General features: G+C 41.3%; 1 protein-coding gene across 4 annotated transcripts; it reads right to left on the reverse strand.

Moving 5' to 3' along the window:
* Nucleotides 1-4465: 4465 nt before the first annotated feature.
* Nucleotides 4466-131060, reverse strand: fut8b (fucosyltransferase 8b (alpha (1,6) fucosyltransferase)). Of its 4 annotated transcripts, none has more exons than XM_054761968.1 (11): nucleotides 130894-131050; nucleotides 127574-127656; nucleotides 66841-67408; nucleotides 48890-49008; nucleotides 47300-47462; nucleotides 38396-38510; nucleotides 28778-29015; nucleotides 18740-18986; nucleotides 9493-9669; nucleotides 9256-9406; nucleotides 4466-7608 (listed from the first exon to the last, which is right to left on the reverse strand). In XM_054761968.1, the coding sequence occupies exons 3-11, from the start codon at nucleotides 67041-67043 to the stop codon at nucleotides 7270-7272; spliced, it is 1752 nt and encodes a 583-aa protein (XP_054617943.1). In that variant the 5' UTR covers nucleotides 67044-67408; nucleotides 127574-127656; nucleotides 130894-131050; the 3' UTR covers nucleotides 4466-7269. The 4 variants fall into 4 exon arrangements, with proteins under 4 accessions (XP_054617943.1, XP_054617941.1, XP_054617942.1 ...); XM_054761966.1 differs by lacking the exon at nucleotides 127574-127656 and adding an exon at nucleotides 98613-98685 and having other exon boundaries at nucleotides 130894-131047; XM_054761967.1 differs by lacking the exon at nucleotides 127574-127656 and adding an exon at nucleotides 98605-98685 and having other exon boundaries at nucleotides 130894-131047.
* Nucleotides 131061-250973: the final 119913 nt, after the last annotated feature.

Raw genomic sequence — 250973 nt, forward strand, 5'->3', positions numbered from 1 at the left:
GACATCAACAAACAAACCCTTATTTCCTGCACATGCACACGCGGGGCTGCCAAGCTGGATCCGTTGCATAAAACACATACGACTGACAAAGTGACTGAATGTTTGCCAGCGGTTCTTCTTTTGTGGTGCTTGCGGTGCAGTCGCTGCCAAATGAACATTCGACTATGACGGTCTTGGTACAATACCCTAGAAAAAGGGATAAAAACATGCATATGTTCATGGTTCTCTACAATTTGTGATCGCATGCGACCATGTTGCAGGAACATTGCATCTTTGGTCGGCGGCATGTAATCCCGCTGACCTACAACGTGTCATCAACTATCTGATCAGTCAGAGTAATCCCAGACAAAAAACTACAAAAATATTTTTGGTATACTCACACAAATATTGTACAATGTTATATAGAAGAAGTAACAATTTTTGTAATTGTATATTTTTCTAATAAAATGACATTATTGACCCGAATAAAAGACCATCCTGATTATACGACTCATTCAAAATGAATCCTCTTTAAATATCAGTGAAACCATATTTTATTAACCGTGTTTCTTCAATGCTACCCTGCTTCATTGGTCACCATTATGTTATCTGCTGTGACTGTTCACGCTTGTGGGACATTTACTGTAGCCTTCCCGGTACATTGCGCTATCATGCTAGGTGTTTGCATGCTAACTTTAGCATGTTAGCATTGCTAGCATTAGCATACTGGCATTGTTTTGCTATTTTCATGGGTCGACACTTCTACGGCCACTTAGCAATATCATGCTAGGTGTTAACATGCTAACATTAGCATAGTAGCATTTTTAGCCATTTCATAGGTAGACACTATTATGCTAGGTGTTAGCATGCCAACATGAGCATACCAGCATTTTTTGCGATTTTCATGAATATGAACTTAAGCAGACACCGAGCGCCACCATGCTAGGTGTTATCACGGTAACGTTAGCATGTTAGCATGCTAACATAATTATACTAACATTTTTAACCTTTTCAGAGGTAGGCACATACAAAAACTTACTGCTATTATGCTGGGTGTTAGCGGGTTAGCATTGTTAGCATTCTTTAAGTCATTCAAACCCTTCTGTGGTATGTTTTCATAGTCAAGGAATCTAAATATGTAGATAAGAAAAATGTAGGACTAATATTTCTGGTGTAAATCACAATATGGGGGAACTGTGGTGCTTGGCGGAGGTCTGTGCTCTGAGTGCTGTTCTAATTCACTATGTGGCCCTCGATGGAAAAAGTTTGGACACTCCTGCTCTAGATGATGACACAATAAGCTGTCACACACAACTAGAAAACAAGTCATTTTAGTGTACAGTGTCAATAAAGCCGGCATCGACCTCGAACAGAAAACAGCAGTGTAATCACGCCAAGATTACGGGTGACATTTGAAAATCCAGGTGAGAAGATTAGAGCAGGTGCATTGTGGGAAGAAGCTGAGCGAGGACATCATCATCATCCGTGCTTTTGTGCCACATTGTGGTCACGCAGCTCACGCAACACAAACACACCTGGGTGTTATTTCCGTAAAGCACACAGGTGAAGCCATTGGTAGGCAAACTGTTTTTTTAACGGACTTCACCGAATGTCAACTCAAGTCCTTGCGCGACTCACTGCCGTCCTTTAGCCGAGTCCTCTACATGTTGGCTCCATGTGCCAAACTTTTTTTTTTTAGTTTTTTTCCCTCCTAGGCTGCCAAGAACCACGTTTACAGACTGGAGTTTAGAATCAGAATCGTCTCGAGATGAAATGCAGAGCGGGGCCAAATGCTGAGTTGACTTAAGACGGACGGCAGAATGATGAAGTCTTTACAATCTTACCTTTACACAAAGGTGACACTTGATGGTACCACAGCGCCGTGTTGGGAGTCAATCATGCCTTCTGGAGCACTTTTCATTTCCTCCTCATTTTGCATGAGTCAGTCCAAATTAAATCAGCTGCCTTCCACATGATTGATTGCCTGCAATGTGACGGCGTAGCCACTCATCACCGCACGCGGTATTCCTTCGCTCTGCACTGGTTACCTTGCAGGGTAAATGGCCATGCATGTGTTGATAGTTTTAGTACACCTTTGTTATTTTTTGACATGAAATGGAAGTTTTTCCCACAGGGGGTGAACGTTCCACAGGCCTAAGATTCGAAGTAAGAAGAAGCTTCCTGTTGAAAAGGTGAAGGCTCTATCAGGAGCAGCAGCCAATTAAGAGAATAATTAAGTAAGCTAACGTGTCTCTTAAACGACTGTGTGACAGCGATGAGCACATTTTAATTAAAGTAGCCTCCGGTTAGCATGTGCGTTTGTAAAGCCCAGGAGGGGGGCTGCTTGCCTTTCAAAGGGGCTGTTTGATGCAGCGTTACCACGTCTTGGTCAACGCAGATGAAATAATAACAACGCCGTTGTCAAGCAGGGGAACAAAAACAACACAATTATTGCTCGCCCGTGCAGAAAACATTGTGTGGCTTTCTTTTATGAGTATTCAATGAAGCGCGCGGATAGACAAAATTAAAGAGCGTTCTGCGGCTAAACTCCCAGACCCCCCTGAGTGAGAAGAAGACATCACATAAATACACAAAGAGATTAGAGCGGGAAGATAATAGCAGGACTCATGACTGTCTGGTGTCCTCACATGTTTGCCGTTTGGGGCGGACAGGTCATGAACCATTTCAACATACCGTCACGGCTTTCACTTTGTTAATTATTCACAAGACGCCCTTCTATACGCCAAAGGATGTACAGTTTGAGAGCTGGCAGATGGATTTTAGATTTTAGATTCCTTCATGTCGTCACGGTCCTGTGAAAAGCATTTATCTCCCAGTGTTAGTCTTTCATCCGATTCAGGACAGCAACTAACATACATGCAGATACACTATTACATCCATCCATGCATCTTCTATGCCGCTTCTCCTCATTAGGGTCACGGGGGTATGCTGGAGCCTATCCCAGCTGACTTCGGGCGACAGGCAGGGTACACCCTGGACTGGTCGCCAGCCAATGGCAGGGCACATACAGACAAACAACCATTCACACTCACATTCATACCTATGGACAATTTAGAGTCACCAATTAACCTAACATGCATGTTTTTGGAATGTGGGAGGAAACCGGAGAAAACATGCAAACTCCACACAGAAAATGCCCAACGGAGCTTCCAACCCAGGTCTTCCCGATCGCCAGACTGTGACTGAGCGGCCAACATGCTAACCACTAGACCACTACACTATTACATCCATCATAGAAATGTCTAAAACGTCAAACAATATTTTATTATTCGTATAGAAAGAAAACAGCAACAATATATTCCGTTTCGTAGAAAAGACAAATCTGATGTTTTTTTTATATATAATTTTGTTTTAATTTGATCAAAAAAAAAGTTTAATTTTGTATAACAATTGAAACGCTTAGCAGTATTTTATTTTTGAATTTTTTTGTGCATTTTTAACGGAATTGTTTTAATTGGAGCAAAGGAAAAAAACAGAGAAGCTGAATTTTGAATAACAAATGAAAAGTGCTGTACTATTTATTGTTTTGTGGGGGGAAAAAAAAGAAAATAAACGAGGCATTTTTGGAGAAGAGTCATTTCAAAAAACTAAGAAAAAAACAACATGAAATAAAAGTCATAAAAGTCATAACAAAACAACAACATAAAATTTCGCAAAACTTAAAGGGATAGTTCAGATTTTTGGACATGAACTTGTGCGACATCCCCATCAGCAGTGGACTACATCAACAGGGACTTACCCCCCCATTTGGTCCCGCTAGTCCAGTCCTGGTCGGATTTCCGTGACGAGGAACATAGTTCCGCTTACTTGCTGGGTCATTAAAGTAAAGGGTTCGGCTTCTCAAAACAATATGCGTTCAAAGGAGTAACACATTTGCATCATAAAAACGCCTCCTCATAAAAATCAGACCTCACAAATCGCTCGGCGTTATGTTGTTGCCTCTCTATTTGTGTAGAAAAATAGCAGTGGTGACACGTGTGGTGATATTGCGTTGTAAACCCAAATACAAGAAAAAGAAACAAACTGCAAGGACTATAAAACCGCATCGCAGCATATCATAGCAACCCCCTATTTACCAAATATACAATATATGGCTCCACCCGGCTGTGACACCGAGCTGGATGCTTTAGGACCAAACAGTTTGTAATTCAAATGCACCAAAAGTCAAAATTTCAGCAAAAAAACCCCCAAAACAACAAGCATCTCTGTCCTGGCTGCTCAGTACAATATGGTCACAATGACAGTACGAAGACATGTGTCATAAAAACAGAACAAGCGTTCAGTGTTAATGTGAGAACTTATTGACTTATGAACTTATTTTTCCACTTGTATGCCAGTTCGTAATGATTTTTGGATTTTTATGAGGAGGTTCACTGGATTTCAAAACAAATTTCGAGAGCTGAACGCCTGAATGTGCAAAAGAGACAGACTTTTAACGTTAAAAGAGCAAAAAGAAAACAAAAAATGCTGGTTTGTCAAATTTATTTGATCTGTCGTCATCAAAGACAATGCCCAGGAACATAAGTTATGAAATTATGCGTTTTGAGAAGACAGAGCATAATCATTTGTCACACATTTGTCCTCCTTTAGTTTAAAAGAGCAAAGTACAAAAAAAAAAAAAAAAAAGAAGAAAATGGACGTTTGAAGAGAGGACATCAGTGGAGTGCTTCGTTTGGCGAGGCAGGCGATGGCTCCTGTGTAGGGATGCTCCCATCGATCGGGCCGCCGAGCAGTATCGGCCGATTTCCGTGAAAAATCACGTGATCTCCATATGCCGACGAATGCCTTTCGACGCCGATCACAAAAGCCGATCCCCCGTGGCGAGTACAAGTGCAGTCCGCGGCGATCCCTGCGTGCTGTGTAGCGTCTTACCCTAACTAACGTCTTGGCCGCAGGCGTGCCAGAACAAAAACATCACGTCTGCCGTGTGAAACGTAACTGCCATCACATGCCACGAAAACGTAGCACGCTAAAAGTGTTAAAAAGCGACATGGACCAAAACGCTCAAGTTTAAAATAAAAAAAATCCAAAAAATTGCCGCTAAAATAAAATAGTCCATTCTCATTTTGAAATAAATATAGAAAAACTAAAATAGAAACATCAATCTCCTTTATAGCAAACTGCTCAAATCCTCAGCTAATACCAAAAGCATATGAAATAAAGTCCCCCGTTTTTAAATGTCAGCAATGAATGTCAAAAATACTTCACTTTGAACAGTATTCCTTTTTTCTAGAAAGCAGAACCTCGCAAGAGAGACAAAACAGTGAATAAAAACACCTGATTTACTTTTAGAACTGCAAATTAGCTTGATTCGTAGTTTGCTCATTTAAAATTGTCCATCCCTTCATCAAAATAACACAATTTTAGTATTTTATCTTGCCTAGCGCCTCTCAAAGTCTAGACGTAGCGTAATAATTACACCCAGATTGGCCCCCATCTCTTATCTTGTAGCTCGGACTACTTGTTTATTTATCCATCACACCTTCTGACACACTGCCAGGTAAGTGACCAAGTCCGAGTAGTCTACTGAAGATTAAATATTTACGTTTTGAGATCCACCCCGGTGGCATCGCGCCTCGAGGATGCGTGGATCTCCACTTCAGTGTGCAGCGAGGGCTTTACTTTCACTTTTATGTTCCCAAATACCAGAAACTCTCCAACGACATCAGAAAAAGTCGCAAGATGTGTCGCGAGTCTCTTTTGAGAAAATGTGTCGCCGAGACGGTTTGGAATGTCGGCAGAGCTAGCACGGCGCACGGAGGTGGGCGGGCCTGACACACACAGCAGTGATGAGTGAGACACACCTCTGGGACGGCATGTTTGTTTTTGATATCGTGCTTAAAAGAACGTATCGATATATCGCCCAGCCCTGCATTTGAAGAACAAACACGTGAGTGTGGTGATCACGATGAGATCGTCAGTCAAACGGCAGCTCGCCCGGGCAATATACCAGCGACAACACTCGTATGTGCTTGACAGTCAGCAGGCTACGCAAAAAATTTGAAAAAATATTAAATTCATCGAACGAGATAACCGGCCTTTCTCAGCGGTGGAAGACACCAGGTTTCCCCAAGTGCCAGGGTCCCCTGGCAGTCAAGGGACCTTGAAATTGTCCTGAATTTCCGCCATTATACGCCACCCACGGCCGACAGCACCCATTATACGTAAATTTAAAAATGTATAATGAATCCATGTGATCGGTATCGGCTGATTTCAGTCCTGGATGATCGTTATCGGAATTGGCAGCATAAAACCCTGATGGGAGCATCCCTACTCCTGTGTATGTGCATCATCAGCGCTGTCACTCCTCCCTAATAATACGACCATTGTTCACTAGGGAGGGACTGCTGCACTCCTCCATTGTACATAGTACACACACACACACACACACACACACACACACACACACACACACACACACACACACACACAAAACCCTTCTCTGTCGCCTCCAGGCACACAAACAACCGAGTCCGGAGGCGGGAAAAAAGAAGCAGGCACCAGGCAGGTCGCTAACATGGCCCCTTGAAAGCAACACACGCATACACGTCCTCACACTCGCAGTACAATACACACACACACACACACACGCACGCACAGAAGATACGAGCAGCACGCAAATTAAGACCATTTGAAAAGAAAAAGTGATAAAAGCACAAGGTGGTATTAAAATGAATTGCACGTGGGGTAAAAAGGAGGGCGAATAGCGAGTGGAGTGTGGCAAGAAGAGGATACAGTACATTCAGTCAAACAAACGCAACGTAAAAGGCAAGTTCAGAATCCGAAACCACTTAAATGAATTAAATAAAACACTTTTTTTTCCAGTTTTCAAAGCTGGGGTGCTTCAGTCTTTACAGTAAAGATCCGCTCTGTGCTGAGACAGTTTTTGTTTTGTTTTTTTTTTTACTTTAAAATGTTTTGTTTAAAATCTACAGACTCTACAGACCCCACCTGAACGCATCAGCCAGGGGAGTAGTGGTGCAAGTCTTCCGTGACCTCACATCGCCATTCACACACACACACCCACACACACACACACACACACACACACTCACACACACACACACACACACACACACACACACACTCACACACACACACACACACACACACACACTGAGTGCAGTCCTGTCACCCGTGGGTGCAGGTCTTTTCTTCTCATCTTAGCGTGCTATGTAGGCCTCCTTCTTTTGGACAAAAGCAGCCTCCTTCCCAGGAGCCGGAGTCTCTCTCCTATTTATCCTCTTAGATGTTCATCGTATTCCTTTCTCATTTCTTGTGGGACTCCAGCAGCTTGTCGGCCTCGGGGTACGTCGGGTACTTCACCGTCTCGATCTTCTCTTTGACCTTGTAGGAGGGGTAGAGGCCCGTGCGGCCCAGTTTGCGGTTGATGCCCTTGGAGTACCCGTCCCAGTGGTTGCCGGCCACGCCGATCACGTCGCCGGGCTCCAGAGGGATGTCCTCGCTGTTGCGCGGCTGGTGAGGGTACACGGCGATCTGATTGTGGGCGTTTTGGCCTCCGAAGTAGTAGATGTCGTCCAGGGAGTAGAAAAAGGAGGAGGCGTCCGGATGAAGGGTCTGCATGATCTCATAGGCGACGCGGCACACCTGAGATGGAAAGATCCACATTAGACACGCCTCCCTTTTTGGAATCTGCGTCCATTCCGCCAGGGTTTCGCTCCGTCTCCTGGCAGCTTACAAAACAAATGCTGTAATACCGCCGCCCACCATAGGGGGCAGTGTGCTGGGCATTTACAGTACATTTTACTGCGTCTCAATTTGCGCGCTTCCATACTTACTTTTTTGAATGCCTAAGTGTGTTCACACTCGTGGTGCACAGACGCAAAAAGGTCAAAAAGGTGCAAATGCAAATAAAAATGATGTGTTTTTTAATGATTGTAAAATTGAGAAGTGGGTCGGAAAAAAGATGGCGGATATTCTATGGATGGGGGCGTTCCAAATGTTGGCGATAATGCTCCATTAAGTGGTTGCAATTCACAATTAAAAATGAGGAGTAGGAGACGAAGAAGGGGATAGAAAAGTAGGAGGAGAAAAAGAAGAGAGCAAAGGAGGAGAAGAAAGAAGAAGGAGAAAAAGACTGAAAGAAGAAGGAAAGGGAGAAGGATAAGAGAAGAAAAAGGTGAAGAATGAGAAAAGGAAGGAAACAAAGAAGAAGAAAGAAAAGGAAAGGAGAGGGGGAAGGAGGAGAAGAAAGAAAAGACAAAAGAGAAGAATAAGGAGGCGACGAACAAGAATAAGAAACACGCAGGTGAAGGACAAGAAAGAAAGGAGAGAAAATGGAGGATAAGAAAGAAAAAGGACGAGAAGAAAAGAAGGATAGGAAAGAGAAGGTGAAGAAAAAGGGTGAGAAAGAGAAGAATGTGAAGGAGGAGAAGAATAAGAAAGACAAGAAGTCAAAAGGAGAGGAAGGAAAAAAGGAGAGAAGATGAAGGAAAAGAGAAAAAGGATGAATAGAATAGGGATAAAGACAAGGTGAAGAAGGAGAAGGAGCAGAAGAGGGAGGAGGAGGAGAAGGCAAAGAAAGAAGAAAAAAGATAAGGAGGGATGAAGGAAAGGAGAGAGGAAGATAAGGCGAAGAGGAAGAGGAGAGGCGTGCTTGCTCTGGTGCGCATGCGTTAATTCCACTAAAATATTTGATGTAATGAATTCAATAAATTAGCTACCGTTGTGAACTCGTTATTTTTGACAGCCCTAAACAGAACTTTTTTATTTGTATTGTTATATTTTTCATAAATTGTTATACAATTTACATACACAGCACATATATACAATATAACACTAATAGCTACTCAAATGTGAGGAATAGCACGAAAAAACAAAATCCGACAACAGAACAAGAAAATGCGACTTGCTGAACCACTTGCTGCTTATCTGAAACATTTTTACTCTTTAAAACGGTGGTCTGGGAAAGTTAACACTTCCTTTCGGTCACAAGAAAGTACACACGTCACGGCGTACAAAATGTGCTAATTGCCTTAAAGCATTGAAGCATGTGAGCCATGAAAGTGGTTCTGCTTTGTCTTGTGACAAACGTCGACCATCTTTTCATGAAGCATTTCAGGTTGGAAAACTGCTGTGTGGCCCAGTTTCCCAAAGGCGGGAGAACCGCAGCTCCCCAGCGCCGGCAGCACTAATGCTTGACTATCGCAAGACATTTAGGGAATACGGTGATGCTCGTTCTAAAAGTACAGTACGTCTCGATACGGTCTTTATAAACCCAGCAACTGCACACACCTGTGAGGAGAAGGTGCAGACCAGGAAGTCGGTCTGGGACAGGAAGTGGATGTCCAGGATGACTCCTCTCAGTGAGTTCTCAGTGTAGCGATTATGAAGGCCCGCGGACCACGAGATGGAGTTGTCGCTGATGAACTCGTAGTCAGGATACCTGGGAGGAGACGGGAAGTATGAAAAATACATCTAAATACAAATAAAAGATGACAAACTACAGTATATACAATGTTAGAGACTGACTTGGACTTGGCCTCCAGCAGCAAGGAGGGGTCGTCTGTGGCGAGGTACACCCGCTTCTTGTCCACGTGGACACGTCTGGCCAGATGTTGGAACTGCTCCTCCACGTGCAGCATGTACTCCTCGATGGGGTGGAAGGCTGCCTCCGTCCCCACTTTATCCGTCCTCCTCACATGGACACTGCACACAAAGACAGTACTCATTAGCTGTGTTGTTGGACACTGCACACAAAGACACAGTACTCATTAGCTGTGTTGATGGACACTGCACACAAAGACACAGTATTCATGAGCTGCGTTGCTGTCTTTCCATCTTATATAGTGACGTGTTTACCCTCTGGCACAGACGGCACAGTGGGACCTATGGTAAGAATATCTGCCTGGCAGCCAGGAGGTTCTAGGTTTGAATCCTTCCTGGATCTCTCTGCGAGCATTTTGCATGTTGAAGACGACCACAATGTACAGTTTCCCACTGGGGTACTTAGTATCATTTACTAAAATAATAACCTGCAAGTTTTGAGGCTATTCTTCTAACATAGTAGATCTCCGCTACTCACAGGGGTTATAATTCCGGACCACCTGCAATGGCGAAAAACCGCAAATAATTGACATGCCCATAAAAAGGTCTATTTTTGACACATGACTCGCTCCTCCCTACCCCCCCAAACCCTCCTGCTAACTTGACGTTGACGTTCTCGTCCTACATTTGTAATAAAATTGACTGTTGTGATTATTAGAATAGATTCAGCTCCAGAACCTTCCCCTTCTCTCGTCAATTGCCATTGTTCACTTGCGACACAATCCAGTTTTAAGCCCTAAATATGCCTCACACACTTATTAAAGACATTTAAAGTATAAAATGTAGAAGTACTCACCACTAATGCATGGTCACGTAAGAGTCACAGTGTTGCAAGTCACAGCACACAACTACGGTGCGTTCAAAGAAGTGCGAAATCTCAATGCATGACGGGAAAAACAAGATCAGTGAAGCATAACGACGCAAACATGTCAAAACTGTGGTCTGTCGAATGCATACTGCACATTTTACTTGGATTATCACGCATTTTTTATTAATTATTGCCAACTTATAGGGATATATACGTGTTTTCTGTAGAAAAATACTGCCTATTTTCTGAGAAAAGAATAATAAATTGCTTTTTTGGACCAAAAATCCACAAATGTACAGGGTCTTGAACGCTGAATCGCGAATGAGCAGGGATCCACTGTATAATATTTTGTTATTATGGGTGTATATTGAGTTGGGACAACTGAAGGAGACCTGACCTCAACCCCATCAAACACCTTTGAGATGACTTAGAACAGAGATGTCACAGGTGAACGGGCACGGACAAACAGAAGAATAGAAGCTGTTAGAGCTGCAAAAGGAGGGCTAACACCACATTTTCTTCCATTTTCACTTCCTGTAGGACTCCCAATACCTTTCTATAATCCCCAATTGCTTAAATCTGACAAACAGCATTGAAATCCTTCTATACAACATCCGCACTATACACCAGCAAATGAATAGCAGTGTTGAGATATATTCAGACACAAGCTGTTTGCAGACACACAGGCTTAGCCCATGGTTGAACTGGTGTATGTAGGACGCCCAGGAGGAGAAATAACCAGCATGATGTGATATTTGTGTGCCATTCCTTACACACACACACATATATATATATATATATATATATATATATATATATATATATATATATATATATATATATATATATATATGTATATGAGGGAGAAAAGGGAGGGATGGGTGAGAACACACATACTTCCTCTCCCGACACAGTTGCATGCCTCAAATTGATGGATGCTGAAACCCATTTGTTATTCCATGCACAACTATTACATTATGAAACCAGCCAGACACATCTGTATTGTGACATGTGGCCCCCAGGAAGAAACAAAAATTGCTAAATCTATACAGAATGTCATTGCTGTCCAACAAAAAGCATGCATCTCCATTGTTGTGTTTTTGTCCTGAAACACAAAGAAAACTTATTTTTGATGTTTCTCCGGACATAAAAAAAAAAAACCCTAAAAAAAAAAAAAAACTGCTTTTTGTCGGACAAAAAAATAGCTGAAATTACTGTATCGACCCGTGTATACAACTGCTCGTTTGCAAGCCGTGTTTTGGGGAAAAATATCTTGTAAGACAAACTCAAAACACTAAATGGATCTTTTGAAATCGTGTTTTGGTAAGCGCTGGCAGACTGCAACAAAAAAGATCATATTTCCTAGCATTTTGTTTGATGCCTGCCTCATTGATCACCGTAAATGATCATAATTATCAGATAATTAGCATCGCAACTGTTGTTTGACAACTTGCTCAGCCTCTGAGACACCATTTTCAAAGACAATGATATAGCTACAGCCCCAGATGAAGGAAATCACTGGGCTGCACGTGACGTAACGTTTGACTGCAGTCGGCACGGGCTCAAGCATATGGGTATCAAACGAGCGTAGTCGTGGCGAGACGTCAAGTGAAACCTGAGCAAAAACGCCACATACATTCAGATAGGGGAAAAAAAAGTAAAAAAAAAAAGTTATTTCAGAGTTTCGACGATAGTCCATCATGGGCGGGGGAGTTCACCACCACTTTCCGTCTTAGGCGTTCAACTGTGACGTCTATCATTTAGGATAAAGATCGTATGGAAAAGGAGCTGCTCCTGTGAAAGTGACCGCGATAACTAAGCAACGTAGCAGTGTTATTATTGAGATGGAAAGGTTGCTTGTTCTCTGGCTGGAAGACAGAATCAACAGTATCGCAGTGAGCCTTATGGTGATTCAGGAAGTGATCAAGTGCCTTCTACCTCAGTACCTTCTGCAGATGCTTCCTCCTCCCAATAAACCACAGGGATAAAAGTAGGTTCTCTTTTTGTTACCGTTTCATTTAATTCTTGTATACTGTAGTAAGTACTGTTTTATTACTGTAATTTATGTCCTTCATATGTTCTATGTAAAGTGTGAGTGAAAGAGCCTTGGTTTTATTTTGAAGGCCTGACTTTATCGGCTACAGGACGTGTTACTTAGATATTGCCAGAGTGTTGCCAAGCGGACCGGAAGGGTGGGGTTGCGTTGTACTGCTCCGACTGTATGGCTGACTTTGGGCGAGAGGCGGTTTTCTGACATAGACAAACAACCATTCACACTCACATTCATACCTATCGACAATTTAGAGTCGCCAATTAACCTAACAACTCCACACAGGTATGCCCAAACGGAAATTCAAACCCAGATATTCCAGATCCCCTAACTGTGTGGGCAACATGCTCACCACTAGGCCACCGTGCGGCCCGGAAACGTAACATCTGAACGTCAAATTATGAATGTCGAAAGCATAATGTGTTACTGACCCTACGGGTGTCACAAGATCTTGGGTCTGAGGTCAAATGCTACATGCTACATTAAACAGGCACCCCCACACAATCCGCGTTAATAATTCAACCTGTATTTCATTTTGATAGTGTAATACATGTTTACACCAGCAGAGGGTGCGTGATGGTGCTGAGTGATTCGGTAGGTAGACTGGTTAGCTCTAGCTAAGCACCGCTGATCAATAAATCAATCTGCTCAATCACGAGCAGACGCTAACTTTGGGTCTCTTTCTATTGTTTCACAGTCACTTTCATTGGCTACTCAGTGAGCCCTAGCCTGTGTAACCTTTGCTACTGGTCCAGATCCCCCTGGGTCCGGTGTCGGTAACACGTGTGTCTGCTTTCCTTGTTTTTTGTCTCCAAACAGGCAGGGAAAGGGTTCATTCTGTGCATTGGTTTCACCATTGGTTTCTGAGCACCTCAGCACTTCAGAGTGAAAGATGACATATTAAAGGAAATACTGCATTATTATGATATATTCTCATTATTATATATACAGTATATTACTATATATTTGGGTTAAAAATGCTGACAATAATATCCCTTTTGTAACTCAGTTAAATAAAAAAGATTGTTTGTCCAGTCAGATTTTTCCATTGTACTTTTCTAAAAATGAATGTTAAAATTATGTCCTGACACCCCATACTGACCACATAGCTCAAACCTTTTTTTTTTTTTTTAATTGTCACGCAAGTGTAAAAAGAAAGCATAAAAACAACAACAACACACTGTATGTACCTTCACTTTGATAGAAACTGACAATGCGTATAGTTAAAGTACGTGCTGGAGTCTGACTGCTCCCATTCGTCATCTCTTACTAGGTTTTTTCACTTCTGGTTAAAGGAGTTTGGAATAGAAAAATAGTCAGGGAGTTGTGTGAGAGAAGCTAAACAAGCGAGGCCAGAGATCTGTCAGGATTTATGGGAGAAATGGCCATTTATTTAGATGACAAACACACATGGAGGCTGGCGGATGAGAGCAAATTTTTCCACTTTTTTTTATCCTGTGAGGATCTCTTTCACTAGCCCCCTCTCTGTTTTCCTCATGTTTATGCCGTCCTTTGTCTTTTTTTCTGTCAAAAACAGTGAGATGGGACATTGGGGTATTGCGTACCAGAGCTCTCCCACAATCACGCCACACAATATTTCAATTCATGCGTCTCTATTCATACGACGCTGGCAAGGACGGGCAATCCTCGCGGTGGGTGTACAAGCGTATACGTCACACGCACCCACGCTTGTGTTTGTGACATAAAAAGCTATACACCTAATAAATCATTCATTTGCTTCCTGGCAGTCTATCAGAGGGATTTAAACATCACTGCTCTACTTGTCCTTGCAGCAGTTGGGAGTCTTTAGACACGTACGGTATTGTCTGACTCAACAGTTGAATGCTGAACAATCACTGACTGTGCTGTGCAGATTAGGGAAGAAGTAAAAAAACAACAACAACAAAAAAAAACAACCAAAAAAGCACTCTGTGTCAGATCAGTTTCAAATGAATATTCGTCTGATTCATGCACATCCTCATGTATCCCAATGATTATTCTTGATGGATAACATCTTGCAACAAGTATTACTCATACAGCCGGAGTAATACGGTATTCTTTTCTAAAGACCATCCAGAGTGGAGATTTTCAAAATACAGCGTTTGTGCATGGACGGGTAAAACAGAGCTTTTTGGTTTATACCATAAGAAATGTGTGACATTATCTTATGTTTTTAAACCTTATTTAAGAACAGAACATAAAGTTATTGACTTATGGGTGTTGGATTCATTAAAACAAAACATTCATGTCAGTCATGCGACGTTTCCTGGGCTTCATGTAAGTTTGCATGGATTTTAAAGGTAATGTGCATGTTATTATACATCTAGCATCGCACCACAGTAAGCCCTCATTTATCACAGTTAATTGGTTCCAGACCAGAAAGTGAATTTCCACGCAGTAGAATTCCTGGAATATTTTCGTACTTAGCATAGAAAACATGTTTACGATCTTCTACATACGATTTTTAATATTATTAGAGCCCTCTAGGCATGAAATAACACTCCTATAGTCACCTTTACACTCGTATTACCCAGTGTAGTCGACATAATAACAGGAAGTAAGACATATTAGACATAACATAAACAAACATGTTAGCATTGAGAGAATTCCTTGGTTTATTTTGGACAGCATACTCCCTGTGGTGGCTATTGTCATTACTGACACCTAGAGACCAGTGTAGAATACTACATAGCACCTCTTTGAATGAGTCTTCTGAATGCCTTGTCTTTGTATTTTAGCCATTTTTCTGCTTGAAAACGCTTAATTTAGGCCAGGAAATTGTAACATTTGTTTAAATATGCATTTGTTTTTACTAGTAATAGGCTGTAGTCAACCCCAAAACAGTGTGAACCCGCAAAATTCCAACCACAATGTGGCGAGGGCCGACTGTATAGTGATGGACAGCTGCTGTGTAACCCAGTCAGCTGTGGTATGTGCGTATGAGGTGTAGAGAAGAAGCTAGAGTTACGATGCCGTATACTGTACGAAGTTGTAACAATAAGCTACACAGATCTAAACCCCCTATTTAGTTTCAATTTCAAAAGGACGTTTGGTAGATTTGAATACAAATATTAATGAGTATGTTCTTAGAGGAAATTTTGCACAATTTTGCCGAAAATGTAATGAAATCCCGATTTGTTCACACATTCCCATTTGTGGGAAAAGCCACCCATCCTCGCAGTTTGTCTCCAAAAAAAGTCAGTAATACTTTCTAAATATGTGATAATAAAGCATAATAATATAGCATATAGCATACTGTAGATAGTGAGGGGTCTGGGAACAAAACATAACAATAACATAAATACGATACAAACTTAATTTTCTCATTAACCCATTTATGAAAAAACTATTCTGTAATTGCCAATCCTGCGCTCTACGAGAAGAAACAAACTCAATTTTTATTATTTTATGTCAATAGATGACTGTAATTTCCGGTGTATAAGCCGCTACTTTTTTCTTAAACTTTACACCAAGCAGCTTATACAGCGGTGCGGCTAATTTATGGCTAATTCTAACCTCTTGATGTCTCCTTTACTTCAGAACTACTACTGTTTAAAATACTGTGCCACTCAATATAAAAGTCTGACTCATGGTGTCATCTTACGAAGAACACTAAACTCATCACACAGCAACTAAACACTCAAAAGGTGTACCTTAGAAATATAAATACAAGTTTTCCCATAATGCATTACAGCTCAGCAAAGCACTCATGCCTGCCGGGCCTCTGCAATTATGTCAGCCTTTCTCTGGGCTTCTCTGGCAGAATTGCAGCGCCATCAATCCATCCATCCATCCATCCATTTTCTATGCTGCTTGTCCTCCAATGAAATGCTTATGCTCAGATGAAATACATCATGGGAAAACTTTAAAATAGTTTTTTTCCCCCCATTTAAACTCGTATTGCTACTTGTTTGTATATTTCTTAGGTATACCTTTTAAATGTTAAGTTGCTGCATGATGAGTTTAGTGTTCTTTATAAGATAACACCGTGAGTCAGACTGTCATATTGAGTAATGAACTCCTGCGATTTCCAATGGGTTGACAAGCTCGTCGTTAGTTTTTATATAACTCATGATTGACTCTTGTCAAATAAAGAGCTGCCTGGTCCTCACATACTTATGACATGTGCGGCTTATAGTCCGGTGCGGCTTATATACAGTATGTATAAATCTGTTTTTTCCTCTAAATTGAATGGGTGCGGCTTAAACACCAGCACGTCTTATACACTGGTACACACAATTTGGTTGATCAAACTCAAAAAAATGAAGGGAATGTTCTATCAGCCAAATTTTTTTGAGTTTCTTTAACAAAAACTTGTGTGCAACCTGAAGCTCATATTGCTGGAATATATTTACGTCGGATCGACTGGCAAATCATCACAGGAAATGAAGATTGTGTAAAACACAAATTTTAAAGCATTGGGTCTGGCGGCGTCTCAACTTGCACTTCAACACACAGGTGTTATCCACACTTCACACACCTACCTGCTGCCCCCCAACCCTTACTTCCTTCCACACACAATTATTATCCACCTGGAATGCTGACAGAAGCTTACAGACACTTTACTGCAACATTAGTTCATTGAGTGGATGTGGGAGAGCGTGAAGGGGAATAAGTGATCAAACCTTTTCTCACTGATTGAGAGCGAGAACATGCAGTTTGTATGTGTGTGTGTGGGTGCACACAGGAGGGGCGTGGGAGACACAAAGAACAGTCGGAGCGAGAGGATGGTGAATACAGATGTGTGCCGGGGGAACGCAAGGGAGAGGTGAGAGCGCAGTATGAAAATCTGAGACGAGTTGGCGGGAAGAACAATTGAAATCTGAGCAGTGATCAGAAATGAGTCAGAAAGTAAAAAAAAGAAAGAGGAGTTAAAGGGGGAGGAGAGTCAAGGGGCGCTCAAAGAGACGGCGGCTGTTGTAGTTATGAAAGGCAGAAAAGACGGCAGACACAAAGGGAGTGGGAACGTAACAAGAGCGAGAGCGAAAGCGAGTCGAGCAGGACGGCAGAAGTGATGACGACGAGGAAGGATGGCTTGCAGCAAAACACAAAGAGTTGCGAGGGACCGGGATAGCTCGCTAGGAATCTATGAACGTGAGTTTTCGAGGACATAACTAAAGTGGGCTGGCTTTACAAAGTCTTTGTGTTTTCTTTGAACTTCTTCCTTCTCCAGCAGTTGGAGACTAGTGGAGGCTCATGGGACAATGTGGAAACTTAGGGCCATCTCAGCAAGTAGCTGAAAGTCACATCACATATGCTACTCTCCCATGACTGCCTGAACATCATCATCATCATCATTATGCACATCACTTAGCTGGGAACAATCTGCAGCAAAAGTGCAGCATATAGCGAATGCGCCTGCAGGCAATATGCAAATGTTGTCTTGTCTCGTCATAAATATACCATCAATTTCTTAAAATAAATACAATATGAGCATCAAGTGAGGCACGTATTAGTGATGGCTTAATGCATTAAGAGTGCATTAAGAAGAAGGTGGTTTAGGAGATGAACTTGAAACAGTCCATGCAGATCAATTAAGTACTTTATAGTGAAGGACAATGAGGCACAGTGGTGTTTTCTACAAAAACAATTATATGGTGGATAATTCCATTGTCGGTGTGGGTCTTTCTAGCAGGGGGTATTGGCAATAATCAAACAAATAAATAGGCTTATCCTCTATTTAACTGGTGAAGACGCACTTATAAGCTTTGCATGTGCCATTTCTTTCTACGGATTCAAAATGCAATGCCGGCGTAATGTAATTAACATCCTGCAAAGTATGAGGTTTTATGGTAAATAGTGAAAATTGCAGTGGAAATGGATGGAAATGAACAACATTAATCAACAACATTATCATAAACCAAACAAAATGTCTTAGTGTTTTGCCTTATCCTTTAACGCTTATTTCAACGTATCTATTTTTTCTCACGCTGCACAACCTGCGCCTTCCTCCTTTTCACACATGACGTGAACAAAATTTAAATGACAAAATATAAGCAAACTAAATATTGTGAGTGCCAACACACGATACACAATATGATGTGAATGAAATGATCAGTAAAAGACACGGAGAAGGGGTGGAATTCAATTAGCTCCGCTTCTTCCTACTTCTTTTCAGACATGTTGAATTGTGCAAATGCTCCTTAACAAATAACGCATACCATACTGTAATAATACTGAATTAACCAAATATTAACCAAAAACAAAGCTCCACCATGACCACCCCCCCAGCTATGTCCGTATTTGCTAATAAAGACGCCTCCTGTTTGCTTTCATCATGAAACACTTTGAGAATGTCAGACGAGTGGTCTTACCCGATGATGGGGTGCTTAAAGCCCAGCTTGGCGGTGGCCTGCTGGATCTCTTTCTCCAGCCAAGCCTGGGGCCGCACCAGATACTTGACAAACTGGGACACCCACCACACGGACGGGTCACCGTGAAGGCGGTGCAGACGCGGGGCTAGGTCCTCGGGGATGGCCAAAGGCAGGTAAGGGGGGCGAGGGTGAAGGCTGTCCACTATAGGCAACTCAACAACCTGGACATCCTTATCATGGGCTTCCCCTGGAAAGATGAGGACGACAAGACGCTCAACATTCAAGCATTTTTGATTCTTAAATAATTGTGCATGTTGGTAATGATAACATTACTGACTGGCAGGAGGAGAGATTGCATGAATTATATGACATGCATGATGGAGCCTAACTGTGGGCTTTGACTTTGTGAATTCTTTCTGTTAATTTCTATTATGCAAGATGGCGGTTATCATTAACTCTTCACCCATTTTTCAAAAGACAACTCCTTCAGTGCCGGCCTTTTTAGACGATTTTGACAGATTTTTGAAGGCACACAGAATATTGTGTTTCATGGTTATATAAACATAGAACCTACCAAAAGAAAGATTAGATTCTCGTCTTTCATCAGGAAAAAAAAAACTTGTTTCTATCTTTTTCCGTTCGTTAGTAAGCAGCAACAGAACATAGGTAAGTTTCAGGGAAAAGAAAAGGGAGAAAAGTTTTGTGAAGATACATTTCAAGCACAATTTTCACTTTGACACAATTTTTTTTTGTTTTTTTGACAGCTCAAAAATCTAAACAACTATGCCACAGCATAAACAACACAAAAATAGGTTGTTTTACATCAAAATAACAATTTATTTACCAATATAACACCATGAACTATTTACAATTTTCGCATTTGGAACTTCACCGTGTGTGTGTGCGTGTGTGTGCACACGTGCGCATGCATGTGCATGTGTTAAAATTTCCCTACAATGTGTAACCTTCTACACTACACTACACGCTACACTCCTCCATGCTCTTCCACTTCCTCCTTGCTGTCAAGTGTGTTTTTACATGCAAATTATCCATGCTGAGCTCTTATCAAATGCACTTCTGCACCTTGTGGCCATTTGTATGCTTAAAATTGCTTAAAATGAAAAGTGACATCTATTAGTGTGCAGTTGTGTCATCACCTCTTTTTTGCCTCTCGTGCAAAAAAACGTAAACGATGTATAAATACATCTTTGGGATCGAGCGTTCGAGTTTATAAAAATGTATAAATACATCTTTGGTCTTGAATGAGTTAATAACTGGTGGAAGGAGCCGGTTGCATTAATTATATGACATGCTTGAGCGAGCGGAATCATGAGGTTTGACTTTTTCAGTTATTTCTATCCATCCATCCATCCATCCATCTGCTATCGTCTTTCTATTGATTTCTATTGCAAGACATTAATGGAAGGTGATCGTTGTCGCTTATAACTGGGGGAAGCTATTGCATGAATCATATGACACGTCTCAGTTTCAACCAGCAAAGCAAACTAGACTTGTGGTGTCAAGTGTGCCCATAGGTGGATAGGTACTGTATATTCTCTTCCAAAAACTGAGTAGGATTTTGGAAACAAAGCAAAGCAACGCAAGTGAAAAACAACTGAAGAGAAGTCAAGTAAAATGGAATAATGACATAATTGCACAAATTTCCTTCACATTCCCAAAACTACTAATCATGACATAGCACACACTGAGGTCCCTTTTTTACTTCGATGTACGAAAATACCCGTAAGAATCAATAAACAAGTCAGATGGACATGGGGGTAGTGGCTGTTGCAGGTATTTGGGGTCTGGAAGTGGTGCCTCCAGGCTGAGTCTAGCTTGGCAGAAGCCCGGGGCAAAAGTCTTGAGAAGGGCTGATTAAAAAAGGTCAACTCTCTGGACAGCAGGAAACCTCGGCGCACTGCCAGAACTACTACCCTTACTTCATACACCTCAAGGCTGACTGTCAGTGTGCACAAGGAAAAGCAAATGGAGGAGTAACATCTACCTGGGATGCAATGAACACCAAGGCCCTGACACATGTGCATAAAACTTCTATAAACACTGCGGGAGACAAACACTGAGCAAAAAACACAAGCAGCAAAACACACGTTTAGTAATCCAAATGAATGTTGCTTTCATGTTAGAGTATCGAAAAATGCCCTATAAGACCAGAAAAAGTCGTGAGTCCGTGTTTTGAACAACAGAATCTCGAGGTGTCTGAACACTACCTACATATCACTAAGTTGACAACACTGATCCCTTCTGCCATGTCTTATTTTCTTGCAGACACGGCACATATGAGGCATAGTTCCGATATTAGTACGATGCCATCCGCTGTGCAAAGCTGGAACGACGAGCTACATTCACACAGTCCCATTACGATGCGTTTATGAGCCAGGGCGAACAGGTAGCATGCGGCCACACATAAATGAATGCATGGGAAACACTGCACATTCTGTAAACACACAGCTAAAATAATCTCATTTTACCAGATGGGATATGCCGACCTTCACTTTCTTTCTGTTCTAAAACCTTTAGAGTGTGAATGTGTGTCTCCCAGCTTGACATATAACCACATATAACCAGGTTTGAGGCTGCTGAAGTGCCCAAGACGAGCCCTAATACAGCTATAAACAACATCTGCACAATTCCAAATAAATGGCACAATGAGTCAATAAAAAAAAACTGCCTTTAACAGGATGGGTTCATAAAAGTATGTTAGGGACAAGGACGGGAATAAATGGAAGGCTCAATTTGTGTGCCGGTATGGTGATTCATGCTGTGGCTACAAATTGGAGGAAGAATTAATACAAATATTTGAAAAAAAAAAAAGGCCAGACCTGACTACTCTAACAAGCGTGATGTAGATATGGACGAATGAACACAGCTTCAAGAGCTGGAACAAATATGCTGTGCAGCGCTAACGCTTTCACCTAGAAGGCTTCATACATATTTGAGGAGACGAATCCAAAGAGACGTCATCGAGCGACAAATACGATGTTTCTGCAGTCATTTTGCAAATGAACTGAGTCGCCGCCTCTTAAGAGAGCCTCACAAAGTCTCATTTTTGGCTTTGTCCTTTTTGAAAAAAGGTAGTTCTCCAAAATAGAAATGTCCCAAATAGATCCCCCCCAAAAATACCTCATGCATTAACACATCGGTGGTCCGCAGACTTTTCACCCTCGCTGACTATCTAGCAGGTGAGCACTTCCATAATACGGCATAATAGCGAACATCAATGCATCTAAAGATCAAGCGTCACAGATAGTCAACATGACAGTGGCGTAGTGTGGGTTGCACCCATGGGGGTGAAGTATATGGAAATCTGTGGACCAGCAGCGCCTTTATACACATTCATAAAACTAGCTCTAAGAAATGGTACCCAGAAAAAACAAAAAAATCTGTCGCTCAACATTGAAATGTACCAGCGTAGTTGTCAGTCACGGGGTGCTAGATCATGAGCTAATAAACGTGAATGAGCATGCCGATGATCAGGATTAGGCATGGCATACTAATGGAATAATTGAATTTCGTCAATGGTGTGGAATTGATTGTCAATGACAAAGGAGAAGCAAAGGAGGTAAAACAAGTGTACTGCTTTGCTGCTACCAGCAGAGGCGCCACTCATTCATTCTCAAATAGCGTGCGACATGACATCAGCTATGGGGGGGGTTGAGCTATAATATCCACGCGGAGCTCGACTATGGCATAATTCTGCTAGCCCCATACGGACCAAATCAATACAAACCAAACACAGTTAGCTCGCTTTCGTAATTCACCCCTTCCAAGTAACCTTTGTGGTATTTTTTAAGTAATTACAGTGTCTTACGTTTTGTAAGTTTTCTCGAGGACGTGCGCCTCACAATAAACATGATTTCCACCCTCCAGGCAGGAGAATTGTGTGTTGCTCCTTTAATCTTTCCTTCTTATGCTTTGTTTTGATAGATTTCCCACGTGTATGACGAAACAAGCAGGTCGCATAATGACTTTTTTCCACTATCTTTGATTCCAAACCCTCCCCCCCAAAGCTATATGTTTTCCTGACAAAAATACCCAGTCACGGATACGTACACAATTCCCTCTGCCGATAAATGTCTCGCATCCTAAGGGAAACTCTTAACAGGAAGTGGGCTAACAATATAAAGCTATTTAAGGAAGGTGGGGCGCCAATAAATCTAAAAGGGTTTTTTCCCCCCTATAAAATACCGACCCAATCGGTTTCCGACAGTGACAATACAATTGCTCATACAAGACATGAATAGGAATACGCATGTGCAACATACTCACTGTGAATTCTGCATATTTCACGCCTTAAGCATCATTGTGTGGCTTTGTGCTATAAAGATCACACTTCCATAATGAAAGAGACATGACTACAGGGAACACTCAGCGACCAACAGGCTTCCATTAAGCAAGGCCGAATGTAGCTGGATCCCGGTGGCGGCCAACACAACCTGCTTTGAAAAACCGCAAGAAGGCGGACAGCACTGAATGGGCCGCTGGCCTGGAGCAGCCAGATGGCATAGTATATGGATCTATAGGAGGCGGTAAAGGCAGATACCACAGAATGAGAGAGTAGATAGTGGGAAAGGACATATGAAAGGCAGGAGAATAAGAGCGGCAAGGCACCGCCAAAGCACGAGATAAGAAGGAAGAGCCCAGGAGAGCACGAGTCAAATGAGGCGGTGGGAGAAAAATGAAGAGCTGAAAGGATGTGGCCACGAGAACAAGAAAGCAACGAGAGAGAAAGTGATAGCGAGCGAGACAGAGAGGCAGCCACAGTCTGATAGTAAAGCCTCCAATTCACTTATCGTCTTTCACAAACGCTTCAAATTTGTCAGCTTAGCGGAGGCTTTTTTCTTTTACTGTAAGACTATCTATTAATCATAGCATCTTTGATGCACGACTCAGTACGCATAAATGATTCTGCTGCATTTGCAATGGTAACCTATTATATCAAAATATTGATCTTTTGTCTGAGGTATTTCATTTGGGCGTACAAACGACCTAGCGTGAACTGCGTTAACAGAAGATTTATTGATGAAAAAAATAACTGTCACTCAAATGAGGAAAGCTATTCTTCTAGATCTAGGCGTCAACACCCATTTAAGAGGGCGGGATACTCCTAAGTGACTCGGCCTGTAGGCAGACAGCTCTGTTGACCTATCGTTTTTCGGGGTAAACACAAGCTGGTGTATAGACAGCAGCACGGTGTCAATCCTCCCACAGATATGCAGCTGCTCGCACTTTTTTTTTTTTTTTAACCAGCGCTGCCTTTTTTTTGTGTGTTTTTTGTTCTGTATACCCACAGGGGGTCTCAAAAAAGAAGCGCTCACGAGAATCTCAACATTTGCCTGTTATTCCCCATTCAGGTCAACTCTGAAAACAGACATGTTATGCAGTGGATATAGAAAGTGAACACACCTTTTTTCGGTGGACAGCGGTTCTGAATTTTTTTCTGCCATGCCCCCCCCAGGGAACGGAATTCATTTCAGGCACCAACCCCCTGATTTGAAATACTACTGAGAGGCTGATATTTATTTATCTGTACAAACCACTGTATGAGTAGCTGACACCTGCAACATTTAAGCAGAATTAAAGATACTTTCAGACCAACTAACCTTGAAGAAATTGAATTAGTATAGTTCCCCCCCTTCTCACGCCCAGCCCACTATTTGATAATACACAGCACATTCTATAAGGATATGATTAACAATCTCTGAATGATTAATTGCTCTTTAAAAAGGCTACGGTGCAGTGCATTAGTAAAAATTGACAAAAGTTTTGTGGAGAATATACAGCTAGAGTCGCACTTAAATTTACACTAGTTTACACTCCAACTGGACAGACTGTGGTTATGCAAACACTTGCATTGGCACACATAAAAATGTGCATTTTGCAAAGAAATACAGCAAAATAATACTAAAATGAACGGGGAAATAAGAATGGAAAGAATAGAAAACATGCCTGCAAAGTTGCACAACATTTTAGAGCAGGGATGTCCAAAGCATGGCCCGGGGGCCATTTGTGGCCCTCGGCTGTTTTTTTATTGGCACATTTTAAAAATATAAAAGAAACCCAGCAAAAATTACAAATACAGCCTGTAATTTTACAAGAATAAACTCAAAATATTAAGAGAAAATAGTTGTAATCTCACAAGAAAAGGTCGCAATTTTATGAGAATAACGTAATATTGTGAGGAAAAATAACACAATTTTACTATCATGAAGTTGAAATGTGCGGAACAAACAAGACAACGAGTAAAGTTGTCATTTTTTAGGTTGTGGAAAAAGTTACAATGTCATGGAAATAAAGCCAAAATATTACGGGAATAAAATAATTACGAGAAGAAAGTTGAAATAGCAGAAATGGTGAAAACAGCTGCAATTTTACGAGAATAAAGTGAAAATATTAAGAATAAAATGTCGTATTCTAATGAGAAAAAATGTCACCATTTTATGATTTTACAATTATGAGGAAAAAATGTCATTTTAGTAGCATAGAGTTGAAATATTAAAGAAAAAATACAGTTTTTTATAAAGAAATGATCAGAAACCAACTAAACATAATAAAGATGTCATTTTTGGAAAATTAGGCTGGGGGAAAGATCCTTTCATCCTTTCATTTGTTTTAGTTTTGGCCCTCACTGGAAAAAGTTTGGACACCCCTGCTTTAGAGTCAAACTGGACTGCGGTTGTGCAAAAACTTGAACGCACACATGTAAAAAACATAATAATGACAACCTAAAAAAATATACACACAGGATCCCCACACATTCGCAATTCAGCATTCACACACTGCAGATTTTTGTATTTTTACAAAATTATTATTTTTTCCCCTGCAAACAGGCTGTTGTTTTCCACTAAAATCATTCACCATATAAAATACGGTAAAAATACGTGATAAGGCAGGCAAAGTGTACAGCACGCATGTATCGCTGGTAAAAAAGCCCACAGTTTTGACATGTCGTTATGCTTCACTGATAATGTTTTCTTGTCAAGTGCTGAAATTTCACACTTTGTTCGGCAGTCCTTGAATGCACCATAATGTGTGCTGTGAGAGAGATCTCGGGAAGCAGTCGCTTCAACAGTCAATCAAAACTTTCAGAGAAGATTTTGTAGACACGGCTTGGAGAAACGCCTTTTCGCCAACCTACACCAGCCACCACCAAATGGTGGCCCTCGGTCCGGATTCTGACCCATTGATGGCCCTCTATGGACCCGGGATCAATTAAAGTGAACATATAACCATGCTCGCGGACCAATCGTAACGGGCATAATTACTTCAGTTTTTACGGTGACAGCAAATGCAGTGACGTCACTCAAAATGAGCCAAAGAAATCATCTAACTTGCCGAGCGAATGGGAACCATCCATCCCTATATTTTCTATGCCGCTTAATCTTCGAATGAGAAGCATGGCTTGCTCAAAAGTAACAGTTGATCGCCAAAACCGAACATTTAAAAGTGAAAGGACGACCATTATGTGTTCATTCTCCCAGAATCCAGAGCCAAGCCGCTGTGTCTCATGTGCTCTGGAACTGGCGAACCCAGCATGAAAAACCTATGAGAGTCACAGCACATTCATTTAGAGCACAGCAACGTGCAAACGAGTAGTTCACGAAGGATTGTATGGATATTGGAGCAAAACAAAGCTTCTTTCACTGACAGGAGAGTTGTGGAGAGCTTCAGCTGCAGAGATGTTACTCAAAGGTAAACAATGTCCTGTTGCAGCTTTTCTGTTAAAGAGACACTAAGTAAATTGTTTGTTTGTTTTTTTTTTCCCAGAGAAACCGGTGCAGTTTTATTTAACCCAAAAATAAGCCTCTTGTGTTCATTCATTCTTTGTACAGTCCAACGTTTTATTGTTTATGTGAAACTTGGTCCCGTTTTCTTTAAAACGCAAAGTGTTGTGGGGCAGTGGTTCTCAATTATTTTCTGTCATGCCCCCCCGATTTCACATACAATTGAGAAAGTGATAATATCTATTCATTTATCTGCACTTGTACAGACTGAACTCGAAACGGAAACCAGCGAAATGCAACAAAATGGAGAGCAGTCAAGCATACAAGCATATTCAAATTGCATGCTGAGTACGACAAATTCATACATGTCGGCGGGTCTGCACGGATATTGAAGGTCCTCCCTGCCTCTCACTCCCCCCTGACAGTTCACCATTGGAGAAGCACTGGTTGTAAGGTGATGTGCGGTGTATGAGCTAGTCTGCTTGACGCAATTTAAGCATCAACGACGAGTCACTAGTGGCGAGTACCTAGACATTGTAAGCTTTAAATGTGTTCAACAAGGGTGTCGGGCATATTTAGGGCTTAAACCTGGATTGTGTTGTGAGTGAACAATGGCAAATGAAGCGAGAAGTGGAGGGTCACCTTTATTGCAAATGTTGATGTGAAATCAGAGGACAGCGTCACCGTCGAGCTGGGTTCGAACATTTTTATGGGCATATCTATTCCTCGCAGTTTTTCGCCATTCGCTGGTGGTCCTGGAATGTGATCTCTAAAAAAAGCAGGGATCGACTGTAGTGTATGTGCATTTTCTAAAGTACTATAGTGTATTGCCTTTCAGACAAAATCCTACCTAATGCTTGTAAGAGACCGGCCTTAATCTCCTGCCATCCAAACTCACCTTACTACTGGTGGACTTTAAACAGGTTCGAGTTTTAACAGGCCAAGAGAACCACCAGGCCTAGCTTTGGGGAGGTTAAGCCCCCTTTCAAGGCACCTGATAACAAGTTCTATTGACCGCAAGAACCCTAAGACGAATGTCATAAGGCTGCATCTGGGCAGTGCGGTTGGCTGTAAATGCATTTCTGAAAAAGTATAATAAGTTGAAGACTCGTTCATTGTTAAGGCTGCATTTGTACATGCTCCGAGTTTGACCTTTGCTTTTAACCCACCACGGTGGAGACCACAGCGAGCATTAGTGATACACTGGAACCGTGGGCAGCTTTGCAGTACAGATGGAGGGCCTAAAGGGCACTTTAACCATGAATGCTGAGGGGATGTAGAGTAAGGGAAACCCTTTCAACTGATCCATTTGCTTTACATGTCAACTTTTACCATCAAATGTTGAAGAAACAAAGGATAAACCTTCAATCTAGCCAGAAAAGCCAGGTTGAATAACTTTGCTGAATCTGACGAAGTCCATCATCCTTGATGAGAAGTGACTCACATGATGATGGACAAACTTTTTTTTTCCTGTGGGTGGAAGAAAGGTTCTTTTACTGGACACAAAAGAGGCAGGATTTCTTGGCAATGAAGGCTTTCAACAGCAACCTGCTGCTATTACATTAGCTGCCAAAGTGCTTTTACGGGAATTGCATCGTCCTGCTTCGCCAGAGACTTCGCATGCAGTTTTTTTTAGCTGTACGCAGCACAAAAATTAGACTTAATTTAAGTACAGGGGAAGTTCTAAAGTTGTCAGCCCTTAAAGTAGGATTTTTCTGAATTTGAAAAAAAATGTGCCTCACACAAGGTCAGTCGTACCGTGCTTGGGCCCACTTCACACAAACCGTTCTCCAGTTCAGAACACTTCTCCTCCTTCGGCATGAACAGCCGAGTCAAAAAATGACTGTAATGCCGTGAAAGATGAGTCAAAATTGTCAAAAGTGGCCGGTACTTGAGGGGGTTGTCTTTTGAAAAATGGCTGGGATTGAATGAGTTAATACATTTTCTGAAAAACACATGATGGAGCGAAGCCTCAAAATTCCAAGCACGAAGTGGTGAGGGATTACTGTAATCACGATGACTCAAAATAAATTGGGAAATAATCCACAAAGTCAGTGAAATTGCAGTAACATAGCGGTGCAGAAGTGATGACAGGAGTGAACAATGCACAAATGTTCAGTGTGTGCGCAGGCCAGCGGGGGCCGGGAGACGGAGGGGGTAATCGCGCTCAAGTCCAGCACTGTGAGTTTGAACCGCTACCATGCATGAGGTCACGTGAGACCTCAGTTCAGTGAGCAGGTTGTCTTTTTTTGCAACACTTATTCCACTTTTTTTGTGTCGCCGTCGCTGTACTTACCTGACCAGTGTCCAGTGGTGGCACCAGAGCGGTCAGTGCAGCTGTTACTGACAGGAAGGAAGACGCTCTCCCAGCCGCTAGGGGCGTAGCGCCAGTTATGGGACTCCAGAATGAGCGTACGTTGGGTGCCGTACGCAATCATGAAGCAGTAGACGACGTGATGGAGCTGGCAGCCGTACCCACAGCCCTTATTGATGTTGCACACCAGCTTCCTCGCCTTACTGCAGTCCGGGGGGTTCTAGAAGGAGAAACAGAATGTTTTCAATACATTTTATTGCTTGACCTTCATCTTGTATCTCCAAAACTCCCTGTTCCCTGTCTTGTAATAACACATTATGACTGCTATTGTTTGCTCTCTTCGCTCTGTACCCCTTACTTCATATTACACAACCCTCCTCTGGTCCTAGTTCTATGCAATAATCTTCTGGTATTTATTGCCTGAGGAGTAAATCAAATTACTTTGATTTATTATTTTGACTGGGCAGCAAAAGACAATTATATTTTCCCTCCATGCCATTGATCTCTGTTGCTGTTGAAACATCATTAGCAGCACCAATGAGCAGCACTGTTCCACTCTGTCATTACAATGGACAAGAGTGCAGGGTTTTTTTTTGTCTCGGCCAATTAACACACACAGGTCTGCTTCCATAAATACTCATAAGTATGTATTAATTGGTGGCTGAAAGGAAAACAGTGTGATGCATTCCAAGTCATGTTGCTGTAACTATGGATATTTTTCTCTTCAACTGATTTTGGCATCTCACATGCCTCTGGCCTAGGTGGTAGCGAGGTTGTGCCCAACCCGGAGCGTGTGGGTTTTATCTCCTGTGTAAAAGTGCCCTTGAAGAAGATACGGAACCCCGGTGCTGCATCATCAGTGTGTGAATGAGGAGATGGTGCAAAAGAGATGTAAGTGCCTTGAAGGTAGAAAAGTGCTTTACAAGTGCAAGGCCATTTAGCCCTCTAAAGTCGCAGACCTCACAAGAGGTACATCTTTTTCCGCCTTTTTCATTGTCTCGTTGTGGCTTTTTTGTGCAGCCGCAACCAAGAAAAAGAATGTGACAAAAGAAGATGATATGTATACTGTAGCAGTGGGCTACTACCCACCATGAACAGAAGCTAAGTAAAAGAGTTGTTTATTACGATGCAGTTTTGCTATTAATAGTGCTTTGCTTATTTTTTCACATACAAAATCATTTGTAATGTAAAAAAATGATGTTATAATTGAGGTATGATTATTACTCTGGTTAAGCGTGGATGCAATTGACCCGAGCTATGTACGTTAAAGAGGGGCTGGTACATTCTTGTGCACAAATGTTAATTGGCTGTTGCGCCACCGCTGAGGGGTTGAAATGTTGTCTATTGATTTGAGTGAGGCGGGGTGATCATGAGGCAACGTTAAGTGTGTAATGCGTCCATACTAATCAAAGTTATGATCAGTTACGGAATGATAAAGGCTGCAGCCTGCCTGTGAGGCCGTCGGTTGTGGTTAAAAATGTTAAAATGTTCCTTAAAGGAGTCCTGCTCATTTTAGGGGCTTTTAAAATGATCTGATCCCAGTGGGGCTGTATTGTATGTTTCTTTTAAAATACATCATCTCATGCTTATCCCAATTAATTGGTTCCACACCTGACTTGGCGGAAGCAAATTTCTGCAAAGTCGGATTCCTTATTTGTAAATCAAGTGTGTTTGTAGTTGGAGTGTAGAAAATCTGTTTACGATTTTCTACATATGGCTTTAAACATTATTAAAGCCCTCTAGACATGACATAACACCCCTATAGTCACCTGTACAATTGTTTTACCCAAAATAGTAGACATAAGAGAAAAAACGACATGTAAGACATAAATATCACATAATATAGACTCACTCACACATGCATCAGTGTTGCCAGGTCTGGTTATTACAAGTATAAGTGACTTTGGGCTTGTAAAGCTTACTACACGCTTACATAGCGATGATATTTATGTACTTGTACATTATACTGTAATTACACACACACACTTCTTACAAACAACCAATGCACTGTGAAAATACTGCAACTTGTTTGATGAAGATGATGCTTCGTTAGATACGCGTACCCAGGCTTTTGTCATTGAATGCATGTTTACAGTTGGTCTTCTGAATGCCTTGTACAGCAGGGGTCACCAACGTGGTTCCCGCGGGCACCAGGTAGCCCCCCACGCCCACATGAGGTGCCCCCGCAAGCCTGCTTTTCATTCAGGTTTTCAGTTAAGAATGAAAGAACAGTAGAAAGAAATGCATTCTGAAATACAAAATGTGAGTTGTGGACACCAGCATTCTGTTCATGTTCTGGTAAAACAAGCATATTCGCTTTGTTTGGGTTTAAAATAAGCTCTGAGAGTAAATGTTACAAAAATGAGTAGCTCTTGGCCATTTTCATTTTGTAAAAGTAGCTCTCACGAGGAAAAACGTTGGTGACCCCTGTTGTACAGTGATCCCTTGTTTATTGCGATTAATCGGTTCCAGACTCGACCGTGATAAGTGAATTTCCTCGATCAACCACCTGTTTACAACCTTCTAAATGCGGTTTTTAACAAGAATAAAACCGCGTATAACTTAAATACACACTAACCCCATGATATGACACTTCCACATCATAAGAACAGGGGTGGGCAAACTACAGGTCCGGGGGCCACATCCGGCCCGCCAAGTGTTCGAATCCGGCCCGCCAGTTGTATTTAATTTAAACTTTTAACATACAAGCTGGCAACATGACTTGCAAGTAGTCAGAGGCAGTCAATCAGAGACAACCTTTCGATGATTTAAGTAGCATTTCTCACGGAGTCATCCATACAACTACCTCACCCAAACAAACACAAGTCAACAATTATGTGACACACAACTTGAACCTACCCACCGCACCGTCTGGGAAGAAAAAAAAAAAAAAAAGAGGGAGGTTCACTTACTCTTTAACAGTCAATGTTTTATTGTTCATAGTGCATAGTATATCACACATCCTTCCAGGTGTCTTATTCAGTAAAAAAAAATAAAAATAAATAAAATTAAAATAATAAATAAAATTGAAAATTCAATTTCATTATTTGATGTGATCTGATTTGTAAAGTGCTCCTGAAAAAAGGGACACAAGCGCATATAATTGTATGATTCTACGACACTTTTACAGATAAAATAAGACAAATAAGTGTTGGTCTGTAAGAATTATAAGCTGAAACTAGTGTGCGTCTACCAAATATGTACTCTGGCCCCCTGGCCAACTTTGTGAACCCACTGCGGCCCGCCAGTCAAAAAGTTTGCCCACCCCTGACGTAGAACAAGAGTACAACATTTTAAACATACAGTATCCAAAAGTCTGAACAGTTGGAAGCCCCTTTAAGATGAAGTGCCTGTACAGTTAATAAAGGTTTTACAATAGCAACAGTTCTACCCTCAGATTCTATTTTCATTATTTTCTTTGGGAAAAGTGGCTTCAAAATCCACACTAATTGGAGGGGGACCAGCATCCTGGAACGGCTAGTGTTAGACATAAGGGGTTCTACTGTATTTTTCTCTTCAACTGTATGTTTTTCTTCTTCCATCACCGCATTTCCTCATACCACTTCCTCCCTTCCCTCACTCAAAATTCCCCATCTCAGGAAAAAAAAACTTTCTTTCCCCGTGTCATGAATTTGGGTCTTTATGATAAAAAGGCCTGACACAGCGAGTCTCTTTTTGTATTTATGAAAATGCAACAGGGAAAAAAGTGACCCAGCAGTATGGCGAGGTTGTGCATCAATTCAGCAGCCGGTCCCTGCGACTCGACAATCCTCGTGCCAACCAGCTTGCTAAAGAGCAATTACTGGCTGATGGGAGTGTTTTCCCCATAAGGATTGCTGCAGCTGTGGATGCTTCATAGTATTGCGCTGGCATTTACTAACGGTGAAGAAAGGGGGGTGAGTGAGGAGGTTGAAAGTGTGAGGGGGACTATGACGAAAGGAGAGGAAAAATGGGACAGGAGAAGTAAAACTCCCTTCAATATAGTTGAAGAGCTGAACTCCAGAAGAGTTACAGCTGCCTGCCCACACGTTGGTGTGAGCTGCGCGATGACTTTTAATCATGTGGCAGATGCATTAATGCAAAGTGGGAGGACGTAGGGGACTTGCATACTAATAATCTACAGTAGCACACACACAAAGGGGCTTTTACCAAGCCTTTTAGCTCTCCGATACTCTACCGACCTTGGAGTATGAGCAACAATGTGTGCATGAGATCAATGTGCATAGCATTGATGCCACCAGCCTACCCTTGGTGAAGCCTACCTTGACAGAATAGTGCAGAAGCTCGCGGTTCAAGAACAACAGCTGCCGCATTTACAAAAGCATCCTTCGCGTACCGCGGTGCACGCTCGGGTAAAAAGCTTGTTTAAATGCTGTGGTGAAACATGGAGGCAGCTGCGGGGTGATCCACTTAATGTAAACCACTTTGTAGCAGGAGATGGTTGAACTGCAAATGAGAGACAAAGACGATGTAGTGGGCGCGTAGCAGGCAGGGGAGTTTGTTTCTGTCTTAAAAAGAGGACGCCTGACTTCTACATCATGGGTTTTCCGAATAAAGCGTGAAGCTTAAGAACAGCCTTGAGTATGAAATTGTCGGTTATACTAGCTAGTTAACTAAGTTACTATCACAACTTGTTCTGTATGGAAATTGGTGAGAAGATACAGTACTGTGCAAAATTTGTTGGCGAGGAGTCGCATATGGGCTGAAGATGAATACGTGTAACTTTAGTGACAATCTGGATGAAGCAGTGTTTCCCATACATTCATTTACTTGTGGCAGTCCGCCACTAATTAATGACCGCCACAGCTCGATTTGGTGCTACCTACTGTATTAAGAATTCTCCATGTTCATGCATGTTGATGCGGAGACCCTTCTTTTTAAACCTTTTAGTTCGAAAGTGTCTCTTCCACTTCCAGTTTGTATGTGTGTGTGTGAGAGTGTGTGTGTGTGTGTGTGTTGTAGTCGGTATTGCTTCTCTCTCAGCCGCTTTCTATGATCTATCGGTGCAGAAATCATTGCCGATGTGAGTTTTCTAACGCTTTAAGAGATATATTTGTAGCATTAATGGCTTCTTCTAAGTGTGTTTGGTGTTTTATTGATGTTCTGATATCGTTCTAGCTGGAAGAGCAGCTGTGTAAATAGCATCTGACTGCTAAACAAATGAGCCATTATGGCTAACCTGCACATGCTGATTTAAGACTACGGTTTAATTGACACTTAATATACGCAAGTATATTTGCTGTCATGATTTATATTCATATTGAATTTATATGCATGACAGATGGCAACATTGAATGTATGTACAGTCGCTAAAGTAACGCACCTTTGTGTTCTCCAACCAGAACCCCGGAGTGGTCAATGATTTCATACACCAGTTTCGAAGTTTGATACTGAACACTGCCTGGTAACCCGCCACATTGTGATGGGTTTCATCCCCGAGGAAAGGAGGAGGAATCCACGCAAAGCTACATACACGTTGATGATGATGTCCAATTATGCAAATTAGGTGATGGCGTCACCAGTTTGAGTCACCGCGGCGTCAAAGGAACAGTCTATCCCCCCTGTATCACAATCCATCCCCTAGCCTATCACCCTCCATGAACCGCAAAGTAGCTACAGTGTACTAGTTAACAAAACACAATTCTTCAATTTTAACAGTTAAGCCTTGGTGGAGGTCTTTGGCGTGACAATCTACTTATATGTGATCATTTCCTAATGCCTGGCGGCCAGCAGTTATTTTGCAAGAAAATTTCAGAAAAACTCAGGAGGCATTAAGTGTTTAAACATTAAAACTAAGAAAAACTGCAAAAGGCTGTCTAAAAGCAAGCAGTCCTGCACATCATTTAAGCCAAAATGCAAAACACTATCGAACAGTGATTGTTGTTCAATTTGTCAAATCTGACAAGGTTGTAGCGCTCCAATAAATGAGATTATATCAATTATCGATGTACAATACATTCTGGACGGACTACACTGCACTGATCAGCAGCAGGCTTTATTGTGATGCCCACAGAGTTTATTTGTTGTGGTGGTCTATTAAAAATGTGCTCAGTGAAATGAACTTGCTCGTTGTGACACCTAAGCATATACTTAAAATGTGTTTAACCTTCACTTGACACACTTTCTTAAACCGGGCACTTCTAGGATGGACTTACTGTGCCTTGTTTGAGCGACCAAGGTGACGGATGTTACGTTTTAGGCTTTTTTAAACAAAGTGTTGCAAAAAAGTGTTGCATAGTGGTTACTGTATATGTGGGGGAAGAAGAGTGTTTTATTTTGCTCTGCAAAATAAAACAGTAGATATATATAGCAATATATACAGTAGATCCCTGCTTTGTGTGGGGGATACAACCCACAACAATCTCTATTTTTGACACATGGCTCGCTCCCCTCTTCCAAACCCTCCTAATAGCTTGATGTCGACATTATCCTTGGATTCCGGATGAACATTTGCAATAAAAGTAACTGGTGTAATTATTAGATTGATGCAACTCCAGAACCCTGTCCGTCTCTCTTCAATTGCCATTGTTCGCTCACTTATTAAACACATTTAAAGTATAAAATGTATAGGTACGAATGGATGATAATGCGAGATGACTGACGACTGTTGAAGCTGGTGCTTCCGTAGCCAAATTCTACGTCTTAGCACACATCTATGGTGAATTCATGGACCGCCAAAAGTGCAAAATCTCATTGCTTGATGGGAAAAAAAAACCTGACTTTTTTTTTTTTAATTTCAACAAAAAACAGAAAATTTGCGGGACCATGAATGCTTCATCCCATTCCAATGCGTTTCCATTTCTTCATAATATGCTAAATACATTTCACCCAGCATTAGTTTAAGTCTTCAGCACTTATCCGTTTGTAAAGTTACCAACGAGCCAAAGCAAAGGTGTTCTTTTTAAGAAGAAGCTGTGATCTCTGAATGAGAGTATTAGCTTGGCGCTTACACTTAAAGCTTTAACGCCGGAGTGAAGTAAAACTGTCCTTTCACCCAGCTGCACATCAAAATGCAAAACTGGCAGAAAAGCTTGTCTGACGGAAGACTCTCTAAAGGAGTTGCCGTGTTCACTGTACGGGTGGACAGATGAAGCAGACAGACATGGAATTAGTTAAATCAGGAATTAATGGGAACGAACACTGTGGGTGGCAGTGTGTGTGTGTGTGTGTGTGTGTGCGCTTGTGTGTGTACGTATGGATGCGTGTAGGTTAGCATGTGTGTCAGTTTAAACCAGAGACACACATGTGGCATGTTTTTGTGCACATGTGCACAAAAAGGCCTGCACAGGTGTGTGTGAATCTATCTTTGCGTGACCGTGTGTGTATGTGTGTGTGTGTGTGTGTGTGTGTGTGTGTGATGAATTAGTGACGGCAGCTGGTGGAGCGGTGTGATCCCTCAGCAGTGGTGACAGCAGCTGTTAGTGGGGCTGTCTCCGCCCAGCCAGACTGACTAGGTCCTCTTCATCAAACACGGCGGCTCATTAATGCTGCAGGGCTCAGTGTGACACCCCAAACACAGCGGCGCCACAGCAGAGGATTGGGAGTCAAGACGACTGGGGGTGAGCGTCCTTGTGTACGTCATTATCTCTCACGGTGAAATATCAATAGGACAACTTAATATTGATGACTTGGACGTTTAATGTGATCTCTTCTACCTACAGTTTACACTCCATACAATATATCTAAATAACCAATGAAAACATGTTTTATTATGTCGTACTTTTAACATTTGGCTGCCATGACACTTGCAACTCCTTTTTTATGCATGACAAGCAAAAAGTCACTCACTTTGTTTCAATATAGCAAGTATCAGCAACTTCAGAAAATGAACATTAATGTCAGATTAATGCATGGAAATTGATTGATGCAAGGAGGTCAAAATCAGGTGAGTAAATCTTCTGAATGTTGTGAATGTGAAAAGACGCTGCTATCTTTTGTGTTGTATATTTCTACACTATTTTTTTTCTCTCATTTGGACACATCACAGTTGTGGAACTGTTATTACAGATAAGTGTATATTAAAGTTTTCATGTGAATGTTTTTCCTTATTCCCATAAACAGATATTGTTATGTATGATTTTAGCACATTTGTGGATTTATGATCAAAACATTTTTTCCTCTCTAAAAATAGGCCGTTTTTTCCACAGGAAACACGTCTCATTCACCATAGGTCTGTAATAATTGATAAATAAAGATGAAGGTAAAATGCACAGCATACATGGACCACTGTTACAGTAGAAAGCCCATCATTTATATGTTTTATGTTCAACAAGCGTTGAGATTTCGCACTTTATTCATTTGACTTACTTTTTCAAACAAACATACATCGCCCGTGAAATTGACAAGAGTACTGGCGACGTAAACCTCTTCGTGATAGACGCTTCAAAAACGCTACATTTTCAAAACATAACGATTCAATACAATTCGATGCAGAGTACAAACGATTCGATTCGATTCCATTCTACAGTTAAAGGAGCACATCATATGCCCCAGAATGCTGCAAGGCAATGGCAAAAACAAAGTGAACAGAATAACATGTCAAATGTATGTATTGTTTAGTCACAGACCAAAAAAAAGACTTGCTGAATGAACATGTTTTTGTTTGATGGATCAATATTTTACATTCTATATTTAATATCTATATTATTACAGGCTGCATGCTGCAATAGTACGAGCCACAGGTGATGGGCATTGAAAGGCATTTATCGGCATATGCCGATCATATGCTTTTCCACGGAAATACTGATGAGTTGCCAATTGATCGGAGCATCCCTAGTGAGTACCTGTACATTTTGTACTTTAAATGCATTTAATACGTGTGTGAAACATATTTAGGGCTATTTGAGCAATTTTTAGGTGAGATTAAAAAAAAAAGATTAATTTAGTCAATTACACAGATCATAAGCAGACAGCACTAGTTCTTTATATATCATGTTTGTGATTGAATAAGTAGTGTGTATTAAATATAAAATAAGTAGCAGAAAGAACAGGACAATCTAAAGATTCTGGTGGGCCACCTCCGCCTAATGCACAGCCTATGTAGAGCCACATAACTGGGTCCATATGCATAATCTAATATTAGAGATCTAACAAAAGGTCTGTAGCATTTTTTAAATTATTTTGAACAGTACGTTTTGATTGCGTAACTTTATTATTTTGCCTCATGAAGCTAAATAAGTCAACCAAATACTGTGTCATGCAGTACTCCACTCCCAGAATACACACATTGCAAAATAATCATACTGTATATTTTTGTGCATATTTCCGTGTGCTTAGCTGTCATTTAATGCTTCTTTTGTGTACATCTATTTTTACCACATGTTTTGATAACGTGCTGACAAGCAACAACATCCCCACTTGTGAGAGTGCAGGCTGTTATCGCACCTCTCACATGCTCCTTGTAGGAAAGCGATGCAAACAATTATCGATAGTGCAAATGAGACAAGCGGGCAAGCGTATGAAAGATGGTGACAAAAGGATATAAGGGCTGAGGCAAGTGTATGCAAACGTGAAACACTCACATGGGCGTCCCTGAATATAAGCGAGATAGAGAGATGGATAGACAGAGAGGTGGCAGGAAAGAGCACTGTCTCTAAGTACCTGTAGGTAGGTGATTCTGTTCTGGACCAGATCCGACAGGTCTTTGGCCTCCTTCACTCGCCACTCGCCCACTCCATCCGCCTGGCTGAGGTAGTACAAGTCCGTCATGATGGATCTGCAAACACAAAGAGTTGTTAATCTTTGCAAGAAACCTGTTTTATTATGTGGTTGTTGACATACAGGTAACTTAAATAGGCTGTACTATACCGTGTAAATATTTATTTTAGGGATGGGCATAATCCATCATCCACATGTTAAGCATTCGGTCAACCGGAGAATTTGATTTATCTAATGTTTTTATGAGCAAGGTTATGTGGGAACTGTAAAGTAGGTCTTGGGTTGGGCATCAACTGAGTTGAATATGGCCACATACAAACTCAGTATCCTTGTATGTTGGACAACCTAATGCAAATGATGGTGCATGCTGTTGAACTTATTTGCTCCAAATGTGTGAGTATGGATGGTGTGTTGTATAAAGACATGAAGACATAATGATGAATTTAACAGGTGTAAATAGTGCTTTTTTGGTTATTTGTTTCCCTTTATGATGGAATATTGCAGAAGTATTTTTGTTCTAAAATCCCTATTTGAATGATTTCCACGTGACAACAGCGCATGTATGCGACATTTTCACCCTTACCTCACTTGACGTCTAGCTACGAATACACTCGTACGACTCGCATCTGCTTGCGCCTGTGACAACTGCACCCGGATGTGACGTAGTGTGCGAACCAGCAATGATTTCACAAACTGCCGGCAGATGTGGCAATTCATTCCCATGCGTTGAAAATAACAAAAAGGGTGCGTTCTCTCTGTATTTGTGTGCCCTTTCACAGTGCATTGTTGCTTTCTTTTTCTTTTGTGACAATTTTGAATGCGTACCAAAAGTTGCATACGACACCTTCCCCAAGCCCGCTGACTAAAAACCTGACAAGCAAGTGAACATTTAGAGTTATGGTCAGTGATAAGTTAGTGATAACATTTGTGATGGTTGGACACCACAAGAATTTTTCGTTTTCCATAACTACAGCCTTGCTGATTTGCAAGTTCCTCGAAGCGGTCAAGATTATTATTATTATATTATTATATTGTTATTATTTGTTTTGCAGAAATTGTGTGCGTATTTTGCAAACAGCAAATCAATAACTTCGATTGAGGGTGTATCTGTATCGAACCGTTCAATACACATGCGTACCGAACTGTGACCCCTGTATCGAACAATACGCAGTTTTAGATTTATTTCATCAACTTCTGACGGCGCTCTATGCTGAATGCTCAGTGTATCTGCAATCGACTGCTCTGGCTTAGGTTGCATTGTCAAGCACAGAGCCACTGAGCTCCGCCTCCCACATTCATACCATGCTGAAAATGTTAAATGCTGAAAAATTAGAAAATGTTGGCAATTTTAATAAAATTTCAATATAAAAAGACAAGGTAATTTATTTTTTGTATCGAAAGAGTAGCGAACCGTAACACGAACATATCGAACCGAACCGTGAATGTTGTGTATCGTTGCACCCCTAATAACTTCCACTGCAAGTATTTGTACAGGATGCATTTACACTACACTGTACCTCAATAATGTAATAATTACCACCATGGAATTTCCATTTCACCGCCAACTAACAATTTGAAATTATAGATAGAATAGAAGATCCTTATAAAGAGCTCTGCAGTTTCCGAGAACGTGTCGTGTGCGTACACCTAAAAATGGAACGGAGTTCATCCACATTGCCAGGCCCTGTGTGCACATGTGGCCAAGTTATCACCTTGTGATCTTGGCAATGTGAATATTTGCACAAGATGCGACTGGGAGTGTCTTTGATCTTATTCCGGGCCCTTTTTCATCTTTCCTGATTTCAAATCAGAGCAGACATGCAGAAGTTGCCAAACAGCACACAGATTAAAGCAACATGAAATAAGCCCCTGAATGTGTTATTCCCGTCTTTGAACCCCGGCAGGTAGACGTTGGAACAAGGGTTTATTGCAGTCCTCTGGAGGGCTATGGACATAACTACACGTGTATTGTGAAGATGGGTAAGATTGCAAAGGCTTGACATGTTTTATCTCGATCTTGCAAGAATGACAAAATATCTTTGTGGTTGTTCAGCTCTTTCTGGGATACATCCTATCTACAAGGCCCTGACAGAAAATGTGTGTAGATGTCACGTGCTGCCAAATATCCTGGCCATCCTCTTACGAACTTGCCCGAGAGCAAGAGCTCTGATGTATTCCGCTAAGGGCAAATGCAAACACATCACACACACTTTCTCTCAAACACACAGTTATGCAAGCTTAATTTATTACTCACTTCTTTGACCCAAATCAGTCAAATCCTGTGTGTCTGAGAGCTCTTATTCAGATATTTGGTAGCTCATCCGAAGACGTGCACACACACAAAGCAGTACCATGTCCTATTTTAACACTGTAGCACTCTGGATATTGCATTTTTCTGCAACCAAGACTTTGTCCCAATTACAATTTGGAACCATGGACCGTGAATGGATGTCAAATTCCTTCCAGGAGTGTGCACAAGGGAGCCATCAGCAATCCTCGGCGGAAAGGCAAAGCAAACCTTACTGGCTACAAAAGGTGACAATCATCAATCAACAAAATGGTTTTGACGCCGGCATAGGGCCAATGCATATGCGCACATGAGAACCTGAGTATGAAATGAGGCTGTACCACTACTGCATGCTTCATGCATATGCACCTGAGCGAGGCTGTGTAAATGTCTGAAGCTTTGGGGGATTTGCTGGTGCTTCTGATGTAGCTGTTGAGTTGAAAGGCAAAGCACTGACCCATTATTTGAAGAATAACTACAAGGTTTCAGGTTTATTTTGACGACAACCCTGCCAGATGGGGTTGGGCAGTTGGTAGGTAAGAAAGACAAAACTCAAAGTGTGCATCTCAAGGACACAGTGACGGTGAATACAAAAAAATATACTTGCCTTGCTTCGCATGCAACATTAAAGCAGATTTCTACCAGTAAATACAGTTCAGTTTAAACTGCCACCATACAGTTTGAAAGAGTAAACCCTAGTCTGGCTAGCTAGCTATGTAAATACAGTCAAACGGCGTTTTTTTATGCATCCGTTTTCATATGACGACATTTTCGTCAAAAATGTTTGCCAAAATTTTGCACACTCGCTTGACACTCGTACAACGCAGTAACAAACTGCTCTGATTGACCTGTCACGTATCATTCTGTGAAATCGAGCTAAACAACCAGGCATGGGTCCAAAGAAAGTTCCAGCAATTCGATAAACAAGGTGAGAACCACTATTGAATTTGACCTCTCCAGTAGTATTGGAAGGCCGCATCAAGAGTAACTTCCATCCATCCGTTATTTATAATCATTTCACATTGTTTTCTGCTTGTAAACTTATAATTATAATCTATAAAACATTATATATATATATATATTTTTTAATTTTTTTTATTTTTGGGTTTGTGGAACCGAATAATTGAATAATCGGAAAAATTGTCTTGAAAAATGTTAACCTTGACGGTCCTGATGGCTGCCAACATTACTTGCATGACAAGGAGATCCCACTTGAGATGTTTTCCACATGGCACAGTGGAGGGGGCGCCATCATGATCAGGGTGTTTTTTTCCCCTTCAATGGAACAATGAAGCTTCGGGTTGTGCAGGGGCGTCAAACGGCAATTGGCTATGTGGAGATGTTGCAGGGGGCATCCCTCATGACTGAAAGCCCTCGTCTGTGTGGTAATCACTGCGTTTTTCTACAACGCTGCAGTTCACAATGCCTGCCTGACCGAGGACTTGAAGAATAAGCTCACTCTTTTGGGAGCATCCAGCTTGTGATCTAAATCCAACTGAGAACATTTAGGGATGGATGGCAAGGGAAGTTTACAAAAATAGACATCAGTTCCAGGCAGTGGATGCCCTCCGTGAAGTCATCTTCGCCACCTGGATCAACATTCCCACTAGCCTCTGACAATGGCATTAGAATTATTTAAGTGATTAACAACATTTTTTTGTTAATCACAGTTTTCTGGGGGTTTTTTTTAGCTATGGTTCTTAAACATTTGATCAGCTGATGACCAGTAGATGTAAATTCTTGCAATTTTTCAACTGGTCTTAACATTTTGATTGGGAGTGTATCATAGACACTGTTATGTAGATGTGGATTTTTAACCAGACATTTAAAACAGGAGTGTTTATTTCTGTAGCTGCCTTAGCCTTTGCCTGGAGCACTCGCACAGAATAAGCTCAGGAAGCGAGTGTATGCGGGTGTATCCTTCATTTGTGTGCGTACATGCGAGTCTGTGTGTTGGGGTGAGGAATCAGTCTTTGAAAAGCTGCTTAGGCTATGATGACTAAGACAATTGTCTCTATAAGCCACTTCAGCAGGATTACAATGAATCACTTGGCTCGGTTACACCGAGCTGAGTGGAAAGCTGCCGTCCAGACAGGGTGAGTCTGTGACCTTTGACTTTAGTTTCTTAGCAACCACTCAAAGTCCACTTTCATTTGTCCGGGTTCCAGCCTCTTTGTGGAGGAGGATGCCAATCGAATGCATACTCGGCCTAGATTCATTAAAATGTGCATATACATTCACGGTGTGGTGAATATGAACAGAACTCTTACAGATCAATTTGCAATTTGCCACCCGCAGAGTGCAAGACGGCAAATTGCACTTCTCCAGTTCATTAATTTGCGCGAGGGAAAAGTGTGACTTTCAAGCAAACGCATGAAGCATCTATAAAAAGAAAGATGGATTATGCACATCCTTGCGTGGACTAGTTTTGGTCATGAACGCATATTATATTAAAAGCAAACGTCATGTTACAGCATTCCATATCATTACATCTTATTTCTCCTGCCGTGTTTTGAATGTTGGTTATTGACGGGTTAGATCTGGATAAAAGGTACACGAGAGAAATGAATGTACGTGTTTCGCCACGATCATCCGCTTGAACTGTCAACAAGAGGGGCAGTGGCGGGAGAAGCTTGCTGTGTCATGACGTTTCCACTGAAGATGATTTAGAAACACAAACACTTGACTGCATCTTATCTGCATCAAACAGACCAGTGTGTGGGCGCAAAACAACTTTCTCCAACTAAACTCAGACAAAACTGAAATCATTGTCTTTGGCCCACAGAAACAAAGTGTTCTCAGTCACCTTGACAGTCTTTCTCTAAAACGGAATCAAGTTAGAAATCTAGGGGTAATAATGGACACAGATCTCAACTTTAACAGCCACATTAAATCAATAACATCATCAGCTATTTACCACCTAAAAACATGACCAAAATCAAGGGAATATGTCTTGGCCAGATTTACAGAGACTAAGCCATGCCTTTGTCTCGAGCAGGCTAGACGACTGTAACGTCCTTCGCACCGGCCTCACTAAACAAGCAGTAAAACAGCTGCAGTACATCCACAATGCTGCTGCTCGAGTCCTGACTAGAACCAGGAAATATGACTATATTAGTCTAGTACTCAGGTCTCTGCACTGGCTTCCTGTTGCTCAGAGAATAGACTTTAAAACAGATCTGAGTCTAAACTAGTCAGGACTAAACACGGTGAGGCTGCATTTCAGTTTTAGGCTGCCAAAAACTGGAACAGTCTTCCAGAAGATGTGTGACAATTCTGAATTCATTTTCACTTTTTTTGTTTTATGGAATGATTTTAGAGTGTTTTTATGTTTTATGGAATGATTTTATGAAGCGATTTTACCTTTCTTTTCTGTAAAGCACTTTCAATTACCTTGTGTGTGTGAAGTGTGCTCTGGAAATAAACTTGCCTTGCTTTGTGCTATTTAAATGTCAGCCATAGGTTATGGATTCTGTTCAATTGGTGCTGTGAAAAAAGGATTGTGTTTATTTTGAGGGCGTAGTGCATTACATTAAGAGGACATTGATGTCTTATCAGCACTGAATGCATGAATGTAAAATGAGGAAAGATTAAATATACGTGTACTGACGTGTAACATCACAAACACCACACAAACACCAAACATATCCCCTGCCAACAGGATTCCTTACACCAGGGGTAGGGAACCTATGGCTCGGGAGCCAGATGTGGCTCTTTTGATGCCTGCATCTGGCTCTCAAACATGTCTTAACACGATAAAAATGTATTTTTGTTTTTTTGTTCACTGACCTTTTAATGTACATTACAGAAATCACAGTGTTAAAAATAACACTCAAAATATAAAACTTTGTTATGCATTTTAGTCCATCCATCCATTTTCTACCACAATGCGGGTGGCCAGAGCCAGTGCCAGCTGTCCTTCCAATATTTTCTGGGTCAAACACCAAAATTCGATTATCACTGGATAATGCGGTAGCCTATTCGCGGTAGCCTATTCGCATGAACTTCCCTTCCTTAAATCAAATAGTCAGATTGCTAATTCTGGAAAAAGAAAAAGATACGGAGTACGGTGCAAAAGCACGCAGCACCAGAAGTCGCATTAATGGTAAGAAGTAATTTATTTATTATTGGATAGCTTCAGTGTAACAATGTTAATAAAAAGAATAACTTTAGAGGTCCTCCTTAAAAATGCCCACATTTACTTGTATTCAATGTTAAAAAATATTATATGGCTCTCAAAGAAATCCATTTTAAAATATGTGGCTTTTATGGCTCTCTTAGCCAAAAAGGTTCCCGACCCCTGCCTTACACTAATCATATTCAATAATATACCCTCATATTCTATGTTTATTAAAAGAGCTGTATTATTCTGGGTAATACGGTAAAACATATTTAACAACTGACCGACATTTTAAAATGTTCATTAATGCTATAAAGTGTAACTGAGTCATAACGTAATTGCCTAAATGGAAACAATTAGCAGAAGGTGCAATTAATTCAGGCCAAATTAGTTTCCTGCCTAAAAAGGATGCGTTAAAAGTCAAACCTTTGGGACCAAAGAAGGTTTTGAAAAGGGATGCACAACATATATTTTATTCAAGCCGATACCGAGAACTTCCTGCTTCTCAAGACCAATACCAATAACTTATTTATATCTATTATTTTTTAATAAGAACGATTCAGACAAAGTGGATTTGACGAACTGTAGCTGTTGATTTGTCCTAACCAAGTATCATCCCTAACTCCCATCATCCCTAGGACCAAGCGCCGAACCTAGGGGGGCAGAGCCTTCTCTGTTGCCGCCCGCTACCTTCGGAAGTCACTTCTACCACCGTGACACTTCTGACTTTACCAACTTCAAAACTAGCTTAAAAATACCGCACTGCTTTTAACACTTACATATTTAGTATTACATTACATTACAATCTTTTAATCTTGCATTTTGTATGCACTTTTTAACTGCCTTTGTTCTGAATTCTATGATTTATGGTTAACTTTTAAAATGTTATTTTGCTATTTTTGTACACACGTACTAGGTAGTTTTTACCTTGTAAAGTGTCTTGTGTTCTGGAAAAGCGCTTGATAAATAAATTGTAATATTACTATTATTGACATCACTACTATTAACAAAACATTAAAAAAACAGTTCAGAAGGCTCCAGGAGGTTGACTAGGGTCATCCCTGGCACTTTTCAAACGCCGCGGCGACAGAAACAAGCCTCGGGCCCGGGCGTGGTAGCAATGCTGGCGCTTCAGGTAGCTAATAAGGTTTGATATGCTGAAGCTCGACGTTTTTTCCCCTCATCGACTAATGACTGCATTTGGCGAAATGTCTTCCTCTGAAACAGTGACAAGTCCCAAATGATCGATGCCATGTTTGTTTACAAGTGAGCTCAGGGGAAGTTATGACAGTTTGCAGCACGTCACAGAAAAGGAGCGCTTGATTTGCTCAGCCCATTCCACCAACAGCACAGGATGGATAATCTCTCCTCATTCGAGGTTTTTTTTTTTGGTTATTTGAGCTATTTTATCAGTGTGTAATTCTCATATTCATTCATTTTCTATGCCGTTTGTCCTTACTAGGGTCGCAGATCTTCCAGATCTCCTGACTATGTGGCCCACAAACTAACCACTAGGCGACCGTGCTCCCGTAATTGATCACATCGGCTCGATAATTATCGTGCAAAAAAAAAAATGCAGTTTGTTGTAAATATCAATACTTTCTGTTGTTTAAATTATTATTGAAGCCCGAGGCTTTATAATTACAACACAGATTTATGAAAAGTGAATGGAGTGAGGTTCCACGAGATGGTGAGGTTAGCGTGTCAATTTGCACATAATTTGTTACATACTGTCACTTCATTTGCCAGCAAAATTAGCAGACTGCAGTTTTTTTAAATTTGCTACAGTTAGCTTGTGTATTTGAATGTAAACATGTTACCTTTGTTTCTGTCAGTTCAGTAATAGCTGAGAGAACAACTGGAATAAAATAAAATATAAAATAAAATATTTGATTTTAAATTAAACATTTTCATGTTGCTAATTTGAAACAAATACAAAACAGAAATAAATATAAAAATAAGAATTAAAAAAACAAGGCTAAATATCCATCCATTTTCTATCCTGCTTCTCCTCATTAGGGTCGCAGGGGTATGATCCCAGCTGACTTCGGGCGACAGGCGGGGTACACCCTGGACTGGTCGCCAGCCAACCGTAGGGCACATATAGACAAACAACCATTCACACTCACATTCATACCTATGGACAATTTAGAGTCTCCAATGCATGCATGTTTTTGGAATGTGGGAGGAAACCGGAGTACCTGGAGAAAACCCACGCACGCACGGGGAGAACATGCAAACTCCACACAGAGATGCCCAAGGGAGAATCGAACCCAGGTCTTCCCGATCTCCAGACTGTGACTGTGTGGCCAACATGCTAACCATGTTGGCTAACCACATGCTAACCAGCAGACCACCGTGCGGCCCAAGGCTAAATATATTAAATGAAATGAACAAATTTAACACTACCAAAAATGTACCCAACAAACGGCATGCTCACCTTTCCTGGTTTCCCAAATCCGTCAGGAGTGTGTCAGCATATTTCTGTCGCTCGTTGACGTCAACGTTGGCCAGTTTCTTCACCTCGCTGCGAACAAAGTACCAAAACTCCTTGACACCATTATCCACCCTCCTCCGCAGCTCCTCCTGCGTGGGTCCGGGGCCTGCATGGGGGGGAGGCAAAACAAGCTGAAAACAAAAAACATAACAAGATGACCCCCTGGTGGAACATTTGAAGCACAGGTTTGAAAAAAAATACAAATGGAAAAAATGACTTCAAAGTACTTACAACAGGAACTGAGTTGAAATAAATTGGAAAATAATGCCACAGGGTTTCCACAATACATTATGTGAGCCTTAACAGGCTAATGGCGCAAAGTAGGTTTCAGCGAAGAACTATTAAAGTTTTCCACTTGCATTCAGTGTCCCTGGGTTCTGCTTTGACCTCATTAAGAAGCCCTTGATCACTGTTTTTGTGCCTGATAGCGCTCACTCGCGCTCGTGTTTTTGTCACACAGTCTACCAACAGGAAGGAACATTATACCTCACCTCGGCCAAACAATGTGGAATAACCCACATGGACAACGTAGCTGCCTGCTCTGGTTTCTGCATAGTGAAAAACAAAACGTGAGAAAAAGGAAGGACAGCCTAGAAGAAGGCTGCGGAGAGAGAAAACCTGTCTTTTTTTTTTTTTTTTTATACATTGCTATCTGGCATTCTCTTTTCTCTCATTCCCTCCCTCGGTGGAAAAAAGCTAGAGGGTATTTTTAGCGTCATCTCCCCCTGCGGCAAGATGGAAAGGCTGACCCTGTGTTGCCCTTCACGCTCACATGTCCCTCTTTATTTTCTCTCTGTCTGTCTCCATTCTTGTATTTCACTCGTATTCTGCCATTGGGGCGATCACACTGCTTCCACTTTATTCACACCTTCCCACACTCACCTGACAGCTTTCTTTGCACTTCCTGACCACTGCTTAGAGAGGTAAATACACACATAACCTGGCCCATTCTGTGCTGGCTAAATGGTTAGCTTCACTCAAGATTCTGACAGCTCCTGACTGCTTTAGCATCATACGCAGCTTGTCCACAGGAGAACCTCCAAAGCTGATCACTCCAAAATGAGTCAAGTCAAGTCAAGCAAATGCATGCGAGAGTTGTTTCGCTTTTTAATGTTTTTTATTTGCCATCAAGAATCATAATTTGATTTGTTGTTTTTTTTGTTTTTCATAATATTACAACTTACTTAAGAAAAAAACTGTCTTTCTTAAATATTTCAACTACTAATCCTACTTAAGTTACATTTTTATTTACATAAAAAAAATAGATTTCTCATTAGATTACAACTTCTTTCTCTTAATATTTTGACATTATACTTGCAAAAATTACTGCAGATTTTTCAGGTTTTGCTGTTTTTTTTCCCCCTTTAGTTTTCTTGCTTATTATATTATATTATAATTATATTTTTTAGAATGTGGCCCCCGAGCTGCACTTTGGATAGCCCCGCGTTAAAATATTATTAAAAACATTACCTTTACATTATACAGTTAATAACTTATTAATATATCACTCAGAGGAAGGTCCTAGCTGCTTACCATCTCCTGTCAGTTTCTGGAAGGTGTGGATCTTCTGTTTGGCCCGGGTCAGCTGGTCCTCTAGAGAGCGCAGTCTCCCTGCCGCCAGGGAGCCAGCCTCTGCCTGACCCTCTGGTATCCTGGCAGAGAACAAAGGACGGGGACATGAGCAAGTGTACCAGGAATGATGTCAGCAGCATACAGTATTTCTTCTGCAGCAACAATGAAACAGTAGATCTTCTTCAGCCAGAATGACAAATAAAGATAAAGACACACAAGGTATAATAAGAATTAACACTAAAGGCACTGATTACTTTCACTGTAACTGAAACTGTCGGTTCTTTAGCTTGTCCAATTAGTGCTGCTTTCATCAGAGGCTCAAATGTAAAGGTTAATGGGTTGCACAGCTTTATTTTTATTTCCCACCATTCTACCAAACCATAATCCACTAATTACCTCATTTCCTCGCCATTTGTTTGTCAGTGAGCAAGATTATGCAATAAATACTGGAAAGCAAACGGACTACAAGAATGTGGAAGCCATGGAAGAAGAACACATGCGGTGGCGTTCCAGATAAGAGAGGATTTATCTTGATTAATTTTCAAGCCTGTCACACAGCTTCACACTGCAAAACATTTACTTGGACATTCCCCGTAAGTACAAGTGCCCAATCTGGCAGGAAACCATTGATCTTACATAATAACCTGGCAGCTGCTGAACACTAACGGTACAGGTTTCACACAGCATAAATAGATCACACTAAGGAATACAAAAACAAGCCCACAGGCCCCTTCTGGCAATGACATCACTGCTTTCATGGGATGGAACCAGAACCCGGTCAAGGGATTTGGTTGTTTGATGGCTCATCAGATAACGGGTTGGTTACTCGATGCAGCATATCAAAGGATGAAACAACAGCGCCACAGAAGCCAGACAACTTTATTTAACTTTGCAGGTAGCTTATGCAAAAGATAACAAAAAATGACCAGAACATTAAATCAACAACATTCAATATTCAAGAAAAGCTCGTGTAATTTTGCCATTTTATGGTTATGTACAAAAATAAAAACAATTAGCTAACTGCGCGGGGCGGAGTAATACATCGGCGGATTAGCGGAGTAACATGTAGTCCCATCGCTACACTGAGAGCAAGGACAATGTCACTTTTGTTCTTTCTAGTTAACCGTCCAAGTTTAACCTCCATTATGTCTTTCACAGCAGTGAGGCAGACTCGTCTGGTGGCAGCGTGTAAAAGTGAAAGTGGAATTGATTAGACATCAGTGGAGAAATCAACAGTTCTACATGTCCAATCCAAGCTGCTGAAACGCGGTATTCATCGTGAAGGGTAAAGATGGTCCTCTGAAGGGATCGGCTCCTATAAAATGGACAGTGATAACAGCATAAGCAGTGCAGTGCCCTCATTATTGAGACTTCCTCCTCCCAATAAGCCTGTCTGTCACACCTTTTACATAACAAGATCATTTAGGTGTAAGATCAGACTTGCACCAAACCTCCACTTGCATCACAGTCTCGGAACAAAACTCGTACGTAAACCGAGGACCCCCTGTATAGGTTTTACTTTATCGTCCGATAGCACATGACTGTGGTGCGTTCAAGGACTGTGGAACAAGTGCAAAATCTTAATGTCTGATAAACATTATCAATGAAAACGGAGACATAAACATACATAAAACAGTGGGCTTTCTAACAGAGAGGGCATCATGAAATCACCTATCGGCTCTTCTCAACGAGCAGTGGGTGCTGCTGTGGGCCTCTCCCCCATCTCAAAGCGGCTTCTTGTTTGTGGCATAAAAAAAAAGACAAAAAGAAGTGACAGAAGAAAGTTCATTTGTAGTTCTAAACATGTCTCCCACAACGTTATTTGTCTCGCTTACAGCGTCCATTACGCTGCACTGCCAAGCCTTTTGGGGATTTTAGAATCAAAGCAGTCAATGGCAGTTTACTGTTAAAAGGTAAAATGAGAAGGGGAAGTGGCGGACTGGTGAGCTAACTGCCTTAGCCACAAATTGTCCTTCATCACGGTATGTCAAAAATGCTCCGGTTCTGCGTATTGCATTTGAAACGTGTTATCCTCAATCTTGCTCAGAAGAGTGCAAACGCAAAACCCGCAGGGGACTGACGCAAGAGCCCAAATATGAAACCCCCACTGACTTCTATTCAGTGCTCGGATGGGAATAATGACGACAATGAAATGGTTATCAAGTTCAATGTAACATCGTGAAAGGGGAGCTCCCATTTACAGAGTTAAAATGCCTGGGAAAACAGGTGTAACAAACTGGAGGAGGTTAGACGTGGCAGTGATTGGGCAGCCTTGGTAGTACAATGGGTGACTGAGAATTTCTAAAGACAGACTGAGATAAGATGGGTCATTATTTTTAATGTGGAGAGGGGTTACTAGTCTGGAAATGTCAAATTCCTTTAACACTGACCATGCAATTATGTCCCTAAAAAAAGTTACTACTCGTCCTTGACTCTCCCGGGCTCTAAAATACTTTAGTGGCGACGAGGGATAGGCTAAGAATCAATGATCAATTCATACATTTTTTAATGGAATGGGACACTCGCCCTCTGATTGTTCTGAACACCTGTTTCGATGCCCTTGTTGTGCTGAGCACAATAATGCTGCTTGGGGGAGTTGCCATAGCTGACAACATGGTTGTCTTTCGACAGCAATGGTATCAGCAATCAGCAATGATACAGTATATGATTTGAAATGAGCCTATCATATATTATACAGTCATCCCTCATTTATCGCCGGGGATAGGCTCCCAAAATAACCCGCAATAAGTGAAATCGGCAAAGTAGCCAACTTCATTTTTTTACAATTATTAAATATGTTTTAAGGCTGTAAAACCCCTCACCATACACTTTATACACTTTTCTCAGACAGGCAAGAACATTTTCTCACATTTCTCTCTTGTTTAAACACTCTCAGAAAGGTTCAAACCTTCGTTCGAATTTTAATGATCAACACAAAAAACTATTAAGTCACTCACGCATAATTCACTCATGTGACCGTGCCTTTTCGCCCTGGCGCCGATCCGCGGTACTGAAGCGTTTTTGTGTCCTTGTTAAAACATATTGCTGCAGACGAACAGAAGATTCATTTACAAGCTAGCAAGCAAGGTAGCGATGACACAGGAGACATGGCAGGACGGCACTAAAGAGGTTGATTGACAATGGTCTACAGCCAATCAGGACGCAGAAAACAATGGGCGGTGCAGACAGACGAGAGAGGGAAGATATAGACAACTTCCCACAATGCGATTCTTCTTAAAGGGCCATGATTGGCCTGTAACAGGGTTCATACGCTGTAATAAAAAAAAAAAGCACTAAACAAATCTGCGAAACAGCGAATCCACAAAAGACAAACCGTGATAGAGTGAGTGAACACTGTAATAATAAATGTTGTTTTTTTCTTCTTCTTCTTCTTTCTGTATTAATAAATGTAAAATTAAGTTGACATGATGAGATGCATGTTTTGGTCTTTTTCACAGTAGTTCCGTTTTTTTTTTTTGTGCTGGATTTGTTTTCTGGAATTGTGTGCTGATCACCACTGACAGTGTTTCCCATTCATTCATTGATTTATTTGTGGCGGCACTACTTTTGTCATTACTTTAAGACTTGGCGCTCCCTCACTCATGAGCACATTATAAGAGGACTCTTTTCGTTCCAACTCTGTACAGCAGTGGAGCTTTAAGAAATCCCTGTCCACATAAAAACACATTCAGCGTCTGTCAACCTGGCTGTTGAGTCTGAGCATGTGAAGGACTTGTTCTGGAGACAAGAGGCTTCTGGCTTCGAGCATTTAATCATAGCAAGTCTGTGTATTATAGCAGAAATACATATCTATGTTAGTGCCTAATTATAACTCATATTAGTAAAACCAAATGTAATAATGGACACAAAACGTTTACTGTAATTTCCCTCCGAGCAGAGGGAGCTCATGACCTCCCAGAGGTGGCCCACGGGCATGGCAGCCATTGGCCAATGAACTGGTCTGCTGGGACTAATGCATTATGGGTAGAAGTTGAAATAGCTGTTGTTTGCTACTTTAAACACGTATTGGTACTTGTCTTGTATATTTCCTAGCTATCTCTTGTGTGTTAAGTTGATGTGTGATGATTTTAGCGTTCTGTAAGTTGACACCGTGAGTCACACTGTTATATTGAGGTTCCTGCGATTTCCGATGGGCTGACAAGCTCGTCGTCAGTTCCCTTATAGCTCATGATCGGCTCCTGCCACAGAAGGAGCTATTGACTCGCAAGCGGCACATCGCTGTATAAGCCGCAGGTTTCAAAGTTAAAAAAAAAAATAAAGTAGCGGCTTACACACTGGAAAGTATAGTAAATGCAATATTTTCCCCGGCAGCTATAAAAGCAGAGGTGTCCAAAGAAAGGAAACGTAATTGACAACCACTGCATATTTTTAACATTTGGACAAATTTTCAACCCTAATCAAAATGTATGGAGTCCTGCTCACATTGATACATGTCTGCAGACCACAGAGCTTACGATACATTCATTTATTTCTGGCGGCCCGCCACAAAAAAATATTTTTTAAAGGATTTTATTTATTTATTTGTCCCTACCTGTTCACCCTTGCTCACAAACTCGTAATGGGACCGCCTGTGTCTTGTCATTACATCTCTGGACAGAAAATGGCACCTCATATGCAAATACCACAGCCGGCGTGATCGCACTTCATAACACATATGTTCACCAATACAGTGATACTGTATATTAGGTGTACAATGATGTGTACTTCATCTTTAAAATCAGCACACACTTACAGTACATGGAGCACATGGCAGATCATGAATGTTTTGGGTTTTTTTTTTAATCACTAGTGGCTGTTATAAGGCACATACACACACATCCACTGCTGCACAAAACAAAAGCAACACACACACGTCATTAACTTCATGTTCTGTTGTTAAATAAGGTCAAACATGAGCTAATGTTGTCATGACAAATTATGCAAATTAGACAATGACTGACTCTTCATTGTTTCTGATGGTAAGCTGCCCTGAACCTTGAACTATGGCACAATGTGGCAAACAAGATATTAACATTTTAATGCAGAGACAATGTAAAAAACAATGTGTCTGTAGCTTTGCAGCGCTGTGTGAAAAGGGATGTTATTTTTTTAAAACACAATGCTGTCAAAAATGCAAAAAACACATTTTAAGAGTTTGTTATTGTATAACTGTACCATCGGTGTACAGTGACCATTTGTTAGCAGCCTCCGTGGAAATACCACCATTTATTTTCCACACTATGCCTTATTAGTGCTGTCCAGGAAGACACTTTTTGCTGATTTGTGAAGCACCGAAAAGGTCAATTGTCATTAAGCAACAAATGATTAAGCATTTGGGCCTCATCCTTTTAAGAACAAATCATTCCGTTCAATTGTACAACTAAATTACGACAAACATACAATTGAAGGACAAATGAATGCTTTAACAACCCCAGACCCCAGACCTAAAAAAAAAACAAAACCGCCCGGCATCCCTTTACATGAACCTATTAAAAAATGGAATGTGTAGAAATACACTGGGGCATTAGTAAAGTGCTGCAAGGGCCATGTTAATAACTCATCAAGGCATGCAAACTCAATTTGCTCCCTGAGTGACGAACATCAGTCGCTGGCAGGCATTAGGATGAGATTTTAAAGTTGCAACAGTGCTTCTTGCGGCACAAGCACCCTCCGAACCCTCACACGCCACAGCACTCCTCCTTTTAGTCCCCCCCCCCACTACCTCGAGGAGCTGGAGCCTCCCACCTCACTGAGCACTAAGTGAGCATTGTGCTTCCGAGCTGTGACAATAAAAGGAGGACATGTAACTCCTACATTATGCAACAACATCATAGACAAGGGTAAAAAAAAAAAAGATGTATGGATATTATTCCCCACCCTTGTGTGCACTTGAGTGGTAAAATCCTTTGAAATACGAGCAAGGTGTATTTTATCTGCTCAAACAAGGACCACACCCTAACTATAACTACGTTACGTTCCACTACATAAGCAGGACTCCAGCCATTGTGACATCATTTCCCAGAGTGTTAAATATTGCAAAATCTGCAACAAAGCAACCCGATAGGCTCTTGACCAAGGCTGAATAAATAGGACACAGGAATGCACGGCACACTCAAAACAGACTTAAACTGTTGCGACACAATGCCGTTTCAAGCACTCCATGAAATATATCCAAGCACACAGCTGTAGCTTAACCCACAAATAGATACAGGAAGGAGAAACACCCTACCCAAATGATCCCAGATGGCATCTCTAGAGGACCTGAAACATCTGCTATGGCACACAGGAACCAGTTTGCAGGGGCCTCAGAGGGAGGCAGAGGAGTCTGAAAGATGGGGTTGATGACTGTATGTAGTTTAAATCTATCCATCCATATTCTGTACTGCTTGTTCTGTTCAGGGGTACGACAGGGGCTGGAGCCTATCCCAGTTCATTTAGGATTAAAACCTGGACTGGTTGCCAAAAAAATGGCATACGGTGTCTTACAATAAACATAACATCAAATATTTGTTTATTAAGATTAATCAATAAATTAATTGTTCTCGGATTAACATATACAATATCACAATAGCTTTTGAAACCAAAACATCTAAGAACAACATCGCCGGCTACCACATGTTACCAATAACAGTTTAAAACAACAGATTGTGCAAAAAAAAGGGCAACATTTTTCACAATTGCAAATTAAACTGCATGAGAATGGTCGGAAATTTCCGTTTCAGCCCGAATAAAAATAACAATTCACGGTTGTCGGCACTTACATACATGTAGTCCTGTCACGACAATCAATAAATCAATTAACAAAGTTTATTATTTTGCCAGCTTTGATAAATTGACATGTGCATGCATGTTTTTTTTCCTCCTCTCTCTCTACCAAACAGGCTGGATGACGAGAGGTTTCACTCTGTGCATCTGTAACAATACCTGAGTGCATCGGTTCTATAGCGGAATGAACAGAGTGAGTGAACCCTCCTGTCAGTCACTGTTGAGAGGCGGGCCCGCAAGTGAGCTCACACACGCAGCAGCACTCTTAGGGCTCTATGATTTCCGCGTTAACAGAATTGTGGACGGCATCACGGAACTGGCCAATAAAAACGGAATTTACTGAATCTAACGAAAAGTGACATAATGTGAATGAAATGATGTCACAGTGAGGAGAAGGAACGCTCATGTGAGGAAGTATTCTAATGAAATAAATAGCACAAAACTGTGGAACTTACATTTCAGCTCATTGCCTCATTGTGTACCGAACACATTTCGCTGCATCCAAAACATGTACTGTTACCAAACTCTGATAAAATGTTACACCCCAATAAACGTAAATTGCACTTTCCACACACAATGGTACTACAAGTGAATCAAGTAAGTGTATTTACAAATGAGCTGACGTCTGCATTGACATAGAATTTCAACTTCAGAGTACTTCTGGGTTATTTGTCCGTTTTTTGTCAATATCCAGACAACAAAATTAAAATTAAATGCAAAACTAAATGCAATTTTTGTAAAAAGAGATTAAGTCAATTTTATGTTCATTGGGTTTTTTCCCTGTCTTTTTTTTATTTATTATTTTGTTTGTCTATTTATTTTATTTGATTAAAAACCTCTTGACGTTCCAATTACAATATTAAAACCTCTTGAGAAATGAAAAGTTGATTGCTTTTGATACGATGCACTCGCATTATTATGCCATATCTTATCGTTACATTAATGAAAAAATGGTCTCAAAATAATGTTGACAATAATATCGTTTATCGGCAATAATTTGTGCGACAATTATTGTCCAGCAAAATTTGTTATCGTGACGGGCCTACGTACATGTCAGTGGTGCGTGCACACACACGAAGGCTGTCTGAATGGCGAACAATTTGCAGTCATTCTGTTATTACAATAGCTTTGCTATATATTCACAGAAAGCTAACGCTAGTAGCTAGACTTTGCTATCACCAAATTGCTATCATTACCTGACAACTGCGTGTGTTATACATCGGTGTAATCAAAACAGGATGAGACGGGATATAAAGTAATGTCTCCAGTATGTTTGTATCAACTAAAACATGACATGTTTGTGAGATATGTGTTGTACATACTTAACAAATATAGCTTTAAATTCCAGCAGCAGCCCAAGCACATGTGCATTTGCTTTTATTTTAATTAAAAAAAAAGCAGTCTGATAAGATGTGGTTTGAGTATTACGTTTATTGGGCTTTGACAGCCTAATTTAATTACAACTTGTTTTATTGTCTGTTATTTTCTGTCTGAATGAAGCCTTTTTCAATGCCAAATTAGCATTCTACAGGGGTGTAAATAGGGTTCTGACAACGGATACGGAAGCAACACACAGGAAATTCATATTTACATTAAGTGGGAACTTGCGTGTCACACCAAACCACTTGACTCCAATAAGTCATGCTAACAAACCACAGGAATGCGCAAAGGGTGAGGCAAGTAAACACCATAAATAGGCGGAAATGTCTGCCTTTCCCACTGAAACCAGCAAAGACGATCAAATTCCTTGAATGTGCATGGAGAGTAAAGCATAGTTTAAGTCCATGCTTCTTAGACATACTGGTTGAAGGTTGATGCAGTATGAAGGGTGCGTTTGTTGACTGTCTTCATTGTGTCAAATCAGTTTATCTTGGCGTGACACGTCTTCTTCCATTGCTGTATCTAAGATGTGACCACTGACTCAACCGCGATAATCCCATGTAAACTGATTATGAACGGGGCTTTCTTCATTTGCATGCAGCCACAGTGAGACAGTTGTGATCCGAGTCGTTCGAGACACACAGCTCCCACAATGGACCTAGTGTGTGTTGACCTTTGTTCAACGCGCCTGAGCAAGAGTTGGGCTGATGCAAGTTCACGTTTGGATGCAGCAGCATTTTCTGCGGTGTGGGCAGAGGTTATGCTCGGCTTGATGAACGGATGTCAAACCACGCTAATAAAGGTCAAGGTCAAATGTATTTATATAGCACGTTTCCAACAGTTCAACTGCCCAAAGTGCTGTACGGCAGCCAATAAAACACAAAAACGACACAAAAACACCAATGATGAAAACAGTACAATTAAAAGTCACAGTATAACAATGTACAAAAATAATAACACAAATAAAACTGTATAGACAGTGCCCAGGTTAACCTGTGTTCTCCAGTGCAGATCTAATGTTTAGGGGCAGGATATTCCAAAGTCTAGGACCTGCAACAGCAAAAACCCTATCGTCCCGAGATTTAAATTTAGATCTTGGAGTGGTTAAAAACAACTGTGAACTGGACCTCATTGTTCTAGCAAGAACAAAAGAAGAATTTTAAACTGGATTCTGTAATTAACAGGTAGTGTAAGGAGTCCAGGGCTGGGGTTATATGTTCCCGTCTCTTGGTGCCAGTTAACAGGCGGGCAGCTGCGTTTGAAAGAGCTACAGTAGTCCCAGCGGCAAGTAATGGACAAGTGAATAACTAGCTCAAAGACATCAGTGGGAAGATAAGGTTTCACCTTAGCTAACTGTCTCAAATGGAAAAAGCTGGATTGGTCCATAGCACTCACCTGTTTACAAAGTTTAAACGGATCATCAAAAAACACACCAAGTTTGTTTTTTTACATTTGTTTGGCAGTATGATAGTGATGGACGCAATACACTGTCAACACCATCTAAAAGAGTGGATTACCAAATGTCGTTCAGCTTAAGAAAGTTAAGACCTCCACTGCTTAATATCATTGAGTCAGTTCAATCAAGCAGAATAAGAGTCTGTACCTGATTTCAAAGGCAGTTAAATTTTCATATCATCTGCAAAACAATGGAAAGTAACATATTTGGAAAAAAAATAGACCCCAAAGGCAACATATAGAGTGCAAACAAGGCTGGACCCAAAACGGAGCCTTGAGGCACACCACAATCTGAGACGAACCACTTTTGAATGATAGTGGCACATAGTAACAAAAAATAACCTTCCAGATAAATAAAAAACACTGGAGAACAGTGCCTTTAAGACCTACATATAGGTCCAAATGTGACAGGAGGATATCATGGTCCACTGTATAGAAGGCTGCCGTTAAGTCTGACAGTAAAAGGGCAACAGAACTGCCAGAATCTGCAGTTAAAAGAAGATCAATAAAAACCCTTAAAAGTGAAGTCTCAGCGCTGTCGTACGATTTCAAACCAGATAGACATTTTTCAGAAATGTCATGAGTGAGCCTGGAACAGAGTGGACAAATTTCACCTTGGAAAGAAAGGGGAGCTCAGAGATCGGCCTACAATTGGACAGAACATTGGGGTCCAATTGTGTCTTTTAATAAGTGGCTGCACTGTAGACTGTTTAAAATATGGAAGAACAAAATCTGTAGCAAGAGAGGCATTGATTAGCCTCTGAATATAGGGCCCAACGGTAAAAACATTTTAACAGAATAGGTGGAAGACAATCCAATGGGTAGTCTGACGGTTTCAGATCATGGACCACCTGTGATAATTCCCGCAGGGAAACAGGCTCAAACTGATCCAAGACAGCTGAACACACAGGATGAACACAGGGGTCGACAGCGGAAGATGATAACACAGAGGATCTAATTGCCGAAACCTTGTCTGTGAAAACCACACAGAACCGATCACAAATACTTAATGAAGGCACCATGCCAACATTGTCACACCGTTTCACAATGCGATTCAGTCCATCAAAAAGAACGGACACAAAGTTTGACAAGAACTGAGTCTCTGCAGTTAAAGTGAACATTGTTTGTTTTAATATCTCATCCACCGATCTCTTCCCAACACAGTAACATTTGAAGTAGCCATAAAACCTGCTTATAGTCAACCAAACTGACCAAGGGAAGTCGGATGACTTATATAGACACACGATAACACAGTGTCTCACAAAGGTGAGGACATGAATAGTAAACATAGCGATGGTAAACATTTACTGTCCACTGAAAATGACTCGACACGCCACCATAAATTCTAAATAGCTGGCAACGCAAGTGAGTAGCAAGAAAATTAACTCGCTAACAGTCAAGCTTCATGGCTTGGGGCTGCATGAGTGCTGCTCTGCCTGGAAGGAACACATGAACTCCAACACGCACAGTGACATTCTGCAGCCAAACATGATCCCCTCCCTTCAAATACTGGGCTGCATGGCAGATTTACAACATGATAATGAGCCTAAAGACATAAGAAAACACATAAGATGACGCATGCCTTGCTGAGGAGGCTGAAGGTGATGGAGTGGCCAAATATGCCTTGAGCATCCTCCAGTGGAAGTTGGAAGAGCACCGCGTGTCTAACATCCACCAGCTATGCATCACAAAGTAATGGAAGAGGATTCGAGTAGCAACCTGTGCGGCTCTCGTAAATTCAATATCTTGTCCAAGAATAACTCGACATGGTCACGGGAGGACAGAGAATTGAACAAGCAACCTTTAGTTAGGGAGACAACCACTCTACCACATGAGCCATACCACCTCCTGTCTTCAGCTGTTTCTCATAGGACTGTAAATCCATACTGCTTTAAAGGCTGGACACCCGGTAAGTAGTATCCAAGTTTATTCTCTGTAGTATTGTCTGTCCCTTAAGAATACTTGCTGAAATATGAAGGGTGAATTTACTTTAAAGCACATTTCGCTTATTTCCATCATGGGAACCAGGGGTCTAAATATAGTTGAGGTCATTAATCGAAATCTGCCTGCAGTGCTGAACACATCTAATTGGATGACTGCCCGGCCCATTTTATTTCATCAACCATGTCCACAGCTGTTCAGACACTACTATTTTGATTTAAGAAGTTTTCATCCTGCTGCGAGATGGACGACTCCTAGAAGAAAGCCTAATGCAGATCGATGAACACAGGGGATGCAGGCTCTTTTTAGCATTTTTTTCCCCTAAAGATGAAATTAAGAGTCAACTTGAAACAGCAAATACAACAAAAAAAAAAAGATATCCATAAGCTTGGGCTAAATCACATGAGTGACAAGTTCTGGGAGAAACTACAAAGCAAAAGCAGGACGACAAAAGAAACAAGGACCACAACAACCAGTGAATTCTGAGCGCAGAACCAGAAAATGGTTTGCAATGTGTCCTGATTTGCATGTTATCGGGGCCTCACGCCACGGTGGACAAAAACAGACCACAGGCCATTTTGTTCCTCAAAAAGAAACACCAATGACTTTTGGCTCTAGGATCACAGAAAGCGTCCCAAAATATCCTGACAGGAACTAATCTCACCACACTTTTTAGTACGCCTTTGTTGCTTCTATTAAGAACAGATGCTTTCTCCAAGTAAAGCCTCACCAGACATTTGGGAAGCAAATGTCTCTCGAAAGCAAACTGACAAAACCACAAGGACACATTGACAGACAGAGTAATTGACGGGTCAACAATTTGCACCATTAAAAGACAATTCCACTGAAGCGCGGAAAAACAATTTTCTCGACCTACATGGGGGACGCTGGATGACGGCCAAGCCATTGTTAACATTAGGAAGCTTTTTATCACCAGGGTGGCAAACCCATTGAAACCCAGAGGGCAAGTGCACAGCATGCTACCCAACACATACAGACCACAATTGACAGGATGACTGAGAAGCAGTGGAACGGTTTCTCTACAGCAGTAGTAAAATAATTCCTTACTTTATTCATGATTAAGGTTTATGGTAAGTTGCATAGATTTACACAGACGTGTACTGTTTCAGGGCATACTCGCACTAGGCTGACAAGTGATGGGAATGTGGTCTCTTAAAAAGTCGGCTTTTTCACCTCCCAAATGGCTCCTCGGTACCCTCCCTCCCACTTCAGCCTCTGTCTTGACAACACATTTTGGCCGATGTTGCGCATCTTTGACAGAAAAAAAAAAAAAAAAGACGACTTGTTCACTTCAAAGAGCCGGCTCCATCGTTCATTTCAAAAAGGTAACGCTATCGCATTACAGTCATTCTCTGAAACGCGCACATGTGCATGGAACCTTGTCGCGCCCTGGCCCGCCTCTTCCAATCGTGCCAAAGGAGGGGAAGTGTGTGGCGCGTGGTACAATTAGCCTAGTGAGCATGCTCTTGCAATGGCAAGATAACAGCTCTGAAAAACAAGAGTTCAGCACGGTGCTATACATTCACTGACTTGGTTTGTTTAGCTTGTAATAATAGTCTTACTACTGTTGATCCACAATTACCACATTGTCTTCTAACAAGCCAGCAGGGGGGCACCCAGGATCTCAATTGTACCTTATGACGACTTTAAAAGAGCAGAGAACAACATGGAACGTGATATGATCTTTTTGTCAGATCGCACTTGTGCTTACAAAATCCCTCTGTTGGCCCTCTCAGCATCACTTATGTCCCCCTCCATCTCTCCTCACATGTCTGGGGATCAATCAGGTGGTCATCACTCCACCCAGCCGTCACTGTCACTCTCACCACCGGGCCAGCAAGTGTCACTGCATCCACATGAGCCGTGGCTCCTAGTCTGAGGTGAGTGACAGCTGCACAGAGGGGGCGGAGCCAGACAGATTGAGAAGCTCGACCTGCTCCTCACCTCTCATTAATGCTACTGGCTCATTGGGAGGTTGGCACTGTGCCTCACGCTCCCTAATGGCTTGAATAACCAAAGGCCAGCCAGGTGATACAAATTTGAAGCATTGACTGGTTAATTCAAATTTTCCTTTGCGTTTTTTTTTTTTTTTTTTTTTTTTTTTTTAATGTTGGAGAGTTATGTAAAATTGATACATCATAACCACAAGTGGAAGAATTAATTGACGAGTGTGAATAAGTAAGAATCTTCAGCCTTTTTGTGTGACGGAGAAAATCAATAATCCACACAAGCTAATGAGATCAAGTAAACACGACCCCTTTGAGTACCTTGCATAATAGCCGGGCACCTTACCGCTCTATTATGCATAACATGAAATAAGTCAAAACCTAAGATGAACTACAACTCATTCTCTGGGTTACTCGTCTCAATAACTCCACACAAATGTGTGAGGCCACTCAATTAATGTAAGTTTTATGGCTTTGAATCTCAATGAGAAAATTGAGCACCACTGCTTTGTACGAAGAGGTTTTTAATATCTAAAGTCAACGAAAAGCTTTCACAACCGTGTCTCAGTTTCTTGACACTGAAACATTCATGTTACCAGTCCAAACCTGCAGGACATTGCAGGCAGTGAATTGGGTCAGGCGTGGGTTGAGCTAGTCAATCAGCAAGCTAGCGAGTTGCTACCAAGTCAGTGGGTCCGTGACAAAGGTCCGCAGGCGGGAGCCTGGCCGGGCGCCATGCCTCTGTCAGCAGTTTGTTGGTGAAAGGATGCAGACGAGGAGGAAGGGAAAGTGGTGAGAGGCAGTTAACGAAGGAGGGTAGTGCTATGGTGGGCAGCATCTTCTCTGCATCTATTAGGGTGGTAATTTAGGGATAAGAGGCGCACCAGGAGGAGTTTTCTGCAGGGAGTCGAATGCAGATCTACTCAGTTCAACTGAGCTCTAGTCTCTGTTGGCAAAACCAGGTACTAACAGGTTCAATATGCCGACTTGAGGATATATGGGTATAAATCCATTCATCAATTTCTATACCATTTGTTCTCATTTGGGTCACGGCTGAGCCCATTGGGCGAGAGGCGGGGTACACCCTGGACTGGTTGCCAGTCAACCACAGATCACATGTACAGTATTAGAATGGTAATGTAAGGATAAGAGATGCACCAGGATGAGGTGCTGGTGGAGCTTTCATCTACTCACTTCAACTGGGCTCTAGTCTTTTTTGGCAAAGCCCAGTTAAAAGTTGCAGACCAACACCCAAATGGGAATAATAAGCAGCAACCGAACATTACGTCAAAGAGACCCATCTGGACACTGGTCAGCCTCAAAGCAGCTTTTTTTTTGTTGTTTTCTAATGCCATCAATCCAACCTTTGTTGCGAGGCCAATTTTGAATAGTTACAAAAAGCAATAGATTCAATCAGGGACCAGCTGTCTGAGGCAATGCATGTGTGTGTATTTTGGTGTTTGGGAACACTGATGAAGGCCCAACATCAAAGTGAATCAGAATATCACAGAGAAGCAGCAATGGCAACATCTGAAGCTCAAGCTCCCTGTGAACGTGGCACATATCAGGATCAACCGCTGTGCTTGCTTCTCATGCATGCACATTCATAGATGCAGCACCCCCCCTTCACCCCCAGCCCGGACCTATTGTTAATGTGTTAAAGAGAAACACTGTCAGCATGTAGGGGTAGGAGGAGAACCATCTGTCTCTTCATTACGCGGATCTCAAATGTGAGAAAGATGCTGTGTGGTTAATGGTCTTAAACAACAACGCTGTTGTCTGCCAAATATAATAAAGCCACAATAAAATATGCTGAGGGTGACTGTCCATCTATCCGTCTGTCACAAAGTGTACGCGCCAGTGCTGATTGGCTTTTGATGAAACTTCGCTGCAACATTTGCTTGCTACTCTGCTTGCCTCGCAAAATATACTGATGCAATCAGAGGTTGATCAAATTCAGGAAAAGAAAGAAAAATCATCATCACATCGCTGCACATGGGCATTTGCAAAATGACTGATTAGGCTACCAAGGGGCTCGAGCTTCTTTTTAATTGAAATGCTGGATGTAAGAATATGATGCAATGCGCCAAAATGTTTTCAGAAACAAAAAATTAGACAAGCAAGGGAACGCATTTTAGAGTCCACTGTGTTTTGTGCAAAGCCGGCTCATTAGCTTCACTAAAAATGATGGACAAGATGAGCTTCACAATCAATATAATGACTGACTATTTCCACATTCCGCTATTATTTTTCCACACTTAATTCACTCAGTCTATATAATAATGCCATTTTTGTCAAATGGCAGCAACACACAAAATGATGCAAAACTGTTATTTCTTGTTCATTTAAAACTTGCATCCATCCATCATTCCGTTTCCGTTATTGCTCATCCTGTTCAGTCGCAGGGATTGTAACCCATCCATTTCACAAGTTCAAGTAGTAGAATTTTTCAACTAGAAATGCATGGTCATAGAGAGCCACACCGGGCATCTTCCTTTATGATACTATATATTGGGGTGGGGGGTGCCACAAGATCTTGTGTCACGACATCTCGCAAGATGAAAACATGGCAAAATTGCTCGTTCAGAAAAAAACACGGTGCTCCCTAGCCTGTGTAACCTTTGCTGCTGTTCCAGATTCCCTTTGGTCTGGTGTCAGCAACGCATGCGTGTCTGTTTTCCTTGTCTTTCGCCTCCTAATTTTTCATTGTTTTCATTCTTAACATTGTTTTTCGTATCGTTCTCGTGGACGCAATCTTGTGCATCGCCTCGTCTCATGAGTTGGATGTCTCGTGACACCCCTACTGTATATGCAGACCTGCCAAAATTGAAGAAATTGTATGCGTCGCCACCCTTTTGCTGTATTTTTCCCCATTTATGCTGTTTTTTTTGGGACCCTCCTGCTCTTATAGTTACACAGCTTTTTGGTTTGCGTCATCAGAAATGTGCAGCATTATCGCATGTTTGAACATGAAGATACTGACTCACAGGTGTGCGCGGCTTATCTTATTTAGCTTGCCGGCGATTAAAAAACATTGGTTCCTGGCCTGCATACAAGATAATGTACATCTAATATATCACAATATTGATGAACAAAGGTGTTATAACGCACCTAATTAAAGCGAGAAGGGGAGTGTTTTTGCAACTGGAACTAATCGATGCGTGACACCTGTCAGGAGATCTGAAATCGGTGGAGAAGGCGTTTGCGCAAGTGAGCTGTCCGTCCTCTGAAGAAGTCGCTTACAGAGAGGTAATAATGTATACAAGTCGACCAATCACAGCCTAAATAGTCAGCGTCGCCGCAGCTCGAGGATTTTTTTTGGAAGTGCGCGTCACGCTCAGAGACTGAACTCAAAACTGAAACTGGCAGCAAAATGCAACAAAATGTGTACCTGAGACCAGCGAAGCGTACAAGCATATTTAAGGGTCAAAACGTGTCCCGCCAAAATGCGTACATGCTGGCAGGTGTGTAAATGTGCCATACAAGTTCAAGTGTGTTTGCCGAAATTAAGCATTTTCAAGCATAAAAATAGCTAAATGAACTAAAATACAAACATAAAGGCATTCAGAAGACTCATTCAAAGACGCTGGGATGATAAGTACTCTTCTACGCTGGTCACTGGGTGTCAGTAATTTTAGTGCAATGTTCCGTGAGACACACAAGCACCAGACATGATTGCGGGAATAACGGGCTTTTATTGCAGGTGTGAATTATCTCACAACAGGCACAATAACTCCTAACACGGGCTACTGTTGCGGCTGTAATCCACGGCAAGCTAAAACCCAACTCTGAGCCCCTGACGTCACTTCCTCTCCTCCCGATCACTTGGCTCCTCAAGCACTGGAACACATTTACAGCAACACACACACGCACGAGTCTCATTTGTCTTAAATGGCTTATTTTCTGCTATTTGGTTTACTATATAAGGTAATACAAGACTATAAGGTTGTTATTTCATGTCTAGAGGGCTCTAATAATGTTAAAACCAGTATTAATGAAGTAGTAACACGTTTTCTATACTCTAACTGCTAAAATATTCTATTTACATGTAAGGAATCCTACTTCGCGTTCACGTATCGCAGTCAGATATGGAACCAATTAACTGCAACACGATTAAAAGTGATTAGTGTAGTTGAGAAGCACTGCTCGAAAAGAAAATATGCAATAATCTCATCAAAAGCAAATAAAGACCCTCAAGTAAAGTTACAAATGTGATCCAAAAAGTGTGGACACCGGATGGATGACTGTGAAGCCAATGTATCCCCTACGATGTGATACAATTAACCTAAACATCATGTTTTTGGACAGAACACTGTGCCACCTTACCTGCATACCTGTACAGTGAACCTGATTCACTATCAGTGTACCTGTCAGTACTCAACTTTCACATTCACCTCGTCTTACCTGAGCGACTCAGCCATGCGCCTCAGGTCTTCATTCTGCTGCTTGAGCCGCTCCAGCTTGGCCAGGATCTTCGACAGCTCCCGGCTGGAGCGCTCCGGGTGCTCGCTGTCCCTCACCAAATGGCCACCGATGTAAAAGAGGAGCGTGCCCCAGGCTAATAGCACCAGGGTGATCCAACGCCATGAACCCGCCCAGGGCCGCATGGTGTCACCACGCCTACCTGAAATTTCCTCCTGATGTGCTTGTACACCCAATGACCCACTGGGCTGCCGCGTGATGGTCCGCTAGTGCCCTGTCACCACGAGTGATGCAGTGCCCACATTAGCAATGGCATCTTTATGGGGATGGGAGATGAGACCAAGTATTTCGGGATCACGAGTATTTATTATAAGGTCCGGGGTGTGCTCCAGCAATCAGCCAGCTTATCCTCAACGTGTTACAACATGGCTAACATGCTAAAATGTCTGACCGGTGTGCTCTCCACCCAGCTCAGTGTTGGCCAGCCTTTCCTCAGAGTGCCTCACCGACTTCTTGAGGTCCCTCTGGAATGTTTTACTGAAGTTGTTCCCTGCAGAAACACACAAGAGACAAGAGTTCAGATGTCAGTTCAGCTTTTCCAAATATTTCATGAGCCTTTTGACCCAGAAAGAAACAAAACACAAGACAATTGCAGCTAAGTTGCCACCGACTGGTCACGACGTGGCCCTTTCTCAGCAAACAAAACCAGAAGACGCCCGCAACCCACTTCCGGTATTCACTCACAGATCGTTGAAGCTTGATCCGTTCTGGAACCAGCTAAATTTTGTCGTGACAGAATGTAACTGTGTCAAGGTGATACGGGGAGCTCAATGAAACACAGGGAATGAAAAAAAAAATCCCTGATCATCACTTTCCTTCATCCCCGAGCAGCAGGAGGGAGACGGCAATGGACGCCTGCCGGGTTTATGAAGCAACCTCCCCTGTCATCTCCCGTGACAAAGCCTTGCCAGGCAACCGGGTCCTGTCGTGAGACGAGATAAAGACTGGCAGATATGTGTGCGCACGGTGCTCCAGTGTGCATACTATCATCCCGCAGCGTGTACCGCAGCAATCCGGAATAATACCGAGCATCTTTTGACTTTAAGCATGAGGCGGCGCCTGGGTGGCGTTGATTGACAACGTCGCATAGTCTCTTGTGCGTCTGTCTGTGAGAGTTCAACATGGAGGGAAGTGTTCCAGCGGGGAAGTAGGTTGACAGTAGCTCATCTTGTTTGCCATAGCAACACAGTTGGCATGTCAAACATCAACGGTGAGTCAGAACGGTATTTTTGCACCTATTCCCATCTCGTCTAAACCGTATGTACCTCTTAGTGGCTAAAATGAGGTTTCTCAGCTATGTAGGTCAAGGAAGACTTGAACTTATCCAAGAGATATCTTGAGTTTTGACAAATGTTTGGGTATTTATGCTCAGTGGGACTGCCAGGTCATGATGTCTGTGGGTTATATGGAGTCTGCAATTGTCCTGCCACCACATTCACTATTTTCTTTCATTTCTCAACCGATGATGGAGGTCCACATACATCACTGCAGTTGCTCACCCTGCCGCTTCTGTTGTGCGCGTGACCTCAGCTGACACAAGTAGAGCTGCTCTTATAGCATGCGGTACTTGGATGTGCTGAGCTGTGTTTTATTATGGAAAATAAGAGCTGTGAATGGGTCGCACTCCAGAAGCTAATACACAACTGGGGCTTTACAAAAGGCAGGCTTTTCACTGTGTTTGAAAGCCATAATGAGGTTTACGTTGAGAACACTAAGACCGCTAAATACAAAACCGCTGGATGAGGCAGGCCACCGCTGCCAAGTGGGGTAGGAGGAAATATTAAGATAACACTTCTCGCTAGAGCTGTTCTACTTATACTTGGAAGTTAACTTAGTGTGATGCATTTCTCTTCAAAGTAATGTGCACTTCAATCGACACTGACTATCCATAGCCATCAGCAAAAATTAGAAATAGAAAATATAATTCCCTTTAAAAAGCCTTCCAGGACGAGGCAAGCAGGTATAATTTATTTTAAGAGGACATGTTATTGTTTTGATGATGGCAGGACTGCCAGTGTTGATCTCTAAATGTGTGTAAACATTGCAGTACATCAGCTCCGCCAATGCTTCAGTTCTGTGTTATCATCACTTTATTATGACTCGAGAATAACATACATCTCATTTTTAAAGGTTGCTTCAAAATTTACGAGCCAATCTGGCCTTGCACTTCAAACACCAACAACCTAAACGTCCTTCACCCTGCTGTGTGGACGGTGACGGCCGTCGTGGTCTATGGACTGTGCCACAACTCCCCTGCTCTACTGCAACATGCAGAGGCCTTGGGGGGGGTAGGGGGTCAGCAGAGATGACCTGTATTCAGTTCCCGCTTGTGAATCTTCGATGTGAGTCAGCCTGCAACAGAGGTCATCTATCACCCTAGCGTGGGTCTGCAGGCAATAAGTGGCGAGATGAGGTCCACCACTGAATTATGCATAGAGCTCAGCTGAGGACGGCTCCTATTACACTAACATGACTGCTCCAGCTCAGCCACGGGAGCTCTATCTCTTGCATGAATATATGTTTCGCTTCTCATGTATGTCAATGTGATGGAATGTATTCACGTGTGTTGCTTGGGGCAACCCTCTTGGGGTGTATAGGGAAATCAAGGTAATATACAGTGAAACCACTGAAGTTGCCAGGTCAAGTTTGAAGCTCTAAGGGTTTTAAGGTTATAATGAATACAATTTAAGACCCATTTCACTTCCATGTTGGCAAAAAAGTTCGAAAGACAAAAAAATCGGAGGCCAGCGGTGTGCACACAACACACTAGCTCTTTGTGCTTGATAAGTTGTGACCGGGCTGCACAGGTACTTTAGTTCCGTTTTATAAGTTATGTTACATTTCAAAGCAAGACTGATGTTGGCGCAGTTGTTTTAAATTAAAGTAACGTTGATACATGATTGAGACCTTTCAAAATCGTATTTAAGACATTTCAAGAGAGACTTTAAAATCAAATTATTGGATTCGAGACTGTTTAAGACCCTGTGGGTTCCCTGCAAGCGTTTCAGTGTTCCACTTTAGAGGTTCCACTCCAGGGTTTCCACTACATGTAATTGATCGTGGCGCAACACTACGCCAAAATAAGAGCCGCCAGACCTTAAAAATTTGGGATTTTTAAGGTGTGGCGGCTCTGGAATATGGAATGGAATATATATATATATATATATATATATATATATATATATATATATATATATATATATATATATATATATATATATATATACACACACACACACACACACACACACACACACACACAGTATATAGATACATAGTTTATTTTTTTAAACACATATTGACAACAATTTGTTTGAAAACTCCAGCACAGAAGAATTGGATTTACATATTACTTACGGGGAAAACTTGATTTGGTCAAAGTATGTTTCGTCTTGGAGACCGACCTTGTGGAAAGGTTTCATGATGCTAACCGAGGTTCCACTGTACTTTGCTGAGCAGCGTGGTCTTGAGAAGCATCCCAATTCAGCAGCAGCTGTTACAGCCACAGTCTGCCCACAAATGAACCCTAAGCAGCTTTACTGGCTATTTTCTTGGCCAGACTAGTAGTTCAAGGCAACACATTTTCAGCCTCCCCCTCAGGGATGAATGGGAGTGACAGATTAACACATAATAACAGATCAGCTGGAAAAATAAACTAACTGTTGGATGCAAAAAACTGCAAGTTGGTGTCTGGCAGTGAAATATAATCAAAACATGACTGAAATATGACATAGTGCCAACAGCCAAATCGCTGGATCTTGTGATGAAGGTCAAATTTGTCAGAAGAAACTATTAGAAATAAAAGTCTACAGGGGCACTACAGAGTTGTCACTACTGCCTGCAAATCACCGTCACAGTAAGTGCGCTTGGCACAGACGTCAGCAAAAGTGACCTTTGTTTTTCAGCTAACTTTGAATGTACTATTCCCTGACTTGTAAAAAACAAGACTTTCATCGTTAGTCACCTACACAATTGTTATGAGTGAACAGCTACCATCTATAGGAGTGTTATAAGTGTGGCCCAGGGGCTGTTTGCAACCCGCGGGACATTCTAAAAATATAATTTAAAGAAGAAAAGAGTAAAAATGAAAAAATCGGCACTAATATTACAGGAATAAAGTAAAAAAAAATTGAGAGAAAAAAAAATTGTAATCAAAAAGTTGTACTTTTACGAGAATAAAGTAATATTATACGGGAAATAATGTCATTTTAGTAGGATACATTTTTTTCTAAGTTGTAACGTGTAATTTTTGGAAAATTAGGTTGCAGAAAAAGTTATGTCATGAGAATAAAGTCAAAATATTATGGGAATAACGTCATATTTACAAAAAAGAAATTTAGAAGTTGGAATAAAAGAAATTTACAAGAAAGTTGGAATAGCAGCTGTAATTAACAGCTGTAATTTTACAAGAATAAATACAAAATATTAAGAGAAAAAGTTGGATTATTACCAGAAAATAAAGTTCACTTTTATGACGATAAACATATTATATTGTATACTTGTAATATTACAGGAAAAATGATATTTTAGTAGCACAGAGTTGAAATATCAAAGGAAAAACAATGTTTAAAGTCAGAATATTATGAGAAACAAACACAACAAAATAAAGCTGTAATTATTGGAAAATTAGGTTGGGGAAAAAAGTAATATTATGGGAATAAAGTCAAAATATTATGACAATAAAGTCATAACACGAGAAGAAAATGTACAAAGATTATTGAAGAAGAAAGTAGGAAATATTTGGGGTTTTTGGGCAAAGACCAAAGTTCGTAATAATACGCCTTTCCACCTATATCACTAAGATGAGATGTGTTGTTTTTTCCCTTGAAATCTATAAAAATTCTACATGCACTGATTTGATCCTTTCATTTTTTCAGTATGTGGCCCTCGCTGGAAAAAGTGTGGACACCCCTGACCTAGGACGTAAGGAGCTAAGATTTGTAAGACCTTTCTGGATGCAACCAGAGAAAATGTTACAAAATGAAAATGCAATGGTAACATCCTTGGCAGACTTGCCTGTAAATACAAATCCAGAATGATAACAAACAAAAATACAAAAGCCTGTATCAACGACAATCAGCCAAATTTGACCGAACAGTGTGTGTGGGGGAGTCCCCGGCATTGACAAACACGCATGCATGAGTGCGGTGACAGGCTGAAAAGTTTTTCAAGCTGAATTTTCAAAGGTGCATCAATTTGGGTTTAAGGAGTATTACGATTCCACGGTACGTCTCCTATCAAAACATGCCATACTTAATGCAATTGTGCTCAATTCATCTAAATGCAGAGGGTTCATATTTCACATGAAGCTGGATTTCAAAAAGAAGGGACATGAGTTACTAGAAGTTGAATTTGAATTGCTAAAATCCTGGATACAAAGAGAATGCATGCAACTCTAACTATAAGCCACACCTGATGACTTGAGAATAATGCAATAGAATTATGAAAGGCAACCAACCAGGTGCCTTGGGATGGGATAAAATATACATGAATGAAGTTCCTCACTCTCTGCCGAGTATAAACACTCAGGGTGTAACGGATACACGGATACCGAATGGGCGACACATTTGGTGCGGGATTGGTGTGCAGGGCGCCTCCAAAAGTGTGCAACTAGTGGGAGTCATGGTGAGTAGTGATGGGAATTTCAGCTCTTTTAAACAAACCAGTTCTTTTGACGGGGCTCCCAAATGGCTCCTTAGATTTTTTTTGTTGCTTTCATGACCAAAATACGTGTAAAAATAATGTTAAGAGTGTGAAAATACAGTTACATCAAATGTTTATTATTTGCATGCTGAACGAAGAACCGAGCAAACACCCTATTTGACAAAAACGTCCAATCTGACTGCGTATTATTGCTAAATTTCGAACTACACTCCTGATTCAAATTTTAAAACCAGTTGAAAACTTGCAAGAATTTACATTTAGCACTGTTGGATCTTAAGGAGGTTCTAATCTAAACAGAGTTTCAGAATGCAAAAAGAAGAAATGAGAGTGAGACTGAAAACATTTTGAGTAAGCAATTTATTGCAAATAAGCATTAAAGTGAAATATCTGTTCATCAGCAGATCAAACCATTGCTCAAAAACGGTCTCAGGATGGTCAAAAAGAGTGAGGCTATTCCTCTGGAAGAAGTCCTTTGTCAGGCAGGCACTGTGGATCGTTTGACGCCCCTGCACAATCTGAAGATCCATTGTTCCATTGAAGAAAAACGTTTCAAATGACTGTATTACTGCGTCCAACCTCAGCAGCAATGGCGTGCTGCGAGAGCCCGTGCTTTTGCAGCTCAAGAATCCGACCGCGTTCAAAGACAGAAATCTTTTTTGCCTTTGCCTTGAAGAGATCATGACAGTGTGAATACCTGACAGAAAATGACACTGAATCCACATTTGTGCAGAGAATTTGCCTTTTAAAGGCTGTGGTCTTAAATTTTTGATCAGCTGATGAACACTTTAATGCTTGTTTGCAATAAATTGTTTACCCAAAATGCTTATTGTCTCACTCCCATTTCTTTTTGAAGCTTTACTTAAGATTTTGATCCAGAGTGTATTTCCAGTGAACATCAAGAAAACATCACACAACCAAATATGTAAAACTAAAAGACAGAACAGCACGTAGGTAACAGTTTCTGCTAGTGTTTAGCCAAGATTGGCATTCAGAAACACAAAAGAGCCTCAGCTTTTGTTTCCCGCTGTTCATATTCTTCACCTTCCCAGCGTGTCGTCTCAAATGATGTAGCACTTCACTCGCTATCGTTTCCCTCCTGTTTGTGCGCCCACCGCTGTGATGTGCGTATAAACCCCTCCTGCCGCTTTTGCTCAGCGTCGATACATACAGCACTACACATTTTGACCAATCACAGTGAAACAGACCACAAACAAAAGCCGGTTCGGTCACTTCAAAGAGCCGGCTTATCTTATATATTATTTTTAAAAATCCCTAAAGCTGTTTACTCAGAAGCGAAGCAGCTTTTTGTTTTGAATTTTGTTCTTTTGCTGTAACATACTTAAAACACACTGAAACATATTTAAAATATTAAAAAAATGAATTTTATGGAGTGAATGGACGACCTTGTATCTCGGTCATGCTTTTTTGCTGTCTGACTCAAGGTGGAAAAAGGTCCAATAAAAGTTCTAGTTCACCAAACACTGACGCAGCTGAGTTTGGCATTGAGTACAGGAGTAAAGCACTCAGCCTTCAAGGTTATCACTGTGGAGAATATGCTGACACACACACACACGCACACTGACCCATAAAAGTTAACACACATAAAATTGGTAGTGGGGGGCAAGCTTGTGGTAATGGTTTATGCAAACAAGTTTCTAATTAGAACCGGGAGACATATGATTAGCAGTAAAAAAAAAAAAAAAAAAAGGGAGAAAATACACCAATCATTCTTGTCTTTTATGACTTTTTATGTCCAAATAAAAAATGGGGGCCTGATCAGTGGCCTCACCTGCCAGCCAAAGCTGCCTCTTGATGAGTGAATGTGGATCTGGGCGCTCAGACATGTCAAGGTCGGCATTTTAAATTTGCTGTGTCAGTGAGGGTGATGAACTGGCTCTGCAATGCTGTGAGTGTATGTGTGGCACAAGGAGGAGAAAGGAGTCTATTGCTTTGAGGCAGCTGCCTGAGAGAATTTATAGAGCGGGGGACATCATTTAAAAAAAGATCATTTATTTTACACGCGGCAGTGTTGAGAAACACCATTTTTGAGGAAAGCCAATATCACAAAGAACCTTGGCCGTCATTATCTGCGTGAAAAGGTCTGGGTTATCCATCTACCTTTGGGTATATCGCGAGCACACGCGCGCACACACACACACACACACACACACACACACACACACACACACACACACACACACACACACACGGACACACAAACAAACACACTCCCTGCCAGTTCTGTTCCCTGCCCCTTGGAATGAATCCCAATGACAGCTGACCTTTCCGGGCCTGGGGTGCAAGGGATGAGCTGGTGAGGTGGGGGCTCGTCAAAAGGGGCCTGTCATGACCTCACAGAGCGAGCGCCAACCTTCTCTGAGTAGCTTGGACATGCTTAATGAGTGATGCAACACACAAGAGAGAAAAAAGAAAGCAAGATGACAGATGAATAAATGAAAATGCGTAGCGAGTGAGGAAGGAAGGAAAGAAAGGCAGTGATACCGGAGATGTTAAATGACGAACTGACCACTGTCTGTAGAGAGGTGGCGCATCAGATTAAGTTGCTGTGAAAACAGCCATCCGCCATATATAACGTGCATTACCGCCACCTATGGGAATGGAGCTGAAAAGACACCAGACATACAGTATCATTACTTCAAATGAGTTGGGCGGATGTGCAGGACTGTTCGGCTTTGGCAGAAGTCTGAGCTCCACTGACTGCCTAGCCAGTTTTTTTACGAACTGAACAAAAGTTCTTCTCGCCTTCCGAAAAGTATTTTTAAAATCTGTCAGCGAGGCGCTCCACTTCAACGTCCCAGCACTCCAGCCTTCGACATCCACCCACACACTCCTCGGAACAGATGTCGCAGCAAGTTCCCCCCACGAACCGCCATAGCCCAAACTCTTGCTATCTTCTTTCTTAATCTCCCTCGCAACATAATTTGGCTAAGCAAATGTTGACTCCAGTTGCACAAAATCCTCGAAATTTGCCACAAATGCACAAATCCAGGCAAACTGACTTCCATAAACACACGCCAACATGTGTGGCTTGTTTTGTGCACATGTGCATCATTTATCTCCCCTGCAGTAGTTGTTGCTGTTAGGGATGCGCCGATCAGGGTTTTATGCTGCCGATTCCGATACTGATCATCCAGGACTGAAATCGGCCGATACCAACACCTATCACATGGATCAATTAAATAAAAAATATGATCCATACCGTATCCGTATATAACTTTTTTCTGTTTGTTTTTTTTACAACACCATTTGGTCCTCACACTGTCTGCCGAGAAAAATTCTGTCCCTTGGACAAATGTTACCGAGGACCCCTGTTATACAATATATTTTATCCAATTACTCAGTGAACCGAACATAATGATTACTGGATGACTAAAATAATCAATAGCTGCAGCACTAATACACAACACATGGCTCACAATCACGATAATACAATTATTAGGGATGGACAATATTTTTTAAGCGACTACCAATAACTGATAACTTTTTATCTATTATTTTTTAAATTCAGATGAATTTGTGCACACCTGGAGGTAAGAACGACTCAAACAAATTTGGATTGGACAAACTGTACCTATAGAATTGTTCTAACCAAGTATCATGGCATTAGCTGACATTTAAAAAATAGTGGCACCTCAGAAGTACAAACCACGGTTCCAAAGGGTTGAGTAGTCGACAAAAGCCAGTATCTTCAATGGCGAAGGGATGGTCGTCCAGCGCGTTCATTTCCATGATGAAATCACAGATTGCTTTAGCCTTCGGGTTGTCTCTGGCAAACGTATTGCACGGCGGCAATAGAAACAAGCCAAGACCCCCGGTCGTCGTAGCGACGCTGCCGTTTCAGGTGGCGATGCCGAGTGTTTGCGCAGTTTTGTTTTTTTCGGTTAATGGAGATATTTTCTTCAATCTTATCGGATTTATTGGTATGATGGCATAATTATTCATATCGGCCAGATAATTATCAGCCCAGACATGGCATGTGTTATTGTCGTTGCCCTGGGTGAAGTGACACTTGGCTATGCTGACCAGATAGTAGGCATAGTTTTCTCTGCAAGATTACATTACATACTACAAAATCCTTATCCTTTATAACGGCTATATTTGAATAATATATATATTTTTTATACTATACGAGGCGAGAGTGCATGGATAATCCATGGTAAGGTTAAACATCACAGTCGTTCACCATTGCAATATTTTGTCACACTCCTGGTGTGGATGTACTATAGCTTGACTTGCTAAAGCTGACATGTTGTTCTTTAGACCACAAACTAGTAAAACTGTACAGGTTAGGGTTAGGGGTTAAGGGTTGGGGTTAGGTACTCTGCAGGTTCCGTCAAGACCTGATTAAAAATAAGTCTGTGCTTGTCTATAATTTCAAATCCCAAAAGCTAAGAGTGACAAAAACTGGGCTCTGCAGCTTCCTGGGCAATAAGCTTGCAATAAAACACGCAGCTCAGCCCGGCACTTTTCCCCACCTCACTCATCTTGTATCTCAGAATTTACGATCCGCGGTTGACTCCCATTATACCTCGGCTGAGGGAAAAACCATCCTTTCCAAACACGAGCCAAACGTGGAAGGTAGGAGGTGGGAGACAAAATATAGAGGGAGCAAAACAGGGTAAGAAAAAAATAGGGTGGAAAATAAAGGGCGTGTTGTAGGTAACGTGGAAGCCAGGGAGGCAGTAATTGGAAGAAAGATGTAGAAAGCCAAGCATGGGGGGGGGGTTAAAAGTGTTCCCTGAGGAATCTGAGTCCTGACTAATACAGAGAAACAGTTTTATAAAGAGCAGTAACACACAGCTCCCACCGATTCATCACTTTCTGCTACATTACCTCAACTCTGTGTCTTCGACCTTTAGCGCCTTTGCTCTGTGACCTCAGAAATCCCCGCAGCGCAAAGTGACATATCCATTTATTTTACGGTCACTCTTAAAATCTTGCTTTCAGGAGAAAACTTGGATCAAAACAAACTTGACCCGTCCATCCATCTTTTGAATTAAAATGAACGCATGATATTCTTTTAAAGAAATCCTTACGTAAGAGCCCCCACTCCCCAAGGCTGTTTAAATAACTGACATTTCCAAGCAAGAAGCCCCCCGACTGTGTCCTTTTAAATTTCTTCCACACGCTCCAGTTTCTTCACACATGTGCATGAGAGATGAAAATGAAGGCTCGAAAATGCCCAAAGATGCATCATCTGTATTCATCTTCTGCAGAACTGGCGACTGCTATGAATAAATATAAATGAAGACTATGAAATAAATAATTGACAACCTGAGATGGGTGCCTTTGTACCCGTGCACCTGCCTGACAGCACCTTTGCAGGTATGCTGCTGTCGTTCCTGCCTTTTGCTTTATTCTGCTCTCTGACTTTCTCTCATCTCCATTTCCTTGCTCATCTTTACAGACTTTTGTGAGAGCTTCATTTTCAAACCCAAAGCCACTGGGACATGCTTACAAAAGACTTTGGTAAGCTTGCACCACTTAATTGCTTCACTTTCAGTCAGGGTGGTTTGGAAGTGTTTAAATAGTTCCCTTTAATGATACGATACTACTTAACATTGTTGGGATTTAGTGCAGGTGTGATTTAAAAAACAAACAAACATTTTCTTTTGTTTCTACCAAGCTGTCCAGTCCTGTTTGCTGCCCTATGGTTTGGATCAGTAAACCCCGATAAGGCTTGTGTTTCTGAGGCAGGCAGGATGGCGACAGCTCTGTCAGCGACATAAATAGCCTGACATCAAAGCAGCATTACAATTCCTAAACAAGCAAAACATCAATTCATTCATTTTCTATCGCTTATCTTGTTCAGGGTCACGGGGGAGAAGGAGTCATGCACTGGTCGCCAGACAGTCACAGGGCACGCAGAGACAATCACTCACACCTTTGGACCTAACATGCATGTTTTTTGTACTTTGGCAGGCAATCCGAGTACCCGGACTACATCTAGGAATCAAAGAGTAACTCATAGTATGACATCACCAAAAATATCACGGTACAGTGAGAGTCTACTAGAACAAAACCATCTTTGATATCAGTGCTTCTCAAATAATGGGGCATAAGAGGCATAGGGACTTTGGTAAATGGTCTTTCACTTGTGTAGAGCTTTTCCACCGCCGAGGCACTCACAGCGCTTTGACACTGCTAGCACATTTTACCTACTGATGACGCAGCATCAGTAAGGGGTTTCAGCATCTTGCCTCGGTATCTTCTCGACACAATCACGTGAGGACGGAGGATCAAACCCGCAACCTTCACCACTCTACCACCTGAGCCATGCCGCCCCAGCTTTCAGTATCAGTGTCATCATGCTCTACCTGCATGCATGGTATTCGTGCGCTCAAGCCTCCAGCTAGGTGGCAGCAGTGTTCAAACTAATCAACAGGCTGCCTGTTCAACCCAGTAGAAAACACAAGTACGTTTCTGACACACATGAATAAAAAACAAAACAAAACAAAAAAAACAACAAGGACATCAGAGGCAAGAAAAACAAGTAAATAACAAGACCAGGAAATACGATGAAGCATACATAGCCCGTGGGTTGACCGTGACTACAGTAGGAAATGAGGAAAGTCTGGTGTGTGTGATTCACTGAATCACTCACTTTTTTCTCTGTTTTGGGAATCACACACAATGACCATCCATCCATCCATCTCCTATGCCGCTTATCCTCACAAGGGTCGCAGGTACTGTATGCTGGAGCCTATCCCAGTTGGCTTCGGGCGAGAGGCGGGGTACACCCTGGACTGGTCGCCAGCCAATCTCAGGGCACATATAGGCAAACAACTATTCACACTCACATTCATATATTGTATATTGTGTGTGTTTTCCCTAAGAAAACAATTCGATATATCATAACATATATTGCCCAATGCCAAGTAAACCCCCTTTCTTTGGTAACCATTGTTAATTATAATACTTTTTACTTCTATTGCATAACACAGAAGTACCAATTTTCCATTGACCAATCAATTTACATATCCAAACCACACGTGAAACATACGGTAGTACTAGCCCTGGTACCCCCAGCAGAGCTGTGCAATGAGAGATTGGATATTGCGAAACCTGTTACAGTGGAAACACCAACTGCACTGTTTGTAGGCTCTAGACAAAAATTCAGTGCAGAGACCTACCAGCTTCTTATTTTTCCTTTCCTTTGCCTCCTTGTCTCCTGTGTGCACCTCCACCACAACCACTGTAACCTGCATGCCTCATAACACACGCCATATTGACAGAAGTCCTTGTCCCCATCATGATGTGTTTTGTGCTTCTGGTCTGCTTGTTTGTTCGCTTGACTTCTCCCTTTTTCACTCGGCACCATACAGCCCATCAACTTCCACTTGGATGCTCCCTCCATTGGACTGTGACCTCTCTATATGTTTTTTTTTCCAGTTATTGTATAGATTGTGTAATGGTTGATGTATAGACCCTGGTGCAGTGGCAGCTGCCATAATCTCTTTTGACCGCTTCAATGAAAGTTTAATCTGTTGTAGCAAAAGAGTGCCGTCAGCAGACCAAAGGCTTTCACTACTACTCAGACTTAGCCTCAAGTGGACATACTATTGTATGTTGTTAGAGCAAGTCAGGGAACTGACACAAGTTTCAATGAAGACATTCTCTCTCATTGTGTTTCATTAAAATAAAAAAGCCAATGCTAAAAACCAGAAAGTGGTTTCCTAAATCTTATCAAGGAGGGATTCTTGCACACGTCTTCCCTGACCCTTAAAAACAGCCTGAGGGAACAAGCATCACAGTTCTTTTCAACACAGGACCTGCTCTTCAAATCACATCAACTAACTGCACATGAAAAACTCAAAACAGCTTGCCAGGCAGTGTTATGGCCGAGCTGATGCAATCACACCTACAAACACAATTCCCCTATTTACTACGCCAACTCCAGATAGGAAAAACAGACACTGAATCCTTCACTCTACTACACAAACAGGAAAGAGACTCCATATTCAATTCAGGCACAGTAAAGGCCTTATGAGTCCAGAGGTTTGTATAAGATGAAAGTCACATGAGAGAAACACCCCATTGAACATTCAGATCCAAGTTAATCCAGAGCCATACATCATTGGCACACAGGGTGAAGCTATTAGGACAGAGAATCAATCACCGTGTCACATGACAGCCATGATGCAAGGAGTATTCGCAAAGAACTAATTGCTGATTCAGTGTAAAGAATAACACCATGATGTCCCTTTTGGGAAATTGATCCATCAAGGCGTTGGTCCAATTCCTTCTGCAGTATTAATATAGTCAATAGGACCCTGACATTGAAACAGAACATACTGTAGATATCCCCCAGCTTTCCCATTAAAAATACTACTTAAAAAATACAATAAAGTGCTTCATTAATTATTAATGCTTCCCGCAGGCGATTCAAGAAATGTAGTCAAATGTCCATTCATGGGGGGGATAATAAATAAGGGCATAAGCTTCCCGACAAAATTTAAACGCACTGTCCAAAATGTCTGGGTAAAAATAATTAGTAGGTATGTCCCAACCCCAGCTTGATTAATCAATGAAGTATATTGCAGGATTGTGGTCCATATATTGAGTGTGAGTGAGCGTCCGGTTGGTTGTCCTTAGCAGCAGATGCTGACAGTAGTCTAGACAGCATAGTCCATCAATCTTTCCGTGGGCTACTGCATAGTCAGCAGCTGCTCTGCACTGACTGAGCTTTCCTTCTCTCGCTGGCTAGCATCTCCCACTTCCTAAGTGTGTAACCAGGTGACATGAATAGTTGTCATGTGTTTGGTTGAGGCAAAGTGATTGACATCTGTCATTTAAGACAACATTGTAGCAACAAGACTGCATTGACAGGCGTGCAACTAGTACCCAACAGTGGGAAAGCAGAGGGAGATGAACTTGTCAAGCAACCACAACAGGAACATGTTGCATTAGGGAAGTGCTTTTCAAAATACAGTAGACGGCCCTACAATGTAAATAATCCGTTCCAAGAACCTTTATGTTATAGGGATTTTATGTTATACGAAGCGTAAAATACATGTAAATAGCCTAATCCGTTCCAACATCTTCCCAAACTCACACCTTTGGCCCTTCAAAATATTCAAAGTCCACCAAATATGGTGGGAAAATATGACAAAACAGCATAAACATAGTAGAGTAACATTCCAATATAAAATAAGGTAAATAGGGTATAATGGTCGATGGGGAACGGCCATATAGTCTAGCAACATCACTTAATTTCATACCACCGTCACGCTTCTGGATCATTTCCTGCTTTGTTTCGAACGACAACTTTTCCCTTTTTTTCTTCTCACTCACACTTGGTTTAGGGCCCATGACTCGGGTAATTTTAACACAAAGAAAAGTAAACAAATTAAAAAGAGATTTCAATGCGTGCGAACTAGTTTAATAAAGGCGACTACGATGAGGAACAGAGCAGCATGTCTCTCAAACACACCGACGCACTGGATTAGTCAGCCAATGAGATGAGCGCGTAGGCGGTGCTCCGATAATCAGCCAATGAGAGCACGAAGCGTCAGAATTTCTGCATAACTTCCTGTTTCGTTTCGATCGACAACTTTTCCCTTTTTTCTTACCACTTATACTTGGTTTAGGGCCCATGACTACGATAATTTTAACACAAAGAAGAGTCATGAAATTAGGAAGAGATTTCAATGCGTGCAAACTAGTTTAAGGGCGACTACGATGAGGGGAGCTCACATACAAACATGGACACGCTGGATAAGTCAGCCAATGAGAGAAGAGCGTAGGCGGTTCCCCGATCATCAGCAAATGAGATGAGAGCGTAGGCGGTGCGCCGATAATCAGCTAAAGAGAGCGTGAAGCCAGAAGGCGTCACCAATTGTACTCTGTTAGTCTCTCTGTCGCTTGCACGGACTTGACGCTTTACGTTATATGGAATTCCTTACGTAATACGATGCGAAAAATGTACATCAATTCTTTACGTCCAGTGGAATTTAAGTAAAAGGGGGTTTACGTTATGCGAGGTACTACTGTAGTTTGAATTCCTAGCTTTATGCTCTCATTTGACTCAATAACATTAAGATTAAAAATAACATTATTCGGATCACCACTATAGAGTAGTATTTACATAATCCTGCTAACAAAGACATCTTTCGTTGCTGCTGTTTTAGGAGATAATAGATGTAAAAAAAAAAAAAACCTGATGGTATATTTTCTTGTCAGGATTGCATTGAGTCAATACATTTTATTTCCCATTCCGTTTTTATGTACCCCTGTGTTAAATGTTTCCCAAATGGGCCATATTTATTTACAGTATGATTGGTGATCCATCCACAGACTCACATCGTGTGTTCAGTGACAGAGCGTTATTGTCGTGTTTGTTTATTGTGTTTGTGTTACATGAGCAGATCGATAATTCAGCGCAAGACACACCAGCCATTTGGATTACAAGCCAATATAACAGCAATAACATGGAATGGCCTGTTACTCACCCTTGTCTTTGCACTAAGAATGTGTATGTCTTGTCATAATAGTTGTCGCCTGGGTAATAATATGTATTTGAATGCATTCCAAGGGCACATAACCAATAATCTGTATAGGGGAAAGAATCTAGAGCACTCAAAAGCAGTTGACGGTTTTTTGTTTTGTTTGTGTTTTTGTTTTTTTTGTTTTTTTTACCCGCCAACGCTTCAGTTTGCTGAGTTGAAACCATTAATGCTGCCTAAGGGATGGATTTGCTTTTGAGGAAGCTTTTCATTCCTCTGCTCGGCTAGTACCGATGTGTTGCATTTATGGATTATATTTAACAGTGAGGGTTCTACTCATTTTAGTACTTACCATCAGAATGCATCAGTGTCAAGAGCACTATGATTATTTCACTAACTCCTCCCTCATTCTAGGATGCGTGTGTAATGTTGTGTGAAGGCTCACAAACAACATCTGCAGCAGTGGCAAACGTGTACTCCCTCAGCGGCCTCGGTTGCCTGCCAAGTCCGCCTCTTACTTCTCGTCGGCACAACCACCCCCACCTTTTTGTGCTGTTTATAAGATCCATCTTTCATTCAAACTGTTGACATAGACCCGGCTGATCCAGCACTACTGGACTGGAACAAGGCAGCCTGCAGTGCTGGTGCACAGCAGTACAGAAAGTTTTATTACCATTGTATGTACCCAGATAGAGTGCAGTCCCTCCACTTGCCATGGTTGCCATTGGATTCTGGGTTTGGTACAACCATGTCATAATTAGTGCACTTTCAGAACATTTGTTCTCTACTTGCATCTTTTTCCCAGAAGGCTACAAGAGCTGCTTGTTGTTTATGCAGCTAGCCTACAAAGCATCTGCAAATGAAGATAAACCACAGCTTGAAGATCCTGAAGTATGATAAAATTCCGGTGTTCAGGAGCATTCTTCTCTTCATTATCTCCAGTGGCCAAATACAAATGCAAGTTAACTAAAGCAATACTTGATGCTGGTGTTTGGCATCAGCTGCGATTGGTCATGTTGGGCTTTGTCATTTGTAATGGTCTGAGCAAGCCAAGGTAGTAACAACGGTAGATAATTCACTTTTTACCGGCAAAATACAGTGGCACCTTGGTTTTTGTCATTAATTCATTACAAAACGCCTGGGACACCGCTGCCGAGCCTGCTGCTGGCCAGCGTCCGCTCTCTCAAAGACAGGATGGACGAGCTGAGAGCAAGGATCGCACCTGCGTGAGATCGGAGAGTGCTGTGTGTTCACGGAGGCCTGGCTGGACGGAGGATTTACCGGACTCGGCGGTCTAGTTGGGGACATTTGCCGCTTGCCGGGGAGATCGGACTTTGGCGTCTTGTGGACACAAAGCCTCGGGACTGTTCTCCCCGAATGTTACCAGCATGTAGGCTTTCCCACGAGGGCAAATAGCATCGTATACCAAGTCTACAGCAAGATGAAAGGTGCTTTGAAGGCTCCTCCAAGTCCCCATTTTGGAAAAGCTAATGTCTCTTCTGTTGTTGTTGCTTAATTTATTGTTATTAATATTTCTTCTGTTCTTATTCATTTTCTTGTGTTTTTCTTTCTTTTTTTCTGCTGGGAGAATGAACAGAACAAGAATTTCATTGCATAGCAGAACTACCTGTTTTACTGTGCATATGACAATAAAACTCTTGAATCTCAAAAGGTTGGCAAAAAACGAAATGTACGAGAGGCAGGATGATTTTTCCGTTAGGGAATAATTTAAATCAAATGAATCAGTTCCACACACTCTAAAAGATGAACAATGGGGAATGGATAGAAGTTATTGTTGATGCAACTTCATTGCGCATTCTGGCGAGATCAAATTCAATAGTTTCCCACATTCTTTCTCCAGTAGATTTTCTTGAGTTTATTTTACACCTCAACTATTTACAGGAGCACGGGTTAGGTTGATAACCTTAGGATCAGAGCACAATGACACTTTAGGAGTCTTTGTTCTTCTTTCCCATTTGTTTACTTTGTACAACCCCCAAGTATTAATGATGTGTGTCATAGGTCTGTCACATAAGTATTGAAATTCATCACAATTGCCACATCAGTTCTATCAAAGGTTTAAACGACCAGCATCATAGTTGTCATAAGAATTGTCATGTTCTTTGATAAATACACGTACAGTCATGTGACACTTTGTATTTGTATTTGTACTTTATTTATCCCACAGCGGGGAAATTCACTTGTTACAGCAGCAAGCAAGATACGCAAGTAAAGAATACAGTGTAAAGAATGCATAGTGACTACAACATGGTTCAGGTGGTGCAGGTGTTATAGAGCCTGACAGCGGTCGGTATGAAGGACCTGCGGAACCTCTCCTTACACCGTGGGTGTAACAGTCTGCTGCTGAAGGAGCTGCCCAGGGAAACAACAGTGTCATGTAGCGGGTGAGAGGTGTTGTCCATGATGGATGTCAGCTTAGCCAACATCCTTCTCTCCCCCACTTCCTCCACGGAGTCCAGAGGACCGTCCAGGACAGAGCTCGCTCTCCTGATCAGCCTATTGATCCTGCTCCTGTCCCTGTCCGTGCTGCCCCCTCTCCAGCAGCCCACAGCATAGAAGATGGCTGAGGCCACCACAGAGTCATAGAAGGTCCGTAAAAGAGTCCTGCACACACCAAAGGACCTCAGTCTCCTCAGCAGGTGGAGGCGACTCTGGCCCTTCTCGTAGAGGGCGTGGGTGTTGACGGATCAGTCCAGTTTGTTGTTAAGGTGAACACCCAGAAATTTGTAGCTATCTACCAACTCTATGTCCGCTCCCTGGATGTTCGCCGGTGTGAAGTGAGATGTTTTTATTTACACTTATTTTTAACAATATTCTCAAATAAGCCGAATTTGACAGAACAGTAACTTTAGCTGCGATCTACATTGTTGCCGGGTCGCTCATGAATGTGGAGAAACATGGAAAACTCTGTCTATTGTTAGTGGCTGTTAAAGACAAAGTACAGTACACATCAAGGAAGGAAGCTGAACGGTTGTACTTTGTGATGTAAAAAAGTAGCATCACACGACGGTGACCTGCATTGTGTCTGTGCAAATTGCTAGACATCCAGGTCAAGATGCTCGTCATAAATTAATAAAGGGCAACAGTTGTGTCTGGCAGATAACTGTTTTGCATAATCACTCGAACAGAGATAAAATTGATAGCACAGCACAATGTAGCTTGTAGAATTACTTCTCATGCACATTTGCACCGAGACACGGGGACACTGTTGACAGGTCTTGTGAGACAAACAAGCGACTAGCTCTCTGAAAACAAGCCTAAAACAGGCAACTTGGGAATTTGCAAGCGACTTTACGGACACAAGCCCAAAACAAAAAGGAACTCGGTAATTTGCAAGCATTTTTACGAAAAACAAGTTTTCAGTCAAAATTTGGCATATTTGCGAATATTGTTTGAATAAGCGTCACATGACTGTACGTGTAGTCATCAAAGAATGCAACAATTCTCATGACAATTATGATGCTAAAAGCACGTGTCTTTTAAACCCCTGATACAAGTTATGTGGCGGTTGTGATGAATTGTAATACCTTTTGTATCAGAACCGTGACACATTGTTACACATTAATACCAACTGGTTGTACAAAGTAGACAAATAGATGAATGGACGGAAAAAACAAAGACTCAAGTATCATTCAAGTATCTTTGTCACGACCACTCAAATGATTGCAACATGATAAGACCGGAGAGACCAGTGTGACAGCTATTGTTGTTCATAAGTTACAAACTGTATAGTAAGTAATCATTTGTTGAGTTGATAAAGCGTTCTCTACGATCTCTCGGCCCTTTCAAGTTCAGGCTGGTGTAAAGTCCTAAACAACTTGACAACAAGCCCAAGTAATAGGTGAATCTGGCAACGTTGGCCGAGATGCTTTGTTTTATATGAGATGTAACAGGTCAACCGGAAACTGATACCCATGCGGAAAGGAGCATAAGCGCCATCTAGGGTTTTGGGAGGCACTCAGCGCAGGGCCAGTCCAGATATATGTCACACTGAGGTGTGAAAAAAAACAGAGAAACCCAATTATTTCATTAATCTAACTAATTTAGTGCATGGAATCGTACTGAGTCAGCAAAGTGTAAGGTGCTTTATTTGGGCACTCGATGTCACGGAACAATAAAGGTACAGGGCAAACTGACGAGTTTGTTAGATGCAACAGTGTACAAAAAACAAGGCCAAACCAAAATGTTGGCATATTTTTGACACACACTTAAATATCTGTACAAACAACTGGATATGATCATTTATATTCCAAATACCGTAAAGCACCGTGTATAAACCGAACCCGTGTATTAACCACACCCCCATCTCAGGCTCACGGCGGGGGGGTAAAAAATGTTTTAGTTCATAAATGCTTGCCAACTTTTTCATCTCAAATCAACATGCGTAAAGGTACTAAGCAATTTCGAAAAGAAGAATTAAGAAATCTGAACTTCGGCATCTAGATCTTTAATATTATGGCTAAGCACAGATTAATAATAATAATATTAATAATAATAATAAAAAATCAAAATAGAGAAATTTGGAAATTTGAAATAACACTCACGAAGACACTGACACTGACACCCCACCCCCCACTTCCTGCCGCTTCGGTCGAACCCCACTACAGTAGCACCTCGCATAACATAAACCTCCTTTTACATAAATTCCACTGGACATAAAGTTTTTGCTTCGTATTACAGAAGAAATATAACATATAACATAAAGCGTCAAGTCAGTGCAAGTCTTTTTTTTTTTTCAATCAACTTTATTAATGCCTCAAGTTCAGACTAACACTTGTTGACGCCTTCTGACGCGTCACGCTCTCATTGGTTGATTTTCGGGGCACCACCTCCGCTCTCATCTCACTGGCTGAGTTATACAGCACGTACGTGAGTTTGTGTGAGAGACAGGCTTGCCCCTTCAAACTCCTTCCTCTTCGTAGTCCCCCTGAAACTAACTTAAACAATTAAGTTAAGTTACAAATTAAAATGTTGCACACAGCATTATCGTGTCGTGCGTGTGCGTTTGTTTGTGAGACCAGCTGACTCTGAGACTCGTTGAGTCGCGTTTCGACTCAGGCTAGTCCTCCTCCTCCTTCCTGCCTCCACTTTCGCTCTTGATCGAGACATCTCGTGAACGGTAGGATTGTTTTTGTTTTTCAGTTTTATTCATTTACAGTAATGTTATTTATTACCTTATTTGATATTGGAATGTTACTGTACTATGTTTATGCTAATGTTTTCTTATATTTTCCCACCATATTTGGTGAACTTTGAACATTTTGAAGTGCCAAAGGGGTGAGTTTGGGAATATCTTGGAACGGATTAGGCTATTTACATGTATTTTACGCTTCATATAACATAAAAACCCTATAACAGAAAGGTTCTCGGAACGGATTATTTACGTTGTAGGGCTGTCTACCGTACGCATATATTTCAATATTTAAAAGAATTTTATTTTTTAACTTTAAAAAAAAAAATCATAAATCTGCAAATTTGCTGGGTTGTGAATGCTAAATCGCAAATGCATGGATCTTCAATCTTGGATCCAAATCCACTGTATCACACAAGACCTCAGTTCATGGAGCATCGCGTATTTTTCATACTTCTGCAGACATTTAAAAGACAGTTTTTTTTATTTAGTCCGATGTAGGAGGCGACTATAAGGGTGTCTTTACCAAATGTCATACTACTTAAGACAAATATGACCAAAATTATTGCATCACTAAAAACATCCAGCCTCAAAACTCACACAAAAAAAGAGGGATATCTTTTTGAAAGTTAACACCAATCTTAACAATTCTCACCTAACTCAATCAATCACATGATGAAATGCCAGCTCAATGAAGGTGCAAGGTACTCAGCTAGAGCCTGACACTGTGCAAGTAGATAATGGTCTAGTTTGGTCTTGGCCTGTCTGCAGCTATAAATCTCCACCTCCCAAATCTGCCTGTCTTCTAGCCTCCTCAGACTTTCAGATCGTATCATACCAAGAGTGCAGTCTGCAGTGTCTGGTTCTGTTCCCTTCCTGTTGGTGAGTGGAGGGCTGGCATAGAGGACCAGCCTGCCACGGGCTTGGCCTGACTCCACATTACATGGTCATTACTGCTGGCTAACAAGCAGAGAGCAAGGATGTCAGCGGTTGCTCTACCCCTTAACTAACAAAGAGAAAGACCTCACGGGGAACAGTGGCAGCAGTAGCGGCATCCGTTTGGTGGCGCAGACTCCTGCTGTAGCCATAATGCTGCTCTCTCATTATAAGATATCTCCTGGGGGTGAAAAAACGGTGTACGTGCTGGGCTGCAGGTCCTTTCAACTAAGCATTGTGGGATGACGGGGGGGACACAGAAAATGCTTTGAATTAGCCTCCCATGGTGATGGTTGTGACTTGCATGTACTTATTGCCATGTGATATTTTTGTTGGTGCAAAAGATGTCAGAACAAATGTTGACAGGGGAGGGGGGGGGGGGGGCGCATGAAAGAAGTCTGACCTGATTTGTCACCATTCTTACGGCTCCTTCCAAGCTGGAGGCAACATGTGTAGGGAAGGCAAAACTCTGGGAGTATTCAAGTATACACTCTTCCATACCTCCGTGCTCTATGCATGTTATCCTGTCCTATTCCTGCTACTTCTGCCTGGAAGTCAATCACAGGGCTGACAAAAGGGGTAATACTGTCCTCTGGATTTGTTTTATAGCTGTTCATTGCTCTTACAAGACTCTAATATGAACAGTTCGTGGCAGCGTGTAAAAGAATGACAGCAATGGCAGTACACGTAGAAAAATCAATACGAAAGTGAAAACAATAATGGTTGGCCGACTTTCATTTATAGCTTTTGATGCAACAGAGGTTGTGAAATGTAATTTGGTGCAAGGCGAGGTAGTATGAAAAGGTCTGGGTGGGTGCTTCTCAAAAATGACCATTACTCTTGCTTGTGCAAAGCAGTACTGTTTTGAATGGCAACAAACAACCACGTGAATTCTGCATCGGATTAAGGACCACAGGTTGGAGTGGACCTAATCTGATAAGGAAAAGCTAATATTCCATGCGGTTTGGAATTTTCAAAACAAGTGAACAATTTAGGGGGCGTCTCGATCCAATATTGCTGTTGGATGTCGGTCCAATATCAGCAAAAAAAGCGAGTACAAGATTACATCGGCCTACATCTAAAATCTCCGATGCATGCAGTCCGTTTCCGACTCCGACTGCAAGCACTTCTATCCGGCACCACCTTGGAGAGCGCCTACGTGATCACAACAACAGCGTGCTAACTTGCTAACACAGGAGCAAGAAGTAGGCGCGACGTCAAAGTCCCAAAAAGACGCAGCAGTCGGGTGCAAAACCCGTCATGCACAGGTACCCCACAGTGGCAGAACCGTGGAAGTTCAGCAAAACCAACCCCATCGTGCATCTGAAGCAGCACCACAAAAATACAGTATGAGAATCCTCCCAAGACCATTGAGGAAAAAAGTAAACCTCCGCCCCCCAAACAACCAATGGCATTCAAAACATTAGCAAAGAGTGAGAAAGCAAGTTTTTGTCATACCTGCTGTTGCTGACTCGTGTTATCTGAGTAATATCACTTCATCAAGGCTTTTTTAACATGTGCTCCACAAGAGAGGACTTTAAGTTTTTTCGCCACCGTTTTGACATGTTTAGTTCGGCAGGGAGCGAGTTAGTGATTGCGATGAGATCCTGCCACGATTGAGCGGTATGCCGAGAAAATACTTCCCCACACGAACGTTCCTTCTCGTCACGATGACATCATTTCACTTCATGCGAGATTCCGCGTTTAACAGTAAATTCCGTTTTTATTGGCCAATTCTGCGATTGATTTCAGTCAATCAATCAAAAAACTAAATAGGACTGTACGTCTAACACAATAACCCATAGACACAAGAGAGAAATTCCAAGGACCACAGTCATAGAGTCAACGGTGTGTTGCAGGCAGTCAATTTTGGCTGCAAAGAACAGCGGTAATACGCTGCTCCTCTCTGCCTGCTGTTTGAGCCCTGTATTCATCGATTTTCTGTTGTTTGTCTAAATTGCAGGGATTGCATTTTGGCAAGATTTTTGTTGACACTGTTTTTAGTCAGCCATTATCGCCTCTTCCTTCAGGTCAACCGTCTCTGGACTGAGTATCCGATGAGGCTTTCAGGGGTGTCCCGATACAACTTTTTCAATCCCGATTCGATTCCGATATTGAAGCCGTGAATATCCACCGATACCGATCACAGATCAGCACACATCATACATACGTGTTGCTTGTTCAGCAGCGTGGAATGTTAGAAAAGGCTTGATAAAGTGATATTACTCAAACAGAGATTAACAGCCAGTTACATTAGGTATGAGAAAAACATACCTACACATGACACATACAGCCAATGACTTTTTGCCGTCCCATGGGGGTTTCTCACGCTTTGCAAATGCGGGTGTTTCAGGAAGCCGTGTGGTTGCGAAAATCCTTCTACAAATGCACAGTGAGGTTGGTCGTATTAAACTTCCCCAGTTCTGTGATCAGCTGTGGTTCTGCATGCTGGATAGAAATGCTGCTGCGGAGTCTGGAAAGCACTGCTTCAATCCAATATCGGAGATTTTAGATGAAGGCAGATATAATTTTATTCAGTTTTTTTGGCTGATATCAGTTCACGACACCCCTAGAAGCTTTTAGTGACGTTTATTTGGGACACTATCAGTGACAATATGGCAATTAAGCCCTTTTTATTGATTATGTTCAAGAGAGTTGGGCATTGTGTGGGATGTAACGGATGATAACTGTACTGAGCTTAAACTGACAGCTGTTTTCAAGAAAGTATTTTTTTAATTTATTTAAATGGGATGGATTTACAAGCAAAATGCCGATCTACCTCGGAACACTGTGTGATGATGCACAGAAGAAATTAGTTACCACCTTACCACCCAGCAACACCACCCTCCTTCAAGTAGTCAGTTCACGTAACTAATCTTTTGTAGGTTGCACACAGAGCAGTCAAGCCACCTCGAGACCAAATCTCAGACCCCTGATAATAGGTCTCTTGGGGGGTCGGAGGTGATAAGTCTACACCGCTCTGTACAGTTGTAAATGCCTTGGCTCCTCCCCTGGGACAGATTCACCATTCCACCATTGCAAGAAGCACAGTGGTGCTGTTGAGATGACTCGGGGAAGGCAGAGGATGTGTGGTTTACGTGGGGTGATTGGTTCAGGTGTTATAGCTGATCAAATCTGTTACATTTGGGAAAATATCATGTTTTGGTCTTGTGATGTTGGGTTTGAAAGACATTTGTTGCTGCATGATTACATGATTACATCACACACAAGCTTTTTATGAGGTAAACAAAAAGCACCAATCAGGTATGTCCTTATGATCAAACTAGTGCTTTCAGGGTGGGATGCATTTAATGCATTTAAATGAGCCAATTGCGGTAGCATTTTTACAGTAAGTGTGTGTGCTTAAAAGTTACAAATTAAAAACAAAAGTCATTCAAGTTTCAGTCTTTCCAATATAGAAGCTTCTGTGGACCTGCATATGAAATACCAAGTTTGTCAATTAATGGATCATTAAAAGTGATGTCCATTGTGTGGCGATAATTGCTGATTAAGGGTGTGTAGCAGTTGAACCAAAAAATAAATAAAAAAAAAATCCTTACATTTATTGATACAATACATCATTGGCCAATTGTGCCCAGTATTTCAGAAACTGATAGCTTGGCTAAATTTTCTAATGAGCAAGGAGCGGGCTGACCATTAGGCAAACACAGGCAATTTCTTCGGGCCCCGAAGTTTCCAGGGGCCCCCAAACACGTGATACATCCTAAAAACCGATTATTGGATTTAAAGTACATATAACTGTTTTAGTCTTAAATCACGTGCTTAAAACGACATCAAAATCCACTCCCACCTCCCTTCTCATGCAATTCCATGTTACTGCACATGTGCACATCGATTCCGGAAGAGGGTAGTGAAGAGAAGAGAAGAGGAGAAGGTGAGAGGAAAACAGTTTTTTATCAAAACTAGCGAATGTGTCAACCTTTTTCACTTTCACAACAAACGTAGAGCACAGCAAGTGTCGGTGCCACAGAGAATGCAGTACAGTCGTGCCTCATTTATCGCGGTGAACTGGTTCCCAGACTGGACTGCGGCATAGAAAACCTGTTTGTGATCTTCTAAATACAGTTTTGAAGATGATTAGAGCCCTGAAGACATGAAATAACACCCATAGTCACCTTTACATTTGCATTACCCAAGATATAAGCAGAGAAAATAAGCCATATTAAACATAAGATAACAAAAAACTCTTTTTCTGGACAGCGTACTTCTGCCTGGTGGCGGCTTCAAATAGTTTCGCACTGCTATTACGCAATATAGCAGAAAAAATAAGAGTAAATATGCCATTTAAGACGTAAATAAAACTCCTGGTTGAGCAGTGTCACAGTAAGTGTGTTCCCCGGGAAACCCCGTGACGTGTGTAGTGCGTGTCTCACCCAACAATTACCGACACCTCGTGTCCAATGTAGAAAACAGTAATACACACAATTTGAATGCTTCTTCTGCCTTGTATTTGTCTTTTAGTAGATTTAGTTTGTTCATTTAGCCATTTTTTATGCTTGAAAATGCTTAATTTAGGCCAAGAATAAGTACAAAAGTACAATTTGCTTAAATATGCATTTTTTTTAATTGAAATCATTAATTAATATTTGGGAGCGGTATTCGAACCGCGCTGCAGCGAGGGATGACTTGTACTGCGCTTTTAGAAATGAAGCTGTGAGTGACGCTTTTCATCACAAAGATGTGAGTATTAAAGCCGTAAACTATATTAAATGTTGCTTAATGTTCTTCTCAATGACAGTTAAAGCGTTGAGATGATTCACTTGTCAAGTCATAATAATCCCCCAGGAGGATTTGAAGGACCTTATTTAGCTCAGGAAATAGGAGAATTTTCTCCTATTAACGCTTGTTAGTAGATGATCAACATCAATGTTTAAAATCATTGTTTTTTAGAGGGGGTGGGGATTTAAACTATGTAACGAGCAACTTCATCTTACAGGTAATTGGAACAAATTTCAAAAGCAGGAAAAAAGGTTCTGAGAATGAGGAAGTGTCATTAGCAGGATGAAAGGACTGGAGACGTGTGCGAGGTGGAGATGCATGCAGTATACGGTGTTGTGTTCAGGCCAGAATAAAGTTACAAAAGAGCGTCAGACTCTGTGTGACTGGGGGGGGACGCTCCACTGTGCTTCAGTCTGCTGCCATAACATAGAGGCGTGCTTGCTCTGGTGTGCATGTGTTAATTACACAAAAAAATGTAAACGCAATTAATGAAATAAATTAGTTCGCGCGGTTGATGCTTTATTTTTGACAGCCCTGGTTATTAATGCAATATATTTTTTCGGATGCCTTTATTTAATTTGCACAATTAGACAGTATGTGGCAAAGATGTCTGTTGACAAGCTGGGAGCAAGAATAAACAAGCCCCTCGTCCTTATTTCACTCAGAAATAGCATGATGTCAGCGGGCATCGTAATAACACTCAATTGCCTAAACAAGCAGTGAAGCAGCGTAAACGCTGTCATAGTGCCGTTAAAAACAAACAAAACTTGCACAACAGGTTACGCCGCAGTCCTGCTTTGAGCCTCTTGCCAAAAATAAACTGCGTAGCGACCGAAAATGGCTGGTCGTCCAATGCCATGAACTCCATAACTTTAGCTTTGCCCTTTTCACTGCTCATAAGCGTCAACAGCGGGCCGCTGCCTGGCTCTGTGTTGGGTCTAGCTTCAGCTTTAGCCTTAGCTCGATTGCTAGCTGTCAGCCTGGCAGAGCAAAAGGCCACAGTGGCTGACTTTCAGACCTTGGCTGAGGTAGATAAGATCGGTGGATAAGATCGGTTTCATCCGTAATTATTGGCCAATCGCCCATCACACAAAATTAAGGAAATCGCCGTCCATCAATGTTCTGATAGGCTACACAGTCAATAGATATTAATGTTGTCTCATTGATTTAAAAAATAAAAAAGTCATGCATTCAGTATGTATGACCAATCATCCTGTTTTCTGAAAAGTACTCAACATTTGTCACATTGTAAGAAAACAAAAACAAAAAACAATTTATATATACCAATGATTAACTGCAGTGTTACAGAACATAGCATATACTGCATCCAGGCGTGAGTGGGTGTATTAATGTGTGCATGTCTAAGCAGAGCAGAGGTTGGTGAAGCTTAGCCGACTGTGGAATGTAAACTAGCCACTGCAGCACTCCTGCCTGGCCTCAGTAAGACGCCACGCCGCCGGGGATCGGACATGTTGCTTAATCCACATAACAACCACCCCCGGCACACTCATCTTAATAACCAACCCCCCCCCCACTCTGCCCGCCCCAGTTAAATGTCCTACTATGCACCCACCTCACATTGTGAATCATGTGTTCACCTTTTATTTTCAAGCAGATGAGTCGATCGGAACATAAAGCAGCAGTCATTTATCGTGCATAATCACTTCGCAGCAATTTGACAGCCGTGCGCCTCACACTTCCGCGGCTATCTGGACCAGACAGTTGCCCAAAGGAAGGTTAAACACTTTCATCCGATGACAAATGATTTGATTAGGTTAGCCAGCGATTAACCTCTTTGTCTATGTTTCGTGTACCTGTAACTGAGAAGGCCCCCTTCCCCCTTACAAATGTCACCATGGACTTGATCCATTGTGTGTGTGTGTGTGTGTGTGTGTGTGTGTGTGTGTGTGTGTGTGTGTGTGTGTGTGTGTGTGTGTGTGACATGCCGCAGTCCATCGAGGGACACATGATGATGACGGCTGACTCACCCATTAGCCCAAATTAGAGCCATCCTTCCACCATTCAAGACGGAGCCGCTGGCAGTGCTACGCAGTCAAAGCCATTATGGAAAACATGCACTAAACTGATTTAACTTTGCAAATACCATTAACTGGTGCCCCAAGATTATAAATATCCCAACTCCCAGTCGGAGGAGGCAAATGGGGAACCGTGTTAAGACTATCCTGCATCAATGTCATAGACTTGACTGGCTGCCAGAAGGCACAAAAGGGCGGGTTATGTGACGACGGAAAGAATAACGAACATCAACGGTGGTGACAAACAAAATGATGGGATAAAGAACATCAGCGGTTTTCATCAATTTACAAAGTCATTGTCGTCCTTGTTAATATTTCCTTGAAATAAAGTGTTCTGATAGCAATAATGCGTGGTTACGTGACTAAAAAAAAAGCTTTCCTTCTGTGAATATTTGTCCTGCATGTGGGCCAATCTGTCATCTTGCCTTTTTTGTCCGCTCATTTGTCTGTTTTGCCACAAAGCACCTCTTTTGCCATCTCTTTACCTTGAGGGCTCCTGATGAACGGCAACCACAGTTACCTAGAAACTAAATTCTAACCCTGTAGAAATTTGTTTCTTTATTTTTTTTTTTATATTCCTGTGAGAAAAGAGATTTTGAGTTTAGAAATCCCAGTGAGATATGCTAGGCCCATCTGTCAGAGGTATGAACTCAAGCCATGCAACGCAACTTGGAGTCGACTTCGAGAATATCATCAAAGACTCGCTTTGGACTTTGACGTCAATGACTCGGGACTTGACTCAGACTTCAGTCTGATGACTTGAAAATACTGAATGTGTTGAGTAAAATCACGGCCGAAGTCAGCTAAGAAAGCTCCAGCGTACCCCCGCGACACTAATGAGGGTGAGCGGCATGGAAATGGATGGTTGGGTGTTGAGTCAAGTATGTCCCCATTCAAAGTATTTGATGAATGTGACCGTTATCATGTAATTGACAGCAAGACAACAGATTTTCGAATCTGATGTCCAATCAGGTTTAAGATCAAACAACGAATGTGTGGATTGCATTTCATGAGGTGAACACTCAAAATACGCAGACAAAACTGTGGTAATGTTTCATTCTCAGTACAAATTAATCTGGGGGCTGCAGAATGCACATTCATAGCACATTTGGAAATACTGCTCATTTAAATCAAAAAACGATTAATAGATTGCCAGAAGAGTTGTTGATTACCCAATTAATTGATTAACCATCGATGAATCGTTGCAGCCCTAAATGGAACCGCACATTAAGTGGTTTGCGGACACTATAAACCTTGCAATCCAAACCACCTCAGTGTTCCTAGCGTAACTCGTATGCTCGTGATGTGTGTCTGCAGACGCTGTTAAGGTCCGAGCAGAAGTTGTAGTAATATATGTAGTAGCATAAGTCTATATTTGGTCAAAGTTGGTTAAGATTTGTCAGATTAAAACATGATCGCTGAATATGACCTCTATCAAACAGTGTAATACTGTCTATTTCGGAAATTCGTTACTTCCTGGTTCCACACTCTAAGCATCACAGGAACTGGAGTTGTTCGCATAAACAATAAACAAACAATATATCCTTGTAAAATAAATAAATAAAAACAGCAATCTATTTTACGTGTCTTTACATAACTACACAAGAACATAAATGATTATTCGTGGCAAATACAACTGCCGTCATCATTTTAACTTTTAGCATTTGTAGTTTTTATTTCAATTTGTGGAAAGAAGTGCAACCGTTAAAAGCACCATGCTTAGGTCATGCATGCTTAGGTCATGTATGCTTAGGTCATGCATGCTTAGGTCATGCATGCTTAGGTCATGCATGCTTAGGTCATGCATGCTTAGGTCATGTATGCTTAGGTCATGTATGCTTAGGTCATGCATGCTTAGGTCATGCATGCTTAGGTCATGTATGCTTAGGTCATGCATGCTTAGGTCATGCATGCTTAGGTCATGCATGCCAAATTATAAAACATTCCAAGATGTACCTGCATTGTTTTGTGACTCAGTTAAATAAAAAGTAGGTTTGTCCAGCTCTATATTTTGCCGTTGAAGTTTTCTGAAAAGTAGTGTTAAAAAAAACCTTGCGTTCACATGAACCCAATATCGTGTATCCTCTCGTCTGTTTGGACTTGTTTTTTTGAGCTAGTCACTTGTGTCTCTCGCCAAACCTGGCGACACTGACACACATACATCCATTTTGCTGCATTAGATACATGTGGATGTGTCTTCTGAATGCCTTAGATGTGCATTTTAGTTCATTTAGCAATTCCTATGTGTGGGAAAGCTTGATTTAGGCGAGAAATGTGTCTAATTTGCTTAAATATGCATATGTCTGGACTAGTATAGGTTGCATTCAACCACAAAACAGCGATGCTTTTTTTTAAATAAATATATTTTGAAAAAACGTAATAGAGTGAAGCCGCGAAAGTCGAAGCACAAAACAATTTTCTTACTTTGACAGTTGTATGACTGTTAAGAATGTGAAATTGTTACTTTTTAAAGACTTTTTTTTTTTTTTTACAAACCTACAGGTAAAATCATTTGGAAGTTGGCCAACGTCCTGGAATGGAGAGTGTTCCATTTTAGTGGCTGCCCTGTGTCTTGAAACTATACCCACTTGGGAAAAAAAAAAGCAATTGCTGTAAAATTAATGTGTTGAAAATCCCGTCTACAGGTTTTGTACTTAACTCGTCTTATTTTCTGCATATTTTTTCCAATTACCTTCCTACCTATGTAGCCAGCCCGTACTCCCTCTCAAAGGATGACCGGCAGTCCGTGCACAACCGCAGACTTCCAGAACGTCTGTTTGGAAGACAACAAAGGCCCACCGTGATAAATACCATGAGGTGAACACTCACAATACACAGACAATATTGTGGTAATGTTTCATTCCCAGTACAAATTAATCTGGGGGCTGCAGAATGTGTCTCATAGCACATTTGGCAATACTGCTCATTTATTTGAAAATCCATTTTCACGCTGATTAGAAACTGAAAGCTTTGAAGAAAAGCAGTAAGCTTTGATGGATTTTTTTTTAACTTGTCTTCACAGCATGTGTCTTCTCTGCTATATATTGGCTGTGTGTTAAAGGCTGCAGGGGTCTTATTTATCATGGTTATAACACTAATGTGCCTTCATGCACTGCAGAAGCAAAACTATAGCACGCATGCATAATTTCTGACGATTAGGAACAATATGTGTATTTCGACTTAATGCGGTCGAAGGTTTTTTTTTTTGTGCATTAATAATCCATAACGGTAGGTGTGCTCTAGGAATTATGACTAAATGCTATATTGCGAGGGTAAATGACTTGATGTGACGTCAGATATTTTAGCATTTAACTTGCTGTCAAAGATATAAATTGGGACAGAAAAAGGAGTCAAATCGCTGACATTTTCAAGGAATCAATCTGAATTTCTAAATGCCAGTTCGCACATCAATGAACTGACTGGACTGTCGAAAAATGCGCATGTGAGAATTTGCTTTTTGTGGAAATTACACGACTACAGGCGAACAGGGGGGCTTTTTCTCCCCCTTAATTATTGATGCTTTTTTTGCTCACTTTTATCTGAAATGACCCCCATGATATGAAATATTGCTGCCTAATGAGCTGATGAAATTTTATGCAGTCGCTCTTTGATCACTGAGCACCAAAAAAAAACATGGCCGCACCAATATCTGTCACCAAGGCCCACCTTGCGCATGCACGCAAATGCAAATATTTATCTGCGTTCACACTTGGCTTAATTTGACAACAGCGACCCAGTCTGGAATAGCTTTGGATGCAAAATGGTAATTACTCCTAAACCAAGCTGGAATAATGAACTTGTTAGCATGCTCAGCCTCCTGGAATTTATTACCACACTCCTGATGGATGGAGCAGAGCCTGCTCGGATTCCATTCCCCCGCATTGGGAGGGGAGAACCTTTCTGCCTGTGGCACATCGTGTCCAAAAGCCACTTGGAGCTTCAAACACACATGCATCATGTAATGAAACTGGTGAAAGGTGTCAGTGCGTGATGTGATCACACACAGACACTGAAGGGAAAGAAAACGTAAAACAAAAAAAAAAACCCAAAAAATCAAACTAAAAAGCAAAGTGTTTGCATGGTAGCGCAAACGATCAAGACTTGAAAGAGGGCGATGATGGCAGCTTTTCCGGTTAGATGACAGAAAATCTCTTTTTTATACTTAATAGGAGGGATGGCAGCAGTTTGACTGGCACAGGCGCTATTTTTAAAACAGATAAATGCTTAACGTGCGCCATCAGCCTTGTCTACAAGGACCATTCCGGCACAATTTACAACTTGGTCTCATGAGAATTTAGGAGGAAATTGTACAAAGCGCTATAACAGGTTCGTAAGTGGACTGTGCTAAAAATGTTGGATTAAGGAATTAGGATGTTCAGTGGATCCCTGCGCAGTCGCGATTCAGCATTCCAGGCCCAGCAATTTCACAGATTTTTGGTCAATTACCATTTTTTCTCTGATTTTTAAAAAACATAACTAAAAGTTACGAATAATTCATGAATACCCAATAATACAGGTAAAATGTACAGTATACATTCTAACCCCTGTTAGAAATGCCCACATCTTGTACATGTTTACGTCGTTGTGCTTCACTGATCATTTTTTTCGTCGAGCATAAATATTTCACACTTTGTTCGGCTGCCCTTGAACGCATCATAGTTGTGTGCTGTGAGACTCGATCAACTACTCTGGCTTAGGTTGCACTGCCAAGCACAGAGCCACTGAGCTCCGCCTCCCACATTCATACCATTTTTTGTATCGAAAAAATATCAAACCGTAACACAAGCGTATCGAATTTTGTGTATCTTTGCACCCGTAATACTTAGGGCTGAAACTTGGATTGTGTCGCGAGTGAACATTGGCAATTGAAGAGAGGGAAGGGAGGCTTCTGGAGCTGAATCGAATCTAATAATTGCCATAGTCACTTTTATGTTGTTGCAAATGTTGATCCGGAATCGGAGGACAACGTCCATATCAACCTAGCAGAAGGGTTTGTAGGGATTTTTAAGCAAGAGTTTACAATTCTTAACAGGCACAAAAAAGTGAAAAACGTGTGTACCAAATGAAAGGCAGGCTCACTTGCATTTGAGAGAGCCCACGCAGTGTTGGCTTTGTTCCTTCCTACAAATTTCACCATTTTTTTACTATTTCCTCCGTGGAGCTTTTTGTATGAAGATCTACCAAATCGGCACAGTTCTCTATTTTAACAGAGACAAGATTCAAGGTATTTTTCACACAGTTATATCAAACCTCAATTCTAAAAACCTTCCAACTGATACTCATGATTTCTATTTCACACGAGTTTGCATCATTGAAATATCTGAAGGTAGAGATAATGGAGGACAGACTGTATCTGCCGTCTTCTGGTTTCATTCTTTTAAAGACCAACACTGGTAAACATGGTGTAATTGTAGTACGCAGGGCCACAGAGAGGGCATCATTAATATAGTATTTATGTGAGAACATCTCCAGACATCATCAGAGTGAAAGCAACTCAAACCAAATAAAGCATATGATAGAAGCATTCAGGAAAATTCACATAGTCTATCTTAAGCGAAGGATCACAAACTACTGTTAAACCAGCTGTCGTTTACATGAATTACCGCATGCCCATCATTTAGTAGCAGTCGGCTTACAAAGAACCCAGCAGTGTTGACAAACTGGGCCAAGGACAGGTCAGTGGCAACCTGCCTTCAATACGCTTCCCCCCCCCCTCCTCTGCGCGATACCTGCAAGGCCTGTGGCTTGTTTATACAGAGTTCAATGCCGCCACCTAACAGGTGTTATAATCAATGCACACACTGCTGATAACATCCAAGTTTCTGGAGAGTAAGTCAATATTTGAATAAGTATACAAATAGACATAAACCCAATGCACAGACTTCCATTTAAGGGGTGTTTGTTCCCATCAGTGTTCTTATGATTGTTAGATTTGACTTATCATTGTCTTAACCATTATTACTGGATTAAGGCGATAATTGTTCCCAATAAAAGTGACTGAAAAAGGTGAATCGTCTTATATTTGGCTGCGATTGGCTGGCGACCTGTCCAGGGTTTATCTCGCCCAAGTCAGCTGGGATAGGCTCCAGCATACCCGCGACCCGAGTGAGAATAAGCGGTATAGAAGATGGATGGATGGGTCTTATATTTGGGGTCTAGATGTATCTATACATTTTATATAGATGCTGCGGTCCATCGGCTATCAATCAGTATAGGCCAAATCCCATGGGAAAGTATGTGATCAGCATACGCTGATCAAAGCCTTTCAATGCCGATCAAAAAATCCCATCACCAGTGGCTCGTACAGGCAGCCTGCAGCTTGTAGAGAAATAAATAACATTTAAAAAATTTTGACCAAAAATCTGTAAATTTGCGGGGTTGCAAAAGGTGAATTGTGGGGATCCACTGCAATACAAACAATAATGCAGACTCAATCAACTGTCTTGCGATCTACCAGTTGTTACTTCACTGATATTGAAAACCTGATTTTAAAAATGATTGTGTCCTTTTCTGGCTTTGATTTTGTCATAAAAAATATATATATTATAAACAGTTCTCGAAAAAGAGATCATCTTTTATTCAGATCGGTTGGTATTGCATCGTATGTTGTATTTGGGTCAGTATACTACTACTGACTCAGCCTGATGCAGTACTGCTTTTTACAGCATCCAGCAGCTGCCAGCTTTTAAGAGAGTTGCGGGCAATGTCATTTGTAGGGTTCAAACTTTCAATGGAAACCTATGGGGCAGCATGTGGGTTAATGTGATGGAACACAAGTGGAGCTGAGCTCAGACGATCAGAGAGTCACTGATGCAGCCGGGCCCACCGCTCCATCTCTTTCATGCGCTACCATTTCACTCTCCTCTAAGCAGCCATCAATTGAGGCAGTGAAGCCATCAGTGCCCACGCTTGGCCCGCCTGTTTCTTTGCTTGACTAGCTCTGTGTGCGTGGATATCTTTAGCATTGGAGAGTGCTTGTGTGCCGAGTCCCTTGATTGGACTCTATAGCCGTGGCCTCAGCATTAATGAACACCGCCTGCCTGCCACGGTCTGAGTCCTCTCACCCATCAATCTGGATGGAGGGATCAGTGTGGCTGGATCCTAATAGGCTCTCCTTCACATTCCCCTTCCAGCCGCATGCTCTGTCGGCTGGAGATCATTGACATCAGGGGAGGATCTAATCTCAGCCTCTCACCGGTCTAGCCAGCTTGTCTCCCTAAGGTATTGCAACTCAAAAACACCCTGCTAGCGTTCACGTCAAAAGACCAAAAAGGAACTGGATAACGATGAGAGGTTTTAACAATAATTAGGATACACAGTAAATACTAAAATAAATATAATATTATGATATAAAACACTCCCTGAGACATAAAACAGAAAATGCACTGGCAGACTGCACCGTTTCCGCTACATAATGGATCGGGCCGCAGCGCCTCAGTAAAATAAAAGTCCCGGTCTATTTTAATGAATTTATGAATGCAAAAATGAAGTTTTGTTGTTAAAATACAGCTGTTTGATACGTTTCTACACACTGGGATTCGTCCATGTGTTATGTCACATATTAAAAGTGTCTTCCATGCTGTATTATTACTAAATTGTAGGGCTGGGCTATATATCTATATTTTTAAAATGCCAATAATTACTTTAATAATATGGATGGACGGATATCAAAACCAACCATAGCGTTGATATCGATTTTTGAGTTGCTGACATTTTCAAATTTCCTTTCAAATCAGGCACTCCTTCATATTTTGTTATTAGCTGAGGATTTGATCAATAGTTTGTAACAAAAAAGATTCTATTTGACTTTTTCTATATTTAATTCCAAAAGAGAAGGGCCTACTTTATTTTCAATTTTTTAGATGAGATTTTTTTTTTCATGTGCATCCTGCATGAAGCTTTAAAATTGGGTAAAATAACATGTCATGCTAAGTATTTATTTGAATAAAACAACTTGACATCCATATTTGGGTTTGATTTTGTCTAAACTCACTTTGCTTAAAAAATACTGGGATATACATCGTATGTCGATATTCAAGCTAAAGATATCGGGATATAAGTTTTAGTCCATATTGCCCAGCCCTACCAAATTAAGTTTTCAGCTTTTTTCCCCACTTTGGAGTCATTTTAAAAACACGACATCATTCATCATGAGAGTCATAGACATGGTTATTCTGTTTTACTAATAATAGTAAATAACTATTTTTAGACAGTTTGACAGTTGAGAATGTGAAATTCTTAACTGTTATGATGCTGACAGATTGATTTCCACATTTTCAGAGATCTAAAATAGATCTAAAAATAAATATCAGCTAAAATCCTCCCAAATATATTGAAAACGTGTACAAGTCTTCCATTAGAGTGTTAATGACAAGGCAGAATCACCTCACCCAGCAAAAGTCCATTATTCCGACCTATACGCCACCTTCCACTGCATAATGTGACAGATTCCTCTTTTGTGTGACTAAAGCATATTCTTGTCCTCATCTAATGAGCCTGTGGCTTGATTTGCATGTGGTTGTTAAGGAACCCAGAACATGTTGACCTATGCTACGTCCAATATTTTCCACAAGCAAAAGGAGGCCTTGCCTCTTTTTTTCATCAACCTTGGGTTTTCATTATTATATACATCAAGGTTCGACTAGGGTGGAGGGGGTAATATTCCCATCGTGTGTGGGCAAAGGGAAGCACAGGGAGTCAGGGGCTCCCCTTGTGTATGTGCTCTTAAAGAAAATAGCACTGATGCAGTCTCTCTTCCCAAAAACAGCCATATCATAAATATAACGCGTGAAACCGTCAAACCGTGATCCCATCATAATCTCATACCGGCCCATGCCTACACGCACTCTATCATATCGCGTGTCGGCGACTCACTGCCCGTGCATTTTATGACTGCTCAATAACCTGCCATGGGGCCAAAGAAAGTTGCGAGTGCCAGCAATTTGATAAAGAAGGTGACAAACAATATTTAATCCAAAAAATAATGAAATGTTAAATGCTCATTTATCCATTTAACGAATGAGTGAGTGTGTGTGTGTGTGTGTGTGTGGGTGGTATGCTAGAGCCTATCCCAGCTCACATCCAGCGAGAGGCGGGGTACACCCTGAACTGGTCACCAGCCAATCACAGTCCATTTAATTTGTCATTTATAATCATTTCACATTCTTTTCTGCATGTAAAACTATAAGTATTCTATATGGAATGTATTTTCTTAAACAAAAACAGAGGTAGAACTGTACATATCAGATGTGGCTCCTATCTGGAGCAGCAACAACGAATCAATGATTAATCAATGATCCAATTAATCAACAGCTATTTTGGTATTCAATTAATCGTTTGATTTAAAAATGGAAATATCCTCTGATTCCGCCTCTGAAATGTGAATATTTTTTAATTTCCTTAGACATCCAAGACCGTAGACATATTATCTTTGCATGTTATCTTTGTGTTTTGGGCAAAACAAGAAATTCAAACACATCAGTTTTTACTTTGGAAAACAGTTATTGACATTTTTGCCTCGTTTCTGATTTACTGCAGAGCAAAGCGCTAGCGGTTTGTGTTTGGTTCACGTTGATTTGGTCTGTCTCGGGTCTAACCGATTACTCGATGAATCAAAACAACAAGCTTCAGATTCATCGACGAAGAACATAATAATTAGTTGCAGCCCTGCTCCTATCACACCACTAATAGCCCCCCCCCGAGGCGGGAGTGCGCCCCACTTTGATGATGTCAAAGCATGGAGGAGTGAAGGGACAGGTCAGTGCATGTGTCACGGGCATCAGAAGCCCTCAGCGTTGCGGCGAGATGTCAGCCTGGCGAGCGGTGCGCTTGTGTGACGGGGCCTGGACAGATGTGCACGCGGGCAAAATGTGACAAGGCAAGCAGAAACAGCAGGGCTCCAGACTATTTTTTTTTTTTTTTTTACTAGGAGCACACTGGCCCTACAGGGTTTCCACCACATGTAACTGATCGTGGCGGTGCGCCACTACAAAATAAAAGCTGCCACTCCTTAAAAATTAGGGGTGTTTTTAAACTTGAAAACAATTAAAAGAAATATATTGTATGAATGGATATACAGTATATGCCATATACAGTAGATACATGCAGTGTAGCTTATTATTTAGGCACATATTGACCACAATTACTTTTAATATAACAATGTTTCACTGCGTACTTATTTTGATAAGCATGCACCGGAATCACTTTGTTTTTTTTTTTTTTTATTATCAGGAGAATGAACAATAGCCCGTAAAAAGGCGTAGTCAACTGACGACAGCTTGTCAAATGCTAAGCCTATCTACGCCCGTGTGTGTGATCACTCACGTTTCAATCTCATTCCACTTTCTGGCATTTTTGTTTACACATAATATGTCCGGCTGGCGGCGTGTAGCGAGCTCGGAGCTACAAGTGGCCACTACGTGCATGGGATACATCTATCATCATCACAACTTTTTTAAAGTGTCACTTAACAATCTTGCTCTCTTGTTATCATTATAAAACGTATGGCTTGTCTTCAAAACACTAGTTGTGTGTCAAAGTTGTGCAACGGAAACACAAAGTGTGTACGCTATCACACGGCTCTCCAGCAGGTTACTCACCAGCTGATGTTGAGTAGTTCACCAAAGCATATTTGCTTCACCTCTTAGTGTTTTTATAAGTGTTCTATTCAAACATGACACCTGTATTTAATGACAAATGAGCACACTGAGGGGAGATTTGCTTTGTAAATAAAGTATCATTTCAATGTTGGCAGCGCTCTCAGCAACTTTGCCATTAAATTAACAATTTTGCAATGTTCTCAGTTCATGTTCTGCTAGTTGTTGAAAAAAGGTAAACAAGTTAATGACTAAATACGTCATAGAAATTGCTATTTGTCATTACAAAAAAAATGCAGACACGGCAGCGGCGTGACACAGTGGCAGCAGTCCGCCCTCCCATCCAGCCCCCCACCACAGCTTCAAAAAAATCCTAGTGGAAACCCTGCCCTAACTTAAAATTGCAAAGTAAATATTCACATTTCCTCTCATTTCATTACATGCACACTCCCGGTCAAAAGTTTTAGAACACTCCAATTACTCTGGAGGAAAAACCTACATTTTTTTGTGTTAAGATGGTCTTTCTCTCTTCCATCGTTAATTCCCTTTTTTCTTGCCATTTTTGCAGCAACAAATTACTTTCTCCAGCACAATACTGTTCAACTGACGTTCATGAGGGTGAAGTACCACCCTCCGTGTTCCGAACACTGTTTTTATGCAGACAGAGGAGGTAGTAAGTACTCCAGAACATGGAACACCTGTAGGAATCAGTTGCATCAACTGCAAAGGCTTGATCAACCTCCATTTCTGCAGAACACCTTTCAATTGCTGACCCATTTTGTGGTCACTGAAACAGGCCTTTTTGGATAATCCTGAAATACACATTATTTTTCAGTTTTGGGTAACCTTACCTTTTTTTTTTTTAACCTCTGGCATTTCACCACTTACCTTTGTACCTCTTCAAGCTATTCACTGAGCTTGAACGACTTGAATTTCAATACATAACTGCAAAAATGGAAGTGTTCTCAAACCTTTGACCGGTAGTGTAAGTTAAACGTGAGCGATCGCACACGGTGGCATCAACTGGCTTCGACTGAGACGAGCTGTCGTCAACGGACTCCACATTACTACTCACGGTAATAAGGGACGTCCCTGGTCAACTCAACGCACTTTTATCTGGTTGCACATGCACGACCAGATGAAAAATTCACTCCCAATGTATCATATTTTAGTTGCAGAATGCGACCATTTAGTCGCCGTCTGGAGCCCTGAACAGGGATGATTAAATCCTGCAGGAAGGATGGCGACAGGCAGGAAGAGACATGGGGGAAGAAAGAGGGTTGGAAAGATATGCAGAGAGAATTATGAAGGAAGTACAAAGAAGTGGTAAGTGTAGTATCATTATAGGGAGTTTATACTGTGTGTACAATACAGAAGAATACACCAGAGGATAGTTGGGAGGTGTATTACCGGAGAAGGCATGGACTGAATGAAGTGTTAATGAAAAGGGGTACCTAGCCCAGAGAGTGGATGCAAATGGAGCTGAAGCCTGGAGCAATAATGGCCCACAGGCAAGATGATGAGAACTGAGTTGCAAAAATGACTGAATTACAGATGAAAAATGAGCAGGAAGTCAAAAGGGATGGTCACGTGACCTGAAGTGGCTCGGCTGAGGATAAACAAGACGCTCCCATACTCCCCTCAACACTCACAGCAAAAGGTGTTGTGAAGAAGAAGAAGAAAACAAGACGTGTGCGTGCGCGTCCACCAGCAGAAGGCCCCAAGTGAATTGGACTTGTTTTATCGTTACTGCGGCACACGGCCACACAGAACAAGAAAGATAACTTTGACTGAATCATTAAATTATTTACAATGGGGGTTCCATGTCAGGTGACATGATTTATTTAATTTTTATTTTTTTTACCATATTTTCCGGACTATAAGTCGCTGCAGAGTATAAGTCGCATCAGTCAAAAAATGCATCATGAAGAGGGAAAAAAAAAACATAAGCTGCATTGGAGTACACGCCTGAATAGGTGAATGGGTGTCCGATATGGCAACGTAACGCATTAAGTTATTCAGCTACATGACATAACATAAAGAATGTACCCGAGAGGCTGAATAGACTAAATTTACACAACAAGCAATTAACTTAATTTGACAATGAAGTTACCAGAAAGGAAATTCACCAAACTCCCGATCTCATTCTACATCACTGAAACTAGCATGTATCGCTCTTCTCAGGGTCCTACTGTGGGCGGCTGTGTCTTGTTTGTGACACACAAAAGCTCATTTGTATTTCTGAACATATTTGTTTTGCTTTTCATGCTTTTGCTCACTTTTTGTCTGTCGCAGTGTCCATAAAAATGACATGCACATGCGTCACGGCCGATTATGCAAATTATACGAAGATGTCACGCCCACTGCAAACCACTGCCACACATAGATTGCAGCCCTGTGGGAAACACTTCACTGTTCATAAATCACAACACAATCCTCAGCTAACCTGTATGATCATAGATTATTACAGTGCACCTGGCATCACAATGTTTTGTCCCTTTGTGCACATTACTGCCAAATACAGCTCAAATGAAATACAAACTGATGACAGACATGCCATTTTTATGCCAGGAAGACAAAAAAAGAGAACTGAATTGAAGCAGATCCATGGTGGACGAGCCTTGAAGTCCTTAAGCCAGTTAGTTCACATTTTTTTGGTGCCTGCATTATTTATAGCGTTGGCTCATGCTACTGTTAGATTGTCTAGTTCCTCCTTGCTAGCATGATGCTGACAAACAAACACCAAATAATAGATCAAAAAGCATACACGCATTTGAGAACTGAACTAAAGTACAGCCAATAAGTAAAGTTAAAAGTCCATAAGCTTATAAATGATAACGTTCATGCAAAATATGCAAAATATGCAAAATATTTGAACCATGTCTCTTTACTCATTTGCAGGAGGTATTCATTGACAAGGCAATGTTCCTTGTTAGATCATGATCTCTGCTGGGTGCAAAACAAGTAATGTATTTTGCAATGCACCGAGACCCACAAATACAAAATGACAGAAGGGAAAGTATGGTGTTGCTCCGACAAAAGGTGCAATGCTCAGATCAGGTCCATCTGGACTGCCAGTGGGAGAGAAGACCTTAACAGTGAGAACAGACGGACACTCCAAGTAAACCAGCGTTCAGGCCACATGATTATGCATGTGGGTGTACATGAATTCATGTGCCTCTAAAAAGATAAATGGATAAGTAAAATACTTTATCCATCATATGGTCCGGTTCAGTTTGCACAGATATGATTAAGAGCAATAAATCCTGACAAGGCTTGCATGGCGATGGGACCCCACCTATAGGTACACATAACAGCTCTATCTACGCATTAAAATTAACCTGTGCTTTCTATTACCCTGAATTTAAGAGAAAAATGTCAACCTCATCTGAACTGAAGAAAGAGATGCAATTTTCAGCAAGTTGAACGTTCAACTACTGTTGCAAACAAGATACGAACGTGATCAAATAAAATCATGACCTGTACTGTTGTAATCCGATGTATCCCCTTCCCGGTGGGATACAATTATCATAATTAAGGCTAAGGGAATGCATAATTCATCATAAAAGCTTATTCATGTAAAACTGTTTTTAGGAGGGCGTGCTATCGATGTGTTGGTAAAAACATAAAAAATAAATTATGAGACAGGAACTTGGAAATACCATTAAAACAAAGCGCACTCCATCTTTTAGTTGTGCTTTCATCGTTTCCGGTTTTATCTGTTTTCACATCTATTTTCCTACTATAACTCATCTGCCTATATTTTTTGCCAATTAAAAAAGCTTTGTAAATAAAATATGAATATATACCGTATTTTCTGGACTATAAGTGGCTCCGGAGTACACGGAGCATCAGTAACAAATGCGTCATGATGAGGAAAAATACATCAGTCACACTGGACTATGTCGCATTTTCCGGTATTTATGACGAGCTATCATCACAGCAAGGTTTTTTTGATATATGTTTAAAAATGTTTTAAAAAATATGTTTTAAAAAACAGTGATAGAGTGAAGCTGCAAAATTCAAACCGCAAAGGATGAGTGTACTACCATTACCAGTTGAATCATTATTAGCAGTGGTACTAGTCGTACTAGTAGTATCTAAATATATATCATACTGTATATCGTAAACCAGAAGGTCTAATATCTCTTACAGGGGATATATTCTTTTTTTTTGTCACCGCTTGTCTCCAAACTGGTTGCAGAAACACAGTCTGGGTCTGCTGCCTCTTGCAGTTTGGTCAGCACTGTAAGGTCAATGCACAAACAAACACGTTCATGTGAAAAAACAACTACAAAAAAAACCCTTGGCTATATGAGAACTCTCCCAGCCTTCCATATATGTGCTTTCACTGCTGGCCAGCAGCATTACGCTGATGCAGCCAAGCGTAGCCAACTCTGGACACACACTCTGTCAGCCACAGTAAGTAAGTAAGTAAGCACTGCATCGCCAGAGATATGGCACTACACAACTGTGCCTCACACCAAATGGGAGGGTAGACAGCGATGGAATGTGATCACTGTTGTTCAACAGAGGGTCGGGAGGCAGGTTAGAGTTTTACTAAGTTATTCTGACAATTCTTGCACACGACACTGACACAATCCACCGGGCGTCATCTTAGACGGGAAAACAAAAATCACAGGAAGTAAAAAAAACAGACCGACAGTGTCAACAGCAGAAGATGAGCGAGACTTAAGAAGGCTTTATGAGAACGTAGCAACAAACTACGGGATAAATGTAAAGAGAAAAGATGATAATATATACATCGGTGGTTCCCAAACTTTTTACAGCGGCGTAACCCTTCAGACATTTGACTTGAAGCCATGTACCCCCTACTCCTGCACACTTAAAAAACACAGATATTTTGATGTCAATTAGCTTGAAATACTGAACACAATTAAATAGTATTCATTTGATAGTAATTTCTGGTCAAAATTGCGTATTTTGCATGGTCATATTTTGGATAACGTTTCACATGAGCACTAATAAATACAGTAGATAAGTAATCATCCAACATATCTTATACAAATATTGAACATAGTTCATTGGTTAATTAATTTTGAAGTCATTCTAGGTCATAATGTGTATTTTGCATGGGTACATTTTGATACAGTTTCCCATTAGCACTGATAAATAGATAAGGAATCATCCAACATGCATCCATCCATCCATTTTCTATATCGCTTCTCCTCTTGAGGGAGCATGCTGGAGCCTATCCAGGCTGACTTCGGGCAACAGGCGGGGTACACCCTGGACTGGTCATCATCCACCATATCTTTTACAAACATTGAACATAGTTGATTGCACCATGAGGCGTTCAGGCACACTCGTAATTCAGAGTGTTAGGCGCTAATTGTTTGTCATTTTTATTAACGTACCCGTATTACTATTGGCGTACCCCTGGGGGTACGCGTACCCCACTTTGGGAACCTAGGGTATACATGCAGTTATGTTGCATCATGAGACATTCATTAGAAGCGACTTTAACCGTCATTCTTGACCGTTACATGGATTACTACAATACAATGGCCAATCCTAGGGAATATAAATTGTGTGTTATTATCCTCATCTTTATACAGCGACATTCAGCCCAGTGAATGGCGTTTAGAACTCAATTAGAAGAAAGCTGGGTCTTTGTTTTAATTAACAGTTAATTTTGGGGGCAACTAATAACTTGGTGTATATAATGGCTCAGAAAGTCAGGACGAAAGATCAATCATCTGATTGAGTGGAACTGCACATGGTTTCAATTTAATATGGAACATGCATGCGCAGCTGGTATGTAATCAGCAAGTATGTGCGTGTGTGCATGTGTGAATGTGTGCGCTCGAGCTAATTCTGTATAAGGAGAAGTTGCGCTTCCTGATATGAGTATTCCACAGCATGTGCTAATACCTGTCACGGCTACAAATAATTAAAATATTTCATTTTAATTAGCAAATGTATATTCAGTCTAAACATTTTCCTAGTCAACAAAAAACACTGTTTTAATCATAATGTGTTGTTGGAGAACTGGACCACAGTGTGCATATAACGTGACTGTGTGTCAATTTGCATTTAAACATTTTCATTTCTTTAAAAACTGGGCTTTGAGGGTTTATTATAAACTGTATTTCTACAGGCGTTGCGGCACAGCAATGAGACACTGTTCTCATGGTGACAAATTGAGAGGCTTTGCTGCAAATAAAAGTGATTTTGCTTTCTGTCTGCAGCTTGTCAATGGAGCACGAAGCTTAAGTCAGGACCAATGGAACAACCGCTGTCGTCAAAAGATAAACAGGCCATCTAGTTTACAGGTCTGTTCTTGGAACTGTTGAAAATATAATAAGGTCAAAGCTTCACAAGGCAATTTCATGACAAGCTGCAATTCAAGACAATGAGTCGTGTTTTAGTATGCAAACAAGGGATGCACCATAATCATCAGACGAATTATTATCAGGCCGATATGAGGAAATAGGACGTCATACGGATAGATCTGGTTAGCTAATATAACCGATAAAAACAACAGCAGCTCCCGTGAGTCGAGATTACCCGTACTAGATTACCCGTACTATGCTGCAGGTCGGTTAGCGTGAGCAAATCAAGCACATCGTAACTTTCCCTGAGCTCACTTGTAAACAAACATGGCATCTACTGTATCGTGTGGCACGTCTCACTGTTTCAGAGGAAGACGTTTCGCCAAATGCACTACAAACATTCCGCGATGAGGTGGGTAAAAAAAAAAAACAAAAAAAAAACACAAAAAACATTGAGCTTCGAACTTAAACACATCAAACCTTACCCAGTCACCTGAAACGCCAGCATCGCTACGACGCCCAGGCCTTGTTGCTTGCGATCTGTGATTTCATCATGGAGACGATGGCGCTGGACGACCAGCCCTTCACCGTCGTTGAAGTTACTGGCTTCTGTCGGCTAGTAATTCTCAGCCACCGCTATTTCCTTATGTTTTTTAATAGTAATGATGTCATGATATTTGGTAAGAAAAAGGGACTGTTTTCGTACACCCCAATTTTAATATGATTTGGTTTTCGTCAAAAACATTTGTTAAAATGTTGCCTCGATTTTCGTACACTGTAGCTGTACTGTACTGCTCCGAGAAATCAAGTAACGAGACAAAGAACCCTACATGTTGGTGACTTACTGTCTTTTTTTGAGTGTGACTTCTACATAAGCCGCAATGAGGCCAAAAAAAATGTGATAAAGTAGGTGAGAAACGCTATTGAATTCGTTCCCCGCCTCAACTTCCATCCAGTCGTCATTTTTGTTGTTTTTAGCATGTCAAATTATAATTATTCTCTCCAAAATGTATTTTTTGTTAATATTTTTGTGTGTCTGGAACACATTAATTGGATTTACATTATTTGCTTTGGGGAAAAATGGCCCGGGTTTTCAAATGAATGCCGAAAATGAATTTTGCTTGAAGCGAAATGTTTTGATAAATCATCTGATGAAGGAAAAAACATTTTTTCAGTCAGTCAGTAGGCATACATTTGAGGCTATACTTAGAATGTACTGCTAACTTAATAACAAGTGCACTGCCTGCAACCAGCAGAGGTGCTCAGATAGTTTACCGTCTAACATGAACCAAGGAAAGGGGGCCTCCATCCATGACGAATCCCGCTTTGGAAGAAATGCTTAGCTAGCTTATTCTGGTCTGGACCAGACCGGAATTGAGACAGAAGTCCCGTACTTTCTGCTGAAATGAATCTAAAAAGAGAACAGCTCTAACTGGCTCAGGTGAATGTTGTTTGTTGGCAGGCGCCCAGTGAGGCAGACAGGGTGCCAGTTGCCTTTGAGGAAGAAGCATGTGTCCACTGTTGTGTTGGGTCACAGATGTCACCTGCTCCAGCAGCCCGCCTCGCACAACTCACCGCCCCCACCACCACTCGACCACACGCCCCAAAGCACCAGAGAAAACAAGCGTGTTGTTAGTTGTTATGTGGTTTTGTCTGATAATAGGATTAAAATATGGGTCGCACAATTATTGCAAACAAACCCTCTGTGTCAAAAGAAAATGTTACCCGGAGCTTCTGGCTATGCTTTGTTGCCAGAGTCTTGCCAAGTTACGACAATGTAAGTTTAAATTACTTAAATGCTGCTGGCTGCTGCTGCTGCTAACCTTAGACAAAGAAAACGAACCAGGAAGAAAGGCTGGCAGAGAAAAAAAAGCACACTTAGTTAATATCAGCCGCAAGGTAAATTAAGAAACCGCCATGCATGACCACAGAACAAATCAGCTATGAAACAGACAAGTGTGTGTGTGTGTGTGCGTTTGTGGCAGGAGATTTTTGACTCTTTGAAAGAATGGTGTGGTCGTCGTTCTCAGAGGGCCTGAAATTCCTTTTGCACGCCTCACCACTTGTTTGCTTGGAAAGCCCACGATGCTTTACCACAGGATTCATCCGTGGAGATTGTTGATGTGTCCTTTTTTTCCTCTCTCTCTCAAAAACACACAAACACACACACACACACAATCATTTAATGTGCCTGCCCACATATCACTGGCATTTCTTTTCGGAGAGTCTTTAAATTACCACGCATATTAGCGAAGCACTGCCAAGACCCCTTTTTATTAGTGCTCTTAATCTGAAGAATTTACAAGGTCAGCGGCTGCCGCTACTCCCTTCTATTCCTGTGCTCTCCGCTCAAATCCACCGCTTTATCCTCTATATTTACCCGTGCTTAGGGAATCAGACCAGTACTCAAAACCAGCATCATGACTGAAATATCTTTCCAAAAATATTTAATCAAAACACGTCACAGCAAAATCACATGACACTCTTTTCTTATTGGTCAGCAGCGAGTGCAGGAACGGAAACAGGAAGAATGTACTCATTATCCGGATGATCCACGGTACACCAGCAAAATAGCCACGTGCACTTAAGGGAGACATCTTGAGCACTATGAAAATAAGATGTCATCAGCCGTGATGCAACAGTCAGCAGTATCATCTGTCCGTAATACTTGTCGCCATTATGTCATTTGGAGTCATTCCGATTTGTTCATTTTGGAAAATGGATCGGCTCGAGGATGAAGGTCTCGCCGCAATTTAACTGCGCGCTTGGAATTATGCAACACCCCATTGTCACCTGCTGAGTGGGGCGAGGACAGGAAGGAGTGTCGGGGGTTCAAATTTGAGTTGTAGCTTGGCATGGGCTACGGCCGCAACAGTAGGGCCGCGTTCGGGATTATTGTGCCTGTTGTGAGATAAAGCAAACCTGCAATAAAAGCCTGTTGTTCTGACGAGTAACATTACTGACACCCCGGGACCAGTGTAGAATACTACAGACAGTATTACTGTCTTTGAATGAGTCTTGTGAATGCCTTATATTTTAGTTCATTTAAACAATTGTATGCTTGAAAATGCTTAATTTAGACAAATATGTAAAATTTGCTGAAATATGTAGCTATTTTGACTAATAATAAACCATATTCAACCACAAAACAGCAATGATTTATGAATATATTTTGAAAAACCCAGTTTGAGATAAGCGCGAAGTGGCGAGGGATTACTGTAATGCCATGTTTGACTCTCTTGTGCATTTCAAACATACTGAAACCCTTGATAGTATATGTAATCACAGGCTAATGGGAACTACAAATCCATGTAGCAGTGAATTTTAAAAAATGGCTGTTCTGATCTAAATGAACTGGTAATTCAAGCCCTAAAACGGAAGGCATGGAACCAACAGAGAAATCAACAGAGCAACACAGAAATCAACAGTTTGCCTTCGAAACCCGGGAATCAAAAGTTATGATCCCCGGGTTCTAACTGGGTTCACTCAAGTAGGAAGGACTAGCCATGGTGGGGAGCGTGTGGCTGGCGCGAGCTCCTAATCCCAGTTGAGACATGACCAGCAGACAAGCTAACAAAAAGAGGCTTGGTCAAGAGTTAGTGGAATTAAAGCAAAGCCTATCCTCTGTTATGCTAAGCCACAAGACAATGATTATCTGCGAATGCAACGTTTCCTCTGTGATAAACATGGCTAAAGAGCGCCTCAATTAGGGCACACATTGTCAAAGGAGATTGGAGAAAGATCATGCTTTAATGACAGAAAAGGAGCAAGCGTGGAAGTTTGAAGCACGCTGTGAATGGGCTAGTATTCCAATGGAGACGGCCTGAACCATGACCTTGCTGTAACAACCTCTCTACTCAAGGGGACAAATACTGCATGTGCACATAATTAGTTCTCAAATTAAGACTTTTCATTAATGACAAGGGACAATTGTGGCAGTTAATAACATTCGATTGTGCTGTGCACTTGGTTGCTTGGTAAAACGGTATGTAACAGATTAGACTAGATTATGACCTGATTTTTTTAATGCTTTTATACTTTTACATTTTATTTTTATATTTGACATTTTCATAGGGATAGTTGGGATTTTTGGACATTAGGTTGTATGGCATATCCATTAGCATTGTCCTCTAATAACAGCGACATACGCCCCACTTGGTCTCCTAAGTCCAGTTCTGGTCGGATTTCCGTGATGAAGAACGTAGTTCCGCTTAGTTGCTGGGGACAATTAAGTAAAGAGTTTGGCTTCTCAAAACAATATGCATGACAAAAATGCCTTCTCAAAAAAGTCAAATGTTTTAATCTTTTGAACACATTGTTTTGAGAAGCCAAAGTCTTGACTTAATGGTCCCCAGCAACTAAGTGGAATAACGTTCTTCATTACGGAAATCTGACCAGAACTGGATTTAGCAGACCAAGTGGGGGTTAAGTCGCTGTTATTGGACTACAATGCTGATGGGGATGTCATATAACTTCATGTCAAAAAATCCAAACTATCCCTTTAACGACTGCCATTAGCAAATCGTACCCCAGTCATCCTTGGGTCGACAAAACTGTACAAGGATGGCAGTTCATGTTGTATGGTTCAAAATGTTAATTATTTAAACATCGAGTGTTGGACAACAACCACAACACGACTTGAACCTGTTGTCTCAAGTTAAAAGAACACTCAAAAACCCAACAAATGGAAGTGTTTTCGGGTTCTGGAACTGCTCGTTGCACAGCTATTTCCCAGATGGATATTTGGGAGTCTGGTAAAGACTTCTCGAGACACCATGAACAATGTACATCCCATTGATCCAAACTACTAGTCTGGTCTATCGTTATTTTCTTTTTTTTGGGGTGTGAGCTCTCTCCCTCCATTTCTCCATTGATCTCTCCCACATCCCTCATAAGATAATAGACCTTGCACTGCCGTGTCATCTATTAGGGGCTCTTATATGTGGCTGTCAGGATGATATACTGTTGGTCTCTGGAAGCACAGCAAAAAGTAACTAAAACTCAGTTCGCTTTCTCTGGCACTAATAAGTTTGTAAAATTGGTCTGTTTTTTTTTCTTGGTTCAGTTTCTTTTCTCACTGTAAAAAAATCTAAGTGAACCAAATTGCATCACAACAAACCGAAAGACAGTTCTCTTCCCTTAATGGTCGCAAGACCGGCAATCAGACAGTCTGCTGTATGGAGTCGGGTGAGCAGACAGCGCCAAATATTAAAAAAAAATAATAATAATAAGTATTATTATTATTATTATTATTATAATACCTATAGCACCAAGTATCTGTGGCGGGTATGCATGGGTCGGTTACCCGAGCCACCTCAACTAGCTCCTCTCGATGTGAAGGAGCTATCATTTCATCAAACTATCGTTTAAAAAAAAAAATGTATGTATTGTACCTTTTATGACTGTTCTATTTATTGAAAGGGGAATGAAAGCATACATTTTTAATGTCATTTTCGGCATTTAATACTTATTTCATCTTTGAAGTGCATACTATATAAGAAAAATGGATAACGGAAATTACCTCGAATGTTGAAAGGATGTCCACGTCGCCCCCACCGTGTCTGCTTTAATGTTGTTCTATTTATTTATTTATTTCCAAACGCAGTACCAGTATACTGCAAGTGCTGAAATACAAGAATGTACTATATTCTCCCCAGCGTGTTGGTTTATTTTCTAAATGAAGGCTTACCAAGCAGTAGTAAATTGCAGATTCATCGTCTTAGATTTATTCTAGCAATGTGAGTGACAGAAACAAAAGACAAATGACATCCTCGAGAATGGAGACAGTCTTGACAACCGAAGCGGTTGCTCAGCTCAAGAGAGTCTCCCCCCCCTCCGCTTTTGTCCCCCCCCATCTAGTCTTTGATGTATTCTACTTGTAGAGGTTTCCTCACACAGTCATGTTAGCCCTGCAGTGTCTTATCTTTTAATCAGCACTCGAGTCAAGTCTAGTCTTATGACTAAAGGGAGGTAGACTAACACCTTGCAAATATATATGCACACACACACACACACACACACACACATATACTGTATATACACACACATATAATGCTATCACTACCATGTCATAAATGAGGGGTCATAAATCAATCAAGGCAGGTGCCATGAATAATTTTTGACACAATGTAGACTGTCGTTACAACGCCATCCAATAAATGGCATCGCAAGCCTGCGTTGCCAGGAGTACTTCAGCTTGCGTAAGGCGCTTAAGTTAAGACAAATCTGATTCATGTACAGTATTTGCCAGTTAGGGTTGGACCACTTTTTAACCATGGACAAATTGAGTTCACTTGGAACCATACAAAAGACATCGAACTGGTTGATTTGGTCCACACACAAATTTGACACACGAAACACTCAAATAAAACAGACCTAAGGGTGGCAATGAGTGCTGGTGCTGCCCTACACTGCAGTTGTGGTCAAAGAGACATGGATGCTTACAATGTCCAAGAGGAGTTTTGCATGATAAAGACAGCAACACTAAAAAAATGAGAGCGTTAGAGGAGGTGACAGCCTATGATGAGACACCCATGAGGCTACATGACAGCGATACCCGACGCGAATGGTCCCCTGCTGGTTTGTCAAGGACTTTGCCATAGGTAAATGCCAACACTGCCACTCATGCTGGCTTCTGAATCAGGTGTAAAGGTTATCTACAAAACTACTGAGGTAGTTGTGTGTGCAAACGTTTACTGACAATGGGTGGGTTGCAAACAAGTGCCTTTTGGTTTCAAAATAATACCAGAGTAGCAGCCACAGTTTGTGTAGCTTATGACCTCTGCGGAAAAAGAAAAGACAGCAGGCCGACAAAGGAATGGGAGTGAGTAAAACACTTGAGTATAAGAGGACCCTTTGTTCTTCCATCCACCCGGGACTAGTAAAGCCTGAAGCATTAAAAAAAAAAACCATAAACTTTGCAATTTCAAGAGGACCTTCACACCGCATGCTCAGACCTTAATGAAAGAGCACCACGCGACTGAACTTAAATAAATAAATAAATAAATAAATAAACTAAGCCTGGCACAGACACAGCATTCTACCTTCGGTCACTGCTAGCGGAAAAGAAATCACAGATTTTTTTCAAGCCGGTAATTATTTATTTTAGAAGTCATGTGAAACTGGGGTGGGGGGATCGGGGGGTGGGGGGGGGGACATCAATCTCTTCCTTTTTATGGAAACTGTGGTGTTGGCCAATGAGGCAGCAAATGAGCTGTGAGTTGTCATGTCAGTAACACACTGTTCACAGTGCATGCGGACATTACAAACCAGAACACTACTCCACAAACTACATGCATCTATATTACACACAGGCACAAGACCTGTATTCATATTTCTCTATTACAGAACGCAATATCCCAAGAACCAGATTTGGCCGCCGAAGACCAGGTCGCCTAGGTGCCCGCCCTCGACCGCCACCCAAAACGCATGTGCTCCTTCACATCGAGAGGAGCCAGCTGAGTTGGCTCGGGCATCTAGTCCGGATGCCTCCCGGACGCCTCCCTGGTGAGGTGTTTCGGGCATGCCCAGCCGGGAGAAGGCCCCGGGGAAGACCTAGGACACGCTGGAGGGATTATGTCTTACAGCTGGCCTGGGAACGCCTTGGTGTCCTCCCGGTGGAGCTGGAGGAGGTGGTCGGGGACCGGGAAGTCTGGGCTTCCCTACTGAGACTGCTGCCCCCGCGACCCGGACCCGGATAAGCGGAGGAAAATGGAATGGAATGGAATGGAATAGAACGCAATATCTTGGAGCAAGGCTTGCTCTATTAGTGCTATAAATTTATTTCACTGCACATTCAATAGTAACAGAACACCTAGGACCGACAAACATCACAAAGCAACAAGAGACGACATTGCAAGGTCCAGTGGGAGACAAGTAAAATCCATCAGGTTAATATAATTTGAATTGACTCAAGTGCCTTGCGGTGACAAATTATGTTGCAATATCACTGATGCCATTTAAAGCATTGTGATTTTTTTTTAAAGAGTGCTGTCGCTAGGGCTCGGCGATATGGACCAAAAGTCATATCCCAATATATTTATGTTGAATATCAATGGCCTCTGTGTTTTTTTTTTTTTTTTTTTTTTTTTTTTTTATGGACATGCATTGCGTTCTGCGTCCTGATTGGAAATAACGATTTTTCTGATTTTGTTGAGTTAAACAACATATCTGAGTTTCTGTGCTGGAAAGTGTTGTACAATGATTTTCGTAGCTATTATATTTATTTTTTGTCATGCTGCATTGTGGCTACTTCTCTTTAAGACTCTTTGTAGTGATTTCCAATAATTCCCAGAGTGCCTTTCAACAAACCCACCTCGCAAGTGGTTGTTCAATGGAGCAAACTCGTTACTTGTCTGTGACATGAAAGACAATATAATTGGAAGGAACAAGTATTGTGTGCTTGATCTTGTATTTTAATGCTACTGGTAGAAGGAAATAAGTGCTCGTGCTACCATAAATGGAGCCTGTGCATTGATTTTGCTCTCGCATATTGATCTTAAACTGTACATACAACAACAATGGAATCACTGTTCTTTTACAGTAATCCCTTGTTTATCGCGATTAATTGATTACAGACTCGACCGTGGTAAGCAAATTTTGGGAAAGTAGGATTCCTTCTTTATAAATGGAATATTTCCGTAGTTATGGCATAGGAAGTCTGTTTATAATCTTCAAAATCTGTTTTTTAACATTATAAGAGCCACCTAGACATGAAATAACACCCATACAACACCATAACACATTTATATTTGTATTACCCAACAAAGTAATCAGACAGCTTACCTTGTAGGATGTGAAGTGACGTCGGGGTTCAGAGTTGAGTTTTAGCTTGTTGTGGGCTATGGCCGCAACAGTAACCCGTGTAATTATTATGATTATTACAATTATGGTTGTGATTATGATTAGTATGATTATTTTGCCTGGTGACCAATGTAGAATACTACATTCACATGTTGGTGGTCTTAATGGCTTACCCTGTATTTGTATTTTAGTTCCTTTACTGTAGCTTTTTTTTGGCTAAAAAGCTTAGTTTGGGCAAAAAATTACTTACAATTTGCTTAAATATGCATATTTTTGGACTAATAGGCCGTAGTCAACCACAAAACAGTGTCACTTTTTAATTAATGTTTGAAAACCCGCAATCGCACGAGGGAGTGATGCTCGGACCGCGATGTAGCAAGGAACGACTTAATGATCTGTACTTGAATACTTCCTGTGGGTTAGAGCAAAACGTGAGAGTTCAACGCTGTGTCCAATCAACGTCCACTTGCTTTGCATTTACTCTTAAAATAAACGTTTTTTTCAAACTTCATATAGTTTGTATACTTCGTATAGTTAGTTTTTCCATTGTCACAAAAATTTTGCCAAGGTTCTCATGGACTGTCTTGGTTATTTTACAGTATTGATCAGGACAAATTGTTGTATTTTACTCTTTGATATGTTGATAGCGTTGCTTGTTTGTTCAGCTATCATGGATCACTGTTTAGTTCACACAATACTACGGTATCCTGTGCGGCTCATTCATTTGGCAAACTCAAATGAGAACGTTACACAAACTAGTCTGTTTGCTGCATCGACGATTAGTTCCATCCGGCCGAAGAAAGAAGAATGCTAATGTGGTGAAAAGGGTCACAAACAATCAAAGATTGTTGAGATGTTGTTGTCGGTACGTTTTCTCACCATCTGCCAACAAAAGTCTTCAATAAAAACGACTATATTTATTCTCTATAAAATGTATTTTTGTTAACATTTGTTGGTGTCTGGAACTGATTGATTCACATTATTTACTATGCGTTGGTTTTCATACGTTTCTGTTTTCGTCTGACCTTTTGGAATGAATTAAAAACAAAAACCGAGGTTTGACTGTGGTGTTATTATTCCTTAAACTGCACATTGCTACAGCTTAGCTGACCACAGGCTAAAACCTGACCATGTTCCATTTGGCTTTTTGTTTGTTACATAACCACAAAGCTGTCAAATGACATTCATGAAGTTCTGTACTGTTCGTCGAACGTTTGCGACTGCTGGGTATGTAGACAGAGTTTGCCCCATATTTGTTTGACTGTTTCCCCGCAATCCTCCACAGCACCATGCTGGGCCAGGTGATCCAGCCACAGAAATCCAATCAAGCCAATCCTTTACAATCCCTCCTCGTGGTGTCCTTTGGAAAGCAGCACCTCCATATGCCACACACAAGATATAAAAATAGATTCAACTTTGATGTAGATATTGAGCTGCACAATAAACACCTCACTCCCTTCAAACCTGGCGCACATGCGCTAAATGAAACTCTGGATCCCTTCCAGCTAGCATTTGAGCTGACCGGGAATTCTGACCTCTCAATAGAGGTCAATGAGATAAATTTTCCCCTCAGGGATCAACAGTTTTGGCACTAAAATCCACAAGCACTCTCTCCAACATTGCAAACAAAACCTCCAGGCAGTAGCATAAAAAGCCCCAGTGCCTTCGAGTCCGATAACGTAGGCCTTTCATCGTAGTCCAAGTTCCACCTTTGTGGAGCATGGCGTTCACCCCTTCCTGCACTTGTGTGGTAGGTGCAAGCAGGCCACCCGATTCCACTCACATTACAGTCTCAAATAATAATTGTCAGCAAATACAGTCGTTCCTGTGAGAGTGGGTAGAAGTAGAGTGGGTGCAAAGAATCTGGGCTTCCCTTTGAAACCCTTACAACAGTCAAGAGCCGCTGCACACAGAAAGCAGGCCTGTTGCACAACCTTTCTACCCAAGTGTGTAAAATGAACCCATTCTGTCATGTGAGCTCATAGTCTTGTTGTTCTGTGTCACTAGACATTCTGTGTCCTTAGTGAAGACCGATTTACCGACCGTCGCTCTGTTCATAATGGTCAGCGTCTGAGTCTCTGGTCCCCGTTTTTGGAGTTTTGTTTTGTCCGACAGTGAGAGGAGGGATCAGAGAGACTGGGTGCTGGGACTGTTTGCGCCTCAAGCTGTGCAGCTGTCTCAATTATTACCTCTCTCGCTTCCCCATCTGCCTCTTTTGCCCCGCGCATCTATGCGCCACCCAACCGTGGATGCCACTAGTGGGTTTGTGCTCTCAGGTCATCTGTCTGATACAATAAAGAGTTCTTCAAAAAAGGATGCAGGGTCAGGGTCCCTTAGAAGTTTCATAAGTTCGACACCGTTGTGTGTTGAATACAAAGTAGACGATGCAGTATTTTGTCAGGAAAATTGAGTTTTAGCAGAATTATCCAGAATTATCTACAGTCCTGATCAAGCCTGTAGACTCTTTGGTGCTGACGAGGTTGTTTTATGGACCATGGGCACTGGGCATCAGGGGATTTTGTAAGACACAGGCAGGGAAAGGGGGTGAGGGGTGGTATGAAGGAGGCTTTTGCATGAAAGGTAATTCACAGGAAAAATATCCGTTTAAATGTATTGGGTTACTTACAGCATATTGAATACATTCTAAATTATGGCAGAACATTCCATTTCTGTCTGTCCCAAGCTGGACACCCGGCAGGGTTGAGCCAAGTAGATCCTCTTGGGTGAAGGGAGAAGCCATAGGTCAAAAAAACATTTTTAAGATTTTAGTGTTGCCAATCAGCAATCAATTTCTGCCAAGACTGATTAGACTGCAGCAGGTATCATCATTATCTTGGAGTCACTACAGTGGCTTGATTTACAATTATTATATTGACTGAAATATCAAATTTGTATCCCATCAAAAAAGGTGTGACATCTTACATTCAGGGCCCAGATATTTATACATGCAAACCAACAGGTGGCACCAAACCGAAGTCAGAGCTTTTCTTACTGTCACTTACACACACCAGTGACTAGGAAAGATGCTGTCATGACACTCGCTAAAAAAAGGGACTCAAAGGTTGGCCAAGTTAGCAAACAATAGGAGTAAACGTAAACAAGTGACTTTCGGAGAAACATGACACACCCAGAACCTGTTCTCATTAAAAGGTGGCCATGTGGAGGTTGTTCACACCTACAAATACCTGGGAGTGCATCTGGATGATAAAACTGGACTGGACTGCCAACATAGATGCTGCTCTGTGCAGGAAAGGGCAGAGCCATCTGTACTTCCTCAGAAAGCTGGTGTCCTTCAACATATGCAAGGAGATGCTACAGATCTTCTACCAGACTGTGGTAGGTAGTGCCCTCCTGTATGCAGTAGTGTGCTTGCGGGAGCAGCCTCAAGAAGACGGCCGCCACACGTCTGGACAAACTGGTGAGGAAGGCAGGCTCTGTCATTGGCTTTGAGCTGGACAGCCTGACATCTGTGGCAGAGCAAAGGTCACCGAGGAGGTTCCTTTCCATCATCACAACCAGCATCATCCAATGCACAGAATCATCTTTCGACAGAAGAACAGTTTCAGTGGCAGATTACTACCACTGTCCTGCTCCACTGACAGAATGAGCAGACCATTCCTCCCCTACGCCAATGCGCCTTTTCAACACAACAGAGGGGGGGTGATAAAAAAAAACAAAGGACTGTACTTATTATGTATTATTGAATTTGAAGTGATCTTTCCATAGTTATTTATTTATTCTTACGCTATTTTCGTATTTGTCTTATCTCTCCTATCTTGTTTTGTTTTATTTTGAAGTGATTAAGGTTATTATGATACTTTTGCAGAGCTGCTAAAATGTGAATTTCTCTTGGAGATAAATAAAGTATCCATCCATCCATCCATCCATCCATCCATCCATCCATCTATAAACAGCAGTTATTTCACTGATGCAGTCGTCCTTCACTTATCATATGTCCATTCATACAATGTATTACTCAACACTGTTTTCACGTTATTAATAAAACAACAACTCATTTTTTGGAGGGGAGTGTACATGCAGCGGAAACCCTAAGAGTGAGAGCGCGATGTAGCGAGGGCCAACTGTATTGACAAAAATGATCTTTTTTTTTTGTAATTTCTTTCTTAAAAATGTCTTTCTTTCTTGAAAACCAGCGGTCATCGTACATTGAGGATCATCCAACATTTGGGTCAGTACAGTAAATTATTGTGACAGGATGCTGTGGAGCTAATATTTGTCATTGAATTGTGTACCGCGCCATCACCACAATATATTCTTTTTATCCTTATTGTCACACTCAACAGCTAAAAGCGAAAATGAGTTTCAGCTCAATATAAAAAAAACATTGTGCCGAAGCACAATGTAGCATCACAACAAGTGCTTTCAACTGCAAATGAACATTTACACACAGCATTTGGATGCTTACAGGAGTATTTCTGGACATCTCAAGCGGGCTGAGAAAAAAACAAATGTCATAAGACCCACTTTGCCAGCTGCAGCAGCAATAACTCCTCTGGAAACACACGGCACACATAAGCCAGCACACGCAAGAACAAAAACACATCCTCTCTGATGAAAGGACACCGTGGGCTGTGCAGCTTCTCTGCCAGGCCAAACAGCACCGGGGCAGCACATGCTTTGGAGGCGCCACCCAAGTAAGAACCCCTGGCAGGTCACAACAGATGTGAGGTCAGGGCCCACTTGAAGCCATCTTCCCAACCAAACACACATTCAAACACCCTGCCAGTTGTAGCTAAAACTATGTGAGCTTAAACTAGCTTCTACAAAATCTACTGCCACACACGCTATATGTCCAATTTCAGCAAAATCAGCCTTAATTCAAAAGCGAGGCGACCGAATGTGGCTGAATTTGCACTGTATATACCCAGCTTTAAACAGACAGATGGAAAGGAAGACCTACTGGGGCATTTTCCTGCTCCACTGCCAGAAAACGCTATCACCTTGGATCAGGCCAGCCGTCTCAAGCTGAGACCCAGTATCCTCTCAGACCCGGCCCGCTTTTCTCCATGGAAACCTGCCACTCACTCAGCCTGTGATTGGCTCTTACGATCATGACACACACACTGTCTTACAATACTGATAATAATGGGCCTCTGGCAGGATGAGAGTAAAGGAGTGATGGCAGAGAGACGCTTTTTCCACCGATTTTTGCCGTCTGAAATGCTGCAGTCTGCTACCTTGGATGAAACAAACAAGAGTCCTCTGGGTAATTTACTGCATATGGGCAAAATAACCTTAAGAATCTCTAATAAGTCACAGATATCTTAAGAGACTCATTGATATACATCCATGCATCAATCCATGTTTTACCACTTATGCTGACCAGGGTCACAGGTAGCTGGAGCCTATCCCAGCTGACTACAGAGGGAGGCTTGGTTCAAGTCAAAGACACACTTACTGTATATTCACAATGTCATTATTATATATTAGTATTATTGCAATTACAAAGCCTACAATCACAATATGGCTGTGTGCATGGTAGGGAGAAGCACGCGCTATCAATTAATCCCTCAAATCATCATTCAACATATGGTCAATTGTGTGGAATTGATTGTTTATTCATCGTGTCTTGCAGATGAGGCAAAATGGAGTGCACTAGTCGGCTGCAACCAGCTAAGGTGCTGTTGATTCAGTCTCAACTTGTCTGCGGTCTAAAACAAACATTAATGTGGTCAATACAACACTTGCATCAAAAGAGGAGTTCAGATCATTCTACAAACAGCTTTTATCTCGGAATTTTCGAGGCTCATCTCTGTACATTTTGGCAAATTCCAGCCTGACCTTCCTATTCTTCTTGCTAATTAGTGGTTCACATCTTCTGGTGTAGCCACCTTTGTTCATGAATTTTTCTAAGAACATTAGATAGTGATATCTTTACTCCTGTCCTCTACAGGTTGCTGCTGATGTCACTAACAGTTGCTTTTGAGTCTTTCTTTGGAGCTCTTACGTTATTTCTGCTGATGTTTTCCGTGCTCTACCTGTTCGACATCTGTTGGTACACCAGTGGGTTCTTCCTTTTTCAGGACATTCCTGCATTTTGGACACACGGACAATCAAGGAAGTCAAATCCTCATTCTGTCATGTCAAAATAAAAATGTGTTTTTCCCTTGCATAAAGCAAGAAGAGCCAAACTAGCGGGCTCCATGAAAACACTGTGGGAACACCCAGCACAAATAATACCCTGTAAACAATGCAACTAAATTCCTTCCTTCCTTATGCTCCTTTGAGTTCTTTGCATTTGTTGTACAATCTCCCTTCATACCCCCTCACCTAAAAAAAAAAAATGCTTCTTTCCTCCATTCAGCTCTCTCGTTTTTCAGAGGAAGAGTATTTCTGGAACATGGGTGTAAAAAGGGGATATAGATATATAAATATACAAATATATACACGCCACACTGGAGCCAATATCAAGCATTATACACACACAGTACACTGAGCCAAAACACTGTGATGCTTGAAATTAGAATGTCTTTTCATGCAAACAGAGGCGCCTGCTGTGCAGGTGACAGGCTGGTACTGCAGACAGGATAGAAATGAAAAACAAATCCAAAATGCTATATTGCAACGCAGAAGCTTACTAAACACAGCACTGGCTTTTGCTGTGCCACTAATAGGCGCACTGTTAAAAGCAGATAAAACTATGAAATGAGTCACCGCCCTTTTTTGGCTCGCCACACCGGATCTAACCTCTCTGGCAAAGTAGCACTAATACGTTTAATGAAGTCATTAGTCGAAAAATGAAGACAGACAGTGGCACAAGTCATCGAGGGTGGAGGCTCAGATGACGCCTTCGAGAGAGCGTGTTACATGCAGCACCATGCCGTACAGCTGCAAACTAAACCCGTAAGCACAAACAAGAGAAGTTTGCATGGTAAATTGTGATTGCTCGTCAGAAATCCAATCAACACTTTGATTTAAGTGCTTCATCAAAGTTTACGTGGCCCGGAATGAACTGCTCCAAAGTAATTATTCACATTCTGGCTGATACAAACAGGCCCACGCTCAACTATTCCTGTTAGCTGTGAACTATAGCATCGCCCAAGCGGAGGGAAGTGATGCTAACAATCTTTGGGTGGTGTAAAATAACACGTAAGAGTTGAAATTCACAAGCTCAGCTGCCTGGTCACATCCCATTTGTCCGTCCTGGCAATATATGTGACTCTTTACTTATTCATGAATAGATTAAGGCTGCTAACTCAATCAGTCTGCTTCACGTTACCAGGGTGGACTTTATTAGAAAACATCAATGATGCATTAGTTGCCAAGGGTGTTGACTTTCAACCGTATTGGCGTCAACAATTCTGACTGAGAACACAACAGATATTGGCTGCACATAGATCATAGCGGCACAGTACTGGTGATTTATTGCAGGGGACAACCTCCAAATAAAGCGTCAAGTCTGTTGGGATACTTTTTGTCATACTGTGGAAACTCTAAAGTCAAGTGTTCCTGCAGTTACCCGATTCGGAATTCAGACGGCAAAAATGAAAAATGTGATGATAACCACAGAACTTATTGCAATAAAGCGGTAACGTAGCGACAAAAGCAGCCCTGGCTGCCCAGGATCACAATAAAAATCATGAACCACAAAGACATTTAGACCACCGCTAATACTCTTGGAAGTACCTGTTCACCATAAAACACATTATAATGGGACTGTCTGTAAATGTAGCTTGTTGTTCCAACTCCGTACAGTAGATGGCATCGTAACACTGCTTCTTAACACGACTCATTCGCACCTGGTTTGCTAAGGAATAACAAGACAAATGGATTCATCTTATTTATTACCTTGGTGTCCCCAGCGTCCGTGAGTGACGTGTAGATGTTTTTTCATGGGAGTTAAACAGCTGTGACACATGTTAACATCCAAGCAGAAGCTGCAGTAATTCTACATTTGATCAAAGTTACTTCATGTTTATGCATGGACGTACGGACTTGTCTGCAACCTTAATCACCGTTACCATTAATCACCATCAACATGAATAAGGGCCGCACCGGCTCTGCTCAGAGCAGGTGTCCAGTGCACCACGGCGGCCACAGGAGGTGGCTCCCTCCGCTCCCTCCACCCTGGTTCCCCTGACCTCCGGAGCGGCACTGTGGGTGCTCGGAGCGTGTGTACAACATGACTGTGTACTGTGGCGACCTTAACTCCGCTTCATAACACACATGGAGGACACACATGGGTGTCCAAAGTGTGGCGCAGAGACACTTTCATTGTACTTCATGTTAAAGTTGTATCTCGTCTCGTTCTCGTGGATCCAACCTCGTGTATCCACGTGTTACAAAAGGAAAGTTAAATGACTTCTGCTGTGATCTAGAAAATAAAATGACATGAAATTACCTTGACATTCTAGACAGTACGGGGGTGCCATTGGTAGGGGGTGGGCCAGGAAAAGAACTGTGTGGGGATTTTTTGTGTCTTTATGCATCCCAAAAACAAGACTGAGTTTAAACACTCACAAAAAATGTCTTTAAAGTGAAACAAAAGTTTTATGATGGTGAAAAATAAACATAAATACAAAGAAATGAAAAGAATAGGAATACTAAGAAATACATAATGGTTTATGTCCCTGTGATCGCAGTCCAGGGTGTACCCCGCCTCTCACTGAAGTCAGCTGGGATAGGCTCCAGCTGACAGTGACTCTAATGAGGACATGTGTAGAGAACATGGATGGATCATCAAACACAAACCATCATGTACAAGCTGAGGAGCCACCATCAGCTTGCAATGTTTATGTCAACACATACGGGACCAGAACCACCCCTCAATACCGGCAAAACACACAACGTAGCTATGTATGCACAATAACTGCATCATGGGTCAAATGCACTACAGTGCGTGGAGGAGGTCACTCCTACGGACGTGCAAACCACACTTGTTAGCTTATAGGCTACATGCCTGCAGCATGCATTTACATGAAAAGCGAAACCAATTCAGTATGAGTTCCGTGTTTGCAGGTTTCATGCTAACAACCGTGACAGTTCAGCAGACGCACTGTAATTGTTTACATACTGCTTGTCGTCTTCGTCGCGTGATTAAGCAACAAAGGGGGCGGTGAATGGAGAAGTAGCGTACCAGAGTGGGAAAAGAACATCAAATCCGAAAGTATCCGAGGAGAGGCGATCACATAACGGGACAAAAGAGCAGCCTGCTTCGGCCAAAAACACAGCAACGACGCAGGCAACAGGCCGGGGATGCAGCGAGCGGAGACAGGCAGCAGCCGCTGCTACATGTCCGCTGCACAAAGAGTGACAAACGTCGCCTACCTGGACGTGCTGGGACACCGGCTTCCACATGCATCCGACCGGGTCACAACTGTGTTGCACCGAGAAATGAGTGGAAAGAGGCAGCCGAAGTAGGGCGGGAGGAAGCTGGGGCAAAGAATACGACCAGCGAGGCTGCACTGTGTGGATATCTGCCGGTGTCAAAGTACATGAAGGGAAGGGGGAGTTTGACTTCCGGTGAGTGCTTTTCAAAATAATATAAGACACGGAATTTTGCATAGTATCGAACGTTTTCATAACATTGCTCTTGCAGAATACTCAGTTTAGTATACAGTATTGTTTAGTTATGTATTCGAGATCCTGTGTTTGTTTGCCCATTTCCCATAAAATCATAAATATATATATTGAATAAAATATCTCAAGTTCACACTACTCTAAATCATGATCATGTACGTATCGTCACAAACATTTACTTGTCAAGTATCATGTACAATATCAGCATATTTGCACTACCCCATTTCATGTCTGCATGTCAAGTATCATCACATTTGTACCACTCCATATCATGTTTACGCAACATATTGAAACTGACAGATAAGTACAATCGTTTTTGAAAGTTTTGAATGTGTTTTTACTTACATATTTAGCTTAGCTTGTTTTTTTTTTTTTAAATAATGTGTTATTGCTCTTTTTCACATGCTGCAAGGGTTGGCCCTTAATTTCATTGTAAATGTGAGTCATTAGGTTCTACTCTATTTTATCCAGTGGATTATTTTATATTGATTTCATTTTCCACCTACTCAGTTATATTGGCATTTCTACATTTTAAGTTCTTTTATATTGAAGGGTTTTTGCCTTACTTTTTCCACTCTTAATTATTCTAGTCCATACCTTGCTTCTATGTCAGATTATACCTTTATTCATGAATATGTATTCATTATAAATTGTAATTTACAGACTCTAACTAAATAGTTTTGCAACCCATTAAAATTCATGTTACTATATTTTAAATAATAAACATCAAATATTCTAAAAAGTTCACCGTTTTGAATAGGATTTAATATATGTAATTTATTTTGAAGGCGTTACAGTTTCGTTTCCTGTTGATGTCTCTCCCATGTCGTCGAACTTGAATGATGCTGAGCCTGGCGGGTGGCTGTAGTGCTAAAACTCTAGTGCGCCCCCAAAAGGTGAACTTGGTGTACTGCAGTTGTGTTTAAGCCGCTGATTGACTGCCCTGGAGGACAAAGGTCAACAGTGCCCCCACACAACACCCAAAGGTGGAACATGATTGAAGATTAAAACCAGCACAAAATGATAACATTTAAATAACACTATATGATGTTATCCTTCACAAATAGCTGCACTCAACTGTGACACCCTCCGCTTTTTCTTCAATACAATTGACAAAGTTTGATTTCTTTTTTTTTTTTTTGCATTACCAGATAAGAGAAAGCCAGCAGCTTTGGAGATTTTATATTACGTGATAAATTCAGAGCGGGTGGGAATACATCCAAACATGAGGATGGCAGTGTTCCTACCCCAGGATGCACGGAAGAGCGGGAATTCAATCCAGGATGTGTCCCCCACCGCGGACAGATTTCAAAGTCATTATTTTACAAGGGAGTCACAAGCAGATTGTGCCAAAAAATGCTTTAATGTTCTTATACACATCTTGAATAAGTTGGAGCTAGCTGAGGACAGTTGGTTTTTTGAGCCTGGAAATAATCAGGCTTTGCATTCTGGGACAGAAAACAAATACAGGGAAGTTATTTTGTCAGCGTTAAGGTCACACAAGGGTGGTGTTGTGGTTAGCAATCCACATAATGACCATTTTGTCAATGTAATTGCCACTGCAGTGGCCAGTGGTTGAGCAAAATAAAATTTCAATGAAAAGGGTGGGGATTACCTAAAATTACACTGTTTTTTGTTGGGGTTTTTTTGGCTCACACATGCTTTGCAGTTCCATGTCCCAACAACCAGGCGCCCGCCTTCTACCGCCACCTAACACACAATGCACCAGAGACACTACCTGAGGCATATAGCCCGGGTCTCGACCCCTTCCACCCCAATAAGGTAGTGATTCGCAGAGATGCTCAGAGGTTCGGGCATCTTGGCCGCCTCCCTGATGATGTGTTCCAGGCATGCCCAGCTGGGAGGAGGCCCAGGGTAGCCCTACGACATGCTGAAGGAATTAAGTCTCACAAGTTGCATTCCCAGGACATGGACTCGTGTTTCACTGACTCACAAGTTGACAAAGACTAGAGTTTCATTGACTCACGGGTGCTCAATGAATGCTCGAGTCTCACTGATTCATGGGTGCTGGATGAAGACTCGAGCCTCACGGGTTGACAAAGACTCGAGTTTCATTGGCTCAGGGGTGCCTAACAAATACTCAAGTTACACGGACTCACGGGTGTTCGATGAAGACTCGAGCTTCACTGACTCACGATACTCAACAAATACTTGAGTTTCATTGACTCACAGGTTGACGAAGACCCGAGTTTCATTGACTCATAGATGCTCAAGAAAGACTCCAATTTCATTGACTCACGGGTTGACAAAGACTCAAGTTTCACTGATTCATAGGTCGCCAAGGACTCAAGTTTCACTGACTCACAGGTGTTTAGCAAAGAGTCGAGTTTCACTGACTCACAGGTGCTCGACGGAGACTTGTGTTTCACTGACTCATAGGTGCAAATTGTTGAGTGACAGGGGATTCCATTAATTGGGTACCCGATTCACTCAGGGGGAACTTTCTTTCTGAGTTCTGTGCATGCGCTTTGTCATGAGTGACGCGAGTGAATCTACCTGAGTCATATGAGTGACTCACAAGAACTCGAGTCAGTAAAGGGAATCACGTTTCCCATGACTAATAGGAAATAATGGCAAATTTCATCAAAAAGATCTTTAATTTCCTCTTGAATTTTTGCCACACGTTTTGGTTGAACTCCAATTTGGTTGAATTACAGTTGTTTATTTGAGGTTCCACTGTATTCTGATACCAAAGTAAGTACAGTAGACATAAGTAAAAAAGAAATAGTGTAAAAAGTACGAAAAAAGGTATCAGCAATAACGCCAACATCATAAAGTGTGTGCTGAATGTACTGTAGGTACTGTATACCTCTATACATACTAAGTAGATCATTTCTATCATGCAAAAATGGCATACCACAGGTACAAAAGTCATGCATTAAAGCCTGAAAATAGCATTCACTGATTGGACCAGTCATCAGTCATGCAGTAAAATAGGAGTCGAGTACCACACTCAGCAATCCTGACTGTGAGAGCTGCTTATTCAGTAGTCAGATTACATGTCACTCACTTTCATTTCAGCAACGCTCCTGCAGAAATGGCTATTGAGTGGAAATGCTTGATGTTGTTTCCTGTGGAGTGTTCTTGCATCCTTCTGGCTCTTTGCACTAGACGCCATTGGCAATTATAAGGCACATTTATTGTGTTGGTGACCAAATGCAATGCTCCCAGTCTATACTAAATATTTAACCTCAAAACCTGAATGTTTAACAAAGGAAAAGTTGATTTTGTTTTCAAAGTACATGTATTTGCGTGCAGAATGATTAGGAAGCCAAATTGCAAATTGATTTTCCTCCAACACACTTATTTATTTCCAACTTTTACGTTCAATATATATAACAACAAAATAGCTCAAAAGTGACCGTTACATAAAAGTCAACTGCTGCATTACCACTGCTTGATAAATGTATTTTCAAGAAGTGATTATTAGATTTGGGAGTCTTTTCAAAATCAAAGGAAGCAGGGGCCAATTTCATATTTTTATGTATTATATATATAATTTACATATTTTTATATTGTAATAAAAAAAATGAGCAGACAGACTCAGGTGGGGCCAAGTTTGATCAAAGCAAAAGTACTGCAAGTAGAACCAAGTAGGACACATTTGCATTATAAAGCATACAGAGGGGGATACGGTAAGGCAGGGATCCTTTTCCAAAGGGCAGTTTGAAGGTGAAAAACGATCAATGAATTTCAATAGGGATCAGATTTATTTGGTAAAGGTTGATGGGTTAAAGTTAATACAGTTTGTTATTAGCGTTCGCCCAAAATAGTTTTATTTCTGTGTCTTCACACTTTTGCAGTCATGTTGCCATCTACATTATTTGTTTTTTTTAAATGTGCAGTCTCACTCAAATAGTAGGGAGCTGAATCCCAAATAAAATGCCCTCCATGAAATTACATTAGTGAAGCAAACTGTCAACATACGTCTCACTTAAGTGGTCCTGCCTGGTACAGATGGCGCACTAGCACCACCATATGTAAAAGCAGCTACAGTACACCACTTCATATTCATGGAAGCGTGGAGTTAAGTTGCAGCACCAAGCAGCCTCATCTCACGCGCAGCGCATGACTCAGCTGTTCCCACTGTGAGCTGTAACATCATTATCACAGATGTGCTCGGTGGGATTGAGACGCATCGATCGCTCGTGACCTTTTTTGTTGTGTGTGTCTTTGCTGACCTTTGCAGATTGAGACACTGATGGCGGGTTTTTACACTCGCCACTTGAAATTGTGCAAATATGGAATTTAATCCGTGTACAGATACACTCTTTTTTTAAATCGCTCGATTAATCGATTTATCGATTATCATGACAGGCCAAGATTTAGATCAGGGGAACACGCAGGATGATCCAAAAGAGCGAGGTTATTCGACTGGAGAAGGATTGAAGTCAAAGTTAAAAATTTTTCTCATCAGAGAATAAAACTTTCTTTCACCTTTCAACATCACATGCTTGGTGCTCCCGTGCAAATTCCAAACGGGCAATTTTGTGGCGTTGAAAGACACGAGGCCTTTGAAGATGATTTTTGTTCTTAAAACCCTTCTCTTGCAGATGTTGTCTGATGGTTATTGAATTGGACTCGGCACCAATAACAATTATTCATTTTTCAACTGGTTTTAAAATATATATATATTAGGGGTGTCAATATGTAGTTAGAAATCCCATAATTTTTGCATTTTTAATGTGAGCGGCGACTTGTACTACTTTGTCCCACGGTCCTTGAATGCACCATTTAACTTTGCAATGCATCTTCTCCCACTATGCACAGATGGGATTTTTTTTCTGGTTTTTCTTTCACCTCATATTGGTCCCAAATGCTGATACTATGTAGGAATGCATAAAGGTAAGATATGATGACCTTACTGAGTGCTAATGTACATATTTGTTGGTGCACCTCTTTGGAAAAAAATACAAGCTCAGCAGGCTGGCACTGGCGAACAGTGGGTTTGTATTCATATAGTGCTTCTAATTTGATGTTGGTCCTGTAATGGTTTTGCACAATACATAATAAATAAGATAAATCAGATTGCTATAATGTACATAAGTTAAGTGTGTGTTGAAAATCTTTCCCGGTGACCAACTAGGGCGATGCTAACGCTAGAGAGCGACTGCTACTTGACACAAGCCCCCAAATAGCTGTCCGCGGCTATGCCTGCCCGTAACTAGTAGCTCCGAGCCCAAATTTTAGCTAGCCGTTCAGAGGAAATACCACTGTAGAATTGACAATTTCAAAAATACCTGCAGTGCACCAGTAACTTCTCTCTTCTTCCCGGCGACGTACGTCGTGACAACTGGACTCACAGTGACACCAATACCTTTGGTCTTGTCGAGAGAGGCATCTGCCAGGGCTGTGAAGCTAAACTTACCCTTCAAAATACCCTTTTCTTTGCCCATTTCGGCTCAATATTTGTTCCCGCTTCTGGCTTCACATCATTCACCATCATTTTAATAAATTTAGGTGGCTGCAATGAAGGCCTGATGTGGCAAAAAAACGGACCTTGGTAAATTTGTCCCGATTTGGTATTTGCGCATTAGGGTTGGGGTGGGTTAGGGGTCTGCTCGCCAAAAAAAAACAACAACAACATTATATTGTGTATTGACCAGAATGTTGTGTTATCCATGGGAACTAGACTTCAAGCTGTCTTTGAGTACACAAGACTTTTCATCCACGTGTTAAAAATGATGACTTATCACAATTATGCAAATGGTGCAGTTGCTACTCAGCCCCTAAAAATAGAGGTACCTTGTATAAAATGGCTGTAATTCATAAATTAAAAGTGAAAGTCTACACCTCAATCACATCTTGACTGTGACGGTGGCTGTTTATAAAGAAAACCCACTGTGCAAATACTTCTGAAGCTAACGGTTTTCTTGCATTAATCTTATTTCAACACTAGATGGCGCCACAGTGTTTTGTTGTCGCATTTTAGTTGGTTTATTGAAGGTTTGTGTCATTTAATACATCCATTTATATGCACGTACTTTACAGTCCCAGTTTTTGTTATTATAATTGATCAACATTGTCACCCAAAGACAATTACTAACTGGACCTGCAGTAAAAAGAGGCTGTTGACTGTTTTCGGTTGTATTTTAGGTATCAGTGGTGATTGTGATGACTCCAGCAGGTGTCAGTATTAGTCTCATGAACATCTTGCATCTGCATTTTACGTCCCATCTTTAGCATCCATTACATCATAGAGTGATTTGTTTTCATATTGCATATTTAGAACATAGGCTATACATACAGTAAGATGCAACCATAAGAGCTACAGGAGAAAAACTCAATAATGTATACATTTTTAAATAATAATAAGCTTGTTATATAACACATACAGTATATACTGCATGCAGCTGTATTTGCTCCATATGTCTGGAGAAGCCACGTTCAGCCAGATATCCTCATCAAATGATCTCTTGTACTTGGGGGAATAGTCCCTGCAAGTCTGCCACCACATGCTACCTGCTCAGCACCATTTGCCAGTGAAGCACAATTAGCGGGAAGTTGGTTTGCATAATCAAACATTTGATTGCTAAAGAGTGTCATTGGTTCCCAGCTACAAGCAGCTAAAATGGAAGAGCTAATGTACTGATTGCTACTCTGTTAGTTTGTTCACTAGCAGAACAGGATAATTCCAAAAGTACTCACATATTGTAAAGTCAATTCCATCAAAAGTAAAAAGGGTGTGGTAAATATTACTTGGATTTTTGTGTGATTATTCATTCATTTTCTGTCAAATTCAAACCCAGAACTGCCTGGCTGTGAGACAGAGGTACAAACCACATGCTTCACACCATGCTGTTTAGAGCAGTGTGTCCCAACCTTCATTGAGCCAAGGAACATATTTTATAGTGGAGAAATATCATGGCACCCCAATGAATAGCATCCACAGGGTAATTATGTACCTTCTTCCATCTGGTGGAAGAACATTTACCGTAATTGTTCTGCCTCGCACGACACATCACTGGCATAGGTACTGTAGATGAACAAATATACATTATTTGTAGTAAATGAATAATCATTTTTGGACCAATCAGTGAAATTGGATCATTTCCAGCAGCACACGTGATGATCTCTCACACACAAATGCATAACTTTGAGGCATAACTTTGCCACAAACCTTAGCGATTCAACTTGGCAGTACACCTCACATCTTTTTCACATGTATTAACAGTTTGGCCTTGGTGGAGGTTTGCCTTCGACCACCACTCTGGTTTGCCAAAACCTTGACTCCAAATGAACAATTATGAGGTGGTCGTCATGTTCCGCCTGACAGTTTGGCCAATTTATTTAGTTGGCTTCCATTTTTTCTGGTTCTGTGCTTTTATTTTGTTACATATGTTTCCTCTTTGGACTGGATGCTTCACCTTTACTCTGGTTAGAGGTAGCTGGGGAGCACACCTGTATATGATATGTCTACTTCAGCTAGTCTCCGGTTCACGAGTTTTCCTTGGACTGTCATTACCTGTGTGTTTGTTGCACTCTGTTTCCTGGTCTAATTCCCCTTTCTGTGAATGTACCCATTTCCACCTCCCATGGTGAGTTACATGTTAGCCCTGCACCACCTAGCCTTCCTTGCTATTTTGGTACTTTGCAGTTTTGTGTTTAGTTTCGCTACGTGTGAGCTTCATTGAAGACTTTCTTGATCAAGCCTTCCACTATGTCCTTGCATGCTGGGGTATCAGTACACAAAATCAGAAAGAAATATGGCAGCGGTGTTTCCAAGCCATGGGAAGATGGTTTTTGTCCCACCGTAGACGTGAAGAGCTCTTGGCATTTTCAGTAAAGCATCATATATTCCAACGATTATAAAATGAGATTTTTAAGAGGATTCATTGAAGCAGAGCTCGACTTGTTATGACTTTGTGCTTGATGGTTCTACCTGTGTTTGCTGTTGCTGAGCTAAACAGCCTGTGGCATTGTCTGACATTTAGACTTGATGAGGACATAAAGCCGTGCCAGGATGAACTATCATCAGCCGCATTGACAAACTAGTAGTACCAAACATGTGACTGCTTTGTAAAAACAGGCTCAGAAGGTCAACTTCTACTCATAATGGTGTACTCAAATAAAATACTATACTCAAGCGCGAGGCGGTACCTTGGTGGCCCGTGTTTGTCACCTCCGCAAAGACGATTGCGCAGAAGGACCGTCACATCACACGAGGCAAGTCAAGTGCCGTTCTAAATTGAATTGCGGAGGTTGAAACTGTCACAAAAGCGGCGCCGCTGGAGGATGTGTTGAGGGGGTGTCGGCTGAGTGACTATTCTAATTTGGGAGATAGTAGGTTATCTGGGCCATCGCTTGCTCTGAAAGGGAGGTGAAGCTGCTGCGAATGGTTGGCGAGATACCATTAGAGTGTGCACGGTGTGTGTGTGAAGGGTGGCACAACATCGCAATACGATTCCAGTGTTGCGATGCGATATCGTTGCATTAAAGCAAAAATATTGACGTTTTTGTTTTCTGACATCAGATGCTCTTGAAGTAGTACTTGGCCAAAATGTGGGAGAAAAAATGGCAACAGTGTGGCAAGTGTAACATTCAAATACCATAGTTGTCAAAACATGAAATATACCATTTATAACAGCAGCCTATCCCAAAAGCACATTTTCTGGATGCTGACAGATCATAATCCTTGTAACATCTTGTAAAGTTACAGTAATAAAAACTACATCAAGAGGTCACAGTTGTTATTTGACCTGACAGTCTTTGCTATAAAGAGAAAGACTATAAAAGACTATGCGGCCAATGGAATAGACATAGTAAGTGGACCATTCATTGTTTTTCATTCATGTTAAGATGGTGTTTCATTGCTTTTATGTTTAAAAATGACCAGTGGTCAGATTATTTTGACGCTTGAGTTAAATATTTTATTATGGAGACAGTTTGAAGCTTGAATGGATTGTTTCAATTTCCATTATTTCCTATGAGAGATTTGCTTACAAATCTGAACAAATCAGGGATGCTCCGATCGATCGGCCACTAATCAGTATCGTCTGATTTCTGTAAAAAAAAAAAAGAAAAAAGGATGGCCTTCAACGCCGATCACAAAAGGTCACCTCTGGCTCGTATTATTGCAGCATGCAGCCCGTAGCGAGCGTCCCACACCCATTTTCCTGCCCAAACCCAAAACAAACATGTCTGCCGTGTGGAACTTCCATCCATCCATCCATTTTCTATACCGCGGGGGCATGCTGGAGCCTATCCCAGACTTCGGGCGACAGGCGGGGTACACCCTGGACTGGTCGCCAGCCAATCACAGGGCACATATAGACAAACAACCATTCACACAATCATACCTATGGACAATTTAGAGTCGCCAATTAACCTCACCTGCATGTTTTTTTTGGGGGAAGCCGGAGTACCCGGAGAAAACCCACGCGCACACGGGGAGAACATGCAAACTCCACACAGAAATGCCCAGGGGAGAATCGAACCCAGGTCTTCCCGATCTCCAGGCTGTTCCTGTATTGGCCAACGTGCTAACCACTAGACCACCGTGCGGCCCCGTGTGGAACTTACCTGTCGTTTTGTGAGTGATAGAAATTTTGCACCCTGCAAAACATGCCACGAAAAATATCTCGCCTCTCTCAGGGGTGGAAGACACCAGGTTTGCTGACTGCTCTCTCACTTGGGGTCCTGCTGCGAGATACCTGGTGGTCCTGCTAGAGCTCCATCAGACAATGTACTCTCACATCCAAAGTCTCCTTAAGAAGGCGTCTCATCCTCTGTAGGTTTCACAAGTGCCACGTGTTCTTGAAAGCCAATAGCAGGGGTGCAACCAGGAATTCTGGACCCAATGAGACAACAAAAAGATGTTGCCCCCTCCGCTTTTATCTTTTTTAATAATTACTTATTTTTTGGGCCCCCTGGCAGTCGGGCACCTTGGAATTGTCCCAACTTTTCCCCCTTATACGGCACCCCTGGCCAATATCCCTGATCGGTATCAGAATCGGCAGCATAAAACCCTGATCGCCGCATCCCTAGAACAAATGCATCATGATTGTGTTTTAACACACTTAACTTTGAAGTTGTAATAATAAAAAAAACATCTGGTGGGGAAAAGCATTGTTACAGGAGGAGTAACTCTGATTTCCACCCCCAGCGACCAGGCAGGTATCATCCCTCTACAGATTGCACATTGAGCAAAGCACACAGAAAAGTAGCCGGGGTGTTCTGGGGCTTAAAAAATATCGAGTGTGTGCAGGAATTAAGGAGAGCAAAAGATAAAAGAGAGGTCAGTTTTTAACCTTTTTTTATCAAAAACTTTTTAACTTAATACTTTCTCTCTAGTCCCTTTCTACTCTAGGTGGTCTGAGCCACGTAGGAGCCAGTGGAGTTCTGATAAGAAACTCATAAGGAAACTTTGAAGTTGTAGCTGTAGTGTTTCGTAAGGCGAGACCGGGAGCAAGACACTCTGCCAATCCAGCCTAAGGGTACATTCAATGTCTAAAGTAGTGCTGTAGTTTGACAAACTCCTGCCCAAACTGAATGCAAAGATGGGAACCTTGTGAACTTCAGTCAGCTGAGTGAACCACTACACTCTTTCCAAAATAAAGTGGAACCTGTTGAACAAGAAGTCGATGACAGAAACATTGCGAAAGCTGGAAAGAAAAACCCTGAAGTAACTGTTGGTGAGATCAGCAACAACCTGCAGAGGGCAGGCTATCTATTGTTCATTGAAGACTTCCATCCATCCATTTTCTGTAACACTTGTCCTCACTTGCAGCTATCTCAGCTGTTTTTGGGCGAAAGGCGGGGTACACCCTGGACTGGTCGCCAGATAATCTTCATTGAAGACTTCATGATCAAACGGACAATGGCTACACCAGATGATGCAATGGATGATGATCTTGAGGCTCATCTCTGTAGTTTTTGACTATTTTTGGTTATGCCGACGTGAATCAGACGATCCGAGGGACGTCGATTTAAATGGGTTGCACCTACTATCATGGCCATAAATATTAGCATGTCAAAGATGCCAATGCTTTCAACCAAATCAGCCTAAATTATACAGCCATGGCCAAAAATACTCTTTGGCATGCCAATATTTTTGGCCATGACTGTGAATAAACTGCCAATTTGCAGGTTTCAAAATACCACCCTATTTATTTCCTATTCTTATCTTGTGCGGACTCACAACAACACAACACAACGTGTTTTCTCAAGGACACCACTAACGGTGCTTAGGAAACTATACTGACTTGCTTGTTCTCGATAGACATTCAAAGTTGTAACTGGCTAAGAGGTTGTCCTTGCATTTCCTTCAAACAGCAAAGACAACATTCATAAACTCACGTAATCATAAAATCTATTATACTTTGACCTTCAGTGCGGTAAAGTCTCACAACAAACCTGAGGCCAACACTAAAACAACAAAAACTACTATTGATTTTGCTCCAGGCGTAGAAGAAATCCTCTCCCAGCTTATCACACCGACCATCCGTCGGCCTTAAAGCACAGTGGAAAAAGCAAAACTTCTGTAAGCTAACCGTCACAGAGGAATCGGGAGTCAGTGGTCACATCGATGGCCGACTAGCCCTGTGTTTCATTTCTCCTTGTTTCATGCCTTCTGCCGACAATAACAAACCCTGAGTGACAGGCGTGGAGACGGAAGACAGGACTCCTCTCTTGCTGTCATTTTAACGAGAAAACAAGCAGAATACAGATGAGTCACCCTAAGAAGCTATGGAAAATAGGAAAGTGTGTTGGGAAACTGAGAAAGTACCTGCAAAGCTGAACATGTACCATGCCTTCTAAGTGGCTGTAGAAATACCCCATAGGAAATAATGTACAGTACATTCATTTTTTCAGGCTCCGTCACCATCATAAAAATACGTTATGAACTGTGCAGGAAATGTTTTACATTTTTAACTGTAATTCAAGTGGAAAAGTAAAACTGAAATAAAGTAAAACTACTCACTTAGACGCAACAGTGTTGGGCAAAATAGTAATGAGGTATAGTTGATAGTTACTTTCCCAAATAAACAAATATGTAAAACTCTTGTTGACAAGCTATTTAGCTTGCTGTGTAGTAGTAAACAATGGCGACTGAAGTGACATCCAGATCGCCGATATAGATATCGGTACATAATAATTAGCACATTTCATTTTTTATATATATATATATATATACATATATATATAGTATAAAACACAAGAACTGAATACTGATGCTGTGAAAGCTTAACATGAAAGAAGGGCTAGCAACAAGCTGCAACACGCTTCCGACCTTCACATTAAAAGCGCTGTGCATTACAGTGTTCCCTCGTTTATTGCGGGGGATAAGTTCCCAAAATAGCCCGCAATAAGAGAAATCCGCGAAGTAGCCATCCATCCATCCATCCATTTTCTATACCGCTTCATCCTCATTAGGGTCGCGCGGGCATGCTGGAGCCTATCCCAGCTGACTTCGGGCGACAGGCGGGGTACACCCTGGACTGGTCGCCAGCCAATCGCAGGGCACATATAGACAAACAACCATTCACACTCACATTCATACCTATGGACAATTTAGAGTCTCCAATTAACCTAACATGCATGTTTTTGGAATGTGGGAGGAAGCCGGAGTACCCGGAGAAAACCCACGCGCACACGGGGAGAACATGCAAACTCCACACAGAAATGCCCAGGGGAGAATCGAACCCAGGTCTTCCCGATCTCCAAGCTGTTACTGTGTTGGCCAACGTGCTAACCACTAGACCACCGTGCCGCCCGCGAAGTAGCCAACTTCATTTTTTTTTTTTTTTTTTACAATTATGATATATGTTTTTAAGGCTGTAAAACCCCTCACCATACACTTTATACACTTATCTCAGACAGGCAATAACATTTTCTCACATTTCTCTCTTCTTTAAACACTCTCAAAAAAGTTCGTTTGAATTTTAATGATCAAGAAATTAAGTAACTCACTCGCGTTTTTTCGTCCTGCTACCGTTCACATGTACTGTAGCGTTTTTGTATCCTTGTTAAATCATATTGCTGCTGTACTCCTCCTGCAAACCGAAGATTCATTTACAAGCTAGCAAGCAAGCTAGCGTTGACACAGGAGACATGGCAGGGCGGCAGAAAGGAGATTGATTGGCAATGGTCTACAGCCAATCAGGATGAAGAAACAATGGGTGGTGCAGACAGACAGAGAGGGAAGAGAGATACACTCAACATCCCACAATGCAATTCTTCTTAAACGGCCAGGCTCAACCTGGAACAGCACCATAGTGTAATAAAAAAAAAAAGAAGCACCAAAAAAAACCCGACAAAACAGCGAATCCGCGAAAGGTGAACCGCGATAGAGCGAGGGAACGCTGTACATCTTGTCTGACTGCACTGAACAACAGTCTCAGAAAAATAGCTTCCAACAAAATCAAATGAAAAGCACAAAATAAACACAGACTCACCATTGGTACGAACCTGGAGTTTGTTTTCCAGAGAGAAGATTATCACACCGTTTTTTGATGTGTGGGTAACAGCTAGCATGAATTAACTTCACATCAAATAAATATGAGCATGAGCACTCAACACACACATAACAAGATTATCAAAGCTCACCTTTATGCATTCACACCCAGCACCAGCATATGGGAACAATAATGAGGCGAGAAGCGGGGAGAAATGTAAGTCTATTTGTGGCAGCATCGGAGAAAGTTTCACTTTGTCTCTGAGCACACAACTGTGGCGTGTTCAAGGACCGCTTGAAATAAATGCCCCACGAAACAAAATGGTGGTTGTGGACCCCTGAAGTCGATGATCTATGATCTTCAGCTCTCACTGGATCGGTTCGCAGCCGAGTGTGAAGCGGCTGGGATGAGAATCAGCACCGCCACGTCCGAGTCCATGCTTCTCGCTCGGAAAAGAGTGGACTGCCACCTCCGAGTTGGGAATGAGATCCTGCCACAAGTGAAGGAGTTTAAGGTCTTGTTCACAAGTGAAGTGAGGGTTGGAATGTGAGATCAACGGGTGGATTTGTGCAGCATCTGTAGTGATGCAGACTCTGCATCGGCCTCGAAGAAGACCCAGGACATGTTGGAGAGACAATGTCTCTTAACTGGCCTGGGAACGCCTCAGGACCTGCCTGGAGGAAGTAAACGAAGCAGCAGGGGAGAGGTAGGTCTAGTATTCTCATGCTGCTGCCCCCACAACCCGACCTTAAATAAGCGGAAGAACATGGATCCATTGGTGGATGAATGAATGGATCGAGGAGAAGCGGTATAAAAAAATGGATGGATGGATGGATGGATGACCTGTTTCGGGAAAACAATAAATGTGTTCGTACCACAGTTATTTTTAACGCCGTTACCCCCAACACTGGTCAGCAGGCACCATCAGAACACATCTTGAGCTCTGCGGTTTCTTTGTCGGCACATACTTACTGTTCAATAGAGATACTCAACGATATGAAATGGGAAGTTAAAGTCAACCAGGGAGTTTTCCGACTTTGGAGGCGGTGACAGATGTGTAAAAGTGTGCTATGGATATTTAATCGATCCGAACTCGACTGTTCAGGTTGCCTTTGAGGACGTTCTGCCTCTCATCCGATCAGACTTCTTCAGCTCATGCTCAACGACTAGGTAGGACAGCTCTAGTCTGACTGTATAAGACAGTTCGAGTACAATGTCCTGAGCAGCCATGGTACCCTTCTGTGGGAGCATCCCCCCCAAAAAAAACAAATAGAAAAGAAGCCGAAGTCTTGCATGACATCACACATGGTTGCTTGACTGGGGAATATTTTTCCCGAAAATATCGTCTGAGCCCTAAATTGTACAACTTGTGAGAGGTTTGACTTCAGGTTCGATTTCAAACTCAACATGGACGTATCGTTAGTTAGCACCGGGCATGTGTGACCCCTGTGACGAAACAAATGACCAACCTGACAAGGCTCATCACTGCGTGGGGGTGTATAGTGTGAGCATATGCGTAAGTCAGTGGAGCATGAAGCAGTAAAGATGTCGAGGGCGCCTGTCATGGTGCCAGCCTCGTTTGGCAAGGGCGTCTCCTCCCTTCCGACTAAGAAAAGAGAGCGCTCAATAAAGCCTGACAGCAGCCCGTAGTCTAAATCCAGCCACGTCCTGGCCTCTGAAAGATGAATTTGCTCGATAATGAGAGCATTTTGGAATGAGTGTGCAGAACAAGGAAGTGGAGCCTTTCTCTCAGCATGAACAGCCTCTTCATTTGCATAAAATAAACCAACTCGCACCCCTTTATGGGAAGGTAATTCTGCTGAAGGCTGCCCTATTTTTGTAGCTGCCCCTGTTGCCAAAAAGACAACGAGCCCATTGAAAAATGAGAAATCCTTCTTTGCCATTTAACACGCAACAGGAATCAAGCAGCGCATTGTATTAGTACTGTTGTACTATAATAAGATTTACACCTGTTTCTTCAGTTCTTTCCTGCTGCAGCCAATTACTCAACTTCCAACCTCCATCCAGCCTCTCGTCCTGTTATCACCTCTAATGCAGCCAGATCTATAACAGTGGTCATTTGTGCATATTTAATGCCTTCCATCACCAGGCTACGGTGTGAGTATGACATAGTGTTTTTATCGCTACCAATAAACAACGGTAGGCACTTTACATTCTTGTAGCGTTGCAGCAGCGGCGGCGGCAGCGATGATAAAATAACACAAATTTAAGTGAAAGGCAGCGCTCTCACAGGGCTTTTTAGTGACATTTAAACATGACACATAAGAAAGCGGAAAGGTGATTTGAGACAAGCTGAAGCTAGCCTGACGAGTTGTATGGCCGGGGTGTCCAAAGTGCAGCCTAGGGGACAATATTTTGGCTTATTGTAAAAATAAAATCAGTGAGATACTTAATACTGATCGTCTCGCTGAGACTAAACGCTACGGAAATCTATGTGATTACCAGTGACCAATCATCTTATTCAGGCCAAGGAACAATTTATGCCAATTTTTATGCAGTTTAGTGGATATTTGTAAAAACAACAAACAAAAAATGTTGTCAGTCTGTTCTCTCTGCTTTAATTTGCCACCCCTAATTTTCCTGCATTTCCACGTTACAGCATTCCCAGATATCCTACATGTCGCCACTTTTCAGCGCACTTTTGTTAGGGTACCAGTCAAAGTACAGTACAGTTTGCTTGCTATGGCAGTGCTAAAACACGCTATTGACCATTAATCGGTCAACAGAGAAAAGGGGAAAACAAAAAGCTCCATATCCAGTGATGGCCGGCTTGTTTATGTAGCACTTTACTGTGTAGCATTGTCATGTTATTGACATAGCTGATGCAGCTGTTTCCATTCCGCCTACAAACCCTGCAGTGGAAAACACAAGCCAATTTAGGGTTTATCGATCCGACTCATACTGTTGTGGCAAACACAGCTAACACGACTACGATCTCATCTGTTCAGCGAATGTAGAGCAGCTAAAAAATATGAGGGATAACATGTGATAAATTAAATGTTAATTATATTCTATCATAAAAATGTAGTATGATTTAACTGAAAATTATTAATTTGGATTTGGATTATGTTCAACGGCCATCTTATCAATCCATGTAAGTAAATGTGATTGTGCCTCCTCTAGCTACTTATTAATAATAACCACCACCTTGCATAATATGAAATTATAACAAAACCACAATACAGGACACACGCCATCAATGCAAGCTCTGAGCTGTGACTGACAGGCACTGATGCATACATCGAAACTGTCTTAGTTTAACGAGTAAAAGTTAATTCAGACCTTCAATAGTTCCTCTTGTTTGGACATGCAAAAAGACTTTTGCAAAAAGACATGTTTTTCTTATTTATCTGCTATTAGTGACCGGTGACGATGTGTGGCCACCTTTGACAAAGATTGTGATGAGACATAAAAATAATTTGACTGGAACCCCCGTTACCCCACCCGCTCGCCATCAGCTACGTCTGACTTTTACAAAATATGCTAACTTTGAAGGCTCGGCAACATGCGTGGAGCCCACAGCAGGACACTTCACAACAACCGCATGACTACCCAAGATTCATGTTTACTATGAGCTGAGTATCTTGTTAGTCATATCACTTCCCAGCAGGCTTATTTCTGCTGCAATTTCACCCCATGCTGCTTTTAGGCAATGCTTTGCACTGCCACTGAGTCATGCAGTGCAAAGAAATGTGCATATATTAATAGCCTGTCTCACATTACACACATTTGATGGATTGAAGTCTTGTTAAGGAGTCTGCAGATGAATGCTGCAGATTTTTTTTTTCCACTATGAATGAGTTCTCTCTCACATAGGAGGCCTGCCTTTGCTGCCTGACTTCGCTGGGCCCCATTTGCTCCACTGGCCGCGGGACTTACCACACACCGCCTGCTTCCATTTGGCTTTATTGCAGTTTTAAAAGCTGCAGCTTCAATCATTCATCCTCTGTCTCAACATATTGGATCCCTTTCCCAGCCTGTCTCACTTCATCCTTGTTTGTCATCCCTTGTCTGTTTGCTGCTGCTTCTTTCTTTGCAAACTTCCTTCTTGTTCCATCACTCTCCTTTCCCTCCTAATCCTTCCACTCATCCCCTTGAGCTCAGTGCTTCAGTGTGGCCTGGCTGCCCTGCAATCATCCCCGCCAATACAAAGGCTAGTTTCAGCTATATCCAATTCTTCCTGCCTTGGTTGTTTTGAACATGGGGGTGAGGTTGGAAGGGGCAACTCTCATCTGCTTTCAGTACATTTAATTTAGCTTTCATGATTACATTCTGCTGCCTGAAATGAAAGACCTAAAAAAACGTGTTCTAGTGATGGGGAACTCGACTCCTTCTGACTTGAGTTCTTATCAATCACTGAAGTGAATCGGTGAATCGAAATGCAGCAAGCACCTCTTGAGTCAGTAAAACCCGAGTCTTCTTCGAGTACCGGCAAGTTAGTGAAACTCGAGTCTTTGTGGAGCACCAACGAGTCGGTGGCACACGAGTCTTCACTGAGCACCTGCGAGTCAGTGAAACTTGAGTCCTCATCTCAGGTCTTTGTTGAGCACCCATAAGTGAAACTTGAGTATTTGTCGAGCACCCATGGGTCAGTGGAACTTGAGTCTTTGTGGCATACCCATGAGTCAGTGAATCTCAAGTCTTCGTCGATCACCTGCGAGTCAGTGGAACTCCAGTTTTGGAGAGCACCCATGAGTCAATGAAACTCGAGTTTCGTCGAGCACCAGTGAGTCAGTGAAACTCAAGATTTCATTGAACACCCGTGAGTCAATGAAACTCAAGTATTCGGGTACTGAAACCCGAGTCTTTGTTGAGCACCCGTGAGTCAGGAAATCTCAAGTCTTCATTGAGCACTCGTGAGTCAGTGAAACTCCAGTCTACGTTGAGCATGTTTGGAATCAGTGCAACTTATGTCTTCGTTGAGTACTGTTGAATCAGTGAAACTTGAGTATTTGTCGAGCACCTGTGGGTCAGTGGAACTTGAGTCTCCGTGGCTTACCCATGAGTCAGTGAATCTCAAGTCTTCATCGAGCACCAGTGAGTCAGTGAAACTGGAGTATTCGGGTAGTGCAACTCGAGTCTTCGTTGAGCACTCGCGAGTCAGTGAAAATCCAGTGTACGTTGAGCATGTTTGAATTAGTGAAACTCATGACTTCGATGAGTACTGGTGAATCAGTGAAACTCGAGTATTTGTCGAGCACCTGTGGGTCAGTGGAACTTGAGTCTCCGTGGCTTACCCATGAGTCAGTGAATCTCAAGTCTTCATCGAGCACCAGTGAGTCAGTGAAACTCAAGATTTCATTGAGCACACGTGAGTCAATGAAACTGGAGTATTCGGGTAGTGCAACTCGAGTCTTCGTTGAGCACTCGCGAGTCAGTGAAAATCCAGTCTACGTTGAGCATGTTTGAATTAGTGAAACTCATGACTTCGATGAGTACTGGTGAGTCAGTGAACCTTGAGTATTCGTCCAGCATCCGTGAATCTGTGAAAGGAACTAATTTTGTGTGTTAGTTCAAAGGGCAAAACAAAAGCCCATCATTTGTGGAAAAGGAAACTAACAATAGTAATTTTACACACACAGCAATGACACTACCCACACAAATAAAGGCCATGCTAAGATAAATGTTGTATTGATGACATACAGTACTTGACATATATGAAAAACTGTCTTATTTTTTGATAAATGACTTTGCATGGAAAACAGCGTACGCAACTTTTCGGCTCATTTTTGTGGGTAATACATTTACACAAATGCAGTTAAAGTAAGAGTTTCACAATTAATGTCATGTTACCTGGTTCTTCTTTTTCAATTTAGCTAGCCGTTGCAGGGTTGAGCATGTGAACAAGTTAACGGAGACGAGTACGCGTGAGTCCCGGTGCAGTAAAAAGTTTTGAACGACTCGCACATCTCTACTGTGTTCCAATTGCTTTCTTTCTGAAGGCAGCGTTTCCCTGAGCAAGGTGTTGGTCATCTGCTTAATAATGCGAACCCTCACACAGAAGAAGCAATCAGGGAAGAATTGGTTGTATCAGTCACAGTTCTGTCATTCAATTAGATTTGAAATTAGGGTCTTCACAGGCTTGTGTGCTCAGGTTGTCATTGAAGTCCAACGTTTTGTAAGTATCATACAACATAACGGGGTGATGCCTTTTGACTACCAACTAATTAGAAGTGGAAGTTGAAAGGGGTGCGAGGACACAGTATGAGTCACTGGGATGAGAGCGGCGGTCTCAGGCAGAATTTTGTCATTCCGTATCATTAGCGGTGAATGTGTCCAAATTCTGCACGGAGGCATGTCATTTCCCACTCCCCTAACTCTGGAAAATGAACACATCGGAAAAAGGCTCGGTGCGAAGTAAACAACAGAGCATCTGTGCTCTTGGAGAAGCAAATCCACAGCCAATAGGGCTGTCTTCCAATCTCCAAACCACCCCCCTACAAGGAGAAACTAATTGGAATGTCATTTGTGAGATAAATTCGGATGGATGATTCAGCGGAAAATTGGCTAAATGCAAGCATGAACTACTGCTTTGAAACTAATCTGTGACCTTGTACTATCAGTGATATCAGACTAAGATAAATGGCAGCATTCCAGCCTGTCCTGTTACGGAAATAAGATCCTGCTTGCAGCCTTGATTTGCCATTTATGCATCCTAAGCTCATGCTATCTACTTGAGTTGCTATTCATCTCACACCTGAGCATATGTTTCTAATTATGTGATCAGACCAATTGGGCAGGATAAAGAGAGTGCACAGGTAGCACAAGTGCATCCATGCACAATATGGCAAAACATACGTAGATGGAGAGGAAGCGGACCAGGAAAACAGACAACATCACTGAAGGATTTGAAAGGAAATGAACTATTGTACAACATGTCCTTTTTCATGGGATGACATTGATGGAAGTAGGACACAGAGTCCAACCCAGTTTCTCTGTGCTACGGTTCAGGTTGATTGCTATACAACATTTGACATACTACAGTGGTCATTGCAAAACTATTTTTACTGGCTGTTACGCTTGTAAGTGCATTTTGTAAAATCAAATGACTAAAATGAGGGTGGAAGGATTGCGCTTTTCTCCCAACAACAATTGCTGACATTTTCAAATCCCAGTGACTTTGTGCAATAATGTGCTTTTCAGTAAAAAGTAAAAAAAAAAAAAAAAAAAAAAAAGGAAAAAAGAGTTTTAATGTTATGAGGAAAAATAGATCTAATATAACCGGAATAAAGTCTTCAGGAGTGAATGTTAATTTCCACATACAAATTGATTAAAAAATCCGCTTTTTCCTTGAAATATGACCTCTTAATTTTGTAAATTACAGCTTTGGTTTCCATTTTTTTTGTGAAGACTTAATATAAGTAGGATTTTTTTTGTTGGTCGATTTCTTACAGAGGTGTCAAATCATGTATATATATATGGAATATATAATATAGAAAATATAGAAAACATAGAAAAACCTAGAAATACACATAAAAAAATAATATTTTCGCAGATTCAGCAGCAGAAATGTGAATCTATTTTATAACAGTCATACATGTTCTAAATGTTTGAATCATGTTTTAAGTGCACTTCAGAATGCGCATGTAATGTCTGGAACGGTGAGGTAGGACGAGGGTTTCGTAGTTTGATTTATCTTATGAGCGTTGTGTTGTAACATGCGGTCTTACTAATCATTAAAAGCTCGAATAAAATAAAAGCGTTACGTCTATATTTATCATCATCATTAATTTGGCAGAAGTCATAGTTTTATGGCAAATGTAGCCACCCAAGTTTGACCTGTGCGCATTAATCAGACAGGGGCGGTGAAAACATATCTTTAGTGTTAACTGTATGCTCAAAACATAACATTCATTTTACTGGGTTGTTAGCACTTATCTGTATCCATTTTTGTTGGAAATAATACAATAAAACATGCTTTCATTGGTTGTTAGGATATGACGTGTCAGGGGTGAACTGGGACAAAAATTTGGCCTTAAACTTTAGTTCAGACTGACCCCACCCCATCCCCCATTGTTAAAAACAAAACAAAAAAAACTGCCCAGGGTTGGGATCAAACCTGCACCTTCTGCTTTGAAAAGGAGCAGCATGTACTATAACAACAACAGAGAATGGAATTGTATTCTCTAATCAGTGAAAGTGCCTTGGACTGACTTGGAGCTGAAAGAAAGATACACTATAAACCTTGCAATCCTACTTACACTTGGTGTTCCCAGTGTCACTCATTAGCTCCTACGAGTGACATGTGAGACACTTTCTTTCCCATCAGTTCAACAGTTGCTGCAGTCCGAGCTGTGTATGCTGGGTGTATGTATTTTTGTACTTTGGATACGGCTTTATCATGTTTGTTTAGCTATCCCTTTTAATCTGGTATCAAATTCATATGTAGACTTAAATCATAGCGCTTGCCAGCAGACAAAAGTGAAGCTCAAGTTCACAACCCATTGAAACGGAAGGATCCCAACATCCGGCTGAAATGAAAGATATGAGGGACGAATACCTATCTATTTATCAGTGCTCATGTAAAACTTTCATCAAAATTTGACCATGCAAAACACAGATATTTGAACTGGAATTACTTACTATGAAATGAATTAACCAATTAATCACGTTCAATATTTCAAGTTAATGAAGATTACAAAAGGTTCATGTTTTTTTTAGTGTTGAGGAGTAGGGGGTACATGGCTTCAAGTCAAGTCAAGTTTGGGAACCACTGTAATAAAACATGAGTGACAGTACTGCGAAAATCAATAATTATGCTTAATTACTTGCGTTTATATGTTTCTTTCGGTTGCCGGAAGTGTGTTATCCGAGGAAACTTCTCCTACCCCTATGTTTCAAGTCTGGGACCCCCTTTTTATGACTGTTTCATTTAATTCTTGTATTTAATCTTGCTATTATTGTTTTTTATTTGTCCTTTATAAAAGCTATTTCTTTTCCTGAGCTTTTCTTCCCGGTTCTTGCTGTCGGAAAGCAGTCAGTGATCACACAACTTAAAAGGTTTTCAAACTGTATTAAAAAATAAGCACAGTGTGTTTGGCTACTGCGCTGGACTCCACCATCGACAAGGAAGATCGATCGAGAGCCCAGAATGACGGGTGTAAAGACCATATGAAGCAGTTGCCAAGCTCTTTAAGAAAGAGAAAGTGAAAGTTAAGCTTGTGTAAGAGAGAGAGAGAGAGAAAACAATGCACCCGTTGTGCGTTTGCCCCCTTTTCCAGTATTTCTCCAAGAGTCATATCTAAGTGTTGCGCAATTCTGATTGTGCTATGTGAGTGTGTGTCAAGAATGCCTTCTATGATAAACTACAAGACTGAAAATACTCTGAGCTAATAGACTGATTCGAATAATATCAAACACTTTTGCTTGTTTTGTGTACACTGTGAGTGACATATATGTTAATTTACATATTAATGTCTACTATGTATCACATACACCACGAAATGCATTAAATTATGTATTCATGTTCTGCAATTAATGTGACGCAAGGAAGTTTTAAAGGGAAAATGATGCAGGGCGTTAGATAATATTCATAATCATGAATCGAACTACATTCAAAGACACTCAACGCAAAATAGGTCAGGGAAAAAAAGACTTGCGGCGTTGTGATGTCTCCAAATACCAAGCGGCACAGGTGATAAACGAAAGTGAATAAAAGACGATTGTCATCCAGTTCACTTCATCATCACCCTACTTATCATCATAATTGAGGACATCATCCTTTTCCCCATCAAAACCCCCCTTCATGATAACGAGCCCATTTGCAAGCACGTTCAGCATCATTACTCATGCTATAACATTAGTATGATTACTATGTCACGACACGCTTCCTCATTGGCATCAATCTATTTGTCATTAATACCACAACTGTCCTCATCGTGATGGCCGTTACCGCAAACGCTTTTAGCTCAAATAGCCTGAGTGGGTGACTCCTGGTGGAGCCCATTCTCCCTTAATGGCCGTAATGGGTAGAACGGAAAAGCAGGGTATACACGCAGGATGGAAGAGTGATCGGAGTGAGCTGTGGCAACAAACATTGCTGAAATACAAAAAGTGGTATTAAATTGTCAAGGGCATGTGCACACGGCTCAAAAGGACAAACGGAATGCGTAATCGTCACGACGTCAATCAACCTGGCCGGTTAGGAAGCAGTTGTGACTTCGCTTCACCTGCTGTTGTGCAAATGGGACAGCATGTGTAAAGGAAAGGAAATCATCAATAGTATTGCTGTGACTACCAACACTGTGTCAAGAGCGCAGAGGAGATACCAAGAGACAGGCCAGAACATCAGGAGAGGTGAAGCGGGTCATAGCAGGGCAAGAACCCAGCAGCAGGACAGCCGTCTGTGCGTCGCAGTTCCACAGTCCGACAGATCGACCTCCAGCAGGCCACTTGTCTCGGCTCAGATACGAGATTTCCTCCCACAGTTTAAAACGTCAAGGTGATTCGAGACTCTAAAAGCATGTGAGTGTGAGTGGTTGGTTGTCTTATGTGCCCTGTGATGGACTGGTGATCAATCCAGGGTGCACCTCTCTCCCAAAGTCAGCTGGGATAGGCTCTGTCCTCACGCTAGGGCGTCATCAGGACAAGCGATATAGAAAATGAATGCATGCTCGACAGTTTTGTGTAGCGATGGGTCGTTCCTGAACAAAATGGCTCATTGAAGTGAATGAGCTGTTGTTTTTTGTGGTGATGGGTCAAAATGTCTGGTGTCGTGTGCGTCGACAATAAACAGAAGTGGGGGAGTGGGGTTACACACACAAGTAAGCTGCAAAGGTGAGAAAAATGAGCAGCAGGAAACAAAAGCTGAGGCACTTCGTGTTTCCGATTTCCAATCTTCACTAAAGACTAGCAACTGAACCTTTTTTGTTTAATCCAGATGGCTCTTTGCATTTTTGTATTTTATCTTTTTTTTTGTTTGCAAATTGTTCCATGTTGAGCGATATAAACAACAAACATTTAATACAACTGTATTTTTACATTGAACGTTTATTTTGCACATATTTTGGTAAAAAAATAAATCTGGGGAGCCATTTGGGTCTCTTTTTTGGGTGCTGAGCCAAAAGAGTCAAACTTCCCATTAATAGTACAGTGGAATATCCAAAGTCCAACCCAAAACATTGTATTTTCATTGAGGACATCATAATATATTATATAATATATGATATATTATGCAATATTATGATACTGCTCAACCTACAGTATTGGATATCAACTATCATGATCATCATCGTTGTATCTGAATATATTACCATAGACACTGGATCCCCATGTATTCGGAATTCACCATTTGCGACCCCGCAAATGTGCGGGTTTTTGGTAAAAAAAAAAGTTCATACATTTTTTTTACAACATTTTTTCCCACAGAAAACAGAACTCATTCGCCCAAAGTCACTAATAATTGATAAATGTGTGATCCATGTACCACTCTTACAAAAAGTCCACATGTTTACGTCTTTATTCTTCACCGATCACTTTTTTCCGTTGAGTGTTGAGATTTCGCACTTTGTTTTGTGAGACAGAAAAGTGAAACTTATAGGATGTAACTTTCTCCGAAGCTGCCACATCGGAATAAATCCACCAAATAGAAGGCAAACTGACGTGTGCTTTAACTTGAACACATACACCTGTACCTTTGCCACGCTAAACCAGTTAAATGTCCCTTTTGATTCCATCTGTCCGTGATTTATCTTACGTCATCATTCATTAGGGGTCACTACCTATACCTATATCCTGTAAAATGCCTTTAATAGGTGAGTGAGGCGTATTGAAGAGAAAAGGGGAGGTTTCCGGAGCTGAATCCAAGCTAATAATTACGACAGTCACTTTTATTGCAAATTCAAAATAGGAGAACGTCAAAGTCAGTTTAGTAATATCAGAGCACCTTCATAAGCCAGGAAAAACCTTCCCACTGAAAAACAGATGGCCAAACATGTCCGACCAATTTCCGTTCAGCCTTGCATGGAGGAGGCCTCCACTCTGTTGTTTTGTCACCGACCCGCAGTTTCACATCCAACTTCCTCGCCGTCATAAGGATTCTTCCACTTTGTTATCCTCAGGCTCTTTCCATCTAAATTGTCATCATTGTCCTTGGCTGTGATATAGTTTGGAGAGGTGCAGATAAGTGAATTTTCCTGCGCCATGAAACAAGGATAGTCGAGAAAATGTCAGCGTAAATAGCCCGCAGCCAATAGAGAACAAAACAAACAAGGGTGATGGCGAGTTGCTCAGCTATTTATGAGAAAGCTGAAAAACAAAGCAGTGCTATGAAATCGATCGTTTCCTAAATCACCACAAAGAGATTCAGCAGAAGCCCGTGGCAGTGCTCCAGCTTACCGAAGGACCCCGCGCGCACAAACGCACACGCCTTGTCAGTAAACATACACCCACGTACAAAACAAAAATGCAAACCTCCGTCACCCCCTCATGCTAACATATCCAGTAATCACTATTCCTGTCACAAACACACACAGACTGACAACTTCAGCAAATATTTAAAAAAACACACATCCCTTGTTGTCACTTGCATGTAAAAAAAAACCCTGTTTTCCACAAGCCCTCACACTCATATGCAAAATAAACCACTTAAATATGCAACCTCTCCATCATTCCCTCGGTTGCACAGCCACAGACACGTGCGGCGTCACAATGCGCTTTCTTTGCCTTCTTATTGACATCCAAAAACAACCCCAGGAGATTAAGACAATGCAGTAAATAACATCCTCTGTCACCTGGAAACTAGACGCACCCGCTCATATATTAGGTGTGTTAAAAATGTAGGTAGGTAGCAGAGTAACATGCGCGCATTGAAAGTGATGCACTTGCACCTGCAACCGATTCAATAACTGAAATAAAGGTCACAAATACTTCCGCCATTTTACTTGTTCTTTTCTTATTCTGTTGGGGGATTATTTAGCTTATTTTAAGTAATACAGTGGACCCCCGCACATTCGCAATTCAGCAATCACAGCCTCGCCAATTTGTAGATTTTTGGTAAAAAAAAAATATATATTTTTTTTTTTTCCAAAAAAATACAGTGTTTTTTCTGAGGAAAATGTCAACAAAAAGGAAAGTGAAAGTGAAAATTGAAGTGAAATCAGACATCACTGACATTAGACGGATACTGGCTGCATGCCAGCTGCAACCATCATCGAGGATAAAGATGTTTTTTTGAACATGTGAAAGGATCTGCTCCTATAAAATGGACAGTGATAACTAAGCAGCATAGTGCTGTCATTTATGACACATCTCCCTCCTTTGCAACGTCAGTGTGCAAGACAAAAGTAAGGACTTCTGTTTTTTTTAATCACTTTCATTAAATTCTTGTATTAAATGTTATTATTACTGTGTTTTACAAGGTTTATGTTTTCTGTGTACAGTGTGAGTGACTGCTAATTTAGGTAGCTATAAGTTCCAACTTGCACAAAACTCGATTTACATCACCACTGCAGGAACGTAACTCTTACGTAGGCCGAGGACCACCTGCATTGTTACCAAATATTTCCTTTAAAAGAAAGGATTTTGTAAAAAAAAAAAAAAAAAACACAAATCTGAACTTGTTGTTGTTGGACTTGTATGTGTTGACTATTTATTTGCATGTGCAACTCTTGGGCTCCGCTGAGAGTTTGCTTTGTTTACGCCAGCGGGTTCACCGGCAATGCTGCCTCAGCGTTTTGCATCGTGTGTCACTCCAACGCTTGAGATTAATGCTTGCTCAGCTTATTTTCGGCCAAGCCCACCGAGGGGAAACACTTGATTCATCTACACAGGCTCATCTGCATACATTACCGCTGGTAGAGGGGTGACACACCACTAGAGGCCTCCATGCTCCCATTGTGAGTTGTGTCCTGCCACCTTAAGGCTGATGGTAGGTTAGAAAAGTGGCGCCAACGTATTCCCACCAAAACAGACCCGGGTGTACTATGTCATCATGTGTATGAAGCGTGTAAAGCCTTATAAGAGCTACTAACCAAAAGGGACATATGAGGGATGAGAGAGAATTAAAACCAGAGCTGTTTTCTCTTGGGGGGAAAAAAAGCAAGATGTGGATACCTAATCAATATCTAGCAGGACATGACGGGATTTACTGTCTTGTTCTCTCAGAACAGGGCACCCTGAGGCAAAATGAGCCCTCAGACCTGAGCAATGGAGCATGATCGCTGCACAGATAGCCACTGTAATACAAAAAGGTCCATAAAAGGCAATAAATACTGTTTATGCACTAAGCAGTTGATGACTACAGCCCACATATACTCAGTTACTTCAACACTCGTACAGTACTATGCTAAAGTCCACCGTATTTGTTGTTTTAGCCATGCTGGAAAAACGATAAATACAGAAAACTACCATCTTGGACCAGTGTGCTTAGTTATCACTGTCGCTTTTATAGGAGCAGATGCGCTAACATGCTGAAGGATACCATCATTATCCTTAATGATTCGAATGTTTAATACGCAAATGACTGCCAATGTCAGTGGGTGTTTCTCCTCTCTCAGTGCTATGACGTTTATTTTCAACTCCATGGTGATGGATTTTCTTTCCCATGGTGTATTTCCACCAGAAGAGCCTGCCTTATGCTTTGGAGACATAATGAAGTGCAAAAAGTAAATTACTAAGCGACGTTATTCAATCTGTTTAATTTCGATTGAGGTACACACTGTATTCTTTCGGCATACATTTGTACACTTCATCCACTGCGCGTGCTGTTGCTAGTTCTCAAGTGAGTCCAGTGTTTACAGACCAAAATGTAATTTTTGCTTAATTTATGGGGGCATGTACGCCGAAACTCAGAACGCCGTACCCCAAGGACCACCTGTATGTGTCCCGTGATTGACTGGTGACCAGTTTTGGGTCTGGTAAGTCACTAAATGACCCACTGCGGAATACGAGTTTAAAATCATTGACGTTTGGACTGAGTGGGGATTTACACAGACATTACGTGCCTGGAAAACAAGGAGGGACGCATTTTTTCCAACCCATTTCTTCAAGTTTATTTTCTTTTTTTACATAAATCAATGAGCTGGTTAAGTTCAAGAGGTCTGGATTAGTTTTATTGATTGTCCTGCACCACGTCTTCGGCCTGATTTCTTCTTCTTCTTTTGGATGTGGGCCAGTTTTCACATCTTTTTGGCAAACAATGAATAGTGGAGAGGAGGAATGTTTGTCCGCCTTATTCTGGTCATGTGATAATCACAAAAATTTCGGCGGGCAATGCCCTCACTTCCAAGGAGATCTCCCAAACTCTGAGTCTTTCCACCTTGAAAGAACCTTGTGTAACTCGCCTCTAACAAAGCAAGCAGTGGTACCAGAGACCTGTATAGCAGCCCAGCAGTGGTCCTGGAAACCTCTACCAATGTTTTCTTGGCGGTAATGCTGTTTTTTGTGCAGCAACATACAAAAACGATTATCATTTTCGACACAAAGGAGTGGGGAATGGGACTTCTTGCCCAATGGGAATGTCAGAAAAGTTCCACGACTGTTGATGTTGAACGCATTCTTCAATATGAGGGGCATCGTCCACTGCGAGTCTACAAAGAGATCCTGTGTCGTTTGCTTTGTTCAGAGGCATGAGAAGAGGCGAGAGTTGCGGCAGGGCAACTCGTAGCTGCTTCACCATGACAACACGCCTGCTCAAAATGCCCCGAGCATCCGACGGCTCCTGGCCGAGAAGACCATCACCGTCCAGGAGGAATCTCCCCACTCACCCGACCTGGCCCTGTGAGATATATTTTGCTTTCGAAAAGCTGAAGGGGGTCAACGAGGGAACCCGTTTTGAAGACATGGATGACATCAAGATGGCCATGACTACAGAGCCGCAGAGGATCTCTGCTCCCGCTTCTCATGAGTTCAACTCAAAGATCTAATACTTTTTCTATGGACACAAAAATTGTTTTCAGCTTCCAGGAATTGTGCACAGATCCTTGCAACATGGAGCCATGCATTATCATGCTGCAGCATGAGGTGATATCATTTATATAATTGTTGAGTTTAAGGTGCTTCATCCTGGTTTATAAGCAGTTCTAAAAGATGCAGAAATTGTCAACACTGCAAGACCTGCTCGGTATCAAAACTAAACTTAAAGTGTGCAATTTGGTGCTGATCCAAATTAAGATTGCCTGGCCTTGGCGAAGGTCATCGCTCGACTGAGTCATGCTTGTCTAAATTGCATTGATGCACTCAAGGACACGTACAAGGGGACATGATGTACATCTTTGCCGGTGGTTGAAGCTGTATCACTGACTGACAGGTGGAAATAATGACTTCACAGTGATAGGCGCTTGCACGTGTGAAGTAGAGAACCTTGTATACGGTCATGTAGGATGTGGCAAGGAGTTCAAGGTGAGATATCGCTGCATTAACAGGAAGCAGTGATTCTCAACTGGTCGGTCGCGAGTCGTTTTCCGTGAGTCGAGGGTTTTTGCTCGGGTGAAACAACAGATGTCTGCGAATGCACCTAGCGTTCTTGTTTGTGCTAGTCATTTGCTACGCCGCCACTGGCGCAAAAACATAGAGTATATTAATTAATAAGTCATGGTTCGTGGTTGAATACGGCTTATTATAAAAAAAAAAAAAACGCATTTAAGCAAATTTTATGTGTTGTTTTTCCTAAATTGAGCATTGTCAAGCATAAAAATGGCTCCATATAACACCTTCAGAAGGTGCATTAAAATACATTGATGACATGTAGTAGGGCTGGGCCATATAGAAATATAAAATATAGATTTTTTTTTAAGCACGATATCAAAAACAAACACGTTGTTCATATTGATATAGACTGGATTTGCGCTGTTCTCTTGTATCTTGACACAGAGATCTGTCTCACTCACTCGTCACTGCTGTGTGCATCAGCGCTCCTGAGCGCTCCCCTCCGTGCTCCCCTCCGTGCCAGATCTGCCGACATTCCAAACCCTCTTGGCGACATAGTTTCTCAAAAGCGAACGAGCGACAAATCTAGCTACTTTTTCTGCCGTCGTCGGGGAGTCTTATGCAGGTATTTAGGGAACACAAAAGTGAAAGTATTGCCCCTGCTGCACACTGCATAGTGGAGATCCACGCAGCATGGAGGCGCGATGCCACCGGGGTGGATCCCGCTCACTTACCTGTCAGTGTGTCAGAACGTGTGATGGAAGAACAATGTGATAAATAGATAAGTAGTCCTAATTACAAGATAAAAGGTGGAGGCTGGAGGCGAGTCTGGATGTAATTAATACGCTGTCTAGACTTTGAGAGGCGCTAGCCAAGATATTTTGATGAAGAGATGGCCAATTTTAAATGAACAAACTAAGAATCAAGCTTATTTGTAGTTCTAAATGTAATTAAGGGGTTTTTACTCCTATGAGGTTCTGCTTTCTAAAAAAAAATAATACTGTTCAAAGTAAAGTTGCTGCTAATATTTAGAAATGTCCTCTTAAAGGGGGCACTTTAGTGCACATTTTGTTCTTTTGGTATTAGCTGAGGATTTGAGTATCACTGAAGGTTTGTTTCTATATTTATTTCAAAAAGAGAATGGACTATTTTATTTTTGGGGCTATTTTTCTTGAAGTTTTTATTTTAATGAAACAGCTTCACGCGTATATTTCACTTTGACTTTGTCTAAACTCACGTTGTGGAAAAAATAGCGAGATATACATCGTATATCGATATTCAACATAAATATAATGGGATATCAGTAGTATTGTACATGGTCACTAATGTTACTGTTATGTTCGGTGAGACACACAAGCACCAGACTTGATCGCCGGAACAAGAGGCTTTTATTGCAGGTTTGAATTACTGTCTCTAACCCACGCCAAAATGAAACTCAACTCTACAACTCCGATGTCACTTCCTGTCAGCCCCCCACTCAGCTCCCCCAACACCAGAACACATTTACAGCAACACGAATAAGCACAGGTCTTATTTATGTCTTCTGTGTATTATTTTCTCTTATCATGTCTACTATATCGGGTAATACGAGTGTAAAGGTGACTATAGGGGTGTTATTTCATGTCTAGAGGGCTCTAATGATATTAAAAACCTTATTCAGCTGGTCGTGAAAAGGTTTTCCATGCTCTAACTATGAATTTTTTTGACTTATAAATAAGGAATCCTATTTTGTGGAAATTCACTTATCACGGCTGGGTCTGGAACCAATTAATCGCGAATACTTGAAAAATTGCATATATGCGGTGGAGCACCGCACATTCACGATTCAAGCTGTGGAAATCAAGTGTGTGAATGTTTTTTCTGAGAATGCACTGTCACTGTCTACACTGAACAGTACATTCCACTTGGCAATGAATTCTATACCTGCAGTTTAACTTTACAATCAAGTATGTGTATCAAGCACAGCAAACACCCTGCTACGGGCACGCAGCGTCCCTCTCAGGCGGCCCCAGCGTGGTCTTAACATGTATGCTGATGGCAACAGCAAATACTGCTTTCATACTGTCTGCGCTCGGGCCCGGCACGGTCCGCTACCTCACCACCACACCTCAAATAAACCGTGAGCACCGAGACTGTCCATCATCGGAGAGACTTTGACAGGTTGACAGCCATGTTAAATTGATTCCTCACGAATGCTGTTTATTTTCACTTGCTTTTTTTACTGCTCTTTGCATGGATGGCTGCAATCCATGGCTTTGCTTGAACCCAAGGCCCACCTCAGCTAACCAACCAATTGCTGTCACAGCACTTAGCAGCAGGAAAAAAAAAAACAACAAACAAACAGGACAGGTGCACTTTGCCTCCTTGCTTTCTTTCTTTCGCCGTTGAGCATACCTGTCACATGACAATTTGAGATTTGAGTGCTCCGAAACAGCCCGTGGCTTGTAACCAGGGAGGGATTCCATACAGAGATCCAACTGCAATTACATTTTTTAATCAGTGAGTAAAACTAATGGCAGCTCAAGCAGCATTCATCAACTTTACATTTACATTTGGCTGGTATTTCAGTTGAATTAAATTGCTAGATGCATATTCCTTTTTGATTTTGGTAATAAATGCAAAGCAGGAAGACATTGTCATGCTATTTGCTTATAAATAACAGAAATCTTCCATTTATTCCCGTGTGTGTTGCTTTTTTAAAAATGTATATCTTCCCATATTGGGGAAAGAAAATACAAAACATGTAGAAATGCATTCACCAAATTATATTTGTCTAATCATAAGCCTGAAAAGCAACCGCAAACACCTTAGTTGCACATTTTGATGCCTCTGTTCGTCACTATAGTGATAAATATAAATGAACACATGCTAAAAGTCCCAATATAAAATAATCACTAATATGTTTAAAGACAAATTAAATACACAAAATGATCGGATTCAAAAAATTGACATTAAGATGTGCATTACTCAAAGGAACAAGCTCAAAATAGCCGTTTTCACAACAAAAATATATCAAGATATTATAAATGTAACTCCAAACTGCAATAACTGCGATGTGAAAATCCATCCATCCATTTTCTATGCCACTTATCCTCACTCGGGTCGCGGGTATGCTGGAGACTATCCCAGCTGACTTGGGGCGAGAGGCGGTGTTCACCCCGGACTGGTCGCCAGGCAATCGCAGCGATGTGAAAATGATCATACTGTAACATTTTGCAATGCAATGCAACAATGACAGGAAGCGGCAACAACATTATGACCAACACTGTCTAGCCAATGATGAGATCCTAGTGGTATGTATTTACTTACGCAGCCAGTCAATTCATAAACAGCACGCTAGGTAGTACATGCAGCTGTTCCTGCAGGTTAGCGTATAGCTGCTGGTGCACGTCTTGGTCTATACCAGGTGTGCGCAGATATTTTCAACCGGAGGTCGCACCAAAATACATATCATGCATTTTTTGCCCCCACGATTAAAACAGTTCCTAGGTGTCTTTATAACATGTCTGTGACATGCTTCCATCAAACTAATATAGTATTTAAAAACCCCTCTAAATAGCTCTGTTTGGAGCAGCTGTCTTGCAAATGAGCACTCGTATTTCTATACTGGAGGGAAAGAAGGGGATTAGCCCGGAGTTCCGCTGCGCTGCCGATCGAGGTCTGGAGCCCCAACAGGAACCGTTAACAATTGTGAATAAAATGAATCCAATTTGCTTTGATGTCCTCTGTGGTTGGGAGGCAATGTCAGGAGGTGTAATTATTTGTGCATCCAACAACACCGCAGCTCTGCTTAGCTTTTGGCTTTGACATCATGGTGCAGTGTAGGCGCTTGCAAGAAATGTCGGACGTTTGCCCAGGAAGCTTCCAAGTCATGGCCGGGGAAACTCGGTGTGAGGGGCCTCCGCAAGGCAGCCCATCACACTTGATGGTTTAGTAGGCACTCCTGAGACCCAAATACTGTACAGGTACCTGTATAGTAGTATGTTGTCGATAATATGTCCCCTTTAAAATGCTTCAGGCTTAAAGTTGGACTCGACATTCAAAGCCGTCATATGATTCGAGGCAGTCCGACACTCAGTATAAATCCGATGCGAAATTGAAGAGGAAAACTAATCTACCCAACAAACATGTATACAAATGAAAATACACCCGATATATGAAAAAGCAGCGTTTTCACGGACGTCCCCACAGACTCTCCTCATTGAGCAGTGTCATATTTGACCGTTGCTTACTTCCAGGAATTGTTACATTCCTACCAGTGAGGATAGGCGGCATATCTACAAAATGGATGGATGGAAGGAGCGAGCTCGGTTGCTACGAGCCACCCACGTTTGTTTACACGCTTGAGAGGTGGTTTGATGACGTCATTGTGCACCGGCAAAAGATAGACCCATAGGCCTATATACTGTACAGCATTATGTTTATTTGGGGCCGATATTATCGGACATCCCTAGTAGGCAGCAAACAGTTCTTGGGCCAGTCGTTGGACAGCCCTGGTTTATATCATATGATGTCCTGCATCTTGAGGCAAACGTCGTAGTTTTCAGGATGTAACCTATTGAAGCACTCTTGCGCACAGATAAGATGCACACGTTCAGATTTGAAATCGACTACAGGGGCGGTGAAAGGAGCTGGTACACAGCTGTTCCACACAACGCTTTTCTGTAAGTTGTGGGTTTGTCATATTGCAGCTAACCTGCCTGAACCTGCAGTATGTGCCTCCCTGCATCACTGCCGACTACAAAGAAGTGACAGATGGCTCTGCCAGCAGCGCGTCGCCGCTCTAATGCTACATATGGAAGCTGAGGGTCTTTATGGATCACATGCAATGACACTCAATGCGCTGAAGAGGAAAGCCAATCACTGTCACTTTGTTTTGTGACAACAACATTGGAGTATGAACAAAATGTTCTGACAGAATGACTGATCACAAAGGCATACACCCCTGATCAAAATCCTTAAGATTTGCATTATTTTTACATTTTGCCCTGTTGGATTTTAAGGAGGTTCGAAGTCGAGCTTCAAAAACGCAAAAAGAATATTAACAGCAAACAATCATTAAACTGAAATAGGCTGTTCATCAGCTGATCAAAAGTCAATGAGAAACAATAGCAATGATAACAATACAGCGGAGGTAAAGATTGGCCTAACTGCCGTTTTAAATCCAATCCCGTGGTGCGCAGCCACGACTGGTGGAAACCTCGCATTTCTCTTCTTTCAGTTCCTGGGAGATGTGGTGATGAAGCACACTCTTATCCTCCAGAATTAAGTCCAAATTGATTTTGGACTGATGATGAAGATTCACATTGACAAGTTAGTGCCATCTGGTTTAACCCCAGTCCCACAATCCCACCCAAGGGTACAGCCACGGGCTCCCTCATCAACGAAAGACGCCAATCAATTGTGGCTTGTGCTTGGTCAACACACACACACACACACACACACACGCAGACGCACACATCGCCTGAAGCGACGCCTGCTGCAGTTTGATCGCACCTGCTGAGAGAAGGCTTCTCACAGGAGACTTGTCATGGTGCTGAAGTACCTTCGTACAACTGGGCTATTCATCATTTCAGCGACTACTCTGCAAGGGAAATTACAAAATGTACAAAGCCTGATTAAGCTTTATTCAGGTTTTAAACTGGGCACACAAACAAGTGTTATTTTTAAATTCACACCGCACAAGTTAATAGTCCAAATTTGTGAAACAAACCCCTATAAAACACACCATCTGCTCTGTCGGGCTCATTTACATCCGCTTGGTGCCTGAATTCACCAGGAGTGTGGAGCTCGTAAAAACACACATTTTTTTAAACAATAGTGGAATTTTAACCGGTGACACACTCGTGAATGAGTTTTTTATTCATCACTAGAGGCAGTAGAGCTCAATCCGTTAGGACTTGAGAACTCTAGGTTGGTTTCTTGTACAGTATCTCCCTGTGGTCCCCAAGCAGGGACATTGTGTCTGGCTGTTAGATATAATGTAGGTTTGGTTCTCAGGCATTGCTACTGTATGTGCCCTTGAGCAAGGCATTGAACGGCCAACTGCTGAAGTGATGCACTCACTGACTTATTCTTATTTTACTGCACAAATGTCCTCGGCTATCACTAGTTTTGTCGTTTTATTGTTCCATTATCACTGCAATCATAAAAAGTAAACATGACAGACGCCGTTAGCTTAATAAAAAACAATCTCCACCAAACTTTGTCGCAGGATAGTCCATGAATAAATGAATGGAAGCATGGGATTTCGGTGTTGCCTCAGGATGCGAGGACATGCAATCGATAAAGTATGAACAAAAGCTCACACAAATTCGCACCACACACAACAACATGCAAAGTAGCAAAATAACGAAGTAAAGCTAGGAGGCACAGCTAGGTGTAACGCAAAACTCACCATGGGAGGTGGAAACAGGATCGCGGACAAAAAGGTTATTAAATCCAGGAAATCCAAACAGGCCCCAACTCGCAATGAAAGCAAATGAATCCACAGCTCAACCTAAATAGAACCCTAATTACAGTTAGATATGATAGAGTCTAATAGCTCAGTGCACTCAATCTAATGCATTTTCACAGGTGCATTCAGGACACACACTCACCTAGCATAATCAAGTTGCATAACACTTAGCTATGACTCATGGAAATTACTGGGAGACTCACAACAGATGCATTGTTCTCACTCACACCAGCTTAACTCTCACTTTCACTTTCCAGGCACACAAGCTTAAGTTTCACTTTCTAGAGGGGCAACATGACAACAGAACATGACAAATATAGGAATTTATAAGTACAGTCACTATGGCACTAAGGCACCCCCCAGAATCATAATGGCACCCCCTCGTCTGTTTCCATAACCCAGGAAGTAGCTTGCTAACTCATGAATTAAAACAACGCCTTAGCTTTCTCTGTTTTTGTTCTGTTTATTTGTAATATTAATGACTCTCTTCTATTATTGTCCGACTAGAGAGGGAAACAGTGCCCCTAAAAACAGCATGGAGTAAATGTAACCTTTGTTGATAACTTCATTATGATAAATATGAGGACACTCTGGCAGGCTGCGGTACGCCAGCAAATCACATGGTGAAAAACACGTTGCTATCAAAAAACATGTTAATCGCACATACGGTAATATGTTTTTGTATCGGCATCAAAAATACAAATCAGGAGTGACAGTCCTGCCCATGAACATAGATTGTCTATTTAACAGAAGAGCTGTACTTTTCAGACTAGAAAACTGCAAAAATCACAGGATTTGTATTTTTATAGGTACGTGTGTAAACAGCAGTTGTTGCTAAGGCTATCTTACGATGCGGTTAGCTCGGAAAAAAACAACCCCTGTTTATAATTTTATTGAGGTTATTTGAAATTCTAGTAGAAACTTGTTTTGTTATGTTCAAAATTGCAACATTCTTGCAAATTTCTTTGACATTGCATTTTTTTGCTGTGATAATTATGACAGTTTGTTGTGAAATTCATTTCATACTGGTGAATTTATGAGAACCCTTTACTGTCCCTCAAGGGAGCATTCAATTTATTCAATTTTAGTACTTTTTCCAATGAACGCACAAGCACAGAATTACATAAAACCAATAAAATTATAAGGTCAGCGAGGGTGCAGTGCAACCACCTCACATGCTTCAGTAGATGGGTTATGAATTTCACTGTATATTGTGCAAGTGATAAATTATTATCAATTAAAGTTCAATTATTATCATTCTAAAATAGCCAAATGCTCCATAAAAGGTAGACAGCGTGGTTCAGCTTTTGAAGACCTGCTGCTCATGACGTCGTGTATGTCAGCATTGAGACTAATCCCTGCTTCTCTCCTCGCCCCGAGCTTGTGTTGTCATGGCGAATTGTGCTCTCCAAATTAACACACACACACACACACACACACACACACACACACACACACACATCGAGCCAGTTTCGCTCACTGGTGTGTTTACATTTCCTATTTATGATCTCTGACCTCAGGGTTCTGAATACTGGGCTTTATTCACATGTGACTGCCCACAGCAAAAGCCCGTTTATCTTTCACGCGTCCCCTCAGGAGGCATGGTGCACACACGCACGCACGCACACACATATACACGTACACACCCACACACCATCCAACCATCCTTACATGCCGCTGCCATGTGACACAGCAGTAGCCTGGAATAATTATTCCCCCATCGGCCACATGTCCATCATATTTCCATGAATATTCATCAAAGCCGAGGCTCGTGCTGAATGAGGGGGGAGGAGGGCGGGGGGGGAGTCATTCTGTGGACTGCAGGTAGGAGATACTTCATCTTAGTTCTTCTCGTACTCATATTAGAGGTTTTTTTTAAACATTTTTATCGCTTTGTGTGTGCAAACATGCCTGTTGCCGCTTGTACTGGGCTACAACTTCAATTATGTACGTGTCTATAGCCTCTTTTGATGTGTCCATTGCAGGTCACATATGTTTCTCATGCATTCTTAATGACAAGGCTGCCGTTTGCATTGTCTGCGTTTTTCAATGTAGCAGTTGGTAAATCCGAGCAGCTCATCTTCCGTAAAAGGAAAAAAAAAAAACACGATAACATTTTCGACATGAAAAAGTATTCATTATAATTTTAGAACGACTTTAGGACACCATTCAAATTGGTGCTGATGAGAATGCAGGGTAAGGAATATTTAAAACAAAGCTTTGTTTTCTTCTGCGGTTTGGGTAAATAAACGAGACCAATATTTGCAAGTTTACAGCAAATATTAGTGCCAGCCCCATGGGTTGAAAAATATAACAGCTCTGCAGGAACTGTGTACACAGTGCAAGTAAACGACTAAGGGGAGTGGGGGGGCCAACCCTCCCTGCTTAACAATATTTGGCTGCAGGATCACACACAGTTAAGCCCGAAATTATTCATACCCTGTGGGGATGGGATGAGCAGTGTCCCACCTAATGGCTCTGTTGTTGTTTATAAAAAGAAATAAGACGTTATTGCATATAAATACACTTTTTGGATGAACTAATAAGTCTAACACAACGACAATGCTGCAGTGTCGTTCCCCCCATGATGCAACGCAGCTACAACAGCTCAACAGCGAGAGTTCATGTAAAATAGAAGATCTTTGATCGTGCGCAGCATCTCACTCCGGCGCATTTTTGACGACAGAAATGTGTCGTCACCCAAATAAAGCCCAGGCGTTGCCGTGACTTCATCACGTGCGGCCAGCGGAGGAATGTTACCACAAAACAAATTCATTCTGACGGTGCTACAATGGTACAGTCGGTGGGGCGTTTATGTACCTAAAGCGCAACAAGGACCCGACATTAACAGGAAACAGGAGATCGGCTATCATTTTTGGTAAACAAACAACCTATTTTAAAACTTCAGCAATGGCTTTAAGTGCATGAGGCAGCTGAAAGGAACATTTAGCTTGAATTTGCAGGTCATTTATGAACAAAACACAGCAGCAACAGAACCAATGTTGTATTACGAGTAAGGAGCACGTTGCTCATCCAGCTTTAAAGACAAGTGTAACACAGTTGAGTAGCACAACCAACATTTGAAAGCGCATGCAGAGTTAGCCAAAGCAACAGAGGCACGCATACGTCGAACGGGGAGTTGAGTTAGGACAATTCCAAGGCCCAGAATTCCTGGTGGCTCCAATGAGACCATGCATGCATGATATTTCTTATACTATGAAAAAATGTGTGCATTCCTGTTTGTGTATTGCCCTCACATCATTTGAAGCTTCTGTGTAGTTGTGTTTTTTTTGTTTTAAAAAAGCACATTTCAAGGAGCATGTAAATGTGCCGGCGAGGCATCCTGATTTGCGACAGTTATAAAAAGATAAATCATGTGGTTTCGGAGCAGGTTAACTTGAAATAATGAATTTATTCAGCGGAGATGACTCAGACATAAAGCAAGAGTCTTTTTACAAACAGCTTCTGCTGTCAGAATTCTCCTAATGTTTACTTTCTGTCACTGTCATCTGCGCTTACTTGCTTGAAAAGAAGCACTGAATTGAAGACAATAATGCCAGAATAGGGAGTGCTGCAAAGACAAATAAGCGCTATGTACGCCGCTAAAAACAAGGGAACACTAAAATAACACGTCCTTGATCTGAATGAATGAAATATTCTTATTAAATACTTTGTTCTTTACATAGTTGCAAGCGCTGACAGCAAAATCACACTAAATCAATGAAAATCAATCTTATTATTTATTTATTCATTATTATTATTATTATTATTATTATTAGGACAGTTTGATTTCACAGAAGTGTGGCTGACATCGTGATTGATTAAGTCTCCCCTTTGTTTTTTTGGAGGAGTATATTTTTATTATGAGCCTATCACTTTATTTATGACCATGTTAGGCATTTGGTAAGATACATGTTTTAAAATATGGCATATATTTGGAAGCAAATTGAAAGCAGTTAAAAAGCCAATACAATGTTGTGGTTTGATTATCGGTCTTTCGCTATATCGTGTTTTTTTTTTTAGAAATGAATCAATTTAAAAATGATCGCTCCTTCATGATAGACCATGGTCCATCATTATTATTGATAATGTGATAAGTGATAATGTGATAAGTGATATGTCGTATTCTTGTCGCTAGGCGGCAGTAATGACACAAAACATTGAGACATTAGCTTACATTACATTACATGACAGAGTGAAAAAAAGTTCGCCTAAAAAAAGTTTTTGGCTTCTTAAGCTGAGAAGAAATTAATTGGAGGCTAACTGGTTACCTCACTAGCTTGCTAGCGAGTGGCCATCTTGTGTCCCTGCAGCATAAGAGTTGCAACAGTTAATAAAAGGACTATAGGGGTGTTATTGCATGTCTACAGGGCTCTAATGATGTTAATGACCATATTTAGAAAGTCATAAATAGTTTTTATGCTCTAACTACGAAAATATTTCATTTATTAACATTGAATCCCGCATTGCAGAAATCCATTTTACGTCTGGAACCGGTTAACCGTCAGAAACGAGGGATGACTGCATCGTGAAAAGCTTTAACGGAACAGCATGCCTATTGCAAGATTTGTCGTAGCAATGGAAAGAAGCGGGGACAAAGCTGAAAACCGTTAACAAGCTGTGTCTATAGTGGACATGCTTTCAAAAGGAAGATCAGACGCTGTTTTGCATGCCGAAACCAAGATGGTCATGCTCGTGGCGGAACTGAACACCCTATTTACACTCTTAGTTTTTCATGAAAGAGAAAAATGTCATACTGCTGTCATCCACACACGTACTAAAATAAATATGTACAGTCTGCTTGTGTTTGATGTTTCGTATTTACAGCAGGGGCGGCTCTAGAGGCATTCAGGGCCATTGGACATCCCACCCAAAATCCTAAACTACTTTCCTCATCAGCTGTAACAGAAAGCTGTAATTTAGGCAGGTTTTTTTTTGTAATATACTGCATATATATCTGTATCTATCATCATTTATCATATATTGGCCCATGGATCCAGGCACCCCCAAATTTGCTGATTTTTGGTCAAATCATTGAATTTTTTTTCCACAGAAAACATCTCATTCGTCATAAGTCGGTAATCATTTATACAGCACACATGTAGCACTGTTGAAAAGCCCACAATTTGTACATGTTTATGTCTTTATGCTTCATTGATCATGTTTTTTTCCCTCAAGCGTTGAGATCTCGCAGTTTGTTCTGCGGTCCTTGCACGCAGCTTAGTTCCGTGAGACGTAAAAGTTTGTTTGCCTACAAAAACACTACTTTTGACAGTCAATCCGGCCTGAAAACCTGCGGAGAGGTGAACACAGGTTAACATATGATTGTACGTCGTTACTGGAATTGCCACAGGCAGGCAGTGTGGATTACGTAGACGCGGCTTCTCTAGCCTGCTAGCTGACGACCAGGCTAAAGGCTTGCATTATCATTCATTCGTGGTGAGTACCTACGCCTACATACTTCAAATGTGCTTAGTAAGAGTGTGAGTGTGATTTCGCACTTAAACCTGGATTGTGTCACAAGTGAAAAATGGCAAATAAAGCGAGAAGGCGAGGGTTCTGGAGCTGAATCCAGACTAATAATTACAACAGTCACTTCTATTGCAAATGTTGATCAGAAATCACAGCAGGACGTCAGCATCAAGCGAGCAGGAGGGTGTGTAGGGGGTGGAGAGAGCGTCTGTTGTTGTTGTCAGAAGGTAGCTTGCTAACTAAGTTGTTTTTTTCCCCAATTTTGTTAAGAAGGTCTGCACTTTTGGTAGTTCCAGTATATGTGGTCATTAAAGTATCTCTAAAACAACATATTTAATGGTGGCCCACGACTTTTGCACAGTAGTCCTTGGGTGGAAAAAGTTGAAAGTACTTTATACTGTCTGAGCCTGTCTCGCTTCATAGACAGCGGTCGGATTTTTATTGCTTAGCACACAACCACATCATTTGTGAGTTTGGTTCCTCTCACCCCTTGTGCCCTTTTTACAACCTTTTTTTTTTTTTTTTTTTTTTTTTTTAGTTGCATAGACGCCCATCTCCCCCTCCATCTCACCATAAATTGGATGGCAGGCAATTAAGTGAGTTGTCGGAGGGATTGCTGACAGCAATTATAAGGTGTGTGGGAATTCATGTGGAGGCGTGACGCCCTTTTGCACTTTTTTTTTTTTGTACATTTCTTTACGGCGATCTCTTCCTTTTCCCCTGAAGAGGTGTGAGCTCATAAAGAAGCGGGGAATCAAATATATTCAACAAGCGGGTGACAGCAGAGGGGAAAGATGAGAAAAAAAAAAGTGGTCGGATGAAGACAGTCAGCAGGCGGAATGTGTAATGTGGAGAAAAACAGACTTGAAGAGAAAGGAAGGGCCGGCAGGGAGCCGGAAGTGTGATCAAAGACCAGTCATGAGTTTTGTCAAACACTGCACGGCAAACAAGGTGAGGGTTAAGCCTAGCACACAGTTCACACGCATGAAAAGGGCTTTTTATGGTTGCTTGTCGAGAGCCTGGAGTTATTTCGTTGGAAAGAGTGGTGGACGGGACATACTGGTACTTATCACTGATAAACACGCTAAACATTTGTATTTTTTAACTCAAAAATCTATCACAGCCAACTCTGAGATGCCTACAATACAGAGGTTTTTGTCAATACTGTACTTGCGTCTGCCGTCATAACAGAGAGGCGCGCTTGCTCTGGTGCGCATGCGTTAGTTACACTAAAACATTTGACATAATTCATGAAATGAATTAGTCACCGGGGTTAAATCGGTATTTTTGACAGCCCTAATAAAAACACATCATTACTTGTGAAGAGTGCACTCCAGAGTACACAAAGAAGAACCCGGAGAGTGAAGTCAAACTGCATAAAGCTACAAAATGTGACATTTCACTTCTACCTGCATTTAGAACACAAACTGAAGAGGAACACGCATCGATAAAAATGAATAAAATATAGATTTGTTTTTAAAAAGGCCCTCACTTCACTACATATGACGCATTGGAGGCTCGGTCCCTTTTTTTACTCCCCCCCCCGTCATCGATGTACGAAATAAGTACATTTGAAATACCTCAGGTCATGTTCCTGTTCCCCCACGCTTGGAACATCATCCCTAATCTGTACCAACGTCAATCAAATGCTCACAGCTAAGACGAGACTGCTGCAAATTTCTGGCGCATACCTTTCACAATAAATCAATCAATTGCATCAGTTGCAGATTATTTTTGCCTTGCTATCCACTGCCCACAGAGAAGTACTGACCTAACAGGCTTAGAAAGTAAAAATGCACGGTCATAGAAAACCGTAAGCAGACGTCAAACAGGTCGAGCAAGGAAAACATCAGCGGTGGATGACAGAAACTTTGTGAGGATCGGGATTAAAATATCGATACTTCTGATACCAGCACTTCATGCTGTAAAATCGATTCTCAAATCGCGATATCGATACTTTTGATGCTTCAATTGTGCCCATTCACATACACAAACAATATACAGTCAAACCTCGGTTTCGTACGCCCCCGCTTTTGTATGATTCAGTTTGGCCAAGTCAGCTATCATGACGTTTCCAGTTGTCAACATGCTTAATCAGTTCTTTGTCTGCTTGTCAGCAGAATCACAGAGCAAGGGGGGCACATTAAAAAAAAAAAAAATCTATTTGAACACAAGCCAAGGAGGAACCATTTCAATCATGAAGAAGACTGCTTGATTTTCTTTCCACTCCTGTGGTGAATTGCCTGTTTTTTAAAGGCACACTCAAATTCTTTGCTTCCAGTGCAAATGTCCACAACCAGGAAATAAAGCACATTTTTAAAAAGGGGTGCATGTTATCATTGTAGTCAAAATTAAGCAGATTTGAACATATTTTGAATAGTCTGGGAATAACATAACATGTCAACAAATATGAATGTAGTGTTTTTATTTCTGGATTTATATACAAACATAAACGTTAAGCATACATCTTCTCTGGATGCGCTCTAGATGGCCAAAAATACTTTTTAAATTATACTTTATATTTAACATAACCTGAAGTATTTTTCAAATCAGGAGAAATTGGAATCCGATTATGTCAGATATTATTACAGTCATCCTTCGCCACATCGCAGTTGGAATTTCGGAGCTTCACTCGATCACGTTTTTCAAAAATATATTTATTAATAAATCATGCTGTTTGAATACAGCCTATTATTAGTCCCAAAAAATGCATGTTTAAGCAAATTGTACACATTTTTTTGTCTAAATTAAGCGTAAAAATGTCAAAATGAACTAAAATACAAATATAAGGCAGGATTGCCACCTCTGATTGTGAAGCAGACACACTGGCAGCACCTGCCTTCCTGGTGAAACACGCATGGGTGTCCAAAGTGTGGCCCAGGGGCCATCATTGCATACAGTACACATCACAAAGGGCAATTCCACCACTTTACAGAGTGAAAGTATTATCATTTATTATTATTATTATTATATATTATCATAACAGTGGTGTATTTGGTCATCAATGTAAATAATAATATCGTTTAGAGCCAAATTGTACGTCTTTGGGGTTGAAGGAGTTAACTGTTCAAGAGTGGAGCTCAGCATTGATGTCGCTCAACTTCCCGTCACCGATGTCTTGTTCTTCTTCAGACTACAAAGGAGTTGAAACCGAACCACCAGCGACTCTGCCGGCTGCCGCCAAGCAGTGCACACCATTCAGCCTCGACTGCTTCAAGACACAACGGACAGACTTCAAAACACGATGAATCACAATCATAGCCGTGTTTGTCTTTGAATTTGTACTGTATGAGTTGTAACGGCATCCCTTAATTCAGTTCACTTATTTTGTCTGTCTTGGTTTTCAACAAAACACACGGGTGCACACAGCGGCCCTGGCAGAAATACAATCAGCACTCATTTACGCTTTAGAGCTTCACTCCGGCAGACCGCTGTCCTTTCTACAAAAGGCGACCGTCTCTAAATGTTTATCGCAGGAGCAGCACACTTTCACTGATGTTTACACAACAGTGCCGTTGTGTGTGCTGACACTTTTACAGCGCCATCACGCATTTGCCAAGGACACACGTAAACATGTGTAAAAGTGCTCTATACATGGATAAATGCATGCTTGCGTGAAGCGTAGCATCTCAATTGAAGCAGCGGCACATTGGATGAACATGTAAACAAGCATCGTGAAGAATTATCATCAGAGCGTGATCATTTCGCATCACTATCACGTTATGATAACAACAATGCTGATCCTATAAATAGCATTCCCACAGGCCAAATGTGACACTGAACCGAAACAACAGCAGACTTGATTAACATTTCAGATGAATATCTACAACATCCGGATTATTCAGTGTTAATGTCAAGGGCACACAGTGTTTCATTCCACAGAGGGAGTTCCACCCATAACCTTTCGATTGACTTCTCTAATCTCTTTTCCATCGGTTTGTGAGCGTCGAACGTAAGGACATAGTCCAGGTGATGGATGGTTTCATGTAAAGTGACAGTGACCTTAACCAGGACGAACAGCTCAAGGCGGTTGCAGAGAAAGGCTGAATGGCTGCCATGTCGATAAAGCCATGCGGGTACTTTTTTTTCTCTCAATGTAATCTGCAATAAAGTCGACGAAATGTTCACCTTTTCACTGAAAGACTCATCGCTCTTCACACGTTCATCATGGTAACCGACACAATTCGTAACAGAAATAGAATACAGAGATGTAAAGTAACCGGAAAATCTCATCCATGTCACGCTTGCTCACCCACAACCATCCATCCATCCGCTTTCTATACCGCTTCTCCTCTTTAGGGGCGCGGGGGCATGCTGGAGCCTATCCCAGCTGACTTCGGCGACAGGCGGGGTACACCCTGGACTGGTCGCCAGCCAATCATAGGGCACATAACCTCCTGACGACCAGTAGTTCAAATTTGTCCTCTGTAGAGGACATTTGTAAACCTAAATATCTCCCACCCAGTGCATCCAATCGCATTAACTCCTTTCGTGCTTTATAGAGGACATTCAGAGCTTTCCAATGATACCAAATTTGTAGGGGTGGGGCTTTGTTACCTTGACTTACCCACAGAAGAAAATGGCTTCCCTCAGTGCAAGCACTTTTTATGGGAAGAGGAAAAGTAAGTGTTGAATACTTTTTATCGAACACATTTTGTCTTGAAATGCTGTTGGCATTTTATTTATAAGACTCTTATGAACACGGTAAAGTGTTGTTTGAGTTATTTTAAGTGTATTTGAGCCTAGTATTAAAGTGTTTAAAAAATGTCCTCTGTAGTGGACATTTGAAGTTATTTCGTCCATTTTGCTCTTTTTTTCCCAAATGACAAGAAAGGGAGTCATTCTCAGAAGCACAGGGAATTTTACTGTGGATTGTTGATGGAAACTCAGACATTGAGTTATCTGATGAAGATGATCAAGATCCACTGTTTGAGGCAGAAGTAGAGGAAGATGATGTACACAAATCAGCGTGAAGTACTTGTGTCTGGAGCAACGTTAAATACCACACCTGAAGAACTGAAGACATTCTTTGGGAATTCTATTTACATGGGCTGTCTAGGATATCCAAACATTCAAATGTATTGGGCCTCAAGTACTACAAGTAGAGTAAAAATTGTGGCGGAATCAATGACCAGAAATCTGTTTTACAAATTGAGAAACTCCATCAAGCTCGTCAACGACCTTGATGTTTCAGATGACGAAAAAACAAGTGATCTCTTGTGGAGAATCAGGCCCCTCCTGAGCAAAGTAAGGCAAGGATGTCTGAGTCTGCCACGAACAGGAAAATTGTGCATTGACGAGCAAATGGTTCCTTTTACTGGTCGATGCCCAGTGCGCCAGTATGTACCGGGCAAACCAAACCCAACTGGACTGAAGGTATTTGTCTTGGCTGCACCAACTGGTCTAGTTTTGGATTTTGTGGTCTACCAAGGCAAGACAACTTTCACAGCTACAGGAGGAAAGGGCATCGGGGATGGGATCGTGGATGAAACACATGCATCAAGGTGTCGCCAATCTGGCTGCAACAGTAAAACATACTGTATGTTATGTGCTCCAAGTGCAAGATTTTCCTTTGTGTTTCCAAGAAAGCTTTTTGAAGTATCATACCAAATAAGCATAATAGAAGCAAAAGTGAAACAAAAGAAAAGAGATGATGGACAGTTATGTTTATGTTGAACACTTTATCAAGTTGACTTTTTGATATTTTTGTTGGACTAACTGTTTCACAATGAAGTTCCGTTTCCCCTGTATTGGGTTCCGATGTCCACTGTAGAAGACACATCATAGTTTAAAAACAAAAATAAAAATTTCTAAAATTTCTTTTGCAGTATTCCAATTACTTCACATTGATTGGGGAATTTCAAAATAAATGTGATTGGACAACATTTTTTTTCCTGGTAGTCAGGAGGATATAGACAAACAACCATTCACACTCACATTCATACCTATGGACAATTTAGAGTCACCAATTAACCTAACATGCATGTTTTTGGAATGTGGGAGGAAACCGGAGTACCCGGAGAAAACCCACGCACGCACGGGGAGAACATGCAAACTCCACACAGAAATGCCCAACGGAGAATCGAACCCAGATCTTCCCGATCTCTAGACTGTTACTGTGTGACCAACATGCTAACCACTAGACCTCCGTGCGGCCCATAATATATAATATAATATATGAATACATTTGTATTAGTAGTTTATGCTCTAGTGCCATTTCATTTAACTTAATACATTGTATTTTTTTATTTTATTGACCCTAAAAGTAAAAGTTTCTTATAAAAGCTGATATTCTGTCAGAATTTTGGTTCCCACAAAGTTGGAATCATAACATTGTCTTTAAGTTCTTGATATGACGGAGAATTGAGACTCAGGGGGAAGTTGGGAGTCGAGTTCAACTCCTGATTAAGTGTATCTGGATAATTGTGTCTCTATAGTGTATTAACGTAAAACATCACTCATTTTCACCACTTTTATTACAATTACTTATTTTGTTTCTAATTGTGGGCGTGGCTGAAAATCCAGTTCAACCAATCACATCATTGCTCCCCGCCCACCATCCCTTCATAAATGACTGACAGATTCAGTTAGTTCCTGTTACAATTCATGGCAATAAAATACCATCAAATATATAAATCGGCCATGAAATACATATATTGGTCATGAAATACTCGAATAAATATATATTGTCATTATTTCAGATGATATACATTTCACAATTTAATCAATAATCCACAATTTAATTACTACTCGAGTTATATCGTTGACCTTTTGCTTGCCATTATCATGAGAAGGCGGGCAGAAAAGAAGTGCATTTTTCTGCACTGTGAAAAAGCCTGTGAATGTATGAATGATATAAAGTTCAAGAGTGCAATACAACTCCAGACCTCAGGAGGGTTTTTCATTTATTTCTCAAACTTCTACTTATAATGTGAGGTGCAAATCTCCGTGTGCTCACGTGTAGGCCGCGTACTTGCACATACACACAGCCAAGACTGTGCTTTCAACTTGATGACAACTTATCTTGTGCATTGGTGCTTCTATAAAAACGCAAAATAACATCTCATCATGAAATAGCCTGACTGGCACCGTGCCCTTCACTCCAACCTCTTCCAAAAAATACTTCTGGACAGCAGGCAACATCTTATTGACCTACATCCATGGTCAACTCCACTAATGCTCTTCCTGCTGAATGGGAGCAAATCTCTGCAGCGGGGTTCCATAATCTTAATGAAAACCTGCACAGGAAATTATATTAATGGAATAGCAAGTCTCCACCGTCCATTCATTTTTCACCTAAAAATCCTCAATCGAGAGGTTTAAACGTTTACCTGTGCTGAGATGAATTATTCATTTAATCATTTCAGAACAATCCTTGCATTGATGACATCAAACTAAGTAAAAAACACTTAACCTGTAAATACTGGGTTAAAAAAACTCTCTTATTATGGAAATACAATATTCAATATGCCTGTGAATATTCTCATTCATCCATGTCATTGTATTCTCAGGGCATTGAATTGATCGCAACTGGACTGTTCAGGTTGTCTTAGAAGACATTTCAGGCTTCAAAATACTACTCAAATACGAGGTGGGACAAACTCTAGCCAGACTAGATAGGACAGCTGAGAACTTGGTGCAAGATGCAGTGTATTTATCCTCTAAAGGAGGAGGCTCCCTTGTGGTGTCTTTAGACGGTCGTTAGGATACAATGGAGTGGGGCCTCTGCCCGCCAATGATGGTCGTTTGGGTGGTATCGCCTTGGTTAGCATCCCATTCAGGTCATCTGAAACCAAGGTGGCTGTGCCTTGTTTATTTGTTCGAAGCTAAATGACTGAGTTTTTGAAGAAGGGATGAAAGGATAGCATTGTATGTGGGAGAAAGGTGGCGTTGCAGACCTCCCCCTCTCTTCAGAGATGGCTTCCCTCACTCCCTCACTTTCATACCATCTGCCTTCTCTGTTCATAACGTGTACATTATTGTGCTCAAAAGAGTGCTCTTTCTCTATCGATCGGCCACCGATCGGTATCGGGCGATTTGCGTATCGGCATATGCCGATAAATGCCTTTCAACGCCGATCACCTGTGGCTCGTACTATTTCCTTCGCACTGCGCAGGTGTGCTGTGCGGAACTTAGCTGCCGACACATGCCACGGAACCTATCTAGTAGGGTAGCACGTTAAAAAGCTTTAATTCAACCCAGCATTTGGAGAACAAACACTTGGCGGAGTGTGGTGAGTTTTCGAGGCTCATGGTGTGATCCACAGCCAAACGGCAGCTAACACAGCCAACTCGCCCGTATGTGTGCGACAGTCAGAAGACTAAGCAAATAACCAGAAAAATAATTGAATTCGTCGGGCAAGACGAGCCGGGAAAACACCAGGTTTGCCGAGTGCTCTCTGGAAGTCCTGCTAGAGTGCCACATCTACTCAATCTCAAATCAAAAGTCCACTTAAAGAAGGCGTCTCATCCTCTGAATGTTTCATAAGTGATATAAGTTCTCTTGAGAAAGTAAGTAAATATGTTTTTGTCCAAATGAAGGTGATTTTATGCTTCCTTTTTTCACATCACATAACCAATAGCAGCGGTGCAACCAGAAATGCTGTGCGCCATGAAAAATCATGTAGCATTAGAAGATGTTACACTTGGAAAACCATTCGATAGTCCATACTTTTAAACATACTGTGTGATTGGAAGGTGTCAGGATCAGTATAGTGATGGAAAAGTGGGAGACTTTGTGGAAGAGAGGAGATATGCTGCGGAAAGTAAAAGTTGGAGAAGCCCATGTAAATTGATATGGATGGGGAGTAACAAAGATGGATGGTGTGGCAAAGTGGAATGGCGGGGATGTTGGGTGGAGAGAAAAAGTACACAGGAGTGAAGGCGTACGCGTGTTTCTGCAGGTGGAAGTGGTGGGCAGGGAGCCAGCTGCAAGCAGAGAACCAATCCAATCAACTGTAATGGAGTCAAAGGTCACTGTTCACTCCTACTAAACCGCTATGGCCAAAGGTCTGAGAAAGAGACATCCAGTGAAGGAGACACTCACAGATAACCTACAGCAGGAGCTACACGCAAATGGGTTTGTGTGTCTGGAGGGGGTATTCCTCACGTGTCTGACCAGTACTTTTACACTGGGAAAACCAAGCTGCATTGAACGCCTCGAGAAGAAATACTATGGATGCTAATAAATAACAACAATGCAGGGTCTTGTGTGTTTAATTGTCGATTCTCTGGCTACTGTAAGGAGGTGAATGTTATTTAAGAGAAGAAAATGGATCAACTGCAGTAACGTGGAGACTATGGAGTATCATCCTGCACAGCAACAGGGTTAGCTCATGTTAGCATGTTTGCTCTCCTATCCGCGCATGCTCAAATGTTACAATGATGAAACAATGACACGTGGAACAATGGCACACTCTGAACCTCGACTACGAGAAGCAGTGGCTGGTTGTACTGGTAGAATATCACCAATAGCGAGTAGAACCGAGCTGAGTAGGTTCTGTCCACCGGACTGGAAAACTGGGCAATCTGAAATTTACGACCCAGAACTAGAAAAAAATCATTTGGAAGTCGGAGTTCCTGCAATTCAGACTTCAGAGAAAAGCTACTGGACATCATACAAAATAGCAGGATCAGCCGTGAATGTAGAACATAAAATATGTACACTCCTGCAGTGGCGGAGCTACGGGGTGGCCGTGGCCACCCTTGGTCACTCTCCGGCCACCCCGGTGGCCACACCCACGCCTGGGGAACAATTTTGCCTACTTTTTAGTAATAGTAACAGACCATTATGTACCTCCAATGGTAGATGACACATTTAGCAAGATCGGCTGCCATGTTTGTCTTGGAAATGACAATTAGAATATTTAATTTTTGCGGCACAATAACATTTGAGAAGTACTGATAAAGCATTCCGGTTTGAACACCCAATGTAGAAGTTATTTTATTTTTCTCCTTTCCTTTCTCCGTGATTGCCTGCAAACTTCTTGAAGTATAGCGGGAGATTTGTTCAAAACTGTGTGAAAAATATTCACTTCAAGGGGATTGGAATTATGATGAAAGCCCTCACGTGCGTTACTCACTAAATGGAGTCAAGGGTCTATTCTATGATGCGTCGCGGTTCTGAGCTGTTCAATTTCAGCAGGTTGCCCTTGAAAAAAAGGAGTTACTTATTAACAAATCCAAAATGATGGTCCAGCAATAGGTTTAATTAGGCTAAGTAAGCCAAAAGCACATCTTCGAATTAACCCTCATGGCTGAGGAACCAGAGGGAATTCATTAATGCATATTCCAGCCGAGGCTTTCTTTCATGATCGCTGACTTTTTGGTCCTGACATAAATGTGCTGCGCTTGTGACATGTGCTGACACGTGTGCTATTAAGCCAGGGAGTTCAAGCTTTATGGAGTGGCTGTGACAGTTTAGGGCGAGGAGAGAAATGGTCTAATTGAAGGACGTGCATCTGTTGGAATGTGGCATCCGTGCAGGAATATCAGTGCAATCGTTACACGGTGTAGATTAACAGGGCTGACTCACAGGGCCAAATGATTAAACATAGTATCTACAATCATCCATGAAATGCTGACAGCTTCCCTTTCAATAATTGTCCTTGTTATAAGGCAGTAGATGTCTGTTTTTTCATGTGGGTTACCATCCACGACCACCAGCGAATGGCAAAAACACGTGGCTCGCTCACCCCCCTCAAACCCTCCTACTAACCTGATGTTCTCCACCGATTTTGGATCAACACTTGCAACAAAAGTACATGTTGTAATTGACCTCCCCCCCATCCTCTTCGCTATGCCTCACACACTTATTAAACACATTTTAAAGTATAAAATGTCGAAGTACTCGCCGCTAGTGAATGATAACGTATAACAGCAGTGTCAAACCCCTGCCACGGAGGGCTGAGACACCGCAGGGTTTCTTCCCAGCCGGTCACGAACGCAGGCGGTTTTAACAATCAACACCTCCTTCAATTTGAGGAGCTCATCAATTAAATCACCTGCTGGAGAAATTGGTTGGAGAGAAAACCAAAATTTGATCAGGAGTGTATATACTGCATATATACACACATGTATCATCCTGCAGCAAACTTCCATGCAAAACAACTCGTTCAACACAAGCACAGTAGTCCCTCGCATAGCGTAAACCTCCTTTTACGTAAATTCCACTGAACGTAAAGAATTTCTGTAAAGTTTTTGCATCGTATTACATAAGAAATTCCATATAACGTAAAGCGTCAAGTTCAGAAATTTGATTTGAATAGCGCGCGCGACAGAGAGAGGGTACACTTGGTGACGCCTTCCGACGCTTCTGACGCTTCACGCTCTCATTGGCTGATTATCGGGGCACCGCCTACGCTCTCATCTCATTGGCTGACTTATACAGCGCGTACGTGACGTTGTGTGAGAGACAGGCTCCCTTGCTCTCCGTAGTCGCCCTTAAGCTAGTTCGCACGCATTGAAATCTCTTCTTAATTTTTTTACTTTTCTTTGTGTTAACTTAACGTAAAATTACCTTAATCGTGGGCGTTTCGACTCAGGCTAGTCCTCCTCCTCCTCCTACTCCTGCCTCCACTTGCCTGCTCCTGATCGAGACATCTCGTGAACGGTAAGATTGTTTTTGTTTTTCAGTTTTATTCAATTACAGTAATCTTATTTATTACCTTATTTGATATTGGAATGTTACTCTACTATGTTTATGCTAACATTTTCTTACATTTTCCCACCATATTTGGTGCACTTTGAATATTTTGAAGGGCCAAAGGGGTGAGTTTGGGAAGATCTTGGAACGGATTAGGCTATTTACATGTATTTTACGCTTCGTGTGACGTAAATGTTCTCGGAACGGATTATTTAGGTTGAAGGGGCGTCTACTGTATAGTATTTATAAAATGTCTTCATGGTTGCCAGGTCTGCAGCACTCATGTTTTCTTGGGGGAGGAAAAATGTCCAAGAAAAGCTAGACACACATGGATTTATTCCTGTAAAACTATATTTGAAATATATTATATATTTTTTTAGCTTTGATTTCAAATATGAACTATTCAACTATAGATGTTCCTCTGTATTTATGTGTTTTTAAATGTCCCTGCTATTGTCAAAGCATCGCCTGTGGAGCCATTGCCCTAAGATGACAATGCAACCAGTCAAACTTTTAAAAGTACGCTTGATAATCACTAAAGTCTCCCTGAAGCTAAACTCCATAGTAAAAATAGCCCCTGTCAATAGTCCCTGGCCTGGCGGTAGTATCTGCTCCCATTGTGAATAATGATCAGTGAGGTGCAGCACAGCAGAAAAAAAAAAAAATCTGTGTTCAAATACGCAGCCTGTGGGCATCAGGCAGCAAGTCGGCTGTCCTCATCCACTTTGTGTCTCCAGGTCCAAAAGTCAGACATTATTAAGTAAATTAGATTTCAGGCTCGGGCATAATGTGCGCCACTGCTGATTATTTTCTGGACACCCCCTGACGGGCTGATTAATGTCCAGACACACGGCTGCCTTTCTTTTTTTTTTTTTTTTCAAGTTTTATCTCGGTTGGCTCGCTTGGTTCTCTTAATCTGGAAGTATATGCCACGCATCCAATATGGCCACTTGGTTGCGTTAATTAAAAACACATCGTGCTCCGTTTCCTCTCATTAGGTTGTGCAAAGTATAAGAGAGGAGGGGAGGCAATGTTTTAGAAAGAACAAACAGGATATTTGTGCTGAAGGTTGTCAATTAGAGGCCATTTTAAATTGCTTTTGGATGAATAACTTAAGAAGTGCCTAAAGGCTGCTCACTTTCCTTGCGCTGTATGAGTCATATCAACTCCGGGACATTTACTGTACCTACAGTGATTACTCTCACAAAGTACTGATACTCAGTAATACATGAAAAAAGCACATGAGTCACTTCCTCATCTTTTCAGGGTACAGGCTTTTCTGCAGCAACACCCCCACTATTTCTACACGTATAAATCTTTTAATCAGCATCTGTTTTGATAATAAGGACTAGATCTTTGGTTGATTTCAGAATTTTAGCCTTTATAATTAGGTCTGCAGTTGATCAAAAGATATGAAAAATATGATTTTTGAAGAGGACATTAAGACACTATTAGTGGTAGCGGGTAAACTTTAAGCTACTGGTCGATCTTTGAGGTTTTGCCAGTTGATCGCAAGTATATTCGAAAAAAAATATATTATTAAATCAGTGTCCCTCCCCTCACGGAGAGTGACCGACAGGCAGGCATTCAGAGTTCCTTTTCCATGCTCTTATTTTGCAGTGACTTCCTGTTCTGTTCTGTTCAGTTTTCATCCGCCTTCATTTTGTGTTTGATTCTTGAGCTGAGCCTGTGGCGGCTGACTTGCGTTGGAGCGTCATGCCTGTTTGCGTGGTTCTGTTGCCTTATCCCTGCTACCTTCATTAAATTCATCTTTTTACCTGCACTTGGGTCCTGCTCTCTGCATCCTGCGGTTGTCGACACATAACGCCGAGACGTAACAGAATGCTCCAACCAGAAGACAACCTTGCGGAGTACGGACCCGGCTTCCTTGCGGTTGTTTTCCCCCCAAAATATTTCAACTTTCTTCTCAAATAATCTTTGTAAGTTTTATTCTGCTAATATTGTGACTGAATAAAACATATTGTTCTGAATAAAACACAGGACAAAGATTTTAGGCACTTACTGCATTTTTGAACAATTTCATTACATATGCTCGATATTGCCCTGCGATTGGCTGGCGACCAGTCTAGGATGGCACCGCCTCTCGCCCAAAGTCAGCTGGGATACGCTCCAGCATACCCCGGCGACCCTGAGCGGCATAGAAAATGGATGGATGGATGCTCGATATTGGCTTCCTTACCGATATTGTCCAGCACTTCATTACCGCTTCCCTCAAACTTGTGGGTCACATCTCATGTAATGAATGCAAAAAGTAAACACTGCTTGTCCACTGCGTGGAGCATGACATCATCGCTCCTGCACCAATATTACTACCTGCAGAAAAAAAACATACCGACATGACCCAATATTTTATTTTTAGGAGATATTATCGGACATCCCTTCATTTACGTGTGGCTTCCAAGTTGCCCGTTGCCCCCCTACTGTATTCGGTAAGGTTCCCCCCTTCCGAAGAGCTTCACATCAGCTTGTCTGGTCTTGCAAAATGAATAGATAGAAAGCCATCACTCCTTGGATTGACTACAACCAGCATATCAGAGCACATGTGTGCTTCTGACCTTACGACTGCTGCTGTCAGTGGGACTACTGCTGCCTTGTTGTGCCGTCTTTCTGTCTTTCTCTTGCGACTCTTCATTTCCTTTGCTGGTAATGGATGTTGAGACCTATTGATTTTTATACCCACTACCTCTCTTTGTGCCTCTGGCCGTCTCTTGTGATCTTACTTAAGCTATTAGCAGAGGGCTTTTTTAGGTCAGTCGATGCTGACAGGTTAGTTCGGATTAAAATTTTTCATATTAAATTATGCGCTTTGGTATATTTTGGAAGTGAGGTGTGGCTCCCTCGGAAATAATGGGAACATTTATTCCTGATTTCTGTTCGACACTGTACATTTTTTTTTAGTGTTTTAAGATGAATGCCAGCCACAATGCACAGCGTGACATGTCATCATCGTTTACTGAATACTCACACTTTGCGAGGGAACATACGTTTGAGCCATGTCTTGACGGGAACACATGTCAGGCTGGAGAGCAGGGTTGTCCAAGGGGGCAGCACATTCTGCAAATATAAATGAACAAAAAATTAAAGAAAAAACCCAGCAAAAACGAAAAAAATCAGCAGTCATTTTGCAAGAATAAAGTCAAAATATTAAAAAAAAATACAATTTTAGTAGCATAAAGTGGAAATATTAAAGCTATTTTTTTAAAAGTTGTAATATGAGAAACAAACAAAACAACGAATAAAGTTGTAATTTTTAGAAGGTTGGGTTGTGGAAAAAATTATAATTCTGGGAGGACAATTTACAAAAAGAAAATTTAAATAGTTGGAAAATACAAAAAAATCAAACAGGCAGAAATGGAAACAATAGCTGTAATTTTATTGGAATAAAGTCAAAATATTAAGAAAAAAAGCTGAATTTTCACGGGAAAAAAGGCACAATTTTACAAGAATAAAGTCAGAATATTATGAGGAAAAATAATTTAATTTTAGTAGCATAGTGTTGAAATATTAAAGAAAACCTGCTATTTTTAAAAAGTCATAATATAATGAGAAACAAACAAAACAAAATAAAGTTGTAATTTTTGGAAAATTAGAGTTGGGAAAAACGTTACAATATTATGGGAATGAAGTCGTAATGTATTGCGAAGAAAATTTACAAAGATTATTTAAGAAGAAAGTTAAAATATTTGGAAAGTAATTGGACGGACCAAATCAATATGAACCAAACGCAAACAGTTAGTGGTTTGGTTCGCAGCATATCCGAAAAGAGGCAAAAATGTTGATCACTGTTTTCCAAAGTCAAAGCTGATATGTGTGAATATCTTGTTTTGCCTAAAACACAAAGATCATAGGTCTGCTTTCATGGAAATTAAAAAATATTCACATTTGAGAGGCTGAAACAGAGGATTTTTACATTTTTAAATAAAAAAAACAATTAATCCAATCCCAAAATAGTTGTCGATTAATTGGATAATCGATTAATTGTTGTAGTTATAGCTCTAATCATGATCAACAAATAAGGAAAAATCACAAAATCATTCAATAATCTAGAAAATGTCAAAGTAAAAAGTATCGGTATTGGTATCATTAACTGTAATGGCGACACTGACCCCGTTTTGGATCGAATTGTTGATTTTTGGGCTTTTATGATGCTTACTGACGAACGCATCATGCAGGAGTGTCACTCCTGCCAACAGACCTCTCATTCACAGCTGCAACCTAAAACGAATATTGCACACAGAAAACAAAATCTGTTTGTTGCCAATATTTTGAAAGGAAAAAATAATTCCCTTGTAGTGTGACTGATTATACAACTTGCAGGCATATTGGTAGCCAGCCCAAACACCGGCACTTTTGTTTCTTAGCCTGCTAGCCACAAGCAAAGAGCAAATACGAAGAGGAGCCAAGGACTTCTTATTCGAATGAGAGGAAATTATTTTTTTGTCGAGCGAACTGGGGAGCCTTAGTTTGCTATGCCAGACATCCCTGTGGCAACTTAACGCTTCAAACCTGGAGTGTCCTTTTAGCTGCCGTCATGATAATATTGACGACAGGATGAGAGCAATCCAACTTGGCATGCACAAAGTGAACATTTTAAAATGCACCACTGAGAGAGATACTTGTTTTTATCAACATTTACACCATCTTATTTGTCTGGGAGTGTTTTCTTCCACCTCTAAAACAAGTTTACTTGAAGTGACCACAACTGAATCATTACCAACTATATTGCTCCTACTGTATTTTTTTTTTATACAACTTGAAAACCTTTTACATTGTGTGATGACTGACTACTTCTGTGATAGCAACACATAATGCCGACATAACACCTCCGTTTGTGATGATTTGGACCAAAACCAATATACAGTTGTCCCTCGTTTTCTGAGAAACAGGATTCCTTATATATGAATAGGATATTTGCATAGTTAGAGAATAGAAAACCTGTTTACGACCTTCTAAATATGTTTTTTTAACATTATTAGAGCTCTCCAGTCATGAAACCATCTGTATAGTCACCTTTACACTTGTATTACCCAGTATAGTAGACATAATAAGACATACAGTAAGACATAATGTAGACTCGCACACACATCAGTGTTGTCACGTTTGCTTAGCAACTTTGGACTTGTTTTTCTGTAAAATCGCTTGCAAATTCCCAAGTTCTCCATTGTTTGAGCTTGTTTTCAGAGAGCCGGTTGCACTGCCAGACATACCCCTAGCCTAAATGTGTTTCATTTCATTATATAGCGTATGTGCTTGTACGTTATAGTTTCTCACACACACACACACACACACACACGCACACACACACACACACACACGCACACACACACACAACCTCGAACCTGTTAAAATATTGCATCTCGTTTGATGATGATGATGCTTCATTGGCTGGACGTACACAGGATGCTTTACATTAATTTGTATTTCAGTTCGTTTAGCCATTTTTATGCTGGAAAATGCTTAATTTAGAACATAAACACGTAAAATGAAGTTAAATATGTATATTTTGGACAAGTAATAGGCCGTAGTCAACCACAAAACAGCAAGGAACCGTGATATGATTTTTTTTCCTGCACACCACTGCACTGACATGACTATTCAAGCAAATTGCCTTTTATGTTCCTCTTCCATGTCTTTTGTCACCGGTTTCTACCGCTCCGCCACATATTCTAAGTCTTAGCAACAAGCGGCATGCCATGCACTGTTGTGACTATTCAAGTGTTATACCGAAAACAGGCTTTTGTCTTCTTCCACTTTGCTTCGCCACTTTCACAACCTATCAGACTTCAAGTACACGACACCAGTTTCACGCCTCTAAACGTGCCACCACTACCTGCGGAGAAGAACCGATTTTTTGAGTGCGGCGTAGGAATGACCAAAAACAGGATGACTTGAATCACACCGTCTGTCTCCGGTTTCATCAATATAGCATGTGCACTTGAGCTGCCTCACAACGCCTGGGTGGGGGTTTGAGTGAGTCAACGTGCCCTGGAGATGTTGAGGTGATCCACTGAAGGTGAGAAGCGTAGCAAAAAGGTCAGCTCCCTTACAAGCGCTCGACGACAGCTCAGTGTCGGCTGTACGAAGAGGTCAAAACGATGTAGCTGTGCGTGGGTTGGGTTGCATGTGCGGTATAAGCAAAGCTTCTACGCCGCCTCACACGTGCCCTTTGCAATTTCCTTATCCACATTCTGCCACTGATGGTCTCTTGCTGACATTTATGGTGGCCACAGAACAAAAACTACACACCGTGTCACCCCGTAGGTAGGAAACAGATGAGCGGTTATTATTTCTTTCTCCCATCGCTCTCACTTTGTGCGTCGTTTTCAAAAAGTACCTCTTGCTGAGCCTTTTGGTACGCTCACAACCCCATTTCTCTGATAGCTCTGTGAGAGAAAACCAACAAGGCATGACATCAACATCAACAAGTCTCGCTGCGATGTTGCCATGGCAACAACAACATCATGCAGTGACATTTAAATCAAGGCCACTCTTTCCCGCTACAGCGTAGAGTCTATCCACAGTTCATAATGCATCTGGCAGTCATGTGTCAGCGGCATAAAGCGCGTCGAGAAAGCACCATCCACTCATGACTTTTCCACTTCACTGTTTAATTTCCAGTGTGAGCCTTTGTCAAACTCCAGATTCTCCACTGCGGTTTGACTTTTAAAACGCACAGCCGAACACATGGATTTTGAAACAAGATTACACTGAGACTGTGAAGGATTTAACTCGTCCATTTGTTAAGATGCAAATATTTTTCAACTTTCTGAACATATTTACCAATGTTTCCTGTACAGTTATTATATACTGTATGGTGGCCCATCACGATCACATTTGGACCGCCACTGATAGATTCGGTGCTACCCGTTGGCCCTTGCTCAGCTTGTCATTACAACTCAGCACAGTAGATGACATCGGAACTAAGTCAATTAAGGCAAACTTTTTCTTTTCTGTTGACAGACGAGAGTTTCATCTTTCTTTTGGTAGGTTCCGTGTATAGATAACAATAGAACAAAATATTCTGCGTACCTTGAAAGATCAGTCAAAATCGTCTAAAATGGCCGATACTGAAGGGGTTGTCTTTTGAAAAACGTCTGGTATTGAATGCGTGTTAATGACGCTATCCAAGGCACCACTGTAATAAGGTATTAGCTGTACAATGATGTGTAAATTATCTTTAAAATCAGTGCACACTCACTGTACACGGTGCCCAGGAAACATCATGAATGCATCCTGTGCGTGCTGCACAAAAAGAAAGTATTGACCTGTAAGTCAATAACTCAATGTTCTGTTGTTAAATAAGGTTTAAAAACATGTAATAATGTCACGCATTTTTTATGACACAAAGTTATATTTTAGACATCCACACTCAAACACCGAGTCTGAGTTTTTGAAAATCACCACTCTGGCCGAATAGTAAAAATTAGATGTTGACGCGGGACACGTAAGCCGCCAAATGACTGCATGAGCAATGACTGAAAAGCCAGCCAATGATGCTCCAGTTTGTCTTAAACAGAAACACAAGCCACACAGCACAACAGAAAATACATGCAGACTTGGGTAATGAGTTTTTGTAATGTTGTAAGTCCCAAAAAGTAGACATGGTCTGGTGAAAAGGGGACATTTGGTCACCGTAGTTTGCTACTGAAAATAAAAGTCTGTGTTCTGCTCCTCTTTCAGCCTCTGTTGAGATGTTGTGGGACTGTCATCCAAGTCACGCTATAGTTTCAACAATTTTGAAGAGTTTGGAAGGTTAAGGCACTTTTTTTTTAATCCCCCTCCCCCAAAAAAAGAAAAAAATCATAATACACATGCATTGGCGGCAGTGCCCTAGTACCGTGTCCAAATCTGTCAACTCCCAGCTGGTCTTGGCCGCCAGCGTTTAATCTCCCCACCACCCCCCACAGTTAATCTCTCCCACAGTCTCTGCCACAGAGTGGGCACGCTGGACTGCAGGAGGTGAGCCTAGCTGGGAGCGTGGCATGTCAGCCAGGGAGTAATGGAGTTTGGTCCTGGAGAGCTGCCGGTGTCAAGAGGGCTGGGCTGTCTGGGAACCTCTAACCCCTCAGCACAGCGCGGGCTCCAAGTAGCCAACTCCACCCAAGAAAGTACAGTAAGTACTTACCTACATTCATTTAAAAGGGTAAGAACAGACCCTGTAGTTAGTTTTGCGGAGGCATTTTCAGACCTGCCAGCATGTATGCACATTTTGTACTTGGCACACATGTTGACCCTTGAATACACTTGTATGCTTCTCTCCAGGTATGGATTCTGTTGCATTTGCTGGTTTTGAGTTCTGTCTCTGAAACCTGGCTTAGATTCCTGTGTCAAAACACCAGCGTGCAATACACCGGCTCGCTCCTCCCCCTGCAAACCCACTTGTGTGGTGTGAAACCTCGAGTAAAGGCTGTGATTGGTCGGCTTGAAGAACATTATTTCCTCTGTTGTCCCTCGCTACGTCGCGGCTCAAACATCGCTCCATCACTCTATTGCGGGTTTTCAACAATTCATTATTTAACTATCGTTGTTTTGCGGTTGAATATGGTTTCTTATTAATAAAACAAATGCCTATTTAAGCAAACTGTACATACTCATGGCCTAAATTAAGTATTTTTAAGCCTAAAAATGGTTAAATTAATGAAAATACAAATATAAGGCATTCAAATGACATGATATGAATTACATGACAGCATCTGTGACTTGTTGTCTTGTGATGTCAGCTGGCTAGAGTTAGCTGAGTGCTAGCAGCAGGTTAGCAGTGTAGAGAGTGGCTGACAGCAGCTCCTGTGTGAATGTTTACTGCTTATGTGAATGTGTTCTCTGCTTATTGATTCTTACTTAAATCCACTTATCGCGGTGGAACCGGTTAACCACGATAAATGAGGGATGACTCTATCTGACTCATTCAGGGGGTGTACAGCCATTTTCCTCCGATTTTGGATTAAACATTTGCAATAAAAATGACTGTTGTCCCAATCGATTAGTCCCAATTGCCATAACACTTTCTTTAATTACCATCTTTCGCTCAACCCTGACAAAGCGACACATTATAAAAATAAAATTAAATGAAAAAAAATAACAAAATAAGCTAACAAAAAAACTAAATATTGATACTAACAACTACTAACACAAAGCTTTGTCGTTAAATATATAAATATATTTTTTTAGCCTTTTTACAAAGCTGTCTATGACCTTCTAGAAACTTTTTCATACCATTATTAGAGCCCTGTAGACATGAAATAACACTCCTATAGTCACGAGCTAACTGGTTAGCCTCCAATTGAATTATTTGGAAAGTTAAAAAAAGTGTTTCAAATGGAGCGGGGAAAAAGGACAAAGTCAGAAGCCAAAAAGTTACTACGTACACATGCGATGGGTCGACAAATTTTTTCACTATGTCATGTCGGACATGCCATGGCTGACTCCATGCAGTGTTAAGATATAATGTAAGGTAATGTCTCATCAATGTAACGTGACTGACGCCTAGCGACCAGAATGCTACATATGACTTGTCTTTCAATATTCTTGGACCAAAAATAGGCCTTAGTCAACCACAAAACAGCCATCGTTTATTAATTCATACATTTACAATACAGGGAGCGATGTTTGAACTGCGAAGTGGCGAGGGATGTCTATATACAGGATGGACACCCATATATGGGATAGCATGGTTCCAGCAGTTCTGGGGTGGTGTCTACATTTTTTACAGAAGAGGCTTGAAACAGTAGTTAAGCACAAATGGACGCTCACTTCATTGTGAAGATCCAATTTGCAGCTGCGGTCCAACCTTCTAATTAAAAGGTGACTTTTTCATGATACCAAACGAAAATCCCGAGACCGGTCCAGCTGTTCCGAGCTCTGCATTCTTTAAGGAAAAACATTTTTTTAGCCCATAGGCTTTTCTAGAAACATTGTTTATTTTGATGCTGCTTTCTCCTGAGAACATCCCCGCAGGTAGCAAGCATCACGTGGTGAGACAGTAAGTAATACTTGATGAATGACGAATGGGAGCCGGATGCAGGCTATCGCTCTTTAACTTTCAGTGGCACTCGAGTCCTCAGCGACTGAATGACTGATGGATTCGGACGCACCAGGTAATAAAAAAAAAAAAAGGAAAATCCTCACCCCTGCTATCAAGTGTTTGTTGATGGATACAGACAACATGCCACAGACATCAGGCCGCTTTGTGATGATATTGCAGATGACATTAAATGTATTCGGCTTGAGCTGCAGCGCACATTAATCATCCTCCCAGAATCAGGAGCTGTCAGACCCGCGTAGGATGGGAGGGATGGGAGAAGCTTCATTAAGCAAAGCTCACTCTGTCACTCAGGTTCGTGAGCGAGTGAGATGTTTGTTTTTTTTGGCGCAAACCTCCCGTCCCATGATGCTGCAGGATCAGCATGGAACATCAACTCATGATTTTACTCATTTATGAGCTTGCATAGTTTTTGTGCCCTCGGTTGAATTATTGCTCGTGTTTCGATCTGCGGCGGCCGACGGGGACCATCTCCAGCAGCCGTTTGCCACACTCCGTCAGCGGGGTGACCTTACTGCCACACTGTAAATTTCACAGCTGTTTTTCAGGTGCTATAAAGATTATACAGCACTACACAGCAGATTGTTGCTGATAAACAGTGATGCCCCATAAACCTTCAAGCATCTGATAAACCTTCTGCTATATGCGGGATCTTGCCAGAAAAATCTTATCATCTGACTGCACTATTTTTTAATGGAGTTGGCCTTTTGACTGTTGGGAAATAGTGTCAGGGTTTGTAGCTGTATACTACTTTGATGTGGGACAAAGGAGACTAAATGTTGCCAGAAATGTTGAGATAAGGGTAGTTACTACAGCAAGGCCACATGTGGTGCTGTAGACAGCGTTGACGTTTACTATTTCAAGAAAAAAGGACATAGAGAAGAAAGGAAGAAGGCAAAACTAAAGGAAAATCACATTTATAAAACCCATTCCTACTTACTTAAAGCCATCCCTTCATGTCGCCAAACATCAAAAACACTCACAGTACAGTATCTGGGTGCTTGGGCACCCTCCTCCTGTGCCGCCGTGATGATTCAGCAGCGGGGGGTGGCATAGGGATGGAATAATGAACGGCAACATGCTGAGAGAGGGTGACGGTGCATATGAATAAACCTTTTTTGTTCAGATTACAGTTTGTCTTCAGGAAAACATTATCAGTGAAGCATAACGACATAAACACGTACAATGGTCATCTTTTTGAACTGTGGTACATGTATGCTGTACATTTGACCTGTATCAACACGTATTTATACATTAACTACCGACTTATGGTGAATGAAATGTGTGTTCTGCTGAAAAAAAACCTTTTCGGAGAAAAAATTATGGAAATTTTCAGGGCCGTGAATGCTGAAACACACATGTGCAGTAACAGCGCTTCTTCAGGAGGAACTGGGGGTTCGGTATCTTGCTCAAAGACACATTGATTTGGCCACGGGGGGACTGAGAATCGAACGAGCAACCTTCAGGTTGAGCTTTTCTACCTTAAATGTACTCAAAGTACTTTGACGCTGTTATGTCCTTCATCTACCTCGTTCATCTGCTGATGCTACAGCACCAGAATAAACTGGAGTGTTCAGTACCTTGCTCAAGGACACTTCAATATGGCCACAGGGGGACTGATGATTGAACCAGCTACCTTCGAGGTACACAGAGCGCTTTGACACCGTTACCTCATTCACCTACTGATTCCACAGCATCGGGAGGAACTGGGTGTTCAGACTCTTGCTCAAGGACACTTCAATATGGTCACAGGGGGTCTGAGGATTGAACCAGCAACCTTCAGGCTATGGCAATCGCTTAACCACCTGAGCCGTGCCTCCCACAATAACAGGTTGGAGAACTTCCTCTGCTCTAGAGGACCCAGGTGGTCTGCCCGCCTTTGGGCAGTATGGGAGACTTTCTTGTTCTGTTACATGTCGCTTGAGTTATTAATCAGTTTCCGTCCTCGTGATAAAGGAGCTGTCCTGATTCTGTCACCATAGAAATCCTGTCACCCCATCCAACCAGGGGTTTCATTCATCGTGATGGGAACTACAAGAGCTTTGGAGATAGAGTGAGGAGATGAAAGGTTGGGATGGAAAGATAAGCAGCTAGGGATGTCTGAAGACATCTCCACAACAAAGACAAATTACATTTTGTGACTATTTGTTAATGTACATCCCAGCTTGGCAGGGCTGTTTAGAGCGCCGAGGAGCAAACCAAAAAAAAAAAAAACATGAGTGCATTAGATGTTGCTCTCCTGCACAAAACCCTCAGAGGGAGGAACAAGCTTTGCATTTGTGATGCCTTAAAGAAAGCAAGATTGAAGGGAGGCAGGATGGAGAATGTGTACGAAGTTGTTCAGCGGGATTGTAGCCAGCGGAAATAGGTTCTGGAAAGGGATAAAAGCAGTGACTGGGCAGATTAGCTGACTAATAGCGGCAGATCAAAACAGCCAGAAACACAACTGCATTTTGTTGTTTTTTTCAATTACTGTAATAATTACTGTTGTGAATCATCATTGTTGATTTTCTACACGATTGTTGAAATGTCATGTTTTCAATTTGTTTCCAAAACATAGGAAAGATGACATTTTAGAAATGGGACACACGCTATGGTGTCAACAGTCTGTCTGTAAATTATACGTTGCAACAACAACAACTGTCTAATGGATTGGATAGAGCAACTCTTGTTTTTGCTCCCATCTTTTGTGAGTTGAACTTTTTCTGTGTACACAGAAGGCCTATTTCTCTCAAATAGTCACAAATCTACCTGATTCTGTGTGATCCATCCACCTTATAGGTGTGGCATGTCACGATGCAGTCTCTTTTTTGTCCCCCTCTTATGCCCACACTCCTCTCTCCATTTTCTTTTCTACTCTTCTCTATCCCCTCCTGCTCCGGTCGTTCCAAATTTGCATAATAACGAAACATCAAAGTAAAATAAATTCTGTATATACAGGGATAGTGTATCTCACACTTTTCCCTGGCAGAGCAAATCTGTTGAGCACATGAGGGCATTTAAATGAACAATACTATCTGTCCTAATGGCTGGAGAGGACAAAGAAAAAAATAATAATAATTTTTGCACAGGTGTGCCTTAGGCTGGCCACAATAAAAGGCCACACCAAAGTGTCAAACCAAACCGTGAATTTTTTGTACAAAACACTGCACACAATCCTTAACAGTAACATGAGCTAACACACCATGAGAGTTGTCCTGGAACTACCACGACAACAACTGAGACTAGTCTCCGTATTATAACCCAGTGTACCTTTAGCATTTGAGTTATGTGAATTTACATTGTGTTGCTTTCAGATCTCAGAATGTTCCAAATCATGTTGTGTTTAATTCGGCTGAAGAACAGGAATACATCAAGTGTGCGTGAATGAGCTCGTGCTGTAAATGAGCGGCTTAAGAGTTTTACATGCCTGTCAATTGAAGTGACAAGTGACGGTTTGTCATTTAGCATCCGTTCTGATCTGCTTCCATCCATCCTCATGTACAGTACACGACTACATCGATTCCTCTGGGGAGCCGCTGTACATATTGCATCAAATACCTTCAACCACACGATGTTCAAACATTTCCATCAGCGGGGAAAGGAAATGGTTCTTGTAGATACATAATTTGAATGGCATGCTCTTGCATCCTGTCTGGGGACTGATTGCGTGACAGGATTATGCAAATAACATGTTGTTTAACATTGCTGCAAGGAACGCAGTTCTCATGTGCCAAGGGACTGCACATGTAAAGTGACAGTTTAGTGACACTGTACCACTGAGGACTGTTCTAACACGGCTGAACTACATTAAGTACATTCAAAGTTTGATTTTAGCTTAATAATGCAATTCCAATATGTCCCTGTTATTACAAAACCTTACTACTTAAACTGGTAATGTGAGCTTCCTTAATAAATGCATGACGGTGGTAATTTGTATGTGAAGGAACATCTCTCAGGGTGAGGACGTTTAAGCAGGATTTGAGGGCAATTACCTTGCAAATGTGTCTCATTTGTATTCAAAAACTTAGCACCTTGGTGCAATGAAAGCTTCTTCAAAAGCTACTGTATGTCAAGCAGCCTGAGACTGATCAAGGGCACGTTGCCATGGAGGTGGAGTTTTGTGAAGATGATAATCCCGCCTGGTGAATTATGAGTATGAGAGGGAAGGGGGAAGGAGGGTAAAACGTGAGAACATGTTCCTGCTTCTTGAGGAAAGGAGCTAGTGTGTCACAAAAATGTGCTGAATTCTCCTCGGTGGCCAGGACCATCATGCCCTCGTCTCCTGCCGCGGCTGTTAATGAATCCAAGCCTGCTGCGAGCTTGTTCCACACCATTCCTCTTACCAGGACCCCTTTACGCCGCCTGGGGTCCAGAGTTGCAGCAGCTGCCCACAGAAGCTCTCATTCTCTTTTCTCCATCTGAGTTACCACAGCCATTAAGGTTCTCTTTAGTGCAACGTTTCCCGGGCATCAACTATGTCTCCCAGTGTTACCGCTGACTCACACACTACGGCTTCTCATGACAGCGCCACAGAATGTTACACTGCAATGCCATTCATCTGCAGCTGCATGTTTTGCTTCAAAGACACCCACCACCGGAAGCCGTGACCATTCAGCTTGCTTCAATCCTTTCATACGAGGAGACCAAATACGGACACAATGAGTCCAAATGCATGTGGACACATCGTCTGCCAGGGTAGTTACAAATAACTGAGCTTTTTCAATCACTGACTAATGCACCATAGCCGTAACAGAACATCCGGCATTGCCTTTTACGCGGTGTAATATTGCGCTTTCACCCAGCGACACGCCGTCCCACAATCAGATATAGTGCCCTTCAGAAGCATTGCAACAGTGAGGCCATTTTTTTTAAATTTTTTGCTATAGATTGAAAACATTTGATTTTGACATCAAACGTTGAATATGAAACCAGAGAGCAACATTTCGGCTTTCATTTCCCGGTATTTACATCTGGATCTGATGCATGCTTTGTTGTCCCAGGTGTGTCCGATTGCGTTACATATCCAAATCAATGAATAGCACTGAATGTCTACACTCAGTTTCTTATTGGGTAGGATAGGTTTTGCCTGTGCTGACTGCATTTAGAGGTGAAAACAACATGGAAACCATAGCGCTGTCTATGGGTGAAGCAATTGTGAATCTGAGAGAAGACGGAAAATGAATCAGAACCATTGCACAAACATTGGGTCATAGCATACAACCATTGAGAAAAGTTCTGAAGAAGAAAGAAAACGATGGTGCACTACGTAACAGACGTCAAACAGGTAGACCACGGAAAACCTCAGAGACGCAAACAAAAGAAAATGTATGGACTGATCAATCACGTCATCAACCTCCCGCTTGTGGACTTAAGTCTTTAATCCTTAATCCTGAAGTCTCACAGTCCATGCTGAGGTGTCACATGTGGTCATGCATGGCAGCAGTTCAAACTTGTCTTTGTTGCACTGCTTGAGAGACGCATTGTACTGCTGCCACAGCGTTTGACTTTTCACAGTACTAAAATTCTTCCTTTGTATAACAAATTGTGTAGACATTGCCCGAAATTTGATTCATCTCTTTACCACTGTCATTATCGTTTGTATTCATTAATGGATCCACAGGCTATTAGCGAAAATCAGTTTGAGAGAATAACAGAGGGCAATTTGGAGGATTTGGGACAAAAAAAACAAAGAATTAAGTCGTTTAATTGCAACAGAATGACCCACTGTCGCTAAATTGATCCCTGTTGAAAATAAACTGAAATGGAAAGACTAAACTAGAGTCTGTACCAAATGTCTCGGAAGAAAAGACACCATGACTCAGACGTTGTTAGTTTAATGAGCCTAGATGGGAAGGACTGGCGTGCATTTTTCCTTGAATTTGTTAAAAAAGTGCATCTTCAGTGCAGTACTTGGAGATTCTCTCATAGCAACATTATGTCTTGACTCTAAAATGGGCCTATTATGGAAAACCAAACTAAATATTATTATACACATATTTGGGTCTCTGGAGTGTCTGCCAAATCATCAAGTGTGCAATTGGGCGAAGATCAGCCAATATCTTTTCTCGCAAGTGACTGCACGGAACCACTATCATGTCTAAGCCAAAAGCGAAGCGAGCTAAGGTGTTGTTGGATGCACAGATCAGAGCCCCTGCTGGGGCTCCTGACTGTGGTCTGGAGCGCAGGGGAGCTCCGTCTGCTGCTCTAAAACTGACGTCTGTAATGTCTGACTGCAGAGCTACCACTTCTTTTCTTCTGGTGTAGAGATGTGATGGACTGCAGTGTTCTGGGTGAAATTTGGAAATGCGATATGCGCCGAGCCAGTCACGCTTCTCTGTAGACTCATCCCTCACTCACTCGTATCCGCTCAATTCTTAAAGGGCCTGGCCCCACACATCACTTCTTGACTGCTCCTACAGTAGCAAAGGGCAAGGTGAACAGTGTCTCATTTGCATGAGACAGGACAACCCCTCAAAATGTCACAAACTGTTTTAAACTGTGACAAAATTTGCATAGTATGCCTCCAGGGAGTATTAGAGTAGTGATGGCAAACTGGATTCCATTTACTGAAGCTGAAGTGAATCGGATACTCCAGTCACTCGAGCCACCCATCACAGATCGCATGTACGAGTTACTTCGCATGCGCAACAAGTTCAGCAACCGAGCTGTAGATGCTCAGCGAGCAGCCGTGAGTCAGTGAAACCCAAGTTTCCTCGAGCACCCCCAAATGCAACTACCGTATTTCCTGTGATGGTAAGCTATTTACTCAACTTTAGGATTACCAAGCGTTTATTTGAAGGAAACGTCAATTTTGGAGGACACCGTTATTTGTACAAATGCTTGTGGAAATATGGGTAATGGGTTAAAGCAAGGGTGTCCCAACTTTTTCCACTGAGGACTGCATGCTGAAAAATGAAATGATGCGACTACCAGAGAAGTGGAGAGTCAAGCCTGCGGTACCTTCTATTATCATGGGAAACATGAATTCACCACCGAGCAAGATTGACGAGCTGGCAAGAACGTCAAGACCTTCAGCCGACTTCAGTACAGTGAGAGCGGCCAGAAACAAAAGATCCTGTGGAAAGCACAAAGACGGCGGGCTTGTAATGTATGTGAACAAAGTGTGGTGTCATCCTGGCCATGTGACCTTTAAAACGTCCACCTAAACATTTGAGGTTTTCATTATCGGGAAAAAAACAGACAGACAATAAATTAAATTTTCATGCTATTATCGGAGATGCCGATATTATCGGACATCTCTCGTTATGTCTTTAATCTCATATTTCGATGTTATTATCGTAAAATTTGAACTTAAACCCAACTTAATTTTCCTAAAATTGAAATTTTATTCGTTGTTTTGTGTCTCATAATATTACCACTGTTTTCATGTATTTGGCGCATGTTTTTTAAGCAAAGCCATTGGCTTTGCAAAAAAAGTGCAGCAAAAAAAAAAAAAATGCTGTGGGCGTGATGAAAAGAAGACTTAAAGGCGTTTGGTTAATTCACTGGCACGTTACACGCTGTCCTGCCGCTATGATGTCAGTCACACTATTTACAGAGCTCGTGCAGCTACAAGCATATGCTGTGATCATCTGCCTTTGTTTACACACCAACCAAATCAGTGTACAACACTGACCAAACTGTACCGCCTGGTGGAAACATGGTTAAAAATGATGTGTTGGAAATTTGGCTGCAGTAACGGGATGCAAATACCTAAAGGCACCTATTGTGGAGAGGTAGTTTACTCAAGTGGACAACACGCCTACTTTATACTGGGACAGTTACAAGTATACTGTCACATTCGCTCAATGTGAGAGATACAGGTTTACTTTAATGCTACTGTAACACTGGCTGTATTAGGCAAATACATGGATTTTAGTATAAGAAAGTATTGCAAATCCACCACACTCATTTATGTTTTTTATGTAAATAATCTAAATTCCTAGAATTGTTTTACTTTTTGTGCGTATGTTTCAGTCAACTAAATATTTTTTTCTCATCTTATATTTATCTAATAATTCCTACTTTTGATTTTTTTTTCTGTCACGCTGCTTTTACAAGCACATATCTTATCTTCAAATGTGAAAGAATTTATATATATATCTGTGTGTGTGTGTGTGTTTATATGTTTCTCGGGGCATAAAAAAGGACGGTCATGCATTATGTAGTATATGCACCATGGGGAGTAGGACACGTATGTTAGCTGTGTAAAGTGTAAAATGCAGATTATAGAACAGTGCAGCCTTGGCTCACCTCATCCTTTGTTTTCCCTCTTTTGATGCAGTATTCATCCATCAGTGAACCTGAGAGTGTGTACAGAAACATTTGAATGAGTGTTTCGCACACACCTCCCATTCCAAATCTGTATCAAAGAGGGAATTCGTTCATGTCACATTCTCTCCCCTTTACAAGGCAAATGCATCTATATTTAATCACTTGGTTACTCCAGGAGTTTTGAAGTGTAACTCACTTTAAAACTGCAGACTGTGTGGAAAAAGTGTGTGTGTGTGTGTGTGTTTCTGAGAGGTTTTGTTTTTGACAGTGGTTCCCCACAAGACACATTCATCTAAACGTGAGCAAATGTAATCAAAAGGCAGGAGACAGGCACAAGGTTAATGTAGTCCGATAAATGTTTTTCCCATGTTCCCCAGATATGTTCATATGTTCAACTCAAATAAAAATGTAAAAATCTAGCATTAACTACCCGGAAATTACTCTTTGACATCCAATCCAATTAATTCACATGACTTCAGGATGTGAGTGCTTATAAGTGTATTTGACTCAGGTGACATCCATATTTCAACAAATGACTTTTCAATAAAAATTTAACTGAGATGGCCGAATCTAAATGATGTACTCAAAGGACTACCCGAGTGTCTGTAATAAAAACGTAATTGAGTTTTTGTGGCTGGCATTCAGAGTACAAAGTCATCAGAATCATTATAGGGCAGAGCTCCATCCCGGTGCAGCCTCGGTAGCACTGGGTAGCAGAATTACCACACAGCCATTCTCATTGAGGGATAAACGTACAAATGAGTATTAGGGTCACACTGGAAAGGAAATAATAAGAATTGTAATAACTGAGGGGAAAAAAAATCATATTATTATTATTATATAATATTACTTTATTCAAATAATATCACTTTATGCAAAAGTCTGAATTAGCACCAATTCATTCTTGCTATTCTTACTGTATTCTCCTAACAAATTGGCTTCGCTTTGATATTTTAATAATTTTAATTTCTTTTATTTTAAATTCAATTTTAAATTCTTTCTCATAATTTATTCACCTTATATTACAACTTTATTTTTCATAATTTAGCGCAATTATTCATGTTTTTTTTTCTTGTGATTGACTTTAGAAAGTGTTCATCATTGAACATCATTCATCTTAAATTACGACTCCTTTCTTGTGATTTACAGTTTACTCACAAAATTATTGATTAAAAAAAGTTATTTCTTGTAATTTGTTCGTCTAAAATTCGAAGTTTACTTCTGATAATGTAGCAAAATTATTATTCATGTAAAATTATGATTTTTTTTTTCTAAAATGTATTCTATTAACTTCTTTTAATTTAATAATATAACATTATTCATCTTAAATTACGACTCTTTCCTTGTGATTTATTCTCACTAAATTCCGGCTTTATTTCTTATAACATAGTCCTCCCTCGCCGTTCAAATATCGCTCTATCGAGGTTTTTCAGAAATTACGTAACTATTGAGTAAGTGATCGCTGTTGGTTGGTCGCTGGTTGAGTATGGCCCATGATTCGTCAAAAAACATTGAAAGACACAGTTATATGTTGTAGTATATGTAGCATCATCATATTACCGTCACAGTGCATGTAGTCAAGCATGGCATGTCCGACATGATAGAGTGAAAAGAAGTTCTCCTCCTATTATGTGTGGAAGTGGTAAGTTTTTGGGTTCTTACTTTGTCTTTCTTCCCCGTCTGTTTGAAACCCTTTAAGTTTCAAATAAATAAATTGGAGGCTCACTAGTTACCTCGCAAGCATGCTATGCAGCCGTGGCCGTCTCTTGTGTTTCTGCAGTGATCCCGTAGCTTGTGCATTAGCAATGTGGCGTAAACAAAGAATAATAGCAGTGTAAGGGTGTTATTTCATGTCTACAGGGCTCTAATAATTGTAAAATCCGTATTTAGAAAGTCATAAACAGGTTTGCTATGCTCTAACAACGTAAATATTCCATTTATTAATATTCAGTTGTACTTGTGGAAATTCACTTACCATCACTTCATCTATTCCAAGTTTGTAATAATTTATCAAAATTATCATGTAAATTACTTTTTTTTCTACATTTATTCTATACATTTGTCACAATTTAACATCATTAATCTTAAATTACGACTGCTTTGTTGTGATTTATTCTCACTAAACTCTAAATTCATTTCTCATGATGTTACATTATTCATGTAAAATTTGGAGTTTTTTTCTTGATGAGTTCATGTAAAATTCCAAGTTCTCATAATTTAACCAAATTATTCATGTAAAATTCTCTTTTTTTTTTTTTTACTCATGATTTATCTCATTATTCTCATCATTCATCTTAAATGACCTTTCCTTTCTGGTGATTTATCCTCACAAAATTCCAAGTTTAATTCTCGTAATATGACATTATTTGCGCAGAGAGGAGTTATTCCTTGTGATCTGTTTACACGAAATTAAAAGTTCATTTCTTGGAATAAAACACCAGGTTTTTTCTTGTGGTTCATTCTCATAAAGTTCAGTAAAATTGCACCTTGATTCTCAAAATATTTCAAGTTTGCTGTGGTTATCGTGACTATCCTTGTAACTCTGACAAATTTCTTCTTGTAATTTTAAATTTATCCTTGTGTTATTGTACAGTATTTTTCTTCTTTTTAATGTGGCCTGAATACCTTGTGAGGAGTTACAGGCTACAAGCATCACTGGAATGCCATCTATTCAAGACTGCGACCATCATGAATATCATGAGAAACGACATTGGATCAAGTATGGCGTACTAAGATGCTAGTTATTTAGTGTGGCTGTTTGCCATCTCCCTCACGTCTCGAGCAGTCTCCCTCCTCCGACCACTCACAATGGCTCGCCTCTATGGCCCTGCTCGCTCCGCCCACCCATTCACCATTGCAATCAATAGAATTATTTTAACATTGACCCAGTTTACGGCGGACTGCTTCCGCAACAAAGCTGAAAGGTGGTGTTCAAAGCTGATAGGATATCCCTCAAAATAGGCCACTGACAGACATAAAAACAGAGCGACAGACAGTTAAGTGAAGAGTTACTGTTCTAATGGAAGCAATTCATTCACTGAAACACCATTGAACTGTCCCAGGCTGAAATGCATTGTGTTCACTGTGGCGCCAGTCTAGAGTTTATGGCATTTACTGGTATCGGTTAAACATTGCCGTTCCGCTACTATTTTGGTGACCAAGCCGAGGTTTTAACTTTAAAAAAAAACGTGTGTAAAATTTCTAATGGAATTAGGTCTCAAGGACTCACGTTCCAGTTCGTACCACCAAAGTAGTTATTTTGAAGACACATGTTTATGACATTTTTGAATGAAAATATAGACAAATCATTATATTCAGTATATGCATCCATCCATCCATCCATTTTCTATACCGCTTCTCCGCTTTAGGGTCGCCGGGGCCTGTTGGAGCCTATCCCAGCTGACTTTGGGCGACGGGCGGGGTACACCCTGGACTGGTCGCCAGCCAATGGCAGGGCACATATAGACAAACAGCCAATCGGACCCGTTTTTTGGGGTCTACAACTTAACTTTTTTGTTCCATAACCATCAGGATCTTTTTAAGAAGTTTCAAATGCGTCCAACCTCAGCAGCAATGACGCGCTGCGGAGGCCTTGCTTATGCAGCTCAACAATCTGAACGAGTTCAAAGAGAAACCGCTTTTTTGCCTTTTGCCATCAAGAGATCATCTCAGTTTGAATACCTGACAGAAAATGGCGTTGAAGCCACATTTTTGCCAAGATTTGGGCTTTTCAAGGCTGCGGTCTTAAACTTTTGAACAGCCTATGCCACTTCAATGCTTGTCTGTTTAAATATCCAGTATGACTTTTTTAGCGACTGTATATGACATGAGCCAACCCAAAAACCGACTTTCCACTAAATCTCTCCAGTTCAACTGTAATTACTTCTATTGTATTTATTGCTGTACCCACTCAGTTGCTTAATGACGCGATGTCCCAGTATGTTTCAGTAACAGTGCTATTCCATCGTCCTTTGTAAAATAAATGAAACTGCTAATGTGGCAACATGAATAGGACTGTTGTGTTTCACTTCAAAGCCGTGCTTGTGCTTGTGTTCCATTCCCACCAACTATTTTAATTATGTGGGTCAAGGTCCACATTTTCACTCCATAGTGCAACTTTGAAAAAGCCTGGTTTGCATAAGCAGCTACTCCCCATTGGCTTTCCTTATTGTTCGATCCAATGGTCACCTCTCTTGAAAAATGCAAAAACCAAATCATTTTTTTTTGTCTTTAGTCTCGCGATGCAAATTATACGTCACACCAAACCATTATAAGTCATTATTTACGGCACGTAATTGCATAGATGGTATGTTTTGGGAAAAACATAAAGAAAAAGGAAAATGACAAAGTAATTTTTCCCAAAAGTCCCTGACCACTTCACTGCAGCACTGGCAGCTTTCCCAGTCTGTTCTCATAAGAATGTTGTTATTTTTCATAGGCAAAGTACGCCATCATTATTAAGAAAGTGATACTGGAAGAAGGTGTTTTTTATTAACTAATCCTTAAGCAACTTTTCTTAAAGTAGAACATATTTAAAAATATGAATTTTTTTTCTTCAATAGAACAATGGAGCTTCAGCTTGTGCAGGGGCGTCAAATGGCAGATGGTTATGTGGAGATGTTGCAGGGGGCATCCCTCATGACTGATGGCCCTCGTCTGTGTAGTAACGACTGCCTTTTTCAGCAGAACAACCCTGAGGAACACGATGCCCGCCTGACAAAGGACTTTGTACAGAGGAATACCCTGACTCTATTGGATCACCCTGCGTGTTCCCCTGATCTAAATCCAACTGAGAACATTTGGGGATGGACATTAGAATATTTTGAAGAAATACAAAGCAACTTAGGCAGACTGAGCAGACCTAATCTGACTCTTTTGGACTCCCCAGAACACAACGTATGGGGGCACAGTGAACGCACAAGTCTATTAAAATGCTGTAAAATATGCTACCTCCATTGAAAGACATCTTTACTACTGTGTAAGGAAATTGTGATTAGCCTGGTTTCATTATAAATTGCCTCATACAATCCAAAGGCAGAACTTGCAAATAATTCCAGACTGTTGACATAATGAGATGAGTTTGTTACTTTGTGGAGCATATCATCACTTTCGCCCCTATCATTGTTGGCAGAAAAAAAACGATATCTCATTTGTATCCCAATATCGGTTAGCCGATATTATCGGATATCACTAGTAATTTGGTTTGCAATATTTTATTGTCCCATCATGTGACATAGATAACGTATTTAAAGTACACAATGAAAAAACAACACTAAACCTTTAATGCAAAAGGTTAGTGCCACTCATTATAATCCTGAAACCGTTTCTTACTATCTGATCTGCACAGTTGATGAGTGACACTGACAGCTTGTGTTGTCATTGGATTGGAACCCCTGATCAATATGGTCAGGCAGAGAGGCTTTCCATATCCTGAAGTTTAGAAAATACCAGCCAGGATCCATTTAGCCTCTGCCAGATTGTCTGAGTTGTCTTTTTTTGTGTGTCTCTCTCTTCATCGATCCTTGCCAATGTTTTTCCGGCTATCTGATTCTTTGCCAATTAATTGTATTTGATTTGCTGCCTGCTTCGCTTTTGGACCATTTAGTGCAACAAGATCCTGTTGTCTTTGTGGCTACCATCTGCTGACTGGCTTTTACCAAAAAAAAAAATAATAATAATAATTATTGTAGCGTTAACACACACTCTCCAAGGAAGTGTTTCATGAATTATTCTGTTGTGTCTTATGAAGTGTTAGAAATGCCGGTTTGTTAAATTATATGGACAAAATATTGATAGAAACCGACAAAAACTCAAGGGGATTCCTCAGGGGTCCATATATTAGTGGTTCTCAACTGGTTTGGCTGCAGGAACCACAATCATCCCTTACTGGCAAGCAGCAAGCCAAATTGTGGAAATGTTTCAAATGAAATTTGTCAAATATCGAGCATTTAACGAAAAGACAGTGCAGTTTGAATTTGAGGTTGTGCAAAATAACGTGCCAGCCATAAATGAACACTTCAGGGACAATACGTGTTTATCAACAAACTCAAAATTATTTTAACAAAGTGTCTGTGAAGGTTTTCTATTCTGCTTCTTACGAGCGTGTGGTCTTAAGTTCCTTGCTCAGCAGACAGATAGCAGGCTCTCAATAAAGACTTCAGTTGAGTTCCATTTCAGAGCCTTTGCTTTGAAGCACTGTCAAATTGAACATACTTCCCTCTTCATAGCTACTTCGGCCAGCTCCTACCGGAGGCGTTACCAGGCCAGTTGAGAGACATAGTCTTTTCAACGTGTCCTGGGTCTTCCCCGAGGCCTCCTATCGGTTGGACGTGCCCTGAACACCTCCCCCGGGAGGCGTCCGAGAGGCATCCTGACTAGATGCTCAAGCCACCTCATCTGGCTCCTCTCAATGCGGAAGAGCAGCGGTTCTACTCTGAGCTTCTCCCGGATGACAGTGCTTCTCACCTTACCTCTAAGGGGGCGCCCAGCCACCCTACGGAAAAAACTCATTTCGGCCGCTTGTACCCGCGATCTGGTCCTTTCAGTCACCACCTAAACCTCATGACTACACCGATTGGTAAATTGAGAGGTTTGCCATTCGGCTCAGCTTCCTCTTCAACACAACGCACCGATATAGAGTCCGTATCACTGCAGACGCTGCACCAATCCGCCTGTTGATCTCGCGTTCCATCCTTCCCTCTCTTGTGAACAAGACCCCGAGGTACTTAAACTCCTCCACATGGGGCAGGATCCTAACCCCCGACCCGGAGATGGCACTCCACCCTTTTCCAAGTGAGAACCCTGGCCTCGGACTTGGAGGTGCTGATTGTGACTGATTTTTTTTTGTGATTTTACATGGCAAATTCAAACATCTCCAAATATGGCAATTAATTTCATTAGCAATATCCGATACTGTGCAGCACTTCATTACCAATCCCAAGGCAGTATCACTTCCTTCAAACTAATGTTGCGTATTGAGCACATTATGCTTCTTTTACCCGTGATGCCACTCAGTGGTGGCCACCCCTGTTCACTCTCCGGCCACCACGCTGGCCATCTAGACAATTCAGGTATCAATTTATTGCCACCCGTAGGTGGGTGATGCTCTCACCTTGGCCACCGTGATGAAAAATTTCTGGCTCCACCACTGATGCCACTGGATGCTTGTCACAAATAAACACAAATATTTCAATATGCAATAGAAGTTATAGAAAAAGTGTCAAAACACTGCATGCGACTCAAGAGTGGTTCTTCCGGAGGTGTGATATTAGATTAGAAGTACTGAAGCAAGACGTCTTACTCCCCCCTTGCATAACCAACACTTTACAGTCATCGCAAATTACATATTTACAATCCGAAGGCGAAGCCTGGAAATAATTCCAGCTTGTGAAGAAACTGATCTTGTTGCACTGTGGAGCATGGTGCAGCTCGATCAGGTATCTCTCGTTATCTGCAGAAAAAACGATACCAGTATAATCTGATCTCATTTTCATGCCAGTATTGGTTGGCCAATATTATTGAACATCCTAAAAAAAAACCCAACCAAATTGTGACTAACGTGCGTGTAAATGTTATTCAGCATGCCTCCGCGGGTCACACACAAAAGAGCAAGCAAGGTGAATTACTACTTCACTCCTGCTACAACTTTTCATTTGTATCCTCGCTTAAAAAAAATGTTTACGGTGGCTGTCTAATACATTAAATATGCAGCTCTGTTTTAAACTTTAACTATTTGCTTGTTTCTACTTTTGTGTCATTTGAATGCAACTTTAATGGCTTATCTTTAATGTATTTCTGTGTCTCCGTGAAGCACTTTCACTTCCTTCAATTGTGCTGCACCAACAAACACACTCACTTAAAGACAAACAGAATCTGCATAGATACCTCCACATTCCAAATATATACTGATAAACATTCAAGAGCTTCAGGAGGAGAATATGTGGGTAATTTATGGAATATCGTATTTCCTGAAATTGTGGCTGGCGGCGTGTATTGTAGGAGAGGTCGTTATTTGTACAATGCTTTCTACAATGTAAATAGCAACAAGGTATGTTTGAGGTGCTACTATAAAGGTGCTATCATAAGGTATAAAGACTATGCCTGCAAAGATGTGGGCTATATTACAGTACTTCTTCATTGGTTTGGCTCATTTCTTGAAACAGAAATGATATTCTCAAAATTACATGGACAAACCTCCAACTTGTTCACAACACAATTGAAGCTCTCACTGATTCCATCAAATTGAAAATGTCTTAGTACCTGTCTCAATGTCTCAGACCATCTTTGCAAAGGATTAAGTACAGGTAGCTCCAATTAGCACAGGAACACAATTTCCAATTGAATAGATCTCGTTGATTGTCTATTCTCAGGTCTGATGGTTGTTTCTCTCCAAAAAGATGTCGGCATCATTTCATTGTGGAAGCCATCACATGCACAATAGTCCTTTTGATTGTCAAAAATTAGTCAGGAATATACTACAATACCATGGATACCATATATGATTCTCTCGGAACGTTGATTATTCGACAGTGAGGTGAAACTACAACTTGCGCTGTGATGTGGATGAGAATCTTTGCCCAAACAGATAGCAGCGTGTAGACACTCATGAAGGCAAGGACGTGCCCAGGAGAGGGAGCGTGAGGGTGAGGGCAGCGATCAGTGAAGAAGCTTTATTTACAGTACTTTAGGCTGCATATCATTTTCCTAGTTTTTTGTTGACATGTTTATATATACTACACTACGTTATGCTAAACATTCATTACTCCGATGTATAGGAGTTATTTTATGTAAAAAGTAAAAATAGTACAATTTCCTCGGCAGTATCAGCGCAATATGTGATGTCAAACCTTGGATGTTATTGCTACCGTAAAATCTAAAATCGCTTGTATTTATTTATTATTGTTATACACAATTGTTTTCTGTTACATAGACAAAAAAAAACAACTTCAGTAGCAATTGTCATTGAAGAACTGGGCTAAGAATGAGAGGTGGACATGAGGGATATTTCAATGGCCCTCTGCCATCGTGATAAAACATCCAACAATTTTGACTTGCAGTGCTTACATGATGCCAAAAGGAGGATGCATTTCGGGGCCGCTGACAATTTATACGGGAAAGAAATGGAGTTTTGACACACGAGTGAAGTGTTTTGGGAAAGATATGAGCTTCTGCAGGTGATCCATGGTGCCGTGCTGAGCCATCCAAGTTTATTTTGGTAAAAGAACCAAGAGTGGTGACAAAGTCCGGTCTTTTTCAGGAAGTGAGCCAAAGCAATTGCGAAGGATCTTTGCATTTTGGTGTCACTGACTATTCATAAGTGAAAGGAATTAGCTTGGAAGCATGAAGGAACAGTTTTGGGAGAGATATGTGCTTTTGCTTTTGCAAATGACATGGGTCAGAAGATCCAAAAGCCTATTGGATGAAAAAAGTTGTGTTGAAGTCCAAAGCGTGAGGTCTACAGCGAAGTGACAATATGGAGGCCTGGTGCAGATAGATTGTCTTCTGAAAGACAGAAGGCGGCCACTCCATCTCGCCACATTGCAGATAAATAACAGTCCAGACCAACCATCACAGACAGCCAGGAGGGCTTTCGTCTCAGAGAGCCGCTACTCAGAGAGCAACGCTATTCATCAGCATCACAGCAGATTCATGTTGGCTATAAACAAAGCAACAGCACTTGTGTGGCAACAAGCAAGGGCACACAGGCCATGAAGCAGATCTGGTCTGAGCACAAAGCTGAGTCGGCAGAAACACGAATTCATAACACGAAATATGACCAATGTTTTTAAAAATTCAATTTGAAAAGCAACATTTCAATTATTTTGAAATTGTATTTAAAAAAAGTAAATTAAGGAGTTAGTTATTAGTATTTGATCAACAAAAACATGACAGGTTGTACTGTAATTATATATTTACAGTCGTCCATCGTTGTATCGCGGTTGGAATATCGCTCCCTCACTAGTATATCACGTTTTAAAAAAACAATTCATAAATCGAGATCGAGTGGAAAAAAAGGTTCTCCTCCCATTCCATGTGGAAGTGGTACGTTTTGGTTTCTTTGTCCTTCTACCCAACTCCCCTCCCGTTTGAAGCACTTTAAGTTTAGAATAAGTAAATTGGAGTGGATAACTAGTTAGCTCGGTAGCTTGCTGTGCTAGTGGCAGCCTGTGCTTGTCCCTGCAGTGATCCGGTAGCCTGCGCAATGTGATGTCAACAAAGAATAATTGAATGTAAAACTGACTATGGGGTGTTATTTCATGTCTACAGGGCTCTCATAATGTCAAACCCGTATTTAAACGGTCATAAACAGGTTTTCTACGCTCTAACTACGAAAATACTCCATTTATTAATATTGAATCCTTCGCTTATCACGGTCACTTATTAGGTCATGCAAGCAAAATGCATACAATAACATGTCACACTACGTTAAAATAAAAGGTTATTAATGGTTAGTTAAGAATCCAAACCGTACAAATGCAGCTCCTTATTTCCATTTAGAGTTAAAAATGCATAAAATGGAATACTGAGCAAAGTAAACATTCAAATGCAATGAAAATCAGAGTGCTGCTGTGTGTGTAGCAGGCTTGTGCATCGTGTGACAGATAAGTCCTGGGTGACACACTCCTGTCTTGTTGTCTTGATACATTTACCTCCCCGGGCCAACGGCTGACAGCTTTACAGCAGCCACATAAGAGCCCTGTGAGCCCACTCTGTCACGCCAGCAAGATGGCTACTACCTCCTTCTTTTCTGACACCCAAAAAACAAAGCAGAAGATTGATGGGGAGTGCATGGAGTGACAAAGAACGCAGAAAAATGTGATGCAGATTGAGCAAAATATAGATTCCTGTCGCTTATTTTTCGGCATCCTTCATACCAGTACACAAGCTAGAATTCGATTTTCAGTGATGTTTGCAATACAGTAGAGCCCCACCAGCGAATGGCAAAAAAAACACAAGTAACTGATAGGGATGTCCCGATCCACATTCTTTGGTTTCCAATCCGATCCGACTATCGATTCCGATAGTCTTGTCGATCCGGTCCGATACCTTTTTTTTTTATATAATAAGCTTTTGTTTCAAACAAGAATTTATGGAATTGAATATGGTTATGAAAATAGCTCTTTAAAGCATTGGAAAAAATGCAACCAAAGTATTGCTGATTTACTTTTTTATTACACAGCATGACCCACAAATTATTGTTTGGCTTTTGTAGCAAACCTCTTTGAATCAGGTCCCAAAAGACAAAATTGGAAAAAATACTTTTAGGTTAGGGCTAAATATTTGACATGGTTGATCAATTTGTGGCGTGATTTAGAATGTAAACCTGTCAACGTGAATGCAACTTAAATTATGTGGTGTCTTTGAACGCAACCCATTACGGCTTTTAATAACACGGTCAAAGTATGATTCTAATGTTCTGCTGCTATTCAAGAGACTAGTGTTAGGTAAATACATTTTCAGACGTGTGCGGTGTATCAGCTTGATTTCCATTTTCAGTTCCTTTGGAGCTGTTAACACATACAAATATATATAATCCTGTCCTTTTCATAAAATACAGTAAAAATGGGCATATTTCACACATGGTTGCAAATGGTGGTTAATCATAATTAATTAATTAGAAAACTGGGATTAATTTGGTTAGGATTTTTACTCATTTGACAGCCCTAATAAACAAGTAAACATAAAAATTTATATATTTTTTCTGTGGAAAAAAATGTCGATTTTTGGAGAAAAAAATATTTAAATAAAAAATAAATAAATACAAAAATATATTTTTTTAATTAAAATAAACAAATATATAATTATTTTTGATTAAAAATCCCAAATTTGCAGGGACGTGAATGCTGATTTGCGAATGTGCTGTGCTTTGTAAAAGTCTAGCTATCTTGTATTCATGATCTTTTGCAAAGCTTCCACACAAACCTACAGTAAATTAGGGAATGTTAAGGTTGATGTACAGTACCCATGCTTTCAAACAGATCACCAATGTGAGATTAATGTTACAAAGCGACAGACATGTTTTAGACCTACCTTTAACAGAAATTGAATGTTCTATCAGAAATGTCAAGTTCCAGCCTAATTCGAAGCACCACCATTTCCCCGCTGTGTCTCGATTAACCATTAACCATAACAGCTCAGTGCCGCTTTGATGGACTATCAATTGAGAGGAGAAGACGCTCACTCACACTCCTCTGTGAGCCTAATAAGGACAGGCAGGATTCACAGCAAAGCAATCTGGTTTAAAAGACTAACGTCCAGCAGGAAGGAGAGCAGTTCACACACAAACATGCATAAGACACACACACACACAAATACACACATTGGTGAAGGACTTCAGCTGTGTCACAGTTGATTTGTGGGTCCCTGCTCGGGCGAGCATCCCATTGTGCTTCACTTATGAAGTGTCAGGTGATAACGAGTCAGCGTGGACTTCTATCAGGAGCAGAAAGGTTCATCTTTTGAGGAAGAGTGCATTCACTTCTATTGGAAGATCACCAAATCCAAATCATTGGTTAATTTCCACATACGAGAGACAAGTCAACAATCCATCAATCCATCTTCTATGCCGCTTACCCTCACTAGGGTGGCAGGGGTATGCCGGAGCCTATCCCAGCTGATTTCGGGCGAGAAGTACACCCTGGACTGGTCGCCAGTTAATCGCAGGGCACATATAGACAAACAACCATTCACACTCACATTCATACCTATGGACAATTTAGAGTGGCCAAACCTAACATGCATGTTTTTGGAATGTGGGAGGAAGCCGCAGTACCCGGAAAAAACACACACACGCATGAAGAGAACTGGCAAACTCCACACAAAAAAGCCCAAATAGAGATTCAAACCCAGATCTTCCCGATCTCCCGACTGTGCGGCCAATCTACAAACCACTCGGCCACCATGCGGTGACAAAACACCCGGTGACCCCAGGTTACATCACTGATGATGTGTCCCAGTGCATCTGCAAGATGTATCTTTCACTCGGATCGTGGTTGACTGTTTGGTTTCATATTCAAGGGTACCTCAACCTTAGCCAGGAAGCAGACAACTTTAAACTCATGACTCGTCGTGAGATTTGAACCCTAATCCCCCTGTCCCAAAGCCAAATTAATTGGCAGAGCATCAGGAGCAACTGGAGGTTCAGCATCTTGCTCAGTATGCAAAGCCACAATCTTCACATTAAGAGATGCAACAGCTTCTCATTTAACCAACACTTGATTCCTGCCTCTTGCCGTGAATAAATACCAGTGACATCTCAAAAGCAAGGAACAGACGGCATTACATTTGTAATGTGACATCACCGCAGTAACAGTACCGTATTGACTCTAAATATAAGACAACCCCTTGTATTTCATTATCCGTTTTTTGGAGCCATATGTCTGTCCAAGTCGCCCCACGTCATTGATGTGTTTGTGAATGACAGGAAGAAAAACTCCAGAGGAAAAACGTCATCTTATATTTAGGTCAAGATGGTAAATTATGTGTTTGTGATCCAGTAAGTCAAAGGCTAAACAAGGTTTTCTCTCCCCTCAGTCCTAAGTGATCTTGTTGTGTTTCAGAAACACCCAACACCTCATTTAAGTTTAGGTTGTTTTTTCAAGCCCTTGAGCAATTCCAACATCCAACCAAAGTAAGGGCTTAACCAAGGAGAGAAAAAAAAAATATGTTGGGCTGCTTTAAATCTTGCAGAGAAAAAAAAAAAAAAGAAGCAGAATGATTTCACCTTGAGATGATCAATGAGACGGAGTTTCTGAATATAAACTTTAAGCACCTGAGGCTACATTTTTAATAAATTCACCAATGTTGTTTTCAACACAGTTACATCAACACTTGAAGAGCATTGGCTCTGCTTACGTTTAGGTTTTGTTGTACCAAAGCTAGTATTTCATCCTTTTTAAGGGTATACTACCAGTTCTTGGGCGGGCGGGTGTTCCAGACTGACTTTATACCTCAGCCGACAGGCTTTATTTCAGCAATATTATGAATGGTTATATCAAAACTATTAAACTATTGTGTAAGGAAAAACTCTTAATATGTGTTGGCAAACGTTTTGACTGGAGTCGAATTATAGCTTATTGAAGCAGTCCACCTGGAATAATTTGTCTTATTTTAGTGGTAAAAATGTTTTAGAGGTCCCTTTTTCACGAGCACTTTAAACATCTGGAAGTTGCTTTTCATGACTGCATGGTAGCAATGTTATAATGACAGACCACCTCAAGAAATTGAATTTTACAGGTTTTTACTGAATAAGACACTTTGAATAAAAGATATATGATCTATGACATTGATGATAACAGTGTGTGAACGTCCCTCCTTGTTTACTTCTCCCCTCGACAAACATGGAGAAACACAACAACAAACAAAAAACAAACAAAAAACAACCATAAAATTAAAAATATCACTTTTCTGCAGAACTCGTTCGTAGAAAGCTGGCTTCTGTGTCCCCGCTCTGTCACACTCTCGCTGCTCTGTACGGAAAACCTGACTCACGTGGCTTTCTCTCAAAGCTCTACCTTCCTGGACCTGATGTGACGTAGTCCATATGCCGTAATGGCCTGGATATCACTAGAAGGTGCAAAGTCTCTTGCTTCAGACACCACTGACTTAGGGTAATTTAAAAACGGCATTGCAGATCCTATTGCCAGCAATAGATTCAATGTTAAAGGTTGGAGAAAAAAGTAATTCAGAAACATCCGTCGGGCCGGATTAAAAAGCTTAATGGTACACATATGGCCTTGGAGCTGTAGTTTGCCCATGTCCGATCTAGATAAAGGTGCAGCAGATCCAAGATTTTTTTACTCACTAATGTCAGACTGCATAGAATCACAAAATCCATCTCCACAAGGTGTGACTCAATGAAGGGACACACATTTGAACTGATCCAACGAGTGAAAACTTTTCCGCCATTCTAAGTCAAAGAATGAAAGCAATGATCACAGGTCCATTATTCACAAGCAATTGTTCATTTCATTCACAACTGTCACTAAGCTACCACACTTGATGGCTTGCTATCTTAGCCGACCTGAATTTGCCATCCATGCCCCTTCCTGAGCCGTGGGAAAACGAACGATGAAAAACGGCGCAGTGAATGATGGATGGGAGATTGAGAGCAGGGGATAGATGTGACTGAATTGTTGATTTGAGCCCAGTCATCGAGGGCTTTGATTGATAGATGTGAACGCAGAGAGGGATGATACGAGGAGACACATCACTCTCTGAAAGTCTTGCATCACAGCTGGAGCCAGAAGAGATGAGGTATTTTGAAACAAACTCAAGGGAGCGAGTCAGAGATGAGCTGGAAGATGAGGTGAGGTCAAGGGCACGAGCATGCCTGGAATGGTTAACGGAAAAAAAAAGTTTCCTTTAGAGTATTCAGAAGTTTTTAAGTCAGCTATTTTGTCCTGCTGGAGTATGCCTATTAACAGTTTAGCAAGGACCAAAAGGGCACAAAGACCTCGCAAGAATGTACCCTTACCTCAACTACAGTCTTGCCTGAACATGACTCTCCCTGACTTAACACCACAATGAGTCTTGCCAAGCATCTCCTCTAGTCCAAGTGTCTCTGAGGCTGGAGCAACCATGCCAAAGCTCAGCATTGCTCTACGTAAGTGGCTATCTACCATGTCTGCTATGGTGCTTCATTTGGGAACACTTAGGAGTTTCCTTACACTAATTGCATTGCCCCAATTACCTTGAGGGTAGGATCCAGTATACGGCTGATTGTCTATTGACATTATGCAATGAGCTGGGACAAAGCTATCCATCTCACTTTGTGTATTGTGGCATCAGCAAAACAATTTGGGCAGCCAAAAGCACCCATCTTTGGGATTTGAAGACTATTCACAAGCACGCAGTGGAGGAGAATACCAATATGCGTATTTAGTATTCCGATCATGACTTTTTAAAGTTGGCAGAGGTGTGAAAGATTCAAGTCTGTCAGAGTTAGACTGAAAAATTGTATTTTGTGAAGTCTTTCCTTGTCTTTTCTTCTTAGCTCTTTGTCAAACTGGAATGACATAAAACAGCCAGAAGATAGAAATACAAAGTACATGTTCTAAGTAGCAGACAAAGAAGCGAAGAAAACAGATAGTCACAGGCACATTTTCTTTTAAACATTTTCAACTATTGTGAAGAATGCAAGTTAAAATCCTGCTAATGCACTTTATTTCCTGTTGCATTCTGCGTTTATTGCTATTGTGCTTCGGAGGTGGAACACAGCATAAAAGATAGATCAAGGTAAAACCGAGGACACATTTGTAAATGCACCAATGATGTTCCAGCGCCAACAACACTCCCCGTCTCCCCTGCTTTATTTTAGAGTTTGTGGTTGTTTTCTCTGTATTAAGTTTGCTGCTGCCTCATACTAAACATCTATTTCAGGCAGAATCCCATAGGACTATGCTATATAGTCCTGTCGACATCAGAACTAAACTGTGAAATAAAATGCTAAAATAATAAAACTCCTCAATAACTTTGAAAGAATGGCACATGCGATGCTGGATTCTCGCTGCTTTGAATGTGATTCTGCCTACTTTAAACAACTGACAAAGCATAGTCATAGTCATACTCCTCAAAATGTTGGTCAAATTGTGCAGCCTCCGCTTTCAAAGCTCTATCTTCCTGGAGCTGCTGTCACGTAGTCCCTATGATTACCATAATGTCCCGTATATCACTAGACAGTGGAAAGTCTCTTGCTTCAGAAACCAATGGAATATTTTTTATAGTTCAAGTCTTATGGTAATCTAAGAACAGCACCGCAAACCTTACTGTACAATTAACAAGAAATGAACATGACACACCAACCTGTCCAACAAGCAAGTTACCAGTAAGCAAGTTCACCAAGCTCCCAATCTCAATCTACTTCACTGGATGTCAGGAACAGCAAATACTTGTCTCGCAGCTATCAACCGCAGTGTTCACTCTTTGGTTTATATCAGTCAGTGTGAATTAACATTTAAAAACATTTTAAATTATATATACGTATATATACACAGGTCGTCCAAAAAATGTATATACACTTTAAATAATTGTAAACTAGGGGTTTATTTTTGGAAGGTTTTCGAAATGTAATGAATTTACAAACATTATTTTGATTTGTTCTTACATCCGTTCTGGTCCAGACACTGCTGACAACGAGAAGCAATGGAATGGCACACATCACGAAACAATTTCCTTGGTATTTGCATGCATTTGTTAGAGTGAATTTCCTGTCTGCAAAGTTTAGTCTGGTCTTCAGTTTAATCTGCAAATAAAAAACACACAATTGAGGTATCAGCTGCTGAAGACTCTGTACATTTTTGGGACACCTTGTATTTTGATATATAAGTCACATGAACAGCCAAACTATTAAAAAAGCATGACTTATAGTCCGGAAAATATGGTAAGTGATTTTTTTGGAAGAACAGATCCTCCTTAATTGTCCCTTCATGAGTATACGCACACACACCAGGACATGCGCCAGCCCAGCTATATCTGTTGACTCACCCAGCCGTAGTGTGTCACATTATTGGACTCAGGTGTTTAAAAACCTCCTGTTAACACCACTTTTTCCTGCCAATCAGGCTTGTATGCGCTGTAGTAGCTGTTTGAAAACACCCTCCGCCATAAGAAACAGACCATAAAGGCATGGTCTGTATAGTTATTCTGGTATAAGTGTTTTATTTTAATTTATTTTTCAACTGCAGATATACCAATCAGTACATCTAATCAAGGAACAAATGATCATACCTCAGAAAATGCACTAATTAGTCGCAGCACCACATCAGAACACCGGCTGTCATTTAGCAAATGAAAATGTTGAAGATTAAAACATGTTTAAAGCACGACATAATCAGCAAACATACGCATATGACACACGCAACTTCTCGTCTGTCCCCTTTTTATACACTTCACTCCCTGTTCACATGATGGGGCGTTCAAGTGCACTGTGTGCCCCCATGACAATTTGCGCACCCCACTTTGGGAACCTAGGCTTTAGAGCAGAGGTGCTCACTGGTAGACTTGTAAACTTTGAAACGACCAAACTAAATACAAATGATTGGTATTTCACATTCGCAGTTTCAAAGTTTAGAAGTCATCAAAGTAGCTGACATCATTCAGTAATTCACAATTCAATTCAATATGGCAATAAAGACAATTATACATAATTCTGCAATAGTTGTGTACATAATCTGAGGAATATGTCAGCCAAAACAGCTATGTAAGCGTTCATAATACGTACAGTTCATGTATTACATGCAGTTAGCATTTGTTATCAAACATTACTGATATACGAGAAATGAAAATGATTATACAAGACAAGGCAACATATTAAAAAGGTGTCAGCAATGGGCACATTTTACATTAATCATGAAATAATAGTTTCGCAAACAAAAGTGTACAAAAAGCACATTTCTACAGTGGAGCTGCTGAGTTAGTTTATCCGTAATCGGAATGATGACGATGAAAGTTGCTTTGCCGTGTGTGGCTTGATACATCTGTTCACCACTCACTTTGCCGCGGAGGCACAACAGCGAATCAGGAGGGGAACTTCATGTCAGCTGTTGTTAGATGTTACATGACATCTACAAAGCGACGTTTATGACGTGGGTGACACATGCAATCGACCCACACTACCTTTGCGGACCGGTATCGATGTAATGGGCACCCCTGTTTTCGAGGATCAACAGCACTAATTGACTCTTACATGGTTTTCAATTGAATAAAGAAGACTATATGCTGTATATTCATTCTGAATTAAAAACAGCAGCTTTCAGCAGCACATTTCACTCCCATTCCTGTTCCTCGCTAGCCAACACTGACAATGCAACATCTTTATGCTGTTAATGTGCTAAGCATTAATCTGTTTTTCATTCCACCACAAACGCGATTCTAATCCGATGCGCGTTGTCTGTGTGGTCCAGAAGGTCTTGGATTATGTGATAAAGCATCTGATTTGAATACGACTGTATCGTCTGAGGAATGATATTGAATCGGTGACACATCAGCTGAAAGTGTGTGTCTTTGCAAGTCTGATCTCAGCGAGTCAAGAGGGAGTTGTGCAAAAATACAAAGGCATAAGGGAAGAGTTGTTTTCGACAACAGCAATATTATTAATTCATTGGTGTGTTTTATGAATCGTATTGTATTGTTTTCCCCCAAACCTGAAAAGCATCTGTGTTTGAGTGTGTGTCTTGTCAGGACCTCTTGAGACCAAAACTATATTTTTGCTATAAAGAAGCCAAAGCAAAGATCAAGTATATGTATTTCAAGGTGCTCGGAGCCCAGTAAGAGCAAATCAGCGCGTTTGTGTGTCACAGTTTGTCAGACTACAGCTGTCACCCACCCCAAGGCAATAGCTTGTTGTGTTTCTGCACAGCTCAGCGCAGACAATCTTTGATAGCGAGCAGACAGAACACCTCGCAAAGAGTGTATTAAGTTTCCTAAAACCTTGCCTTGCCCTCAGAGAAGGTGCACCTAGAGTCACATGCGCACACCCCAGGGCCCCCACAGTTGATACTATGGTAATAACTCAACGCAGTCATTGAGTGAGGTGTTTGAAAACCCCCTTTTAACGCCACGTTTTCTGCCAAACACCACCTCTCAAAGATAATTACTGCAAAGCACTCAAGATGCATTAATGACAGCTGGCTGGAAAAATATTCATCCTCCCACACAGACAGTACACACTCATACACCCCATACTGTATAACTGTCTACTTTTTATGATGCATGCTTCTTCAATATATTGACAAAACAATTTCTGTGAATCTACATAGTGATCAGTTATTGAAAGCCAATGTGGCAGCTGCATGTCAAAGCAGTTGCTATGGTGAATCATCAGCTCACTAAGCACAGCCGCTCACTGTGTCATAGCAACGTTTTGTTTCAATTTGATCCAGCTCACACTTCACAAGTAAATGGTCTGAAATGGAAAGGCAAAGAGAAAATCTCAGAGTCTAAGAAATACCATTGCAAACTAGAGAAGGGCGATACCAGAATGTGTTATTGGATTACTTTTTTGGCATTTTTTAACGATACAAATACTTTTTATGCATTTTTTTCCCTACTGACCATTTAACAACTTTAATTTGTACGTATTTTTAATAATATATTATTCATCCAGTGGAACCTCGTATAGGGTACGCCTCAGTTAGCATGCTTTTCGGTCAACATTGAAAATTTATAGCAAATTCTGCCTTGGTTTGCATACATTTTCCGGTTGGCGCGCGTCCTTTCATGTTATTAATACACTGCGTGAGTCCAACTATCTTCTTAAAGTATTTTTAGTTATTTTACAGATTGCTAATCCATGGAAACAGGAACCGGAAGTCATCCCTGTCGCCCGTCTACTCTAGTTCTTCGCTGTTACGCTACTCTTTTTTTTTATTTGATCATGGCTGCAAAATAACGTACAACGGAGCCAATGAAAGACGCAAGTGTCGGCATTTTGATAAAGAAGATGAGAAACACTATCGAATTCAAGAAAAAACACGAAGATGGTGTCCGAGTGGATCTTGAAATCTCAGTGTCCACAATCACATCTCCAGTCAAGATAAAAGTGACGTTAAATTTTGTTTTTTCCCTTGCATTCGTCGTGTTTTGGCCCAGATTCAAAAGAAAGTTGGCAGAAATCGGTTCGGTTTGCTGCTGCGCAAATGGCGACTTACAGTATGAGCAAGGTTTTTCTGAGTTCAACGGCTCCCGCACCCTTGAGTGTTTATTCAAATCAAAGCATGAAAATGCGGTGGGAGGGGAGTAGAACAGCGTGAGATGACAACAAATCCTTACGAGAAATTGTTGCACTCAGTAGCAAGGAAGGACACTTGCAGGACTCAAAAATAGAGACTGAGTGAAAATGCTGAGTTCATCAAGAGCATCCGTTTTAATTGCTTTGTCACAGATTTTATGGATCTGATAGAGTGCTGCGCCTCATTTAAGCCTCTAAAGATTATAACCGGTACAGCTCTGTGTATCCAGTGAAGCTTTCAGGTCTGTTGGCTAAACCCACACCTTGATTCTGCGCTCGTGTCAGCCTGCTCCTTTTATGACAAAGCTTCCTTTTCTCCACTGTATTCAGGGGACTGTCATTAATACCACTTAACATGGTCTTTAACCCACCCGTTAACACGGTCAATTAGTGCAGAGGAGCAAAGATGGTGGCAGAGTATAATGGCTAAATGTCAGCCATGTCTTTTCTGCAGTGTGAGCGTGTCACACGAGCGAGGGGGCTCTGGAAATAGGAGCAATTCCTGGCAACGTGTGCATCGACTCAATGAGTTCTTTATCTTGCTGTGCAAAGAGGAGCACACGCACACACACTGGCTGGTGGTTTGACAGCCACACACACGCACACACAAATCACACTTGAAAAGGATGCACAGTGACTCAGAGTGCCACGCACAAAGGGAAACTGGCTGGCTAATCTAGTGAGTGTTTCCACACACAGACGACGCATTGCATTATTGGAGAGAAATTGGAATAATATGAAGCACTGCTGCAAGTTTAACCTAGCTTATTTCATCTCCGTGGTTTCTGTCGTGCAAAGACTTTTCTCTTTATCAGATGAGCGCGTGCCTTTCAGACGGCGCACAACATACGGAGCAAGCGTTCTGCTGGAGGAGTCGCAGTCTAGCCACTCAGTTTAAGGCATCACGGAGGAAGACTGCGCTCTCTTGTCCATCCCTCCAGGAGACATTACATATGACGTTTGCAAATGCGATATGGTTTTCCAACAACAAAATCAGTCCACTGAAAAGCTACCGGGAGGATTAACATCTCAACGTGCAGTTCGACAGCGGTCTCGTGGTGGGAGACTTCATCAAAAACACCCCACAGAGTTTTCAGTATTGGTGGTCCAAGTGAGATTCGAATCTTCTTTTCAAAGCGGTGTACTCCCAGTATTTTGCTTGTTATCCCTGCACCGTAGATTGGGAATGTTTTCATTTTTTAGGTTTTAAGAACATTCTTTAAAGCTCTGCGTTGCCTGCTTTGAATTCTGCAGATGGACCGATTAAGTAACTGCTACGCTGTGGAATTACAAATTGTAGCTTGATTGGATTATGGGCTTGGGAAGCAAGGGTATTTATTTTAAGAAATAATTCAGTAATGTGGTCAAACATCACTATTGTTTGAGTTTTAAAGAGGAAATAGACTTGTAGACTTAAGACTTGAGATAGGTCAAACATACTTAAAAGAAAACTAAAAAAGGAAAGCCCAAGCCGGGACTTCTCAACCTGGAGAAGCAGCAGATCTACCCTGAATCCCTTTCTGGATGACTGACTCCCCACCTTATCTCTAATCTGCAGCCTCTACTCTAGGGGTCGCCAACCCGTCAATGTTGATTGACCAGTCAGTCTTTGGGACTTTGCCACTATATCCCGGAAAAATAAATGTGTTATCACATCAGTGCCCTCCCCCCTGGAGAGTGGCCAACAAGTACGCATTTTGACCCCTGAACACATCATTACACCTCATTGCTTTCCAGGCACAGGCCTGGGCCTGAAACCCGTAGGTGGTATGCCACACCGGCTCACCCCGCGCCTCCAAAAAAAATCCTCGAGCTGCAGCGACGTATTATCAAGGCTGACTGTTGTAACACATCAACCAGCTCCAGCCACAGCAACACTCCCCCTCTCCCCTGAACCACCATCGCTCGCCTGAGACAGGAAGCCATCATGCCAAAGAGTTGAGAGTTTGCTCTCAGAGCTGACGCTATGCGTTGAACAATGAGCCACAACAACAGGGTTACCCAAAGTACAGCCCAGGGGCCATCTGCGGCACATGACTCTTTTGTCATTGGCAGAGCAAAAGGCACCATGAGAAAAAGGCAAAATGTCGACCCCAACAACCAACAATAACGCAAAGCTTTGTCATTGAATTTGTATCACTTTTTGAAAACCTTTTAAAAAATACAAAAATTATATATACAAATATCACAGTGGGGGTAAAGCTTGCCTTGGATCTTGGGCTAAAAAAGCTGTACAACCTGGCTGCGCCAGTACCTTATTGACCCAAACGTAAGACGACCTTTCTTTTCCAGACTCTGCTTCATTGATCACCATTAAAACGAGCATCATCACTTTGTTGTCCGCTAATGAGTGCATTCACGATTGTCATGTTTGCTTTAGTTAGATGAACTCCGCTGTGTTTGTGCTGCTAGTGCGGTTCATTTGGTCACCGCTGAACGCAACCTACCAAACCTTAGTGTGCACCAAACGAGCTCACAGGGACCGTTTGAAAGACGGTTCTCGTTCGGCTTGCGTAATTCTGGTACAGTGCGGTTCAGTGAGCTTGAATGTGAATTCTACATGGACCAAAGACATGGACCTGTGTTAAGATTACATCAAAGAGCACACAGAAATGATAATTACGTAAGAGAAAATGCATCAGAAGCGCTGTCTCACTGCTCTGCTCTCTCCACGGTGGCACACGGCACCCTGACAACTGTCCATTGGATTGCTTGTATAAACCCCGAGACCTCTTTTTCCCCAACCTAATTCTCCAAAAATTCCAACTGTTTTGTTTTGTTTGTTTCTCATAATATTACAGCTTCAAATAAATGCCATCTTTTTTCTTTAATACTTTTTTTTTTGTTTGTTTTCTTAAATTATATGTTTGCAAGCCAATTCAAAAACAGCCACGGGGGCGCGAATGGCACCCGGGCACACTTTGGAAACCCCTGCTCTAGCCCCTGAATATAAGACGACCCAATTTCCCACGTTACATTACATTAAATACATTGTTTACTTATATCTGGCTCAATATGGTAAATCTATCCATAAAAAATGACCAGAAGTGCTGTTTGGTACAAATCACTGAATGTGCAACATTAGCACTAAGGCTAATACTCACAACAAATACTGAACTGATGATGAAAAGCCAAAATGTTCTGGGCAATTGATATTCCATCCATGGTCACATGCTCTGGGTGGTGATTAGGGGAGTTACATCATTGTGTCCTTCACAGAATGGCAAGTCTAGACTACTTTTTCAGTGGACCACTTAAGTATAGTTGGGATGTATCATGATATATATCCCCCTTTTACCACCTTGCCTTTGCCAGGTGGGAAATTGATCACTTCAGGGACAAAAGCTTTGTGCAAAAGTGAGGCACCGTAACCTGTGAAGAATCAAAATATTGGATATAAGACATTGTCTTGGAGGTCACTGGTAGGGTAGTGTTTCACTAAGATGACATTATGCAGCTGGAGAGGGATCAATTCCCCAATTGCTCTGTGATTGAGTTGTTGATATGCCCTTTCATCCTAAGTAGACTGGGATAGTACCCAGCTACTGTCATAGCACAGAACAGGATAAGTGGCACAGGAAATGCATGCTGGAGGATTCAAGGGAATGATATCCGATGAGTTAAGCAGATATATTAGCCAACAACAGCTGCTTGGCTTCAAACTGGGTGCAGTTGGACATATTGTAGGGCACTACCAAGCAGTCTGCTTGGACAGCCACATAACAAGGAAATATGAGACAGCAGGCTCCAACCCTACTTTGGGTCTGTCCAAGTTCCATAGGAATACTGCCAAGTATTGTCACAGTGCCATGCTGCAGCCAAACTTGCTCACAAGTTGCACAAAGTTCACGGAGTGATAATTCTGCTCTTTAACAGCTTCCTTGGTTAAACTGTGGTTTTTTGGGGGGGGGGGGGAAACTCTGTTAAACTTCAGTACATTTCCTTCCAACCTGGTCTTCTGCATGAAGCAGGCTGGTACTTTCAGCGGGCTTTTGATTGTCAGATGGGCCGTAACCCTCCTACCTTCCTGCATGCATTGCATTTGTCACTCAGCGTGGAGGCTGCAAGCCGCAAGGAGCTGAGAAAGCTGAGCAGCCAGAAGGAAAGACAGTGACACGCAGAGAACAAATCAGAGGTGAGACAGAAGCGGAACCCTACTTTGTAACCATTAGAGGTCCAGTCGGTGATGCACTGGCTCACCCTCACTCAAAATCTGCCTCAGCATTCCCCTCATTCAACTAACAGCCAGAATTAGAGATGAGGTCTTCACTAATCAGCTTGTGGTTATTGACTGGACTGGTTTCTTGCCCTGAGATAATCATGTTTGCTCTTGCCTCCGTTGCTGATTTGGTGGAGTTGCTACTTGCTGAGGAAGACTCAGCTGTCATGGACTTTGATGGAGCAGCATGTCATGATGGCTATGACTGGCTTGAAACTGCTGCTCAAGCGCACAGTCCCTATTTCGCATCTTTTTCCAGTGTTCTGAGCCCCATGCACACGCACCCTAAATGCAAACAAATAACATCTACATGAGTGGCTTCATCAGGCGTCAGCGTTGACAAAAAAACAAAACTGTCCTTGTTTGTAGTCCTGGTTTTTTTCTGTTGTTTTGTTACTGTCGTTGCGATTGGTGTTGTTGCTATCGTGTCTCTATGTACTGACCCCGCACTCCCCTCTCTGTTTTATTTTCTCTTCTTTACTCTATCCCCTCCTGCTCCGATCCGGCCGCACCAAATTTGCATGACAACATAATCAAATAAAGTCAAATAAAATCTACATAACAGGGGAAGAGTATCTTACAGTTTTCCTTGGCAGAGTCTGTTTAACATGTAAGGGTATTTAGATCCACATCACTATTTGCCCCGATGGCTGGACAGCTTACACCATATTTAAAGGTCAGTGTAGTTTACATTTACTGGATTTTTCTTTTTTTTTTTAACTAACTGTGAGCGTGTCAGCATATTTCCATGACTACAAGTTCACACGGACACCACATCTGATCTATTCATTTATAATATAGCAATCTTATGGGGGTCACCTCTTTGTTTGCAGCCACTTGTAGCTTTTTGGTGCATATAAAAACTAGTGGATTAATCACAGATACAATGGAACCTGTAAAGCACTGTTTCTCAAATAGGGGGGCATGGTGAACTTTCTGGGGGGGTTAGACATGCACATGTACAAATTTATCGTACTCAACATGCAATTTCACTCTTGAATACACCTGTATGCTTCACAGCTCTCTATTTGGTTGCATTTTCCTGGCTTCAGTTTCGAGTTCAGTCTGTACAGTACAGATAAATAAAAGGATATTATCGGTTTCTCAAAAGTATTTCAAATCGGGGACGGGGGGCGTGAAAACATTTCTGTCCCCTAGGGCGGGTATGATAGAAAATAATTGAGAACCACTGCTCTAAAGTAATAAGTAGCATTAATAATTTAGTGGTAATTTGACAAAAAAAATTGGAAAATCATACGATCACCACAACATCACCATAGCTTGTGAAACCTCATCATTTTGCAGTTGAGCATGCTCAACAAGGGGTCTTAATAGAAAAAGAAGTTGTACCAAGAGGGAAAAAAATATCAAATGTATTTATAAAGCACTTTAAAGACGTCTGTCAACCAAAGTGCTGCACAAGAACAAAAGGGATTCCATAAAAGAGCAGAAACGAAATCAACCAAAACACATACAAGGAAAGTACACAAGGACAAACTTCAACATTTCATCCAATTCATCCATCCTTTTTCTATGCCGCTTATCCTCACTAGGGTCGCAGGTATGCTGGAGCCTATCCAAGCTGACTTCGGGCGAGAGGCGGGGTACACGCCAGCCAATCGCTGGGCACATATAGACAATAACAACAACAACAACCTTTCACACTCACATGGACAATTTAGAGTCACCAATTAACCTAACATGCTTGTTTTCGGAATGTGGGAGGAAACCGGAGTAACCGGAGAAAACCCACCCACGCACGGAGGAGAACATGCAAACTCCACACAGAGATGCCCAACAGAGATTAGATTCTTCCTGATCTCCTGACCGTGTGGCCAGCATGCTAACCACTAGGCCACCGTGCGGCCCTCATTCAAAGAACAAATATATCTTTTAAATGGGATTTAAAAGCATTTTTTTAAAATGAGCCTGTCAGATGTGAAGTGACAGTTTGTTCCGAAGTTTCAGAGCAGTAACTAAAAAGATCATCTTTTCAGACCGAGTGAGTGCAGCACACGCAGCGTGTCTGTTACTATTGTAAGGATGCGCATCATGTAAAAATGTAAGGCCCCCTATTACATGAAATGTACTTTTAATGATGCTCTAACAGTAATAGTGTGGCCCTAGAGCCTGTTTATGACCGCCAAACGAGAAAAATCTATCATCTCCCATCTTCTACTTTTGACAGAACAAGCGCTTTTGAAGTTCCCGGATCCGGGTTTGTGGACGTCATGAAAGAAAAACCTCCTTCCTCATGCACATGATACCACCTCTGATCCGTCCCTGTATGGATCCGCCCATGTATGCGCTCTCCACTAAGCGCCCACTAACTAATCAGTCAGCTACACATGTGGGAGTTATAAGTTTAGTATACGTTTTAAATAGGTTGTTACATAAAGAAAGAAAGAAGCCAAAATGATATTAAAATGATTCAACTTTTCTTATTTCAAGCAAAAAATTCTGCCAATGATAGGTCTCTCTTTTTCTTGACGCGCACAAGCATGCCAATATGACATTCAGTTTCAAAGCTTTTCACCCAGTTTGTACTCGACTGTAGATTTTGGATTGACTCAGAGCAGGGGCATGAGTCACAAGACAGGTACTCATTTTAATAAATACCACAATTTTGGTTAAAACTACTCAAAAAGCAGTTACATCATCAGTGATTTTGTTTCACTTAACACCAACACTGGGAATTTAAGTAGAATTTGCAGTGTAGGAGTGTTTGTGTGTAAATGTGCATGGGAAATAAATCCATGCGAATGTCTACACTTGCAGAGATTTGTGTTGTATTGATTCACATATCTGTTTTGAAGCGCATCTGTGGGCGTCTATGCATGAGGAGGCATGTGTGTATGCCTGGAAGCATATGTGTTTGTGCGACAGTAACAAATGTGACAAGAAGGAGGTGGCAGAAGAGAATGATGGATCGTCTGTGTGCTGCGAGCTGAGTCTCCCGGGAGGGACATGGCTACATCGTACCAGGGAGGGACAACTTAAGAGTAATTGGGTCACCACCAAGCCATGCTTTTAAGACTGTGGCGCAAAAAGGTAAGGAGAAAGAGTGAGTGTGAGCGGTATAATGAGGATTTGCTGTGTGTGTGAGAAGCAGAAAAATGGAGGCAAAAAAAATAGTGCAGGGACGAAAAGGCACAGTTGGCAAGAAATGAGCTGCTGTTTTGCTTTTTTGATACCTCCCAGAAAAGCTACAGGGATTTAGTGTGCCCTGCAGAAGCTGATGTGAAAGGGTATCAACCTGCATGGCCCTCCTGGGGTAGAATATATGAACCTCGCAAGTATCCTATTTCTATTTTCACCATCTTGTGGACTCTGTGCTCAAATACCATCAAACCTTCCTTCATTAAAAGCAAAGAGGTGCAAAATACAGACTGTGTGTTGAAAAGAATCTTCAGTCCACACACAGGTTGTGACTGTGAGACCCAGGAGAACGACAAAAGAGATGAAGAAAGACAGAGACATGCTGTATGTGGGCGTCTTCTACAGCTCAGGCATGACTGAGGTTAGGAACTTCCGAGGATTAATATCATCTATCAACAGAATGGCCAAGAGCTGGCTGACGTCCTTCTATTTCTTCAGTCTGTACTGATCAGAAGCACAGATGTCGTGTTTATGTTGTACGCTTTAACCTCTTTAAATGAAAATCATACATTTAGGCAAAACATGGTTGTGGTTTATTGTTAATATGTGTCAACAACACGCTGAGCGCAGGGTCCCATAATCCGTGTGTGGTCGGGGAATGGGGGGCATTTTTTAGCAAGGGGGCGCATTCTCAGCAAATGCGCAAAGGATGCACAGGCGTGCCTCAACCAAGTCAGCCCGAGGCTGAGGAAAAAAAGAGACGGGCAATCAAGCAATCATCGGAACTGTACGGGGGGGGGGGAAGTTAGGATAATTCCAAGGGCTCCTGAATGAAAACAGGTAAAAAATGAAAATATTTTGCTATCTGATTTTTTTCAAATATAGTCAGAAAATGATCACAAACAATATATTTGCTTTTGCTTGTTATTGACAGTTAAAGTTCAATACCCACATTGACTAAAAAGTAGAACTAAGTCAGTATTAGGAGTGTCACGAGACAGTTCACGCGATGAGACGATACATGAGATTGGGTCTACGAGAACGAGACGAGACAAGATTCTAACATTACCTTTAAGAAAAATACAAAAAACATTTGACGATATATTGGAATCTTCTAGTTTAATTACTACTACGTTACTCTGTTTGTATGCTAGCGGCCAGTATGACTGAAAAAAAGGGCTCACTCCGTTCATGCCGTTACTCTTTGGAACAAATACGCCAAGGTGCTAAAACCAATGCAAACATTATTGACTCTTATTGACTATTTAGCTTGATATAGCTTCCTTAGTCGCGAGTGAACGATGGTAATCAAAGCGAGACGGGGAGGACTGAGTTTTGGCAGAGAGTGACAACAAGCACAGAAAAGTAAGTGGGACTCAAGGTAAACAACTGCAGGGATATTTTGCAAGTTATAACTGGTGGTTATTACAGCAGGTTGTTTGCAGATCTGAAATATGCTGACTCATTTTCACTTAAATCTTTAAGATTTCGGGTTGGAAAATGTGCCTCGATATAAGGATGACAATTAAATACTGCTTTGCGTAATTATACACCTGGCGCGGACATCCACTGTAGCTGAGAGGTTTTTCTTCACCTTGCAAGTCTGCTTGTGTGCCCTTGCGGTATAAAAAGTGGTCCAGCAAACTGGCACTGGCATAAAACATTTAAAGGAAACTCTAGTAGGAGGGCCAAGTTCAGCCCAGTTGTCCAACCCATGACAGGTTTGCAATAATTTAGTAATGACTTTTAAGTATTCCAGCCTGACCATTCACACATCATATTATTTTTAAAAAAAGACGTCGAGATTGTATGGAAACTTCATTTTTTGCAAATGAGCCATATTAAAAATACATCTATTTAGTAAAAATTGCTTTTATATATGTGAGTGAGCACTGACATCAAGAAGCAGTCAGATGTACAGTAGACCTAATTAAATCTGGTAATGGCAATGGTAATGGTTTAATTTTAGTTGAACATGCATACAAGTTACAATGGAATACTTCACATAGTGTAATTCGCAGTTCCACATGTCCAAAAAGGAGTGGGAAGAAGCCAAGCTTCTTTGATCCTATCCCACATTCGTTTCACATCTTTCACCGTACATTTATTCACTTCCTGTATTTCATGTGATCTTTTTAATACGTAAAAAAGTGATGAGTCATTTATCAATGTGGTAATATAATGTGGGTTTTCCCACAATTACAATAAATAGTAATCACATATAGTAATCAGTATAACAATAAATAAACAATAATCATCAAGGACAGCACACATCCACAACACTCATTATTCACACTCCTACCGTCAGGCAGACGCTACAGGAGTTTGAAGTCCAGGACCACAAGGCTGGCAAACAGCTTTTACCCACAGGCCATCAGGCTCCTCAACGAAGCACTCGCACACGCCGCACGCAACACACACACACACTCATAGCACTTTATTTATTTATTTATTTATTTGTATTATTTACTTGTATTAATGTCTCTTCTGTTGTTGTTGCTTAATTTATTGGTATATATGTTTATGTGTTTATGTTTCTTATGTTCTTATTCTTTCATTTGTTTTCTTTCTTTTCTTGGGAGAATGAACAGAATAAGATTTTCATTGCATGGTATAACTGCTGTTGTACTATGCACATGACAATAAAACTCTCTTGAATCTTGAATCTTGAATAATCAATACAAATAGACATAACTGAACAAGCTCAAGACTCTTCTTCCTTGTATTTTGCAAACATCAACTGCTTGTATTGTTTCTTGAAATCGCTCATCTTGGTGCTTTGTTTGAGTTCCTTACTCAATCCGTTCCATAATTTGATTCCACATACTGAAATGCTGTGGGTTTTTAGCGTTGTTGTGAAATCATATTTCTCCTCTCTTGTAGAAAAGTATTGCGCGGCATTTTTGGGTAACACGTTGTTTGCTTTGCGCATAATTGTAGCTGTTTGAAAATGTACTAAATCAGTGAATTTTAATATTTGTGGCTTTGGGAATAAAAGATGTGTGTGTTCTCTATACGCGGCATTATGGGTTGTCTTAACTGATCTTTCTTGCAGGACATTTGGTGAGTGAAGATTGCTTTTTATAGTTATTACCCCATATCTCCACACAATAATTTAGATATGGTAATACCAGAGAGCAGGAACGAGGTTCTGAACAGCAAAACATGCCTCAAACTCATAAAGATGCTAGAAAAGGCACAAAAGAAGTGAGGAATGACTGAAATATGCATTCATTATGTTGTAAGTCGTCTGCAAAATAGAAATGGTCTCTGTTGATTTGGGGGGGTTTTGATTCATGAATATGCGACATCGAGTTGACTTTTATGGCTGGAGAGCATCAAAACATGCAATTTTTAATGCAAGTCTCCACAGAGTGTGTTAATTAGGAGCAGGCTTGCAATAACAATCACAAAGGGGATTGCATCAAACCCAATAGCAAAACTCAATGGTCACGAAACATCGAGGAACTCTACGAACCCCTTTAAAGGAATCACATTGAGACACATTGGTTTACCCGGCCGACCCCTATATGTGCTCAATAAATAATTCCTAATATGTGCTCAATATTGGCCACTCTTCGTCAATCGTTCGACTTTCGCCACCATCGTTAGGGATAAACATTGTTTTGTAACGTCTATCTGGATGTTGTAGGGACGAGTAGTCAATCAACAGCCTCTTCATTGCAAAAACAAAAGAGGCTATTGTCTGCCGAACCACGGCAAAACAACATCAGTAAATTTGACACGCCTCCCTGAATGCAGCCGTCCCCCTCAGCCCACACACACAGTCAGAAGTCATATCGCGTTAAAAATTACTCATAACTGCCAGGTCGCTACAGTATCCTTGAGCATGTTAAAAGAGCTGCCATGAAAGTGACAGTAATAACTAAGCAGCGCGGTGTTTTTTTTTTATGTTTTATTACTGTTTCATTTCCACCCGTCCATCTTCTATGCCGCTTATCCTTGATGATTTTACTACTGTATTTTATGTCCTTCATGTGTTCTGTGTGAGGGACTTAAGTGTTAATTTAGGTATGACTTCCGACTTACTCTCAAATTCGACTTAAACGTAACTCGTAACCCGAGGACCACCTGTAAAGAGTTACAACACACATAAAAAAATACATCTTGGAGGTGTGTTTGGGGTCATCATCATGCTCTCCTTCAGAATGTCACAGAACATGTTGAAATATGTGTTTGTCAATGAACCGCATTTCCCCGGTGCTGGCAGCACTCATGCAGCTTCACATCATGATGCTACCACCACTATGCTTGCCTGGAAGCAGGACACATTTATGTTGATACTAACTTGTGTTGCCAGCTGCACAGACAAATAGTCTCTCTGGAACAAAAGGATGGTTGGCAAGTATGATTATGATAGTCTGCCATGAGGAACAGGGGTCTACCATCAGCCAAGTTGTAGGATCAGGACAAAGAGGTGTACGTGGGTAAATGGGAATAAAATGGGCAAAGGCGTATACAGTACATGGCCCACTATTTTGTAATCCAAATATTGTACTATTACTAATAATGTTTAGCAAAAGACTTAATTCCCTTAAGTTCCTTTGTTACATTTGTGATCATTTGTGTTGCAAATCTGATCATTTTCTGACTGCTTGGGTCTTGAGGGTCAGCTATAGTTCACCTGGCAGAACTTCAAGTTTAGCACAGTGCTCTTCTGGCCTGCAGCAGCAACATTCTCTTTCAGGCTCATGATATACACCCGAGAGAGTGTCAATCAAAAAAATAAAAAATAAAAAAAACAAACATCAGTCATCCTTTGAAGATTAAAGCATCAAGGAAAAACTAATTGGTATTAAATAATGATGAAAGTGCCTTTTTAGTCAAGATGTCATCTGTTTGCATATAAAACAGTCTGTTCAAAGAGGGACCATCAGGTCTGATTTGTTTGGCTCCATCTCCTCTACCTTCATACCAGTGACTGCTCACCAAATAGGTGGTCTGACTGTGTGAGATGTGAACTAAAGAAACCTATTAGAACAAGACATATCATTGATTGATTCATATCTTGTCTGGTGTCTATTGGACTGGGTTCTGGATGTGGTACACTGAGGGCTTGCTTAACATGTTTGATGGTAGGTTCTGTTAGATATTATTACACCTTTAGATTCAGTCTGTGAGCACAGTGCAGTTTCAGTCTAGCTTCTCACAGAAGGCCTTCTTGACACACTCACGTAGCACAATCAGAGTTGCGCAACAGTTACATATAACTAATGGGAAAATACTGAGAAGAGGCAGACACACAAGAGACGCATTGTTCTCACTCACACAAGCTTAACTCTCAAGTCCATCCAAGCTTAACTTTCACTTTCTAAAGGGGTGCAGCAATTGCTATATATACTCCGTGTACTTTCATTCTGGGCTCCTTGTCCATCTTCTTTGTCGATGTAGTGTCCAGAGCTGTGACCAAATATATATTGCTCTTTTTTTTTTTTAACAATTTGAAAATTGTAAAAATTGTGTGATCATTGACTACTTCTCCGATAGCAACGCGTCCCAAAGAACCAGGGAGAAAGGCAAAAGAGAAAATAGAGAGAAATAGGCTTTACAGTTCTAAGTTTTGAGTTTTTGTCAAACCTGTTAACCTGCCATGTTATCTTAAGTGGTGACAGAGCTGTGATTCATTACAGTCTTCTATGCATCCACAACATTGACCGATAGACTCACAATTTGATTGTTGTTAATGTAGAGTTCACTAATGTAAAAATCCATGTCCAGTCTAACAAATGCTGTCGTTTGCATGGTACCAATACAAATTAATAGCTGGCTCCAAGTAGGTCAATTGCAGTTGTCACTTACAATGAAGTTGTTGTCATGTGAACCATTTTAATGAGATGTCAGATTGCAAACGGTCCCAAGTGCGTCGAGTTGAATTTGTCAAAAAAACAAGACAGAGCGGCCGCAAAGAGCAACTGTCTAAGCAACCATGACAATCACAGATAAAATAAATATGGAAATACGTATTAAGCATGAGCCTGACAGGGTTGATTGGTAGCGTGAACCTTTGCTTTTGTTGAAAGCGTCAACAATTATTTCCATGAATACTGTGTGCTTGATAAAGCCAATGTGAAATTATCCATGAATCAATGGTTGAAAATGTTTGCTTACAATAATCTAGTCCAACTGGTCTTTATTTAAACAGAAAGCGGAACGATTAATAACAGGCTGGCCAAAAAAAGGTCAAACACTGATATTTGATTGGATGGCTTTTCGATTTGATTACGGCACGCATTCGCTGTGGCTTTCTGAACACAAGCTTCGGCAAAGTCACATTTATTCCTGTCCAGGGTTGCATTCATTTTTGGTGCAGTTTCCCACTGCCCTTGTACTTTTAATACGTTCTAAACCCAACCGTAGTAGTTTTAGCAATCTCATTAGATGTTTTCTCTGATTGATGTGCCTTTCAGCATGGTTGTTTAACAAATGGGAATTTACCCATCACATCAGTTTGGGTTAAACATCTTGTTTCCAGCTGAAACATAATCACCCATGCAGTACTAATCCAATGGGAGGTACTTACCTATTTGCTTAGTTAAATCCAGGTGGTGACCCTTGGCCAGACAGTGTATATTGAATGAAACAACGATAATCATGCATTCATGTAAAGTAATTATGCAAAAGTAATTATTAATTAATTATACAGCCTTGTCCTCTAAATCGCATTTACATGCGGCATTTGTGTCCGTCTGTATATAATTACGACAAATGCAATGACGCTAACACTTAAACCTAATTGATTGTTTCGGCTTTTCAGACCTGAAGGCAAAATCAAAGAACCGTATTATGGGAAGAATAATTAGCTTTAATTAACTGTTCCAGATACACTCTGCATTGTTTCCAATGTCTAGCTACTGGATGCTTTATTTTCACTTGAAATGTCTGGTTTTGTCCCAGTTTTCTAGCAGGTATCTTCACAGTAGAACCTCAGAGGAATTTTGATCATTTTGAGGAAGTAATTTATCATATTGGAAATAAATAGGAACTGAATCAATACAGTCCAGCGTCAAAGAGTGGCAGTAATGCAATTTATATGAGCTGACAATGATTTAATAACCGTTTTGACATCCGTAAACGTCATATGGCAATATGGACACAGGACACAATGATTGGACAGACTGCAATATTGAGGGGAACGGTACCAGACAAGTACATGTCGAACTCGGGTCAATACAAGCAGACAGCAGAGAATGACAGATTTTGATTTACAGGGCACACTCACAAACACTCCAACAGAACAGGTGGCTGACAATGTTGACTTGTGGCCAACTACAGGTATTAGTGGCGCTTGTGTATGGGGTAAGCAGATGTATATGCATGTCATTTACTGTTTATTGTCAAGGTATGCGTGTCAACTCAGAGATGTTACTTTAGCCTAAAATGTGTGAAGAGTAATCCCTTGATTTTTTTGTGGTTAATTTTGTTCCAGACCCGACTGTGACAAGTAAATTTCGGCAAAGTAGGATTTGTTCTTCATAAATGGAATATTTTCATAGTTAGAGCATAGAAAACCTGTTTACGACCATCTAAATATGTTTTTTAACATTAGAGCACTCTATAAATAACACCCCTATAGTCACCTTTACACTCGTATTACCTATTATAATAGACATAATAACAGAAAATAAAACTTAATAGACATCATTAAGACTATCTCTCTGAAAACAATCCAAAAACAACAGGAAACTTCGGAATTTGCAAGCATCTTTACAAAAATACAAGCCCAAAGTTGCTTATAGTAAGAGGACCTGTGTGTGTGAGTCTACATTGTGTCTTATTTTCTTCTATTATGTCCACTATATTAGGTAATGTATGTGTAAATGTATAGGGGTGTTATTTCATGTCTAGAGGGTTCTAATAATGTTAAAAACTGCATTTATAAGGCCGTACACAGGTTTTCTATGTTCTAACTACATCCATCCATCCATTTTCTATACCGCTTATCCTCTTTAGGGTTGCAGGGGCATGCTGGAGCCTATCCCAGCTGATTTCGGGACTGACACCCTGGACTGGTCTCCATTCACAACCATTCACTCTCACATTCATACCTATGGACAATTTAGAGTCGCCAATTAACCTAACATGCATGTTTTTGGAATGTGGGAAGAAAACCAGAGTACCCGGAGAACACCCACGCACGCACGAGGAGAACATGCAAACTCCACACAGAAATGCCCAAGGGGGAATCGAATCCAGATCTTCCCGATCACCAGACTGTTACTGTGTGGCCAACATGCTAACCACTAGACCACCGTGCGGTCTAACTACATAAGTATTCAATAAATAAATAAGAAATACTATGTCGTGGAAATGCAGTTCACTGGAACCGATTAAACACAATAAACGAGGGACAACTGTACTGGGTTCCTTCTGTAGTGGCATTGCATAAAAAACACTTTTGCTGAAGTTTTGTTCGATATATGCATAATGGTGGTTGAACCTCTCAATTTAGTGCGGCTTTACAGGCATCATCGTGAAAACAATTTTAGTAGAAACCAAGACTTCAGGGCTATTCAAGGTTCCACTGTACTTTCCTTCCCTTTCAGTGCACTTGCACTGATCTCCACACTCCTGTTCATCACTCCTCCATCAACATCTATCAGCGTCAGCACCATCAGTGGCTGTCCTTGCTCTTTAGCAACCAGTGTCAAAACATGTTGAAGCAAGGACGGGTTAATGAGGACCAAATAGATGATGGGTCACTCCGGTGATCGAGCTGCAGGAAGTGAAAGGCCTCCAAGTTTCTGACAGTGTGTCCCTCGTGACTGATGTGTGACCAGTGAGTATAATCTCTAAAAGCCTTGGCTCACCTCCACACCAACCTTGCATAGCAATACTCTCTCTTTCACCCTCCGCTCAACTAATCCCTCTCTCTTGTCTTCTCCTATACTTCCACTTGCTCTAATCTCACGCCCTCCCACATGTTTCACTGCTCTCCTACGGATCCATTGAATTCATCCTTGCAATTCAGTCTCATCATTAGTGCAGGACAACAAATGCTTATCTTGCAGGAACACGTATATAATAAATATAAATGGAAAAACATAACAAAGGGAGGCATAAATATGAATAAGGATTTAAGTTGCACTGACTTGACACGCAATTAGTATGCAAATGATTTTCTTCAAAGACCTAATTCTGCAGGAAAAAACTCAATATGCTGATCTAAGTCTAGTTTTATCTTGGAACATGTTCCCTGACTCCCAACAGAGTGCCAGGCAGGCTTTTAATGCACTTTGCCACCTCCACTCACATATCACTGCACTTAACACACACACACACACACACACACACACACACACACACACACGCTTCTAAGACCCTTGCTGGCTCCCAAATGCCAAATGTCTGCTTCAATAAACAGACTCACTGTACAGGCCTACACACACTTACACTTAACATACAACCACTTTGTCATATTTTGTACTAAAACCCTCACATTAATCCACATACGATAGATCAGGGAAATTAACTTTGACCTCAGTAAGTTTAGAGGTACATATGGATTTTTTTTACTCCATGCTCTGTACCATTATGACGTCTAATGCCGTTCAAGACATTGTGATAAATACAAGTGGAAATAAGATGGTGAATATACTGTACGTCTACTAAAATCTCAAATCAAACTATAATATCGCTGTCATAAATAGTGGCCAAAGGCGTAGCATTTTATTTCAATACAGTCGTCCCTCGCTACATCGGTTTGAACATCGCACACTCACTCTGTTGCGGTTTTCAAAAATGTATCAATTGATAAATGAGCGCTGTTTCACAGTTGAGTACAAGCTATTATTACTTTAAAAAATGCATATTTAAGTAAATTGTACTCATTCTTGGACTAAATTAAGCGTTTGCAAGCATCTAAATGGTTAAATGAACTAACTAAATTCAGTACAATAGAAGCATTCTAATTGTGAATGTAGTATCCTACATTGGCCACTAGGTGTCAGTAATTGTTCGGTGAGACAAGTATCAGATGTGATTGCCTGAACAGGCATTTAGTGTTGCATTGTTTAAATTATCTCACAACAGGCACAGTAATAACACAATAATCATAACAGTGACACGGGCTACTGCTGGGACCATAACGACAAGCTAAAACTTGTATTTTGGATTTTAAATATAACTTTTGTAACAGTTGTGGAACATTTCTGGCACACCTCGTATTCGCCCAGTGATTGCATCAGTGACTTAGAAAGCAGCCAATGAAGCTACAGTTAGACCATGCTTTTGGTCCAGACTTAAAGAGAAATACAAGCCAAAGCAGACTGGAAGACTGCATGCTGACTGAAGTAATGAAATCCCTTTTTTTTTTGTAAAGTCCAAGTAGTGGGTCACACTGTTCACACGATACTGTTTGAGTCCACCACCTGTGCACTCAAACGGAATCCTGTTCTAAGGGTGGCCGTCTTTGTCGTTTCAAGCACTACCTGGCCTGATGCCGCTGCAGATGGGCATGTAAAAGAGTGGAGACGTTGTAGTTAAAGCTTTGAAATGGAAAGAAGCTCTGTTGAGCACAGATGAAAGTAAGGAGATATACAAGGCCAAGGAAGCCCACATCATTATGCATGAGTGTGTACTTATGCGCAGTATGAATCTGCAAAGAGACGGAAAAAACTGAGCACTCTAGCCTATATTACTTATACTGCATTGCTACATTTTTAGACCACACTCTACTGACCAATCTCCCCTCAGGGATGCTTAAGGTTTCATCTTATTGCGCCTTACAATGTATGTTTAATAACAGGAGCTCTGCTGAAATACATTCTTGGGTGATGAACAGCACACACATTGACTTTAAATGCGGTAAAAGGTAAAATATCAGAGCCCAGTTGAGCAATTAAATTGGGAGTGAACTTCTTTGAAAGTATAGCTTCAGTCGGTTTTGATTTCAATACACAGATATTTATAGGATTGTGCCTATGGTTTTAAGACGTGTCTCTTTTTGGTTGTTTTTCTACATCAATCCGCTTCAATTTAAAGAAACTCTTTCCTGGTCACACGCGGGTTCTTCGTGGGTTGAAATGAATTTTAAAAAGCAAATCTCAAAAATACTTCTCACCTTGTCCAAGCAGCCAGTTTGGGCCGACACTGGCACTTCAAAGCTGAGCTAAGAGGAAACACAGAAGGGAAGCTGGGGGGGAAGTAAAAATCTAACATGAGAAATGGCCTAAAAGTGAGAAACTGCAAGTTGTGTGCACAGAAAACATTAATAATGGATACCAAGTAGAGATGTAAATGAGGACAAATAGACTCCTTATTAGAACTGCATTAAAAAAACGGAGAATGACACAAATTACTGAAGGAGGTGTTTACCGATGCAGTTGCATGCACAGGGCAGCACATTTGCATTTATTTAGGTTTGATGCTAAGGCAGTGCTGGAATTGAGCAGCAGAGTCTGATGGAACAAACAGAGCATGTCAAATCATTCTAATGTGGGACAAATTCATTCTGTCACCTACGTAATCTGCCAGACGCACACTGCAAGTGGCGATTTGGCAAAACAAGGGTCATTGACAGATGGTTTGAGGCTGCAACTGTGGAACTAGCTCCTGGCCACACGACACACAATGAGAGAAATGCTAACCTCATTTACACCAGTCTCTGTTAGGCTCCCTGGGGCACAACTTAAAGTTCTAAGCGTGAGTAAATTTGGGCCATGGATGCCAGAGGAGACTGTGGCTTGAATGCTTTCTGGAGGGCTACTTGCAGCTGGTGCACATCAAGCGTTAAAAATGCACATTTGAGCAATTTGAGCAAAGCTAAAAAATGCGAGTACAAAAGAAAGTAGAGCTCACAGCTTGTTTACAGCGGTGGCGGTGCAAATGCACAACTACAGTTCAGAAAAAACATCCTATGATGTGAAAGAATCTCAATTCTGCCATCCATGCATCCATTTTCTATACCACATGTCCTCACTAGGGTCACGAGTACGCTGGAGTCTATGGCAGCTGACGCAATCCTGCCATAAAACCTAAATTACGGAAAACCCCTTCGTTTAGAGTGGAGTCTTAGTGAAAACAGTGTGGAAAAGACCCTTTCTCTATTCCATCAAGACTGTCCAGGACCACCTGGATGGCGGAAAAGTTATTGAGACGCTCCTAAAAATATTTTTGACACACAGCTCCGTTTTCGGATCAACATTTGCAATAAATGTGACTGCTGTAATTATTACCTTAGATTCAGCTCCCGAACCCTCTCCTTCTCTCTTCAGCTGCCATTGTTCACTCATGACACAATCCAGGTTTAAGTCCTAAATATGCCTCACACACTTATTAAACACGTTTAAAGTAGAAAACGTATAGATATTCGCCACTAACATCGCAGTTTGTCTTCTATTTGGTTGATTTAATAAGCTGTAGCAGTATCTGAGAAAACTATATAGTCTCATTTCTGATTCTCTGCACACATTATTGTGGGGTCAAGGACTGGCGAACAACGTGCAAAATCTCGAAGTAGTACATTTGATCTATTATGACTTGTGGTGAGTAATGTGTTTTCTGTGGGGGAAAAAAAAGACCGTACTTTTGGTAAAAAAAAAAAAAAAAAAATAGATATTTTTTTTTAGCAAAAATCTGGACATTTGTGTTTATGTCATAACAACTCATCAAGTCCCCGGCCACCATGTTCTTGTTATTACTAAAAAGTGCTTGCTTAAGTCGATGTCCGTACATGACCAACCGCTTTTCTCAACATAAAATTTAAGATCCAAATCTAAGAAAATGTTTCTGTGTATGTTAACATGTGTTGTAGTATCCCCAACTTTCTCATTATTGCTAAGCCACAACAGAACTACTGTCTACATACACAGCATTAAAACATGCACACACTGGCCTCCGGTTTACTGCAAAATAAGCTTCAAAATAAAAGTACGGCAGTATTAACCTGGATTCTATACCCATTTATATATATTTATAGCCACCAGCAGACATAAAGACATTTGTGGATGTACAAAACTTTGTCATTAGAGTCAAGTCCAAATTAGTATAAAATATAAGTAGTATAGTATAAAAGAATATAAAAGAGTATAAAATATTGTAATGTCCGCGGAATGACAATGAGGCAGGATGACATGCATAAATCAGCCTGTTATTGATTTTCGTCTTCAAAACAGCACTGTATCAATGCAGCTCGACAACTCTTATTCTCTCTTGGGTTGCCTCTAACTAGCAGGCAAACGCCACTGCTCCCTATAGCCCAGCCCCTGAATCGCAGCTCAGAACCATAAACATTACTCCCGCTGCTACAGTATCATATAAAAAGAATCATATGAAGAATCGAAATAAAAATATGCATAAATGGAGGTAAGCCATGTCTCATCTCTCCTTATGTCTCTGGCCAAAGGCACAACTAATGTCCAAGCAATGGTTAGTTCCGGTTTACATTTTGGCTATGTCGACAACCACCTATTTCAATGTCCGAGGGGTGTTGACATAAGCGGGTTCCGCTGTACTAGAAAGAGTTCATCAGGTGTAATACTGATCAATGACACTGGCATGATGACAAAGCCTGAAACTCTATGCAATCTGCAACCCAGACACAAAAGATTTGTGCTATTTGTGCATTCTATAACAATTATGCCAAAAAACATTTACTGTATGTCCATTTATATTTCATCCATTTATTGTGAATTAAAACAAAAAAAGAGTCAAACCAGATGAAGTAAGCATTAATGCATTAAAGTTAATTTATTACAAATTGCTTGTCCACTGGGCACACACTAATTAAAGGCTGTTAACAATGTTATATGCCTCGTCTGTCCTTTTTATTTATTTTATTTCCAGTGATTTTAAATTAAGTTGCATCAATCTAGCTGGAGGGAAAGCGTTTACTAAATTACTGCGAGCACTGCAGAGTGAGGGGAGATTGTCTCCATTTAATTACATTAAGTACGTCTGGGTTTAGATTTTTGCAGATTTAATTGAAAGCACAGTGGAGCAGTTCAGAGATATTACTCAACCTCTGTATTGGGGGCTGGGGGGGCAGATATATACAATTAAATGCATGAAAACAGTTCAACCTTTGTCTGACTTCAGAAGCAGGGAGGCCCCTCCTTACACACAGAACAAGCACTGTGTTTCGAGCCCCACAATCCATGTGGGGCCCAATTTTGCACAAGAGGGCGCATTCTTTGTAAATGTGCAAATCTGACACCGCGCACATTGCCGTAACGATTGACAGCACGCAGCATCTGACCAATGAGCGATCAGATGCGCCAACAGGCAGTTGGATCAAGAGATGGTCTCCAAACTGCAATGTGAGGCTCGTGCCTCACTTGAAGGTATGTCGGCGAAACAAAAAATGAATAAACACATAAATAATAAAAACAGACATGAGCACAAACACCCCAGCTGCTAGCCTACTAATTATGAGAGGATCATTCTGTCTAGAAGTGGGCTGGGGATTAAATCTTCCAGCGGAAAATGAATGTCTTGCTCATTGACCTTTAAGTCACCTCTGTTGAACAGGAGTGGTTAATTGACCAGTTGGTCACCAACAATATCATAAGCATCGACTCAGAGTTGGCACAGCAGCTGTCATGTGATGCATCCACAAAATGCAGACGTGCATCTGTAAAAGGCTTGTTCCATTGTTCAGTTGATTCGTTCCTACTAATAAAAGGTTGTAAACCCAAATCATGTCCCCCATTTGAAATACTGTAGAGAACCTGAAATATTCATTTATTCTTCTGTGCAAACCTCTTTATGAGTTGCTAGCACCAGCATAGTTCAAGTGTGAATAAAGATACTAACAGACCTGCCAACCTTGAAGAAAGGTTATGAGAATAGTCCACCCTGTCTCTCACGTCCCCACCGTCACCTCACAGTGCTCCCGAAGGGGGGCCCGCCCCACTATTTGAGAAGCACTGGCTTCAGGCCCCAATTTGTCCAGAGTCGTCCCTGTTCAGAAATATATTTTTTCCAGAAAATGCTGATCGAATCCCAAATTGTACAACTTTAGGGACATTCAAATGTGGAGTTTCCACTGTAGTGCATATGTCTGGGTGTCTTCTATGAGGTAATAGGAATTCTCTTTAAAGTTATTTTAAAAGTACTATTGCGTGAATAGGGTCCATTTCACACTGTGACACACCTGCTGCTGGTCTTCACAGTCACTTTGTATTCTGCCCGAGTTGTGCACGTCGCTGGTGTGGACTCTCGAGCCTCGGCGCGGAATGATGAAAGCACACAACTTCCATCAACTTCCCCATCTTGGTAGCCAGAGGTGAATCTTTCCCGCACCTTGAAAGATGATATAAATGGTTACATATAACACTGAGATCTAACAGTGGAAGGTGGAGGAATCCTTAATATTTAACACCTCTCATGCTGCATTCACTTTAGCCCTGACCAAGGTATAACCTTCATCAAAGTGCACTCCATCCTCAAATCTAATGGCCACTGATCGGTTTATGAAAGGACTAATGACTTCAAATTACTTGAAGGGTGATTGTACAGTATGCTTAAGTGAGTGTCACTCCTGAATAATTTTTAAATGATGATTGGGTGCAGGAGAAGTTTTTATTGCCTACATGATTTAAAGTAGTTGTGTGCTGTCACTGTGTGTATGCGGTTTTGACAACCGATGAGATGAAGCAGAAGGGGAGGGGATTCAAACCCTTGCCAGAAGAACACAGTAATACTCCGTATAGGAACACGGCCAGCATGCAGACTTCTTCAACTGTGACTTTTCCCTGAACCTGAACATATTTTATCTTTAATTAGCTCATATACTTGGTTGATAGTGAGCAAGTAATATTTTTTACAGTGCCATACTACCCACAACTGTGAATTTATGACATGAGATTTTAATGCCTTCTGGTAACATATAAAATTTTAACAAAAAATGCTGGATAAATGGAAGTGACCTAAACATAAGGGAAATAAAATGTACTTTACCATAAAAAGAGTAGTCAATGTCTGTGTGACAAAATGATTATACTGTAGGTGAGAGGAGCAGCACTTTGGGCACCCCATACCCCTACTTTTGTGGCTCTTGGTCGGGGTTGGACTTATGGCGTCGGCTCCATGAGCAAACTATGTGGCTTGCGGAGGTGCACGTCTATGGAGTTATATTTGTGACTTAACTTTAAGGTAGCAAAGGCAGACTTTGAGCCCGATCAACATGCAATAATTACTGTTGTGTGCACAAGCACATCGCTGCAGCGCTCTGTCACTCCCTCCCTTTCTCGCTCGACCTTTTTGGTAGCGCGGTGGGGTGGGCGTGCCTGTGTACTAGTGTACCTCCAGCCAGGTTTTGGAGACTGGGCTCCTTGATGGGGCTCGCGGGTTGCTGCCTGGATAGCGACGAGGCGTACGGGTGTGTTCAGTAGACAAAATGCGTGCCTGTTGGTCGCTCTCTGGGAGGTAAGGGCACTGATATGATAACAGATTTTTTTCAAAATCTTCTCTCGATCAACGGGTTGGCGACCACTGATTTGTTGCAATTTGTAACCAATTTGAAGTCATTTCAGTTGTGGAACATCACCTATATAATGTAAACCACTCAGTCTAACTAGAGCAGTGGTTCTCAACTGGTTTGGCTGCTAGACCCACCATCACCCCGCAGTGACAAGCGGTGACGCAAATTGCAGAATTTTTTCAACTCCAACTTCTCAAATATCGTATAGGAAAAGGAATGTTTGCAACATAACATGAGCTGCAGGAGTGAGATGCTGTCCTCTCTATGGCGCGCTCTTCTCCAGCAGATATCTGCAGCTGTGTGTCAGACGTATGGCACGTTAAGCCCTCACTTGATGTCCTTCCCCTCCTGCTCAAGCTTGACAGTCGCCTAGAAACATGGCATACACTCCCTGGCAGCGTAGCAAGCGAATAGCACAGACAAGAACGTGAGGTGCATTCATGGACATTGGGTCATGACATTATTTTTTTTTTTTTACCCAGGCATAGACCTGCGACCCACTGAAAACAGCTGCGGGACCCACTTTTGGGTCCTGACCCACCAGTTGAGAATCACTGAACTAGGAAAGTGCTCATTCATGCAGTACTTCCTTTGCTCTGCAGGGCGTATGTGTCGCAATGAAGCAGCAGTAGAAGAAGACGGCTGCATTTAAACAAATATGTCACTAAACAGAACATCAACCTCACTTAATGTAGGAATTCACTAGACAACACAACACATAACAGGTGTACAATAAACAAACAATTAAAGTGTCAAAAACAAACACTGAAATCACTATCGCCACAGAAATGTAGGGTTTACATGTGTAGTAATTCACTTCCTCATAACCACGCCCACAACTTGAATCAGGGGAATTAACACCAAGGGTTTGCGTCATTTCCTGTCATTATTGCTCAAGCTACAACAACAAGAAGAAAGCTGAAACAAGTGTGATGTTTTTCTGCCACCACTTTAACATAAAGACCGGACTCTTATGACTTCATCATGCAACCTTAATGTGGCTCTGACAACTACTATACACAACACACCGTGGGTTTTGTTGGTTTTTTTGCATAGAGATTGAAAATTACCCGGGTACTATGTTTAATATTTCTCTTGGAATGGTTGTCTAAAACATTTGGCTGACCTCTTTACCAACATGTCCTCCAAATATTATCTCAGGAACATTGTCGCCGTAATTGTTAACATGCTGACATTGGTAATAAACTGTACCCATCATACTGTAACTGCTATCGAATCTAATTCTAAAGGGCATACACAAAATGTTGACGCTATGACCTATGCTTTCATCATAGCATTTTAATAGTCTAATGGCATAATTCTACGTAGATTACATTCTTAGCGTTACCTGCTGTCCATTCATCCGTTGTATATGCTGCCAATCCTGTTCAGGGTTACAGTGAAACTGGAGTCCATCACTGCTGACTTATGGTTAGGAACACCCTGGACTAATTGCCAGTCGATCACAGGTTGGAACACTGATCAGGAAATAAGGTTAGGCGGGATGCATGAAAGCAGCTATGTGAACCACTACACTACACAACCTTCACCTTATACTAACTACGAACTATTGTTATTACTTGCGGCTTATCGATGAGAGAGAGCAGCTTTTCATCATTCTTCTGAATCTGATGGTATTTTAGAGCATGTCTGTGTACTCTAGAACAAGCATAGAGGGATTTCTTTATGGTCGTAGGTCGTATTCTGTCAAATGAACTTGGCTTTCTTAGTACATCTGTTAGTTTTACTTCCAAATTCTGCATTATTATTGCTGGAATGTGTGAAAGAATTCTATTTCTTTCCTTTCCTGATGAATTCGCCCATGTCTTATTTAAGTAGCAAACACAGCAAGTGCAAGTGACCTTAGGTCAAGTGAAAAGAGTCTATTTTAAGTAGTCATTGAAATGATATAAGCGGGTGTACTGTATGAAATGCAACTTCCCAGGAGCAACACCCATCAGTATGTTAGTATGTGTAATCCATGTCAGATAAATCCTGAGGTGCCTGGCAGAGAGGTCAGCAGGTCAAAACATAGGAAATCCAAGGATGCAATAAAGTAGGAGGGAGTTGGGCAGCAAACCACATGTCTACAGGGAACAAATACAATGTCAGAAACCTGGCATGCATATCCCATGACAAGGAATAGACTCTTTTACACACAAATCCTGCATAATCGCTGCATCAGAGCCACAACAGAAGATCTGACATTTTTAACTACTTTTGCCTTTTACGCAGAATCCAGTGAAGTGAGTTATTGGGTTATTATATGTTACACACCGTAATCATTTAACTGGATACACGACGGTGCCAGCATCTGGTGTGGTGTATGAAAGCGTTGGTAACAATTGCTTTCAACACAACAGGGCATGAAGACTGGGAACGGCTTAGAGACTGAGAGTTTGTCTCGCCTCTGTTACTCCTCCTACGCTACCTTCAAAGGCGAAATACTCAGAGGACAACTTCGTTCACCCCTGTCCTGTCCGTGACATTCATATAGAACAGGTGGTGGTCTTTCAGCTTCTCCTATCAAGCGTCACCGCACATGATTTATTTGGCTTTTACACCGGATGGACTTCCTGACACGAGCTTCCAATTTATCCGCGCTTGAGAACGGCACTGGAGAAGTCCTGCATTTTGGGGCACTGACTAGGAATCTAACCCGCTCCATCTGCAAAAAAGACAGCAGCATGTGCCACTGCACAACCCAGCGCAGTTGCGATAGAACAGCAAAGCAGGAAAATGGTGAGTTTTCCAGCCAAAGGTGTGGTGTTCTATGGCTGTAATAGTGCTTTTGAATGCAGGATATTAGTGTTATTATTTTGCTTCTGTGTGCAGTGGATCCCTGCACATTTGTGGTACAGAACTGAGGGCCGCGCAAATTTGTGGTCAAAAAAGATTTTATTTCCCCCAAAAAAGTTCCTGCAGGAACCACATTTCATTCACCGTAAGTCAGTAATAATTTTGAAATATGTGATAATACAGGTATAATGCACAGCATACATGTACCACTGCTGGAAAGCCTACCATTTTTATATGTTTTTTTCACAATTTTACAATATTTTTACATGTTTTGAGTTGAAATTCCACACTTTGTTTGGCAGTCCTGGAATGCACCACCATAGTTGTGTGCTATTGAGGAACTCACAACAGTCAATCCGGCCTCAAAACATGGAGCGAATTATCATCCATCAGCGGCGAGTAGGTGTACATTTTATAAGTTAAAACACGTTTAAGAAGTGTGTGAGGTATATTTCGGGCTTAAACCTGGATTGCAGGTTTTTTGAAAAATCACAAATATCGAGAGCAGACTGCAAACACAGAATAAGCCAAAATTCTGACAATTTCATCTTATTTTATTACTACCCCGGGAGCTACTATGACACTAAAAAAACTTGCAGTCCAAAATTAATTAGAACATTAGTTCTTTTGTTTGGACACTAATCCCTCCACCAGTGCTACTTACTGCCAATTTTTATGGCGCATTCTCTTGAAAACTGTCTCTGGTAGGGTAAGAAAAAAATTAAAAATTCAGCACATGGTCACAGGGCGGAGGGGTGCCTGATACAGATGGTTGCTCTCACTATATGAAGAAAGTGGGCATTAATTCAATTCTTCTCACCAGAGTTGGTATGCTATTAGTGGATGGGGG

The sequence above is a fragment of the Dunckerocampus dactyliophorus genome, chromosome 19, assembly GCF_027744805.1.
Source record: "Dunckerocampus dactyliophorus isolate RoL2022-P2 chromosome 19, RoL_Ddac_1.1, whole genome shotgun sequence".
Classification (NCBI taxonomy): domain Eukaryota; kingdom Metazoa; phylum Chordata; class Actinopteri; order Syngnathiformes; family Syngnathidae; genus Dunckerocampus; species Dunckerocampus dactyliophorus.

Bases quoted from the DNA above. Each gene is read 5' to 3' on its own strand.
- fut8b (XM_054761965.1), bottom strand. From the start codon at position 67,043: ATGCGGCCCTGGGCGGGTTCATGGCGTTGGATCACCCTGGTGCTATTA. The intron at 38,511-47,299 runs GTGAGCATGCCG...TTGTGTTTGCAG, and splicing joins GATTTGGGAAACCAGGAAAG to ATCCATCATGACGGACTTGT. The intron at 9,670-18,739 runs GTAAGACCACTC...CTTTGTGTGCAG, and splicing joins TTTAAGCACCCCATCATCGG to TGTCCATGTGAGGAGGACGG.